A 214,715-nucleotide genomic window follows, 5' to 3' on the forward strand; every position below is an offset into this window, starting at 1 on the left:
AATAGACGATATTAAAAAGCTAATCGGTTCATAAACGATTTCTATAGAAAATTATCCATATATGGTTGGCACTTTTGCAAAAAAAATAATTTTTAGAATTATTTAAGTGTATTCAATGTTTTAAAGACGAAACTATTTGCACAAAGAATGTAAGACTTTTGTCGTGGTTCCACATACACATATATACATGCCTACAATTTTCAAAATTTTTGCTTCAACTTGCCAGTTTATATCACTATTTTTTAAACACAGTCACGTCTTTTAAATTTAATAGCTTCTCTTTATTTTTCTTGGTTATATTTCAACAGCAGAACTTTGCTTTTACTTCTCTTCGCTTTTCAATATCTTTTTGGAGCAAACACAAGCATACATAAGTATACATAAATATATCGTTAATAATTAATAGAAGTTGTCGCCCGGTCTTCTCCATTCACTTTTGATGTCTTTCTTAAGAAGTGAAATATTTTTGGAGTATAGAATGTAGGCGCGTTTTGTGGCAGCCACAGGAACTGCGCTGTCATTATCGCTGCCATTAACGACAGGCTTCTTCATGTTATCACTTTTGAGTGGGCAGTGCAGTTGGGAGCTCGTACTTCAGCAAATGTTGCATCCCAGCAAGGAAGGAAGCCGCAGACGGTTGACGAAAGGAATGAAAGAGAGCCGTGATTAAGATTGTTGATAACAGCGCGCCAATATCGCTCCGCAACTATTCTTGTTGCACTTCACGTGTACGCCAAAACTGTGTGGCTTCTGCTTCGCGTGGCACCGCTTGGTCCATTGACGTCTGATTTCCCCGGCTCCGCCCAGGCAAGTGCACATTCCATTTCAGCGCCGTAAGAAATTGCTAAGTACAAAGAAAGGCAATTGTAAGCACTTATTTATGAGCACTTATGTTTCGATGCAAGTTCTCTTTATTTTGCAATTCTTCGTTGCGATCAGCAGCTGCACTGTCACTATGCAGCATCTCCCTGTTGTCTCTGCTTATGCCACAATTCGCTGTATTTTCGCTCGCCAATGAACCGCGCTTTCGTGGCGAATGTTGTTTATGTGTGACGTTAACTTTGGACACACTTGTCACGGCTTACCGTACACCATAACTGGGCCATTATAGCCACACTTGATTGCCTTGTTGCCAGCACTGTTATTGTTGTTGTTGTTGTTGTTTATAATAGACGGCATGGCAGCCATGGTGGATCGTTAGTTATTTTCAGCGTTTGTCATCGCCACCGCTGCACAGGCCCCTGGACTATTTTCAACTTAATAACTTTCGCCGTACACCCTTCGCCGCCACCGCAGGGTGTGGTATCTTACAGTTTTAAGCAACTTCATTGGTTGTAGGCTGCCTTGTTGGTATGGGATATGAAAATAACTTTACGAGCTGACCAAGTTCTTTAACGGCTCAATCCACTTAGCGCCCAAAGAGACCTATAAGGCAGGTGCAAGGTGAGAAGCGCAATAGGGAGAGGCAGTGGCTTTAAGTACTGTAACATTTGTTCTACACGCTTGTTCTTGACGTGCAATGGAATTCGTTGGCTGTGTCTGTGTGTGTGGGATAAAAACTCCAATGACACTTCTGACTACGAGTTTACATTGGTTCAGAAAAAAATTGCTGTAATGACGGATTATAAATATTTGACGACATTTTGAAAGTTTTATTGCCAATCAACACGGTATCTTGCAGCATATTGATTGTAGCGGTTAGAGCGGCGCTATTCAGGATCTGGGTTTGGTTCCAGCCTTAGACTATTCTCATAAGACGGTTTCAGGTAAAACTCCTTAAAAGAGTGTCTCGCACAGAATGTCTTCTGAACCAAATTGCGTATTGTTTGATGTGGTACTCGAAAGGTTTAAAACAAAAGCTTACAAGTTTCTATTTAAATGTCCTCCATGACTTTTTTGCACACGCGAATTCGATGAACCCAATTTTTGGGTACTTTTTCTACAACAGCAAGTCGCTGGTCATAAGAAAGTTCAGTATTGATTTATAAAGCTTGTAGAGAGTCTGATTTATTGCTAAAGACTAATGACTTCGACTAACCCCACAAGAAATAGTCGAATGGTGTTAAATCACAACTGCTTGGAGGTCATTCAATGTAACAAATTCTTGAAATAATCGAATCTCCAAACTTTTCCCGCAATAACCCGGTTTTTGCACGTGCTGTGTGGCACGTAGCCTTCCCTTGTTGGAACCAGATGTTGCCAAGATCAATTTCTTGCAAATGTGGCCATAAAAATTTGGTTATCAAGGATCTATGCCGTCCTTCGTTGACAGCAAAAGTGTCACCAGCTTCAATTAGATAGAAGAACAAGCCGATGATTCCACCAGACAAAAACCCTCACAAAACTGTCCATTTAGGTGTGTGTAATGGCTGCTAATTAATAATTTGTGGAATTTTATCGCAGCAGAATCGACAGTTTTGTTTATATACCAGACCATTCAGCTGAAAGTAGCGTCATCGAAAGAGATGATTTTCTTAAAAAAATCGGTTTCGCTTTCAAGTTTTTCCCAGGCAAAATCAGCAACTTCACGACGTCTACGGTGGTTCAATGGCTTCAGTTCTGGTATGAGAACAAGTCTATGCGAACGCAAGCCCAAATCGTTTTTCGAAATCCGCCAGGTTGTGGTTTGAAACAGACCTAACATAACAGACGTTCGTGAGAACGTCTTGCAAACGACAAATTGCGGTCTTCAGCAACACTTGCCTGAACGGAATCACGTCATCCCTATTAAAAAACCCGATATAAATCTAAAGATGATTGCTTCGGTATATTTTTGAAGGGTTGCCAGCTTGTTTGAAATTTTCAAATGTAAATATTATGTTAACTAGACAAATTAATGAATTGTTTTGCAGATTCGTGAAAGCTTTAATTTCAAATATTTCTTAAAGAGTTGCCACCTATTTGGGATTTTCAAATGTAAATATTATTCATATTATCCAATAAATGTAAATGAACTCTATTGAAGATACTAGAAATCCTGCAGTTTAAAATATTTTTGAAAGGGGTTGCCACCTGTTTAAAGTTTTCAAATGTAAAAATTGTACTATGTAAATATTATGAAATGTATTGAAGATTCTAGAAAGAATACAGTTTAAAATTCTTCCGCAAGGGGTTGCCACCTGTTTGAAGATTTCAAGTGTAAAAACTTCATTATCCAAAAAGGCTGAACGAACTGTATTGAACAGTAAAGAAAACTTGCAGTTTAAAATATTTATGAAAATGTTGCCATCTGTTTAACAATAGAAAAAAATAATTGCGTTTCATGTTTGCATGATAAATTATTTTGAACTTCATTATTCAAGCCTAATACATATTAATATTACATTTCGCTCGCAAAATGCGGCTTCTGCATAAACCCATAATCAGTCAAGCCATATGCGCCATTAGTTGCTGCAAATGAAGGGTAATAAAGTCGGCAAAGTGATATCCGATGTCATGTGAATGATCGGTGTCAAGCACACAGGAATGTAATGCATAGGTTGCAAAATGATAAGTGCATGCGTGCGGCAACAATAACAACAGCAATAATAGCAAGCAACGTCAAGTCTGCCAAGGTCCGCTTAGCTCACAAGTGGCAGGCTCACCGCGCAGTGGCTAAAGCAGCGCCAGCTTCTATACTCACGGGCTTCAATGTAAATATGTGTATAGGTGCGTCAGCTAATAAAGACAGCCGGTGTTTGCATGCATTGTGCTGCGGGCGCTGGCAATGACAGAGTAAACAAAACGTTGTCGCACCATGACGAAGGCAAACAATAACTAATTTCCAATTGGATTCAGGGCAAACAGATGGTAACTGCTGTACAGGCAAACACACAGACCTGCATTCAGGCACAGAGGAGGTGCACGCGGCAGGTTTAGCAGCCTGGTAGGCAGGCAATTCGCAGAATTAGACTTTATGCATACACGCATGCGCCAAAAGGGTTCCGGTAACATATGCTCTTCATTGTATACAACTTTTCTAAAACCTTAAATTTTTTTAGTAATTACATATGTACGTCGAACGTTTATGCGGCATTTGTTTGAAGGCGCTGGCACCTTTATGCTGCAAGTATAAGGAGTAGCTTACACTATGTCAAATTTAATGACAGTCGTAGCCGAAATAATGAAACTGGTTGTTATTTAATTGCTTTTTTTATTAATTTATAAAATCAAATTAGAACAATCATTAAAATGAAACGATAGATCGGAAGTACACAAAATTCCTATTGGCACTCGATGGAGAAGAAACTGTAGGAACATGTTCGGTATCTAACTGGTTACTGTTTGGTGCCGGCGTATGTTCGCTGAATGGGGCTGACAGATTGAGAAAATTGCAGGAAATGTAAAAAAAAGGGCACCAGAGAAACAATGGAGCATATCTTGTGAACTTGTCCCGTATTGTAAATACTACTGAAACCCAGTATGATACACCGGAGGAGGTATGGATAGTGCGGCCGCAAACTCTGTTAAAATTCGCGTCCAGCTCAGGCATCCTAACGACCAAGGAACAGAACTCCATCTGGTATAGCAAAGAAGCAAACCTAGTCTATGCGTGGCTCATTGGCCTAACAGGTTAACCTAACCTAACCTTTAAAAAAACGAATGTGCTTGTGAGATGGAATTCCTTAAGAAGGATTGCCAAGATTATGTCCAAGAGCTCCGAATGAGCAGAAGCTTGCTTTTTAATCACACGATCCCGAAAGAACTGAAGAGCATACTGACATCAAAAGCGTGGGGCAACGAAAATACATGCATAAAGTTCAAAGAAGTGGACATATACCACTCAAATCTGAAACAATTTTTATACATCTGCCCAACCTTATCTAAAACTCGTCTTAGATAAGTAGCATCGTAGGTCATGGGACTAAATGAAGTGCTCAAATTAGATAACAAGTCCTGACGTCCTATATGGCAAATACGAGAGCTCAAATTGAGGTCAGCATCCATCTGAAAATACCAGTGAATTCATGCTATAAAACAGTGTGGTGTCAAATCAGTCAGTGGAGTATACCGAGAAGTACACACCTATTATTAATGGACTAGTAACAAATAAGGACCATACTAGTGCATTTCCGTTGAGCCTGATGTGATACCGTAACTGCAAGCTATCCGCTTTCCATCCTTTCGCGATCCATATACCAAACAAATTTCCGCCGAACTCATTAAAATAACATTCGGGAAAAGGCCACCAAAGCCCAGAGGCATGACAATGTACCATTTTGCCTCCAAAGTCATAAGTTATATGATGTCTGTGTGTGTGTGTTATAGTTAGTTGTTGTATCTCCAACGAACTGAAAGTAGTTGCGTTGCAATTTAGTGCAATCCACGCACATAACCTCAAATTAGTTCAACCGATTAAGTGCCGCCGCGTTATGGCAAATGCAAATGGAATTAAATCATTTACAAATATTTGCTACACATACACACACAGGTAGGTGCATAAACTGCCTTGCGTCGAGTGTCGTGGTTTCGCAATAACTCTAATATGTTGCACGAACTTCAAACGAAGTAGCTATTGATCCGCCGGCCTCATGCGCGTGTGCATGAATTTAATGAACTCACGTTAGATGTACTTATAGAGTATGCATTATGAATTTATGAAGTACTTAGGTGTGCAATTTAGGCGAAATCGTTGAATTGGATGAAAGGTATATATATGACAGTTCCCAATTTTTGAGTGGCTCCTATTCCTAGAATTCTGCGAGATCTTGATATCTAGTCGGAAAGTATCTTGTTATCACGCTACATTACCGGATCAATGACTGCTTGCTTATCTAAAGGAGGAGTTCTTGAAATCAGCTTTCAATAATTGTCTAATCATTTGAACCTTAGGGTTTTAAACTGCCGGCATTACCTTTAGGTTGTTATTATTGTTATTGTTGTTATATCGGTCATCTAGGCCCCGTTAGGATGGAAATAATTCACATAAATGGTCACCGAGGTCATCCAACGTCAAATATGTAGAGTTAGTTGGGCCTTTTTATCCTTAGGTCCTGGTACTAGTTTAAGGTTGTAATTATATGTTTTGACCTTTTGTATAGCTTTTTAAGAATTTGTTAGAATGCCGGAAGTGACGTTTTTCTGAACGAGAGGAGGAAACCAACTTTGTTGAACTCCAGAATAGGAAGTTTAGAGAGACTTAAGGCCGTTTTCTCAAGGTCTGATTAGTAACTGAAAGAATGTTTTGGTTAAGATAAATAGAAATTAACTGACATATGGTTTCAAGACAGTAAGAAAACTGCACTTAAATAGTTCCAGATGGCTCACCACCAATATGAACTTTACTTCTATATACGAGTACGTTTTCTTTCATCCGAGGCTGTTTTCTTCTTTTCTTTGGGGATGGGGAGTTCTTTACTCGGTGGGTCCCAAACAAAGCGCACAGCCTTAGGAAGAGGATGTATCGTCTTCTCACTTTAGCTCGCTTTCAAACGGATGTTTTTTGGTTACCCAGAGGATACTTGGTCTAAGACCGGAAACCGCTACTTTAGCCATATTAGCTATATGTAAAAGAATCGTTTCGAGCCACTTCTAAGTGAATGACGCTCAGGGAACTTTCCTTACTAGCGTGAACTTTTATATATGGCTCTATCCTCCCACTAATATCAACACATTACGTAAATATTCGCTTAAAGTGAGTATAGCCTTTCCTTCCTACTCGAGCTGTATTAAGAGGAGAACGTTTAGACAATACACAATAACGCCAAATTAATATAAGAAATTATGGATACTAAAACCTAACACATAAAGTTTCGATCACCATAAGCATTGAAACACCATCAGCGAACCATAAAGTCAACAATCCATAGAGGTATAATATACATCTCATTCATATACAAGTACATTTAACTAATCCGATTCTAACAAATGTGTGGCGCAAAGCAAAGTCATAAATATCAAATGAAGTATGAGAGAACTTTGCCAAAGCAGAAACTAACTAGGTAATTTGTGCGACATACTGGCAGTAAACACAAGTATTTTAGTGTCGTCCCCTCTGCAGCCAAGAATTATGAGTTTCCGAAAGCATGAGAAAAACGCCAACCGGAACTTTTAAGTTAGGCTCAACTAAATTTATCGCTGGCACAAAATTTACCGTGCTTGCGGAATACGAGCACAAGCCTTCGGAGCAGCTGACAAGCAGGGGCGTCAGCCGGCAGAGGCTACGGCTACGGCTACTTACCCGTACAATAAGAAATAATTTTACAGCTCTGGCAACCATAAAAACAATAAAATATTTAACTCATTTTAATGCGCTGCCTGGGCGCAAGAACACGCGCCGCAGGAGCAAACACGAAGCTCGTGGATACACAGTTATGTTAGCGGCGCAGAAAATCGGCGGAAGTCGCAAGGATGCGCGCACAGGATGTACGAAAAGTTGGAGCGGCAGGGGAGCGGTGGTTGTGCCGGAGCGCGAGGCCGGTGCTGAGCGAGCAGGGAAGTGATGAAGTGCGACGAATGGTGTGAGTACCTTGTCGATTGGGTTGAAGGTCAGCATTGGCTGCTCGCGAGCTGCCCGGATTATAATTATTTTGTTGCGTATATATGTATACATGTGTGCGTGTGTGTTTGGGTGTGTCCACAATCGGCTTGCTGTTGCTGCGTTCGAATGAGCTGTTTACTGCTCCTTCCAGCTTATGCGCCGCCATTATAACATTGTTTTCATTGATGTTACCACTGTTTTTGTTGTTGCTGTTGTGTTTGTTGTGGCTGTTGCCGATATTGTGTACCCAGCGTTGCATCATTAAGCCAAAAATTACACCGAGGATTATGATGGTGAAAATGCGCGTAAAAAAGGATAACATTTTCAGCTTTGCATCCGTTCGCTTGTGTTGTATGATCTCTGTGCGCCAACGTAAAAACAAACAAACAAACGAATGAACGAGCGTTTGGAGCGTCCTCCAGCATCCTCCTGTGCATGTGTTTGTGCGCAGCGCCGAGCTGTGTTTATTTTAGCTTAAGAGAACATAAATAATTACCGAAAAGGTTTAGCAGCATGCTTCGACAACCGGCGACGGCATCGCGTGTACGAGTCTAATACCGCGTTGGGGCGGTGGTTGTGGGGTGTCGGGGCGTCGTGATGCAGCATGGCGACGCTGCGCTCTTTTTCGCGCCTGCCCTTTGGCTCGGTGTCTCATTTCAGTTTCCTGTCAACGGTGCCTCATTATTTTTGGGTAGTTAAAATTTTTGTGTTGCCACTGCCGTTATTGCCTCGTCTCGTATTTACTGTTATTTTTAACTTGTTTTTGGGTTTTTTTTGGCGCTTGCTTGATCTCGTTTATTTTAGCGCCCATTAAGTCGCTCATTTTTGTGACTTTTATTGCATTCGCTGCCCTAATTATGCCCAAAGAAAGTCAGCCACGCTAATTGCGGCCTTTTAATGGCGCTTTGAAAGCATTCTATTACAATGTGAGATAATGCGATGTGTCTTTATTAATTTACTAATCTATGGTGCATTTTGCAGAGCAGTTTGTTATCGATATTGTTGTATGATGTTGCGTTACATAATTATTTTCATTTGCGCCTTATAATTATAATTTCCATAAACTTTGGTGTTGTTGTGTTTTAGAGAATTTCGATAAATTTGTTGCCAATAAATTTTCAATTTAAATAAATTTGCGGCTTGACAAACTTTCAGCTACGTGGGCAATAATGAAATTAGAATATAATGTTGAAAATAGAGTTGCCACTCATCAAAATTTCAAGGTGTAAATTTTCAAAATTTTATGCGAAATGTGGAAAAACTTAAAATAATATTTATGATCCCATCATGCTTTATTTTTTTGTCAATTTCAATTTTGATAGCGTTTTATCGTGTACTTTGAGGCCTTTATATGGTCAAAACATAATTTGCTTATCTGATTACCTCAGATTTTTTTTTATGAAAGTTTTGAAGGCTTTCTCCATGTTTGTCGTAAACTTCGGAATCTTAAACATGAATTTCTTAAAGACCAATGTTCAAAAATGGCTAATGGAACGAGAACCGGAATCTAAAGGTCGGAGCTGGTTCTTAGGCGATCCACAGTACTGCAGTATCTTCCAGGCGAAAGTATTTGCGGTCAGAAAAGCTGAGATAGTTCAAGCGGCTAGCAATGCAGGAAACAACATTAAGAATAATAATAGATACGAAGATAATCAAACAGCGATTAGGGCAATAATCTCAGATCGCATTACGTCAGAGAATATACTTAGAAACAGGGAGGCAGTAGCTACATATACTGATGAGTAGATGCATATACTGGATCCTTTTCAACCATAAAGGAATTCCGAGAACCGAAAGCCTAATGTGATTGCCAAAAGTGTTATCTGACTGGTTATCGAATGAGTACAAAAAATAAGGATGTCACTCAAAACGCTATACAATAAATATTCTGAAAGGGCCCAGATCAGGGTGAAATGGAATGCCTTAAGGATATGCAGAATCGCCAAGATAATGTACAAGAGTCTCGAAGGAAACATGCATTATTTTTACTCACATAGTCTCGAAAAGACTGCAGGTCGGTTGTTGGCGTCTTGACAGATCACATGCGAGCCGGATGGCTGAGAAGTAGGTATGAGAGAGACGCTGCAAAATCTCTGTGGAAGATTATATGGAACTCCTCTGGAATATCTAAAAGTTAGGGAGTTCAAAGCGCTAGACAAAGTATTTAAACTTGATATCAAGTCACTTTGAAAGTTCGCAGATGACCATCTTAACCTAACTTAACCAAATTTTCTGTAAGTTACGCGCGATAAGCAGTTTTAAATTTTAAATAAACAAAAAAAAAGAGGGCGATTAAAGACTGAAGCCTTTCATTCACACCTCAAAAAGATTGAACGCAGATATTATAGAGTTAAGTGTAAGCTTTGCTTTTAATCAAATTCTACTCGTATTGCTGGTTAAAGGTAGTTATGTAATTTACCAAAAACTTTAACCAAACATGAAAAGGTTATATTGAGCTATATGTTACGTGAAGGTCCTCTTCTATCCCGCTATGTTTCTAGATTTCATGTATTTGTAGATTGAATACGATGATTTGAATTTATTGTAACTATTTGCCATTTATCGCTTAATTAGCAGCTTGCGGCATAAAGCTTGTGCTAAATTTTAATAGCTTCATTTTGTCTTCTTATTTATGTTGCGCATTTTTAACGCATTGTCTTGATTGCAAGGTTAATTTTATACTTGCCATAAAAGTGCAATATTTTGGAGATATAAAAAAAAATAATTCGTGAAAATTTACGTTAACTCATAAGAATGATAATTTCTATATAGTTTGCTCACAATTTGCAAAACTCTTATCGACTGCTAAAATAAAACTCAATTGACTTATAACTTTGTTCCAGCCGAGGCAAACTTCATTTAAAGTTTTGGAAATGAGCTGGGATATATAAGTGTATAATAATCCAGGCATTCGCATACAACTTGAGTCCGTTTATACACAGGAATATACTCTGTCACGAAGTTTGTAACATCAAGAAGGAAGGGTCGGAGCCTTGAAAGTATGTATGTATATAAACGATAAACGATCGGCATGAAAAGGTGACTCGGTTTAGGCATGTTCGTCTGTCCGAAAGTATATAAGCGAACTAGTCCCTCAGTTTTCGAGATATCGACCTCCTTTTCTCACTAAGGTGCTGGTAATTTATCGGAACCGCCCATATCTGACCTCTATAGGATAAAGCTGCGATACAAACTAAATGAACGGAATCAAGTCCTCATATGAAATACTTCTGTATTTGACAAGGTATATTCGAGAAATTTGTTTTCGCGACTATATGCTAAAATATTGTTCAGAATAGACCACAACAAATATCTTTATATACTCTTTTAGACTATAAAAAATGCATTTATGAAGGGTATTATAGCACGTCAATTGAAAAGTTTCCGGCCTACCATAGTAAAACTCAATTTTTTTTTTGGCAAAATTAATTTTTTTATTCAATATAGTTTCCTTCAAGGGTGATACAATGATTACAGCGACCCACCAACTTTTCGATACCATTTTGGTAGTACGATTTGTCCTTAACTTCAAAATATACATCAGTTTCGGTGAACACCTCTTCAGTCGACCAAAATTTCTTTTCAGGGAGCATTCTTTTGACATCCAAGAACAGTACATGATCGCTGGGTTTAGGATCTGGAGAGTAAAGTGGATGTGAAAGCGATTCAAAGCATGGAATTCAAGGTTTTTTGCCATCGGTTTCACAGACTTGTGACACATGGCATTGTGTTGGTAAAACACCACTTTCTTCTTCTTCAAATGCGTTCGTTTTTCGTCCTTTAATCGGTCCAATAACGCTATAATAGTCGCTGTTGATGATTCTTCTTTTTTCAAGATAGTCAAAAAAAAATAATTCCATGCGTATCCCAAAATGCTGACGGTATAAACCTGTCAGCCAACTGTTGCGGTTGCCAGCTAGCTCAGAAAACTTCACTTTACGGTTATCCAAAATTATTTTATGGACTGTTCGACTGCGCTCACTATCTCCATCGCTCGTTTCACCAGATCTAAACTTAGCATACGAGTACCAATCCCTGATGACTGATTTTCCTAGGATAGTGTTTGGAAACTTGTGATCAAGCCAAGTTTTTGCTTCAACTGTATTTTTTCTCTTCAAAAAGCAAAAGTTTTATCAACACGCGAAATTCCTTTTCATCCATTTTTTCCTTAATAACAAAAGTTGCTTCATTCAAATGATATGCTATGTAAATCACAAGCTAATTGTTCGAAACCTGTCAAATTAATACACGCGACTTTTCAAGGTTAGGGCTAACTAAAACACTTATGGATATAATTACAGCAGTGCCATCAATGTGGGCGTGGACCTTTCAATTTACATGTTAGCTTCGGTGATGTCCACACTTATGTATGTATGTATATTTTGCGAAAAATTTGTAGGCACTTGCCGCTAGTGTAAGTAATAAAATTTCCGAAAAACACATTAAATCAAAGCACATACTTATATGAGTATCACTGTTTCTCTTAAATCGCACGATTTCGTAGGAAAGCGCGAGCATAACTTAATCGTGTTGTTGCAGCGCTTGTACCCGCATGAACGCTAATAAATACGCACACACATACACACGCCCGCATAAATAGCCGCTTTAATGTTAATTCCACAAAGCAGAGCATGTAAACAGAATCGAGTACACACAAGTATTTGCTTAAGTGCGCGCACACTTGTTCGCTTCTCAGCGCCTGCGAGCATTTTTATGTGTGTTCTCCGGCAATGGCATGTGAAAACTATAACACCCAATCGCTCGAACACTTCTACGCGTGACGCGTACAGCGGGCCAGCTGCCCGACTATCCGATCACCAGGCAGCGCCACTTCAAATGCCACATAAATTTATGTTGCTTTGTGTTTGTGTGCGTGTGTGCGCTATAGGCAGGGGGTGGAACATATTGTTGCTTGTTGTCTTTATGGTGTTTGCTGCTATCAGTGTGTCATTAAATTTTGTTGTCATTTTCATTTAAGTGAACATCAAAATAGCAACAGTGTCCAATAATGCGCCGAGGAGTATGAGAGAAGCAATCAAATGTCGAGATATATGTAAGTATGCACATACATACATCTATACATTCAAGCCCGTATGTTGTGTGTGTGTGTTTGTGCCGGAAAGGCATAACTGAACTTTAGAAATTCCCACAAAAATCACAGTTACAGCATTACAATAAGCGGAGAGTTCTCTTTTAATTATCGACACTGCTGATGCTTCATTTAGCAGAGCGCTGCTAATTAAATAGTCTCATGCGCGTATCCACTACGCGTTCTGCTTTCCCATAGTGCATAAGCATGCACTTACATTGTTGCATTTTGGATATACAGCGCAGATAAGCAGCTTAGTTTCGCTTTACTGTTCGAAATATTTATTCTCCAATTGACATGGCAAGCTGGTGATTGCTTATTGACCCAAGAATTGCTCAATTGTTTGCAGTGATTCTTACAATCTCTGTTTCATTTTTACATTGCAGACGGAAAATGCTATATAAACCAGTTTAATATGCGTATCTAAGAAATATTTGTATTTTCTTGCTGAGTAAATCTTAGTGCTAGTTTAAAGATTTCAGAGAATCATTCTTTAAGTTTAGCTCTCGTCAAGAGAAAACGGCCCAAATGTAATCACTCCTTCGAAATTCCTTACAATCGGTTAAATTTTTTTTCAGTTATAAAAATCATTACATATATTTATATGCTGTCCAGACGTTGAGGAAAATAATTTCTTAATTTTGAATTCAATTTATCCGTAAAAATGACACCTACTACAGTTAATATTTCATAATCTGCGGAAATTCGAAAGTCTAAGCTTTGTGCAAAATAAAATCTTAGCATAATGAGCTGGATTATCAACATAAGGTTTATCATGACGTCACAAAAAGAAGAGATGTTTGAAAGTAATTCCACTATGAATTTTGTAGTCCCGGATATCTGCACCTATTTCAAATCACATATTGGTTGTCTTAAAAACTAAATTTACTCTAATTAAACCTTATGTTATACATACTTTACAACAAATACACACACTATTTTGCTTCAAATTTCGATTGTCATAGATAATTATCTAAGGTATGGCCACTTTAAGTGGAAATATTGCTCAGATTGAAACACTGCAGCACTAGAAATATCTTTTTATACCCTTTTAGACCATAAAAATTGCACTTGCTATAGCGACCATCCAAATCTTCGATACCATTTTTGTAATAAGATTTGTCTTACGGTTCAATATAGACCTCAGTTGCGGCGTTCACCTCTTTATTTGACGAAAATTTCTCTGCAGGGTGCATTATTTTGAGAACGTCAGTGCCTATGGATCAGATCTTGGGAATATGTTGGATGCAGAAGCATTTCGAAACAGATTTCATGGAATTTTTGCATCGTTTTCACTGACTTGTCACGGTGCATTGCCTTGTGGAAACAGCACTTTCTTTTTCTTCAAATGCGACCACTAATGTATACACTATTTGGTAACAGATTTCGATTGCATATTCTTTCCCATTTCTATCTAAATTATTGGCGAAAATTTTCTTTCCAACATTCTTCCCTTTCCTTAAAGTTGATTTCTACTTTCTCAATAATTTTAGATTAGAGATTTTTTTAGAATAAATCAAGCCTTAAATGGGAATGGTGTGTACCTGCTAAGAAATATTTGGCAAATGCAGTAGAAGAAGCTGTTTCAAGAAGCAACAATCAAAGCTGTCTAACAAAAAAAATATAGTATTCGAGAATCAGATGAGATATCAATGAAAAGTTTGAGCTTCCAAGTTAATAACTTCAAAAACGCGGATTTTGAACATCCAAATAATGGCATTAAAGTAATAAGTAATATAACGCGTTTTGTCAACCAGAAAATCTAAAGAAAAAAACCGCTTTATCAAAGCTGCAGATAATGACCTAGGGTCACATTGACTTCGAAATCATATATTTTCATAATTATTATTATTTTTTGTTTACATACCTAAGACTTTACAGAGCCTGTTTTAAGCGGTGAGAAATTGCGTGGGGTGCAACGTGAACAAATTTCGTTGACAGTCAACTATTCATCCAATATTAAATGTATGCTGGTTTTACTAATGTTTAGATCTCAACCTCACGATAGGAAATATCTGGAAATATCAGTTTGTGCACAGCACCAATAGTTTCCGGAACAACAACTGATTTTGGACGACCTTTCCGAGATTCTTCGAAGAGAGATATACGACCTCAATCGAATTCGTCATACCATGATAAACATTGGTCTTTGATGAAGCATCATCGCCAAAATGTTAATTAGGTTCATCAGTGCACTGTTGCTGACTTAATCCGCGGCGGAATTTTAAAAAAATAACAGCGCTGAAAAACTCACGATTTAATTCCATTTTTGACCAAGATGAGTATTTCAAGTTACTGCAAGCAACACAACTAGTGTTGGTATATCAAAACGTTCTGAGTACTTATAACATCAAAATATCAAACTTTACGATAAAGTTATGAATTTCAGATTGCAACATTACGACTTCAGAAACCCGAAATATAAAATGCAACCTACTGATTGTATGCCTGTGAACCATCATGCCAGCATTTTTCGCTTCAACAATACACATCCACCTCAGCAATCGCTGACATAATTGTCGGGGCAGGACGATGCTTTCAAATATTGCCACATCTATTTCGTTTGATTCAAAGAACTTAATATTGTTGTTAATAATACCTTTGGCGCACACACACTACCGTCGAAATTTATTTTAAAATTAATTTAGCGCCGAAAACTGTGGGGTTTTCAAAACATTACATTATTATACTCACCCAACCGCTGGTAAATACGTGTCTATGCGCTTAAGCCATGATCCGCTTACTATGTAGTCCCAATAGCTGCCTGAATTATTACAGTTTGTTGTTTAATAAGCGATTTTCACTGCTGACCGTTGCCCGGGTATTAGTGCCACCTACACACGTAATGGAGCTCGGTTAACACAAGCCATGTGAGAGTTGCAACACACAATCGCATGCACAACACGCCCACACGAGTTTGGATAACCTCCATCCGACACACACGCACACACGTACACAGCGCTATTATGTCTATAAAGTACACGTATTTGTGCTGTTAACATCCATGTATGTATGTATGGGTGTACATAGATGAAAGCCTCCATGCGGGCTTCGAGCGCACAGAGCCTAATAGCAGAGACCTGCGCGCTTGCGGCTTCGCAGCAACTTCCAGCCAAACTAAGTGCGTTAGTCAGACAGTCACTTAGCCGGTAAGTGAAGAGGAGTCAGCGAAGTGCCCAGGCGGGGGCAGTAGCAGGGCGTAGATGCGTGTGCATGTGCAAAACTAAAATTAGATATACTAATGAAGGAGAAAATTTTTCGCACACGCTCACAGGGCGGCGCGCAGCAGCCGACATACAAATACGAGCTGTGGCAAATGGAGCGGGAATAGCTGCTGCGCCGCTGGGAGGAGGTGTCGTAAATCTTAATTTATTTTTTGCTTATCAGCCAGAGATCTGAAGTCAGCGCAACGCAGGCAAGCGGCAGACACACTTTCAGCTTGTAGGTGTGCGCTTGTATGTGTGGCGCGCGTTTACACCACCGCCTTGTGGATATACCTCAGTGGCGCTGGTGATACTGCTGGCAACTCTCAGGTGTCAACGCGCACACATACAAATTAGTGAAACTCATTTAGTGGCGCGTTGACAACAACACGTGTTTTAAATACCTACACATTTATATTTATTAGCGCGCGCGCTACCTGCGCAGCGTGCGGCAACGAGCTGTCAAGAAACTCCAACAACTGCAAAGTGGCAACATTCAGCGCTCAAATGGCAGCACAAGCGCTTCTAACTGGCTGCTGCTCCCCTGCAGCGCGGCGCCTACAAATAGGCGACGCCTATTGAAAGCGCGCCAACAACAACAATACCGCATGTACCGTTATGCAGAATTAATTCACGCGCTTCGCTGCTGTGGATGGCAATGTGCCGGCGCCGACTTACCACTTACATCCCCACCGGCAAGCGCACACATACCTATGTAAATATAATATGTAATTGCGCTTACATTTGTGCGCGCGTGTTGTGCAACATTGTGGAACTATTTAACGCCATGCTTGGCAAACGTGTGAAGCGTATAATTATAATGCTCGTACATCATTATTGCATCAACACGCTCTAATCCTTGTACATTAACTCATTACAAAGATGTGACAAGCGCGCATACAACCAAAAGCAACAACAACTACAACCACAAAGTACGCAAGTAAAAGTGGCAGCAACAATAATGCTTGCCAGCGACGCGAATGCGACTGTAGCTACCGTTGCGCCAGACCTCCTATACGCCGATAAAGTGACTAAAGCCTGCATATATGCTAGTAGATATAAATAAATATATTATATATATAAGGCACATTAATTAGTGCTCATATATCGCAAATAAGTATGCGCAACCCGCACGCTTGCAACTCTTCGAAGCTGTAATTGCACAACAGCGATTATAAATATAGCGAGTGTATTTCTAGCGCGGCTGTGAGCACTTCACATTTTGATGGAATACAAGAGAGGGAGTACTAATCGCTTTTGCCTTTGCGGATGCCACAGACTCTACTAATATATATTTTTAATGATATTTTTTCCCTGCCCAAGGCTAATGCACATTTGATTAGGACGGGATTCTGGATACTGCGATTTCTTAAGGACCAAACCAGACTCAATCAAAGCAGAGAAAAATATGTTCTAAAAAACGCCACTTTAGGCATGTGTTCGAATAGAGTATGGCTAGTATTTCAAATGTCCGTAATTTGCTATAACTATGAAATAGAGTCTCCATCCATCGAAAAATGTAAAGCTAAGAAAATTATAAAAAAAAAACTACGGATCAAACAAAAAAAGTTGTCGGAAGTAATCGGAAAAAGCCTACTTCTTCTTTCCTGCCGTAGACATCGCTTACGCAATTATAGCCGAGTTAACAACAACGCGCCAGCCGTTTCTTCATTTCGCTACGTGGCACCAATTGGATATTCCAAGCGAAGCCAGGTCCTTCTCCACCTGGTCCTTCCAACGGAGTCGAATTTTTCCTCTTCTTCTGCTTCCCCCGGCTGGTATTGCGTGGAATACTCGTACTTTCAGAGCTGCAGTGTTTTCGTCCATTCTGACGGCATGATCTAGCCAGCGTAGCCGCTATCTTTTAATTCGCTGAACTATGTCTATGTCGTCATATATCTCATACAGCTCATAGTTCCATCGAATGCGATATTTGCCGTGACCAACACGCAAAGGACCATAAATCTTTCACAGAACCTTTGTGTCGAAAACTCGTAACGTCGACTCATCAGTTGTTGTCATTGTCCAAGCCTCTGCAGCATATAGCAGGACGGGAATAATGAGAAAAAGCATTATATTGTATGACAACGGGGTCTAAAAATTTTTCAACTCCTGAGCGATATTCCGATTTTAATACTTTTCGGAAAGTATTCTCTCTGAAATAGAAAAAATAGATGCATCCAATACTGGAACGCAAAAAAATATAGATATCTGAAAAAAGATATGTAACTCAAGTAAAAGCCTCCGAGTCATATTTATCCATACTATGGATATACGATTAGGATAGGGTTTTAGGCCTTGCGAATACTTGTATAATTCATAGTTTTTCGTTACGCTTACCGTACTTTGCGTCCAGGCACAAAACGAAGCCCGTTGGTGGAACAAAGAGCTCGGATCTAGTAGAGTACGGGAAACTAGTAACTAAGCCAAACTAACAGAAATCGAGGACTGTTGAAATGAGTGTAAAGATCTCCTAAAGAACTACAAAAAATTAGGTGTGAAGGTCAAACGACAATCCAGGAAGAACTTTTGTGACAGCTTGAAAAGACCTACGAGGTGGCGAGGCTTAGGAGACTATTATCTTAATGCCATGCCTTATTAAGAAAGGTTAGGCTAGTTTTCATAACGAAAGCAGGAAGAAACAAACCAACCTAATCGAAGGAGTTTAGGTCTATAAGTTTAATTTGCTTCCTGCTGAAAACCTTAGAGAAAAACTTGGAGATGATGCAAAGATTTAATATTTTCTAGAAAGTGCAACACGCATACACAAAATGCAGATCAGTAGACTAAATTACATATACTTGTATTTAATATCGAAAGTGATCTTTAATTTAAGAAACAGACTCTTAAAGTGTTTCTGGATATTTCTTGACCAATTGTTGATTGCAATCAACAACGATTGTACAGAATATATTCTGAATAATATCGAACCAATGGGTCACATATACCGACTACTATGTAGTCAATTGGCTAGTCATACAACAAGGGATCAGAAGCCTCTTGATCTCTAAAAGGTCAGCAATATAATTGGACGACGTTAGAATGGCAAAGAAAGTCTTTAAAAGTACTTCGCAGGGTAGAGAGCTATCTCCGCTCTTACGGACATTAGTGGTGAATGAAGTATTAAGAAACTTAGACAAGAAAGCCTAAAGATGCACTCGCACTGCGTATGCAGACACATTGCCTTCCTAATGACGAGAAGATGACTAAACATCATCAGCAGTATTATGCCAACATAGTCAAGAATTGGATCTGCTTGAGCTCACAAGAGAAGACAAAAACCCTCTATAGAGGCCCCTTAGTTAAATGGAGCACAACTCTATATCAACAACTGCGCCAAACATCAATGGATAGTCTTGGACAGCAAACTGTTGTGGATATACAATGTGGAAGATAGGATGAGTGCATGCAGACAAATACTCGGTACAACCTGGATACTTTCTCTCTCTCTCTTGCACCAGTGTTACAAAGATGGTGTAAGACCAATTTTCCTCTATGTTACTGTGGAGCAGTATTATGGCAGGTGTTCTGTAATCTACCTACCAGAAGCCGATGGAAAGGATTCAGAGATTCGCTGCACTGTGGATATCTGAGAACTACTCCAACGGCGGTTCTTGAGCTAATGTTAAACCTGTCACCTATAGATATCTCCGCTGAAAACTGTCCGGCAGAATCGGTGGGTCGACTACTTCATGGAAAATGTTGCTTAGAAACTATGCTACGAAACTGCTATGTATTTTGCCAAGTTTCGCTTCGCATTTTTTCTTGCGTGTGCAGTAAATCCTAAAAATTCTACGAATTTAAAGTAATATTTATTACATTTAATTCGACAACCCCTTTAATGGTCTTGAATAAGCGTGAGCGCTACATGAGTCGACTTACATAATTGCGACATCGATTGCCGCACTTGTTTATTTTTATATTCTGCATGCACTCGCAATTCCCCCTCACAGCTACGGAATATTAAATTACTATTTGCACAAACCCCTGTCTTTGTATTCGGTGACTGGTCAATTATTTTACACACACACACACCACGTCCCTTTGTCGCTAAATACGAGACTCGGCTGTATGTATGCTTGTGTTCGCGTGTGTGTGTGCGGGCGGTGCGCTGTTTTGCAATATCGAATGCCTTTGTTTACTGCTCATAAGCTAATGTTTTTCTACCCTTACACTTAATTGTGCTTTGGTAGAATATTTTTCGCTGCAAACGAACCCGCTTTGAATTTTTAATGAGCGTTAAATTGCAAACTGAAACAATGGCAACAAAGGTGGACTCTTCGTTCAGTTGACAGGCGACCCCGCAGCACCAGTCGTTGCAGCTATTTTCGTTAAGTAGAGCAGGCAGGAGTTGGAACGCGAGAGAAGCGCTTCATTGTTTAAGAGAGTTGCTTGCCTGTACAGGCAGTTAACTGGTCTACAGAGAGCATATGCTCAGCGCGAGCATCCTGCAGTCATCCTGTGTGGCACGTACGACTTCAGCTGTTGTAATGTGCGAGAATTTTCGCAGTTCCTTTTCGAAACTGCTATTGCGCAGTCGTTGTGCAGCAGGAGGCAACGAGCGCTCGTGCACACGAGTAGCGCCCTTTGCAGATATTCGCACTCGCCTTTGGAAACTGTTCGCGATTTTTTGTTGCGCTCAGCAAAGGCACCTTCCAGCTGTGCAAAGCGTGACGAGCGCTGGAATTTTCTACCTGTTCATAAATTTTAATGGCTTTGCAGCGCGCCCTGAGAACTCCGCGCTCACACCCGATATTGCTGTTGTCATCGACGTGAGCGCGGCAAGGCTGGTGCTCGGTTGTAAATACTCAATAGTCGTAAACTCATTGCACAAGTTGTTGATCAAAGCGGATTCTTAATTGCCAACTAATTGAATGTTTGAGTTCTTACTTAATGCCGCTTAATTAGTGACTATCCGCCAAGATGCGCGCGCTCACATGGAGCTTAGGGAAACTGCATGCAGGCCAAGTGTCACGGCGACGTTACGGACCCTTCTGTGCATCATGGGAATTTAATGATGCAGCGTTAATGGCCTGTCTACCTGGCCACATCACACACGACTTACAGCGCGTTGCACCGCATACGCATTCGCATTCGCCGATGCAGGCGAACAACAACAACAACAGCAGCAAAAACTAGGCGTACACGTGAGATTTACTTGCTTACGTGAGTCTCTTATTCGCCCAAGTCGTTTTTGTGTGTCTAGCGTGTACGGTTCAAAGCCGCTCGCCGCATTGCCGTGGGAAATGTAGCAACGGCGCTGCGCATGCGCAGTCGCATTTGTCTGTGCGCAGCAAAAAATATCAATTCTCAGGTTTTGCCTACACGTTCTTTATGCCACCCATTGATGAGCTAAGCGGGCAGGCACAAAAAATATTCTCGAATGAAAAAAATATTCTTGTAGTTGTGGGCATTGTGTGCACTTTCCCTTGTGGCATTTACCTGTGATTGATAAAAAATTAATTTCGCTCGCACTCAGGATGCGCACACGCAGTATTTCCTTGTGGCAACAAATCGATTTGTCTGCAATTATTATTAATCGTTTGTTACGCAACCAGCAACAGGAAGAGCGAGCAAAGGAAATTGTAACAAAGAGCAGCAGGAAATAGAAATGAAAGAATCACCGCCAGATAATGACACGGGTCCCATACGGAGACTGTGCGGGTAGGCGGGATTTGAAAATGAAAAAAGACCTAGTTTAACTGCGATGTGTAAAAAAAATTCTGTAATCTGTTCTAATACATGTTTTGTGTGTTTCCAAGAATTAACAGCGGTTTATGTCTTTCGAAAATGTCTTCTTGGAAAACCGGTTCGGCACTTTAATCTGCTTGGGAGCGTCGAAAAGTAAAAGCAATTAGGCATGAAAAATATTAGGAAAGTGTATCAACAGCTGAAAGTCAATTAAGAATGCTCGTTGTTGATGCGCTTTGCGGAGTGATACTCATTTTTATCAGCTGCAGTTTAATGTTTTTGGGTTTGGGCTCGGCCTGAAGAATAAAGGTATTCATATAATGAAATTAGGTTCCTGCATTTGCTATTTTCTCACGGAATTTACATTAGGAGCCTAAAGCTATGGAGAAAGTTCGGGTGTAATAGTCGGACTGTTTGATTCCATGCGAAGTTATCGAAGAGACCACTTTCAATCATGTCATCGCTCTGACTTCTATTCGGTTACTGTAGTTGTTGTTGGAGTATTAAACGTCACGAGCGCGAACGACTGTTTATGAAGCCACAAAAAAGACTATATTTCGGATTTCGGAAAGAGGTAAAACTTTCTAATTCCTAAAAACGATGGAAGCTTCTTGGAGATCTTTGACATTTTTCGGTCTGCCATGACATCAATAAAGTGCATCAATATTTCAATACCAGCAAATGGGTTTGGAACCAGCGATCTTTTGTGATGACGTTTTTGTGTGAACTGAAAGAAAACATTCTCTGACTATGATGGACAGTATTACTTCGAGCTGCAGATAGTCCCCAACCGAAAAGCCGGTATTTATCTTGTGCCCCTTCGGAAAACCTCTGCACTAGGCATAATAATTCCCTGCTGCATAACTCTTCTTCTTCTTTATTGGCGTACCCACCGCTTACGGGATTATAGCCGAGTTTACAACAGCAAGGTCCCGAACCCATGGCTCAACCCAGGGGATGGATTTCTCGACTTCTAAATCTAGCTCGGCGTCAAATGGATAGTTTTTGGCTACCCAGAGGATACTTGGATTAAGATTGGAAGTCCTGAGATGAGCTCTTTGAGCCATACGTAAAAAAATATCGCTCATAGAACCTTCCTCACTTGCGAGAACTTCCACACTTGATTCCATACTCCATCCATCCTATACCTTAGCACATACGAGTATACCTTGCCTTACTTCTTCTTTTTTTTTGACACCGGTGAGAGACAGCTTTGAATTTTCAAGAACTATTACCAGTCGAGCAGTGACACACTTCAAATAAGAAAGCATATATTTATGGTGCAAAATCATAAACAATCTATTGGGAACACCAAAAGAGAAAGCTTGACAAACCACATCGAGAGTCCGCAGGTTGAATCGAGCATATTTCAATGTCCAATAAGCACACTTGGCTTTGGATTTGTAGTCCAGTGTACTTTGGTATTGATAACTAAATATCAAACAGTAGAGCGGTGCGTTTTGAAGTTGGACCTAGCCTTCAAACGTACAAGTGTTTAAAATTTACAGTTGCCGGATAATTGTTATATGAGATAAATTGCGGATACTCATATTTTGGAAAATAAACTAGATTTGCTGAGCACAAAACAGGAATATTGCTCAGAAAACCCAGGAAAATATAGGAAAAAATAACCCTCACTATAGGAGAGGGTGCGATTAGTTCTTAGTCACAGTTGAAGTATTGTATTTAGGCGTAATAATGGACTTCAAACTGAAATTCAAGGAGCACTTGGCATACACATCAAATATAAGATATAAGTTTTACAATTCGTTATCAAGAATAATGTCAAATAGAGGCTCAGTACGCTCCAGTCGTTGACTTCTAATCGCAAAGCGATGAGCTCACTTATACTATATGCTGCTCCAGTATGGATACAGGCACTAGACATAAAAACGTATGCCAGACCAATAAATGTGGTTCATAGACTCATAGTAATAAGAGTAACAAGTGCTTTCCAAACTACTTGTATATTCACAAAAGCAGCTGAAGTTCCAGCTAGTATGCCGCACATAGAAGTCCAGGGAGATGAATTGACTTATTGAATATATGAGCTGTCAGCACCAATTACGGAAGTCAAAAAAAGAGAAGAGAGAAAGAAGAGCATGTCATATAATTGACAGCAGCGGTTACAAACCCCAACCAAAGAACGGTGAACCCACAGACTTATAACTGACAACTAGATAACATGGGAACCTGACCAATTGACCCAAATATTAAGCCGGCATGGGTGCTTCAGAGGCTACCTATACAAATTCGAAAATGACGTGAGTCCGTATTGTTCGATGTGTAAGGACACGTGGACTGTTTTTCCATTGTCCTTGGTTTCTAAAGTTAGAAACAGATTTCCACTCATAAATATATGTGCTCGTTTATATAAGAGAACAAAATCCAAATCATCAATCAAGGTGCTCTTTGTTAATTAATTTGAACATTTAAATCAGCAAGTCAACAATAAATTCGATAATCAGGCATAATTCATTTATTAGTGCGGATGCTATATTTATTTAAATTATTGTCGACAGCACAACAACAACAAAAAACAAATGCAACAAAGTGCAGTGAATTTTAAACAACTTTTTATTTATTAACACTTTATTCAATTTATCGCATCAACGCGCCGACGGGGCTCAAATGTGTGTAAACTGCGGAAAACCGCCGTCACAACAACAGCAAGGGAAGCAACAACAAACGCGAAAAATACACACACACACATACATATATACTCGGAGGCAAGGCAAAACGATTATAAACCTTTGAGCTGTCAAAAGAGTTTAAAAACATCATTTTTCATGTAATTAATTACAACTACAAATTACCATAGCAGCGGAAAAAGGTGAGCCACCGAAAGTTGAAGCGCGCTGCGCTGCTGTTGTTGATGTTGCTGATGTTTGAGTTGAGGCTTCAATCGCAATTGAGGCGATGCGCTGCTGATGTTGATGCATCGAGACAACTATGCGTGCCGTTGGTGTTGTTGTTGTTGTAGTTTGTGTTGTCGGCAATAAAGCATATTATGAGCTTTTTTCCGATTATAATGCACAAATGTCAAAATATTTACATACACCTGTACGTGCGCGCGTGTGTGTATGTGAGCCGCTGAGCAGCAGCAAAAAGTCGCTCACAACAAATCACAATAAAAATGAAGAAAAATGATGCACAAATGAGAATTGTAAAAATGCAGTTAGCACACACTTACGATTTTCCACAACAGCGAGCACACAGCGCCATAGCTGCTTTATGTGTATATGTATGCATGTATGTGTGAGCTTACCACATAGAACAATAAAAAATGCATTTTTCAATTTGGCGCTGAGAACTGGACACTGCAGCAATGCATTTACTTCTATATGTATGAGCTTATGTACTCTTGTAACTGCTTTCCGATACCTTTGCAGCTATATACATACATACATACATCCATACATACGTTTGACACATAAAAGCAAGCTCAGACAGAACAAGTTCAGCGCTCAGCATAAAACTTCGTTGCTTGCTACCAAAAACCAAAAAACTACAGCAAACCAACAACAAACACGCCATAAGAATGAAGCTGAAGTCGAAGCATAAATGCCAAGCGTAAGCGCCAAACTATTGAGAAGCCGCAGCAACAACAAAAACTGGTTTCATGAACAGCATTACAGCAACAACAACAACGAAGAAAATATATGTCGAACTTGTGTTTGATGGCGAAGTTTAGGGCCAACTTTAAAGTACATAATAGGTTTCACACGCATACACACACACACACCTGCACACTGCCATGCACAAGCACGCCACATAAGATGAATGGAGAGCAAAAGAACCTGCAGAAGTGGCTCGAAAGCGAAATACCAACAAAAAGCAGGAAGTCATGTGGCGCGCTGAAGACAAGCACTTCAGCGGCTTGCAGAACCACTGAAAAGACAACAGCAACAACTACAATAACCGCACGAAGTATCAGCTGAAGCCCATGCAGCGGAAGAAGACGCTTAAGCAGTAAGGCCAGCACATAAGAAGGGCTTCAGCAGATCAGATCGATAACATAGCTTAATAAATGTAAATATATGGAGATATGTACGTTATATAAATAAAAAGTTTAAATATATATTGTATATGTATGTATATACTGGTATATACTTATGTATGTATACATAACCGTTTTTCGAAAGCAAAAACGCATAAAATTTGCAAAATCTCATCGGTTCTTTATTTGAAACGTTAGATTGGTTCATGACATTTACTTTTTGAAGATAATTTCATTTAAATGTTGACCGCGGCTGCGTCTTAGGTGGTCCATTCGGAAAGTCCAATTTTGGGCAACTTTTTCGAGCATTTCGGCCGGAATAGCCCGAATTTCTTCGGAAATGTTGTCTTCCAAAGCTGGAATAGTTGCTGGCTTATTTCTGTAGACTTTAGACTTGACGTAGCCCCACAAAAAATAGTCTAAAGGCGTTAAATCGCATGATCTTGGTGGCCAACTTACGGGTCCATTTCTTGAGATGAATTGTTGTCCGAAGTTTTCCCTCAAAATGGCCATAGAATCGCGAGCTGTGTGGCATGTAGCGCCATCTTGTTGAAACCACATGTCAACCAAGTTCAGTTCTTCCATTTTTGGCAACAAAAAGTTTGTTAGCATCGAACGATAGCGATCGCCATTCACCGTAACGTTGCGTCCAACAGCATCTTTGAAAAAATACGGTCCAATGATTGCACCAGCGTACAAACCACACCAAACAGTGCATTTTTCGGGATGCATGGGCAGTTCTTGAACGGCTTCTGGTTGCTCTTCACCCCAAATGCGGCAATTTTGCTTATTTACGTAGCCATTCAACCAGAAATGAGCCTCATCGCTGAACAAAATTTGTCGATAAAAAAGCGGATTTTCACATTTCGAACCGAACACTGATTTTGGTAATAAAATTCAATGATTTGCAAGCGTTGCTCGTTAGTAAGTCTATTCATGATGAAATAAAAGATTACACTGAGATAATACACCTGTTTACCAGAGTTAGTAGAAGGAACATCTGTTCGGCAGCAACCATTTCTGGTTCAGATGATTTTACTACTGAGTTAACCATGCTCAGTCAAATAAAAATCTTGATCTGTTCCAATTACTTAGACACAACTGTCGTGGGAACGGTTCAGGAATACCAATCTGGTTTAAGACGTAGATATTAGAGCTGAACCGCGACCAATGGAGGAAAAGTACTTGCTTTCATTTTTCAAAAGGCGGTACTACCTAGATATACTTCTTGCAATTAACTACTATTTCGACTCCCTCCACCAGTAGAGGTCTTTATTTTTTTGATCCTACAACTTCAAGCTGACACTGTATGATTTATCGTCAACATGAAGAGTCAACACCCATTCAGATGTTATACAAGTTGACACAATCTCAAAATTCTAACACATCACTGAGCTCTCTTGTGTAAATGCGTATACCCAAAGTCTCAAATATATTCCAAATAATCGTTCCTTCGACTTCACCAAAAGAATTTTAAAGAAAAAGCTTTCGTCATCCTTTGAGAGTTTACAAAGCTTGGTTAGGTTAAGCGATCAGCAATAAAAGGGATCTCATTTGGACAGCTTAGAACGTTGGTGCTTTGTGGTACCAAAAAAAATTTTATATACTAGATCATAAGACCCTTTTACAGATCAACAAAGCAGTTCAGTAAATCTCGTACATTTTACTCGAGGAGAAAAGAACCTCGAAGTCGAATAAGAACAGGTCGTTGACTAGCGTCTGTTAAGCGCATCGAGGTCCATTGCTCCAGTACTAGAATGCAAGATGCCAAAGGAGATCCAACTCGATCCCATTCCGACTTGAGCGGAGCAAGGGTGTCTTCTCTGGTTAGTTTATCGGCTTTGCAGTTATTTGCGTTTCCGCTGTGATTCGTCGCCCAAACGAACATGAAGATGAAGTAGCTTGTTGTTATTCTATACTTCATACCAGTACGCCACCTTGCTAACAGAGACTTCTGCTGAAGAAAAACTACAGTGGTCTAGTAGCCTAAAGCTATATTTTACGGGAGCTCCTTACAGAAAACTATCACTCTAACTTTTCCTCCTAGCTTCGACCCATCCGAGGATGGATCATAGCGCCTCTTCTCCAGCGACTTCTCCTTATCCACATCTTCCTCGTTGGTTTTCTGGAACGTAATCGAAGGAGGATAAAATTTCGGCGTGTCCTTGTTAGGACTCCTTAATTCCCAGCTGCACTGATCCTTAGAGCACACTTCGCAGGAATACACTTCCGGGCAATGTTCACAGCTGCTATACCGAAAATGCCATTACATGCTATTGTTGGTGTGGTCCGTAATGCAACCAGTTTGCCGATGAGAGCAGCTATTTGGATACTTTGAAGCTTTTTAGCAAATGTAGCCTTTTTGAGCGCCCTCCACCAGCTTAGTATACCGTAGAACAGGACCCGTAGAACGGTTTTGTGAGAGTGCCACCTTTATCACATAAATCCTTTAGAGCAACATAAGGCAACCGATACCTCTCCTCAAAAAACTTCTATCAAGGATGAGTCCTAGGTCTTTCACCTAATAGTCAGGGTTGAGGACTTAGAACTCCAAAGGAGGAGAGAGGCATGGTTGGGAGAGATGATAAAGTAAGTTAAATGAAATCTTTTTGAGATAGTCCAGCGCCTTTCAAAATGATTTTTTTTTAGTCCGAAGCCCCGATTTCGTATTCTGATGCTTATTAAGAAGCACGAACCACTTTATAGAAACTGAAATTCCACACAAGCTTCTACAAATTTCTCACCGTGTACACACTTTAAACAAGGTATTTGTGCAACTATGCGCGTGGTGGCCAGTTATGCTTGTTGTGCTATGTGCGAGTATTTATAAGCAAAACAGGCACCAACGGTCGATTCAATTGTTGAAAGGGTTCAGGCCGGTTTCGAGAAGTAGAGGTGCTTCAAAACCAAAACATCAAACAAACGCTCTTGCCACACAAACAATAACAGGTTAAATAGCGCGCGTTAGACAGCGAAGGATGCACTGATAATGAGAGAGAGAAAGAGAGAGAGAGAGAAAAACATAAGAAGCAGTTGCACCTGAGCCGCACAAACAGTCCAACTGTGGCATTATTGAAAGCAAACAAGATAACGATGTTGTCCTCTGCTGCTGGCCATTAACAGAGGCAGAGGATGAAGATCCGTAGCGGTGCGCATGCGCAGCAGCCACTGGCGCAATGCGAAGAATTCTCAACGTAACCAGTAAACGAAGTGATGTTGTTTGGAGAGCGCGCCGTTTTCCAGCCATGCAAATGCTAAAAGCGACGTCGCTCAGCCGCGCGCTCAGCGAACTTGTTTGGACCAGAAATTTTCAATATTCTCAACACTACTTATTACATGATGCTGTCGCGCTGCTGGTGTGCTCTGAGCAGCGGCGCTTATGCGCAGTTGCTGTTGCTGCCACAACGCTGGCTCTCACCTACGCTCTGCCGCCTGACTGCAAGTGCGCTGCTGAGCAACCGAGCAGGCTGCACACGAGTCGGCTGGCCGCTGCTTGGCTGTGTGCTCGTTTGTGTCTCGCTTAGCTTTCGACTTTCCAGCGCTGGTTGCTGTGCGAATGCCTGACGCTCCGCAATTTAGTACTCAGTTGTTGTGCCCGTCAAGCGAACGTGTTCGGTTAATCAAAGCGTGTGCGCTACACTGTAATAGATACACAGGCCGTCGGAAAATTCTATGTTTGCCACAGTCAGCTACACCACCACCACCACCACTACTACTACTAGCATCACAGCTATTCACCAACAGCGCCACAACCACTAAAATCATTAACCCGATATATGCGCGTGTATGTATATGTGTGTGCGTGTGCGCGCAAGTGTATGTGTGTGTAAGTGTTTTCAGTAAAAGCAATTTGAAGTGAAGTCGCCAACTTTAAGGCAGCAAATGTGCTAGAATCGCTCGATGAAGTGGTGAAAATCTTCAAAAACAAGTTCGAATAGACGTGAGTTTCGCGTGTGAAAGGTGAAGGTAATGAAATAAATAAGTAGAAGCAATTAAAAATGTCAACAATCGGAACTAACGCCGTGACTTGTGTACTCGGCGGCGCTTAAGGGTGGGAAAATGTTGTGTATCGCTGGAGCGTGAAAAAGTTTCCGACACGAAAAAGCCACATAAATCATTATCGGGCGTCTACTGCAGTTAAAAATGTTGTAATCCTTGATGTTTCTGTAGCAGGCACTTTGAGGCGCCTCGGCGCTGCCGTGCTTTAATTATGCACATGTGCCGCCTTAATATTTTACACTAAAAATGCATACATTTTTGCGCGTGTATGTGTGCGCTTGTGTGTGGCTGCTAAGTTATTGGAAAAACAGCAACAACGCGCGCACACAAACGGCAATAAGCGGGGGAAAATCGGCGAAGAAAAATTCTACACAGCGAAGTCTGCAAATACCTTTGGCACGCAATAGCGCTCACCGCACAGCGCGCAGCGTCGCGACTCCGGTTTTGCACGCCAAGTCAGCGGGAGAGGAGTTGGCGCGCTACACCAAGTGAGCGAAAACAAAAAACACACACTAACAATATGTAAAGAAAAAAGCAACAACAACCAACTGAAACTGGCGAAAAACTGCAAACTGCCACAACGCGCCTTCTATAGCGCGATATGTATGCAGCTAGTTAGGTAGACTATACACATATACATATGTATAAGTATGTATGTATATATTCGCCAATATTTATGTCTGTAAGGCGCAACGCTGACCACACCCGCGCGCGTGCACAGGTTTGAAAATTTCGGAAAATTTTCCAGTTTGGCAGGCGCTTTTGGCGAGCTGGCAGCAGGCAGCAGGCGGGCAGCCGTCAATTGCTGCCGCTGGAAAATGCAAAGGCAGCCAGGAATGCCAACAAGAACAAGCAGTAGCAGTAACAGCGCCAAAAGCAGCAGCAGCAGTTTGTGGCTGCAGAGTGCAAAAGCATATTACAGGCTTTGACCAAGGAAACATGTTGAGTTGGTTTGCTTAACTTGAGCAGTTGAAACAACAGAGCATCCCACAGCTTGTCAGCGTTTGGTTGTGTGTGTGCTTGCCAGTGTATTATGTGTATTTGGTAACGCAAGCCTACAATCACACACAACTTTTCCTTTGCACATGTACTTCGTATCCGCATGTAAGAGCCACTTTAAGTGTCAACTTGCACGAACGCGCGTCCTGTGCGCCCTGCCGACCGTCAACTCCACCACACAGCCATCAGCAATGAGCAGTGCCCGTGCTGAAGCTCCCCCGCCTGCCATTCGCATCATCGATTTGCAGCGGCGCGTTCTGCGGCAACTCTGCACTCAGCTGGGTGTTGTTTCTGTGCAGAATCTGTAAACAAAACCCGAAATATACACACATGTGCGCGTACGAGCAACTTTGACAGCTCTTTCGCAAAACTCAGTTGCTCCACATGCCATCGACAGCTTTGATAACTCACGTCTTTTACAGGCTTTTCCGTGTTCGCTCACTGCTCACCTGCTCTCTCCTGTGTAGTGGCACTCACTCACTTTGCTGATAGCGCCCACTTTTTTCGTTGTCTCCAAATTTTCATTGACGGTTATCCTTAAACGAGTCCACTCTTTTTTCTACTGGGCACCACAGTTACCTTTGTCCGAACATCATCAGCTGTTGCCGAACACTAAAAATGAGTTCCATGAAACACTAATATTTTAGTCAACCAATTTCTCCGTTTAACCCGTTTTAAACCCGATATATATTCGCCTTATTTATTTTTTTGGCTTAATTGGTATTTTTTGAAACAAGCTTTGAGGTTATTTTCTTAAAGAATGGTTCCATTACTTGGCTGCATTAAAACTTCGAAAAGGTTCGACAATATGACGATCTCTTTAGCAGTTTGAAATCTTAGTGTTCTAGAGAAAAACTTTTCATCAGCAAGGTCTACAAATTTAAGAGGAATAATTAGACTAATTGGACCCTGATATTTAAACTTATTCAGGCTCGAATTTGAGGATGTTTTGGGATTAGAAAACACGAACAAGAAATAAAGGAGTCGAACCAAAGCAAAATTATAAAAAAAGAGGAGGCGTATAAGCAGGTTAGGTAGGTTTTCATGCTAAGATATGAAATGTAGGACATCTGTTGACAAAATACGAAAAGACTTCTTCGACTACCCAATACATCAGTTATCCGCAAGAGAGTGCGTGAATGAACCCCTTTTCCTGAAAGAACTATACGCTAAGCAAATATTTCTGCTTAAATACAAATGATTGGTCTGAAATAAATAGACGTTGTACATTTGTATAGACACTCTAGCTCCGGGAAACTTAGAAAACTCGCTGAAACTGCTGAAAACTCAATCAAAATCAAAATCCCGAAGAGCACAATGAAAACGAAATGCAAACGTCGTTCGTTTTTGGATCTTATTAGACATCTGCAAAGCTTCCAATAGTTAAACGTCACTGAAAGAGCTGCCGAAATGTCGCTCCGCCAACTGACGTTTACTGCCACTACGCTCCCGTTATTTTGAGCACATTCGGAGCACTATCCTGCCGTGGCGCCCGCCTGTGCCACGAAGAAATTTTGTGGATTGTGACCAAACGCGCTGGAGCACACAAAACAGACGGAGACGAACACAGACGCCGCCAACAGAGACATCAGAGTAGGACAGACACGGGCGCGCGCGCTTCAAATAAACTAAATAATTGAACAGGAGTATTATAAATTCTAAAATAATTTGAAAAATGTGAAACGAATGCGCTGGGGAAATAAAGTGTGAAATAAATACGTTTGAGCAGTGAGTTTACGCGTTTGTTGTTGTTATTAGTTTGTGACATCACAACTGAGATCCACCGATAAAGTCGCAGTGAATATTAATCAATTTAAATCTGTTCTGTTTTTTGTGTGTGTGTTTTTTTTTCAAAACTAGTCCTTGCTGTACTGGAATTGCGCTCAAGCACGTGTGTAGTGTGTTGTGACCTAATCTGATGGCGAAACAAAGTGCAAAAGTGCTCACCGCCGAAGAACAGCGGGGTCGCCAAGCGCTTGCTGCCAGACTAGTTGGCTGTGTTGAAGTGTTGAAAATGAAAATGTAAAATTAAAAACAGTTAGACAAGGAGGCGACAGCCGCAATGCTAACAGTTCAACAGTCACATGTGACATTGCCGTCGAGTGAGTGAGTCACGTGCCAAATTGTGTGTTCGGTACCGAAAATTGCGAGAATTGTTAATAAAATGCCAAAAGGGCGTGGATGAGAGGTCAACTCTGTGTGCAAACAAAGATATAATGAAAACATGAAAAGCGGAATTTAATGTGAAAACAAATGTGAAGATGAAATTTGCTGAAAATAGTTGTGTGTGTTGAGTTGTGCTAAGAAGTGTAGCAAAGATTTGCGCCTCAAAAGTGGAAAAGAAAGTTTTTGAAAATTTTTAAAAATTTGCTGAACGTGATTATTTGTCTTTGCTGAACCATTGTTGCACAACTGCCAAGAATATACTGCCTTTTTCAATTTAACTGGCATTTAATGTTCAATTAAAATATTACAACTGCTGATATGCTTTTGTGCGCAGAAATTCCTTTTTCAAGTGAGCGCTGAATAGTAGAGTTATTTTTTGAAATAAAATTGGAAAGCCGCTTAACGTGACACTAATCCCTTTGCTGTGAAAAACGCGGCGCTCACCGAAAACAACGAAAAAAAAAAAATACAAAGCAATTTGCCAAAAAAATTTTGAACGTAGAAAGTTGAAATGAAAAGGGAGTTATTATTACAGAAACACACAAAAGCTTATTGAACAAAAGAAAGAATTCTGAAATTACGGAAAGTAAAAGCTTTTGGACAGCTTTGTGTGTTTAGAATGTGTGAAATAGTTGATTTTATTTAGAAAAAAATGTTGAAAAAAAATTCAAAGAAAACTTTTAAAAAAATTTTGAAAAAAATTCAAAAAAAAAAATTGAAAATAATATATTACCTAGTCTTCCAAAAAATGTATTTTCCTGTTTTTTGTCAAAGGTTAACTAAAATTTTTAAAATATTTTTCAAAAGAAAATTATGTTTTCTAAGGCACTTTTGTTTTCAAGGTTTGGTTTTGACTCCATTTGGGTCAGTTTTCATTATATTTGAAATAACTTCTTGGAAACTTGAAACAGAAAATAAAAATTCATCGCTTAAAAAAAGCTAACACTTGAAACCCAAACCTCATAAAGATACGTATAATATAATAAAATTGTTAAATACCACCAAAATTGTCAAGACCACCAAAACTTAGCATAACCTTTCGAGGCGTCAATCCTAGATTTGCGACCATTCGATGACCTTCATCACGTTTGGACCATGATCTTTTTCGCACATTATTGTTATATTTGATCCATTTTTCGTCTCCTGTTACCATTCGCTTCAAAAATGGTTCGGTTTCATTTCGTTTCAGCAAAGAATCGCAGATGTTAATTTGGTCCATTAAATTTTTCACAGCCAATTCAAGTGGCTTCTTTTTGTAGCCAGCCTTTTTAAATGGTTCAGAACCATTTGATGAGGATGTTAAGCTTCTCAGCGATGTCATGGCTGCTTATGTGACAGTTCTGCTTAATCTTTTCCATAATTTCATCGACCTTTTCAACTATGGGTCGAGCATCTTTCACATCGAAATTTCCTGAACGGAACGAAATATTTTTACAAAATACACCAGCGACAAGCAATATATTTCATATTTTATTTAGTTTGCTTATTTGTTAATAGATTAACAGACGAACTAATTGCCAAGCACGTGGCAAGGGAATTCTTGGATCATATTTTGTGCTCACATAAAAGCAACTAAAGGGTTGTGAAGAAATAAGGGAAGGAATAAGGAACTCCAGATTTAGTTTTGAGGTTAAAAAGGAAGGAATTTTCAAAAAGACAATTCGAAAGTCTTCAAAGAGTGCAATGAGTAACAAAGACGATCGGTCTATTTAGAGCTCCTATTTTATTATTGGCGTTGAGTACCTGAGTTCCTTCGGTAAAAATTTGTATTAGTTGAGCGTTCATTTGACGCTCATTTGAAATACGAAATAAGTCGCTTGTCATTAAAGCTCTGAAAACATGCAAAAATACTAATTAATTTTATGTTAGTGTTAATGATAAAAATATTTATTAAATTTATGATGCGTACTATATACTTATGTATATCCCTATGAAAATTGAATGCATTTTCAATATTTTCAATCGCGATACACAACAATATTTTAGGACAAAAATTTGCAGACTTCGCATCTCAATAATAAGCACGAATGTGGTTTAGTGCTTAAGTGAATTTGTGTTTTCTTAACAATTTTTATATTACTATACATTTTAGCTAAAAATTTTCAATTAACACAAAAACAATACAGGGTGTAAGTGCGCGCTGAAGCATACAAAAGCGTAACAACTCAGAACAGCAACGAAAAACAGCTTATAAGTGAATTGTGAACGCGAAAAGCATCAAATAAAACCAAATCAAAAATTCACAGAGAAATCATTTATAATAATAAAAATCAGCAGGCTGCGTTGCCTGTCAACGCGCCCACGTAAACAGTGCTTAACAACAACCCCAAAACCCGAGCAGCGGCTGGGGAGCGCCAGGTATTAAGGGATTATCCGCCAAACGTGTAATTCATACTTTAATGCAGTGAAAAGTTAAAAAAAAGAAAATACAATAAACACAACCACACGCCCCACAGTCAGCGTCGAAGTGTGCAAGAAAAGCGAGCGCGAACGGAAACTGGAGTTGTGAAAGTATCAATTTCAGACGCCTCTTTTTGAAAGCAACAAAAAGTCAATAAGTGTATACAAATATATTTGTGAAAATATTCGAAATTTATTTTGCATTCGCTGCGGCAACCATATCACTGCTTTTTCCCTCAGCTTCGTCACACAGTAACACCGTCATTCATTGGTTCGTCAAGTTGGATAATGAATGCGCAAAAAAGGTGAGTTCACAGTAAAGCTTCATGTTGTATTTTTTTTATTAATTTATTGATTTATAAGAAGGTATAAGATGAATTCTGAAACTAATTTTGCACAGTTTTTTAAGATTCCTTACCTGAAAATCTGATTTGGACCAAATTATGTGAGTTTTTTGCAATAAAAAAGTTGAGTAGGGTTTCCAAAATAGAAGCTTAGGTTTTTAGGTTAAGTTAAGATATCGATCTTAAGAGGAAACTCACATGGACAGCTTAGAACACCGGTCCGTTGTGGTACATAGAAAAATTTCTATATATACGCAGGAACATAAAGCACTTACAGATCTACTCAGTTCACAAATTTTGTTGAGACGCCTAATGTCAGTTTCGGGAATGTCCTCTGGTTAGCGGAAGGTAAGATTACTTACCAAGATAGAAACAGAATCAGCCTATATGCGTGTCACTTTGAGCTGCTAATATATTTTTGTACTCCCAAATCTCTGAAATTACACACAAAGAGCGAGGAATAAATCGATTGAGGTTAGAAATAGAGCTGCGCTGAAGAAACATTGGGTCTACGCGAGTGAGTCCTATAAAGAGTGTTTAGATACGTTTGTTTATCATGATTTTATCAATATTGATCCAAAAGAAGGCTAAACAACCTCAAAATATGACACTGTTGCCTCTTTTCAGAACAGTCTGCATCAAAGTATATCAAAAAAGCTTATCACAACACTATTCTTTGAAAGACTATAAAAAAGCAAAGCTTTAATGAAAAAATAAGATTCTGCATACATAAGTACATAACATTATCTGTGAACTGTCTCGAACTTCTTCTAAAAAGCAATTACAAGTTAATTATGAACCCTCCGCCTGACCAAACACAGCCTCTCTAAGGCCCTTAAGCAGAAACAAAGGCATAAGAAAACTCAACAAAGTACTAATTTCAACTACAAGACACAATCATTCATTCACTCATTCATTCATTCATTTGTTTTAATAATGGCCCTAAGTGTAGTACATAAGTACGTATGTACATATAAATATGTGTGTGTGCGTGTGTCTTTTATGCCAAAACAATGTGCGAACAGACCAAGCAAATGCAGAGCACAACAACTTTTATAGTTTGCAATTGCTTTGAGAAAATTGTGTGTTTGCTGAAGATTAACGGCACCACAAAAGCAACAACAATGCACGACAAGTCAGTACGAAAAGCCGAAGCCCACAAAAACACGCCAAAACAAATGACAATAACTACTTAAAAATCCATAAATCTTCAGCAAATTTATATGTACAAATATATAACAAATGTATATATAACAAATGTATATATATATATAAATACAAGTGTGTTTGTGTCAGTAATCCTTTTACGAAATCTATAGCAAATGAAACTAAAACTAAAATCCGCAAAACGCTATCATTTATCATTATTAACAATTTCGTCGGTTGTTGAGAGCATGAACTTGCGATTGTGTGTTACTAAATATTTCTCTGTATGTACATATGTACATATATATAAGATGCTATTATTTTACTTTTATTGCAACAAACTCGTAATCAAGTTTCAAATAAGTCTTAGGAAAGTATGTGCTCGTTAATATAAATCTGTCGTAAGCTGGCTGCTGGGAGGCTTAGGAATTTCGAAGATCTAAGAAAAGTGGTCAGAAATTTTCCAAACAAAACAAAGCTAAAGCAGATTTGGTAAAAGGATTAAGAAATTAATTTAAGTCGTTACATTTTTGCTATCTCGTGCTTGAATCAAAAAATAAACTTAGCAATTCTAAGCTTTTCATTAGGGACTCTTGTATCGATATTTTGAAATTATTGCTTTTGAGAATTTACATTTTTTTATTATATTGGTGAGTCAAATAATTTATTCATGTAGCTTTGCAATCCAACTCAGCCTTTATATTAAAAGCAGAATCACGCTTGCCAATAGGGGCTCCTCTGGACTGAGTAGGCAATTGAAAAGTAAATGAAATGCGTCCTCGACGAACAAAGACAAAACTCTACAAGTCCGTCATCATTCCTGTCCTGCTATATGTTACGGAGGCATGGATAACGACATTTTCTAGTGAGTCGGCCTTAAGATTGAGATCGAGAGAAATGTTTTGTTGAAAATTTACGGTTCTTTGCGCTTTGGTAATGGCGAGTACCGCAGTCGTTGGAACTATGAGCTGTACGAGATATACGGCGACATCGACATATTCCAGCGAATCAAGAGACAGCGACTGCGCTGGCTAGGTCATGTTGTCCGCATGGAAGAGAACACTTAAGCTTTAAAGGTTTCCGACCCAGTAAAGGGAGCAGACCACCAGTCTGTTGGAAAGATCCAGAGGAGAAAGACGTGGATGTACTTGGTATCTCGAATTGTTATTAACTCGGCTATAACCGCATAGGAAGAAGAACTATTTAATCTTTTTAAGTGCTTGTCATAGCGATAGAATTTAGAACAAGCTAAGATATTGTTCTCCGCATGCAAATTTTGAGGAATGTTAAGACCCAAACTAAAAGCTATTTTGTACCGAAGCTTTTAACTTCTTCTTATAATTTTTCTGTTAAAAGGGCCTAAGCGCGTCGTCTATCAATTCGAAATATAAATTAGACCAAATGTTTCCAGAAGTATATATATTCTTCAATCTCTCCTAGAACTTTTTGTTGCTTATTGCTAATCAAAGTTCTGTTAAGAAATGTAGAGTTAATATTTATTGTCAAAATCGAACTGTGCTCCCAAATAGTGTTTCTTCATGAACACGAAAATTGTATTCAGCGTCTATGTTGGTTCCAGCATAGGCGAATATGTCTATGACCTTGATTTTTTGTCCTCTGACATGGAATTAGAGCCTTTACGCCTCAATTTAGTGGAAGCTAAAGTTCATTTCTGCACTTAAATTCGTAACCAAGACACCTCAAATACCCCACAGACCTCCTAGCACGGCAGTCGTTAATGTTTTCTTCAGATCTGTTAAGTGGTATTATGAACACTTGTGAAACCGCCAAATGCTGTCTCAATCTTTTGCTACTTGTTCATAGACACCAACAGATAAACATAAGTGTTGAAAACCTCTACAAGTATGATCAACTTTACATAAGAAAAAAACTTTCGTCCAAGTTTTACTCGACCGAACTTATTTATACAATTGTTTTTACCACATTCTCTCTTTGCTGCAACGAATTGGGCGATTGTGGACTCACCATTTATTTATAAGTACGCAAAATTCCAACAACTTACATAAGTATGGCTATGCGTAAAGCACTAGATCCGCTTATTTTTAGAAATGCTTGCATAAAAACTCCACATACACACATACATTTGCGCATTTCAGTATGTAAAAAGTGTTTCTTGTTTGTTTTTTGGGACGTCACCTCCCCGCAAACGATTTTCACACCACATTTCGTCCGCTTTAAGTTTCCAAACGAAAGTTGGTTGGCTGTAGTTTTCAACAATTATGTCATTACCCTGTGGTTTCTAGCTTTGTTTTGGCTTTTCTCGAATATTTCGTAATTCGTTTTTCATAAACTTTTTCTCTGCACTCAATGTTGCATATACACACACATATGCACAAAGCGGTCAGTGGCGGCGAGTGGCCATAATTTTATGTGTTTTGCAATTGCTACAACTGTTGTTGCCTGAGATTGCAAATTTTTGTTGTTACGATATGAGATTTTCGTGCGAGTTTGAATGTAAATTTATGAAATTGAACTTTTATATTTTTGTTGCTGCAATTCGTTTGAGGTTGCTACACATTTTCTTCAAATTGCTTGCCGAAAACAAGAGCTAATTGGCCGACAGTGGTTGAGGCTGGCTAGAAACAATGTCAAATTGGTCATTATTAGTCAAAAGTTTTGATAAAAGGTTGAAAATATTTATATTTTGTGCAAAGAGTTCTTTTTGTGTAATAAAATATATTCAATATTAAATTCTCTACTTGAAGTTTGTTGAAAACGAGTTTGTGGATTTTGAAAATAGATTTACTTTAATAAAGGGACAAAAATTGCACTTCTAAATGAAGTGAAGCCGAAACGTTAGGTAATATTTTGACTGTGTTTTGGAGAGAAAAGGCGCTGTAATTCATAGGAAATTATTATATCATTTTATGCAAATAGTTTATAAATTTTCACTTGTTTACGGGATCAAGGTTTATATGCTACATATATATATACCTCGACTTCAATCTATGTTGGAAATGAGTTATCTATAGTTGAAGTTTAGCAATTCACTCTCATAAGCAGAAAGCTAACCAGTTTTCTACCAGCTTAGAATAAACGGGATAAGTATAGAGCATTATTTATCAAAATGACTAGAAAGAGGTTAAAAATCGACAAAAAAGGTCTTACTGTACCCATATCAATTTTTAAGCTTACTTAAGAAGTGATATCTTTTAAAATTATCTGTCAATTTTTAGAAAAATTACTTAATAGAAATATCAAATTTTTAAGATATTATACCAACGCTGATGGGAGTCAGATTTTATGGCCTGATAAATACATAAGTCATTAAATATTATCTATTTAGAATCATGACAGCTTCACTCATCGGTGCATAATCCCGAATTTTATATTTATTAATGTGATATGTCGACATTTTTCAGAGGAAATCGATTTTTTACAGCATAATGTGTATTTTTTAAATATTTTTCTTTAGAACAGAGTCGAATGGAGTCCTTGATCATGTAAATAAGGGTTCTCTTAGATAAATTTTACCATATCCTTTAATAGTGGGCGATCCCGGCAAGTAATTTTAAAATTCTGAACGCATTCACTGTACAAAAAGATGCTTGATGATTAAAACATTTTTTTAGCAAGTTCTTCTCATACGAAAACGAAAAGTATAATCCAACATCGCTTACGGCTCTTCTGGGCTCTTCTTCTTCTTTATTGGCGGAGACACCGCTTACGAGGTTAAAGCCGAGTCTATAACAGCACGCCAGAGCTCTTCAGTTTGACATAAATACTAGTAGTCAAAGTTTTATTCAACATTGTAGTTCTTAACGATTCTCTTAACAGATTTTAAGTATATTTATATAAGATAACTTAAGCACTCGGTGTTCAAAAGAACAAAGGATATTCAAATAAACTTAATGGTTGATCTTTATCAGTTCGCTATTCGTTATGTTTAGATCCTTCTCACTTGCTAAAAGTCAAATTTATTTATGTACACATGAAAGCAACTTAAAATTAAAGTTAAGAGTTGAAATCAGTAGCTTACATCACATACATGTTTGTTACCAGTACATCCTAAATATTACACGAAAGTTTTCTAACGACCCGACAGTTTTTGTTCTATATGTGGAAAAATAAGTTTTAAATCTCAGCGTCGCAATTTCACGTCGTTAATTGAACAGAGCTATTTAGACTGTTCGGATTTTCATGTTAGGAAACACTACAAATACTGGATTCCACATAAATGTTTTCTAGCGTTTTTGAAACTGCTTTAAAGTTGGACCAAGCAAGCAGCCAGACATATGCTATTTGCTATACCAATGATTTAGAGGGAACCAAAGGTTCATATATGTGATTGTTATTTTTATTTGACTCAAACAAAATGTATTGCTGCCAAGTACAAACACACTTTTTTTAAGATAAAAATTTTAGGTTGATAAAAACCTTTTGGGGTACCTCTTACTCTCTACAACTGCTTTCATACGTTTTGGCCTGGATTCAACCGATTACTTTGTGTGCCTAGCAGTAATTATATGCTATTCTGCCATCAAGGTCTTTTTCATGCGGCCTTTATTTGGAAACTCGTATTTTTGAATCTCTTGTTCGAAAGGTCTCAACATAGTGTCGAATTGCCTATGTCAGTTGGCTGAGCTAGAGATATCTGAAACAGAAATCCCCCAAACTCAACGAGACAAATATTAAAGATATGTAGGCTCAAATATAAGACAATTGATAAAGGTTAAAGGCTTTGAAGAAAAACTGATGATATGGAAAAGTCGTCTAGAAATGTTTTGTGACTGTTTCCCAATAGATTTTTGGAAATCATAATCGAAAATTACAAAGACATACAAGATGAACATACATATAATGTCACATGAAGTTTTGGTGTGAAAAATGGCCTTAAAAATGCAAATGCTGCACTCTCATCAGGTTTTCTTTCATGCAAATGTCGATACTGTGAGTGACGAATATGGCGAGAGGTTTCATCAGAACATTTCCTCCTTAATGGAGAAGCGCTATCAAGTGAAATAAAGCGCAGTAATGCTAGCATACTATTTTTGGATACTTAAAAATATTCATGAAAATCATAAGTATTATTACCATATTAGATAGATAGAAAATAATTGAGGTTTTGAGCTGCGACCTATGGTCTACTGTGCCCTCTCTTTTACATCACAAACATGAATGTATTTTTCTATTCCAAAACAAATGTTTGCAAATAAACCATTTTTTTATTTTAAATTTTTAAAAATATAATCTGAGTAGATCATAAATCAGTTTTTACCAGATTCATCTGAAGCAACAACTGATTTGAACAAGCAATGTTGTGTACGAATATACTTATTTCTTATAAATATGTTTCCCTTTTTCACAAAAACATTTTCTTGACATAAGCCAAGTCTTTAATGAGCTTGTTAAATACATATGTACATATATATATGTTTAAATTAATTATATGTACATACATACCTACATATTTAGTTGTGTAGCAATGCAAGGTCAAGTGGCATTTGAAAAATAACTTTTTTTGTAAGCTGTAAACCTGCTAAGGTTGACAAGACACCACTAAAGTCATTTGCGTATTACAACGCAGGCTCAAACACATACACAGCCACATATGCATACATACAGCCAAATGTAAATTTGTAAATACTTTGGAAATCCATATTTATGTATCAAGTTTCGACTTTATTGAATGTCAATTTGACATCCGTTCAATTTTTGTTGCGCAGCTCGCACATATGTACTTATTCTGCATGTATTTATTAAGCAACGCTTGTGTGTGTGCGTCGGTGAGGAAACACTCGCGCGAGGAGAGTTGTGCAACGCAGTTATCTGCTGACAGGCGGCTGTCAGTTTAAAGTCAATTCAATGTGAATCGATTCACATGCGTTTGTTTACATATTTTGGAAAAATAACAACAACAACAACAAACGCGCATAAACCAAAGTGGGCACTTCCACAAACACAAACACCCGTACAACGTCCGAGATAAGCAAAACAAAGCCAAACAACAACAAACGGCATGGGATCAGTAAGAAATCAAAATATCAGCAAGCGGCGAGCGTGTGTGCGTTTGTGTGGCGGGCAGTGCCCACTTAATGCTATATTGTGTTTTCTTCTGACTTTGCTGTTTACAAAGACAATAGCCACTTCGGCGGCAGCGACGGCGCGGCGCGTTGAGCTGAGCGGAGGCAGGTAACGAGCTCAAATCTCGATTGCCGTGCAGCTGCAGCGGGTGCGTGAACGCGCAAATATTTATGTTGATAGCTGCTTTGTTTTTGTTTCTTTTATTATTTTTTTTTTTTTTGTTGCTGTAGACATTTGAAAGACGCTGGCAGCGTGGCGCATTGGCTGCGCTCGCTTATTTATTTATTTTATTTCACTTTTTTGTTTTTATTTTTTTCATTTTTGTTTTTGTTGTGCGTCGCTTGTGTTCTTTGCGTGTTTGTTGTTGTTGGCCGCGTCTGATCTCGTTTGCGCTGGAAATGCGTAGTGCCAACGCACACGGAGTGGAGGTCAGTCGGATAGCGGCTCGTTTGTATGTTTAAGCTGGCTTTCATATACATATGTACATACTTGAATACATACCTCTACATATACATATGTACATATATGCTAACATTCTTACAGACATACATATGTACGCACTTATTTAAGTGCGTGCTATTTGTGGATGAGACGCGCTTATGGTGTAATGACACTGAGATTTGTTGGCGAGCTGCGTGTGAGAGAATGCCTCTACTGTCTTTCGAATATTAGTAAATTGACATTGTATGTATGTATGTATACGATTTTGTGTGAAGGCAACAATTTGCAAAAATATAGTTTTTCAGCTGCAAAAAGTGTAATGACAGACATACATATGTACATATGTTTCTACGTATATATTATTATAAAATTTGAAAAAAATTAGTAAAATTTAATTAGCAATGCGAAAAGACTTTTTAGACTACCTAAAATACATATGTATGTATATCTGAGAGTTTATCTCATGCTAAAAATTTGTGTGTTATTGTCTAACTACGATGTCTCAAGAGCGATTGTACGCAATTTTAACAACTACAAATCTCTTATGCAATATAACAATTATTTACAAAAAAAAGACACACAAAAATTTTATAAAATATTGGGTAGTCAAAAAAGTCTTTTCGTATTTCTAATCAAATTTTAATTAATTTTTTATATTTATAATAATAAATAAATAAACAAATACATATGTATCATTTTGGTCTACCACTTTTTGAAAAATACGAAAATATTTTTTCGACCAGCCAATATTACTCTCATAAGCATATTCTAGTTATGGATTATGGTCAGTACGTGGGCTGAATCAAGTAGAATACCACTAATCTGCCTTTACTGTTGCTATTTTCTTAATTTTTCTCTGAAAAAACATTAAATTATATATTTTTTATTTTTTGTTTTATTTTTATTGAATAAAATTATGTTTGTAACAACGCTGAGCGCTGGCCAAGTACTGGAATTTTGCTAACAGAGAGCATAAAACGCGTTTGTGTGCGTTTGAGTGGCACAAGAGCGCGCCGTGGTGAATTCTACTTCAAGTAGCATACAAATCGTGGTGAATATGTTGACGCGCCAAGATTGCGCTCAGCTTCCAGCGCGATCGCAAGCGGCGATTTGGCAGCAGCCAACTAACGCTGATTAGACTGCCTTAAACGCACAACAACATGCATTTTATACCAACAAAGTTCATAACTGCTTTAGTAGCATGCATTTCACCTGCACGCTTTTTGTTTTCTAGCTCAAAAAAGCAACAACAGCAACAATTTCCAAACGCTTCATTGTGATGCTGTGTACTAAAAACCTGATTTGAGCAGTGAACGTGATTTGTTGTACGTTTTCGGTTTGATTAGCACTTTCCAGCGGTTATAAGAGTGGCAAGAGGTGAGTGAGGCAACTAGGCAAAATACTCAAAGCATTACAAAAACAAAAATAAACAGCAACAACAACATTAAAAACAAGTAATAGCAAAATCAGTATAAATTCCTGTTGATTAGAGCTGCAGTATTTTGGTTGCAACTGGTTTGGGTTTCGCGTTTTGTTTTGTTGTTGAACAACAACTTGTTGTGACGTCAGCAGAAATGCAACACGATCGATAGTAAAACTAAGAAAATTCAATTAAATTGAAAGCTAGGCGCTGCAATTTGCATCAAAAAGCTAACGTTGGTGGTGTGACGATGAAGTGTAGCTTCAAAACATGAGAAAAACAACAACAAAGTATAAATATTGGCATGCCATCAAGTAAGTAGAAATTTTCGCTCCTTTATGCGTCCTTAGAATACTTCCACTAGCAGGTGTACACACACACTCATAAAAATTTATATAAGTAAATGTATGTGTATCACAGGTTTGCTGGGTTATGTAAAAAAATCTAACAGCTGCTCACATGCGATTAAATTCACACACACATCGTTGCACTTTCATACACAGCGCACACAAACACACTCAAAAACATTGGTGCATCGGTGCATATTGCTCATTGGCTTGTGTGTGTGTAGTGGTGTGGATTTTATGTTCTGGCGCTGCAGTTGCGGCACCCGAATTGACCTAGAAACGTGATTTATTTTATTTTTACCTGCCCATTAATGCTGCTCTGCTCATTTATTACTCTGCCCTCGTGTATGTGTGTGCGTATCTGTGTCACTTGCAGTATCGCGCGCTCCACATCTCACACTCTCGTGTGTGTGTTTTCTAAGTATTTTCCATTTTCATTGCTTTTATTGTGGCAATAAATTTGATCCCTTCGCAATCGATATGCGCTACCGTGTTTTATACCATATATAGAGGTATGTGTGTGTGCGTACGTGTGCGCCGCTGCAAACTGCAATCGCAAGCACCTACTTATTTTTCATTCGCTAAAGTATCATAAAAGTAATTTTTATTATTGCTGCGTTGCATTTATTGCTTTCCTTGCTTATGCTATTCACTTCCCACTTTTTTTCTGCGCTTTATTATCCTTGTAACAGTTGAAAGTGGCGCCATATTCTGCGCTTATGTACTTTTTATTATGGGTCATTTAATTGAAAAAGTATATACATATATATATTGAAATAAAGTATAGGAAATGCAGGCCCTTAACAATACTATGTTGCTTCTAAGTACTCTAGTTAACACAATCGACAGTCAAATCAACCACAGTATTAGAAAAGCACAAATCGGGAGACCTTGAGCACCTGTTTCAGTGGAGATTACAATCTACTTAGCAAGGACACACACCAATTTTGATTTTATGAACAGATCACTACAACTGGCTTAATGAAAACTATTAGCGTTTTATAAACCATCTGTAGGTGGTTTCGGGATTAGAAAGCAAAATATATATTTCCCATTAAGATACTCTTTTGACTACGTTTGAACCAATCCTTGTTGAACTTTTGCCACTCTGGTTGAGCTATCTCCAAAACATGCATTCTGAAGGAAACACCCGCCTCTTCAGGTGCCCAAAAACGTTGAATTTTTGGTTTATTTTTTCCATAGGGAAACAAGTGGAGTCATTCAATGCCAAGTCAGTACTTTAGGGTATATTACTCAAGAATTTGGGTGCTCAAAAATGCAGTTGCTTTCTGTCGATGTGTGTTCATATTTGAGCTAGCATTGTTGTGGTGAAGAGTGATTCGTCTTTGGCGGTTCGTTTTTCTGATTTCTTGAAAGACAATTGGCAAACAATTGTTTGTGTACCACTCTGAATATACTGTGTTATGTTCTCCTGTTGGTATGGTTGTTCAATGCTGGTCCCAATAATGTCTACAGTTGTCTCAATTTCACAGTAGGTCACATGACGATTCGGCGGCTTCATCTTGCGCAAGCATCAATGGTTTACGAAACAACAAAGGATTTTGGACGAACTTCACGAGATTCGTTTTGTAGCGACCTACGACTTCGGATTGTGGCATTGAGCATTTATGTACTACATATAAACGGTCTCTGGAGTATCTTTCTGAATGCTACAACCTTCGTGGCAAAGTTATTGTACACTGAGTTATACTATCAAGGCATAAAAATCGAGAAAGGTAATGAAAGCTTCGAGTATTGCAGAAGGTTTTTATTCATTACGACTGATCCAGATTTGGTAAAATTTTTTATTAATATTATTAATTTTTGAAATTACAACTAAGTTGAAATTGTTAAGTTAACCAAGCAGTAGCTCAATATCGTCCAAACTTTATAGTTTTTAATAATTTTCAACCAAAAGCTGTCGTGACTTTCATTGAAGAAAAAAGCTTGCAAAAAGTTACTGATACATGACTCACATGAAGAATGCTATAGATTATAGTCACCTACCATAAAACATGTTGTGATTCTTACTTTTCGTTGACAAAAATTCTATATAATGGAAAAGTTTAAGCTTTCACTCAGATAAAAGAAAAAGTTTAATGAATGTTTTTCTTGATTTCAAAAATAATTTTCTGTAAACAAGAAGAAAAGGAAATTGTTCTATAAACACATAAATTCCAAGAAAGCGCAACACATACACATAGGCACACAAACAATTCAATTCAGGACGATTTTCCGACAGCAGCGCCGAGCGCCGTCTGAGGCTAATTAAATTTGCGCCATGAGAACTAATGCAGAGAAACTTTAAAGTTGTGCCGCCAACAGTTATTTGCATTTCAGCAAAGCGGGGTTGAACAGTAAACAAAATGGACATGTTACGAGGACTGTGGCAGGCGCGGGGGTGCTGAGAATGAAAAACGCACACACACAGGCGTTTGACTGCAATGGCGTTGCAAATTGGCGGCGCTGCCACACCCACTACTTTACCTAGATTTTTCATGCACTTATGCGTGCATTCGCCTTTATAGTTGGTAGTTTTGTGTTGTTGTTGTTTTACTACGGCAGTGTAGTTGGAAATATATATAGACATATTGAAGCAGTGCAAGCGTTGCAGCGAACTGTTGCAAATTGCAGCTGTTTATAACGCACCAATACACTCATATACATACATATACTATATATATACATTATGACAAGGCTTTAAAAATGTTTGCACGCAAAGTTTTCGCGAGAATTCAGTTGGCGAATTGCAGCGGCGCATTTCCAGCACTTTTACATACTTTCATTATCTTTGCCTATTAACTTTTGCCAGTCATGCGTGCGTGTGTGTGTGTGTGTGTGTAGTATTTATTTCATTTAATATTTTTTGCTGCCCCGTGCCTTGACATGCCAGCAGCCAGCAGCCACGGCGTCGACGACTATTTCCACCGCTGGCCGCTGTCTTCCAGCAACAACACGAACTTTTCATTAAAAATTTTCATTTAATTTTTTCGCTGCGCGTTTACTTTTTACTTTTGCGCGGCTCCTTAGTTTTAACTACTTTTCATATCGCGTTTTACGACAACGTCGATGTGGTGCGAGCACAACAACAACAGCGCGCAACTGCAGCAAAGTGCAGGAAGACAGCAAGCGAAGAGTGCAACAAATAGAAGCCTAGGCAAAGGGGCAAGTTGAAAGCAGTGTTGCGCGTTGGGTTGCAAGTGTAGATGCCAAGTGACTGCGGGTGCAGGGGGGCGCCCACAACTAAATGCAAATACGTTAAATTAAAATGTAACAAAAGTTGCAGCACTCGGCAAAGTTAAGGTTGCAAAATGCCTAAACTTTTTGCTGCGAAAGGAAAAGTGGCAAGTGCGGCAGCAGCGGCAGTTGCAAAGTGTACAGTAGCCGGCGGCAGGCTTATCAGCCCGTATATAGCGGAGAACTGCGTTGGAAAAGGCACAAATTGTAATAGCTTTGCTGAGTTCTCTGCATTATGCGCCCTGCAGTAGGCTACAAAAACTGAAGCATAAACTTTAATATTAAAACAAACACTCATACACACTTGCAACAAGAACTGCATATATGTATGCTTTGCGTACGCAGACACTGCCACTGGTAGGAAATATGCTGGTTCTAGTTGAGCTCAACCCACATAAGCGCCGACAAAAGATACACAAGCAGCGGACAATTGCAGCTGCCAAGCGCAGAGTTGGAAATTGCAGCAAAGCGAGTGCAGCAATGTGTTAAGCGCCAGTAAAGCACAGCGCAGAGTTCAAAATATATGACTTGTCAGTTGAAAGAGACTAAGCTGAGTTGCTTGCATGCATTTGCGCACAAAGGAACACAAGTGCATTACCGTTACTTGGACAGTAACTGTTTCAACATGATGTTTGCTGAGGCGTAAGCATGTAATTATAATTTTTAAAGCTGAAAATTGAGGAAAAATAGTAAAAGTTTTAACATCAATGAAGGGTGCTGTACAAACTGTCCAAGCTCGAATAAAAAAAGTGCCTGTAATGTTTTAGAAAAATATTTTAAACCAAAATTTCATTTAATGTTTTAGTTGAGCTTCAAATGAGACAAACTATACCAATTATTGGTAGAAAAAAGATAAGAGTATAAAAATTCAGGATAGATTTTAAAAATTGTTGCCTACAAATAGGCGCAATGTTAGAAAAACGTGATGCAGAGCAAATAAACGAGCCCAATAAAGTAGTCGCTAATACAATAAGCCTTTAAAATCAAGTTTTGCATATACTTTCATAAAAATGAAGTTCACAGTTGCCAACATTTCACTAGATAAATGTCGGCAAATTTAATTCTTACGTTAATTTGGGACACCCTGTCTGGGAATTTAATCTTGCTTTATTTTTGGAACACTTTTACACAAAAATTTGTAGAAAAAAGGTAAGAGTATGACAACTTAGGAAAATTATCAAAAATTGTTGCCTACAATTAGGCGCAATGATGGAATAAAGTGTTGTAGAGTAAAAAACGACCAAAATGAAGTAGTTCACATATTAGACCATTTAAAATCAAGTTTCGCATATATTGGCATAAATATATGCAGAAAAATATATTTTACTAAATATTCTGTACCCTCAGAAATTATGAAACACATTTGGGAGAAAAAAACACCGGATTTGATGCCTACAATCTATTTTTAAAGCAATCACAAACGCATGAGCATTTCAATAATCGCTGCAGACAAATTATCAAATTTGAACCCGAAAATTGCTGGCAAAAACCCAAGCATTTAGCGAACGGTAAACTTTTAAATGTACCCTTCAACAGTTACCCGAGCTGTCAGCTGCATGAAAATAGTTTGTGAAATAACAACAACAATTAGAAAGGGTGCAGAAACTGAAATATTTTGTTGAAATAGACAAACCAGGGTAAAAATATATATACAAATACATGTGTGTAAGTAAGAGAGTATGCATGTATGTGTACATAAGCAAGAATATTGGGTGAGCGCAAGAAAAATCAATAATTTATAGGCCAACAAGAAGTTGCTTTCGTGTCGTCTAACAAATAACAAGCAGCATGTCATTCTTCATGTATTTGCCACAAAAAAATGTATGTATGTGTGTGTTGTTTTAATGAAATTGTATGTGTGTTGTTTTAATAAAACTGTATGTGTGTTGGTAAGTGCTTTATTGTGGCAACTGCCACGGCCAGGCGCCTTGTGCTACTAAAGCCACAAATAGCTCAACAGTCCTCCGCAGCACTAACACACCCTCAGCACCACTCACATGTACATACACCAACGCATACACACACATTAAAGCAAAACAAATAGAAGTACACTCGCTGGGATATTGTAATCTATTTACGTGCGCTGCTTTCTTTGTGAACTCCACGCGCTACTCCCACGCTCCACACGCCACACGCCACACTCCAAGCTCGGTGTTCGGTCTTCGGTTACATGCTGGCCTTGTGGCATGTGGCATGCAAACAAGGTTGCCATGACAAACGGCCCTGGTGTAGCCGCACAAACACACACACACAATACACACGTAGCCTAGCGGCGGTAGGCTCAGCGCGCCGCAGCGTGTTTGGTTTACTTAGTTTGGTCTTCTTGCCTGTATAGGTTTCTTGCCACCATTATAAGTGTATATGTGTGTTTGGTACAACTTGCTTCAATGGCCAATATTTCTCACTCCAAGCCAGCAGCACCGCGTTCGCTTTTGATTTTCAGACAATAAATAGAAATACTAAACTGCTCAAAAATGTCTTGGGTTATTTTTATAATACTATATCATAGCAGGCTTTTAGGCGTAGATGCCATGCTTACTGCTTCGCCATTTCGGCACACTTTATCGTGTTAGACAAAATGTATGTACATTTTTCCGCTCTTGGCTAAATGCCAGCGGATGTATGTTAGTTTGTCCCAAAAGATATTTTGTCGGCTTAGTTTTGCGGTCACAAGTTTCTTTTTGAATGCGGGCCTAAAAGTATACTTTGTGATTTGCGAGGGCGAAAAAAATGTGAAGAATTGAATTATACTGTTAGCTAATTTTACTTAATTTCTGCGAAAGTAGAGGAATTTAAAAGGATATTTAAAAGAAAAACAGGCAAACTGGAAACTGAGACTCAAAATATTTATTTTTAACTCGAAAGCAGCAAAAATAGCATGAAAAATAAATTTTGTTAAAATTCATAAGTTAATCAAGGCAAGTTAAAGTGTATTTTAATAAAAGCTAAGATTTTCAAAAAATAAATAAATGTGACTACCAAGCTTCTTTGATATGAAATCATCGTTCCCCAAACTGTTATCACTCTTTAATGCGTCTTTAAACAATAAAAAACACGTAAACAACTTTAAATGGCAAAAATATACAAATGAAGAAAACAAACTTAAAGAAAAAAAACAACAGCTCTACATTAATGAGCGTTGGCAATTGGATAGCTCTTGAAACTTTCCGGTCCACTTCGCAGTGTTCTTTTCAAGCCTACAACACTTAGCCAGTATCCCACTCTCCGCTCTGAACCTGAAAGCGGGTCAGCCAAGGGCTTCAATCTTATAAGAAAATTAAGAAAAAATGGCGAAAAAGTGGAAAACCAAAGGCGCATAATAAAGCAGCGCCTAGGCAGCGCGACCGACAAATGACAAATCCTCTTCAAGTAAGCAAAACTTTTCTCATTAAAAGAAAATCAAACGGAAGTAACTGCGAAGGCAGAAAAAAGCGAACTAAAAGTGAAAACGTAAAATCGAAAAAGTGCCAGCAACTTGTATTTGCTTAAATGCGCCTCATTTACAAAAACGGATGTCAGTTAGCATTAGCTATTGATGGCAGAAAATTACGCTAAAGCATGTTAGCGCTAGCTGAAAGAAAAAGGAAAAAAAAAAACAAAAAAAGTATAGCTGAAAACAGTCTAAAAAATCGAAGAAAGCATGCCATAAGTGGGAGCACAGGTTGCAGTGGAAAATTATTTAAAAAAATAAAATTTGAAAAAATATAAAAAAAATTTCAAATTTTAAAGAAAAGTTGAAAAATATTTCAAAAAAACATCAAAAATTTCAAAATTTAATAAAAAAAAATTAAAAAATTTAAATTAATTTTTTTTTTAATATTTTTCAAAAGCTCTAGTTAAAAAAAAATTAAAAAAAAAATCAAAATTTTCAAAATTTTGAAAAATATTAAAAAAAAATTTTGAAAAATTTGTTTTGTTTTCAAATTTTGAAAAATATTTAAAAAAGTTCTGAAATTTTTGATTTTTTTTAAATTTTTTTTTTTTTAATTATAGCTTTATAACAATTCATTTGTGTTAAGGTAGGTGGGATGAGTTGTGGTTATCCACTTGCAGTCCTTGCTTTGCACTCAAAATGGTTAGAGTTTCTCAATAGTCCACCAATGAGTGACAGTCTATCCATCAAGAAACAAAATGCTGGAATAATTTGTCTCGAAATCGTACTTAATTCAAAGTTAATTAATTGATTATAAATGTGAGAGGACACAAAAAATTTTATAAAAATATTTTTTTTTACATTTTTGTCATATTTCTCATACTTTCATACAATCCAGCATACTCCTCTCCTACTACTCGTTTTAGTAACAAGCCAAGTGCGCTCAAAACTTAATAAAAAAGTGCACAAGCATGCGTCCTTGAGCTGTCTAGGCAAACGTTTTGCCATTTTTTATGTTTTCGATTTTTTATAAGCTCATTTCGCAACTTCAAATTTTCGGCAGTCAAAGTAAGTGTGTGCGTGTGTGGTGCGCCATTCGCGTTTATATCCTTTTTTGAGTGCTCTTTATGGCTATTGTTTGGCAAATTACAATTTATGACTTTATATCAGCAGCCTTCAATTTCCACTTTTATGATTATTTATGCCCTTTTTCTGGCTTTTGATAGTCGCTATCCATTATTTTGTTTGCTGAAGTGGTGATGTCTGCCACTTTTGTCTGCCTTGCCGTGCCATTTATGTGATGCAGCATTTATTCAGCAGCATTTATTCCTATTAATTCATTATTTATGTTTTGCGATTACATTTTTGATAACTTTATTTATGTTGCCAAAAGTGAATGCTTTTTTAAGGTTATGTGTAACTCAGCAAAATATTTTGAGGCAACTTTTGTGGCTTTGAAATTTGAGTGTGTGCAAAAATGGTTTTTCATAACATACATAATATAGATAATATATATACAAAATAATTTATAAAAGGTGCAATTTAAGAGCAGAAGCAAAAAATTGGAAAAGCCCTTGAGTTTTGCTTAAAAAACGGCAAAAAAGCATTTTTGAATTATTTTTTCTACATATTTCATAAAATATGAAAAAAGCCAAAGCACATAGAAAACAGTGCTTCCACTTATTCTTTAATTTGAACACATATCCATTTAAGACCATCTTCAGTATTCATAGGCATCTTTTCTTTCGATTTGTGGCATGGTTAAGGAGCGCTATTTGTAGTTGAATTCAGTCCTTTGTTGATAATCACACTTTAGCCTGTTCTTTGAGACAAATACCTGCTAATGGCAAAATATAAAAACATCTTGGACATTTACATTTGAATTAAAATTTTGAAAACACTCGACTTTCTTCTCCTTATACCTCAAAATTCTAGTACCTTCCCCACAACTTCAACACATAATCTTCATTCGAGTACCAGAGACCACACTTTGAGGTGAACGCCACCAATTTCTTGCATCTAACTTTCAATTTTGAAATGTCTCAAAGCGTCTTTAAATTTTCCAAGTTTACTTCTTAAAGCATTTACCCACTGCTGGCGATACTATATGCAGCTTAGTCCAGTTGCCCCACCGCAAGTCAACCTTTTTGCCAAAGCATACATGTGGGCGCTCTCACGCAACTCCTCTGAGCTACAGTCGGATGTTGGAATGTCATTAATTATATGACTTAAACCCGGCATCAACCGCAACCGCAGACGAAGACGCAAAGGTCTCGCAATACAGGTCGCACGAATACAAACGAAGCTGCTTAGCCGCCAGCATCCAGCACAATGCGGTTGCACCAGCAAACAAAGTGAGGGCCGATTGAATAAATTGGAAGGCTGTGTTTCAACTTACTTAGGTGAATGTATTGTATGCTTTGTTGCTGTGACGTTTGAGGATTTTCTAGTCTTGATTGTCGGTGTTCTGTGTTTGGTCGGGTATGTACTTGCGCTTTTCTAAGCTTGTGGTTCATTTTAGTGGGTGACCTCGTTTGGATCTCATTTTTTGGATATACGAATACACGAAATCCATCCAGTTTTATGCAAAAAACCGACTGATTTGGAAAAATTTTCATCAATTTCCTACTCTTTTGTATAATTTGCGTCTTAATCTACTATAGCACACTTTCCAAAGTACTCATTTATAGGCGCATACAGTTATATGAATTCACTTTAATGCAATAATGTGCGCCTACCATTATTTAATGTGTTGCTCATTACGTAATATATGTGCATGAATATCAGACGATGCTTGCGCTATTAAAAGTGACACTATATACAAGCAGCTAACAACTTAACAACCCATTACCAGTCTCATTCGTTGCATGCAACAGCACTTAGGCGGTGTGAAATGTGTGCACGTGTGTGTGTAGACAACGCTACGATAATTTTCATTTCCACACAGAAACTAATACCTGCCTGCTGTGATTGTTGCCTTTCATGGGCCACTGTTATGGTATATATGTATAAGTGTGTGTGTGCATAATTGTCCCATGCATTATTCATGTGCTTTGCTTGATGATTGTGGTGCCGGCTGGTGCATAGTTTCACTTATAAGATAACATCTACTCTGCGTCCATACAACTATCTCTTCAACAGTCGCCTTTTCTAATCTCGGCTTGCATGACAGTTTTTCTGTTACATAATTTATTCCGTTTAACACTTTCATGTCAAGGGTTCAATTCTGCTTGTTATTTATTTAATTAAATATTCTTTTCTTCTGGCTTGGAGAAAGCAAATTTTAAGCGCTGGTAATAAAGTGGAGTTAAGTGTGTGTTGGAAGGCGGACTTTGGACGAAAGTAAGGGTTATACATAAACACATTACATAATCGAAAAACATTGAAGATGGTTAATAAATGTCTAGCGATAGTGTTTCTAATAAAATGAAAGACCTCCCACTGCTTTCACTCATTTATCGAGTGTTTAGGCAAAGCTATATGAAAATTATAACACAAAAAAGTATAATACACACTAAGAACTTTAGCTGGACGTTAACGACCTTTATGCTCCTTTGCTTTTGGTCCAAGTTTGCAACCCTCTGTTGCCTGATAAATACTAATATTTTATATTAATTCTTCAATAAAATTAGGAAAACCCAAACAGCTAGCATATTTTCCTTTTCAAAGTGTTTTATTCGGAATTGAAAATCCATACTGAGACAGATTGAGACAGTCAGGCATTTATTATCATTTTTGGAAAATAATGTTGTTGTTGTAGGGCCAATTAAGTGGATTTACCGGTCTTTGGCCGGATTAAAATCTGTGGTCCGTTCCGGTTACGTAGACCCGACTGCCGTGGAAACGGCTTAGAAAATAATTGACCTCAGCGCCACCTATCGAATTTTGTAATATTTTTTTATACGAATTTTCCGCACGGCAAAAATTTTTTGATGAGCATTTTTTAATATAAATTTGAATTTTTCTATGGGTTGTTAGATTAAGACGTCGATCCTAAGAGGCATCTCACTTTGACTGTTAAGAACGTCGGCCTGTTGTGGTACCTAAAAATACAATAGACTGGATCGTGAGACTCCTACAGACTGACAAAGCGATTTGATGGGTTGAAATCTGCTGAGAATGGTAAAGTCAGTTTCGGTTATATTTTCTGGTCGCCGAATATAAGACCACTCAGTTTTGTAAAAGCTGGCCCTTGGAGGAGAGCGTGTGTGAATGTTCCAATTTTACTGTCTCTATACAACTTTGACAACTAGCATTCAATAAGATTTTTTAGCCTTACCGCATGAATGCCTATTGGAAAAGTGGTAAGAGTTCCTACGATTATGGAAGATGAACAGAGCAAGTAGTTCAGTTGATGTCTTGCATTTTACTTTAGGGCAGAGAGATCTCACCGGAGCTTTTAGCAGGCGCTAGTCGACGTTCACACCAGGTTCATTTATACAGTGATAGAACGTAAGAGGCTAAAGGAGATCCAACAAGGTTCTATTCTGATATGGGCTGGACAATGGGGACCAGAAACTCCAACGAGTCTGATGAGCAATTAGCTTGACGCTGTTTCAAATGAGGTCAGACACTCCTGACTAGCTTTGAGCGCTGAGCTTGTATTGACGCACTGCCGTCAGAGTGGATGCTCACAACTCCCTAAATATGCTGATATTCGTAGCAGTACTTCCACCGCCACTTTTATAGAAGAGAGATACCACTTACGCAGTTCATAATTTTGCTGCATATGTTTGAGTAATTGGAAGACAAAAGTGTAAATTTATGTTTTCTATACCAAGATGATGGATTACCAAAATTCAATTTACTTATACGCCACTTTAACCACCGCACAGCTGTATAGACTGTTTCATATGTAAGTAATGTTAAGCGATTATCCTGTCAGCCCTCCCACTTGCCGCCGCCGTGCTTTTATGCACAGCCTTCAGCATAATTACAACCAAAATTTTAAGAGTGTCGAATTTACTTTGATTGCATTCTAAATTTACGAAATTTTCCCCGGAACCGAGCAGCGTAAAAGTTAATATGACTAGACGGGTGGGCGCGTTATATAACACAAGCGAGCTGAAGCATATATGCGGAGCTTTTAACACGCGCTTTATGCTTGTGTTTATTTAATATGCTTGCACGCGGAATTCAGCCTTTGAAAATTTTTGTGTGTCGCCAATAATGTGAGGGTGAAATTAAATTACGCAACTGTGTGGCAGCAGAAACGCACAACGAAGCGTTTGGAGAGCTCACAGTACAGTGTGTAATAAAAAAGTGGGACTGCCCGGAAAAAGCTAACTTTGGAAGCGCGTAGACTCAGAGTTGTATTTCTCTGTTTTGTATTATTTATCTATATTTTCGTAGCCAACTGAATAATTAAGAAAGTAGTATAAGCTCTAAAGGTTTTTTCTAAATGCTGATTAGTACACATCAGCATAACGCTCAACTATTCAGCGAAAACTAATAATCAAATTTTTCAGGGTTTGGTATAGTCGAAGACATGAAAAAATAACTATATTAAATCGCCTTTTTTAGTAAATAATTTTTTTTTTTACATAAAAGTAAAAATTAAGCATCACGAAATAAGGTAACCTATAAAGTAACTGATTCACTTCGCAGATTTAAGGGATTACGTGGGTTTTGTGATTTCAAATAAATTTTATGTTTTTTATTTATACTATTATTTTTATATACCTAGAATATTTTCCCAAAGCTTCAAGACAATAGCAATAAAATTGTAGAACCTTTAAGAGAACGAACCATCAGGCTGGACCGGTCGGCTATTCCAAACTTTTCTCGGAACATCACTTTTTAAGAAAATGGTCACGATTTTTCAGAAACTAGTGAATCGATCTTATTGACATTTTTCGCTGTTCTTTTAATCTGATGACCTTATGAATAATCTAATGATCTTATGATTAATCGACACATTTTTTCAAGGCAATTTGTGCTAAAAATTAGACGTTTGTATTCTCCTAAAATCAATCAAATCAAAACAAATTAGTTTTATTAGAAGATAATCTACTGCCTCATCAAAATTTTCAGGAAAAAAAACAAAGAGACTTTCAATTCGCCAGTAGCTTCTTTCAATATTTTCTCAGAAGAACAAAGAACCTTTCAAACAAGTTAGCGATTATCAAAAAGATACATGTAGCGTTGCCAACTTTTGTTCACCAAAAGTAGACAAAATTTAGCAGCAACAAAAACAGACCAACCAACACACACTGTAGCTAAGCACAGCAGCGAAATAAGATAATGGCGACACATCAGACTCGTTACAGTAGAGAAAATTACGAAATTAAATTAAAAATGTTGTGTTTACTTTTCTGGGTACCACGCCCACGACGTCCGACGCCGCTCACCCACGCTTGAAATGGTAACTGAACAGAGTCTGTTGAATGGGAAGCGGCAGAAGCACAAAAGAAAGCGCCAAAGCAAAAATGCGGAGGCAATATTTAACCGGCGCTGCGTTTGGAATGAAGACAAATACCAATGCTGGCAATTAGAAGAGCGGCAACATTAAAGGAAACTCTACGCAACGCACAGGCGGTGAGCGGGCGAGAAGACGGAGGAGTACCGATTTATGCGGCAGCAGTTAGGCGCAATGTGGGCGCACGCACACACAAAACCAGCAGGACTTGAGAGTGTGTGTGAGGCTGTGGCAGCAGCATAATGCGACTCTGTGGAGCAGCAAATGAACGGCAGGCAAGCAAGCGATGCGTAGGCTGCTGCCGCATTGCGTTCACCGTTGCCAGCGCTTCGTCGAGTTAATTGCCAAAATGTGGCGAACAGTTTATGTTTAATTGAAAAATCAAAGCCTGCGCCATTTCAAATGCTTATTCTGTAATTTAATGTTTGTCAAAATGGAATTCCGTGTGGAGCAATAGAATACGGTAGTTGTCGAAATTCATTGCATATTTCAAGGCGTGGTGACTTTGGGGACTAGTAGCATAATTTCAGGCGCGCTCGCATTAAGAAAGCGCTCAACCGAATGAAATCGTGAGCTAATGTTGTTGCTGTTATTTACTGTTAGATATTTAAGCTTGGAAAACTTTCAATTTCCGTTAGATAAAGCCCTTTAAAGGAAACAATTTGACTTGCATAAAATTATGTTTTAGTTATCTGTATTTATTTTTTATTATGAGCAACAACATTTCGTTGTATAAATTATCAGTTGCTCTTTCTTTTCTCGCCGTTTTCCAATATTTTTAGTGAAGTTTCGACTAGGCAGCGCAGTGCGCTTATGCCGCAGGCGTTTTGATACGGTTGCTTTTACAAAATATTCTGCTTGCTTCATTTGCACTTGCACATGTGTGTGGGAGGAAATTTTAGACAGAATTTTTTTTGGTTTCAGTTTTTTTATTGAGTTCTGTGTAGTACACAAGCAGCAGCACAAAGCGCCGCCTATGCGCCTTCGTTTATGCGACATATATGTGCCTAAAAGCCTATATGTACTCGCATATATACATACACGTATATATAGCACAAACATTATAGAAATGTACATAATTTTCTTGGAAACTCTATGTACACACGTTGGTGTATAGATACACATGTTGCCACTTGCGCGTTGCCTTGCCTCTGTGAAACCAATTTCTGCTTAACAGGATATTATCAAACTTTTCTGCTTTGTTTTGTTTTTCTTTTTAAAAATTCGGTAACTTTCCACACTTTTTGTTTGATTTTCTCAAGAAAATAATTTTTATTTCATATTATTTATTTTTTGTGTATTCTTTCTGCTTCGTCTAAGATATAATGTATTTAATTTTCTGATATATATAAGTTGCTTACTTTTTTGAAGTCTTCTCTCTGTATATATAAGCACTTCGCATTCACAGAACAGTTTACTTCCTCTTTCCAATGAGACTTGGCTGAATTATTCGAAGGGAATATAAAGCATTTTTGCTGCTTTGTTAAGAGAGAGACTTCCTCTATACTTTGAGAGATGAGTACATATAATTCTAAGTATTTTTATGAAACCATACAACTCCTCCAAGAATTTTTAATTAAGTAGACATCTATCAGTTAGATTTCCATTTGCTATCAACCTCAATAACTCAAGGGCCTCACGCTATACGCCCACAAGTGTGAATTGACCCCGTAATTGATACCACATGAAAGACCATTGAAGGTCAAATAGATTTTTCTAAATTTTATATTTAGTCATCAGAGAAAACGTTCGTACAATTATATACTACTATCAGCAAAAAATAGTATGATTTTGTTCATAATTTTAAATGCCTTAATTATTACATTATTTCAGTAGTAAGTAAGCGCATCTTTCGGAAGTGAAAACGGTGCCCAGTTTCTTGACTTGAGAGAAAAGGGAAGTGATTTTTATACAATTTTGTTAAGGAAGAAAGTCAAATGAAAATATACTTTTATCAATCTAAGAGACGTACGACTTTTTCGCTTTACTGCCTTATCTTACTAAGAAAGTCAATCTATTAAATGAATTACTTTTGTTGTTTTAAAGTAATCATGCAGTATTCAGAGGTAACGACCCAACCATGAAATGTTGCTTTAAGCCTAGTATTGTTTATCTTGGTTGAAGGTAGCGAATGTTAGTTCTGCACGATTGAAATCTTATTTTATAAAATTTTCAGAGAATGGTCCTTGGAAAAGACTCATAATATGAGGTAAGGTATGTTCAAAAAATATCAAGTATTGTAAATTTAAATTATTCGCGGGGTTGGAGAATGCAATTATCAAATTATTTTTTTAATCATCGTAAAAAATCGTGTCATACGTGTTTGTCTGCGATAGACTCCTAAACTGCAGAACCGATTTTAGTTTAGTCTAGCATACTGTGTCCAGTTCGAACTTACTTAGAAGATAGGATAGCAAAAACAATTCATAAATAAAAAATACACTGAAATCTTTACTAAATGAACGCTTTATTAAGCGGGCATCTTCATTAGCCATGCACATTGGCCGGTCCCAAAATATGTTGATGATGATGTAAGAACAATTTGTTAAGCAGACAACTCTATTAACTAGACAGAAAGGCTAGTAACTAGACATTTAGAAAGCAGTCCTAAATTCGTTATTTTTTTTAAATTAAACCTCAAGTACAATCTCTTGGATTCTTATACCGACAAAAACGTCGCTAAAATTGAAAGTATTTTTACAAACTTGGTAATTTTTTGTTGTTAAACGACCTGAGGTTCCTTATTCGTGAAATCTTGGCCACAAAAAATACAGTAAAAATATATAGCCGTCATATTCCCCAGACTTGGCTCCATGGGCCTTTTTCCTATTTTCAAAAAAAAAAAACGGAGAACCTTAAAGAGCCGGCGTGTTACAAATGAGCACAATTGAGCTTGAGAAATGTTTTGACGATTAGAAGGAGCACTGGACTTCATAAAATCTAGTGGAAACTATTTTTAAGGCAAAACCATTAAAAAAAAAGAAAACGAAAAAATTCATAATTTTTCGAATGTACCTCTTATACTACACAACCAATCTATCTATCTATAAAACAAATTTTCCATCTATGTATTTTTTCTTTGGAATATATTTCCCTAATAAGAGGAATAGTTCCTTTATACTCGTATTTATTTCTAATAATAAAACTTCCCTACAATTAATGCGTGTTTCTTTATTCAATAAAGGTTGCCTTAGCAACGAAAGCAAATCGACATACATAGATAAAAACTACATGAAAGCACCTTCAAAAACATTTTTTCTTTATACAAGTATCCAGCTAGCTGTCGTCCTTTGAACTAACTTCCGCTAAAACCCCAACCCCAACCAAACCAGTTGCATTTTCCCCACAACACGCACATTTGCCATCACGACCACCCCACTATCGATCCAAAACAGAAAAAAAAAAAACAAAATAAGAAAAAGAAAACGAAAAAAAGCAAAAAACAAAAACAAAAATAAAAAATAAAAAAAAGTAAGAAAAAGGAAAAAATATATAAGAACAAAAGCAGGGGCGGGAGACAAGCCCACTTGAAACACCTTAAAGCGCCAGCATTGCGTGCGAGCGCCAGTGAAAATGTCATTTCATTGCTACAATTTACCCACCTGATAATCTAGATTAGTACCACTCTACATAAGCTTTGAGCGCCGTATTTTCATGGAATTCCTTTCTATCGTTTCGTGTCGTGTCTTTTTTTTGTATTTATTTTTTGTGCTGTTCTGTTTCGAATGTCATGCAATTAATTTAATGACAGAGTTGGAGTGAGTTGGGGCGCAGGGCGAAATGTTTTATGAAGCATTAAAGCAAAAGAGTTACAATTAACGGCGAAACGCAAAGCGTTTAAACATTGTTGTCGCAGCTATTTCGGCTTTTGTCGAATTTCAGTTGGGCGAACTAAATGAATTTTTTATTAGCCGAGTTTGGGGGAACACACAAAGCCAATTAAAGTTTAATTTATTGTGGAAAAATGAGGACGATAGCGAAAATTGACTTCCAAGTGTAGGCTAAATTGGGAAGTGCTTTGGGGGGAAGGGGGTTTAGACGTGCTTTGTAGCATATTCAATTATGGTATGGCGATTTGATAAGTTTAAGCGTGTAATAATGACAATGCTAATAGCAGTTCACTTGTTTTCTTTATGTTTATTCTAATGAATCATATCTCAAGTTGCTCAGTTGCTCAGGAATAAATAAAATCAATGTAGTGAATTTATTTTGGAGAGAATATATCAGAAATATGTTAATATTGGAATTCTTAACAAGATTTGTTTGGAATGAAAATTTAACTAAAACTTTTCGTAAATATTTAAGTTAAACATAGATATTCCATTAGCTCAGGCTATACGTGCCGACTGTCATGCCATATATAGACCTACTGGTCCTTTGCAATGCTAGATGGTGGTTCAATTTAGTTCGACGGGAGGTCCGAAGTAAAATATTCCATTAAAAATCAAATTATTGTAGTACAGTCAGCTCTTTTACGAATAGATACAATTTTCTGTAGCTGTTCTGATAACATATTATACACATTTTTAGCATACATTTAGGCTGATAACACATTATACAGCATTTTTTTTAAATTTTGTTATGCACATTTGCATACATATTTTACAGTTATTTTGTACACATAAATTCAACTTTGCTGCGCTATAAAGAAAGCACATAAATTATATAAAGAATTCACAACTGCCAACGAAATATTAAAGCATATTTTGATTTAGTGCTTATGGCTCCAATAAATTAGTTGCGATTATGCTACTGTCAAAACTGTTTTTTATGAAGCCTTGCTTATTTTTATTGCATATTGAAAGAGTGGAATGGAATACTGATAACATAACGCTGAGAGCTTTCATTTTGTGTGCGTGCCTTCGTGCTTACTGCGGCGCTTAAAGCTTTTACTGCTATAAACAAGTATGCTGAGCATAATTTCAGCGTGAATAGTGAATATTGAAGACTTATTACAATAAGTTGAAATTTTTATTAGAAATACGAAAAGACTTATTCGACTAACCAATATTAATGTTTTCTTTTTTAATATTATTCAGCTACAACCGCTTTATAATAAATAGAAATCCATTTGAAGTTCAATTATGTTTAGCGGTTTGAGAAAAATGGCTCAACTAAAACCATTAAGTTTTCGTAAACACAATAAAGCGCTCGACTGTTTGTTTACTTCGTCTCAAAAGCGCAATAATTTTGAAAAACAAAGCGCTTGCTCTTCGGCAGCTCAAATATTTATGTGCGAGCGTTACGGATATGCCAATAAAACTGCCAACTGTGACACGCCCCCCCATATATGAGGTGCTCTCTGCAGACTTGTAGCGGCTCCAGGCGCAAATAGTGCACACCTTCAATATCCTCCAGCCACTTTCATGGCTTCTCGCGCATACTTGTTTATTTCTTTTAATGCTTTGCTGTTATAGTTTTGCTATTATTTTTCCGTACATTTCGCTTACGGCGCTATTATTTTCGGCATTTTATCGCTAGCGAACGTAGTCTGCTTGTGTTTACTGTTATTTTGGTTGCGACCGCTTGCAGTGCGCTGGGGAAAAGTTATTATTCAAGTTTGTTTGCAGACTTTTAGGCGTCATACGTGCTGCTCACAAATACAAGCGCTATATAAACACACTCACACATATATATTATGTACCAATGGCGCATACACGCGCACTTGTACGTAATGCAATAAGTTTGTGTTGGAACTGGGTTGCGCATTTTATCTCCGTACACACACACAGGCACACGCGCGCTTAAGTGGAAATTATGTAGGAATTATAAAACTTTACTGTCGCTACTTGTGTGCGTGTATGTGTGAGCCTGCATCTTTCGCTTGCGCAGCTGCAATGCTCATATAATTCTTACAAAACTCGCATAAAGTTTCGAAGTGGATAAAATATCGCCGATTTCTGCTTTAGCAAATGGTCGAAGGAAGTTTTTGGTTACATGAAGTCAAAATATTAGTTTTACATACAACTTTCTTGTTTGTAGCAGATATTTGTTATTACAATGGCAACTATAAAGAATTTAATATATTTTTGATTTGTCTTTTACTACAAAAGAAGGGCTTAAAAGTCCGAAAGAAGAAGTTCAGCGGTTGAAAATAATTTTCCATAATTTTTTCGTAAACTTTCTGCACGTAAAAATTCAAAAATTTATTATTAACACTCCTAATACTCAAAAATACCCTTAAAGTAGTGTTATATATTACGAAAGAAACGTTTTGCTTAGTATTTTCCACTCGGCTTTAACATTCGTCGCTGCCGCCGAACAATGGCAAATTAATGTTAATGATTTTAAGTGCAAAATGCTGGCAGCCCATAGAGACGAGTGTAGAGACAACAGTGTATTCTTTTGTTAATTCGCTTTATGCTTCAAATTTCCTGTTGTTCTTTCCATTCTAACTGTTCTATTCAGTGTAATGTGGCGTCATTGTTCGCTGCATTGTTTGCGCGCCTAAAAGCCCGCAACGCCGCAGCACGCATCACTGCCGCCTGCATACTCAGATAACTAGCAAACACACACACACATATAGCTAGCAACAAACACACATACATGTGTGTGAATGCGCACATGCAAATTTGACCAATACACTCACATACACGAGGGCCTGCGCGCCCACACGCTGCTCCAAAGTGGCATCATCCTGTGCTTTTGTTGCAAGTCGTGTCTTCTTCGTTTTTAGCAGCTTTTACGGCTGCGGGTGCATGTGCCTTGTTTGCCTATGTTGCTGCGCATATTTACTATCATTAACACAGTTTTTTTTGTTGTTACTTTGCACTTGCTTTTGTTAAATTTATGTTCATATAAGTTAGTCTACACAGCAGATTTGCATTGTGCGCCATTGTCTTCCACTTTTTTCCCTTTTTTATATTTTTTAGTGTTTTTGTAAAGTGTGTCATTCGGCTGCTATTGTCTGCTCAAGCGTCGCGTGCAAGGACAATAATTAATAGAGTGTGCGTTGGCAATTATTTGTAGTTGCTCTTGGGCTCGGATATGCACGCGCGTAGCTTTGTTGCAGTCTCTAATACGAGTATGTTTGGTTAATGCGATCATTATCTAAGTAACTTAAGTTTCAGTTATATAACGGGTGATTTTTTTGAGGTTAGGATTTTCTTGAATTAGTATTTGACAGATCACGTGGGATTTTAGACATGGTGTCAAAGAGAAAGATGCTCAGTATGCTTTGACATTTCATCATGAATAGACTTACTAACGAGCAACGCTTGCAAATCATTGAATTTTATTACCAAAATCAGTGTTCGGTTCGAAATGTGTTTTATCGACCTCATTTCTGGTTGAATGGCTACGTAAATAAGCAAAATTGCCGCATTTGGGGTGAAGAGCAACCAGAAGCCGTTCAAGAAGATGGCGCTACATGCCACACAGCTCGCGATTCTATGGCCATTTTGAGGGAAAACTTCGGACAACAATTCATCTCAAGAAATGGACCCGTAAGTTGGCCACCAAGATCATGCGATTTAACGCCTTTAGACTATTTTTTGTGGGGCTACGTCAAGTCTAAAGTCTACAGAAATAAGCCAGCAACTATTCCAGCTTTGGAAGACAACATTTCCGAAGAAATTCGGGCTATTCCGGCCGAAATGCTCGAAAAAGTTGCCCAAAATTGGACTTTCCGAATGGACCACCTAAGACGCAGCCGCGGTCAACATTTAAATGAAATTATCTTCAAAAAGTAAATGTCATGAACCAACCTAACGTTTCAAATAAAGAACCGATGAGATTTTGCAAATTTTATGCGTTTTTTTTTTTAAAAAAGTTATCAAGCTCTTAAAAAATCACCCTTTATTATATGCATATGCGCTTCATATTTTGAGGTTATGAGTGTTAGTAGAAGGAGTGTGACTTAGCTAACTTGCTCAGCGCAATATGCGTGGTTCTTCGCTTGTTTTCATGTTTATTTCAAAGCCGTACTGCTAGTTAAAGAAGTTCTATGCCTCCGATAGATGGCGCCAAAGTAGGAATTGTGCCTGAAAATCGTATTTATGGTATGATTTAGCACTTATTCAAGGTGTAAGTGAGTAATATAGCGCTAAGTAGCCCCTGAATGTATTTATTTCTTAAACTAATACCTAAGTCCTTTAAAATTTTTTAAAATTATAATTTATAAGTTCAGCTTTAAATAAAATTCCTAAATTTTTTTATAAATCGTGACTTTTTTCCACTTTGTTTTAGCTCTCTGAGCTTGTAAGTTAAAATTTTCTGTTTGCTCCGAAAAGTAGGCAACTTTTTTCAAATCTTCAAATCAAAGTAATATATTTACAAATCTTGACTTTTTTCGACTTTGTTTCGGCTCTCTGAGATTGTAGATAATATTTTTCTGTCTACTCCGAAAAGTAGGCATTTTTTTAAACTTTAAATCACAATAAGTTTTAAACAAAATATCTATCGCTAATATCTATTGTAGAGTTTCTAGTACATTTTGAAAAGAGACTCATCTAGATAAGTTTTTACTGCCTTAAGCGTCCCTTTCAAGCTCGTGTTTAAAAAAAATGTGAAATATGATATATGTATGTATATATGCAAACTCATTTAGAGGAGTAGCAAACCGTCAGTAAGGTAACCAATTTTCTTATGTCCTGAACAGAAAAACGTCGTAGGTCATATAAAATATATATACTTGTAGATATATAAATAGTCAGCATCGATAGCTGAGTCGATTCAGATCGGTGTGTCTGCCTGTATGTATAAACAAGAAATAGTCGCTCAGTTTCTTAAATATCGATCTGAAATTTTGCACACGTCACTTTCTCATGAATAAGTTACTTATTTTTCGGAATTGGTGACATCGGTTCACTTTAGCATATAGCTGTCATACAAACTGAACTATCGGAATCAAGTGTTTATATGGCAAGCTCTTTCATTTGACGAGATATCTTCAAGAAATTTGGTATACGTTTATCCTGAAGCAAAGGTGCCATCTTCGAAGAAATGGTTCAGATCGGGTAACTATAACATATAGCTGCCACATAAACCGACCGGTCAAAAGCAATCCTTTGTATAGAAAACTTTTGTATTTGGGAAGATATCATCACAAAATTTAGCACAGTTTATCTTCCAAGAAAACGCTATAATCACTGATTTCTTTTTTTGAAATCGGGCTACTATAGCATATAGCTGTCATACAAAACGAACAATATAGATCAAGTTCTTGGATGGCAAACTTTTTTATTAGACAAGATATGTTCACGAAATTTAACTTGGAGTTTACTCAGAGATAACGGTACAATTTCCAAGAAATTGTTCAGATCGGCAGACTATAGCATATAGCTGTCATACAAACTGACTGAGTACACATTTATTATTCAAGTTGTTGAGATTTATAAATTTTAGCAGAGATTAAAAACTCATTTTAGTAGAAAAATAGTTAGTGCATAGCCTCAACTATATATTTACGTATATAGTATGTAAACAAACACAAATACAAATTGAGAAACGCAAAATCAAGTTAATAATATCAAAGTAGAAAAATTCAACTAACACACACTATAAAAATTAAAAATGTTGAGCACTTAAAATTTGAATATATGCAAATGTGTGTAGATACATATATATATTATTTATGTATATGCAATGTATAAAATATTTTGCACGCAAGTGTCATTTCGTGAATTTGCATAAAATGTGCAAAAATCTAGATTATTCAAAGCATTACATTGGCTCTAATCAACTATGCAGAACGCCAACAACAACAACTCGGAAAACAGCCACTGCGCGCTCTGCATGTCGACATGAAAATGTGCGTGTGTGAGTGCACTCAATAAAAATGCAAAATTTGCCAAGCAATCAAAGTGAAAAACCATAAACTAAACTGGCCGGCTGGAGCAGCGCCGAACAACTACTCGTCTATGTATGTGTGAGTGTGTGTGCGTGTCGATGGAAGTCCGGCAACAATGTTGTTTTCGAGTTTTACACCAAATGTTGTCTGGTTACAAAATTAAAATTCCTGTGTGTTCGCTTGTATGCATTTCCGAAGCGCACCTGCGTGTATAAGTATGTGTGTGACGAGGTATATTTGTATAAGTATTTCTACACATTCGTGCAGTCCTTTACGGTGGGAGGCGGTTTAGAAGGATTTCGTTGAATATCGTTGCAGGAGGCATTTGTAGCATAAATGTCAGCCGCAGACCCCTCACTGTCAATCCAACCGAACTGCAGTCACAAACACACGCACACATACACACACATACAGCAACATATTATAATCACATGTTGCCATGATGTTGGCATAGCCCTTGGTCAATTTCTTGCATTCATCAGCACTCAAAAACCAAAAAAAAAAAATCAAAAAAAGGAACGAAAAATTGATGAAAATGCAACCACGGCGCTCCCATTGACAGCAACAGTGGCCGTTGGGCGCACCGTTACTTTGCCGAGCTGTGCGTAAAGGTGTGCATGTAAGCGAATAAATTTCATGAAGTATGCACTTTGTTGTAGTTGCAGTTGTTGCTGTTGCCACTGCTGGAGGTTTTTGCATGCTGATGTGATTTCGGTGAGTCGCACACACAATGGTGCTCCCGTGTGTGTGTGTGTGTGTGTTGGTGCACTTTTGTCTGCAATCAGCGTAGCCACACAATTTCGGCAAGTCGGAATGCCCTCAACGTTGTTGCAACAGCAGCAGCAAACGCACTCACCTAAAAGTGCACAAACATGTCTGAACATGCACTAAATAAATGCCTATGTATGTGTGTGAGTGTGTATGTTGAATTCGAACTATCAACAGCATGCACATTTGTCAGCTGAGCCAACTTTTTCGTGCACTCTATAGCCATCACTTCCCACGCCATTACACCCGCAATAACCTTCTCTCCTGCACTCCATTAACTGATGCCCGTTTTAAGAGCGTAGCACTATGTTGAATTCGGCTTCCATCAGGATATCCCGTACAAAGCGACTTACAAATGAAATCATACAACAATTGAGGAAAAAGGAAATTCGATTTTAACGGTATTGTCATTCGCAATGATATAAAGCGTACAGCTACGAGCTGGATATCCAGCATACAAATATAAAACTCTCCACAAATGTGTGTGTGTGTGTGTGTGCAGCTTACATCGGTCAACGGCTGACCAGTTTGTTGCTGGGTCGTTGGCAGCATTAATGAATTGCCAGTGAATTTTAGCCAAAATCATTGCATCCCTGCTAGTCGGTTGATCGAACGATTGCAATGATTGGTTGCGGTTCGTTGTAATTGCCAGTTGCCATAGAGATTTTGTGTACCTCTTCGTTATTTGCATTTTTATAATCAATTGATGCAATGTAAACCAAATTCAGCATGTTTTCGAGGCATTGCATCAGTGACGTTGACCCGCAGAACTTTAGATTTATTAATCAGTAGAAAATCAGGGATTGATTTGACTAGGCTTTTGCAACGTTATTAGTACTCAACTAAATATTTTTATTTTTTTTCGACGATTTTGAATAAATGTGGCAAATGAAATATGGTTACCGAAATCAAGGCAGTGTTGAAATGATTCTACCTTATTTTCTTCTAAAGAGCTAAAGCAGCTGGAATCCAAATCGGACAGCATCCAGCAAGAACTCTTACAGACATTGAAATGTGGACCTTATTGAGAGCGAAAAGTTCCCTGGACCATATGCGATTTACCTTGGGCCAGAGGGACCTCACGACTGCACAGCAACTGGTAGTCAACCAGCTCTTGGTGATTTGGTTTGAACCCCAACAGTCTAATAGTAAGCCATAGGAAGTTAAAAAGCTGCAACCCGTTTCTATTCCGCTTTTATTGAGATGGAGCCTGTCCTAGCGAGCTCATCGGCTTTACAGTTTCCTGCAATACCGCTATGGTCAGGTTCTTTACTGAGAGCGAAGAGTTCCCGCCAGCGCTTGCTGATTTGGTCTAAGGCCCAGTAGTTTGGTAGTGAGCCACAGGAAGCCAAAGGAGCTCCCGTTTCTATTCCGCTGTAATTGAGACTGAAGTGACTGTCCTATCAAGTTCATCAGCCTTATATTTTCTTACAATACGGCGGTGTGTTTATGTATCCAAACCAGTCTAGTCATGAAATAATTGGATGCTAGAAAAGGAATCTAGACATCCATTTACTAGTACTAGTAGTCAGCGAACCCAAGACGAATATCGCTGCTCTACTAACGGAGGGGATTGTCACCATTCTGAAAGAAGTGACGCTCTGAAGCAGTGAATCTATTGCTATCTTTATAACTTCACCCTCCGCTTAGAAGATGCCGGCAGTGGTCAGGAATACGAAAACTTTAGCTGATGGAAATTTCTGGCAGTGTACTCTTCCACCAATCAGAAAAAGATTATGCTAAAACCAAAATATTTTGCATAAAGAATAAGCAAGCCGGGAATCATACGTATTTGGGACAGCACAAAAAGTGAGTGGAAACAAAAAAAGTGGGGTATAAGCCCAGGATCAAATAATTCTTCCTTATTATAACCTGTAATCTACCTTTTTAGTATTTAATTCAAAAAGCTTCTTGTTAAAAAAGCTCTGAACTGATGTTTTGTACCGCCGAAAAACGCAATTATGAAGAACATTTTTAGTATCAAAATTATAAGGAATTCCGAAGTATTTTCTAACATCTTTATTTTCAAGTAATTCAAAAAGGTCCGTCACAGGAAAATTCATTTCTCTGGTCGCTTGGGAGCTAAAAGATTTTCTTTAGCATTTTGGTGCTTAAAATTGCGTATATTTCCTAAGGGACCCTAGCACATCAAAAACATGTGGGGTTGAAAAAACAATCAAAATTTTTTATTCGAATTCCAGATTTTGTAAAATCTCCGAAAACAATGTCGCAGTCCTAAATTGATTAGCTCTCCAAAGAGGACCCAAAAATGAAAATCCGTCGTAATCGAAAAAGGCGTTTAGTTTGTGTATAATTTTCAACCAATCAAGAATTTACATACCTAAGTCTTTGGAACATTTACATTACATTGCACAAAAACAAAATTACCAACAACTTAAACTAAGTTTTTCGGCTTCAGTTGCAGCGCATAAACTCTGCATTAGACGAGGTTATAAATATATAGACACATGGGCTCAGTAGCACAACAAAAAGGGCGCCAACACGCTGTGACAAGAAATCTTTTGCACCTATTTGTGTAAGCGTATTGGAGCGTGCGCAGGTATTGCTTGCCTACATTTAGGCGTTGACAATGGCAAACTTCGGCGCAGCGCAGAGAACGGATGTGTTTGCCATTGTGCTGTAGTGTGAAAATGCAAAACTTTTTATCGGCGTGCGCAATCTCAAAGAAGGTGTCGATGTGTAGTTAAAGACAGCAGGATTCTACTCGTGTGTGTGTGTGTGGGAATTAATCTGCTAATTTTACAACGTGTAATACGGCAAGTAAGACAAAGAAAACACAACCCTATACAAATACGCGTCGAACGCTTGTTATTGGCATAAAAGTTGGGAATTTGAGAAATTGTATGCGCGCTTGAGCTGCTTGACATTAATAGCGAGGGTGTTTATTTTATGTTTGCTATGATTTGACTTAGTGGGAAATTTCACTTTGTTTTCGTGTGGAGACGGAGACGACAGTGTAACTTGGCTTGTAAATTAAGAGGTTTCTGGTGTAATTGCTTACATTTGTTGAGCTCCACCAAGCTGAGACCTTGATCTTTTTAACACATTATTGTCGTATTTGAACTATTTTTCGTTTCCTGTTACTATTCGCTTCAGAAATGCATTGATTTCATATCGATTCAGCAAATAATCGCAGACGTTAATTTGGTCTATTAAATTTTTCCCAAACATCGAGCTTAATTTTTGTAGCCAGCCTTTTTTTAAATGGTTCAAAACCATTTAATGATGGATGTAAAATTCCTTAGCGATGTCATTGCTGCTTATGCCACGGTCCTGGTCAATCTTTTCTATAATTCCATGGAATTTTTCAACGAAATGTCGACCAGAGCGAGGTTCATCTGTCACAACGTAATTTCCAGAACGGAAGCGAGCGAACCTTTTTTTTTACTAAGAACCGTTAAAACTGATGCGTTTCCTGTATTTCTGCAGTTGTCAGTATGTCAAATTTAATGACAATTGTAGACAAACCATTGAAAGTGATTATTCTCACAATTTTATAATAAACTGTGACAAGAATCAGTACAAATAAGTAACTTAAAGCAAAAAGTAAATTCCATTTTGAAAAAACGGTCACTAAAATTCAAATTGATAGTTGATCGTTATTTATGTCATATTTCTCTTTGAAGAAGAGAGAAAAGTCGATGTCTTGTACAATTTTCAATTCTATAAAATCGAGTTTGGCAATGTTGTTATATTCTACGAGCTCCATTTAAGAAACATTCTCGGTAATTTGCATATGATTGCCTGTATAGCTTCTTGCGTAAATTGACAGGGAGTCTGAAACAACAGAACTCCTGCTAATTGACTGCACAGCAGGCCGTCGGATCCATGTTTCCAAATAAGTATCAATATCAATATGCTGGACCTAGGTGAGCCCTTGTGATCTAGGAGAGGGCACGGTAGACCTAAGGTCGCGGTGCATACCTCGTTTATTAATCAATCTATCACAAACATACGTTCTGACTACAGCGCCATCTAACGAACATATTAATATTTGATGCCATGTCATTTATATGAGGTCCAAATAGTTATTTACCAAATCCGAAAAGACGAGGATAGTTTATTTTTTAAAACAAGAAAATCAGAGTAGAATGAAACCCATCGGAAACAAAAACAAAATGACAAGCACTCAGGAAAAACTAATTTGTGGCGTTCTGAAGTTGAAAAAATGAAGGGAAAGGGCTTGGTTAAATTTTTAAGGGTTAAAAGGTTTCACCTCGATTTCCGACAAAACCACGGGACCTATAGAAAAAAGTAGTATGGCATTGTTGCAAGTGGTGAAACAATCTATAACATTAGTTTATACAATTTCCTCAAATAACCTACAAATTTATGTACAAAATTCAAACAACCTAGTTTTTATGTTTTTTTTTCATTTTATAAAACTTTTTTCACACGAAAGTAGGAGTGAACCTACCTTCTTATGTCACGAACATTTAATAAAAAATATATTTTATTTGAAAAGCAGTGTGTTCGTGACATAAGAAGGTAAGTTGTATGAATTTATTTCTTTTTTCATCATTTTTATTATGGTTATTGATTAGTCTAAAAGGCAAATCTGTTTCCCAAAGTATTTCAATACTAACCGGCTATCGGATAGTTGTTGGCTTTGCATAGTTAATACTAAGTAAGCCGCCAGACACACCATAAAGACCTGCATTTTTCATAAGACCTACACGTTTCGTTGATTTACCTGTTGGAAAGCAACCAGGGTTCTTCAGTGCACCCTGTGCCTTTAGGTTTCCCAGAAATTCTTAGACGAAAATTAAATAAAGCAATCAACTGACTTTAAAATAAATATGAAAATTATCTATATTTCCTCAGCTACTCCGAGCATCAAATAATATAAACTGAAATAAACCTCAAATCCAGCATAAATTATATATTTCTCGTTTTACTTTCTTTACTTAGTTTTCGCACGAAAGTGTTGTTATATTTCACAGTTGTTTAAACATTGGCAAATACATCAGATGATTGCTATACAAATATATGCATTTATTTACTGATTGGCGAGGTAATCAAAGCACACACGCACGCACAGGCAAATAGTATATGCCAAGTTTAATTCATTCCCCTATTCACTTCAGCTATTTGCACACAAATCCAAATCTATTTTCCAGCTATCAGTGCGTTATTGCATTTTCGCATAAACATTGTATTTGCATTTGGAATTATGTCATGTTAACGAGAAAACAAACACAAAATTGCAATTTTAAATTTCCCAATAGGCGGTACGAAGGCCGAGAGGCCGACTGAATTTTTTCATTTCAAATGCAACGGGCATGTCGGTGAGTGTGTGGGTATGTGAGAGTGTGTGGGTGTGGTTGTGTGTGTGTTTGGCAAAGCTGTGAGTTAACCGCAAATTCAATTTTCTTGTCCAACTCAGATATCTGATCGACAACGAAATATACTTTGAGGAGCGAAGGAGGCAGAGAAGCATGTGTGTGGTCTCACATGCATACACACACACATATAACATATGAATGTCTATGACAAGCAGAGCAATTTGTGCTTCTGGCACATCATCCAATGACATGCGGCAGACAGAGATTGATGCATTGAAGGCAATTTAACAGTAATTTTTAGTTGGGCTGAAAAAAGAAAATATTTTTGAAGAAAGAGTCTGTAAATCATTTAACAAATCAGATATATGGTAAAAGCCCCTCCAAATAGACTTTCCTTGAGTCAACACAATTCTAAATTTTCACTGCTTTTGCTCGGAAATCACCGTTAAACCCTTCATATTAACAAAAATATAAATTTTTGTGACTTTTTTTTATTATAACATAACCTCAACATTTACCTTTTTTCAATTGCAGATGACGCCGCTGCAATGAGGACGATCCGTTAGCGGCATTGACTATGGGACCAGAGGCATGGGCGTGTGTGCGGACCCTGGGTCTTACCGGTGGTGTCAGGCATTAAGCCGGTCGCGATCATCGTTCGCCACAAACAACAACAACAACTACTACAAAAACAACAATAACGATTGTTACACAACAACAACAACAACAACAGAAAATTCAAATAATATCAACCAGCAGGCGATTTCACAGCAAGCTGTAACAACAAAAACAACAACCATTTCGAAATCACTTGCAAACCGCAAATCAACGAAAATCCCAACAATTGATGAAAATTCGAAAATCAACCAAAGCAGCAGAGAGCCAGCGCACAACAAGTGGGCGAGCAGCAACAACAGCAATAAGTACAGCAACAGCATAAACCGCTGGCAGCAAACTCATCAGTTTATTATATTGCTGCTGGTTTTGCTGTTGCAAACCACACATGCAAACATACCAGGTGAGTGCAAGGCGACAGTCAAATATTTTTTTGAAAAAAAATAGTAAAAATTTTCAGAATTCGGTTGGGTAATATAGAAAGTAAGGTTAGAATGTTCTGAAATTTTTTTTCGTTTTTTTCAATTTTTTTTTATCAACATTAAAAACAAAATATTTTGAAATTTTTATTAAAATATTTTTTATTAGTTTTTGTAACTAATTTTGTCTTTCCACCAAATCAATATATATTAGAGGCTTGTCTGGAGCTTCTCGCCATCCGACAGCCTTTTGCAAGAACTTTGAACACGCTGACTCATACAACATCTCTTAGCGCTTCAGCGTTGTTTTTGTGCTTTCAATACGAAAATTCTGTAATTTACTTGACCACAACACAATCCGCAGGCCGCCGGCTACTAGATACCGTTAACAAATGTAAAAGCGCAACTCAAGCCTTACTGCGGCCCCCCTTGCTATCAAAAGCTTGTCCGGTTGACAATCGAAATGGAGATTTAAAACAAAAAAAAATGAAAACAGCAAAAAACGCAAAACAAAAGCTGCGAATGAGCCAAACCGACAAAAAATGTAGCCACACACACACAGACACAAGCAGCGCGGCGGCTGTGCCATGGCCAGGCAGGTGGATTGCGGCAGCTGAATTTTAATTGAATTCCATGCAATGCTGTGTCAGCAGCGCAGAAAAAAGCGAAAGACAAACAACAGGATATTGCATTTGCGCGGCGCTGGCGCTGTTTATTGTTGTTGTGATGGCAGACCCTTCTACGCGGAAGTTTATGCAAGCAAATGTGCTGCAGTGTGTGTGTGGGTTGATTGTTTATTCGCTTGGTGATTGAATGCTCTCTTGCCGGACGTGTCAAGTGAATATGCCGCGTCCATAAAATGAACACCGAGGTATGGCTTCCGATTTACAAGAGCAGCCACACTACGGCGTTGCTCTTATTCGTCCATGCTGCCAATGATATTGAATACAAGTGTACACTTTTTCAGAAGTAAGGGCGGTAACTTTTCCTCCACTTCATTTCTACAGCGGAGTTATTCAATGAAATTGATATAAAAGCGGTAAATGAATGGAGTTAAATATATGTATATATTACGTCTCCAATATTTGCTCCGAGCTTTTTCTGGACTTTGAAGTGTATTTTTAATGCATATACTTAGCCTTTTGTGTTGTTCAGCTGGGTGAAAAATCATCAACAGTCGGTGCATCGACGACCAAGGCACTGGAAAGCACTAACCAAAGGTTGATCAGAATTATCATTTAGTATTTTGGTCTCAGCGACACCATTTTATAAGGGATTTTAAGTAAGGTTTTGAAGTTTTCTCAATTAACATAGAGAAAACTGCCGAATTACTGTCAAAAATTCTAGAAATAGTTTCTTAAGGGCTAAAGTCAAAAATAGGTGATGTCAATAAGTCACTCTAATATCCTAACTTGACACTCCCTGCCATCTTTTTATGCATTTATATAAAGGCAAGTGTGCCCTGCAATGCTCGTATCGCTGATGAACTTAAGGTAATCATCACATTCTTGTTGAAATTATTACTAAAAATTAAAAAGTAAGAAAAAAATCGAAACGACAACAAAAAGCACTTAAAATCGTTTACTTTATTGATATTGAATTAAAAAAAAATAATAATTTAAATTAATTGGAAGATACAAATTAAATAAAATTCTTTGAAATCGGATGGGGCACCCTGTGTTTAATAGCCAAAATCAATCAATTATCCAAGTTACAATATTATTCCAAGTTATAGCCATACATAAAATCTTCATTAGGGTAGGTCAAAAAAGACAGTAAAACAATAAATTTCCTACAAGACTATGAGACTATGGAAGGTCCGGGAATATACTGCCCAGCGTTAGGTATAAGACAACATTTTAAATTGCCGGATTACTGCAGTATATATCAAGCTGAGGTCTTTGCTTTTGTGAAAGCTGGCCTCTAATGCACCTGCAGGCAATTCCAGAGTCAACATCTACGTAGACAGCCCAGCAGCAATCAACTCCGTAACTTCGTATCGCATATCATCCATAAGTGTCTTGGAAAGCAGTGTATCAGTGGAAAGTGTTGCCAGAAGTAAGCAGTTTAACTTCTATTGCGTGCCAGGCCACAAAGGCTAATACGAGGGCAATGAAATAGTGGACGAGCCTGCAAAAAATGGTGTAAGGCTAACATTCGAAAACGTGATCAACATTGGGGAATCCTTGCCTTGTCTATACGAAGATCTCAACCGTGTCTAGTAATCAAGTTTCTGAGAACAAAAGCGAAAAAAAAATTATTTTTTTTTACACACCCTAATACACATGTTATTTGTATGTACATATTTTCGCAGTAAAAAATGTTTATTACTCAAGCAAAGAGAAGGCATTAATATTAATACACAATATTGAAAAAAATATGGAGGACGTTTTATAAAGAATTTCAAAAATGTGCCATTTCTTTGAAGCCAAAGTTGGCGTCTCCACTCAAAGTCAAACACGCGCAAGCAAAACGAAAAAATGGCGAACACGCGTCGAATAAAAGCGCTTTAGAACTAACGGTATGAGATCAATGGCTCGTCATAAATCAAAATAATGTCCTTTGAAAAGTAAAAGCGCAAGCGGGAAGCAAGGAAATTGAAGGCTGAAGGGAAGCCAAATCAAGAAAAAAAAAACAACAAACGAATAAACAACAAAAGAAAAAGAAACGAATAAACAAAAAAAAAAAACAAAAAAAATGTACACGAAACTAAAAGCAAATAAGCGCCACGAGTGCGCAGCAAACAAACAAAGAACGACGCTGAAAGAGAAATGAATAGCGAACACGACATAGGCGGTCAACGATATATGCCCGCAATCAGCCGATGACGGGCAACCGCCGAGCAACGCATTTACCGAACTCGCACTCCACTCGCCCTGCAACCGCTATGCAAACACTTTACTTAGCGTTGACGTTAACAAAGTTAAGGCGATAGCGGTGCATGTGTTGTTGTGGCCACTGACGACACGAAGGAGGCGCAAAGATAACGCGCGCGCACACAAGTATCGATGCTAAGAAGTGATGCGTAAAGCATCGGCGAGGGCGCGAATGGAAGAGGAAATGCCGCAACACAAACACATATACATGTATGTATATTTGCGAGCGCTTGTCGGCAGCCGCCGTTGCTGCGAGTGGGTGAGTGGCATCGTTATGTCGTTGTTGCCGCTGCTGCTTGTCCTTATGTTAATAATGTCATTGATAACATTAAGGCTAACGATGTCAATCAGTAAATTGGCCGTGCCACCAATACACCGTTATTGTAGCAGGAATAAACAAAATTAACAAACGGCACTGCAACGAGGAATGGAAATATTTTTGCAGAAAATTTTAAAGCACACGAAGTTCGAATTCTCTAGTGCTATAAATCACATTGTGTCATATCATATATATCATATTTGTTTATTTATTTATTAGTATAAATTTAAAAAAACAAGTTGAAGTTTGATAAGAAATACGAAAAGACTTTTTCGACTACCCAATATAAGCCCTTCCCTGTATTTATATGAATATGTGTATAAGCGACTTATGTGTGAGTGAATATGTGTATGTATATTTGCATATATACGTTTGTATTAATATACACTACAAATCCAATAAAGCGCAGTTAATAAAAATAATGCTTCCAGCAATGTATGAAATATTAATCTCGCTATTTGCGCTCGCCTATGCAAAAGCATGAGAATTTTTGTTCACCAAAAAACAAAGGGCGGTCCGAATAACCAATAAGTTCTTTTGGCTTGTTCTTTGAACTGTTCTTCCACTCTTTGTCTTCATTGAACACGTCACTCACACTAGACAAGCGCTGATTGAACTTTTGCAAATAAATATATACGCATTTATCACTCTCGCGTTGCTGACAAATACCGTTATTTGGCGTCGACTGCCATGTCAAGCATTGATCAATGTCCGGTGATAAGCTCCCAAGCATATTTTCCGTATTCGGAGCTTTTTCTGCCGCCGCCCTTGTGAAATAAATCAACTGCCATTAGCGGAGTCGTAAATTCTACCCAACAAAGGAAATGTTTAAGTGTAGGTTATTAGTTAAAAAGTGGTTGTTGCAACAACTACACACGCACTCAAAGTGGCTTATGTAATGTTTCGGGTAATTTTATGATTTTTGAAAAATTCTTTAAATATGAAAATTTTGTGAAACTGATTGCATCACGTTTTAGTGATAAAATATGTATGAACTTTCGATGGTGCCACGCCCCTTAGTTTGGTAATTGTGTTGAAATCATTCTTCATTTTGTTAATGTATTGATTAAAGGATTCCGCTGCGCCATCTGTGATCACTTTGTTAGTTTTTCAGCATATTGAAGCGCAGTGAGCTTTTTGTTTCATCATAAAGTTGAGCTTTGAGCTTTCAATATTTTTGCTAACTTTCTTAATTGGAATATTTCGATAAAGAAATTCAGGTTTTCAAAGCTCAGAAAACTCGAATTTTTATGAACAGAAAAGATGAGAGCTTTTTCTATATCGTCCAGTAGGAGGTGATGATACTTATCATGTACTTCATCAAGGCTTTTGCTGTCTTCGCATGCCTTAATACTATTTTTATGGTATAAAACAATCGTTGATCTTGTTTAAAGTCATCCAAGGCTTAAACAACTTTTTATTATGCCATCATACAAATTCCTGAAACTCTTCTCTCCTCAGAGTGTCATTAAAACTGTAATTATCCATTATAACAGCTGAAGTAAAATTAAAAAAATGTTTCAAGAATAACAGAAAATATTTACTCTTCATCAAAGTTACTTTTAGTAGCACCGCAGATATTTGCTAAGCTAACTTGGCTGAAAAGAAAAATTTCAATGATAATTTAAAGATTATCTAGACATATTTTCTTAGCAGAGACAAAAACCCGACAATAATTAATTTATCAAAAACAATATCCTGAACAATAAGGACCAAAACAGAGTAAATTTTGAACCAAATTCGCCGTCTCGTTAAATATCACTTTAACTGGATTGCAACTATTCCAAACTACCCTTCATTTGCATACCGCTTAATTATGTTGGACGAGAAAGTTGATTTGTTGTTAAACTAGCAAAAAGCGCAGATGTTGCCAGCCTGTTGACATTATAAAATTTACATAAATTCTTTTCAACTGCTGCGGCAATCATGGCAAAAACAACAACACTAATAGACAACACGAGGTGTCGCCGACAGTTTAGCTTTTAATGGGTGGCAGCACACGCGTTTACGTAGCAGAAAAATGTCCCATGTTAGACCCGCCTCTTAATCATGTTACCACGCTAGATAATTAAAAGTTGCCGATGGCACACGGGTTGACTTTTTTTGTGGTCAAAATCGTGGCGGACTTTACCTGGTAGCTTTTAATAGCTTAATTAGTTGTTGGTTAAGCTTTTTTACAGACAAATGCGTTGCGGATAAAAAAATTTTAGGCTCCGCTTTGTATGGAAGTCTGAGCCACAATAAATGTACCCAAATTAAGCTCTGATAGCAATTTTCTGTTAATTTTTGCTTTTTTTATGATCCAAAAAGTATACTAAACATTTGATTTGCCTACAATTAGGCGCTTTGCAAATTTTAATAAAAGCTTTAGTGATTACACACGCCCTATAAATATATGGTTTAACCATTGTTCGAAAATATAATGGTTGAAAGCTTTTTGAAATTTTTCAAATGCGGCTTTCATCCTCTACTCTTCTGTTATTGGACCTTGAACAGGGTATCTGAGGTTTTTAACACTCAGGAGGAAACTTCGGAGACTCTATTAATTATATTATTATATTAATGGTCAGCCTGACAAAGTGAGTTGATTTAGCCATGACCGTCTGCCTATCCGTCCGCGCTGTACACGCGAACTAGTCCTTCAATTTTTGTGATATCGATCTGGGATTTTGCACATGTTCTTTCTATCCAAGAAGCAGTTCACTTGTCGGAACCGCTGAAATCGGACCACTAGATCATTTAGCTATCATACAAGCAGAACGGTTGGAACCAATTGCCTGCATGGAGAACCTTCTCATTTGGCCTATTACGGGCAACAAGGCAATCTCCAAAGAATTTTTTTAGATCGGATCAAACAAACTGATCGATGGAAATCAAGTTTTAACTAAATCTGTCGTATTTGTGAAGGGTTTTAAAGCTTCGGCGGGCCAAAGTTAAGATTTTTTTCAAGCTATTTGTTCCATCCTAAAGTTTGTGAACCTTAACAAGGATCATCTGCTATCTGTACAAAGCACGCCTTTCTTCCTGCTAAATGTCGAAATGACAATACTTAGCCGAATAAAATCCGTGTCAATTCCGATATCGTAGAGCCGACAGTCGTAGAATTACATGTCTTTCTCCTCCTCCTAAGAGTTTTACCGAGCTTCTGATCTGAATACTGATGTATCTTTAAATCTTAAAGCGCCTAGTTAAAAGTTTTTCATGCCTCAAACTTACGCAGTATTGCCGTGGCCTAACACTCACAACCACCATTAAAGAAAGCTGAGCATACTAACATATATTTCCAAAGAAGCTCAAATAGCTTTAATTTTATGAAATTTCGCCCTAAATTTACCTTATTACGTAAGCTAATTTTATATTAGCAAAGTTTTTATAAACTTTTGCATTTATTTTCTGATTTCGCATAAAGCGCAGGAGGAAAACTTTGTTTACGCGCCGCCTTTGAATGCGCATTTACCGACACCTTTCTTCGGCAAAAATTTTCATAATCCCTTTCTCATAACTTTTCCTTCGTAAGCCTTTGGCGCGGTGCTTGTTTTCTTGCGCCGCGCAAAGCCTTCGCACCACCCGCCGCTGCCACGGCGTTCATGATGTAAAACAACAACACGGGTATTCGCATTTATTTGTCGTGGTCTGTTTCGTTCGTGCTGTTCGCTTAATTTTGGAACGCGCTCGTTTAAGTCGAAAAGTTTTGCTAACGCGCCATAATTTAATTACAAACAATTGGCAAGGAAAACGATGGCAACCAACTATTTATGTACAGCCAAGCAATGGCGAAAAGAACAAGCAAACAAGCAGCCATGCCGCAGCCAATAACAAATGCTCATAAATTAGGCGACGCAAAAAGGTGTTTGAGTGTATGGCTTGCGGCGAAAGTGTGCGAAGGTGCTGCGCTGCCGGTGTGGTGGGGGTGTCTCTGCAATTCTTTAGTTTCGGTTTTGAGCAGTTGGCAGTGAAATGTCAAAAGGGGCATGTGACCGGAAATTAAGGCCATTCATTTCGCTTTTTAAACTTCACACCGAACTGAGCCTGCGAAATGCGACTGAACGCCTCAACGCGCCCCGAAACTGCGACATATCGAAATATAAACTTTTAGCGAAACAAGCATGCCACATGCCACGCCGAATGTGCTCGTATTTCATTTCGTTTGGCTATGCGAACAAAATTGGCTGCGAAAATAGCGGCGCGTTAGCGTAATTGCATTTGCTAAATATGCCGCGCACGCGTTCGACAACAACACAACAACAAGGCCAACGAGCAGTCAATTCAAACAAAATGTTAACTCAATAAATGACAGCTTCCCCCCACCCCCAGCCTCTAGTATATCGTTGGTTTCGCGCCCTCTGACCGGCATAAAGTTTACACAAAATATTTCCACTCGCCGCCGCCGCTGTCGCCCCGAATTGGCACGGCCAGTGTTGTTGGCCACAGCTGTCGCAAGATAATGTAATATTCTTGTAAATTTTGCCAAATTTATTTTCGTTCGACCATTTCGTGGCACATGAAATTGACAAATGTCGCTAATGAAAACTTTTGATGAAATGTTTGTAAATTTCCCAGCCAGTCGAAATTACATGAGTTATTGTGTTTGTTCGTATGTATGTAGGCTGCCATTACATGGGCCCTCATTTGGCTCGCGTTCACCCCAAATAGTACACAATACTTAATTAACTGTAATTTGTTGTGAAAATGGATTTATTTGCTGCAATGTTATTTGCTTTTGTATGCGTTCGAACAGCATCGCTTAGGGGAAGCATACTTTTGGGAGCGCATAAATTGAATTTTAGAAATGGAAAATTGAGAGATATATTATATGTTGTAGTATTTTAATGAATATTTTTCGTACAAGTACTTACTTAATATGACACAGTGTATAATTTTCATCAATCGTTCTGTCTGGGAAAAGTTTAGTGAAGATCCTAACTTAACAAACATCTAAGTTTTTGTCATGCTTTCTATGGTTTGACAGCCTAGATCCGATATTATAGTGGTATCGGAGAAATAATACACACTCTGATTGCTTAATATCCTAGTTCTTGAGCAATATTAGATCTAAGTAAGTATTTCGGATTGCTCACGGCTGTGAAGGTTCATTCATTCGTTTAAGAGTAGACTTTTAAACACACGTACACAGAAGGCAGTTTCAGACTAAATGACTACAATTAAGTTTTTCGAAAATTTGAAGAGGGAATTCGGCGAAATGCAAAGCATGCGATACCCCAACCTTTGAGAAATAGGACAGCTGGGGTGGAAAGGAATCCCATTTTATACCAAATTGACTGAGTTGCTGGATGATGTTGAAATTGGTTACCATCCGCGAGCACAATGAGCCTAATAATAGTTGAAGTGAGGCCGCCTACGGTCCAGCGCTCATGCGCCTCCCTTTTTAAACAACCAGTTGAAATATATCCATAGGTTGTCTTAGTAAAAATTGTCCATTAGTTGATTTGGTTGCAGAAAAATTCAAAATTGATAAAAAAAAAACTCGCATTTCAAAAGCAGCAGCTTCCAATTTGAGAAATATTTTCAAACTTTATATTGTTTGACGGGGGTCACACTAGCAACATTCTGCGTTTTTAGGTTATAATAATAGTTTTCATCACTGTTAAATATCATTATGTAAGCAGTGCCATATGAACCTTGTATATTTCTATGTTTACGCTATATAATGCACAAATATTTAAGTTTAAATGGGTTTATTTGCAATTAATTTGCAGGAGTTGTGCAATTTTAATTCGAGTGAATACGGCTTTTATGCACACAACTGGTTAATGTGAGCCTACAAACCTACATCTAAAATAAACAGAACTGCATTTAAGCGCTTGCAAGTATTTAAATAAATGCTAACAATGCCAACAATAAATAAATGTGACTCACATGTCATTAAATCGGAAATGCATTCAGCCAAAAAAGCATTTAAAGAGCAGACGTCAGCAGGTTAACCACAGCAAGCACTGACTGTTGATACCGGTAGTGGAACTAGTCATGAAAAATCAATTAGAAAGGAGGCATCAGAACTAGAATAAAATAAGGATATTTGTGGTCTAAAATAATAAAATTGTATTTATCAATTGAATGTAGTAACTTTTGCTGCAAACTAGTTTTTGCGTCCTCTATTTCGAACTAGAAGCAGTCCACTATACTTCCGTCACAAATCTGACAGCTGACTTTTCTTAAGCGTACCACAAGTATAAACACTATCCACTTTACCGAAGAGCGAACTAGTTCCATAGCGAACTTATACTAGTTATCATCTTATTCAGCACCAGCTAATTTGACTGCAGGGTTGTAATGCAATTACCTAGCTATAAGTAGGCCAACACTCGCTGGCTTGCTGGCATGTCATTAAAATTAAGTAGAAAATGTATCTTTTTGGCTGATGAAAGGGTAAATGTCAGCATATTCAAATTGTATTTAAATATAAACTGACACATTTTCAAAAACGAGTATATATGCCATTGCACAAAACCGAAACTGCAGCGTGTGTGCTTTCGAATATTTAACGAACAACTGCAACGAAATGCCACTGCAGGCGAATAAGCGACAATTTAGTGAAAAATTTAATATTCATACTCAGTGCAATAAATACATATGACCCAAATTGTTATAGATAAAAGTAGTAAAAGTCAATATATGGGGAATATGATGAATATATGGCAAGCTTAATTGTCCTGCAAACTGTGAGTTTTAAATTCGCTCAAATGCCTTAGTGAAAGTGGACAATATCATGTCCTACGAAAGAAATTCATTTTCAGTATAACTTCTAATATATTAACTTCAAGCATTCTTTAGTCTAGCTTTCTCTCCAGCTTTCACTCGAACTGCTAATTGTGAGCTTTTTATTTAAATCTGTTTGGCAAGCTTTTAGAATATCATTATTTTACAGAATTGTTTTGAATTTTGAAAATTTGTTACCAGAGCTTTCATTGAGCTTCCACTAATGACATTTTCAATTAAATCTTTTTACCGAGCTTTTAAAATATCAGCTTCTTTAGAGAAATATTTTAACCAGAGCTGTGTTTTTTACGAAATTGTATTAAAATTTTAAAAATCTTTTACCAGAGCTTTTACTAAACTTCCACTCATGAGATTCTCAAGTAAATCTATGTGCTGAGCTTTTAAAATATCAACTTTCTTAGAGAAATATTTTAACAAAGCTTCGGGTTTTTTACGAAATTATTTTGAAGTTAAAAACTCTTTTACTCCAGCTTCCACTGAGCTTTAACTCATGAGATTTTCAAGTAAATCTATGAGCCGAGCTTTTAAAATATCAACTTTCTTAGAGAAATATTTTAACCCGAGCTGTGTTTTTTTACTAGAGCTTTTACTAAGCTTTCACTCATGAAATTTACACTTAAATCTTTTTGCAGAGCTTTTAAAATATCAGCTTTCTTAGAGAAATATTTTAACTAAAGTTTAGATTTTTTTAATAGAGCTTTCACAGAGCTTTCACTAATGAGATTTTGTATTAACACTTTTTTTTATATAAACTTTCTTCGTAGAAACACTTTAACTAAAGTTTCGTATTTTCTAGCAGAGCTGTTTTTAAATTTAAATGCCACGTAAAAAGTAAATAAGCTTTCTTTCTTTTGTATTTCTGCCTCTTGTACTACTTTCCTTTGTTTCAGTGTCTCTCTCTTCCCAACAAAATCTCTGTTATTTTCCATTCACTCAACTATCTACGGCTTATCTGCTAAATCAAAGGAAGTAAACGTGGCCATTTGTGTTCTTGTATTCTTTGTTTTCTCTTTTCCATCTGTCAAGAATTGGGTTATCACGTTTCAGTGAGCTTTTCACTGCATCAATTGCTCATCGAAGCTTTTCTCTCGAAATGGGTTTATAGCGCATTACACAGTGCCACTTGTATATTTCGGTTTTTAGCCGCAAGCGACCACTTCAAAACAACCACTCCATAATTTATCATCCTCCACTCTACCCACTTTCTACTTGCTTAAGCATTTACGGTACAACTACAAGCCTATTTGCTCTTGTTTCTCTACCTTTTTCGTTTACAACTTGCCGTCCTTATTAGCCCCAGCCCCAGCCATTGTTGCCACTTAGAATGTTGCTGTGAGTTGAAAGCAAAGGCCGCAAATTTTTAATGGCAAAATTGGTTGTTAAAGGAGAGCTTTCTAAATGCATACTTATTGAATTTGGAAACACGATTTTTAACCTATGCGCATACGGTTAGTGCCTAAGCGAGGTAAGTTGTATTGAAAAGTGGGCCACACCAAGTCCTTCAAGTTGCAGGCAACCATACTGTTGTATCCGTTCCACACGCTTTCAGCTAAGTAATCGGTTGCTATTGATTTACTGGAAATTGCTTTCAAAATTAACAAGCAAATAGCTGTCAATCAGTGTTGTAAACACTAACTGACTACTTTTCTATCAGCGGCGTATACGTAAGTATATGTTTAAGCACCTGTCAATCTTCGATTTATAAATAAAGGAAGGTCCTTATTTTCCAAGTGGCGCAGAAAACTACTCCGGAAAGCTGTAGTTAGCAACTAGAGTTAGAAAATCGAATTATAAAGTTTATTAATTCTTAAACGAATTCCAATTGAGTTGTTGTCCACACTGTAAGTTACGCTGGTTGTTGTCTAGGTTGTAAATATGGTTGTGTGCATTGATAAATTTCTAATAAAAATAATTATTTATAATGGAATCTTCAGCTATGAACATCTTAAAGCATTATTGCCTACGACTCTAAAGCTAAAGTAGTTCATGGCTTTTGAGAATTAGTAATAGACTGGGTTTATTTCTTGCAACTTCTAAGCGAACGAATTGTTGGTAGTACTTGGCTTGCTCTGCATCTCAATATCAGTTCTAAGCCGCACAGTTTTCTACACTGCAGGGGGGAGGGCTTTCATTGCAATCGCAAATACCATCAAAGCTTTCACCCTACAAAAGTAAAGCGCAGGACGTAGAAAAGAGCGTCAGTTACGATAGTCTTTAAAATGTCAATCATTGGAATTGCATTGCTTGAGCTTTTGTTTGTATAATCAAGAACAAGAAGTACTGACTGACGTTGGTATTAAGTAAAATTGCAGCGAACAGATGAACATATATTGCACTTAACGAAGTTGCCGATATAAAACCGTTTGGAATTCGTTAAAATGGCTATCGATAAATAATGCATGGCTGTGGGAACTACCAGACAGACATTTTTCGGTAAGAACTTAACCAGAGCGTCGCTAATACCACATTCAGAGAGTGGCTACAAAGTATTGTTGACATACCGACCAGCTCGCCAAGTTTCAGAGCTGTAATATTATTTATTTATTTTTTTTTTTTTAAATGGAAACATCAAACTAAACAATAATTTGCAAGCCTAAAAGTATGCTTTTATTGGCATTCAGTTTTGCCTTTGAATAAAATATTCTAGGGCGCTTTGAAGCAGCCAAAAGGCATCATCACTTCATTGATAGTATTTTTTCTACTCGTCTGCTGCTACACAACAGAACTATTTAGAAATCGATAAACAGTTACTGCTCATACTCGCACAAAAAGTGTTTATAAGCGTTTGAATTGTCCATTAGCTTGAATGTTCACTTAATTGCCACACATACATGCATAAAAGCCGCTAAAGGCTAGCAGCAAATAACAGCCAACACTTTGTCAATATTTGAAGTAATAAAAATTTATTTGTATATTATGGCGCAAAGAGAATTTCATGAGAGTAAAAATTGATGTTTTTCATAGCTCAGCACTGAAAAAATTATAAGAAAAAAATTAAAAAAAGAAAAAAAATGAAAAATTTTGCAAATGAACAGAGGCTAACTATACTATAGCACATAGTGATGTAATCTCGTATTCACTTTGCCGGCACTTCATGTAATTGAAGCAATGTGGCTACACTTTTCCTAACGGCCACTCGCTGCTCCAGCTATCCTGTGGAGTGACTGATAAACACTAATGAAATAAAAGTGTCAATGCGCACGAATGGAGCCACCATCGAGCGAACTAACAAATGGACGACTCAACGAGCATTGCATGATGCGCGAAAATTGTGCCAATACACTTAACCAACTCCAACACAATGGCCATTGACATGCTGGCACAACAACCGAACATGTAAGACTCAAGAGCAATAAACTGCAAATCGAAAGCCCGTTGCAAGGAAATGAAATAGCAAACGAATGTCTATGTGGGGTGAGGTGGGGAGCGCGAGTGTGTGTATTGACACGAGTGTACAATAAAAACGAATGTTCGGGCTTGTGTGTGCACGTATGTAGGGCGCCGTTGGATCAGGCTTATAAGCATGTCGATACAATTATGTATCGATATTGCTTGGGGAACCTTGTAGGATTCCATGGAATTGGTTGTGGAAGGGATGTGAAAGTGAGAATATGAAATATGGTTGTGTTAAGCAGAATTTATAATTCTCGGTGCGGTAATAAGATATGAGGTCGCCTGTTGTTGTTGTGTATGTGCTTAATACCAATGCTTGCAATTTTTAATGAGTGACAGTGAGTACTAGACATACTGATTACACTAGACACAATAATTGAGGTTAAGCAGAGAAAAAGTTGCAAGAGAGGTTTAGGAAGAAAATATTAAAGTAGTGACAGTTAAAGGAGGAAGTAAAATATAATTTATTTTTCAAAAACTTTGTCATCCCCCTCAAATTAATCACCTTTGTCCACAATACACTTGTGCCCACGTTTTTTTATTTTTCAGTCATCACAATAGTTGTTGAAGTCGTTTTCCGGAAGAGCCTTCAATACGCATATCGATTCATGTTTAATGTCTTCAATTGACTCAAAACAGTGTCCCCGGAGCGACCAAAAGTCACACGGTGCGATATTGCTGGAAAATTGGCAACAGTGTATTGTCGTGGTGCAAATACGAAGAGCTGTTGGCTCATAATTCCGGCATCTTTTAACGAATAACATCGTCCAAACGACGAATAACACTCAAATACTATCCCTTGTTGACAGTTTGGCTGGTCGGAAGGAGTTCGGAGTATACGACAACTCGATTATCTAAGAAAACTGTCAACATAGCTTTGCATTTTGACCTGCTTTGACGTGTTTCTTCGGTTCAGCTCACCTTTGCCACCATATTCGGTCGACTGATCGCCTGTTTCAGCATAAATCCAAGACTCAGTAGTGATAATACAAGTATATCGACTCAGTTCGACATGCTGCCCATTTAATCGATTTTTTCTTCTGGGTGTAATTTATAAACCATCTGGCGAACTAAATATACTATGTTTAGGGTATACAAAGAAATTGAATTCCATGTCAATAGCGAAAAAGTCTGGCTTTTAGCGTATAAAAAAGTGAATATGTTTAATGTTCTTAACCCGAGCGACATGTGACAGAATTTACTAATTTCTCCAAATCAGAGGGTTTTTATTATTTCTTGTTCTATTTTTATTTACTTGCAATTTGTCAAATATTAATTCAAAATTATCATTTAAACCTTAGAAAATTTCCTAAGAATTTTCACACACTTATAATATATGTTTCTAATATTAAACAGATGCCCTTTAGACGAACAAACCTACACTCAGCACCGCCTTGCATGCCGCAGAACTCTCGCGAACTGTGTTCTTTGCTCTTTTCCCCCAAATGTATGTAACCTAAGCGCCACTTGGTTCCTGCGACCTGCAAAGCCGCACAAGTGTCAATAGCATGTCGCATTGCATTAGCTTCCGACGACAGAACAGTCTCACACACACACACACACACAGACACTGACAAGTGGAGTGTTTGCATGTGCAGCAACGTAAAATATCGCATTGCATTGAAGTGGATCGAAATGACATCAAATCGCAAAGCAACGGCGGCGACAATGTCAGCGTTGACAACAACAATGACATAACATCAATGACAACGACCAAAGGCTGCACTGACAGCGCCAACGGTCACACCACAAACACACACACACACTGCATTCGAGGAAGTCAATCGTCATTTCCCAGCGCTGGGATGTCATATTTTAGTATGCGGCTTGTGTTGGTTGTGGGATTGTAATAACAATGGCAGGATCTTAGCTCGTTTCGCCGAGCGATTGACATTCGAGCAGCGAAGTGCATACTTTAATTCCAGTTACTGCTCTGGCCAACTACAGCGCAAGCACGTATGCATGTGTGTATGTATGTGTGTGAGTGTCTTGTCGTTCTGTGCGCGCACTTCGGACATGCCACCTGCACTTGAGCGAGCAGCGGAGTGCCACCATCCAATCAACGCCAGCGACGACATTGTCAACGACGTCGTGAATGTCGATATTGAAGTCGTTGCTGTTGTCGTTCGTTGTCGTCGTCAGCGTCATCGTTGAACACTTGATACTTCCGCACGGAAGTGCTGCACGTCTTCCCCGTGCTCTCGAGCTCTCGAGCTTATGAGTGTAGTTGTGTTCTTCATTTCAATTCTCCCTCTTGTGCTTAGATTGTTGTGTTTATGAATTCCTTTTTCTATGTCATGGCGCACACACACTCTTGTACGACGCCTGCAACTCATTCGACTCATGGCACTCACGTAGATTTATATTTTTATTTTCGCCCTTCACACTTTTCATTATTTGTTTGGTATTCTTGGCTTGTTTTGCTCCAGTCTTTGCCCTCTCTATTCCTTGCAGTGCCAGAATGACTCTTCACTTGGTGTTAATGATTGCTTTGGATGTCCACCGGAATGGCAATTCGGATCGTTATGCTTGCTTAACATGCACTCCACTTCATGCTGTAATGATTAAGCATTCGCTGTAATTCTCAAATGGTTCAAGCACACGAGTTCATATATGTGTCCGGTACAATATCACTGTTCCAGAGTAAAATGTTTTCTTTTAAAGTGAAACTTTTTTTCTGGAGACCCAAAATATATTTTTAGATTTCTTCCAGAATTTTATATTGTGTTTAGTCCATCTTGCCATAAAAAAGAGTATAACTTTTGAGAACGAGTTATATTGGTGAGGTTTACCGGCTCTATCAATGTTTCTTGGCTGAAAAAGATAACTCCGGAGACCGAAAGGTGCTGGAAAATACTTTTGTATCTAACTTTAACGATATTTTGCCGAATACGAATATCTGGTAGCAGCTGACGTTGGATTTTGACGACTTCGAGATGTAGTATGGCGAGCTCCAAAAAAGCATTGACTTGTATCCTTACTTCGATAATAACCAAGACTATTTTTTGAAACCAAGCCATAAAATTAGCTGGCTCTACTTCGCACAGTATTGCTTTGACAAGCAATGCCTTACATAAAATCCCTTCTCACTTAAATATAAACTTTAATATTGCTATAATATATGGTAACCCCAGTATGCGTTACTGCTACAATTTCACTTTATCATATTTCTTTAACACAACTGACCACAACAGAAGTCAAATAATAACTTAAGCTTCTATTATACACAAAATTTTATTTTCTATTTTGCTGTCACTTATGTCTATTGCTAGTCTGTCAGTCCGTTTTGCCACAACACAGGCCTTTGATAACCACCATGTTTTTGTTATGCTCGCTGATACGCCTTGGCTTCACACCCTTTCCACAGTTTTCATTAGTCGCTAGGTGCTCGGTTTTTGTCCGCAGGCTTTTCGGTGCGCATTCAGTTGCTCAATCAAAATTTCCACCAACACTTCCTCTCCCCCAAATGTTAGTAGCTGCGTTAGACAAGCTTTCACTCGCTGCCCGATGCGTGGGTATGTGTTCTTTTGGCCTGCGGGAAATTTAAATATCATGCTGATTTTGGCATTTTACTATGAAAATGATTCATGAATAATATTTTGCGCTATAAAACTGTCAGCTTTTCCATAGTGCAGTTCAATTTTATTGTAGTATTTTGGAATTTAACAGTTCCTTTTTATTAGACCACAAAGCTTAGCCAGCATGTTTGTGATAAGTTGTGAGCAAAAAATGCTTGAATGGTTCGAAGATTGTATGGCTGGCAAAAGCATTAATACATGAGAGTATGTGTAATGAAATTGAAAAGCAAAATTTGTGTGAATGATATTTCAAAAAGGGCTACCAAATGCTTGATTTTGCGTAATCAAACACTGACGCATCGCAGACGTTGATTGAGGACCGCAAATAACCACAAAGTCTTTGTGATAACATTTTGATATGTCAAAAGGTGGCAAACGGCTGGAAGAGGTCAACAAGCTCTTTAAATGCTTACAGCATGCAAATGCCAGTTTTTTGAGCTTGAAACGCAGCTATACAGAATTAGAAGGGTGAATCTAATTCTTACATATACATATATGAAATCGCTTAAGAAGAAATACTCCTTTCTTTTACGTCAATTCGAAACACCAAGAAAGGCTTCTCCTTGATCCTCTCTATCCCTCAGTTTTTACTTGGTCTTTGTCCTCTCCTCACGACTCCGTGTGCTACCATACTGCTGCTTGTATAATTTTAGCTCTGTATACTCTCCGAAAATTTTCTAATATGTGTAGAGTTGAGATTTAATCTGAGCTAACTAAGCTAGACGAAGAGCTAAGCTGGATCTATGTGGTCATAAAGCTTGCTCGGTCTTCAACTCAATCCATGTCGTATTCATGTTGGAACGCACATGTGAGGCTTTTAAGCTGAACTTTTGTTTATCGAGAAAGAATTGTACGGACCGTGATGTTTCAATTTGGTGACCTGATACAAATATATTTCTATTTGGAAACAGGGGCAATTTCATAACGTCACCTAAAATAATAACGTAACATCATTTTCCATAAGTTTGCATGCGCAGAAAAAAATATAATGAAACCACTCATATTGAAACAAAATTTGAGTTTTGGTTATGAAATGGTTATTTACTGGTTATATGATGGTTATATATTGGTTACCTATTGGTTACGTATTGGTTATCTATTGGTTATTTCTAACAGCGGAAGCTGAAAATTTTACGCTACATCAATGTAATATGATGTTGTGATTCGCAAGCAGTAAAAAACTCAATTTTTTTGATGATACGTTGTTTTGCATATTAGGAGACGATAAGTAGACAATACAATTTTTTTCAAGTTCAACGAATTTTCTTCAGTCTTAAAGTCGGACAATTGGCTCTCACCGCTTGAAATAACGGTTCGAAATGAGATAAGAATTTTATGGAAGATTTGTTGTTCATAAAGTTACAAAGTTCTAAGCGATATCGATACTTTTTTAAACCCTACGATCCGTTCAATATAATTGTAACCAAACGACCATCAATCACCAAATTCTCATATGAATATTTTTCCTCTTTCCTTTACAGAAGATGCAGTACACATTACAGCGATACTCGGCGAAGGTGTCATCTTCAATTGTCACGTCGAATTTCCCAATGATCATCCGGTGCCGTATGTCCTACAGTGGGACAAGAAGGTGAGCGAAACGGTACGATATCACAAAAAATATTTCTTCTCTAAACTCTCTTTATTAAAGCGTCCAAAACGTTTTGTTTGTTTACTTTTTTCGATACAAAACCAAAACAACAACGTTTAACAAACATTTTTTGAATGAAAAAAATAACATTTTTACAAAAAAAAATATATAAACGAAACACTGAGCGTTAAGTAAAATCAAACAAGCACACGTTCATACCAACAAGATACAAAGTAACGACAAACTAGCAGACACAGCGTGTAAAAGACATAAGTAACTACTTGAAAATAAAAAATATTAGCAAAAACAAAAAACAAAAACAAAGAAGAACGTACAAACAATTTACTTACAAAAGAGAAGAAGAAGAGCAAGTCAAAAGGGGCGTGTTGAGCAAAAATCAGAAGAAAATTCAAAAAATAGAAAAAAGTGCTGCTGTGTGTGTGTGTTTGAAGGCGGTATAGTTGTTGTGTGCCGCTATGCCTATATTTTGCGTATATTTCTATGCACTAATATGCAGAGTGCGCGCCGCTGTAATGCCGCCTTCACACACACACACAGAAACAGCAGAAAAAGCGAAATTTTGCTCATTAGCTCCGCTCAACTGTGAGTATTTAGTATTGGCCATGAACGTAAGCGTTTCCATTGCGTGCAACAACAACAGTAACATTTAACATATAGCATATATGAGTAAAATAAACAACTGTAAACTGTAAAGTAATGATTTTGTCTATTATTTCAACATAATTACATAAGAATCTCAAATTTCGCCACGTTCAATGATTTTAGTTGAAATGTGTTTTTGTTTTGCTGGAATTTGCATTTTCATATATTCGGTGTTAAAAGTTTGTGGAGAAATTTTTCAAAATGTTGCATACGAAATTATTGGCTGCCTTAGTTTGAAGTGTAAATTTGTATGTTTAAATGGAATTATTTTGATTAGTGCTGTTTATTTGAGAGCGAAATGCATTTCTTAATTTGTTATGGAAAATTGTGAAACCAAAATTTATTTCCATTATGCGCTTTTTAAACCCTTTTGTTTATATATAACTATATATACATACATACATTTTATACCAGCCTTAATATAAATAAATGCGTTTCTTTCAATACTGGCCCAGGCTAGAATGCAAACTTTATGCATTAGCATATTTGAGCTTCGTTTTAATGCTTTTAGCTCTCGTAATTACCAACACACATACATATATACTTATACAAACAAATGAAAACAGAGCAAACTAACATGCCGTTATGCAACCAAATATGCAAAATGAGTTGAAGAGACTTAAAAATATTTTAGTTTATGAGAAAATCGTTAAATTAATGAATTTTTTGCCAAAAAAAATTTAAAAAATAGAAATAATAAAAAAAAATCTTATATTGAAAAGTAATTTAAAAAATATTACTTTTCGTAATAAAAAACATGGAAAAAACTTAATTTTTTTAATTAGAATTAGTCAAAAATTATTTTTGTCGAAAACGTTTCTAATAAAAAGCATATGAAAAATAAATTTTTCACAAAAAAAAATTGAAAAATTTTAAATTTTTTGTTAAAAATATAAGAAAAACTTCTAAAAAAAAGTAATTAAAAAATAATTTTTTCGTAATAAAAATACATGGAAAAAACTTAAATTTTTTTAAATAAATTTTTAGCATAAAAAAAACAAGTATGGAAAATATTTGATTTTTTTCTACTAAAATATATTTTTTTGTATTAAAAAGCAATGGAAAAAAATGGAAATTTTTTATCGGAAATGATAAGAATGAAAAGTTATTAACAAAATTTTTTTTGGCTTAAAAAAAGTTGAAAAGTATCAAAATTTTTATTAAAATTATTGAAAAAATATTTTTCGGAAATATCTTCCAATTTCTTTTCTTTGTAATAATTCAACGAAAAACTATGTTTTGCAAGAAAAAATTTTAGTTTTGTTTATTAAAAAATCAAAAAAAAGAAAATGGAAAAAATTAAATTTTTTCAAAAAAAATTTTGGAAAATTTTATTATTGCGAAGATAACTAATGAAGAGTACTTGAAAAATAAATTTTTCGAACAAAAAAAGTAAGAAAAAAATTTTGATTTTTTTTAATATTAAAACATATTTTTTGGAAAATGCGGAAAAAGCCTCTAATAAAAACTAATTAAAAAATTTTTGGAAAAAATTCAAGTTTAATATCGGACATGTCTAGGAATGAAAAATTATTAAAAAATTAATTTTTTGCAAAAAAATATCGAAAAAACTTAAATTTTTCATTAAAATTATTAAAAAAATATTTTTTGGAAATATATTCTAATGACCAAAAATTTAATAAATACGTATTTTTCGGAAGAAAAAATATTGAAAAAAATAATAAATTTTCACAAGAAAAAATATTGAAAAAATTTCGAAATTAAAGTTTTCACTAGAAAAAATATAAAAAACATGTGAAATTTAATATTAAATCATTTTTGCGGAAATTTCTTGTAACGAAAAGTAATGGAAAAAGTATATTTTTAGCAATGAAAAAATACAAACAACAAATGAAAAAAATATTTTCGCTCTTATAACTTCTTACAAACAGCTTCAACTCATTTTAGCTTAAACAATTAACCTGCATACATACTTACGAATATATGCTCCAAACAACACACGAACTCAATACAATAAGCGCTTTTTCAAGTAACTATATTTGCGTTGTACTTTATACTGCTAAAACACACCGTTAAAACTATAAAACAAAACAAATTGAACGAATCAAATACAAAATTTTCAAATTTCAAAACGATTTTTAAAAATTCAAAAACGTCGGAAACAAAAATTTTGCGTATTTATAACAAAATTTTTAATTGAAAATGAAATCGTTTATTCGCTGAAGAGAATCTTATGAAAATTTCAAATAAGAGAGAGAGAGAGTCAGAGAAGAAAACACCCCGCATCCAGCACCACTTCAACCAAGCGCCCACGTCACTGCAATTGCCAACAGTTCACTAGCAATTCACCTAGCAATCCATCAAGCAGTTCACCAACCAATTTGCAAACGCTTCCATGCCATACTAACAAAATTCACCAAAAACACCGCTCTACCATCCCTTCTACCATCCACTAGCTTTCGATTTTCCTGCGCGCAACTTTCACACACACGAAAAATAGAAAAAATACCACACGCTCACCAAGTTGCGTGCAAACGTTGCAACTTGCCACTATTCCAACAACTGAAAACTAGGTTTTCAAGCGAAAATTTTCAAATACAAAAAATAATTACTAACAATTGCAGCTCACTAAGTACGAGTATTACTTGCAAGTTTGCCATGCCATTCACTAGCAATTAGTAAAAGAAATACTAGAATGCAACATCTTGCTGCTTTTTCTGACCACACGAGTATAGACTTGAAAATTAGTAATTAAATTGCAAAGTACTTCACCGCCTTTGCTACAAAGTAACTTTCTAGTTATTGCGCTTAAAGAGGCTCTCATGAATGCCAAGCGCACTTGTGTGGCAGAAATATATACTCACGAAAACCACAAGTGCGCATTGCAGCTCTCATTTCGAAACCCTTCAATACATTTCAAAATATATTTCAGTTATATGCAAAATGCACTCTACTCTTCCAATGCACTCGCCACAACTCACAGCCTGCCTTACTGCTCCCTCACCTCACCTTAGACTCGCTCACCTTAGAACCAAACAAACGTCTAGTCTCCCTCACTCACCTGTTCAAGAAACCGTAGAAGTCTCGAAGTTCGAATTTCAATTAACTTAATTGCACAGTTAAAAAAATATATGCGAATTCGAGTGAAATACTCGAACGAAATATTACACACATGAATTTACTGTTACTTTTCACATTTATTTTTTAATTGCTCCATGTTGCATGTCTCTTATTTCTTAGTTGTACGTATACTACTTAGCTTGTAGAGTGGTTTCATGCATGTTAGTATAAGTTTTTGTTGTTGTAATTTAAATCTATTTATGTAGAGTGTTAGAGTTGCGAAAATGGCATTTAAAGAAATTAAGTAAAATTTGAAGGATTTTAGTGAATTTTTGGAATCAGTAGGTTATTTGAAAGTGTTTAAAAGGTATTTTCCTACGCAATACTCTTATTGGAGAAAAACTAAAAAAAGAAATTCTATACAGACTTAACCTCAAAATTGCTTTTAAAATAGCAAAGCTGTAAAGTGAAGACATGTACTTGACATATTTGCTTTTTATTCGTGAAAAGATTATCGAGAATAGATAAACCTCCAAATTGTCTAGATCTTCTATATCCGTTGAGTTACACATCTGAATCGACTCCTCAAATCCTCATGTTTTTAAAACTGATAAAGGATATACCTTAAATCTGAAGGAAAACGATTTCACTATTAATCATGATAGTAGCACCAGAATAGCCTTAAGATGGGTCAATCACTTTATTGAGGCCAAAGTTTAGACACCGAAATTAATATTGGAGAGAATTCTCGCTTTTGGCAAAACTTGTAATGGACAGATAATTGACCCTGTAATCGAATATAATATACTATAAAACTTTCAAAAATTTCAACTAAATTGAACAAAATTATAAATTTTCTCCACCAAAGTGCCACTGTATAGCGTTCGGAAGTGTGTCGTTTTGCGCACATATAGTTCGTAGCTGCTTCGGCAACAATTCGTTAAACTAGTATGGCCGAAAAAAATCTCGTTTTATTGGAAGCTCTTATTTTGAGAACAACGGATTATGGCAGAGTTCACAGTTGGAATCTTGGCATTTAATAACAATTTGATCCAAACTGGAAGCAATAGACCTCTTTTATTTTGAAAGCCTTTAAGGAATATCCTCGAGTTGCCTGATATGTAAGTAGCCATTGACAGAGAGAGAAAGAGAAAGAGAGAAAAAGAGAGAGAGAGCTCCAGTTCAGCTGCAGAACATTCTCAATAAACAAAAAATCGATTTTTATGCAAAATTCATAAATCATTACGATATTAATCCGCTAAAATTACATTCAAATCCCATAAAGTTTTCCACTTGCTCGAATTTGTAGGTTAATTAGATTTTGAAATTCAAACAGCATATAAAAAAGCAGTAGAAAAACCCTTAATGCGTTCAATAAACTACCAAAAAAGCAGAAATATAATAATAAAATATTTATCACAAATAAATAAAACATTAATCCTGCGAGGCAATAAATTTTTCGCCAAAGCAATTACAATAAATTGCACAAAGACATAAATAAATAACATAAAAAAGGGCTTAAATGTGCTTAAAAGCAAATGCCACATGCTGACCAATTTATATTGAAAAACTGCGTACGCGTCAAACGCAAATAACACCGAAAAACCGCAGCAACATAATGCCGATGTTTCGTTAATATAAAAATTACCAAATTGCCGAGGAAAAACGCTTGCCACACGCTGGGCATTAAAGCGAGCAGATTGCAACAGAATAAACAAAATTAAAACGCCAAATCAAAAATGCGGCGGCGGTAAATATGCATGAGCCGCGCTAATTATGCCAATTATGACAGATTTCAACTGGGTTAATGCGCATGATTGGTCCAAAACATTATAATTCAGAGCTCTAAATGCGTGTATTTAAAAGATGAAGCTTTAAATTGAGTTTATGGTTTAAAATTAGTGAGTTTTGGAGCAATGTGGATGGATTGGTTATTAGTTAACCGAAAACAAAATGTGAAATTAATTTTCTGTATACAAAATGATGCGTTGGGCACCGCAGGAGCGAGATGGAACCGAAAGCTTTGAACAAATTATAAAAATATTTTTTTGGATCACTTGAAATGTAGTACAAGTCGAGGCTCTTCACTCCACTGTGTTATATAAGACTTGTTGCTCACCCCAAAATCCCCAAAAGGGTTAAAGCGAACTTCAAGCGACTGAAAAATATTTCGAAAATTGCAGAGAATTTGTGACGATAATTTACCCAGAGGTTGCTATTGCTTCCAAGATGATACTGTGTTTAGAAAAAAATATTAATAATGGTCAAAACTGCGATCGACGTCAAGTTAGGATATGAGGTAGTACCGGAATTAACTGAAAGGTGTCTTCAAGATTAATACAAAAAAAGTTTTCGGGAAGAAATATAAAAATTTCTACTTGCCTTCCAGGAGAAATGTTAACTTTATCTTCAAAAAATGTCACATAAACCAAACATGGCTTCATATTCGCTGGCAGCCAGCCAGAACCTATGAAAGCAATGATATTTTCTGAATAGCTCTCCGTACTCACAAGCACATATAACAATAGCGCTGCCTTACGCTCGTGTATAAACAGCCGAACCGCAAAATCGCATTTATAGCGCAAAAAACTATTTAAATTATCGTAATCGCTTGGACAGCAGCTATGGCAAGCATAATAATCATGGCGCTTGCAAGTTTTACACATGTTATCTCTACTTCACACAACCCCAAACACACAGACACACACGCACACTGGCGGTGAGAAAAATAATATTGCGAATGTAAGCGCATAAAAAGCCGAAAATACCACAGACCGCACGCCGTGCAGTGTTTGAGAGCAAGCAGGCGAGCAAAAGTTATGCGACCAGCGCCACAATAAACGGTCAGAGCGAGCCAAACACAGCACGTATACGACATGGTGCACCGCGGCGTGCGCGCCACACCATGCAATTGACACAGTTGCTGGCCAGCGCATGTGAGCGCAATTATTTGACCAAAATTAAAGGCTTTAAGCGGACTTATCCTTGTAGTTATTTATGGTGAGTAACGGCGACAATGAGCGCTCTCTGCTGCCACAATAGTTCCCACTTCCACCCGGAATGCTACGCTTAAAGCAAAATGTATGAAATACTGATAACAGTTGCGTCAAAGCGAAAATTAAATTCTAAACAAGGAAGAAATAGAAACGTAAGCAGGTTCAACTCTCCCAAAATTTCTAAAGTAAACTGCTGCACTGTCAAACTGCCAGTCGCTTGCGCCATCACACACCTCACCTCACCTACTTAAGTTGATTGTCAAAATTATTCACAAGCATGCAATCAGTTTTAATCTGGCAGCAAGTTACCGCTAGCCACATATGACACGTGAAAGTATACAGAAGCAGACAGAACGTAATAAACGCAAAATATGCTGGAGTTACTTTGACGCTACTTTGCGTTTGCTGCAGGTCGTTCTCTCGCTCTCTGTCTGCATGTGTCTCGCTACTTTCTGACACATTTATCAGCGCCAAAGTTTGGCCGTCACTGCTGTCAAGCTAATGTACAAATTAAGTGTCAAGAATGAGCAAAAAATCGTCGCTTGCCAGCAGTCAGCGTGGGTGTCGGGCAAAGTGGAGGTAAAGTGGAGGTGTGCGCGCAAGAGAACTCGAAGTTTTAAGTAGCAGCTTAAACGAAAATTTTAATGGGATTGCATGAAAGCGCTTAAGTAACTTCGGTCTGTGGAAAAAAAGTAATTTTCAAATTAAATTAAACTTATAAATATGCTACAAAAACAATGTCGAGAGGCATAAGAATGAGTATAGAAAAGTTTTAGTTAATAGAAAAGGCAGCTTTAGCTTTCAGTCACATATACTAAGATGTTTCCAGCATAGCCGCAAATACAACTAAAACGAACGTGCTTTAAAGGTATTAATATAGAATTGACTAATTAACTTTTTGTGTGAGATCACAAATTGACTACCCGCTTACCGCCTTGTCTCTTTGAGAGTTTCGTTTAAGATCTAAGTTTGGATTTTCGTTGTCGTTTGAACGTCATCGTAAAATGTATACTAATTGATTGTGATAGAATTTTTTTATTCAAAATGTGATTTCTAAGTCAAAATAAAAGTGCAAATAAGTCCGACAGCAATGCTTTAGTGCACAGAAATAAAGAAAATAGATGGGTTGATCGTTAAGGTTATCTTATGAAATAACTTCTCTAAGCCAATCTAACAAACAGTCAGTGATTAAAATGTTGAAAAAGAAACTGTAAAACAATATTGAGATTACAGCTAGTACTAGCTGCATAACTTCTACTCCAACAGGAGTAAAAATTCTGAGGGAACGCTTAGCTAGCACCAGAAATCAGCATGGATGTTATATACCAAGTTTTGGCCTCTCTATATAAAAGGAGTGAAGGAATGACCAAATGAAAAACTACATAAGTTCACTTCGTGTTTCTGGTGGACGCTGACTTCTGAAACAAACATCTGATTGTCGCATTATAGCAAACGCTGTCAAATTAAAGGTACAGACACAAGGAAGATTATGCAACGATCAGACAAATATTTGAAGAAGGGAACCTCTTAAGAAATTTTTAATACTTTTTAAAGTTGGACGGTGACTTATACTAAGGTCTCACCGATAAGTTTATGAAAGGCAATTTGTACTTCAATAGTATTAAAGGAAGTAATATTCTCATTTAGATAATTATTAAAACAATATCTTCTGTTTCGAAATTTATTTGCGTAAGCATATGTTGGAGATTTTCTGACAGGTATTATGTGTATAAGGGGCATACCTAGTGTGAAAGCCTAAAAACCCTTGATTTTTGAAAATTAAAACAGGAACTTCTCTCTCAATTGCTTCGAAATTTCCAGGTAATATTTTAAATATTATATATTCCAAGAATACACAGGGACATTTTCGAAAAAAAAAAATATTTTTGAGTTATACAATATCCCTGACGGCCTCCACTGCTGCAAGATTCCTTTCATCTCTTTGGATGAAGCTTAAAAATAAGCAATTCTCGTTCAACTAGAAGATATTTTCCATAAAATGACTTCCTACAAAAAGAATAAAAAATTGACAAAAAGCGATTTTTGAAAAAAAGTTGAATTTTACTCCAAATTTTGGTCGTTTTGGGCCTGTCAAAGTTCGAATTTGGATCATATCAAAAAACCGATTCAGTCACTGTAAAATAATATATCTTTATGTATAAAAATTACGTATCACTATGTTTGTCCGCGATTGGCTCCTAAACTACTGAACCGATTTTAGTAAAATTTAGCACACTGTGTTCAGTTCGAACCAACTTAGGAGATAGAATAGTACAGGGTAGGCCATTTAAAGTTGACCCATTTGTTTCTAAAAAAAAAGAACAAAAGAAAACAATGTTTTTTGTTCATTTCAAAAATAATTTATTTTGGTCCAAGGGGATTTGTTTCAGCTAATATTTAAAAATTAGATCGCGTAAATGGGCACCTTTAGCTTTGACAGCTAAATGCACTCTTTTTTCGACATTTTCCATGACTTTGGCCAATGTTTCGGATGATATGGCGGCTGTTTCACGTCGAATGTTGGCTTTCAGTTGAGCTAAGGTCTTTGGCTTATTAGCGTATACCTTGGATTTCAAATAACCCCACAAATAAAAGTCTGGTGGCGTCAAATCTGGTGATCTCGGTGGCCAGTCAACATCAACATTTTTCGATATCAATCGCCCGGGGAAAAATGGTCGCAATAAATTGATTGTTGGTCGAGCTGTATGGCATGTAGCCCCGTCCTGTTGAAACCAGAAGTTATCCATGTCATTTTCGCGAATAATGGGTATCACAAAATCCGTTATCATGGCTCGATAACGCTCACCATTGACCTCACCTCACCTCTCCTCAATACTGGCTCGTACAGCTTCGATATTTTCATCAGAACGTCTTGTGCGTTGTCTGGATGCATGACTGGCATTACTGAGATTACCGGTGTTCACAAATTTTGCGTATAAAGACTTAATTGTGTTCTTAACTGGAGCACTTTTCACTTTATTTTTTTTTTGCGAAACGCACGTTGAGTTAACACAATTGAAAAGTTATTTTGAATATAAAGCTGAACAATTTCAGCGCGTTCTTTTGGAGTGTACTGTTCCATGGTATAAATTGTCTTCGAATGACGCTTCTAACGCGGTATGACATTAGCCGATTTGTCAGCGCTGTTAAAAGTTACAGCGTTGCCAGATGGGTCAACTTTAAATGGCCTACCCTGTAGAACTGACTGTAAATCAAAAACTATTTGGAATATCGATTGGATACTTTAAAACTATCGAAATATGAAATATTAATTTTTCCCAAATTTCCATGTAAGTGCATCCAAAAGTTCCACAAAATTTCAACAAATACATAAATTGCTTTTTAAAGTGATTGTAGCTGTGATTTTACCACTTGACGCAAGCAGACATTGCCATGCTTGTTGTCAAAAAACTTAGAGCTTTTTTGATGGCTTAATCGAATTAATAAACAATATGAGTGACCACACGTTGGTCAACTTGATGGAAGGCGCCGCCACAAAAGCGAAGAAAAACTATTTATTTTTATTAAAATATGTGAGTGCGCGAAGCAAGGCCATGAATCATGCCAGACACACATTTACTTTTGTATTGGGAGTGTAATGAGTGACCATTTTGGCATTTGTGACAAATTAATATGTATGCGTGCGTTCCGTTGAGCGCTTGCACTGCATGCTTAAACATCACACATTAGCGCATATTTAAACGCACGCACACAAATACATGAAAACACGATTCAATGTATGCGTTTATATGGCGATGCATTTTTGTGTGTACTCAATCGAGTTTATTGCGACTTTTCAGGCAATTATTGCAGTTTTATCATTAAATTTTATGTGCGCATGCATAAGTTAGCATACAGAAATATACAAATATGCATGTGCACACATACAAATAAGCGCGTGTGTGTGAAAAGCGTTCAGAAAAACAAAATCTGCGGTGAATTATAATTTTTGGTGCGCAATGTATTGGCTGCAGCATTATGGCGTGCATAGTTAATAATTTGCATGCTCTGGCGCCTCCAAGTAGGCAACAAAAACCTTGCATAAACTTGCGCTTGCACGAAATAAATGTTATTTATTGTATGTGCCTGCTAAAGCAAATTAAAAATGTAGCAAAAATAATGGAATTTTTAATTTAATTTTTTTTTTTGATTTTTTGTTGGTATGTGGCAAGATACCTGGACTATGAGTGGATTTTGTGCGCATATTTTTGCATTACTTAAATACGCAACTACTTATGTGGTTTGCATGCCTATATTTGTACAGAAATAATAATAATATTGCAAGAATTTATTTTACAAAATTTTTTTTAACTGAAGTTAGTTTTTTCCAATCGAATTGTGCTTGAATACTTTCATTTTCAAATATTTATGGATTTATAGATTTATCAATGTGCACTAAACTTTTAGCAATAACTTTACATACATACATAGTCCTATATTTATATTTTATATATAGTATACTTATACTACTATTAACAGCTATCACTTAAGCAAGAATTACCTCTTTGCGCCAGTATCATGCAACAAACTCGCTTGTAGCTCACTATTTAGCTAATGAAACATATGTACATACTTACTATGTATCTACTTTTGTTCGTAAATATTGATTTTATGTCAACTCTTTGGTTTCGTAATTTCGTAATTGTTTGACATCGACATACTTCAATTGCCATTATTTTATCATTTCTTACATGTCTATGCACACATAAACACTACAAGTCGTACTAATTTCATCCAAACTATTTCACATTTCTCTTTCTTCAAATGGAACTTTCCTACAAATACTAATTTTTGTGTTTCAAAACCAAAAACCAAAAAAACGAAAATCGCAAAAAAATCATACGCTGCCGCCAGCAGGGTTCCGATTTGCCCATCTATATATGGTATGAAAGCTATCCGGAGCACATCGAAGAGGGCTACAAGGGCCGTGTGTCACGCGTCTCACAGGACTCACCGTTCGGTTCGGCCTCACTCAATTTGACCAACATCAAGGAATCGGATCAAGGCTGGTATGAGTGTAAAGTGGTATTTTTAAATCGTGATCCCAAGCAGCATAAGAACGGTACATGGTTCCATTTAGACGTACATGCACCGCCACGTTTTAGTGTTACACCAGAGGATATTATATATGTTAATTTAGGTGAGTACGAAAACATATTCTAAAGTCACTAAAGAGTATTTCAGAAACTAAAAAGCTTTATAATGTAAAGTCTTTTTATTAGACAGTATACATAAGCAACCAGATTAAACCCAATAATTGGATTTTCCTATACAAATTATTTCGCGTGAATATACTTATATACGATGAAAATAATCTGACGAAGTTCCGTTTTATGTGAAAGCTCGTTAAAAGGCTTTGAAAAGGATATCTGATACAATGGACATAGCGTAAAAAAATACTTTTTCCATGTGAATCTCATAAAGTGGTGTATACATATAGTTGGAAACATTGTCACATACAAAGAAAAGAACCAAAACGAGTACTTTGAAGCATGAAAGCTCAAGAAAAGCTCTATTTAGCAGAAAACACAATGAGACAGTGAAAATAATTTGGCAGAAGTCGTTTTTTGTATAAAAGCTTTTTAAGGTCGAAAGTTTTCAAAAGGTAATTTTTCGCGTTTTCTGTGAAAGCTCGTTAAAATCATAAAAAATGATATCCGATGCATCGGACATAACGTAATAATCGCTCGTTTTCCGGGTGAATCTCATAATATTGTGTATTTAGTTAGAAATATGATAAGGTATAAAAAAAATGCCTAAAACTAATTTTTTGAAACGTCAAAGCTCAAGAAAAGTTCTATTTAGACAGAAAAGACAACGAACCAATGCAAACAATTTGACAAACGTCCTTTTTTGTATGAGAGCTTTTCAAAACAGACCGTATATTAATTTTCGGGTGAAAGCTCGCTAGAATTTCTTGTTTATCCTAAAATGATGTATTAAGTTGGAAATATTATCAGATACAAACACCAAAAGAAAGTTTAAAGAATGCTTTGAAATGAGAAAGCTCATCAAATGCCCTATTTGAACAGAAAATGCAACAAAGCTTTGAAAATAATTTGGCGAAATTACTTTTTTATATGAAAGTTTTTTAAAAACCAACGTAGATTACTTTTCGCGTGAAAGCTCGCAAGAATCTCTTAGTTTTTTTTGAGCTTCCGATGTAACTGATATAAAAAGAGAACTTTGCGACGTGAAAGCTCAAGAAAAGCTCCACTTAAATAGAAAATACACCGAAGTTTTATTTTCATAAAAAAAGGAAAAAGTACCTTTTTGTATGAAAGCTTTTTAAAAACCCACGTAGATTACTTTTCGCGCGAAAGCTTGCAAGAATCTTTAGATTTTTTGAACTTCTGTTATTGTGGTGTATTGAGCTGGAAATATTATCATATACAAAGAGAAGAAGCTAAAAAGAGTACGTTGAAATCTGAAAGCTCTTGAAAGCCCCAATTAGCTTAGAAAATGAACTGAAAAAGTTCTTTTTCTATGAAAACTTTTGAAAAGCTGACATACAACATTTTTTGCATGTAAGCTCATAAAAAGCTTTACTTTTTTAACTTATGTTTATGTATGAAAGCTTTTGAGAAGGTTTAGCTGCTGGATATTCAATATAACATATATGATCGTACAAGTTCAAAGGATAGAGCGAAGATGTATTGGGTACATAGAAATCCAGCAAGAAATATAGGAAAATGTTGTTTTTGAAAAATTTATTTTTTTTTGTTTTTTTTTTTTTTGGAGCATGAATGATAACTCTCTTTGGCATATTCATACTACCGTTCAAAAGCATTCAAACCAACTTATTTTTCTTTCATCTTAGCGCTCTATGAGCTCATTTTCAATATTGCTTATTTACCGTCAGGATCAATCTAAAATACGTATTTAAAGGCCACCTTTATTACACCAACAAAAAAACCAAAATAAAGTAAAACAATCTCCTCGAACGAATGCATGCCACGCAACGGTATTCGCAATAAATACGATTCTTCGAAATTCCAATGTAAAGAAATGCCAGAGAGCTTTCTTGTTTGATTTATTTGCGGCGCAAAACAACTTGGCTTACCTGTTTGCCAGCAAATATTGCGCACAAAGTATAATCATAAATATTTTGCCAATGCAATTCTCCAAACGCTGTGATAGTTCCGACTACAGCAAATAAATTTCCCAGCAAAAACCAACACACACACAAAAGTGCATAAAAATCGAAAAGGATGAAGCGTATAGCAAAGTAGTTGCGGCAGCTTCCACAGAACCCGTTAGGATTTATACCTTTCGATTTGTCATTGTCAGCTGCGAGGCTGTTGGGACCACAAACACACAAAGAGCTAAGCCATAGCCATAGCCATGCAGCGAATCAAAGCAAAAATAATGCAAAAGGAAAACATGATGTTAAAGCACCTTCCAAGCGAAAGAATAGAAACGCAAACAAATTGCGGCTATAATCTTCACATGTGTACCCAAGAGCTTATAATGGTGTCACGTGTATGTATGTGTGTGTGTTTATGCGTAGGTGTGCGCAATTTGCATACATCAACTTCATATGCAGTGAGCTGCTGTTCGGCGCCCATAAATATGCTTCAAAACTACAAAATCACAATCTACTACTTGTGGGTGTGCGCATATGTATGTGTGTGTGTGTGTGATACCTTCTTTCGCCTGCAGAAACGTTACTTTCACCTTTTTTTTGCTTGCAAAAAAGTTCCAGACATTTGCCACTTTGACATCACACATTTTACTTAAAAGTAGCATACATTCGGGCGCGCACTTACCTGCCACTCACCTTCGATAGTATCTGAGCACCCGAATTCATCACGCTGACAGCTTTTCGTTTCGCACCCGCCCGCAATGCGTCTCTAACCGTTGCGGGTATTGAGATTTTTTCGACAAATTTGCCCATTCACCGCACCCACGCGCGCATAAGCCCGACTTTCGAGCCATTGCAGCTGCCGGTGGCGGTGTGTGCGCGCCAATTCATTTAGTTAGCGTGTGTGCGCCGAAATGTATGCTGTCATAAATGGCAAATTGCATGCCGGTCTGTTTGCGAAACCCACAAATTTGTCACTTTCAGTGAGTTTATCCTTCTTGTTGATGTGTTCAACACTCACACTCGGCTAAGTCTGCGAAAGTATTTGAGTGCCTAACCCAACTTTTTATTTTCCAGCAAGTAGACAGGTAAAAAATAGAGGATTTTGTGTAGCTGGTAGTTATTTAAAGATTTAATATTAAGATCAGACAGTATCAGCTGAGCGTGTTCCGCAAAGAATGCATGTAGAAAAACTTGGAAGTAATGGAGTGTAAGTGAAGTCCTTGAAAATTATCTGTGAGTATCCTTCGGGAAAGTGGCATATATTCTCAAGATTACTCCAAACTTAACAACCAATTACTTATCATTTAGTATGTCTCTCTTTCAGCAATTCTATAAAGATCTACTTGACATTTGACATTTTTAAAGCATACTTCTAGGCGCTCATTCAAATAGTAAAATTAAAAAGTTACAAATTACCAATTTTCAATAAATTTTATACTTTTCGCCACGAACACTATGATCTCTTTCGTTCTATTCTACTCTCCGTGATATTCTTCGTATAACCAACACCTCAACTACAGTATCCATGCGTAATCCCTTCCACAGGTGCTATGAATAATTGCCAACATTTGTCTCTATAGCGTCGCGATTGCAAAAACCACTCAGAGAGCTAGTGTACCGTTAGCATCGATTTAAATTCTGTTCCAAATTCCATTATTTACGCTTTCGCCACAAACCCTGCGCTGCGCTCCGCCAAAATGCATATTGACTGTAATTCTCATGCTTTGGCCGCTTACCGACCGCCTCTTTGTGATCAAACGCGCAACTCTCTATGTGTATGTGCTGAGAACTCCGCGATGCGTGATTTAGCGCGCAATTTGTCACCTTTAAAGTTTGACTGAGCACTGCGTAGAGGGTATATTTTATGCGTTGGGCAAGATAAAAACACAAAGTTGGAGTCCAACAGCATCTTCTAACCATTATTTGTAATCTCTGACTAAAAATTCAGCTCCACATTCACATAATTGTATAAGGCAGCTCACACATCCACTCGTCGCCCTCAGCGCATGCTTTGACATGAAATATTTCCCGACAAATAGCTGAAAGCGAAGTAGTTGCTTTTCCACTTTAATGTTGTCTAATTAAACTTGAAAAGGAGCCAAGTTAGCCAAAGTTAATATGCGGTTGACTTGTGACTGAGTTGCCATCTGTTTCGCCGTCAACTGTTGCTGCGGCGCTGCTGTCTTAATAGACAGCTATGAAGACGTGTTTAATTTGTGCCCGGGTAGTCAGCTGGACAGACGAAATGCAGTGCTCAGGCGAGTCTGCAGCTGGTAAATGGCAATTAGTAGTGGCAAAATGGTTGCTGTCAGCTTCGCAAATGTTTATATACCGCTGCTTTTGGCATGGCGAGCAGGGCGGAAGCGAATGTTGAAATATATAGGAGTATATATATATGAACATATTTCATTTCGAGTTGAATAACTTGCTTTAAAAACGAAAAGTGTGATTAACTCCGACTGAATTTCAGCAAAATATCGTATGTATGATGTGCTTGAATACTATTAGCATGGCTCCAAGAACCAATGAGTCCAAAAGATTCATTCATTTCCGTGACTTAACTAGTACCCAAGCTTCTTTATAAACATGGAAATACTTGATTACAAAGCCCGGATTTCGTGTGATCTCGTTGAACGCTGAACTGGCGTCGGAGGATTTTTTGTCTGAGAGAAAAATCACAAATGATCTAGTGAGCTTTGTTAACTCAGCAACATTTTCTTTTCCTTAACAGTAACCAAAGTTCTTCTCGGATACTAGTTGCCAAAGTTGAAGAAAAAAAATGTGATGGAATCAGGCCAATATTTTCTTCTCAACTGCCCAGATTTTGTTAAACTTATATTGAGACAAATAGCTATCTTAGCAACCTTGCTACAATTCAAATCAAGATTTATGTGGGTTTGGCAAGGTCGCTGGAGAAAAAACCCAGTGAACTTTTTCATTGATAGGTCGAAGCTCAAGGAAACATTGGAGACGGAATCTGCTGTCGGAAACTCTTTTTCTTAACACTGTGTGTGTGTCTTTCAAGCAGCAGTGGCAGCCATCGAGGTAGCAACCGATGTACTTCTGGTTTATTTTAGAGAGGTATGCATACACTCCGGTAGCAGGGCTGCAATATAGGGGTTAAACTCGCTAGCAGTGAGCCCAAAGCTAGTCAAGCATGACCTCACTATCAGCAGCATCAAGCTACTTCCATATTTAACTTGTCACAGTGCCTGGTCAGAGCATATTCATCGGAAATCTGTAAAGCTGATGAGCTCGCTAAAAATAACACCCTAACCCACAACACATAAGGATGGGAACGAGCAGGTGTTCCCCTGTCTTTGTCTGAAAGGGACGCAGGATCTATTTGACTCTTCCGAACTCGGTAAGCCTTGGTTAGCAATCAGCAAATGAAGTGTTGCGGAACCCTTCTGGCCCAGAGTGAAACATAAAAGGTCTATAGAACTGGTATTATTTAGCAAGGCTCACATCATCGAAATGATAAACGTCCTAACTGGACTGTTCGCACCTATACGATGAAGCCAACGATTTGGGAAGACGAAAAATCAAAAATGCAATGAGAAAGATGAGATGGATACGTATTGATACTTTCTCCTCTGTCCACCTTTCGCCAAGCTAAGGTTGAAGCCTCTTGGTTGCCATACCTTTTACAAGCCCGGAATGGATAATAGCTGCCTACATAAATTTTTAGTAGGTGTTTTGTCGAGATGCGACGGTGTCTTTTTGATCCATGCTTAGAAGTTCTGGGCATCATATGTCTACGACAAGCATCTCTAGCTGCCCAAATGGGATTATTGTTGAACTCTCCAGTAATTAGCCTATTTCACCTAAGCTTACCTAATCTAAGACCTAATATAAACAATCTTCGAGCAAAAAGTTTAAACTTAATCGAAATATAGGTTATGTTGCTCTTTTAATTTGAAGAAGCGCATCTAAAATGAGAACTCCGCATATCTTGGGACCTAATACCGAGATGTTTTTTAAAGAAATGCAAATAATTTTCTATTTAAATCTATCTCCCACATTTAGCTTAAAGTTACCGTTATTGCCGCAAATACAGGGGGAACTTTGTTAATTAAAAAGTAATTAAAATGCGTTGGTTAGACAAACAAAAGCCATGTGGCGGTGGAGAAGAGCCAATTGAAGTTTGCTGGCTACAACAAAAACCAACTTAAAGCTTAGACAAATAGAAACAACAACAACCACCACAATAACCATGCAACTGCGGCACGACGCAAGCGAACAATGGCAAGAAACAAAGGACAACAACTGAAGGCAATTGAAACCAATTGTAGCCATTTGTGTTAATTGCGGCTGGTGTAGTAAGCATAAACAACAACAACAACAATATTAAAAATAAGAAGGTATATGTTCAGCGTGAATAAAGGAGTCAAAAAAGGAATGAAGGGATGAATGGACGACTCTATGGGAGAGGAAATGAATGCCTTAACGCAAGAGCGCACATTGAAGATGCGCTTTCAAGAGCACACATTCTTTACAGGGTGCACACGAAATTCAGGAACGTGGGGAGTAGTCGAAAGAAGAAATTATAAAAATTATGCGAGAAAAAAGTGTGAACGGAAGCCAGCAAAAATTAGATGAACATGTAGCCGTTGAAAAATATAGAGAAAACACTTGTGTTTAAAGAAAGACCAGCAACAAATCAGCAGGAACTCGCGCTGCAAACAAAGGCGCTGCCAGCTCACGTTGCGTTGCCTGCGCACCACAGACACACTGCGAATGCCAGAGCGAACAAAGCAAGCGGCTCATTTACGGCAGCCAACAGCAGCGTGCCGTTCCACGACCTGGCAGTTCCACTTCTAGACAATGGCGCAACATCGTTGGCATGCTCTGGTCGACTTGTTCTAGTATATGTTTTTATTGTATTGTTTTATTCCGCCATTTTTAACTGTTGATCCTATTTGAGCGCACATTTTACTTTGCCAACTCCTGCAGGATGAAGTGGATAAAGATAAAAAAATAACGCTTAACATAAAAGACAAGCCAACCGGCAGTTTTCATGGCAAATTATCTGCACAGAACAGAGCGCCTTGCTAGCGACAAACGCAGAGGCGAACTGAAAGTGGAGTTAGAAGCGCGTTGAAGGCGTGAGGACGGGCGAGCGCTGATGATAAGCCGGAAGGAAAGTTTGCTGCTGTGCGCGTACAACAAATCAAACAAGCGACAAAGGCACGCACACGCACACAAACACACACAAACCGCCCTGAACCTTCCCGTATACCGGCGCAGAATGACAGTTAGACACGCTGCGCGTACATGCCGAAGACAATGAGCAGAGCGCGCTCACAGAGAAAAAAATTAAAATGATAGAAACTGAAAACTAAAAGTAGCTGCTGCTATCTAGTGCCAGAATCAGCCAGCGCTGTCCGCATTGTGACAGCTTATCGCTAACTTGACTGGCAAGCAACGCCTGCCCGCACCACAAGCTTTCATGCAGTTTTGACAGCTCACTGCGTGTGCGCGTGTGTGTGTGTGTGATGCCACGCATTGTTTCTCATATTCTTTAAGTATTTTTACTGCTTACTACTCAGAGGTGTTCACTTTATTATGTTATATAAATTACGGTACTTTTCAATTGCATCAAATTTGAATGTTAATCTACTTTTTCTCTTTCTTTCATTCTTTGTCTCTTCCACGCGAAAAACAGGCGACTCAATTATTCTAAATTGTCAAGCGGATGGCACCCCAACACCAGAGATCTTATGGTACAAAGATGCTAATCCCGTTGATCCCTCGTCTACTGTTGGCATCTTTAATGATGGCACCGAGTTACGGATCTCCACCATCCGACACGAGGACATCGGAGAGTACACTTGCATTGCACGCAATGGTGAGGGACAAGTCTCCCATACGGCCCGTGTTATAATAGCGGGCGGCGCTGTAATCATGGTAAAACATAAATTATTTTCGAACCACCAAAACCCCTCTCAGAAATATCAAATCCTCCACAAAATGTAATAAAATCGATGCCCACTTTGGATTGTAAATTAACGAAGAAGAAAAGTTTGTAAAATCGAAACAAACAACATAATTGATTTGGTGAAGAGAAATTGTTGTAAAGTAAAATTTTTAGACGCGATAGCTCTAGCTGATTGACAGTTTTAACGAAAGTGATGTAGTTTTTCTTCTTTTGAAGTAAAGAAGTATGAGTTTATTTATATTAAAGTCAGTTTGTGTTACTTTTGGAGTTTAGTGCGTTCAGTACAGCTTAAAAGCTTTAAAGGTTTGTTTAAAAGTTTAAGCAGGCCTCAGATCGCTTACATATAGGCAAAAGGCTAAGATATCAACACTAAATTTCGAAAGCTCACTAAATGCTCAAAGCTCTCTTCAAAGCTCACTCAGTTTAAAAGTTAAAGCAGGCTTTAAATCGCTTACATATAAGCAAAGGGCTAAAATTATAACACTTAGTTTTGAAAGCTCACTAAAAGCTTAAAGCTCACTCAGTTTAAATGTCAAATAATACTTGAAAGTTTATATCTTACATCATTCGAAAGTCTAAAATTGCACCACTAAGTTTTGAAAACTCACTCAAAGCTCAAAGCTCTCTTCAAAGCTCACTAGGTTTAAGTGCCAAATAATACTTGAAAGTATATATCTTCCATGATTCAATAGCGATTTCAGCTGATCATATTTTGCGCTCCTCATTTTGGCTTAACAGTAACTACTCCGAGCGAAATATACCACCAAGGAAGAGATATTCTACAAATTTAAATGTAAAGCTTGTCGACAGATGTCGCTGAACCAAGTTTACTTAGTGAAAGAAGCAGTTTCTTATTTTTAACTTTTCTGCAGACTAATTTATAATCGTATTATTAATGAGCTCAGTGTTAGGAATTTTTAATAAATTTTACTTAGAATTTTTCATTTTGAGATTTATCTACCCAAAATTAGCAAAATACAGCCTCTAACTTCATAGTAGCAAAATGCCCGTAAACTAGTGTTATTGGCCAAAATTTTGATTGAAAATAATGTAGGATTTTTTGAGTAACAAGAAACAAATTTTAAAATTTTCACTTACTGCGAAAATTGTCAATCAGCTAGCAACTTTTTTTGAGTTTTTGCAAACTAATTGGAGTGTTCAAAATAACGAAATTTCTTTGCGAATGACTTCAGTTTCAATAGCGTTCCATATCCATATGTTTAAGTGTTGTCGCCCCCTATTTATAAACAAACAGAAAGAATTATTCAAAAAATTGTGAAAAATTTAAACATTTATTTAACGATTTATCATAATCATCATAACTAAACTCATAATTATTTTTAGCATATATGCATGGAAAATCATAGAAATAGTTAGATTTATCGTAACTGGACATAAAAACATATTCTTATAAAGTTTTAGTCGCTCTAAGTGGCTTAAAGCTAATATTAAATGCTGTTTGGTTGCGTGTAAAATTTAATTTTAAAACGGTTCAAGCGAATTTAAGCACAGAAAGAGCTTAAACCGCATATGCTGCATACTTTCAGGCGCATAGTTGATAAATTTCAATTTGTTAGCCAAAACTTAATATGCTTAGAAAATTATTTTCCACACTTACACTAATATTTTTTTATTTTGTTGAACTTTATTAAATTTGTGTGACGATATATTTTGTAGTTATTAAACAAAACTGCCTCATTCTGTTGAAGAAACCGGGCAAAACGTCTAAAATCTCATGCCGAAATTAATTACAGGCAAATTAATTATTTTGCTTGAGGTAATCTGCCTACCACTATTTTAGATAGCGGCATGTGCAGGTGGTGGTAAACAGCTACAGAACTATATTGACGTGACATGTGTAGCAAAAAGCAACCCTGCGCTGATTTAAGCCCATTTAAATGAGTTACAGTGCAATTAACTTAAATTACACTATAAATTATAGCTATTTGCTCAAATTTAAGATACAGCAATTTGCTCATATACTACATTTTTTATTAGATTATTTTGAAAACGTCGAGGTGGTTAGCAGAACTGCCATATATGCAAAATATTTTCATAGAAAATAAAGAAACAATTTTTAAAAATAGTTAAGGCAATTGAATTCAAGCGGAAAATGCAAAATTTAAACATTTTTAGTAAGGCTATAAAAAATTTATTATTAATCAAAAGACAAAAAAAAAATTTTAAGTGAAATTTTTTAGTAGTTTTTTTTTAATTGTGCTTACCATTTTCCATATCGTCACCTAAAATGCAATATAACGTAACCTCACTTTTCATAGGTTTAAAGAGAAGGGCAAACGATATAATAGAAACCAGTCTTTTTGAAACAAAATTTGAGTTTTGGTTATAAAGTGGTTATATATTGGTTATAAAAAGGTTATATATTGGTTACATATTCGTTATATATTGGTTATATATAGGTTATTTATTGGTTATACATGACATCAACAGCTGGAAATTTAATTATATTTATATGTAATGTGATGTATTGAGTCGTAAGCATTAAAAATCTCAATTTCGGTTTTTTGATGATACGTTGTTTTATATTTTAGGTAACGTCTATGTCTTATTTTTCATAAATTCAAACTTAACTCGCCAAATATATTTTTTTCATTTTAAACTCATCTTAAGTAAATATTTTCTTAAGAAAAAATTTCATAATTTCTTTCAAAAAATTCTTCAAGCAAGTTTATCTTCGAGCAATTTATGTAGTAAGCGGCAGTCAATTGATCATACTCGAGAAAAGTAGGCCAACTACAACAGCATTCCCGCAAGTGTACATAAGCTCTAAGACACAAAATAACAGTTACAAAATGCTAGCATATAACTTTAATCGCATATCCGCATTTATCTACGTAAGGCGAGCTTATGCTGAGCTCAAACTTAATGCCAGCAACATGAAAAGTTCCATTGAAACTAAGGCACCAACAACACAAGACATCACGATGCCATGAAATTATTTATAAACAAAGCCAACAATAAAATCTACACACACTGCAGATACAACAACAGTTATTATTTATAAACTAAATACAGCCATTATGCAGTATGCATAAGTGTAACATGTGTGTGGTCGTAGAACTTTGGCAGCGCCTGAAACTGTGCTAAACTGCACATCATTAGACAGCAACACACACACGCACACGCACACACAGCTGTTTGTGCGCTGGTGTGTTGCAAACGATATTATAAAACACAATTATATTACGAAAACCGCTCAATAACTGTCAGCCTGCGACACGCACACACACACTGGCAGTTGTGGGAGTTTATGTGACAGCTTGAATAGCTTAGGGAATGTTCTTGGAAGAAGAAAATCTTAATTCAACATGACAACACTAATGCGCTACTACAATTTAATAGTTAAAAGACGCCGCACACACACATGCACACACTCGCAGGCAAGCAAACTCTGTGCTCTTCTTTGGTTGGTTGGTGCGCCATGGCGTATGAGTAACAACAATGTACTGGCACAGGCACTGCTTACTTATACGGACTTGTACGCGCTTTGCTGATCCTACACAGATGTTGTCATTAGACGCCGTTATGCGCTTTTGTCTTCATTTGTTTTCGCTTGCCACTAAACTACTGTATTCAGCATTCATGTCAGCTGAAATTGATGGGCGTTTGTGCGTATGTGTCGCCGCCTGCAACAGCAGTCACTAAGTGCCGCACTTTAATAGTGCTGCCTTAAACCTTATTTATGGCGCACTCACTTAAATGCCTTTCATGCTTTTCAATGAGAAAATTAAACAGTCTAAGCTACTTTTACTCACTAACACTAGTTTGACGCTTGTAGTCTCATTATAGCGCTTTGAAACCTTAAGCCTGCAGTTGTACGGTTGCAGGGGCTGTAGATAATTAAAGGGAAATGGGATGAGTAATCGGAGAATTTTTTTGTTTCGAAATATCTCTGTTACATAATTTAATGGTTTTAACTTTTATGATTCTAGAGGGGCACCCACGATAGTAACTATCAAAGCTTCGACTTTTTTTACTAAAACCCACAGAGAATTGGAGCAGTTGCAGAAGCTTCAAATATTGTTTGTAGCTTTCTAAACAGTTCAAGCTTTCTTCTTCGCATTGCCAATGATCTCAGTGGTACTTTCTTCTGAAAATCATATCTATACCGAATGAAGTCAACGCTAAAAACTAAATTAAGCTGAATTCAATCGTGTAAATCCATTTTCTACACGCTTGTAGGCCTCAGCTTATTTGCTAGAATATATAAAAAGGCACAAGAATTGGTCACAGACCTCGTTATAGCAACAGACATGCCATTGGCAATACTACAAGCGTAACTCAAAAACTTTTCCATACAAAAGCTTGCAAGTTGTTATGCTTATAAAGAGCATGGGTAGTTATGGCGCCGTCATTGGTTACTAGTGCGACCGCTACACAGATTTTTGCGTGCCACGAAAATATTCACTTGAGGCGCCTTAACCCTCTACTGCACACTATAATATATTTGGTGTTATTGCTTAGTTATGTCTTCCTAATGAAAAGGCTTAGGAACTTCTTCTTCTTCTTTACTGGCGTAGACACCGCTTACGGCTTAGGAACTACCTTTTTGAATTGCCAGAAGGCTTGACGCGGAATTACGAAAAGTAAAACAGTGTTCTTGAATCTTGTCTTTCGAGTATAACCTCACATTTACAGGTTTCAACAATATGCTCAGTGACCGAATTCAAAAAGAGAAAAAAATATTCTGAAATGTCAGCTGCTCGGGCAAGAAAAGTATTCTCTACTTTGTCGAGCACTAATTCGAAGTTTTTGGTATCCAAATTGCCGCTTTTCAAACCACTTTTGATCGACCAACGACATGATTTTCCATTCATGTTTGTTAGTATACCATATACGAGTATAGGGTAGGGTATAGTAGGTCATAAGCTCCTTACAAATCTACATAGTGCTTTGAGCCCAACCCATATTTGTTGAGACGGCTAATGTGAGTTTCGACTATGTCTGCTGGCTCGGCGAAGACAATAAGCTATTTCATCTTCAGTCTTGCAAAGGCTAGAAAATGGAGGAGAAAATGCGTGGATTTTTTCCTTAGAACTTTGATAACTTGTCTTTTGGAAAATGTTTTGTATGAACCCCTACAGCCCCTTGTAGTAAATATAGCAATAGGAAAATTAAGCGAAAATTAAACTTTTTTCTCTCTTTCCCCTTTTTATAAATTTCATAGGGTTAAAGGCCTGCAAGTTCGAAAAAGTTGTATTTGGTGTCAGCAAAATAGGCAAGAGCCAAAACTTAGTAAAGTGACGTGCTTATAAACATGAGTTTTACAAGTCAACATTTGCATTTATGTGCACATTAATACATATGTATATAGTTGTTATGTACATGCAAGGGCTGGGGGAGGTACTTACAAAAACACGCAATTATTTAAGGGCTTTCACACATACAAAGAAAAACAGCTACACACCAATACACGAAAAAATAAAAACAAAAACACGAATTAGTTGCTACACTCGTGTGTAAAACACTTTATTGCATGCATGTATGTATTAGTGTTTGTGGGCTCAGCAAAAGTTTCATAAAGTGGCTTAAAGAGCGACCCAGTCGCGAACTTCAATTTCATGCATATAACTGTAAATATGTAGATATATACATACATACATTTATATATGAACATACGTATATAAAAGAACACACAATCTAATAGCACGCACACAAATACATAGAAGAGAATGCCACGGGCCTCGGGCGTTGAGCAGGCCAAGGCTAACAACTTAAATGCTCACACCACAAAGTTTCACGCGAAACGGCAAATGTTGTTTCCCGTTAGCCGTGCTCACAACCTCATGTGTGTATAATTTGTATATTTTTGTTGGCATGTATTGCTGTATACACACACACACACACACACGCACATGCAGGCGCATAAATATATGTGCTTGGGCAAACGAACATTGAAACAAAATAATTTAAGCTCAAAGTGTGCGTCTGAGCGGTTGTTAAATGAAATTTGATGGCCCAACAGCACTTTTGCGCACGCACACGCACACACACACAAAGCCATTGGCACACACATGCATATACGAATATGGGTCCATAGGCATAAGCGATAGTGTATGTGCAAGCAGATGTTTCGGCAAATACATTTTCAAAAATTTAATTTTCGCGTACATGTGCGCAGGGGCATGCAACAAAATGGCGTACGGCACTGGCGCTGGCAACTACACGCTGCTCTCTCAAGGGTTGTACCCGCAAAATGGAAAACATTTCTTTTTAATTTGTACGCTGTACATATGTATATGTGAATGCATATACATGTGTTTCGGTGTCTGGGTCCGCGTAACGCTTTTAAATTCAGCAGCATTATAACGGTCACGGGGCTCGTTTGGGAGAATTTAAAATATGGAAATTAAAATTTTATTCCAAGAACTTTTCGTAACTATGCTGCTTCGAACATCGAACATTGAGCATTGCGTAGATATTGGAGTTTTGATTTGAGGTTAGATTGAGGGATTTACTATTTATGGTTTTTATTTTACATTGATTTTGAAATTTAAAGGAATAATTTTAAAAAATTATCAAGTTTGGATGAATTTATGCATTCTAATACAAGTCTTGCTTTGGTTTTTTTTAAATTACCAACTATTTTTTGTACTTTATTAAGAGCCCAGCAACAAAAAAGCACCAATATTTAATAAATTAAAATGTTATTTTTAAATATTTTGATACTAAATAATAATTTTTTTAACAAAAGTAATCTTTTTTTTAATTGTTCTTTTCATTTAAGATTTTTTTTTAATTTTTTTCAAAAAATATTTTCAAAACTTTGTGTTCTGGATTTTATTCCAAATATTTTTTTTAACGCGACATTAATTTTCCTTTAAAAAATATTTTAAATCAAAATTTCGAAAAACAAAAAAATAATATATTATAAGTCGATATTATTAATTTACGAAGAGAACATTAATATGAAAAAACGATATTAAAATTTTAAAACTTTATTTTTTTTTTGTATTTCATTCGAAATAATTTTTTAATGCAAATTTAATTTTCCTTTAAATAAATATTAAAATTTCGAAAAACAAAAATGGTATATAGGGTGAAATTCAAAATTTTAAATTTACGAAGAGGACAATAATATGAAAAAACGATATTAAAATTTGTAACATTTAAAAAATTTTTAAAAATACAGTATTCAAAAACTATTTTTTTATTTACCTTTTTTTTATATTTTCGAAAACATTTTTAATGCTTAATTTTTTTTATTTCATTCGAAACGATTTTCAATGCAATTTTTATTTTTCTTTCCTTTAGAATGCACCAAGCATCATAAAGTTTTTTAATAAATTTAAATTTATTAGATTTTTTAAATTTTTTTTCGTTGAAATATTTTTTAAATTGTTTTTCGAATACAGTTTTAATATTTTTTCTTTTTTTTTGATTGGAAGCAAATTCTTAATGTCGTTCCTTTAAAAAATGTCAAAATTTCGAAAAACAAAAAATAACGATGAAGTTCGTTAATCCATGTTTTTAATTTACGAAGTGTGGTGCAAATATTTAAAAATTTATATTTTAATATTTTTTAAAAATTTTATTTTAATATTTTTTAAAATTTATATTTTAATATTTTTTAAATATTTTACATTTCAAAAACATTTTTTTTTAATTAAATTTTTTTTTTATTTTCTCGAAAGCTTTTTAGTGTCTATTTTTTACGATTTTTTAATATACTTTTTTCTTTTCATTTAAAAAACGCCAAACATCATCAAACAATTTCCTTAAAAACACCAAAATATTGTCAAGACCACAAAAACAAAAAAAAATATATCTTAAAATTATATTTTTACATTTTTTAAATATTTTACATTTATAAAATATATAATTTTTAATTTAATTTTTTTTAATTTTCGATATTTTTTTTAATTTTTTTCGAAATTAGTTTTTAATAATAATTTTAATTTTTCTTTCGTTAAAAACCGTCAAACATCAATTTTTTTTTAAAAACACCAAAATTTTTAAAATTAGAAGTAAAGACCTAGTTCGATATCAAATCGGTGGCTGAAGCATAATAACACCCAAATCTCGGAATTGTTCTTTAAATGAGAGTTACGAATATTTCACAGAAGTTTGAATGAGGAAAGTCTTCATCATCCAACTATCTTGGCTTTGTAAATCGAGTGTCGAAAATAATATGAATCTATTTAAAAAAACAATAGCTAATATAAAAGTGTTTGAATATTCATCATATACTCCGAGCATAGAGCTAAGTTACACCGAAAATATAAAAGTTCCCTTTCAAAAGCAAAATACTCAAAACTTTTTTCGGAAATAAATATATCTTGAGCTCCTGAAAATATTCGTGTTTTCAAACTAAAACTCCAGATCTCATCTTTGCCTCTGTTAACCATCAAGGACGTGCATATCTAAGTTGTCATTGCATGCCAAATCAGCATTACTTCAATACTACTCATGAATATTGGCATTTACTACAAAAATTAGAAAAAAATAACAAAAATACTCTCACGCTTTCTGTCTGTTTATGCTGAGTCTGCTCAAAACTACATAGGTCTCTGTTCACTTTCTAAGCTCTTACACCTTTCTTTAACTCAATTCCTGAAAACAAATTTCTTTGTATTTAAATATTGTAATGATTACCAACACAAATTACCTAACTGTCCAACGAACCAAACCATCAATCAACTTAATTACGAACAAAACCGCTCGACCTCGTGCACCTACTCTCCCAACCAACAACAATATTCACATCACAACAACAATAACAACAATTTCTTAATGCCTTAAACTGGTACAAAACTTTCCCAACCGCCAAACCCCACACACCGACGACCGAATGGCAATCGAATGGACGTTTTTTGTGCCACACACGCATCGGATATGTGTGTGTGTGCAATGCGATGCGCGCAGCAGCCGGCAGCTGGTGGGAAGGGGAAAGTAGGCAAAGCGGGTCCAAAAAAGGTCGCCAAAACCGGCAAATACACTAAGCTCGGTATTGCAGTAAGTGCCCAACAGCAAAAACCACTTTTATCTCTATGTTTTGCTATAACGTTGCACATGCAACATTAGCGTTTTTTGTATGTGTTTGCGCTGCGTTGAGCAATAGTTTTTGAATTTTGTCATTTCGTCAATTTATTGTCAATTTTTATAGCGACAACTCATTGAAAAACGTACGCTTTTTCACGCCAAATCGCCAAACACTCACCTGGCCATGCACACGAAATTGAAAAAGACATATTGCCACCTTGCCACATTGCCACATAATCAAACAAAGTCGCATAAAAACTTTCATTATTGGATTTAAATTTTGAAATGAATTTTGCTAAAAGTTATTAAGCATATCATGCATTCAGATTTATTGTGCTGCTGCCAAGCTCAGGTATTTGCCACAAATATTCATTGTAAAAAATAAAAAAATAAAAATCCACATTTCGAACAGCGACCAGAATACACAATGCATTTTCGCAGTCACATCAAATGCCATTTAATATTTATATACAACTATATGAGTGTGTATATGTATGTATGTATGTATGCACATATATAAAAAAAAAACAGTTAATATAAAGAGCAGCGAGAAATGCATAAAAAGCAGCACACGCTCAACATAATTGTCATTTGCGCCACAGTCACCGCCACCCTCGCCAACTCGCCACCTCGCCGATGCCACCAACGCCGCCGCCGCTGCCACATTCATCGCCATCAGCAATATATTTATGTGTGTGTATGTATTCATTGCCATTCAAGCATTTTGTTGTTGCTATTGCACGCAGCAAACAATGCGCGGCCATAAATTGCCATATTCGAACGTTGTGTGTGCCTGTCTTCGGGCGCAAACGGACGTAAGGACAAACACACACTCTCACTTACACTTTCGCTAAGGCTCGTAAAGATGTGCACAAGCACCCATACAGTCGCCCGCTTATTGGCAACAATATAGTTTTTGTGTGTGTGAGCGTGTGTGTGACATCTTTCCCGCCGCTACGCCATTCATTCCAGTTAAGCGCTTGCCATGCTGCCGTTATTCTTATATATGAATCATTGCTGAATATCCTGGCATTTCAGTTTACCATAACATCCGACTACAATGACATTTGGAGAATGCAGTTATTTTTGCTTTTGCTATGAATATTTAAATCCTTTGTTAACTTACTTTTATTAACATTTTAAATGTGCAGAGCACAGTGCGACAATGCTGTTTTATGATAGGCTGCTGGAGGCAAGAAATATTGGAGGCATATTTTTTGAACCAGTACTGTATCTAGACTTCTGTTATGAGAGTTTTGGTGGTAATGAGCAATAGATTTGTTCAAAATTGCTTTTAATTAATTTATTCGAATTTAATTGATTTTGATTTATTTTATTTGGTTTTTTTTTTTAATTTTTGAATAATAAAAAAATTAGATATATTTTTTTTAATTTAACTAATTAACTAAAACTTAATTAATTTAATTGAATTTAAAAATTTTTTAATTAATTCATTTAAAAAAATTTTAATTTTAAAAAAATTTAATTAATTAAATAAAATTAATTTTAAAAAAATTTAATTAATTAAATAAAATTAATTAAAAATTTGTTTTTTTTTTTAATTTAAAATTTAAAATAATTAAAATTAAAAAATTTTTAATTGAATAAAGAATTAATTTTTTACAATTAATTAAATTAAAATTAATTACCTATAATTTAATTTTTTTTTTTAATTTTATAATATAATTTTTTGCCTTAACTTAATTTGTTTACAATTTTTGAATTTTACTTGCCACTTTGAGGAAAAAACTTTGCCGCACTGTGAGGTTGCCTATCCAATTTAGTTTTGCACGTTTTCTTAAAACCTCTTGCTTTTATATGTTGTAGAGTATAATATTTTTAACTATATCTCAATAAATATTTATATATATGCATATACACATTGTGACAAAATTACACCCGAAAATAGTAACTAAATTCCTCTGGTAAATAATATTTCAAAAAAATTTATTTTGTTAAATTGGTACGACTGTCCTTAATTTTGATTCACTATTATCAAAAACACAAGCCGATTGGTACAAAGCCCTCAAAGACGATCGAGAGATCGTTGAAGACATGTTTCGTTCTGGACGACCTTCGTCCTCTCTAACTGATGAAAATATCAAAATATTTAAAAAGTGTATGTGTGGTGCCTAAAAATCGTTAGGCAAGTGTTAAAAAGATAAATTTTTTCAAAAATAGTACGTCAAACAGGTCTTTTGGACATACTTGAACGTGCGAATTCCAACCCATATTCATGGAGAGCATTATAACTGCAAAAAAACATGACAAGAAGTCAGCAGCTATTAGAATTGAACTACTTTCTAATCGATCGAAGATATAAAACAAAATAGTGTTCGAGGACTAGGAAGGTCGTTGGCATAAATGTATTACATATGGTGGGGACTACTTTGAAGGCGACAAAGTAAATATTTTGCTTTTTATTTAAAATTTTCGAGTACTTTTTTGTCACAAAGTATACAAAAACCTAAAAAATATATTCTTATAAGATAAGAGCATTCAAAGATCATAAATATAGCTGTCTTCAATTTGCCACGGCGCCACGTAGCGAAAAGAAGAAACGACTGGCGCGCGGTTGTTAACTCGGCTATAATCGCGTAAGCGGTGTCTACGCCAATTAAGAAGAAGAAGATAAAGAGTTACATAGTTTAGAGGCAGGAATTTAGAATGTTTTTGGCAATTGATAAAACAAGCATTTGATATTTTAATTATCCATTTTTTTATAGTTATTTTTTTTCATTTACATTAAAAAACCTCCTTGTTGTATGTGTCTTTGAAGTAGGGGTGACAAAACACCTTGTCCTCGTCGCCATAATTTCATCGAAAAAGTATTTTAATGTGTTTAAAGTTTCAGTTCCGGCCGAACCAGTAGGGATTACGGATCGGCAAGATACTACGTATATCTCCAAAATTAGTTTGTACTTTACAAGATTCTCTTGTAAGCATATTTTCGAAGAGTTAAACTTAAAAATTTTAAAACAAAAATCGATTTTGTTTCTAGACAAGAATACCCTTAAAGAGTGCTGCATCGAACGAACCGCTCTCATTATCAAAAAAAAAAAATAAATAAAACCGGCGCCCTAGCAATTTTTGATTCGCTATGTCTTTCAGCGAATAGAACAAGCAAGTGGTATAATAGCTTTTACTGGCATACAATCATAATTGCTTTCTTTACTATTTCCAAGTTCGTATTCCACATATCTCAATAATTGTATTGCTTTAGTTCGATAGCTTTATTCTAGCACTGGCTGAAATCAGCGACGAGTTCATGCCATCACTTTGCCACCTATTCTATTATTATACCAATATTCAACTGGTCTAAATAGCCATCACATTTTAAAACATCTACTTGTAATACGTTTACGGGTTTCCAACTAATTCACGGGTTTCATACTATTTTTATTTTATATTGTCATTTCTTTGAATCTTCAGCTATATGTTAATTAAAGCTGATTCAGTCCAAGAGTTTCACTTCGCTTTTAGTCACCAATAAACCTATGTTTCTTGTGTCTAAAACTGTTAGAATATTTTGATCGAAATTTAATTAAAGTTGTCTTCGATTCGCCATTTCTCTGGTCGCTTCTGCTCTCTTGTTAGAAAAATTACAAAAATGTCAAAGCAACAACTAACCTAACGAGTTGAAAATCGGGCAAGAGAGCATGCAGATACCTCGTTAAAGCGGTATAGAGACTAAAGTCCGTGCTGCCAAGTTTTATTTTGAATATTTTAGATCAGTTTTACTATTGTGAATTGTTCAAATGCTAAATGAAAATACAAAATTCTATTTTCTTCTAGTATTTTAAGAACTTAAGGTTTAAAATTAATTATAATAATTTATAGAAAACAGTAGTAAAGAATTGCAGAAAAATTTCTTACACATAAAAAAATAATTTCCCCACAAGAAAGGATCATAACACTATAGCTCATGCGTCAGTAAACAGTTTAATGCAGGATTGCACCACATATGGTGCCTGTTCGTTTGAGCATTTAGTACACTGTAGTTTGCTCGATTCGTTGGAGGGTAACTTTCGGCGAATGGAAGGCAATTTGTTTGATTCGTTGGAGAGTAATGTTTGAGGGGTGGAAAATAGCTTATATGTAATAATAGAGTAATAAGGAGTTATTTACTAAAAAGGAGTTTGACACAGTTTAATCTTAGTTAGCGGGGTTTAAAAAACGCTGATTGATCACCTTCATATTAATTTTAATTTTTTAGCGCTACTTTTGACAGCAACTCCTAACCTTAATACCAAATATCTTAACTTAAATTATTGCCTTAATTAATAAATTTAATGTAATTGTTAACTTTTTCTCATTACCCTAAGACTAAGTGTTCGAAATTAATAGCTTTTAAATGTTTGCATAACTTTTTACTACAACAAAATCTGTCAAAGAATGACACTAACGCAATTTGCATATTTTTTACTTTTTCTCTTCCCCTCTTCACACTTGCAATGCATACTTTTTTGCCACGCACAGGTGCCGCCCACTAATCAGACCAAACTCGAGGGCGAAAAGGTGATATTCTCGTGCGAAGCGAAAGCAATGCCCGGCAATGTTACCGTTAGATGGTTTCGCGAAGGCTCTCCCGTGCGGGAGGTGGCCTCACTGGAGACACGCGTTACAATACGTAAAGATGGTTCCCTTATCATAAATCCCGTTAGCGCTGACGATTCTGGTACTTACTTGTGTGAGGTGACGAATGGCATTGGAGATCCGCAAAGTGCTTCGGCTTATTTAAATGTAGAATGTAAGTACAGACAAAAAGAATTAACGAAAATAAATATACATATATTCTCTGTCACTGCTGATAAGTAATTGTATTTAAACGAGGAAATTAACTAATAACAAATGAGTAACTAAAACTCAGCAAAGATTTCGGGATATTTGTTTGTCTTCGACTTCGGTGCATTCTTTCTATCTTCGGGGTATTTGTCGAAATTGGACAGGTCTTCCATGTTTGAGATCACCGGCACATAAGGTGGTTGTATTTGTTGGTTCAGTAGTCCATACCAATCGACGCCCTTGAACCAGTCGTGATTTTTAATGTCCTTGTGCGCGTTCGTTAAGCAGCCGAGCCTAATGTTAGCTTAGATGATTTTTCGCAAATTACATAATACACACAATCACACTCACCGCTTCGAGGGATCGACCACTAGCAGTTTTGAAATTAGGTCCTTTAACATGGGCGGAAAGGAAGCTGGTATCTTGTAGGCGCCGTCGCAAATTTTGCCATACATCATCATCACATCCCTATTGTACTCGGAGAAGGGTGAATTACCGGCCACAAACTCATAAACCAGCACGCCAAACGCCCACCAGTCGACGCTGGTGGAGTAGGGTTTGGACTTAATCAACTCGGGCGCCAGATACTCGGGCGTACCGCACAATGTCAGAGTGCGGGTCTCAACGCGCTAGAAGTATAAAGCAAGCGAGGTTTGTACTTCAGGTTCAAGGTGTGTAGTGTCCATTTGAGTACCTTTGCAAAGCCAAAATCCGTTATCTTCAGATAACCCTTTCTATCGATTAATATATTTTCTGGCTTCAAATCGCGATACAGTAATTGCAAGTTATGCAGATACTCCAAACCAAGAAATATTTGTGCGGCATAGAAACGCGCCTGCTTCTCCGAAAACTTGCGCACTCTGGCAGAAAAAAGATTGAGAGGAATGAAGAGCACAATTCCTTTGTACCTACTTGCGATGATAGGTGAAGAGCTCGCCGCCGTTTATGAAGGGCAAGCCGAAGATCAAGTGATCAAAGTCTTTGCGGCAAAAGTCCATCATCACCACATAGGGGAAGTCTATGCTGAGCAGCACGCGCTTCTCATTGAATATATGCGGCACTTGCTTCGTCTTCACGATCATCTCCTTCAACACCAACTTCGCGGCATAGTAATTGCCCGTCGACTTTTCGCGCACCAGTTTCTATCGAAGCAAACAGCAAACTTAAATAATTTGTATTAACGAAAAATAAGCGACGTTCGTTTCGAACACACCACTCGGCCGAAGGAGCCGGCACCGATTGTGGCCAGCTCGTCGAAACCTTGCAGACCTGTGTCGGGCGATGGCGTCATTTTGTCCCACTTCTTGAGGAAACTGTCCCTGAACACAACCAGCACCATGTCGTAGTCGACCTTGCCACTGAACCTGGTGTTGATGGCTGCAGTTTATAGATTTATGTCCGACAAAAATTATTTTGGAACTGGTTGTTATTGTGGAAATGTTGAGACGCTTACGTTTGTTGGCTTTCTCCACAGCGATTATCTTCATTTCACTTTCCGCTGCTTGTCCCACGTTAGAAGGCACCAGCTCCATTTGATGTGCCATGTTTTGAAGACTGCTACTAGTCACTCCTAAGAACCAACGAACTCAAAAGTTTAAGAGCTTAATTTTTGAAGAATTTGTAAATATTTTCCAATAAAAATGCCTGCAGACACAGAAACTCTGAAAGCAAGACTGAAAAGTCAAACTGAGAAAAGAAGTCAGTCAGTTTTCAATAAATCTAAAAAAATTTAAAGAAAAGTGTTGTGAAATTGGAAAAGCAAGAGTTTCGAAAACGGAAAACATTAGAAAAAGTTTTGCCAAGATATAATGTTCGAATTTTATGTTCTATATTATACAGACATAACCTCAAAATTTACGAAATGATATCGAATACCGAAATATGCTTCCGAATACAACAGTGTTCGAAACCTTGAGGTTATAAAAAATTCAAGAAATTTTAACGAAACAAAGAACTACTCAATTTTAATCCAAACAGACCTTTAGAAATGTATGTATAAGTAAGTCCACTACCTTAGCTCACTTTCGTTTTGTTCGCTTACAGATCCTGCCAAAGTGACCTTCACACCCACTGTACAGTATCTACCCTTCCGTTTGGCCGGCGTCGTACAGTGCTACATCAAATCGAATCCGACACTACAGTATGTCACTTGGACCAAAGATAAACGCCTACTCGAACCGTATCAAATGAAGGATATCGTCGTCATGGCCAACGGTTCATTGCTCTTCACGCGCGTCAATGAGGATCATCAAGGTCGCTACACCTGTACACCATATAATGCACAAGGCACACAGGGCTCATCCGGCCCCATGGAGGTGCTCGTACGCAAACCGCCCACATTCACCGTCGAACCGGAGTCGCTGTATCAGCGCAAAGTGGGCGACAGCGTCGAAATGCATTGCGACGCCATCGAAGCGGAGGGCACACAGCGACCTACTATCAAATGGCAACGACAGGATGGCGGCGATTTGAGCGAAACACAGCGCACCCGTGTCAAAGTGTCCGGTGGCAACATAACCATCGAGAATTTACGCGGCGAAGACTTCGGCTACTATCAGTGTGTCGTCTCGAATGAGGTGGCCACACTAATGTCGGTGACGCAGCTGGTCATTGAGGGCACACAGCCGCACGCACCGTACAATATCACCGGCAAAGCGACCGAGTCATCCATTACGCTGCAATGGATGCCCGGCTATAGCGGCGGTTCCGAATACAAGCAGGACTATACGATTTGGTATCGCGAAGCGGGCGCCGCCGATTGGCAAACCATTTCGGTCACGCCATCCGGCAGTACACAGGTCACCATCAACGGCCTGGCTTCGGGCACCACGTATGAGTTTCAGGTGGTCGGACGCAATGTGCTCGGCGATGGACTGATGAGCAAGGTGATGACGGTGCGCACACTGGGTGAGTTAAAGTTTGAAAATGTTTACCTATGGCTTCTATTAAGACCTTGTTGCACATACTCTATGCAAGTGCGGCAAATGCGGTGCGGCGAGGTAGGTAAGTGAGTGTCACAAGCAAAATTAGTTCAGAGCAACGAGTCTGTTGCTAGTAAAATTTGTAACAAGCTTACCGCCCACGCCGCGCCAACGCCAACTTTGCGCCACTAACTACGATCTCTTATATTAAATTAAACCCATACTCTTGCATTTCTCTCTTTTTCTCTCTTTTCTACAACAACATTTGTGTACAATATGTATGAATTTATTTACGCAACACTCATAACTCTGCCATCATCTATCGTCTTTAACTAAAAAAAAAATAAAAAAATAAAACAAAAACAAAAAAATCAAAATACGAATTATTTCGAATCGCTAAACATTCACAACTACAACAAATCAAATAAAACCAATATGGACATTTGAATTTCATTGAAAAATTGCAAATTCAAATGCCTTTAGAAGACGCACCGGCAGCGCCACGTAATGTCAAGGCTGCAACACAACCGCCAGATCATATTTTCCAACTAATGCCAGACGAAGCTGGTAAGCGAACACACCTTCTCCTCCACCCCTAAAGGAACAAAAACCATAGAAAACTTAGCAAAAACTAAAGCGACCACTTTGGTCAATGCAAATCGTTCGAAGTGCTCGAGAACGTGCTTGACTTCGATGCATTGCCCAATAGCGGTACTTATGTTGCTTTTGTTTTGTTAGTACTTAATTTTGTAGGATTTGAAGCTCTTCGCCTTTTATAGAAAGCATCTTTGAAAACTGTTTTCGAAACTTATATAAGTATATGAAAAACCTCCGATCAAGGAAGGCTTATTTTTAGTTTTCTTCGAAGGAATCTTGTCCCGATAGTGTGCTTCAGTTGCTTCTTTTTTGTTGCTTTAATTTTTCATGTATGAACGGGTTAGTGAAATAATAGTTTTTAGCAAATTTTGTTGTAAATATATGTATATATCGACATTTAATATGCAAAACTACGTAACTTCACTTGTCATTAGTTTACAGGCGAAAGAAAAACGTTTTAAAAAAAACCTCATATTGGAACAGAATTTGAGTGTTGGTTATAAAATAGTTATATATTGGTGATCATGCACTCATATTAAAACAAAATTTGAGTTATAAAATGGTTATATATTGATTATTGTATCTAACAACGACTTTCGTTTTTTTTTGATGATACGTTGTTTTGCATTTTAGGGGACGATTTGTACATATTATTGGCGTTGTGAGCAAAGAAACAGAAACAGAAACAGAATTACTTTTGAAATTTTTTTAATTTTTGGGCTAACTATTTTTTCGAAATTTTATATTTCGAACACCGATACAAAAAATGTGGCATATCTTAGGGTAAAATTGGTAGTTACCCCATGACCACGGAACTAATTAAAAACTTAATAATTTTTTCGTGGGTTTTGAATGAGTATGCCTAATTTTCTCGAATAACTCAAAGCTCAAACTCCGTTATAAAAATCTAATCACGTAACACTGTAGAAGTTTTAGGTGCACTAAGTTCACTTCTCCTTACACTCAGAAGGCATTGAGAGTATTGCGCTCCCAATTATCGAATTATCGGGCTTTGATACTCTTTCAAGTTGCTTTATTCCAAAAATCCTTTAGATTATGAAGTTCAAATACGTTATTGTAGCCAAGTTAGGTTAATAGGAGGGATCTCACTTAGCGCAGCTTAGAACGCGGGTTCGTTGTACTATATGTTTGGGGTCAAAAACTTAAATAATTTTTATTTTTTAACTTTTATGGACCAAGCATGCATTCTTCAATGAGGCTTCACTGAAAATACTTTGGTGCATTTTTTTTTATCACAAGGCCCTTTCTATATCGAAAAACAATCCTTCATCCAAGTCCTCAAGAATGATATCTTAAAGACCCCTGAAAAATTCCATGGAAATCGGTTAAGTAGTTCTTGAGAAATCTTGCCAACCGACTGCAAAAACTCAGCTTCGAGAAAAACGCGTTTAAAGATGGCGTCCCTAGCCTGGCCAGCCTCGAAAGCACAAGTTCTCCAGGCTCTATCTCCGAAACTATTACTCGGATCAACTTGGAAATGTGGGGCAATATTGTAGAGGTTTCATAGACTATAGAAAAAAAATAATTCTTTGAAATCCGTAACCCCATGTAACCTCTTAATATTGGATCAATGCACAGAAATTTCAAAATATTCCGAAGAAATTTTGTCAATTTCGTTTTTGAAAATTTGTTTACGAATGCGGATACCATAAAGTTCAGTTTCCAGCCTGTTTCCTGCCGTCTCAGGGGTAGTTACGCCTGGAATTTTCAAAATTTCAACAAGTTTCCGACATTTGCAGCAAAGTCTCCCGGTTGAAGGCACAATTTTAGTGCCAATTCGAAAACTTCTTAAGTTTTCTTAAAAAAAAAGTATGAGTTACTTCACACGAATGACCCCGAAGAACAAATGAGTCTGTTTAGTGTTTGCTTGTTATACGACTTTTTTATTTTTTTTATTTTTTTTAATTTTCTATTTTTTTTTTAATTTATATTTTTTTTTATTTCAATTTTTATTTTTATTTTTTTTGAAATTTGTTTACAATTCCCGTTACTGCAATATTTTTGCACGCACACAATTTCTTTGCTCGTACTTTTTCACCTTAAAATACTTGGAATGTGTCCCTGCCTCCACTGTTCTGTCCACTTCCACAATTACGCTCAGACCAACTGACTGACTAACGGTACTGTACTCACTGTAATGCGTGTTGAAAACTGTTGAAAAACAAAATTTTGCTAACTAAGGTTTTAGAAAGTAAGAAAACTAGAATATAAAAAATGAAAACAAAAAAACAAAAACAAATACTAATTCGTATGTATTTCGTTTTATATATGTTGTTGTGTAATGCAACCCTGGATTTCGTGTTCCTCTGGCGCTGTTAGTTTTACCTCCCCCCGTATATTGTTTTCAGTTAAAAGCATCAATTATTTCAATTTTCGTTTACTCGTTTGCTCGCTTACGCCAAAGCGCTTTATCGCCCATTAGATATTTTGTGTTGCGCCGCTTTTTGCATTCGCCATGTGATTTCATTAAGACATTTTATGCTTTGCACCAAAATCGTTGCACACGCACATCAGCACACACTCATACACACACTCATACACACACGCATACAGACATACAGCTATTTCGCATAGTCGCGTTCACGGTCATAAGCACCAAATGCAGCAACAAAAACAACAAGAGAAATGAGTGCATTTAGTGTAAATGAATAAATCCATGCGGAGACACACATATACATACATATTAATTCACACATACATACATATATGCATTTAAAAATGCGTTAAATTGTTGAAAAAACACTGAAAGTACCAAAACTCGCGAGAATTACCAAGTCTTCAAGCGCGTTTCATATATATAGTACATATATTTATGTGACTATGTACATATGTGTGTGTGAGCACTTACACTTATATGTATGTGTGTGTATCTGTATGCAAATCTACTGTTAGGCAGTTTAATTGTGGACATGCTGCTGGCTGGGCCAGTAAAAATCCCAACAAAATGAGAAGTCAGCACAATAACGGAGCTGAAGGTAAAGCGGCTTACAAGCGAGAGAGAAAAAAGCAAAACGCTTAAGATCCCTGGCACGCCTACAAACGCTCGCCGCCTCACACGCGGTTTAGTGCCAGCGAACATCCGTTAAAACGCCATACTTGTTTATAGTTACACACACACGTCAATAGATGTACATGTGTACATGTGTACCGTTATATAAGCTGTATTTTTGTACGCTGAAACACTTGGCAAAGCCTCGGTGCGAGTAAACGACGATGCTATGCGTGTTTGTTTGTGTGTGTGTGTGTGAGTGCACTTGTGTAAATGACGCAAATATGTGTCAAGGCTGGCAAACTCGCACACGGCCGTTCGTGACTGGCAATGCAACAACAATAAAAACCATCGAAACAATAACAAAACATTAGTTAAGAAAATAACAACAACATGCGCTTAGCGCTAAGCTGTCGGACCAGTCAGCCCTATAAATATATAATAATTGCAGCGCATGCAGCTTGTCGGTAAAAAAATCGTAAAAAATAACAATAACAACTCTAAACAACATACGATACAGCTATTTTTCGAACAAGAATATTTTAGTTAGCGTGCGATATTTTAAAAATTTCAAAGATTTGTAGTTGTGCAATGTATGACAGTCGCAAAAACTTAAAGCAAAGTAACGGTAAACCGAAGAAGGCCATAATGAACCACGGATTGCTTTACAAAGCATCATTTGAAATCTCTGAAAAGTATAAACTCAAGATGAAAATATAATAGAGGCTTCAAAAACATTAGGCACCCGTGTAAATTTCAAAAACTTTTTCACCGATCTAATTAAGATTAAAGATTAATCCTTGAAAATATCGATAAGTATAAATCTCATGATATAGAAAAAATTCTATGTGTGGCATACCCGAGATTCTTCAAAATGCTGAACAAGCTTGGTTCCAGCAGAGAACATACAACCAGTCGTTATATGTTTTCCGCTTCCAGTCAATTGCACATGGAAAATACTATTTTAAACTGAAGTAACTTTTATGAAAAAGTTTACTGCTTGATGTTCCTGTGAGTACAGATCTCAAATAAGCATATAAACAAAAAAAACCTCATCTCTGAAACCAAAATGTTGCCAGTGATGACGAAGAAGCACATTCACCTCAAGCGACTTAACTCGGCAGTTGACCGGATGAAACGTAATATTTGGAATAGAAAAAAAAAATTAATATTTTCCAGCAGCTGATGCGAGCCCTATTCATTTCTATACTTTCCTAAGATTGTTAAAACTGATATACCAAAGGATATACTAAAAATAGCTCAGGCTAACTTGATAAAGGAAATGCTGAATGTCCTCTAGGAGATTCACTTCCTCACGCTGATACACATCTAGTTACCATATTTAGACGTTTGATGCCTGTTATTAAGATGCCAATGTGCGACAAGATAAATTACAATAATTAGCGTCATCCAGGTCACCCTGTTTAGGTGTTACTAGTCGCTACAGGGTGACACGTAAAGCTTCAAAGTAGTTTTTGGACGATTGTCATGCCTCTAGTGGTGCTAGGCGGATGATTGATCATGCAATGAAAGCCCTGAGTGCCCTCTATAATATACAATTTTCTTCTAGCGTACATATTCTGTCCGCTAGATGGCGCAGAAGGGTAAAAAAATATAGCAAATTAACCCGTCTGCTTACAAAATGACTAACAAGCCCCTAGTAGTGGTAGACGAGTGGTTTATGATGATAATGGAAGTTCGCAATGTACTCACTTTGCAAAGTGCTTCACGGTATAGATCTATAGGCCTTTCGTATAAACAATGAATACATAATAAAAGAAACAGCTTTTGGAATAGAACAAAAAATATTTTTACATTACTGCGGGTCGATATAAAGGGTTCAAAAAAAAAATCGCGTATGTGGGATCATTCAGAACAACTTTGCGCAAGAGACTATGGGTCGAATGAATTTAAATATATAGGTGCAATTTGATATTACATTGATCATTTGTCGGAAACGGACAACTATATCACAAATCTCTCATACTACCGATTATTTAGAACTCGCTTGCGCCTTAAAAAACGTTGGCTCATAAACGGTTTTAGACCCATAGTCTTTTAGTCAAATTTGGTCAGAACTATCCGCAGAACATTCGCTGCATATGCAAATTTATAGGAAAAATCGACCCACTCTAATATTCATATATTGCTTTATTAGTCTTTTGTAAGGGTATTCAATGTAAAATCGAGTCTGTAGTCATTTCATATCACTTAATTGGTATTTATGACCCCACACCCAACAATAGAGCCCAAGGCTAGTCGTCCAAATGAATTTTTGCGCAAATGAGCCAAGTTTCCTTTGAGAGATAACAATTAAAATGCTTTAAAAATAAAGAAAATAAGCCGTTGTAAACGTTGTGAGTGTGTGCTTTTATTGACGCAACAATAACGGTATATAGTTGTGCCTCGCACTTAGTGCGAAACAAAGCTTAAATTGCTATTTTCTTTAGCGCAGTTTCCGCTCACACAATGGAACAGGCCAATCCATATTTAAAGCAAAAAGCGAGAATTTAACCCATTCGCGGCGAATATTATGCAAAACGCTGCATTATTGCGCATGTTTCGCTCTTAAATGCACTTAAATTGCATGCGGCCACAACACACAACTGATGAAGGGCACACGCACACATATGCGCAGGCCTGTTTATACAAGTATATGTACTTATGTCGCAAGGCAGTGTGGCAAGGACACTCGCTTTAATGCGAGACTCAAACAGGCGCGCCACGGAGCGTTGCATACGTGTGCTTGCGCTGGTCTGTATTTGTTGCCTGTGTATGTGTGCCTGGGTGCGTGTGTTTGCGTCCGATTCGTGTCAGGTTGACCGCGTTGGCAGTTTTTTCATTTTGTTGCTGTGTTGTTGCCACATATGCGACCATGAATGTATGTGCCGTGCACCGAACGCATTGAATTTCGCTGAATGCAGTTAATTATCGTACGAACGCACACATATGCACAACTATAAATATATATTTGCGTCTCCATACAAGCAAAGGTGTCATTAATATAAAGTGCGCACGTATATGAAGGGCAATCAAGCCGAAAAGTGGCACATGCGAAAAGCAATAATACGAAAGAAATGCTGTAAAAGTATGCTGTCGCTATTTAAAGTATATTTCTGCTTATAAAAGTGGCGCAGGAGGTTCGAACACTGTTGCTTTAACTTTTTCTAATTTTCATTTCGCTCTATTTCGCACTTTTTTCACCTAACGGCATCACTAACTGTAGCGTAACTGACAATTTTAACTCGCACACTTTCACAAACTTGCATATTTCACAGTTATATTATGTAATATAATCATATTTTAGTTCCACACACATACACCTTTCATTTTTCCACAATTCATTTTCATTGCGTTGCGCTTTTGTTTTTCATTTTCCATTTGTTGTTTATTTTTTCCGTTTCATTGCAGACCTTTTAGCGTATTTTGACATTTATTTTCATACCGATTCGAATGGTTCGATTGTTTATTCACCGCCAAAATTAAAATTGAAAGGTATTTACACGATTTTCTTATGCTTTTACTTACATACATACATACATACATACATAAGCTGCCTACATATACATACATAAGTGCTTACATACATATAACACACTTATAGAATTGAATAATAGCATCCACACTGTTAAGTATAACACATAGTTAAGCTAATTAATGTGAATATATGAGTTTTATACCACATGATGTTAGACGAGCGGCAAACATGCATTGTTGAATTTTTCAAAAAAGGTGGCAACATTTATAAAATATTATTACGACAGAAATATTTTCAAATTCTGTATTTTATTAAACCGTTTGTCCGTTTCAATAAAATTAAAAAAAAAATTAAAATTATATGGCAACTCTGTTCAAATTTTGTTTCAAATTTTGTTTCAAATTTAAGCCTTCCACAACCTCTTTGGCCTTTTTATATTTCATTTGTTTTTTTTTTTAATTTGCAAAAAGTTGGCAACTCTCCCAAGCAAAAATTTCGCCTTAATTATTTTCGGTTTGATGCCTATTTGTAAAACTGCAACTGCATTTTGTAACTTCAGAGCAGTCTCAATCAACGTCTTTTCTCAGTTTAGTTTAAGAATAAAGAGAGTGGCAACTTGTCACAAAACACTTCCCATAAAAAATTTTCAAGTGCAGCCATAATTTTAATTCCCTCCAGAACCTTTTTCTTTTGACACATTTACCTGAGTACTTCGGTCGTATGAACAAATTTATTGCATTCAAATATTTAAACACATGGCAACCCTATTAAAAAATGTTTAGCTATAAAATTGCTAACAGCTTTTTAATTAAATATCTAAATCGCGTGTTTTTTGTTAATAGCAATTTAGTTAAACTTAAAAATTACAAGCATGTGGCAACCCTGTCACTTTTTAACCTCAAATAATATAGTCCTACAAAAACGGTTGTGCTCTATCGCCTAAAGTAAGACTAAATAAATTGTATTTCAAAACTTTACATATAATCCTCAAGGATCGGTGTTCTATATACTCATATTTCAGTTAAAATACCGTAAAGTTTAAACAAAGAATGAAGCTTTAGCAGCAAGGCGATTCCAAAAGAGTACCACAATTACTCTGGCAATCTCATAAAAACTATATAAAAAATTGCTATAAAAATTTCTTTTCTCAACTCACGTTTCCTTCAATATTTTCCATAAAAATCGTAAACAAACTGACTCGCCCTGCAGCCGCATTAAACTCTCCGACAGCTTATTAAAAGTGTTTAATGCAAATTCTAGCTGCATATCGTGCAAATACATACATATGTGAAAGCAGCATGAAATACGCGACCGTAACACGTCAGCTCTAATTTATGCCAACGACGTTGCGCAAAAAGTAACTCATACGCCCTGCGGCACGGTGCGACCTACAAACATTTGGCGATAAACTTGTGCGCCTATGCATATGCTACTGGTCGGCTGGCTTGCCTACAAATGTGCATATGCTTGCATGCTTATCATAAATTTATGTCCAAGGCGAAGTCACACACACACACACTCACTCACTCACCTTCATGCCTAACCGCTTGAGCACCGGTAGCTGCAAGCCAGCAGGCTGTATACCTGTATGAAAGGTCACAGCGACTTGGTTTTTTTGGCTGCAGTAGTGCCGTTAACTCGTTAGCTAGCAGCACCACCCGTGCAACAGGTGCTTAAGGGCTGAGGAGAGTGAAGCGCGCTTGGCTTCGCGCTGCCTTCGCCACTGCAACAAGCAATTAAGCTTCAATTTCCGCTGCTCGCCGCCGCTTGGCAAGCGCGCTGCCTTTAAGAAAGCGCAAACACACAGAAAACTTGAGAAAATTATAAATATGAACGCCAACAACAGCAGCAACAATAATGGCGCAAAGTAAATGTGACAGCAAACAAAGCGAGCGACTCGTGTTTATGTCCTGTCGTGACGCGCTGCGCTGGCATTCTAAATTGCAGAAGGCGCTAAAGCAAGGGTGCGAACGGTGCGCTGCAGTAAACGCAGAAATTTATGAGTGCAGTTGTGTGCGTGTGTGTGTGTGCGCTTGTTTCGAATGGTTAAGCATCATTACCCCTGTGCCGCCTATGCCGCGCGCTTCAACAACAATGTCACAAACGTGTTAACTTTTTTGTTTGCTTTTTGTCTTTTGTTATTTTTACTAGTCTTCGTGCTTTCTTCTGACCCTTTTATGGGCTTTTGCGCTTTCCACTGCAGCCATAAATAACATTTTCGGTTTTGTGACATTTCCGCCAAACTTGTGTCCTTCTGCGCATTGCACATTTACCCGTGTGTAGTTTTTGTTTTTGTTGTCCCTTTATTACTGCTGTTGTTTGCTGTCCGCTTGCTTACTTTGTTGTCCCAACAATTGCTGTTTACATTTGTATGCAGCGTGTTTACACTCGTCTTAGCAGCCGGTGAATTTCAGCTGTGTATATTACGGGAGACCTGAGCGCGTTTGTGGAATTGTGGGGGTGAAGGCGAGTTAATGCGCAATAAAAACGATATTTTGGCAGCTAAAATTCGTTAACACTTTATTTTGGACATGTTTATATCTGAAAACTCGAAGTGCTCGAAATCGACCAAGGAAAGCGCTGAAATTTCCGGTACTTTAATATGCTTCCTTTGCTGGCATCATTAACGTTTGTTGTTTGCGACGGCGATAGGGCGAGGCAAACATGGCTTCTTCATTTTAAAATTTTTTTAGTGAAATGATCCAAAATATCTAAAAATACATATCAACGACCAATGAAAGAAAAAATTCTGCTGTAACTAAATATTAAATACAGTGAAATCTCTAATAAGCGGACACTTGGAACATTTTTGTCCGCCTAATAGAGTTGCTTAATAGACTGTTCTTAATAAACTTAAAAAGTCTTGGACCAGCCAATATCACGGTTAATTGAGATGTCTGTTTAATGGAGCCTTCACTGTATATCCGTAGAAACCGAAAGAATCTACGAATTTGTGTGGTTTAACGGAGAGCATAGACCAGTTTTCGCCACTATTGTTCTCCGTTCTCAATTCCGAATGCATCATTTAGCAGTTTCTCACTGAAAATTATGAAGATACCTCAAATAGTGATCAAAATTTATGATTCTAAAGTAAGCGGAAGGCCAGAGAATTACAAATTCGTCATGTGGTGATGAGAGAGAGGATTTGGAGTGATTTAAATCACAATAAGAAAGCGTTTGCCGCGTCTCGGGAGTACGATTTCTTCTCCATTTTATTTCTATTTGCCAATCCAAACAACTACAACTATAGCTTGACAAAGAAACAAAGCAAAATATGTTAAGACATAAATTCAGGGCTTTCCTGAACCTAGTACTTTCATTCTCCTTTACCTAAATCTCAAGAGTGTCGAAATATAATACTCAGCAGAACAGAGAATTAGATGCAGATTTGAAAATCCGACACTTAACTCATTCCTGACTTAGCAGCTTGTGCTCATGCATATCCAACTAAGAAAGGAAGTCTACTTCAATGCAAACACCACTCCTTAAAGCATGATAAACACTCAAACCTCAAAGCACCACAACTTGGCTGGCTTGACCTCCATGGCAAGGCTATTTATCTGCGTAACTTCCACTTACCACACACATGTGCTTGAGGGGCTACGGAATTTACAAGTCTCAAACATATAATTGCAAAAGTTTTTAATTTCGTTTTTAATTTTGTTTTTGTTTAAACTTACTTTAGTAGTTTGCCGTTCTCTTTGCGTGCACTCGTGTTTACAAAGAGAGTGCTGATGAAGCTTTCTCTGCTTATGAATTAGTGCTTATTATTATGGCTAATAAATGCTAACCGCAACATGCGTGTATGTGTGTGCGTATGAACACTCATGTGAAACTAAGGACTTTTGTTTGCCGACGCACCTGAATTACCAAGTTTTTATTATAATTTTGCGTTTTTTTCTACACTTCTGAAGCACTGAAAGAGCTGATGTGAGTGATGTTATGTGAGCGCACAAGCCGCAATCAAAGCGTTTTGAAATAAAAATCAAATCAAATTTCAAATGCAGAGTCATAAAAGCTCAGCAAAGTTTCGAGTTGAAGCAAAGAAGGTTCTCGTTGATTCGCATATACAAAACCTTTTTTTTGTTGCTGCTTTTCACACAAGTGCCTTGCTATATGTGTGCATGTGTGAACAGATTGCCATCAAATTTTTAATTAGGTTAATTAAGGTGCTCAACAAAAGCATGTTAAAGGGCTTATCTTAACATAAACATTTTTAAACTTTACATATGCGAAAAGTTTTGTTGATAAATGCTGAACTATTGAAGCTTACATAGCATGGGTGAGTGGAAGTTTATACATACATGTTTGAGCGCTTCTGCTGAATTTATCATAATCATTTAAATTCGCCAGATTTTAAAAGTGTATGAAGCTGGTTAGAAAAACTGTAAGTGGGTCAAAAGCTCAAGTTCTGAATTTTTGGTTTTATTCTTCAAAAAATGAGCTTAAAGTGCTTTCGCTTAAGCTTCATGAAAAGGAAAGTGAACCGGTTTTTTCTCTTGTAGCTAACATCTTTGACTTAATTTTCTGAATTTATTTAAATTTTTTATTTTATTTTTTAATTTTTTTTTAATTTTTTTAAAAAGCTTTGTTTAAATTTAGACCAGGCTAGTTATATTTTTGAAAATAAAACAAGCTTAGTAGGAGCAATGTCACCAGAAATGAAAAATAAAATGACAAACATTAAAGAAAAGCATTTTACAGGCGATCTAGGGTCGGGTAAAGAAGGGTAGGGCTTACCTAAATTTTTAAGGTTTAAAAACAGTTTATTTCCATGTCCGCCAAAACTACGACTGCTATGTAAAAACGTAATATGGCAGTGTTGCAGATAATGAAACAATTTATAACTTTTGTTTACACACTTTTTTCAAATAACCTCAAATATTATGTAGAAATTCCAGTAACCAATATATGGGTTATTATTTTTATTTTGAACAAAAAAAAATCGTAAACATTTTTTCTTTCACAAATTTTGGTGGACACTTACATTTGTCTTACCAAAATATTCTGTATTTTTTGCCCAATTTTTGTTTCAATATTTTTTGTTTTTTTTTATATTGATTTACTATCGAAAAAATCATTAATTTTCAATCCACAAATCGCACGTCAAAATTTCAGATTTTTTTTTAATGTAATTGGGCTTTATGATTGCTAAAATCTCTTCGTTCTGATAGTATTAAAAATATTAAGGACAGTGAAATATTAGCTTTTTAATCCAGGTGATCAACAGTTAAACCAACGAAGAGCTTCAAAATAAGTGTAGAAAATAATTTTAATTCCCGATTTTAATTATTGAAAATATTATTTAAATCTATGTATAAATAAAAAATATTCTCCCTTTATCCATATTTTTACATAATGACAACATATATCTTCTCTTTCATATAAATGTGTAGTTTTACTATAAATTGCATTATACCTTAATATATTATTGAGGAAAACGTCGGTGAAAGTAGTTTTGTTAAAATGTTTCAAGAAAAAAGAAAAAGCAATTTAAACACGCCAAGTTTTGAGTAAATTATTTCAAAACCTATTGTTATTGTTTCAAGAGTCGGATCAAAAAGTAAGCTTTCCTGCAATGGCGAGTTTCTTTCCTTGAAAATGTTTAACAAAACTCTTTTGTGGCTTTTCTCGCAATATTTTTGTTTGTTTTGTTAAAAAATAGAGATTTTGTCTTTAAATTTTTTTTTCCTACAAAAAACTAATTTTTTTAACTCGTTAAATAAAGAAATTAAGATTTTTACGTCAATTTTTTTCTACAAAAAAATTAATATTTTTTCACGTGTAATTTTTTTATTTTGGTAAAAAATAGACATTTTTACTTCCGACTTTTTTTGCTACAAAACTACTAAAAAAATTTTTTGTACAAAAAATTTAATAAGTTGAAATGAACACTTAACTATGAATTCCAACTATTAAACGTTTTTTTCTACAAAAATAATACAATTCTTGTATTTTTGTAAAAAAAAAACATTTATTAAATTTAAATAAATATTTAATTATGGATTCTAACCATTCAAATTTTTTTTTTGTAACAAAAATTGTAATTTTTTTGCTCAAAAATTCTAATAAATTTAAATAAATATTTAATTATGAATTCTTACTGTTTTTATAGAGTTATTTTTAAATTACCATAACCTTTTATTATACCCAAGAATTAAAAAAATAACAATAACATACTTCTCTCTTCTTTTTTTGAATATAATGCATGCACACATATATATTTACTACAGCGTTACCATCTTAATAACATAAATTTCACTTTGCCTCTTCAATATTTCCCGCATACAGGTCCCAAACCCGGTCCGCCACGCAATCTAACCGTCACAGAGGTCTCCAATGGTTTTCTGATCTCATGGCAGGCGCCACTGGAACGCGCGCACATCGTCAAATTCTACACGATCAAGTATCGCACCGATGCCCAGTGGAAGACGCTGAATCGCGGCCAAATACGGCCCGAGGAGACGCAGTATTTAGTTAAGAATTTAGTCGGCGGTCGTACGTATTATTTTCGCGTCTTAGCTAATTCGGAAAAATCCTACGAGTCCAGCGATGAAGTGAAATTTCCGGTGCCGGCACGTGTCAAGCATAAAGCAATAACAGCCGGTGTCGTTGGGGGCATCCTGTTTTTTATTGTTGCGATCATTTTATCGGTTTGTGCCGTAAAAATTTGCAATAAACGTAAACGACGAAAACAGGAAAAAGGTAAAAAACTGCAACTACCAGTGAAGCAAGTGTAAAGCGAATGCACAAACGTTCAAGAAAAAAAATTAAAATTAACACGAAATGGTTTTTGATGATGACCAGCAATACGGAACGCACGAGCGCCAACGCGCCCACGTTTTGCGCTGTCTGTTGTGCCAGTTGCGCGCAGCATGTGGGCAAAATGGCGGCCGGTAGCTGACAGCCGCGCCAAGCACGGCAGCGGCGACGACAACCCCGCGCGCTCTTGGCGTTGTTGGCGCGGATTCTGTCAGCGCTGCAGCAGCCATGCGACCCATAAAACGCTGCGCTCCACTGTGCCACCGGGTGCGCTGCGTTCCTGTGCTGGTCTCAGCTCAGCGAGTATTTTATAACGCTAAATAAATGAATATATATATATATATATTTTAAAATAGATATATATACGTAAATGTTTTTTGTGAGATTCAATTAAAATTTTTATTGCGTATTAATTTCCAAGAGGGCCTTCCACATTAATGTATGAAATTAACTTTTTGCGTAAATTTGCCAATTAATATTTCCACTTTATCGCTTAATTAAATTTTAAAGCTAATTTTTATGATTTTGATAAAAGAAAAAATAACAAAAACAACAAGAAAAAAAAAACACAATTTATAACCCCTTAAAATGTAGCGCTTTATAAGAGTAATACTTTCTTATATGTATTTTTGAATATGTAGTTTTCGTTTTGTAAAGTACTGGAAATAAATTTAACCTCACTTTTTGTGTTCCAATAGTTTGACGTTGGCAAAAACGCCATGCGTTACATAATACTAACAGTTCATGCAGGAATTACCGCTGATTAGTTAATTAAAATTGCGTGCAACCAGAAATGATACGTGACTGATTTCGACTTTTGCTTAATTAAAAACACAGTTATATATATATATCGATGAAAATTTTTGTCTTTTTTGAAGCATTAATTGGCTTAAACAACAAGTAAATATACTCGAACTAATAATTAATGAGTACAAAATTTGATTATTTTCGATTTTTACTAACCAATATCATTTTGTACGCCATTTTGTTTTTGTTGTTAATATTATTCTGTATAATTATTATTTTTTATTGCTTTAAACACATAATCCAACAGCTTGTATTTGAATTAGCATAATTTTAACAGTTTAATTTATTATACCTTTAATTGATCTTATTAAATTTCAATGATGTTTTTTATTTAGAAGTTATTTGATTAGTTAAATTTATTCATTTATTTTAAGTAGAGTATGCAACCCTGTAGCAATTAATCTCACTGCAGTCAAAGTAACTAGTTACAAACCAACTTACAACTATTAGCTACCATAACTAGTCAGTCAACTGTTAGCTTTTCATGTAAGTAACTGGTAGTTTAACGTATAATTGTCAAATTTCGAGGAAAAACAAACCAGTTTGTAACTAGTTCGCAACAGATGTACAACTATTTGAGTTAGGATAGGTTATACCAGCTGATTTTCAGACCATACATTGGCCTCGAGTTCATTTCTAATGCCAGATGGCTTTTTATAATTAATACAAGCTGAAGTGTATTGGAGTGCAGAACGTCAATGCATTTTTCCAAGTTTAGTAGAGACTTGATATTTAATTCAGATACTTCATCCAGGTCCTTGAAATGTGGAACTCCCATATATCGAAGCTGTGTTCTAGATATGTCATCGGCTCACATTTGTCCCTTCAACGGTCCCTTGAACTGTGAAACTTCCAGATATCGAAGTTGTGTTCTAGATATATCATCGTTAATAATGCCCTTACGGCTCGCATGTGATGTCAATAAGTTGTGACCTGTGACTATACCAACCAGCACCCCGCAGCCTTTTCGAACTTTGGTATATTCTTTCGGCTTCCTTACACCTGATTTTCTTGATCCTGTAAGCCTCAAAGGCATTGCATCTCGGCTTGATTCACGTGTCAACCCTTTCGGCAGTTCCACTGTAAACTGTTTTTAGAAACAGACGGACTCATGACACTTTTGGCAATCTTATCAGCTACCACCTGGAATAAAATATATATCCAGCCTGCTTCCGGCAGCCAATAAATCTACTGCTCCCCTGCTTTTAAGGAATAAATTCCGGCACCCACTTCACCAACCGGTTTTAATGCGTCGTACATAAGTTCAAAGCTGCTCCACCACCCTACTTCACCATCTTTAATAAGACTTCAAACCTTTTCTCTCGTGATGCAAAGGGCAGCGAACCGCTTTATTCGCTTTACCTATTTCCTGTATGACATTTTACTGGCAGCTAGCTTGACTATTACTGCGTAACACCAATGCATAAGGTCTGATCTTAGGCGCCATTTTGACCTTGACATCTTCTTCCAAGTCAATTTGCAGTCCAAAATTACTTCCAGGTACTCAGTATGACCCTTAGCAGTTAACTCATCCCCTTTGATCCTCGGGTGTTGTCAAGACGCGATTTTGTACATATTTTTAAGGAGTAATATATCCGTCTAATTGGCACTTATAACCTAGATATTGCCCATTGGTGTAGGAATTCAGAGCGCCATTCATCATGGTGTCTGCATAGGCTATCATTTTAGGTACTCTTCCTTAAAATTCCATGAAGCTCTTTTGCTACAAGTGAGAGGCGTCAGTACACCCCCAGGGGAGTTCCTGCTCGCGCACTGTTTGAGTCAATTTACATCTTGGGACAAAATTTTAATTTGGGTTATCTTCAAGTGATCCCCTGGGAAAAGTTTTGTGATTTAACGAAACTGTGCTCTTCTGAACTTACGTTTTATAAAAAGACTGCTACTTTCCTAACTAGCTCGTTTTTAGTCAAGTAAGAAACCGTACACGGACTAGATATGTAACTCCGGATTGACTCATACAGAGCCCTGTCCTACAGACACAATAGTCGCCGATGAAAAAAGGTTCCTTAATTGGGTTAGACGTCCAAATGAAACAGACCTCATCCCACCAGACACAAATAGTGCTAAATTTCGCAGAATACACATCTCTTAATTACTCAAAAGCTTACGCCCGGCAACCAAGTCCATAACTAAATTCAGTTCTGGGCCAATTATCACGTACAAAGCAGCCATGTATTTTTAAATATTCCAAATAATATTAATCCACAATAAAATAGGAAATTATTTCACTCCACATTATTTGATATCCGCATTTCGCTTTAGAACTGTCAGTTACAATTGCCTTCATTCGAAGTTCACATTTAAATTGCAACGAAACGTAATTCCGAAAAAAAGCGAAAATAAAAATTATAACGGTAATAATAAAGGAGTCGAGCACAAAATGAGCGCTTTCAATGCAAAATCAAATGCAATCAGCAATGAAATACGTGATTCCGCCGTTTTGCTATTGAATTAAATTTTATTCGACAGCTGAACGCAAACCGCAGCGGAGTTGTCACCGCCACTCAATCGCGCGCCACACAACAACAAAATCAACAATGCGCGCGCTTATTTCGTTATTTTTTGTGGCCAACAAACCGCCAAACAATTTAAATGCGCGAGTTCAAAATATGCGACCGCACTGTCCTCACTGGAATTTCACAGTTCGCGTCTAAGCGTTCTCACTTTGGCCGTTTTGCTATAATTGAAATCAGCACGCTTCAGCCGAGAGCCATGCATATAATGCACTCTTTTATGCGGATTAAATGTGGTTTAAAAATGCATTTCGCATTTAACGGTATTTTGGTCTTTAATGACTAAATGATTGTGAAAATGTAGTGACTATTCAATGAGTTAGAGATATTGACACGATATGGCAACATTGATGGTGGTGTGGTTAAACTACCTAGTCAAGACACATACCGATTTTTGGTAAAGAATTAAGTGTAATTCTGTGTTTTATAGATGCTTATGATATATAGAAGATTGCTTAGAATTTTTTACGTGTGCTCTCTCTCCAATCTCATTCCCCTTTTTTTGGTTCAGACATATGATTTCAGTGAGAAATGCTAATTTATATTTACTCATAGTGGTGATTTCATGGAAGAACAGAACCACCAGATTCTATGCTATATAAGGCCATTGCGGTGGTATGGTATTATTCGAAAATGTACCGTCAAAAGACCTGCTTGCTCTGGACTACGGGTGGAATGAAAACTACGTCAGCTAAGAATATGGAGCTTATCCTTGACATCTGACCAATGTATACTATATGTTAAACAAGTGTAGTATAAGACAATGCTTATGGCCATCCGGCTCATGATTTTAGTCTAGTGGAGTCAGACAAGAGTGTTATCATACTCGACCTTGTTAATAGACTATGGCTACATGGTCAGTGCGACGGAGAATGAGAGATCCTTGAGGAAGTAAACACAACGTTTTTATTTCCCAATAGAGAAGAATGTACCAATAGTTCGTTAATCTACAGTTCCAACCAAGCCAAGCGGCAATTAAAGTTAGGAAAGTAAGCAATAACTAACCTCTCAGTAGCTAACTCGGTTAAAATCATCTGGCTAACCGGTCATATAGAAATAGAAGATAATGAAAAGACCAACGAGCTGGCTCGCTTGGGCAGCAGGAGACACAACTTCCTGCGTTGACCCATGTCATTCACCTCATTCAATTGTTGATTGAAGCAATGGAGCCTAGAGAACACCTCAGGTCTTGGAGCATAAGAAACACAGAATGTACCACTAAGTCACTTAAGGGTAGTGTTGGTCGTGAAGTATATTTCTATGTAACATTGAACAAAAATAGGAAAAGTTGAGTTGGCGGAAAGCAGCCTGCAGGCGAATAAGATGGAACATATACCACGACTCTCAATGCTCCAAAGTAAAAGACATTGGGCAGCTAGGGAAAAAAAATTAGTTCTTTTTTTAAAATCCACTGAGTTGCTGGATGGGCTTATTGCGGCTGCCAGCGATCTGGAGCTCACCCGCTTCCCTTTTTAACCCACCAACCAACCAAAGGCCATGTTTTTTAATAGATGACCTATATTTATTAATTTTCGGAAGAAAAACTCTCTTTTCTTTCTAAGTGCTATCTTTCTCATCGAACTCCGCAGCTTTCCCATACTTAAGCTATGTTTTTGGTTCTCAAATGCTACTTCGACATGTTGTGCGTCCTCCTCGGGCTGACTTTGATACCTCTATGCTCTCTCTACTATATACAGAAGTAGATCGCGATTTAAGTATATCGGACTTAACACGGCGATGCACAGCGCTTCGTCGATATGTTTTTCTTTCGTTGATATTCTGATATTTCACTTTTTTCGAATATCGATATAGACAGTTATAATACTGTTGACTGTTTTAGATTACTGATTGAGACAATATAGCCATCTTAATGAGATTTGATGAAATATTAAACTCAGTTTTGTAGATTTTTATATCTCTTTTGTATTTTCACTTGCTTTTGTTTGGTATTCTGTTAAATTTTTTTATATGTTTTTTTATGGTTATGTTACCTTTGCTTTTTTTTGTTTCAAATTATACGAAAAACTACTAAAAACATACAATTACAATAACACAAAACAAGTAGCGTGTAAATACTTTGCAATACATACATGTTAATATGTAAGTACTATAGATGAATTAAAGAAATCGCTCGCGTACTTAAAACCAAAGTCAAGACTCAAACACAGAAAGCATGGCTTGGCGGCCAGAGTAAACTCAAAATACTCTTTTTTTGGCAGGCTTTATTACCTGATTAAAAAAAAAACGAAATGTATAAAACATTGAATGAAATGTTGAAGAAATCACCTTTACCCGAATTATTGAGGCGTGTTCTTAGTTTCCTCGTCGTTGTTTCTGCCCAGAACTAAGTTCATTGCCGGTAAAGGTGCCTGAGCGAAATGGGCAGACGTTTTTTGTAAACAATTCACGCACAAAGGTGGTAAAATCAAGGCCCAAACGACATCTGATAGAAATGATCGCGTCGTACAATAAATTCAAAACTCAACTAAAATATTTGCATGCAATTTCCAACTCACTTGAGTCACACAAATTAAATGTTTTTTATCATTCAATATTGCTGCAATTTGCTCGAAACGAACCAAACAGTTTTGCAATTTTGAAATATTCAGCACATTTCGATAAACTTTACATACACTTCGGACAACAGGCGCTCATGCAGCACATGAGGCCTTGGTTCTCGCCTTTGCCCGCAATGTCTAATGTGAACGTAATTAATTTTTGGAGAGCCTCCGAGGAGTATGTAATTTAAGATCTGAAATTGCCGAATTCTGTTTGGCAACCTAAAACCTTTCAAATACTATAAAATTCAAAGAGAGCGAACGCGCTAAAGAAAAGAGACGATCAGTATCGATAGGAGAATTGCGCAATGCGAGACTGCTAGGTGTGTGAGCAGGCTGCTTGTAAGGTCAGTTTTTGATACAACACGTTCAACCACATGAGTGGCCACCGAGCACATTCGGGCAAGCAAAATCACCACAAAACAGAAAAGAAAGAAAGAAAATGAAAACACAAAAAGCCAAAGCTGGATTTTACAACAAACAAACAAACAGAATATCAAGCTAAGTACAAGTGTTCTGTGAATGGGGTAAGTCTTAACATTTAGTTGAATTTCGTGTGTCAATGTGTGCTGCTTGTTTAAGTCTTTTCCCTTCAAATCGCCAGAGACGCAAAGCGCGCACGCGCGTCACTTTTATATGACTTACACATATTTTTCATAAAAATAAATTTCTTCCACAAACTATTTTGCAGCAAAAGAAAAAAGCAAATGGTGATGAAATAACGGTCACGACTCGCCGCACAGCGCCTTGAATTGGAAAAGCGTTGAAAAATTGCGAACCAAAAAATTGCAAAAAAAAAGAAAGAATCACCGATTTCTTTTGACTTAGTTTAGAAGAGCACAATCATCATAGCACTCTTACATTAAACTTGCGCCATTTTTACAAACTCACACACACACACACTCACACATACTCGTATATATGCGTTTGTCATAGCTCATGCATCACATACTAGTACATTGAAGATTACACACACGTACAAATGCCGTAAATTGTCATGATTTCTATTGCATTTTACTTTCCTTTACTTCTACTTTGAAATGATTGCTTTACGAATTTCCTTTCATCAGATTTAGATTTCTGTGTTTATTTCCTTCAAATAGACGCGCACTCGACTGAAAGCTCTGTAACTAAAAATGCCTTTTATAATTTTAAATTCTACTTAAAATGCTCACGAAGCTTTAAAGCTGCTATATTTTGCACAATACCAGCATAATTTATATATATAAGCTGTAAACAGCTGTGGACCTTTGTAATTCCAAAAGCTTAAAAATAAATTTCGAAAATCAACACCAAAATTCTAATATATCAGCTTTTCAAAAAGCTCTAAAACTTGAAAAAAGCTTTCCTAATTTGTAAAATAATAAACCGTAAACAGCAGTATATATTATGGTAAAGACGATAAAGCGCGTCTTTAAAATTTTACTTTACAAAAAGCTTTTTAAAAGCTTTTCTAACCGGTGGAGATTTCAGCACAAACCAAATTATTTGTGATTAGAAAGAATTATTGTGCACTTTTCATAAATAAATTTCAAAAATTGCCAAAAAATTGTAAGGAAGTAGCTTTCCAAAAGCTTGAAAAGCTTTCCTAAATTGTTAAGGCTTCTGTAAATACGATTTTTTTTGTGATTTGCAAGAACTAATGCTCCTCTTCACATAAATAATTTCAAAAAAGCTGCATATGAAATTAGCTTCCTAAAAAGTTTCAAAAAAGCTTTCCTCGTCTGTTGATGTTTCAGTACAAACAAATGCTCTCTACGTATAAATAAAATTCAGAAAATGATAAAAAATTTATATCAAATGAGCTTTCAAAAAAGCTTTAACAAAACTTTCCTCATCTGTTGAAGTTTCAACACAAACTGACGGGCTCTACATATAAATATATTACAAAGAATGCATTTCAGCATATAAATTTATATAATCAAAAATAAAAAAAAGCTTCCGTCTGAAATCCATTTCAAAATTTATAACATTCCATAATTTAGCTGCTCGTCGCTGGGCTAAAAACCATATATTTATATATAATATGCATATGACTGCCAAAAAAATAATATCATATAGAACCTAAAGCTTCAGCTCTTACCAAAGCTTTCCTTATTATGAGAGCTTTCGATCACAGGCAGCTGTAATTGCTTTCTAACTCAAGCTTCCAGTAAAAACCTCTCCTGCACATAATTCATTTTCAAAATGCCAGCAAAATATAAGCGCAAGCTTTAAAGCTTTAGCAAGAAGCCAACATTTATCAAATCGTTTTCTAACATCAAAAACCGTTTCACCACTTTTTTTTAATCACCTTGTACAAACCGATCCTAAGTTGAAATAAATCCATTATTAGTGTCTCCATATATGTATACCACACTTGCATACCTATGTATAACTAATCAATTCTTATGTATGTATGTATATGTGTATTTTTCTCTTGCTGTCGTCTTTTTCGGTGTTCAATGTGCGTGCTTGCGTGCGTGTGTGTGCATTTCATGTGCGTTGTACTCCCCCCATAGTGATGATTAGTGACACGCCCAAGAGTGTGCCTAACAAGTGTTTAAAATAGAGTGTAAAAATTTAAGCTTTTGAAAAGCTTTTATCTGAAAATGACAATTTAGGGGAGCCTTAAGGCAAGCTTTCAACAAAAAATTAAAGTTTAGTGAAAGTTTGATGAAAGCTGTAGTAAAAAAGTGACAGTTTGATGAAAGCTTTGGTTATCAAAATGAAAGCTTAATGAAAGTTTTGGCATAAAAGTGAAAACTTGATGAAAGCTTTGGTAAAAAAGTGAAAGCTTGATGAAAGCTTTAGTATAAAAGTGAAAGCTTGATGAAAGCTCCTTATCTATATAGCTGTATATTAGCCAAAATAGCATAATTTTAAAGTTTTTGAATAGTATGCGCAATTGTAAAGTGTAAACTCCCACACAAAATTAGTTTGTACGCTAAAGAATTGGCACGTCCCAACATAATAGGTTGAAATAAGATATGACAAAATAAATTAGTTATACATTAGTTGATACGTATAAAGAACGCTTCACATCTAACTGCTTATAAATCTATATTTCATTTAGAACGAGTATATATGTACACATATTCATATTCATTTACTGCATATGATATATTTCTCTTTTGGTGTCTGTTATTTACTTACTTTCGTTAACCCATTATTATACGATAAATTTATGTTATGATTTTGTGCTCATAATTATTATTTTCGCCTCATTAAAATCACATTTTGAATGTGAAATAAGAATCAATACATATATTATATAAGTATACATACAATACTAATGCTAATGTCTTTCGCATACGAATTATTTATCAAAAGGCGTAAAATTCTGGTTCTACATTGGCTTAAAATCGTTATTCGTGGTGGAGAGTGTAACTCATATGTCTTATGCATAATGCGCTAATTACTCATTTAACACCTTAGAAGCTTCGGCATAACACATTCTATACATATATGTACATATGTATGTAATTGCATTTGTATGTATGTCTGTATATGTGTATGTAGTTGTATGTGGATTATTTAAGCAAACTAAGGAGCGGTCAATACTCCACCAAAATTAATTGTAGAAATCATTCGTTTGCAGAGTTCAATATGGTAGCTTGCCGGATAACGGATGCCCGTAATATAGCGGCGAATAATCATCATTTGCAACATCATCAGCAGCAGCAGCAACAACAGCAACAGCACACGCAATTGCATCAACAACACCAACACCACCAACTACAACACAATTTGCACAGCCGCAGTACGGGCTCGCTTTCCGCTGGTCAAGTGCCTTTAAAAAAGTAAGTAGCCCCGAGAGGGGATAGCTGGTTGACGGGTATGGGGGATGTGAAGACAAAATACACTCAAACATTATAATTTGAAAACAGATACATATATTACAAGTAATTAAAAGGGGCTCAGTGGAAAGCATTCGTCCATATCAGGGTATATTGAATTAAGTGTGTCACGATATTTGTCACAACAATCTTCGAAAAAAGTTTGCAATTTTCGAAAAAATTTTCAATCACCGAAAAAAGTTTGCAATTTTCGATAAAGTTATTCAGGTCAGACAACTATAGCATATTGCTGTCATACAAATAGAATGTTTGGAGCCAAGTTCTTGGGAAAAATTACGAAATCTTCGAACAAAATTTTCAATCTTCGAAAAAATTGTTTGATCTTCGAAAAACTTTTTCAGATCAGATAACCATAGCCATACAATTTTAACGTTTCGAGTCAAGTTTTTCGAAAAAATTTTCCAATCTTCGAAAAATTTTCAATCTTCGAAAAAATTGTTCAGATCAGATAACTATAGCATAAAGTTATCATACAAATTTAACGTTTCGAGTCAATTTTTTCGAAAAAGATGTGCGATCTTCGAAAAAAATTGTTCATATCATATAACTATAGCACAAAGCTGTCATAAAAATTTAACGTTCTGAGTCAAGTTCTTCGAAAAAATTGTGCAATCTTCGAAAAATTGTTGCAATCTTCAAAAAATCACTTCAGATAACTATACCATAAAGCTGTCATACAAATCGAACGCTTGGAGTCAAGTTCTTGTATGGAATCTTTTGTGTTTAAAGAAAGGTATTATAGCCGAAAAATAATGAAATCTTTTGAAACGTCTTTCCACTGAGTCCTTTGTCTTCAAAAAACATGCTCATCACATAACGCAACAACGCTTCTCTCACATATCAATCACATCACATACACATCTACATATATCGTTTAAAACCGAATTCTTTTAATAAATACAAAACTTTAATACCACCAAAGACAGCAAAACAAATCTGTGTTATATAAGAAAAAATCTCTCAGTTAATAAAATTAATGTTTTTCTCTTTCTTCATAAAAACCAAATGCCTATGTAAAACATCGTTCATGCAAAAATCACGCAAAAAATATATCACTTCATAATAACTTCCAACACAATTGAAAACCACCATCGGCAATTCGTTTACTCGCGTGAAAAAAATTTTAAACAAAAAGCAACACTGAGCATTTTCGTGATTATGAAACCGTTTTTATAGTTCCAGGTCCATCATGCCATAGTCAAAATCGTAAGAGAATTTATGCATTTTAAATAAACTTAAATATTCACTAGCAAATTTAATTGTTTATTAGAAGTTTTTGTTTAAAGAAATGTCTGTTTTGTTGAGTTTTTTTTTTATGTAACGGAAAACACTTTATTTCGAACTGCATAGCATTGGCTTAAAACGTTCATTATTGTATTTTAATTTAAATTTTTTTTTGGTTCCAAAATTCAATACATTTATGCTCCTTATGAGCCTGAACCCTACACGTATATTGTCTTTTAGAAAATTTGATTAAACGTCCAATAATTTTTTTTTTTTTTTGTAAAAAAGTTTTGTAGTTTTAGGAATTGGTACATATTTTGACGAATATGACTTACGCGACTTGTTCGAAGACCACTTTTTATCCAGCATACTTTGTTTTTGAAGTTTAAAACTTTGTAGTGTTAGATTTTTGAACAGATTTTGCGGTCTTTTTATCCAGCTTTTCCCAGAATAGTGACCTAACCTTGCCTTAATCCATATGAAGTTAGGTTATCACTGGCTTTGTATACTGACTAAGGCCTAGTCAAAAGATATCCACTACTTTTCGAGATTGGTATATATACATTCATAGTCTGTCTTCGTCTGATCCCGTGAACTCGACAAATCGGTTTCTTAATATGATTCACGCACCGCAGGTTCTATCTAACAAGATAACGATAAATGCCAAGCACATGACTCCCTCTGAAGAAACTATATAGCGTAATGGGATGTGTGGGAAGTGGCACCGTCTTATTGAAACCAAATGTGGCAGAGATCACGAGCTTCTGTCTTTTCATGACAAAATGTCAAACATAATGAACAAAAATAACATGACGACTAGACACGACTCACGCTAGAGCTGTCAAAAAAAGTTATTAAGGAAAGCACCTCTGTTTGGATCATCTTTTAAACTGCAAAACTTCAGAAAAAACAGCTTCTTTCAAACCCTTTTTTGTAGTTCTTTTATATTATTTTCTTTAAAAGTACTTCGAAGAACATTAGCTGATTAGACATCCCACTTTCCGTTGTCATTTTTAGTGCGAGCTCTCACAGCTGTTTTTCGTTTTATCCAAAACCTATTTGTTGTGTGTTTTCTAGTTAAATTTGTCGATTGAGAATTTCCGTAGTTCTGAAAATGCGTATTAGTTTTTCATAGCTGAACATGTTGGTTGCGTGTCTGACATTTTTTTCAATTTCCTTCATTCTAGTTTTCCCATTTGTAGTAAATAACGGTAATTAGTTCATCATTTTGTTTTTTCATAACCAGTATTTAATTACGTTTCACTCATTATGACCTTTCATAAAGTTCATAATTATTTTGATTACAACAACATACAAGCGTTCTAACATACCAATGTAAATATCTGTTGTCTTTTTTATGTAATTCGAATGCAATAATTTCTGGATTTTGAAGACCACAAGGTTTGCATTTACTGATTATGTATATCCATACCATAAAAAATATGTAAATATGCGTAAAATCCATTTTGAACTCGAGAAAAATGCGTGTTTTAATCGAACAAAGTCGGCGCATTTTTCGAAGTTCAAAACTTTTAAGCATGTTCACCATTTTGCACTAGCTTCTTTATTTGAGTTTGGCTCGTAGATGGTAATTTTTTTTCTTTTTGTTGTAGACGCTTTCTCTTAAAACGATCCACATTAATTTATGCACTTTCTACGCTTTTCCCCGCACAGATTTAAACAAGCCCGAATATCAAGTCTAACCACGATACTAATTGCTATACTGCACTGGATTTGGCCGCCGGACCGCTGCACCAACTGCCACTCCATTTACAGTTCACCGCATGCCGAGGAGGAGGGCGCACGCGATCGCCACTCTGTTAGTCAAATTCAACGGTCTGTCGACGGACGGTTCGTAATCTCGGTTGCTAAGGCCGGCAGCAATGGCAAACTCAATGCGCTCACAAGTGGTGCGGACATGGAGGGCGTCGATGAGGTGGATACCGGCACCATACGGCGCAATAGTCACGCTTCGCAAAAATCTTCCAGTGACGATGGCGGGTTTTTGTCGCGCCGCAACTTTATTACGGCGCGTGCCTCTTGGCGTCGTCCTTTGGTGGCCTCACCTTCGCAACTGAGCTTACAGTCAGCCGTCGGTTCGGCGCGTGGTTTCCTGCAGGGACTCGGTGGACTGCTGCGTGTTGGTAGCAATGCTGCAGTTGGTGGCAGCAGTAGTGGGCTCGCGGGCATTTCGGCAGGTGTTGCAGCGGCTGGTGTCGGTGAGGATGTGGCTGGCAATGCCGGCGCGCGTTATCAAAACATCTATCGCGGACAGTATGGGCAAAATATCTACCGCAATTTGCAGCTGGCGCAACCAGCACAGCCCACCAGTCGTCCGCTGCATATAAACACCCTAAGTAGCGGTTCATATCTTGGCGGTCATCAGTACCACCAGCAACATATGCATAGCCTTCACTTAACACCCAACTTATACACACCGTCGCGCATATCACGCATCTTCTCCAGCTCACCAGCCAGCACGCCGAATGACACCCTAGGCAGCGGTACACATCAGCATATTAGCGGTCTTGGTGGCACTAGTGTTGGCGGTGGTGGCGGCTTACTCACCTCGCCATGGTCGCTGACGACACCTGGTAGCGGACATCTGCATCCGCATTTCAGCGATTTGAGCAGCGTGTATCCCAGTTCGGCTGAGCGTTCATTGCCGACGCCATCAGCGACTAGTGGCAATCTCAGCCGTTATCGCTATTATGCGCACGAGCTGCCATCGCTGCGCACCATACAAGAGGAGACGCGACGCTACAACCAACAGCAACAAGAGGAGAAACAACAGCAGCAGCTGCAAACATCGGATGGCTTCGTACCACTGCAAATACCATCGCCACCCTCATGGCGGAATTACTATCACTCGCAGCTACCATACAACAGTTACCGGCCGCGTACGCGCTGGTATCCACGGCACTACGCACGTCTCTTTGGACGCACGCAATCGGAGCTGATGTCGCCATTGCCGCATCTGAATCTCACGCTACGTTCTGCGCCCGTAGGTGCTATGGGCTTGGAAGCTTCGCCGGAGTCGCGCTCCAGTTCGAGTGGATTCGGCTCGAAGAACAACTCTAATCACCCACAAGGATCTCATCACTCGGGCAGCACGAGTGAATGGCGATTACTGCCGCCCTATCGACCACCGCCACCCCCGCCAGCCAATAACAGCGCTTACTTTGGCATCACAGCGCTGTCTGCACAACAGCAGGCACAAGCACAAGCGCCAGCAAGCCATCATCATCAGCAACTGCACCACCCGCCCTTATTCGCTACCAACTCACTGCCCTACTATGCGTCCTACAGCGGCACAACTGGTAGCGGTATGCATCAGCAACAGCGGCAACAACATCGACCGACAACGCCACCCTACACCATGGAACACTGGCTGGGTATGATCTCAGACCTCGATGCGGCCACGGATAATGTCAACCTACCAAAGTCGGTAGATGTCGGCAGCGTCGATGGACACTACGAATTCGACCCGGCCACCCCAACACCCAGCGCTTCCACACCCACCGGCGGCCTGCTACGCGAGGATCTCAATTTGCACGTGGACACCACCGGCCACCACACGCTTGGTCCGCTCAGCAGTGGCAGCCTTTACCACAACGGTGTTGGCGCGGCCACGCTCACTTCAGGTGCCGCCACATACGCCGGTCCAATGCGTAAGACACGCTTCTCACGCTACGACAATGTGGAAGCGCGCTTGCAGGCAATGCGTGCCGAGTTCTACGAGTACCGCAAGCGACAAGCGATGCAGCAGGCGGGCGTGGCTGAACTGGAGAGTGTCTGCTGAGTTGAATCATCGAAAATTGTGAGCGTATGTGTGTTAGTATTGTAAGTAGCGCGTGTCTAGTTAGCGATAAGTAGGGTTAGACTAAGTCGTCTAAAGTATAAAATCAAATGTAACTCATTTCCAGCCGAATGGAATGCAAACGAATGTTTTAGTGCTGCCCAACAAAAGTTATCACAAAATTTAAGGAATTTTTAGCAACCGTGGATTAAAACCTGTGCTGTACTTAGTGACAGGTCATAATTAGAGATTTCATATTCTTAGTTATTTAGCAATAAATACACTACTGATGTCTGTTAAGAATACTCCGGATGCTGTTTTTCAAAATGTAACGGTTTTTAGTGGCAGTGCGCTTTTCAAAATATACATTTACTCGTTTACAGCGACATTTATATGGAGAGAGAAAGCTCAAGTCGTCGCATAAAATGTGTAGAGCGCGGAAAACTTTAGATGCAGCTTTTTGAGAAGAGAAGCTCTGTTTCAAGCTTTAATAAAGCTCATTTTCTACTAAGTATTTTACAAAAATGACTTGAGCGTGCTTTAAAAGCTCTTTTGAAAACGATCTCAGACGCGTTTTGAGCTTTCTTGAAGTTTCTGAATATATGTTATATGAAATGCTTTCATCACATTCTGTTTTCTCTCTCTTCTCGCGGCCTCTAAAACCGTTATACGAAAAGCTTTCATCCCATTCTCTTTTTTCTCTCTCTTTGCCATCAAATAAACTTGAAAATTTCCCGTACATTGCGCACTAATCAAGTACTTGGAGTACAGTTGTCGGTAATTAGTTAAGCGCAAGCAAAGATTACATTGAAACGACGAAACACAAGTAACATTAACGGCAGTTTTATGCTAAACTAAGCAAAGGATCCATGTAAATATTAAACAATAAGTCTTATTTGTAGCAAAGTGAAAAACAAAAAAACAAAAACATAAAACATTAAGGTGAACACGTATTGTAATGGTGAGAAACTGAGTATCCAAAAATATAGCAATTGTAAAGATATATTACAGCAGTAATTAATTACTACATTTAATTACATTTAAATCAATTAAAAACGACACTTTAAGTACGTTAACTTAAGCAGAACATTACTAACTTTAATAAAGCGTAAAAATGAAAAATATAAATAAATAAAAAACATAGTTATTATTAGCAAATGTATTTAAAATAATAATGATTACCCAAAATCAGTTAAGAACTTGTTAAAAAACTAAAAATAATTTAACCTGTTTAACTGAAGGAGAAATAGTAATCCAAACGAAGTGAAAGTAATGGAAGCGAGTAATCGTTTAGTAATGCAGCCATTGAAGCGCGAGCACGCGAGCAACGGAGCAAACACAAAAGTAAAGTAGAGCAGTAACAACAAAAAACAACAACAAATACTTAAACAATTTAAGTGAGTTTCCCCGTACTAACAAACAATGAAAGAACCTTACTAATTTGAAAAGAAAAAAAAAATAAAAATAAAAACCCAAAAAGCTAAACTTAAGTAGTTCAATATGTATTGAGGAAATTATGAAATAAACTAACGCGAAGTAATGCAAAAACACAAACAAAATGTAAACTAACAAAAACAAAAAAAAATTAAAATTAAAAATAACAAAACACTTGAAGACGAAAGTAAAATACATTTATTATGACTAGTTACTATATAAAAATTCAACTGAAATATAAATAATAAAAAAACAACAAAAACAAAAACAAGCTAAGCGACTTAAACGTGCGTACATATACATATAAATAAATATATATATTTAAATATATATATATATAATTAATTTTTTTTGTAGGTGCACATTACAAATTACTGAGCAAAACAAAAAAAGTGAGCAAATTAAAATTAAAAATAATGAAAAAAATTATTGAAGCAGTATAATGGTAATTAAAATGAATAATTGAATGAAAACGCAGAATTTCTCATTGATTTATTATGTAAAAAGTAGCATGACGACACGACGACGACAGACAAAAGCAAGCAACCAAATTAAATAATGATAATAGCGGTTAGTAGGCAATTAAGGCAAACACAATACTTTACAGTAAACTTGAAAGAATAAGCATTAAAAACGTAATTAAAATTGACAACGCGAACTTTCTGCACTGCACTTTTTGCGTGCAGCAGCGAGGAGAGCGGAAACACTGCTTACGACTTCTTCTTTCTAGGGTACGCTGTGTTGAATTTGCATGAAAGTCAAAAAAGTTAAAAAATTAAAAAAAAAAACTTACAACAAACATATAACATTTTCAAAGCGCCATAATTTCCATTTTATGAAATTATTTTGAAAATTATACAATTTCTATGACGTTTCACACGTTTTGTAAAATTCCACTTCAAAACTTTAACTAAAATATTTTTCAATTTTTTTTTTAATTATTTTTTTTTATATTCTAAATTTTTTTATAATTTTTTTTTTCAATATTTTTAAGTTTATTAATTTTTTTTTAGCTCTACACGTATATAATTCTATTTTAAAACTCCAATTCAAATGTTTTAAAAGATTTTGTTTAAAAAAAGTGTCTTCTTCAGTTTTATATATTTTTTAATTTTTTAGTGCTACACATACTTATTTTTACTTAAAAACTATGATTAAAATGATTTTACAAATTTTTTAAATTAAAAAAATTATTTTTATAATAACATTTTAATATTTTTACACATCTTTTATATAAAAAAATTAATTTCTTCCAGATTTTTTTGTAATTTTTTGCTATACATACCTAATTTTACCTTAAAATTCCGATTTAAATACTTTCAAATTTTAATTTTTTATAATTTTTTTCTAATTTTTTTATTATTTTTTTTTTTTTAATTTATACGTACGTCTATAATGCTGTTTTGACACTCCAATTTAAAGATTTTGACATATTTTTAAATGTACTTTTTTATTTTTATATTTTTTTTTAATTCTAACCATGTATAATTTTACTTTAAAAATCAATCTAAAATTTTTTAATTTCTTTTTGATACTTATTTTATTTTTTTCCATATTTTAATAATTTTCAAGTTTTCTTCCTTCAAACCAAACATGACTCTACTTTAAAACTTCTTTCTAAATATATTTCCAATAAAAAAAATAAATAAAATGTTTTCCAATATTTTTTGAAATTAATTAAAATTTGTTTTTATTTTTTCTCATCATTTTTAATACTTAAAGATTTTTTTTAATTGTACACATACATAATTCCACTTTAATATTATTATTTTTTAATTTTTTTTTTGAATTTTTTGAATTTTTTTTTATTAGTTTTTATTTTTGATTTTTTTTGTTTCTTTGTTCACCTAAAGACCAAAGCAAAACGCGTAAAATGTTTAACTAAAATTATGTAAGCAGCATATGCATGTAAAGTAAGCAACAAACAAACAAATTTGAACGGAAAGGTTTGACACAACTCGACGCCAATACACTGCCACAGCGAAGCGGGGGGAGTCACCGACCAACCGACCGACAGGCGCTGCGTGCCGCGTAGCAAGCGCCGAAGCGTTACACGCACGTGTACAGTTGCGTGTGAGCATGTGTGCTGCGGACACGCCGCTGTGTGTGTGTATGTATTCGCAACGCTCCCATTGCATAAGTGTGCGTTCACGCCGCGCCGTACGCTACTCACGCACGCCGCCTCTGTATGTATTGTACTAAGTATGTAGTAGTTAATAATAAGAGGGAAGTTGATAAGCGAGATTTTGTGTAAAAATGTTAACAATGAGTATAATGATAATTGAAATTGACATACACATATATATTATATATATAACTGCGGTGACAAATGCACGCAGCTGGAAAAATGCATACAGACACTCCATGTATTTTTGATTTTGTTAACTTTTTATTATTTCTACATTCACAATTTGCGAAAATATTTCAAAGCAAAATCATGTAATCTGCTAACATAAGTCTGTTAAATGTGCAAGGCAGGTTCTGTTATCGCGCTTGGAAACAGCTGCGAGCGGACAAACGCTCGGTGGGATTTTAATTCAGCTTTCTGCATGCGAACCTTACGTGTTGAAGAGAGATATGTGCTAGTTTATGCTTTTCGCTCTAATATTTAGTGTTTATATTTCGAGCTTAATAGTTCTCTTCGAAAAATTTGTCTCCTAAAAATGCTCTCACAATTCGTAATGCTGCAACATCATATGAAAATCAAGTAGTAAAGATGCATAAGTTCATGTCAAAGTGCCACAAGAGCGTCTCGACCAATTTTTATGATCTCCTTAATATGGAAACGTACGCCGAGTCAGCTGGTCCCGCAGCCACGACATTGTATATTTGGTATCTAGACCACCTCTAGGTTGAGTTGAGTGTAAGTTATAGGCTCCCAAGCCTAACAACAGCATTTAAAGCAGCTGTGAGCACTAACAAAACGTTCTATTACCCAAAAAATTGTATAACGAGACCTATAATATAGCTAGGATAGAATCATAGCCCTTCTATGCTGTTTCCAAGCCAAGCCACAGGAACAAAAAGTAACAATTAGGTAACGATCTCAAACAGCGTAATTTTCCAGCACAGTATAATTTCCAACGAGCAGTTTTGAAACTCCACCAAATTGCAGAAAATTTAAAAAAATATATTTTATTTTTATTTTCTCTTTTTCCTATGCGCGTACGTAGTTTCTGAGCCCACAGCAGTAGAATTATAGTGAATTTTAAGCGCCTGCCTTAGATTTTCTTCGAGTTTGTAAGCAACCACTCGGGCATAAAATCTAAAACACGCGCTTAGTTCTACCGGAGAGGAGTAAATATTATTTTTTATATATATTTGTATATAGATTTTTCGTTTAATACGTGAAGCGCTTGTTATGTTTGCTATGGTGAGAAATACAACGCATTTAGCACAAATCACCGAATTTGAATTATGTTTAAATTTTTGAGATTTTTTTCACCAGCTCGATATTTCAGCGCCACCTCTGCACCACTGGCGTTTTCAAGTAAAAAATATACGAAAAAATTCAAACTGAGCGCCCTAAAGAACGGCTGACACAGCAGACAAAACGCGTTTATGGCAAATTTCAGTGGTGGCGAATTAGAAAAGCGAAAACACACACACAGTCTTAAGTGAAATCAATTATATTGTAAACGCAGCTGAAACGCCATTACAACAACAACTCAAAATAATATAAAAAATAAATAAAAACATAGCAAACATTGTAAACAAAGGAAGTTAAAGTTAAAACTCGTATAAGCATTTGAAAAATCGTCACTCCAAAACTAAGAACAGCAACTGAATTCATTAGAAAACTGAAGAGAGTTGGCGAATCGAGGCGCGCCAACTGAGCGGCGTTGAGCGTAAGCTTGCGCTGCAAAAGCAGAGAATTGAATGTGAATCGAACAATTATAGTAACGATCGAATTGTTATTGTAATCTTGTCTAATTTCCAAAATTAGTATATAAATATAAGCTAGTATTAATATTACAAACTCATAGAAACTAAAATAAATAAATAAATATAAATTAAAAAATAAAAAAAATAAAAGCAAACATGATTTCATAGATGGAAGTGAGATTATGCAGTGAAATGAAAAAGGAATTAATAAAAAATAAATATAAACAAGTTACATACTCATTTAAGACAGAGAAGACTTGACGGAAAGCCGTTCAAGCGCAGGCACAACCGTATTATGTATATGTAAAGGCACAACTGAAACAACGCAGAGAACATTGGGCTAAGTGACAAGCTTACAGGCCGAGAAAATTGAGCTGGAAAGCATTACAAGGCGATCACTCTCATTGCAAAGCCCACAAAATGCTGGAAAGCTCGAAAACGCTTCAAAAGCTCACAAAGCTGAAAAGCTCTAAAGCGCCTCAAAAGCTCTTCAAAAGCACACAGAATGCTAAAAAACTCGAAATCGCCTCAAAAGCTCTTTAAAAGCTAACAAAATGGTGAAAAGCTCGAAAGTGCTTCAAAAGCTTCTAAAGAGCCCACAAAATGCCGAAAAGCTCCAAAGCACTTCAAAAACTCTTCAAAAGCGCTGATCGGCTCAAGTATCACATGTTGCAGCGAAAGCTAAGTGAGCACTAACAGCTGTTCCGCTTTTGCTCTCTCGCTCTCAAGCGCGTTTTTTACGCGATCTGCACTCGGTGTGTTCTCTTACATACATATGTACAACTACGAAAGTTTCATTTCCGTTTTACAGTTTTTCATCAATTTCATTAAATCGTTTCCGCTTGAAAACCAGTACTCAGTACTTTGAACTCTCATACATTAAGGTTTCACTCTTTCGCTCTTTGAAGATTTCATTTTCATTACGCTTTCTCTCCCCTTTACACTCACTCCACTATCGCCTCAACACATCGCATTAAGCATAAGAAAGAAACTTGCAATGAAGCATACGAAATTCTAAATGAATAAAATTTATTAAAAAAATTGGTAAAAATTAAACTACTTAAGCACACATACACACACAGAGTAATAATGTTGGTTACCACATAATTTTATTAAACAAAGGTAAACAAACACACTCACACAGATATGTAACTGTGTGTCAAGCAACAAAATGTTAATTAAATTCGTTCGAAATAATAACAAAATATGAAAATGGTGAGAAATAATTAATTCGTGTTTTTATATAAATCACACACATACACACGTAAGCGTAGTAAAACACAAGTTTATAATTTCCAAATAATTTTAATATTTTTCCAATTAAGTTAACGGCATTAATTTCATTTTTATTTTAATTTTTTTATTGCAATTTTTTATTGTTTTCTTCTAGTACAAATAGTGATCTAGATATTTTAGTACCGTGCTAGCAACAGCCGTTAAGTAAACCACAGTAAAAATAAAAATAAAAAATATTGCGTTAAACATAAAAACAAAAATCACAGCTGATAAAAGCCGTAAACAAAGCAAAAACAAAAACAAAATATTTCAAAAAAAAAAAAATCCAAAAAACCAAACACAACAACAAAACCAATTAAGCTGTCGAGCAAACACTTGCATAAATAGTTAAAAACGTAACGGGATATTATAATAACTTGTAAACGAACATTCACACTTAAACGTAATGTAAGCTCTAAGTGGAGATAACTAAACTTAAGTATGAATTGTGAATGCATTAGCGTTAGCGTTGGTAGCAGCTGCCAGAGCAGTGGCCACCTTAGGAAACCTTCAATTTCCTGTTTCTCCTGCTTTCGGGTCATTATTTGTAAATTATTTTTTACTGCAAATATTCTTAATTATTATGTAACGGCATTATGTTTTAACAACTAACTACGAATTAACATTAAACACTAAAATGAAATTAGTTAAATATTATGCATTAATGAGATTATTAAGTTGATTGAAAAATAAGATGAGCAAAATGAAATTTTTAAACGAATAAAATTACAAACAGTGAAAAGCATACAAAAAATCATAAAAATCAATGCAAAAAAATTACACAAAAACCGTTTTTGCTTTCATTTCAATAGGAATATGTATGGTGCTAAAAATCTAATACAAACAATTAAATACAAACGCTACTTGAGGACAGCGAAAAATCTGCGCTCCCACCAGAGTTGATGGGGTGAACTATAACTACCTCAGAGATCGACAATCATCCGTACTGTTTGTAGGTAAAGACACTAAATTGGGTAAAATTAAACGGTAGGTTCCGCAGGTTGGTGACCTTTCCCCGTTGTTATTTAACTTCTACATCTCGAAACTCCTTCAACCACCAGAGGGAATTTCTATCACATCGTACGCTAATGATTGCAAGATAATGACGTCCGGCAATGGATTTGAGGGCATGTGCTCCGGTTCCCACAATAGACGGGTCTACGTAACCAGAACGGATCCGGACTTTATGGGGTCACGGACTGTCAACTTGCGGAATTCGCCGCTACAACAACAACAACATGGAATCTGCTGAAAAGTAAACGGCTATCTCACCGAGAAAGGTCCTCCTTGAACGGAACCTAACACTATCCCCCACTAAATCCCCAACGACCATATTCACAAACTGGACGAAGGAGTACAGACTTGACCTTAATATTGCAGTCGATGGCATTCAAATTCCGACTATTAAAATAAACCTAAGATTTTAGGTGTGACACACGACAGCCTGAGCTCCTTCACTCCTCACACGACCGCGATTACTGCCAAAGTACAGAGCCGCAACAAAATCGTCAAGTCTCTAGCCGACAGCACGTGGTGAAAAGACAAAGAAACGTTGTTGGCAACATACAATTCAATCGATCGGCCGGTTCTTAATTACGCCGGACTAATATGGCCGACCAGGTGTAGTGAAACGCAGAGGAGGAAGCTTCAGTCATGTTAGAACACTGTACTCCAGACTATATGGGGATGCCTCTGGAACATCCGCAAAGTAAGGCCCGTATGCCCCCAGTTAAGTAGCATAACGAACTGCTCTCCGATTAGTTTCTACTGGGATGTTTTCGTAGAAATCATCCCTGCAATCACCTGAACCGGAACCGGAACCACCACCTAGGAGCATCAAAACGTCCTTCCGACCGAATCAACTACGCCGACCAGACTTCGGACGTAATTATGTAACTTTAAACATGCGCTGACCGTAATTAAGAGTGTAAACACCTTCACGGACCCCGACATTCAAATATATGTCCAGCATGCAACTAGTCCCAGCATAACACTAACCACCTCTTTGCATACCCAGCTAACCTCACAAATCTGACACTCCTATCCCTATGGTCTGTCCCCGTCGAAACAGCACGATTTCTAAGGCTATCGTTGGATAACCCCGATGACAACAGCGAACTAGGTTCAATGTTTAGCTCTTCTCTCTCTCTTCTCTTTAGTTGGTTCGGATAACTTAGAATGTTACCATGGAATAGCTATTATGTTTGGTGTACAAATAAGGATAATTGGCAGTGGAGGACAAAATACGTTGGTTGTCTTTTATATTTCGGAATTAGGCGATGCTGGTGTTACAATATGGCAATTCACAACTTAATCGTAAAGCTTGATATCTTTGATTTTAAACATACTCAGAACATTTTGACATACGAGCGCAATCAGTGTTGTTTACAGAAACTTAAAATATTCACCTCAGCCAAAAAATTAAATTAAATTTTCGCGTGATTATTTTTTACAACTTTCAACGTGGATTAACTCAACCAGCTTTTTGTTTGCGATACGCAAAGTTCGTCAGGCGATTCGACCTTTGAATAAAATTGTGTCTCCAATAAAATAACGGTTATGCAATTGTTTAAAATTTTGTTTTTGATGTTTGCTTGGAGTCCACTCTATAAAGAACATAAGTATTTGAGTTGCAAAAAACACTCACCAAACGTCGTAAAATTATAGAAAGCTTATTTCAAGCAAGTTGCCCATACTCTGTTAACAACAATAACCTCAAACAAGTTGAAGAAACAGCAAAGTATCACAGAATCTCAACAGCTTGTGGATAAACTCAACACTCAGTTAATGTTTTGGTTATGAATCGAAAAAACCAAAATTCGCTGAAGACACGGATAGCCATTCCAGCTGCAGCTTATATCAAGTAGGTATATGGAAAATTGGATTAAGCGTTAGCTAGCTCCATTGGTCTAATATATGTACATAATATCTTGTATTTAATATCTTTAATGCGATGAAATAGATAATAGTCTAGTTGCCATAATAATCTCCAATCCATCCCCCAAAGAAAACACACTTTATTGAACAATTGACTCCCGCTTACAGCATTTAACAAGCAATTACTTGAGGGAATTGCTTTTCAATATCGATTTTGTTAATTAATGTAAGCACTTAAAGGGTAACGCGTATCTACAGTCCAGTGGAAAAATATATATTTCTTATACCAGCCGGATTGAAAACAAAAAAGAAATTAATAGTGATCTTTTTTGACATTTGGAAAAAGATATTTTTGTGGTAAGTTTCCGGGTCCTTTTTTAGATTATTTTTAAATCTTTTGGATCATAAAATGTTTAAATTTCATGTGAGGTTTAAAAACTTACAATTTTACTAATTTATTAAAAAATATTTGCACTTCACTGTAACTCCTAAAATGTAAAAAGTAACAGAATATTTTAGAACAGCGCATACAGTTACAATTTAAACGTCGAACGTCAAAGTTGTTAATCGTGTTCGTGAAAATGCGAAGTGTCAATCGCGTAGGCCATGAAAGTTGCGTTAAAAGCGATAAAACACGAAAACCTGCAAAGAACTCCATACTCCTCTACTTGAAGTGCCATTTGTTATTACTGAAATATTTGGGTCTATTGCCGTTCTATACCACGCTTAGCGCCTATGAGATTGGCATGCCCACGCAACGTTCGTTATATATAAACAGAGCCATACTTTTGGCTAAATTTGCGCTGAACATTTCACACATCAATGCCGTTCTGTCACCCATAATACTGCAGCTACTCTTTACCAGAAGCAAAACGGACGGCATTACCAACTTGTTGGACGTGGTCTTTTGTATGCTAAGTGATATCACAATAACGTGGACCTGTGCCCGTAGTACCACGGAAATCCTGCTGATAATCAATAGCTTCTTGAGAGTGGATAAGCTACTCAAACAGCACCCAGACTCGCCGGCTGAACGAAGCTGTACCACCAATCATTTCAATAGATATTTATTTTTGGTATTCGGTTATATTTCTCTCGTCATGATTGCATACGTCAAACACACTTTGGACTATTTCTCGATATACTTTTGCGCCTATATAACCTTCTACCAGCTGGAGAACGCGATCTCGTGCGGCTTTGTTGTATTCATTTCGGCGCTGCTGCATCTGCTCACGGAGCGCTTTCAGTACGTAAATCAGCTGATAGAGCAATACACTAGCAAAAATTTAGTACAGAAACGGTATCCATACACGAGCACGGTGTCGATTTTGAGCTTCAACAGAAATACGAACATGCACGACGATGCCATTATGAGAATGTTTGCGGAGAATTCAGCTACGATTTATAGTTTGCACATTGATTTGCTGGATATTTACAAAATGATCAATAAATTTGCCGGTTTAGGTCTCTTGATGTTTTTACTGTACGCCTGCTATGGCTTATTGTCCTGCGCCTACGGCTGCTACGTGTGCGAATGGCAAAGAAGCGACGATTTGTATTATGGCATCTGGACATTCTCTTGGATACCTCTCTATGCGGGCATTATAATACTCTTGGCAACTAACTGCGCGAAGGCTACAAATCAGGTTAGTAGTGGTTGGAAATCTAGTAAAGTACACTTAGAATCTAAGTCATCTCCGTAAAAAGCATTTAGAGCTTTACTTAAGGCGTTTTCATTGCACAATTGTCTACTATGACGACTCTCTATTCGGTTTTCCTGGTAGTTAGGCATTCGGCCTTTATACAGCTTAATAGAATGGTAGCTAAATAAACCGCTGAAACCCACAATGCTTGAAAAATCTGGCATGGAGCTGTAGTGTGAGAAATATTTTGAAAAGTTCTAGCTAGCGGTTGATTCAATGGTGAGACGACTAATGAGGAGATTGATGACAACCTTCATCCAAGATGGATAATACAGCGACGGGCTAATTATTGTCGCCACATGGGACCACTCCCGGACTATCTCAAGAAGGGCTGGAGTGCTCAGCTAAGCACTTTACAAATACATAAGCTCTATGTAATGTATTCATTCGACGCAGTACCCGCCGTGGAAAGCAGTGGACGAGAAAGACCTCCACTTCGTTGCAAAGACTGGATGGAGAAGGACCTGGCTACACTTGGAAATGTTATCAAAATCAACTTAGCACGTGTGTTCACCAATGCATGAATCAAATAAAAGAAGTAATTCATTTATTGTCGCGGTAGATATTCCTGGTGTTCACTCGTCCATACCTAATCGGGTTTTATGATCGCTGAGCTCAATTAAATTTATAATCAGTCATAAAGAAAGTTTAAGTTAGTGCGTGGGTGAAGCGAGATTGCCACCTAGCGATAAGTAATTACGAAAGCCCCACACAGTTGAAATTGGTCTGTTCCTTGAGTAGGTTGTGCATTGTAGCAGTATAGATGCGAGATACCAGCCGAGCGACCACAATAAATAACGCTGGAGCCGAAGATGTGCCGAACGACCGTCACCACATACTCCTGTTTCTTAGGTGGCCCTTATTACTGCTGCAACTCGTTGGTATATCACCATTATACACTATAAAGGGCCAATACGAGATCGGTTTGCCGAAACGACGTGCCATATTCATTACCCGGGCCGTGCTTTTAACAAAAGTCTTCTTGAATATTGTGCATATCTTATATTTGTTGTCGCCCACAATGCTAGAAATGCTCTTTCTAAAAAGCAATACGGATGGCATGACGAATGTGCTGGACATCGCTCTATGTATACTCAGTGATTCTATTATAACGTGGAGCTGTGTCGCTAATACGAATAAAATTATCAACATCCTCAACGGCTACCTGAAGGTGGACAAAGTGCTGAAACAATTTCCCGATCCGCTGACGGAGAAGCCTTTCGCAACGAATCAATTTAATCGGTACTTGATATGGATGCTTGGTTTTTACTGCATTGCAATCTTCGCGTACGCCAAACAAACCGTGTATAAGTTGTCAGTTTACTTCTTTGTGCATGTACTCATCTATATGCTGCAAAATGCCTCCTCAATCATCTTTGTTGTTTTCATTTCGGCGTTGTTGTATCTTCTGGCGGAGCGCCTTCGATTCGTTAACATGTTGATACCTCAATATAATCGTCGCGGTGTGTCGAACCGGGTTCTGAGTAGAAATGTGTTCAATCAAAATGAAGAGAATTTGAGACGATTTGCTGAGAACTCGACTTTGATCTATAGTTTGCACTTAGATTTGCTCAACCTTTACAAGATGATGAATGAGTACGCCGGTTTGGGGTTGCTGGCGTTCGTACTGTACGCCTGCTGCGGTTTGCTCGCTTGCATTTACGACGTGGCCCTCAACATTCACATTTTCACTGACAATTTGTATTACTCGTTGTGGATTATGTTGTGGCTACCTTATTTCCTAGGTGGATTGGTATTGCTAGCAACGAACTGCGCTCAGGCTACGAGAGAGGTCAGTAGTATCCGCTCGAGTGTCCGTGAGTCCGTGTCCCTAAACGTTTTCTTGATATCCTCCCAGTTAATATTTATACGTTTATAGTTTACTTATGTGGTTTAAACCTTTTCCGTTTCATTGCAGGCAAATAACACGTCGCAAATACTTGCGAGAGTCTACGGAAAGGGCAAAGAATATCAAAATATTGTAAGTGTGACTTCATTGTAAACTATCAGCTACTCATTGGCATTTATTTTATTGGCACAGATTGACAAGTTTCTTACGAAGAGCATTAGACAGGATGTGCACTTCACCGCCTACGGCTTTTTCGTTATCGACAATACAACACTGTTCAAGGTAATGTCAAAGGATTTGTTGATTTTTTGAAAATTTTGCTAAGCAAACGCATTCCTAGATTTCATCAGCTCTGGTTACTTATCTGGTGATACTAATACAGTTCAAACAGTTGGAAAAATCAAAGGATTGAGGAACTGGTTTCATAAAATATTGCTTATAATTTATGATTTCTTAACAATGAATAAGAAATAAAGTTAAATCATTACTAAGAAAGCTTAATATAATACAGATCAATTGAAAAGTCCACGGCTTGATATATAGATGGCACTATTTGAATTATATCCATATCATTTTAAGTTAGCTTTAACCTTCAGAAGATGCGATAGCTGTCGGATCATTTTCAGTGAAACAATTTATTTTGAAAAAAAAATGGATAAAAAAATATTTCGATTGAAATGAGCACCGAAAATGGAGGCTCAAAAGAGGTTATTATCGAAGAAACCATAAAAAAACCACAAAATACTTTTGGATGACGAATATTTGTATATAAGAAAACTCTGTGCAAAGTGGATACCACGCCAGCTCACTTTTGACCCAAAAAACGACGAGTAATTGATTCCAAGCTGTGTTTGGAGATGTTCAAACATAACAAACCCGAGTTTTAGCGTCGAAATGGAAGTAACATGCCTCCATCATTTCACTCCGAAGTCCAATCGACATTAACCTGAATGAACTGACACGGTGAACCCACTCCAAAGCTTGGGAAACCTCAACACTCGTCTGGCGAGGTTATGACATGTTTTTTTAGCATCAAAAGCCGGAGTGCCCAACTTTTAGCCGCTTAACCTAACCTACTCCCATCTCATGTCTATCCCACTGGTCCACTGGACTAAGTATTACTTCATGGGAGTATGGCATCTGTATTTTGGTATGGGCATAGAATAATTTTTACCTTGAAAAAGAAAGGATCATTAAAAGCGGCTATTACATAACGTTATTGAACCGGAATTGCCGACAAGGGATCGCACTGTTTCACTCAAATTTCGACTTAGAATCGCTTCCAGATCCACCGTATTCTCCAGTTCTGGCCTCCAGTGACTATTTCCTGTTCTCAAATCTCAAAGGAATGCTTGCTGGGAGGAAACTCTCGTCCAATAAGGAGGTGTTCGCCGAAGCTGAGGCCTATTTGGAAGGAAAGGACAGGTCGTACTATAAAAAGATATCGAAAAGTTGGAGGGTCGCTATAATCAGTGAACTAATGATACCAGTAACTTCTCACAAAAATTCAATTAACTAATGCTTGCAAGTAACCTGAACTCGCACTTTGAGTGCTAATTGCCTACATTACAGAGCAGTCAAATAATATTAAGCCTAAAGTGTCGATGAAAATGCCATCATCAAATGGATTATCAATATCAAATGCTAAACGCGCATATGGCAGTTAGTGTCTAGAATTGTCGTTCTTGTTTGACTATTATTGAACATCTCTTTAACGTCAGCACAACGAAGCTTCCGGTGGTGAGTGTTTAAAGAAAATGAAAATCATAAAGGATATGAAATACGTAAACTTCGCTGGTCAAGTTTTCGGTCTTGTGCCATTCTACGAAGTCAAACGCGGCGAGCTGAGAATAAGCCTTCGTGGTCACTACTTCACGTACTTCATCAATATACTGTTATTTATGATATCGCTGGCCGTCAGCTGGGTTGTGCTTAACAGCGATAGTGGCTTTTCGGTATTTCGCAATTTGGAGGGCTCCGATCAAACCACCGAGGCGCTATTTTGCCTTATAAGCTGCAACATCATTATCTTCGTTTCGTCGACGAACAGTCGACGCTATTGTGGCATCTTGCAGGAAATCGGTAAGATGGACGCATTTCTGGTGGCTAAGGGCTTCACAGCAGCATACACGTGTTATTTGCTAACGTGTTTTCTGATCATCACCGCAGCGGGTTTGCTGTACACCGCCTATTATTACATGGACATGCTGAGCGATCATTTTCATTACCATCAAGCCATTTTGCTCGGAATTTACAGCCTGCAGTTGCTGATATCGAATTTGTACGCGATTTGCTTACGCGTTTTGCTCGGCAATATAAGCAAACGTATCGACTTCGTGAATGGTCAGTTGGAAATAAGTACGAAAAGTGATCTGGCTGTGGAAAGCAATTGGCGACAGATGAGCTATCACATTGAGATGCTCTGCAAGTACCGTTACGTTACAGATAAGATCAACAAGAGCGGCGGCATAGCAATGCTTTCTTACATGAGTGTCGCGTTCTACATCTTGACCAAACAATCCTACATGGCTTTTATGACCGTAGTGCAACCCATGGGCTTTGAGAAGAGGTATGACATTTTGGGTTTATCTGTAGCCTGGATTTTTGCTGAATTTGTAACGATTGCGGTGATTTGTAGTGCCTGTGATGGCGTGGCTTCCGAGGTGAGTGTGTGTTTAGAATCACTTTTTGTGTAAAACATGAAATGTCGAAAAAGATATCTCCGCCTGTCTGTAAGATCACAAGCTATTCTTAAATTTTCATGGATATGAATTTGAAATTTGCACACTGGCATGACCATAATAAGCTTTAGAAGACAATTCCAGATCCACTTCTAAAATACATCCCAGCTTTTGCTGTTTCTCTTCTAGACTTTGAAGTCAAGTTTTTCCTTCCATTACAATTACCCCGCTTAGTAATTATTTGTAAAAGCAAATGGGTCCGGTAATGAACGAGGGCAAGACGAAATATCTTGTTTCATCAAACAAACAGTCGTCACACTCGGGACTTGGCTCTCACGTCACTGTTAACAGTCATAACTTCAAAGTCGTAGATTATTATTTTGTTTATCTAGGAACCAGTATTAACACCAACAATAATGTCAGTCTCGAATTCTAACGCAGAATAACTCTTGCCAACAGGTGCTACCTCGGACTAAGTAGATAATTGAGAAGTAAAATCCTCTCCCGACGAACAAAGACCAAATTCTATAAGTTACTCATTATTCCCGTCCTGCTATATGGTGCAGAGGCATGGACGATGACATCCACGGATGAGCCGACGTTTCGAGTTTTCAAGAGAAAGTTTCTGCGGCAGATTTATGGTCCTTTACGCATTGGCCACGACGAATACCACATCAGATGGAACGAAGAGTTGTATGAGATATACGATGATATTGACATTGTTTAGCGAATTAAAAGACAGCGGCTACGCTGGCTAGGTCATGTCGTCCGAATCGATGAAAACGCTCCAGCTCTGAAAGTATTCGGCGCTGTACTCGCCGGGAGAAGCAGAGGAAGAGGAAAGCTTCCACTCCGTTGGAAAGATCAGGTGGAGAAGGACTTGGCTCCAAGTTTTCAGTATTCTCATTATCTTTTCAAAGTTCATATAATGTTTCGTGCAGAGATCGGTCACAATCGGTTTCAGTGACTCAACCGACCCTTTCCCGACTGTTTATCACTTCTTTATCTACTAAAAAATTGGAGACTTTTCCAGTTAACGCTTGAACTACCATTTTCAGTCAGCATAAGACACTTCACAGCGCAGTTGGTCGATGAAAAATATTACGTTTCTGAAATTGAATCGCATACATGCTTTCCAATTGTCGAGTCTTGGACTCAATAATTCCTATGTGAGTGTGAAAGTATTGCTGTAGCCTTCCGCCATAAATTTAGTTACATATTTAATGTCGTTCAATTAGTGCAGACAGTCTTATCAATTTTTAAGATTTTTCGCCAATAAAGTTATCTCTGCAATTAATTGCAAAATCAATTAGCTTCGCTTATTAATAACCTCCATGCGGGCAAACCAATCGAGCAATTAATGCAATAGTAGTACGGCTGTAGTCTTTACACTTCACTCGCGCGACCAGCATACCGCTTCTACAAAAATGTGGACTAAACGACGCGTCTCCTCCTACAAAAGTATGAGTAACATAAAAATTCGTAAAGCGCCAGAACCCAGCCCGTCCTCATTCCTTGCGTGTATCAAGTGGAATGTGTTGATATTGAAGTTAGTTGGTCTGGTGCCATTCTATACATCGCCGAACCCTGATGTGATCGCCGCACCCAAAGGGCTACCAATACACATCACTCGAGCCATCTTTTGCGCTAGGACCGCCATGCACCTGCTGCATGTCTACGCCTTGTCGTCGCCCTTCATTATGCAAAAACTTTTTCTGCGAAGCAAAACGGACGGCATTGCGAACACACTTAGCGTCTGCTTCTGCATCTTCGGCGATGTTGTCATTAGCTGGTCGTGCGCTCGCAACGGCACCAAAATAATCGCGATAATTAACGGATTTTTGAAAATCGATCGACGTATGAGACAATTGGCACCGCCGCCAGCACAGCGCCAAAAAATTAGAAATGCGTTCAATATGTGTTTGTTGTTGCTATTTGGCTATCTCTGCGCAATAACAATACCGGTGGTGAAATGTTTCTACGGCACTCTGCCCGCCCACTTATTTCTGGGTATTTCATTCTACCAGGTGGAGAATGTTACCTCGTGTGTGTTTGTTCTATTCATTGCGTCGCTGCTGCATCAACTCACCTTGCGCATACAACAAACCAACAAGTTGATAGCTCAATACGGTGCGGAGGAGGCAGCAGCGTCGGCACACGATGTGCAGAGTTTCGCACGAAATTCCACGACATTTTACAGTTTACATAACGAGTTGTTGGACTTGCTGCAAATGATCAACAAATTCGCCGGTCTGGGTCTGGTCGCATTCCTTCTCTATGCCTGCGCGGGTCTGCTGACCTTCACTTATGCCTGCACTTTGTATGATTTGCGCAATGGCGATGACTGGTTCAATATAATGTGGAACTTATCCTGGATACTGAACTTCGCGACCGTTTTGATATTGCTGGCGTTCCGCTGTGATTGTGTCACCAAAGAGGTTGAAAACAGACAATGAATTCTTAAATATAATCATTATTTATTTATAGTACACAATAGACCTAAGGTCGCGGTGCATTCCTCTTTTTAATAATCAATAGCACACTTAGTTAAGATTTTTAAAAATTATGGAAAAACTTTTAGAAATCAATTTCCTTTCCAGGCTAATAACACAGGGCAGATACTTGCGCGCGTCTACGCCAAGGGCAAGGACTACCAAGATATCGTAAGTGCCTCATTTGCTTAGGCAACAGCTATACAGTGGTTTTGCTTGAACAAATATAATTTACTTTTAGGTGGATAAGTTTCTGTCGAAGAGCATTAAGCAGGAAGTGCAGTTCACCGCTTATGGCTTTTTCTCTATTGACAATACAACACTATTCAAGGTACCGTTATTTTTCATAACATATTTTTGTAATTCAACGTTTGTACTTAAAAAATATTTTAGATCTTCTCCGCAGTCACCACTTACCTGGTTATATTGATTCAATTCAAGCAGTTGGAAGACTCAAAGGCCGAGGAGTAGAAATTTCCACTGAAAAAAAAAAATAAAAAAAAATTAAATTTTCTATGAAATTATTATTATTAAGTTGAGTAAGCTTCATTGGAGACATTCATTCACAAAAAACAAAAACGAAAAATTGTTATAAAGCGAGCTAGTAATTTACCTTTAAAGCGGCGGCACTAGTTCTCGATTAATTTCAGATAGTTTTACCTCTCACTCCAAAGCTCTGGAACACATCTATTTCCTCACTATTTTTTTATTCAGAAAATATGTAAAATTAAAAAATGTCTTTCTTACTTAGACACAATACAGAGTAAAACCAAAGTATAATATCAAATAACTATATAACTTTACAAAAATACAAATCACAAATTTTGTCCAACTTAGTGAACACCGAATTTGGAATTAAATTATACTATAAGTTTCCTCCTTACTACTCAAATGAGCTATAAAACACCCTTAACCTGCACGTAGGGTGAACCAAAAGCTGTTCGAAACAGCACTCTGGATCGCAAGCGCTTTCTTTGGCGCCAGTCGATAGTACTTATAGTATAGGACTCGCTGATGCCCTTGTGACCTTAGCAGACTATAAAGCATATATATGATTTTCTGGAATTGGAAAACGACATCTTTTTTTTTCAAAATGGATATTCCTGAATTGTAATTCATTTGCTTGGTTATGTATAGTATTGTAGGGTATATAGTATTTCTAAGTACATACATATACGCCTTAGTTTGCGATTGTCAATTATACTGATTGTTTCAGATAGATATCTGAAAGCTAAGTGGTATTGCGTTGATCATACATATGAACATGTATGGTTGTTATTAAATAAATGTAAATGAAGTGATGAGTGGTGTTTAGTAAGGCATGTATATATTTTATTTTATAGTCTCGCAACATGTCGCAGCAAAGAATACAATAGTTTTATTCACCTAACGGTTATTTCTATCATCTACAACTAATCGAGTTAGACAAAGGATTATGTACACCGGGTATTTTCAATAGAGACGCTACAAAAGCAGACCGATAGGGACAGTAAACGACGCCATATTTTTTCCGCTTTTTTGACATTTCTCTGCAGTAATGTTTGCTATTTCATAGTAAAAAAATATATAATTCAACAATGAGACGAAACTATCAAAATCTACTACCGAAATTCTGAGTCAGTGGCCTCGACTTTAAGAGCGTTTAGTCCAACTTATGGTCGTCATAATCGTCCTGTCAGATCAACAGTTGAGCGTTTAGTGGAAAATTTTCAATCCACAGGCACAGCACAAAATGTTTCCATGGCAGTGAGACAAAAAAGTGCCCGTGGGTCAAAAATATAGCTGCCACTCACGCATCAATTGAGGAAGACCCAAATCAGCCTCTTACATGTCGTTTTCAAGTTTCGCGAGAAAATTACGGTTTGGTGCGGTTTATGGGCAGGCAGCGTCATTGGGCCGTACTTCTTCCGTGATGACCAAGACCGGACACGTTACTGTGAACGGGCATCGCTACCACACACTGATAACCGAATATTTTTTCCACAAATTGGATGATATGGGCTTGAACAATATGTGGTTCCAAAAAGGACGGCGCCACAAGCCTTACAGCGAAAGTCACAATCGAAATGACCCAGTCAATTGGCGGCCTCGATAGTGCGCTTTGACTCCGTTAGTCTATTTCTTATTGAACTACGCTAAGTCTTTGGTCTAAGCCAACAAGCTAGTGACGAATAATTAACTTCAACCGAATATCGAACGTGAAGTTGTAGCAGTATAGGCCGATTTATGCTTATAAGCCGTCGTAAATGATCAGGATGACGAGACAATTTGAATTGCGAACTACTGGCTGTTTGTTCCCCTGATCGTAAGTAAAAATTATTATTATCTTCGTGAAACTTGCTGGATAACTAACGGGATAAATGTGCCACAAGCATTAAATTTCACAAACAAGGTGATATGAAAGGGCTTTATAAGGTATAAAAAATGGATAATAAGCGTGGCACCGCCCACTTTTAAGTAGATTACTATCTCAGGAATTACTTGAACGATTTCGAATTTTGTGTGAGGTTAAAATAATACCTATTATGCATACACTGCGAAAATTGGCGAAATCCGATGAGAACCATGTCTACCTTCTGAATTAAAAATTTGTAAATTTCTTTTGGTGATTTTTCACCGAAGACATCGGTCAATCTATGTGGTTTGGTATTGAAATTCAGGGTGAATATCTTGCTTATAGCATCCTTGCAAGTTACGAAAATACAAAATGTTCGGATATACACGAACATAGCTCTTCCTTACTTGTCGATTATAGCATTTTTTATAATTTTGAGGTCATAAATTATGAAATAATTACGAATATCTACAAAATAAAATCAGCAATCGTAAATTTCAAAGTACCTATAAACAGAGTGACAGAGTGTATTCTCAATCTGATTAAACTTAACAATCGTGATATCTTTTCTGATACCTCAAACACTAAAATTGACAATAAAATGAATGCAAAAATTCTTAGGACCGTACAATGTTTCAACATTTACATATGTGCTGGAGTTATTTTCTAAAGCAGATTTCTACTACAATATCAAATATATAATCGTTGCACACATCAAACTCTGGACAATAACTATTATTACTGTAACCCCTTCGCCAAAAGCACGTCTAAATATATATTGATATGTAGCCTCGACCATACAGGGTGCGCCTACTTTTGTATTTGAATATAACTGTGGCATTTGCCAAACGATTGAATTGAGTTAGGATTATATGGAAACCTTAAAGTAAGCCTTAAATCACTTTCCATTGAATCAACGCGCCGAAATGGTAACCCTTACATCGGTTATTTGAAAGGAGTCAATAAATAAAAGTTAAAGATCTTTTCATTATCTACAATATTTCCATATAAATTTTTTCTATAGAACTCGTATGTTTGCCGGAAATAAACTGTTTTAAGGCCTGGCCACACCTTCCCTTCCTTATACCGTCCACAGATCGCAAGTAAATTATTTCTTTAATATTTGTTATTTTTTGTTTCTTTTCCAATGAGTTTTAATGTACTACATATGAATTACTCTCTTCCTCCTCAAAGGCTTCTACACTAGTCTAATAAATTCCAAAACGTTTCAAATATCAAAAAGCGATGGTTTATTTCAATATTTATATATGTTTATACATCAACAAGAAATATAATGCACCCTGTATAATTTTTATTTACCTACCAATCACCACTCATCATCAGATCCAGCAGGTTCAACAACAGTGCAGCACTCAATTCAATACATTAGTATGCCTGAATGGCAGGCCTGCTACCAGCACACAATATCAATGTTATTGACCACGTCAAATATTAGTTACTAATCACTAATGCATAGCAATTCATTTGGAAATGTAATTCTAATATATACATATATGTATGCTTAACGCTTCTCTAATTATAATTACATACATACATATATGTAGGGAAAATGACAGTGCAAAGACCTCCTTACTGGCAGCAGGCACATGAAATCAAACAAAAGTTGCTCTACCGTGTCCCGATGCAGTCGAAATGTCAGCGGCAGCAATAAGAATGAGCGTCTTGCAAACACGCCAACCACAACAGAAACGCGCCACAGCATACACGCTCGTTAAGGACATGAAATGGATATTATTGGTGCTAAACGTTTTGGCTGTAGTGCCGATCTTCCAGGTTGTACATGCGTACAAGATTGCATTGCCGAAAAAGCACAGCTTCGCGTCACTTTACCCGACGCTCCTGCGTCTTTTCTGCTTCATTGGCGCATTGATGTACTTCTACATGGTCTTCTCGCCCTTCGCCAAAATCAGCATTTTCATCTACAGTGAATTGGATAATGCGACAATAGCGCTGGAACTGCTGCTCGGCCCACTGAGCGGCGTCATTATTTTGTGGAAGAGCGAGCGAAAGTCAAAGAATTTCATCACAATCATCAACCTGCTGCTCGGCGTGGACAAAGAGCTGCAACGGCATTCACACGCGCCGCGAGCTTTGGAAAATAAATGCGCGCATTTGGAGCGCTACATGTGGATGCCGCTGGTCCATGTCGTAGCGGTATGTATCCTGCAATGGCTGCATGTGCGCAAATGTACGTCGTACCTCTACTGTCTGAGCATGTACTTCTTCTACATGCTACTACACGCCATTATTATCAGTTATGTGGTATGGGTGGCAACTTTGTTGCATTTGTTGGCGGTGCGCTTTCGGTACCTGAACGAATTCATCCAAATATATACGACGCGGCAGGGCGCGCGCCTAAATGCGGTTAACATGAGATCGACGGCGTCGGAGACCTTCACAGCCGATATGCTACTCTTCTATCGCGAACATAATAATTTGCTGACGATTCACAGAAAGCTCAACGATTTCGTGCACATCACGCTGCTGGTCTTCATAGCCTACTTCTCCTACACCAGCGCGTTGTCGATGTATCAAGTCTACCTGACTCTGACGAAATTGGATGTCAATAATATCAGAGGAATACTTTGGTGTCTCATCTATCTTTGTGTATATGTGCCCATCGTCGCATTGCTGATGCGTCACAGTGACGTGGCAACGAAGGAGGTAATGGAGTAAACTTTATTAAATCGCTGAATTCGTTTTTAAGTACTTAAGTTTCTAGGCAAACGCAATGTCGCACGCAGTGGCGCGCATCTACGGCAGAGACAAAGCGCAACAGCATCTGGTAGAATATTCTCAGTTTATATTACTGAATCAAATTACATATTTTTTTTTCATTTCGCTGCAGATCGATAAATTTCTTACTTTCAGCGTTAAACAGGATGCTGAATTCACTGCCTTTGGTTTCTTTCCAATCAACATGCCAACGCTTTTCAACGTAAGTCTGTATATACCGCTTTGGTTTCGATTATTTGAGTAATCGTGTTCGCTTTCAGATAAGCTCAGCCATAATTGCTTATGTGGTTATTCTAATACAGTTCAAACAGTTGGAGGAAACGAGAGCTGGCGCCTCAGCATAACTAATTTATAATAAAGTTTTTTAATTCGTGAAATACGAGTAAAAGCAATCTAAGTTCCGATGGAACTGCACAATAATTTCCCTGTAAATTTTCAGAATACAATTTATGTGAAATTGATTTATTTAAATTGAAATATATTGAGATGTCTGGAAGCATTTATTGTACAAGCCATATGCTCTGAAATTACAACTTCTCACAAGAACAATTTATAGACTGCTCTTTTTGTAATTTTATCCACTAACAATAAACTGAGGCTATTTCAAGCTACAACAATGATTTCAGATTGTTAGATCGAAGACCAATAAGGCATATAACGGTGCAATTGAAAAGTCTTCGGCCTACCATAGTAAAATTCGACATAGTTCCTTTAAGTGTGGTACACTGATTATAGCGAGCCTTTAACTTTTCGATACCATTCTGGTGGTATGATATGTCCTTTGCTTCAAAATATGCCTCAGTTTCAGCAATCACCTCTCCATTCGATGAAAATTTCTTCCCAGCGAGAATTTTTTGACATCCGAGAAATAATAACCGGCGGCTAGATCTGAAGAATACAGTGGCTGCGAAAGCGATATATAGATTTTTCATCCATTACATGCTTTCCACCACCTTGTGACACGGTATATTGTCATGCTGAAACAGCACCCTCTTTTTCTGCAAATCCGACCATTTTTCTGTGATTTCGTCATTCACATGGTCTTATATCACTATGTATTAGTCACTGTTGATGGTCCTTCCTTTTTCAAGCATAAACTTGCCAGTCGACTGTTGCTAATTTCCACGCTTTAGAATAGGTTCATGGTTTCGTGTCAGTCTGTTCAGTTTACTGTCGATTGGACTTCGATGAACATCTTCAAACACTGCTTCGAATCATTATACTCGTATACATTCTTGAAGCCAACTTTACTCCATTAAGGGAGTTTTGCGTTGACCGAAAAAAATGGTAATGGTCCAATGGTGCAAGGTCAGGGCTATATGGTGGATGCATCAAAACTTCCCAGCCAAGCTCTCCCAGTTTTTGCTGAGTCACCAAAGTTGTGTGTGGTCAAGCGTTGTCCTGATGGAAGACGAAACCCTTTCTGTTGATTAGTTTTCGTTGATTGCTTGCTTCAATCTCATCAGTTGTTGACAGTAAAATGTAAAATCAATCGTTCGACCAAGCTGGATCAGCTCATAGTGGATTATGACTTTCCAATCCCACCAAACACTCAACATAACCTTTCGAGGCGTCAATCTTGGCTTTGCGATCATTTGTTGAGTTTCACCACGCTTGGACCATGATCTTTTTTGCACATTATTGTCGTATTTGATCCACTTTTCGTTCACTGGTACCATTCGCTTCAGAAATGGTTCGATTTCATTTCGTTTCAGCAAAGAATTGCAGATGTTAATTCGGTCCATTAAATTTTTCGCAGACAATTTATGTGATTCCCAAAATGGTTCAAAACCATTTGATAAAGAATGTTAAGTTCCTTAGCGATGTGGTGGCTGCTTATGTGACGGTTCTGATCAATCTTTTACATAATTTCATCGACTTTTTCAATAATAGGTCGACCGGAGCGAGGTACGTCTTTCGGATCGAAATTTTCAGAACACACACAAAAAACTTCCAGTTAGAAAATCTATAAGTTACGGAAGGAAATTTGTATGAAATGTGACTTTCATTGGCAGTTCAAGAGTTCGTGATATGAAGAACTCCAAGTAGTAAAAGTTCGCGTTATGGAAGTTCCACTGTATTTGTACATAAATACTAAAATATCAATTATTTTTATTTTTTTGCCTGAGCGTAAGAAAGCAATTGGATAAATGGCACCTTTTGTTCTTACATTTCTTGTTGTTAAATATACTTTTAGGCGTGCACGCACTATCGTAGTGTTAATCTCTTTGTGTGACGTTTATATCAATATCTTCAAATAAATAGTTTCGAAAAATTTATGCTTTCAATTATTTATTTACTATTTATAGCTCGTATATCTAAATAAAAAAGGCTCCCTGGAATGCAAGAAAAATTATTGGAGCAATTAGTATTTAGTCGCTACAGAACAAGCACAACCTCAAATTACTTCGGTTCAACCTCAAAGTGTGGTTAACAGCACATCGATTATGGCCCGTACCGGAGGAATAAGACAACAGCCAAATATAAGCAGCGGGACGCAACGCCGATATCCACAGCAAGGGCTCACCACAGCCTACAGCACATTTGCGGAGATCAAGTGGATTGTGTACACACTGACCGCCATCGGTCTGTTGCCATTTTACAACATAGACAACGATTATGAAATCGGTCCCATACGTCGCAAGCGTCTCATCACCACCCTCTACACGAGCGGCTTGCGTGCATTGTGCATCCTGCTGCCCATCGCTAGTACGTACCTGATATTTTCACCCATCGGCGGATCCAATTTCCAAATTTTCGGCAGTGTGGACAGTGTGAATGTCTCTTTGCACGTATTCCTAACAATTTTCTGCTTCCTCACCATCACGTGGGGTTGCGCGTGGAAATCGCACGACTTTCAGCAGATTGTCAACAAGTTACTGCTAATCGATCAGCAACTGCAAGCCCACACAAGTCTCGTGTCACCTATACATAACGATTGCGCCTTTTATAGACGCTATTTGGTGCAACTGTGCATCTTGATAATGCTGCCATTTCAGATTATCTTATTCAGTAAAAATATGTCCACATCGGGTCTTTTTTCGCTTTCGTTCTATGTGATAGAGAACAACATCAGTGATTTATTTGTAATTTTCATAGCGCTTCTTTGCCATCTACTGGCAATGCGGTTTCGGTATCTCAACGCCTACGCAAAGTCCTTCGCAAACGAAGGGAAGCAGCAACAACGGTGTTGTAGCAGGCCTTTAAATCCATCAATTTTCTATGTGATTCTTCCGGAAGAGCGGCATTATTCAGCACCAGCAGAAAATCGCTTTATCAACGCCAGTTCCTTTATATATCGCATGCACTACGATCTGCTCAGAATCTACAAACTGCTTAACGACTATGTTGGCCCTGCTCTGTTGATGTACTTCGTACATATATTCTATGTGGTATCGGTGGTTATATATTTTATGGCTAAAAGAAAGAGCGTTGACAGGTTCATTTTGTGGCACACTGGCTCACTGTATTTGCACATTAGCATCATAGCGCTAATCTCACGCTGCTGTAGCACGCTGACTAAGGAAGTAAGTTATGTTCGAAAATAATTTTTCGTTTGTGAGTCAAGAGAGAAAATATTGGTTTTATACACAATTTTCAGGCGCATCAAATGTCGGCAATCATTTCCAGTATTTATGGACGTAATGAAAAGTGCCGGAAAATTGTAAGTATTGAATTTTTTTTGGCCTTATTTATTTTTTTTATATTTTTTTGTATTGTTAATTTTTATGTTAATATTTTTTTTTTACTTTTATTTGTCTATTTTTATTTTATTTTTTTTATTTTTTATTAATTTATTTTTTTTTATAGTTTATTTGAGTTTATTTATTTTTTCTTATTACAAGTATGTAGTTTTTTAATTAATTATTTTTTCTATTGGACTTTATTTAATTTTTTTTTTTAAGTTTTTGTTATTGTTTTTGTATTATTTTATTTTATTTCATGTTTTATAATTTTTTTTATTTTTTATTTTTTTTTATATAATTTTTTTTGTTTTTGTTTTTTTTTCTTTGTTTTATTTAATTTTTTATTTTTTTTATTTATTTTTATTTATTATTTAATTTTATTTAGTTTTTTAACATTGTTATAATTTTTTTGGATTATTTTTTATTATTATTATTTAATTTATTTATTTTTATTTTATTATTTATATTATTTTATTTCATTTTCTTTTATTTTTTATTTTTTTTAATTATTTTTTAATTGTTTATTTTGTTTTTTTTATTTTATATTATTAAATAATTATTTTTTTTTTTTGGACTTTATTTAATTTTATGTACTTTTTTTACTACTAATTTTTTCCGTTTTCTTTTATTAATTTTACAGTTTATTTTGTCTTATTTTTTAATTTTATGTTGCTTTATTTTCTTTTATTTTATTTTTTGTCTAATTTAATTACAGTATAATTTTTATTATTTTGTTATTTTGTTTATTTGTCATTTTATTTACTTTTTAATTTCTTTCAGTTCAATTTTATGAATTTTTAATATTTATTTTTAATTAATTATATTTTTATATTTTTCAAAATTAAATTTTTTTTATCTTTTTTTTAATATTATTTTATTTAATTTTTTATTTTATTGTATTTTTTATGTTTTATTTTAGTCTCTTTCACAATACTTTACCACTGATAAACTCACTTTTACAGACGGACAAGTTTTTAACTACAAATCTTAAGTTGGATATACAATTTACCGCCTGCAAACTCTTTACAATTGACAACTCTACACTTTTTAAGGTGAGATCAGTTATTTCAGAATACAAAATATAGATTTTTTCTCTTTCCTCAATAGTTGTCTTGCTCAGTTGTAACATATCTTGCTATTTTGAGACAGTTCAAGCATTTGGAAAACAAGTCGCGATCATAAACCAATATTGATGACAAATATGCGTTACAGCTCGGTTTTCAAATCCAATAGAATGTAATCAGTTTGTGAATTGTAAAAAAAAAAGAAACTCCTCTCAATAAATATCGTATATGTTATTCAAAATACCGCCGAAAATTGTTTTCTATTTTCCCAACCTTCAGCCATTTAATCGAGACTGTGGCTATCCTTAACAAACCACAAAGATATTGGAACTTTATATTTTATCTTCAAGGCCTGAGCAGGAATAGTTGCCACATCTCTTATTATCTTAGACTTTAATGTTAATTTTTTCCGAAATTATCTATGAAAAGTTCTACACTTCTTCCTAATTATCTCACGTCGTTTACCTGATAATCTGTATTTATATTTTTTAAACAGTTTATTGCAATCCGCTTAAGCTGAAATTTGGAAGTCATTTCGCCACTGACCTCATCGATAAGCAATGATCTTCGTCTTATCGCTCGGTAAGCATGGAAAAATTAAAATATTGCCATCAAAAATCAGTAAAATATAAATCTTTTGTTCACAATTAATAATACAGTCATTTATATTCTGCTCAGATGAGACAATAACGATTTATTTGTTGTAAATATTGCATTTAATTAAGGAACTGTCTTGTTATAAGCGCTTAAGGCAAGCAAATTGACAACGCCCGCGCCGTGAAATATTCTCATGTAATATACATATGTGTAGTACTCGTATGTACTTGCTTACAGGCAAGTAAATTTGTATGTTGTTGACCAAGGCATCATGTAAAGCCATATGTAATATGCGCATAATATTCACCACTACTTGGTTTTCTTGAGTATCTAAATTTAGCACTTGAGAATGCCAGTGAAGCAGATATTATTATGCTTCCCTGCAGGAAATCGCTCATTACCACCCAAGATGAACCTATTTCGTCTCTGAAGTTTTCTTTTTTAACACAAACGCAAGATTACTCTTAAGATCATTAGCACTTAAGAAGGTTGTAAACATGCAGAGAACATCGAGAGCATTCAACAGGCGATGCTCCTCAGCATGTATGGTGCCCTAAGGTTCACTCCAATCATGACACTTAATGCCATCTTGCACTTAGTGCAATTACACATCGTCGGAAGGTCTATGGCAGCGAAAGTTGCTATCAGACTCAGAGAATCTGGGTTCTTAAAAGAACAAGTATCTGAAAAATCGGATATCCGCACGCACTTTGACTTCATACCGGATCACTTGAGTTATTGCGTCGCCAAACCGAACTTTGGCGGCTCCTTCTTTACGCATATACCGACAAGAAAGGAGGTAGGAAGAAGCCATTGGAGGAGAGGGGTGGAGAGATTCTCTACGAATGTGTCAAAGCTTTCAGGGAAAAGTTGGTGGAGGGGTTTACTGTCAAGAGCTCTCTATCAACTCCAGCTTCAGACTTCCTTACTATTGTAACGTCTTCCAAGGCTAAGTTGCAGCCATCAATGTAGCAGTAGTTCTGCTGCTGCGTAGTGGAGCCTCCTTCAGTAAAATAAGCATCCATTCAGATAACAGAGCGACGACTAGTCATGAACTCATTAACAGTGCGTTCAGGGTTAGTCGAAGGGTGCTTAACCTCGCTATCAATAGCATCGATTGTCTTTGTGATAAGACTGGTATGCCAGGCCATAGCGGAATCACTATTGCAAAAAACCGCTGTCTGTAGAATGGAAGCAGGTCGGCGCTCCCACATCTTCTTTGTTCTACTACTAGATAGCTGGGCTTCATGGAAGCTTTGCCCAAGATCAATCGCAATAAATCTAGCTTTCGTCATTTTCCGTTAAATTTTTCCTACAGGGCACCCTTATAAGCACAGTGGTTAGACAATTTTCCTTAATTAAATTATGGCAGTCACGGCGAACTCAATTATAATTAAACCATAATTTTCACTGTCTTAATGTTTCTATTGCTTTTGCACTCACTTGATGACAAGCATTCATTTATAAATTTATGATTATAGTGGAATACATAAGAGGCGCATTCCTTCCTATTTGGGATTTATGTGAGAATATGCAGCAATGGAATGCCTGACATTTTGTATCACAACTTTATCAGTTTGAAGAATAAACGTCACTTGTATTATTGAGACTATTAGTATCTCTCTCTCTCACTTTTAGTAGCTCAGTGAGAAACTGCAAAATTTATGCAGAGAATTCAAGCACACAACTGTGAAACGAAAAGCCGTAGTGTGATAAAAATTAAACGATTTCGGAAAATATGAAACGAAAAATATTGAGAATTTTTTAGAACTAAAATTTTCTTCGAAATAAGATTTTAAAACACTATATACTATATATAATTTTTCAAGTTATCATCTATGTCAAATCCATCAGATTCTACCCATAAAAGAATCGTGTGCTTTGGTATTGAGTATAGCAGTTTCCGCTCTGTGAGCTTTATCACGAGTTGTTACAAGAAAACTTCTGAAACAAAGCTTTTGCGCGGTTCACTTGATCACTTTTCAAGTGCGTTCTAAGGAGGTTAAGTGTTAACGTTGTTGTCTTCCAATTCGCACCAAGCACTGCTCTAATTCTCTTGAAATTAATTGCCATGGACGTGCTTAAGCAGCAAATTGTGCGTGACCTTATGCCATCAATTAATAATTTCGAATCGTTGATGGTGCTGACACAGCACTAACGCCTTTAAAAAGTGCCGCCACTGATTAAGGTCAGTCCCTTTGCGCGCTCTTCCAACCACAGCTAAAATATGTCGTTGAATTCCCACACCCTCACGGCTCTCGCTCTCTGGCAATCACTTGAACGCTCTCGCTGCTGAACGCCAACGCAAAGCTCATCAGTGCTAGGCAGACAGCGAAATGCGCATCACAACACTGCGTTGCGTCGATCTTCATTATGATGTTTGCAAATGATTCCGCGGTAGACAGATGTATACTAAATGTCTGTACTAACTACGAAGCTTCCGCTTAGCTCAGCACAGTACAGCTTAGTATATGGATCGTCGCTAGTAGCGCGCACGATCAGTCGCAGTTCTCCGATCAACGCAAGCACTTCGCATATAACGGTAACTCGCTTAGTATCTAACGGTCATATAGAAAAAAAAGAAATAAAATCCTGCATTTTTTAGGTTGGTGTTCACATGTCTATGCATTTAATGCGACAAGTGCACTCGAGTGTTTGTTTGTGGCAAGTAGTGCGCGGATGATCCGCGACGTCACATGTGAAACGTCTGAGATGGCGCTGACTGCGACGTAAATCACGAAAAATCGCGACTAATTTAAACTCAATTGACCCGTTTTATGAATTTAACGCGCCTATCTCGGGCTCGCCGAGTGTTCGTGTGATTCGTGTGTGTTCGCAAATTTTTTACTTGCGTGTCGGATATAAATTCGTTATTGAAATAAAATAACGACAAACATACAGTTTGTGAAAAAATTTTTACAAATTAAATGAAAAAAATTTTAGAATTAAGGGAAAATCAAATATGCAGTTTTTATAAAATATCGCTGGCATCCATGGCAATGCAAACAGAATTTTAATAAAGGCGCAGATATATTTAGCGTGGAAATGCGCTTGTTTGTTTCAAGAAAAAATTAGATTTGCAATGATACCTCGCAGTTACATATTAAAATTATTTTTATTTAATAATTGCAATTTTTTTTAATTATTTCAATACGCAACTCTTTTTTGTATGTGTGCAATTATGTGACAGAACTGTTATTTGTTTAATATAACTGAAAAACATATGCATCGCACTGCAAATAAATGAAATTAATCGTGTTTTAAGCCACTGGACACAATATGCAGCACCACGCACGGATTAAAAAACGCACTAATTTTATTAAAAATAAAATAATAATTTTTTTTAATTTTTTGTATTTTTTTTAAATTCTAATATATTTTTTTTTTACATTTGGCAACTCTTAATATTTGTGATGAGATAATAACGGCTTTTTCTTACCAGTTTTGAGTTGAAACGGTTGTTTTTAGCTAGGCTTATAGTATATCTTTCTGAAGCCCAGTTTATCGGATTTATTTATATGTATAGCTCCGGTTACACTTACTTGTTGCCTAACGACAAAAATATAAGCGTCTTTAGTCAATAACTTTCACTCCTTACACGATATATGGCTCCCAATTTTCCCGTTTAACTTTTGCTACCAGTATGAAGTAAAAGTAAATCGACTTAGTATTACTGAGTTTAAGTCTCACCCTCAGTATACTTTCGTCAATTTTGAAATAATATTACTGCCGCACTTTATTTTTCTTCTCAAAAATAACATTTTTTTCGGTAGAAGCTCTTCCAGCTAAACGTCAGAGGTGTGTGTCTTAGCTTAGCGTAGAACTTTACCTAACAAAGCGAAATGTAGAAAGCGTAGTCGAAAAAGTCTTTTCGTATTTTCAATGATTCTTTCGCTTCCGTTCTGGAAATTGCACCTCGCTCTGGTCGACCTAACGTTGAATTATGAAAAATTTTGACCAGGACCGTCACATAAGCAGCCATGACATCGCTAAGGAACTTAACATTCATCATCAATTTAAAAAAGGCTGGCTACAAAAAAAAGTACGATGTTTGGATGCCACATGAATTGTCTGTTAAAAATTTAATGGGCCGAATTAAGATATGCGATTCTTTGCTGAAGCGAAATAAAATCGAACCATTTCTGAAGCGAATGGTAAGAGAAGACGAGAAATGGATCAAATACGACAACCATATGTGAAAAAGATCATGGTCCAAGTGTGGTGAAGCTTTAAAAATGCTCGCAAAGCCAGGATTGACGCCTCGAAAGGTTACACTTAGTGTTTAACAGAATTCGAAAGGAATCATTCACTATGAGCTGCTCTAGCCTGGTCGAACGATTGATTTTACACTTTACTGTCAACCACTGATGAGATTGAACCAAGCATTCGAAAAAAACGGCAAGAACTGATCAACAGAAAGAGCTGCGTCTTCCATCAGGACAACACCAGACCAAACACATCTTTGATGACTCGTCAAAAACTGAGAGAGGTTGGCTGGGAGTTTTTGAAGCATCCATCAAATAGCCCTGACCTTGCACCATCAGACCCATTTGTTTCGGTCAATGCAGAACTCCCTTAATGGAGCTGAAAAATGGCAAAAAGTGGTCGACCAAAATGATACCTATTTAGTTCATTATAAATAAAAAAAAAAAAAGTTGAAGTTTGATTAGAAATACAAAAAGATCTTTTCAACTGCCCAACATTTTCTTTAGAAAATCATCTGTCGACTAGGCAAAGGTGTGTGTCTTAGCTTAGCATAGAATCTTACCAATGAAATGAACTATTTTGGAGCGACTACTTAATCAAAATAGTTACAAAAATTAAAAAGAAATATATATACAACATTACACTGCCGACAAAAAAAAGTATTTTCATTAGTTCTACATGCTAGTTCAGGCCTGCCTGTATACTATAGTTTACAGTATAATTGCTTCTTTTCCCGTGATTTCAAGGTTAATATTATTTTTTATACAAAATTCCAACCTAATTTATCAACAATTAACGTGCCCATATATTAAACAATTAGTATAATGTGTGCTTATTTTGAAGCGGGGGCTTGGAAGCAACAACAAAATATCTGATTTAAGCACTGAGGCTTGAAAACAACACTAAACAAATCTCATAAAAGTCAGTTTTTGCAGAGGAAATATTTCTGATTTAATTTCTACTAACAAAATAACAACAAAAACATAAACGAAGCACAAGAAAGTTTCCAAAAAATGTGAAAAGTGTAAGAAAGATACTGCAAAGCGCTGCCAAATGCTCATTTAATTAAAGAGTGCACATAAAAAAGACGCCTAAAGAGACACTAAAGACAATATTCACATACCTTAATAAGAATACAAGTGATAAAAGAAACAAAAAACGCAAAGTAAATAATTCAATAAGAAGATATAAATAAGGCGAGCAATCCGTGCTATTAGCTGGACCTGCCGTCTCTGCGCCACTGCCATTGCCGTCGGCCGCGCCGCCCAGCGCGTCATCTATATGAAGGAGAAAAGGCAAAGCTGAGTGAAATGACAAACCGCAAAAAAGACATGACGAACAAGCATTCGACAATAGAAACAATAGCAACAACCAGAGGCACAATGTCAACGGCTTCGTCCGCAAGTGAAACAGACGCTACAATAATGAACAGTTGCTTATGCAATAACAATAGCGTTGATGCCACGTCAAGGCAGCAAAGCAATAACAACAAGCAAAACGACACAAATGGAACGTGTAATAACAACAAACCGGCGAGAGCGCCGCTTTGCCGCCCCGCCGTGGCTGCGCTCGCAGTGGCGCTGCTCTGCTTGATTAACATATCCTGTGCGTCGTGCGCGCGCGATCATCTGCACAAGCAGACACATCTGGAGGCGAAGGTTGGCTCGCATGTGGTATTCAATTGCCCCATTAACTTTCCGTACGACGTGCCCATCGAGTACGTGGTCATCTGGAGCAAAGAGGTAAGCAGATACAACAAAAACGAGCAGATTAATTAAAACTGTGTTTTTGTTTTGTAGAGCAGACTTTTAGTAACTAATATTACGGTAGATCATGTGCGAGTGTAATTATAATGAGAATTATATATAAAATGTCTGAATCAAATTTAGGTTTCGATAGAACGAACCACAAATAATTATTCTCTCATCAAAATTTTTATCTAAAAACGTTTTTATGTTTTATTTTGAAGAAAGATAAAAAATTGAAAGCTGGAAGTAATGATTTTGGCGTACCAAGATTTTTCAATTGGAGACTCCAAGTGTAACCAGACCCTTCTACACCTGGTCTTTCCAATGGAGTGGAGATTTTTCTCTTCCGTTATTGGTGTTAATACTGGTTCCAAGATAGATGAAATTATCTACAGCTTCGAAGATATTTCGTCTTACCCTCGTTCACAACCAAAGCCATCCGCTTCTCTTCCTTATCTAGTCTGTAGTAAGCAGGACTAACGGCGTGGATGCTGAGGCCAATGATATCAATATCATCGGCTTACGCCAGCATTTGTACATTCTTATAGCAGATTAGCTGCTCGATTAAGCTCTGCAGCTCGAATTTATTTCCTCCACGAATAGATTGAAGAAGTTACATGAAAGGAAGTCGCCTTGTCTGAAACCGAACGGCTCGGAGGGGTTCTCCCTTATCCTGACGGAGCTTTTGGTATTACTCAACGTCAGTTTACACAGCCGTATTAGTTTTGAGGGGATACCAAATTCAGACAACGTGGCATAAAGGAGGCTACTTTTCGTGCTGTCAAAGGCAGCTTTGAAATTGATGAAGAGGTGATGTGACTCTGTCCTCTTTTCACGGGTCTTTTCCAAGATTTGACGCAAGGTGAATATCTGGTCAGTTGTTGACTTTCCAGGCTTAAAGCCACACTGATAAGGTCCAATAAGTATGTTGACGGTGGGCTTTAATCTTTCACACAATACGCTGGACAGAACCTTATATGCGATATAGAAGAGGCTTATCCCACCAAGCGGAGATCCCAGCAATTAAATTAAGACTTCGTTTTCTGACAAGGGTTGTGCTCAGAACAAAGAATATATTTGTAACATACACGTAGTCAAGCAGCTTTGAGTCTCTTAGGGTTTCCTTGCCATGACCTCTTGATCTATCGTCCTATTTCACAGAAAATCTGCAATGGGTTCCAGGAGTTATAGTGTTATTACTGGCAACTGTTCATCTGGAACAAGCTAGAAAAGGCACTATCAATCAATTAGACTTTGTAAAGAGAAAATGTATATGCCCCTGGCTATTTAAAGATATTTAATCGAAAAAAATATTAGAAATCCAGACGAGTCTCGGTGGTGTGAATCCCTAATTTGCTCAACAAGCAGGCAAACCTGGCATGAATGGAATGTGGATCGCGCATGCCGACTATTAAAATTTAAAAGGAATGACATAAGAATGAGTTAGAAGAAGAGTATAAATATCTAGGATTAACATTTTATAGGAAGAGAATCGCAACAATAGTTCGAGGGCTTCTTGACTCTCTGAATAGAGCCTGTAGAGGAAATACGAAACTGTATTGAAAAAGCAGAAAATATGATGCAAGTACTCAAGCAATAATCGACTTTGCGGTAACGACATTGAATTCAAATATTAATTTGTTTAAGCTGAACTCATCTCAAAACGCCAAACACTAAAATCTCTAATCGAAAAGCAAGCATGCAGAGTAATTTAATTGATGAGCAGAAACTTAATTGATACGCTAACGGTGTGGCAATCCACTAAACTAACATGCAAATTTCATAAATTTATTTATAGAGTGTGTTTGGCGGTGTGTTATATAAGCATGCAGGCACATGCAAATATTTGTGCGGCTTTCTATTTTTGCAATTGATATGCTATACATTTGTTCAACTAACTATTTACTTACACATAAAGTAAGGCATACACATATGTATGTATATGTCTGTCCGTATAGACAGTTCTTATAGCGCATATATTAGAGTCATTTATGTTGAACTGTGTGGCATCAATCATTCTTTGCTTCGGTGTGACAATTTAATTAAAATCTGACATATTGATAATGCAATACGCCATTTTACAGTTATAACGCCAATCAACGAGTGCCGTGAGTGTTGATTGAACACCTACATACATTACTACGATGGCATTTATGGGCGTGGGAAAGTCCAATACAGCCGCTACAAGGGTTAAAAGCCAAATATGTATGTGCAGCTTGCACAGTTACTCAACAAACAGCTGCTCGGCTATTTATAATTACGATTATTGATGATTATTGACAATATAATTACTTGCAATTTTGTAATTTGTAGCACTTCGGAGCTGCATGTATTTCGACTAAAGCGTTGGTTTATAGATCAATCATTGCTTCATTGGTTCTAAGTAGATTTTATATAAACAAAAATATTTGCGTAATTATTTCATGAGTCATGTGACTGGTTATTCGGTATACATTTTTGGTTATGCTGCTGGCTGTTAGATGTTACTCATACGCCATGTATATACTCGTATTATATGCACACGTAGCATACCGGACTGGTACAAATAATAAAAAAGAAGAAAAAACGTTAACTTCGATTATGTTTTTTTTTCGATTATTCAAGCTGCGCTGACAAACGAGCTGTTATTAAACAATCCAGGTTTCCCACCATCATTCGGATGACGGCTGGTGCCGGTCACTTTCAGAACATCCAAACATTTGGTTTGATATTGCCAGCGTATTAAATTTGTTGCTAAACCGACTTCAACACTTTCTCCTTTATTTTTAAAAGCTGAAAAAACCAATAACATTTCGCAACGCAAATCGCTTTTTATTGATTTAAATATTTAGCGGAATTCAGATTAAAATACTTTCGCTGCCATTATTTACGCATTAATATTGAGGAATAATTTAGTTTTCATTATATTAATTTTTTGGGAGCCAATATAATACATCTACATATATCTTCAACCAACGAACTGTCCTGTCCAATAAAATAGAAATGAATAAAGAAGAGCGTTTGGCAATTGTTGCTGAATTCATTCCAATTAGTGGATTAAATTAAACAAAAAATCATTAAATTTGCGGCAGCTGCATGACAGCAACGGAAAAAGCGAACGCTATATTAAGTGGCACACACACACACATACACATCAAACGTGCGCACGAACCTTAACTACGAACACAAGTGCAAAAACAGTGAAAAGCATTGCCACACACCCACGCGGCCACGTTACGGCACATACGTATGCATTTACGTGCAGCTTGTGCCTGCGAGCACAAAAGTAAAAGCAATTCGAGTGCTCCACATTTCACAAAGTGTCGATATTCGCACGTCGGTTCATTGATTCCGCTGCCAATTGACGATTAATTTTTTCCACTGCCCTTGCCCCACTCACGCGCCGCCCACACTATATACATGTTTTTATAGCTCACACTTTTTCCACGATTTCATCCATGTGTGTGTGGGTGTGTTGTTGGCAATGTACGCACAATGCAGTTGCTCGCGCTTTAATCCGCTGAGGCTGGTCGCGCGTCAGTGGAAGTAACTGTCAGCAGCGGCGGTGGCCGTGCGGCATGCGGCGTTCGGCTGTTGATTTGTCGGTTCGATGCGAGATGACATCATGACCCATATTGACCGAAACGCCGCACAAAAAGTGAACTGCCGCCAGTTACTGGCTAATAAACGCTGTCTAAATGCTCGCCGGCCTGGGCGTGTTGTGATTAACGCTAGTCAGCGCAAAATATAGCAAGCCGAAAAGGGAAAGCAGTTTACTAAAGAGTTCGCTTTAAATGAAAAGCGAGTTTAAAGCGGAAATTGGTGGCTCGAAAGTGACGCAATTTGCTGGGAGTGAGGCAATCATACGGGGTTTCATATAAGTCGAGAATATTACTTGCAATTATTTAAATGAGTGATACGGACATGTTTTCCTTGGAGAGGGTAGAAAAGGACATCAAAAGGACGGTCAACGTGAGTCATGTCACGTTGTCATGCTATTTTTGTTAAGAATTGGTTATTATTTTATCATAGAGAGACTTACGCCCGAACACAAGAAGTGTGTTTCGCGCGCTAGGCTCAACTTATGGTAATCAATAAAATCATCACACTGAGCGTACTATTCGCAACAGCATCACTCACCTTGAGACCCCGCATTCATACATGGCTGACCACATCCAGTGCAGAAAATATAGCAGCCGTAGCAGAGAGTGTACACGAAGACCGTGGAGAGTCAACTCGAAGTGAGGTATGGCCGTTTTCGAGCTAAATTTTGTTCGACTTTGAGGTCCATTTCTGGCTCAATGGGTTTGTAGTCAAACAATATTGCCGAATTTGGGACAAAGAGCAGTCTTATGAGATTGAAGAGCTGGCTTTTCATCCAGAAGAAGCAACGGTTTGGTGTGGTTTGTAGGCCGTTGCAATCATCGGTCAATTTTTCTTAAAAAATAATGACATGACAATCGACAATTTTATGCCTGGAATTGAAGCTTGTGGTCTCGGCGACATTTTGTTTCAATAAGATCAAAAGAACACTTCGGTAAATAGATAAGTAAACGTTTTGGGTCTGTCGAATCGGCACCAAAATCGTGTGATATTTCACCGTTACAATTCTTCCTGTAGGAATATGTAAATTCTGAAGTCTATGGGGACAATCCTCTTCGATTCAAGCCTTGGAGCAAAACATCACGCCTGTCATTCGCCAGTGACCAGTGAAAATGCTCAAAGGTGTCATTGAAAATTGGAATCAAGTGATGAAGCATCTGAGACGTAACCGCGGCCAACATTTGAAAGAGATAAACTTCAAAAAATAAATGCCAATGTAAGTTCTTCCAATTGATGATACAAATTCCCCCATTAAATTTGAAATTTCTGTGTTTTGTCTTTAAAAAACTTGTCTTGATTGATTTGGTGTCAAAGAAGTCGAAATCGTCATAAACTAGAAATATTAACTTGAACAAGTGAAACACTCCAGATTGCACCATAATGGCAACCCTTCGCTTAACCCTTAAAACTCAAAAAACTGTCTGTCGAGACTCTCACAAGAAATTTATAGCATATACTGGGGACTAACAGACCCCAAAGCTAGACGTAGCGTTAACAAAAGTATTTGTTGTTATATTTCTAACTGCAATCTGCCGCTGCCTACAAACCGCAGGCACGCTGACGGGCTGACATTGCCACTGATACGATTTACGATCGGCAATCAAACCGCATTTCATGCTCATCTCATCAGCTCCATCCATCAATACTTGCCAGCACGTACCAAGTATTGTAAAACACACACAAACACACGCTCGCTTAGAGGTAAATGCTAATTATTTTAAGATAAAAATAAATGGATTGCTTTGCAGTTTTTTCATAAATAAACTATTATCTCGTTTTTTATCACTTCAGTGTAGCAATACTAAACAGCTACCGTATTTATGTGCATATGTGTATGTGTGTGTGTGTAAGTGGCTGTTGAAACGCTTTTAGTAGTTCTTGCTGTTATTGTTGTGCTGCTGGTTGGCTCTGTGTCAGTCATTTAATCGTCTAAACATCTGTCACTTGTGAAAAACTATGTACATGTGTATGTGTGTGTGTGTGTTTAGGTATGCATTACACAAATACAACAACTCATTCACAGTTGTCAGAATTTGATACGCCATTTGTTGGCAGCTAATTTCTTGAAATTGCTAATTTTTATTTACACATTTATTGGCATAAATTAATGGCAATCATTACATGCCGCTGCTGATGACGTGATCCATCAGCTAACCGTAATGCAAAGCGTTTGTGTGTACTTGCATACAAATGTATATGTTGTTATACGCATTTGTTAGCAATTTTATTGCTCGCTATTTGCATACTAATCATTTTCGACTTAATGCCTTTTTAATGCAAAGCGATTCGGTTATTGATACGCGGAACATATTTTCTCAGAATAATCTTGCATTGTAAGGTAAACAATTACATATTAGTAATGTAATGTACTACAACAAAACTGTTTAAAATGCAAATAAAGTAGCGCTGATGCGCAGAAAATGCTTCTTTCCGGGACTACGTGCTACAGATTCTTTATTCTTATCACTTCCAATAAATAAAATATTGTATAATCTGGGCTTATCAGAGAAAAGGTAGGGCGCTGTAAAATTCTTAGAGAATTCTCGCAGAATAATTAATAATAAATAAAGATTAAAAATAGCAAACATTTTACTGTCATTTTATGTTAACTATGAAGGCCAAAGTAAAAACAATATATGAACAAGAAAACCGGTTCACAATTTCTTCCAGATTTCTTACAAAAACTTGATTTTGATCAGTCAGTTTGTATGGCAGCTATATGCTGTAATGATCCGATCTAAAGAATTTTTTCGGAGATGATACCGTTCTTTTGGACATTAAACCCATGCCGAATTTAGTGAAGATATCTTGTGCAATAAAAAAGTTTTCCATACAAAGACTGGAGATTCATCGTTCAGTTTATATGACAGCTATATGCTAATGTGGTGCGATCTTAACGATTCCTTCAAAGTTTATACTGTAGCCTTTAAAAATAATCTCTACCAAATTTCGTAAAGGTGTCTCTTCAAATAAAAAAGTTTCGCATACAAGGACTTGATTCCGGTCATTTAGTTTATACGACTATGACAACTATGTGCTATAGTGTTCCAATCTGAACAATTTTTTCGGAAATTGTAGCAATTATTTGAAAAATTAGTCACGCCAAATTTCGCTAAGATACTTCGTCAAATAATATCTGTTCTGATTAAGTACACCAGTGGGCAAAAAAAAGTAAGACTTTTTAATTTAAATTTCACTAAATTTTTTCGAAAAACAGCGTTGCGATGATATTTGTGAAACAAGGCTTTCTGACCAGCATGTCATTAAACGTATTACTACAGCGATGAATCTTTGATCTAAGCTTAGAACACGGAAACAGACGACCAATCGGCCGAATATCGTGACAAAGGAGAGCAGAAGCCGAAAGAAGCACTTAAAAGCAGGTCAAAAGTCAAGGTTATGTTGGCAGTTTTGTTCGATTATTGAGGTGTGAGGTACTCTGCATTTCTTCCAATCGGCCAAACTGTCATCAAGGAACTCTATTCGAGTGTTATGCGTCGCTATTCGTAAAAAGAAGCCGGACTTATGGCCCGAAAACTTTTGGTTCTTACTTCACAATAATGCACCGTCGCACACTGTATTGATTCTTCGTGAGTTTTTTGTCAAATTTTCAACCATTATCTTGTCACAACCACCGTATCTGCCTGCTTTAGCTCCTTATGGCTATTCAGCAAACTCAAACGACCGCTCCTGACAAACTCTTTTGAGTCAATTGAGGACATTAAACGAGAATCTCTGGAGAGAATTCTGGAAGAAACGTTGGCCCAAGTGTATTTGGACCAAGGAGGATTACTTTGAGATATACAACATATATTTTCAAGAATAAATTAAGAATTTTAATTTAAAGTCTTACTACTTTTTGCCCATAACGTATGCATACGCATTCATACATATATAAGATTCAAATTACATAATGGAAGCAGACAGTATATATTTTATTGAATAATAAATACAATTGTATTAAATAATGAGCACAAAAGCGAATTAAAAGTGCTTATCTGCTTTGCCATGTGACAATGCCTGTCAATTTTAATATCGAAAATTAATTAAGTTGTCCTTAAAAGTGCCGGAGTATGTCACACACGCGGCAACAGGCATGCGAAACCACAAACAATTTCACACACGAAATTAATACGGTAAATGGAATAAAAAATATGCAAATTATATGCGGAACTTTGACAAGTGAGGCAGAAGAGGACGAGCAGGATACGAGTATATATGACATTTAACAAAAGGATGCTTTTTTCAGAGTAGAGGCGATAGTAGAGCGATAACTATCAAACCGACTGTCGGAGGGAACACATGTGTTTGAGACTTACTCAGTGCATATTGGCAAATTATCAGGCAAAGAAATTTTAAAAATCTCTAAAAACTTCCATTACCGAAAATTCGATCCAAATATCCCTCTCCCAACACGTATATTGGGTAGTCGAAAAAGGCTTTTCGTACTTTGTCAATAGATGTCATTGCAGTCGTATATTTCCAGTGCTACCAATCACATGCATATAGAAAAGGTGAAACAAAAAAATACGAAAAGACTTTTTCGACTACCCAATATTTGCGAGTACATATACATAACTAATCACTGCTTTATGCTCATAATTATCTCGTTTGTGTTTATGCAAAACCGCATGCAATTTTCTAATTTTAGTTGGCGTACAGCATTTTTGTTGTTTTATTTTTTGTTGGCTTTTAATATTCGCATATATTTGCAGGAGCTTTTGTGGCTATTAGCCATTTCACGGTCAAATTAAGCGCTTATGTGAGTGTGTGTGCGTGTGAACGCAGCCTTATTCGCACATGTGTGTGTGCTTATGCAGGCGATAGGCACTTCTAAGGTCAATTTGATCGCTTTTGCGTTATCAACTAATTCAATTCTTCTGCTCATGCACAGATTATGCGAGTGCATAGCGATCTACCGTATGTAAATCTGTGGCGAACTTTGGGTGCACACGAAAATTACCGGATAAATCAAGTTATGATTCTAATTTGTTTGATTATGTTGATAAATGTGTTCTTTATTGCAATGCGAGCATAGAAACACTTACCATTTGCGCACAGTTGGGTGCCGATGGTCTTATAAAGTGCTTTGAAGCATTTGGGGAAAGACTGGGCCGAAAGTAAGCAAAAGGTAACTAGTTGAAAAGTTGATGCAAAATGAAAGCGGAAGTTTAAGAAATGTTATTTTGTTATTAAAAACAATATTATTTAAAAAGTTATACAAAAAATTAACACTGAAAAGTTGACCGATATATCACAAGTTTGCTTATACCGATTATACCACAAATATTCCAAGAGTCATAATAATACAGAAAAAGAGTTCCTATCACATTTAAGGACGGGTGACTTGTAGAATTCTTCTTTGTTTGTCGAGAGAGGACTTTACTTCCCAATTCCCTACTCAGTCCGAAGTAGCAACTGTTGGCAAGAGTTATTCTGCCTTGGATCTCAAGGCTGACGTTGTTATTGGTGTTACTGCTGGTTCCAAGATAGACGAAGTTGTCTAAGACTTCGAAATTATGACTGTCAACAGTGACGTGGCAGCCAAGTAACGAGTGCGGCGATTGTTTTTTTTTTCGACAGAAGATATTTCGTCTTGCCTTTGCTCACTACCAGACCAATTTTCTTCGCTTATATTACTTTCTTGTAGTTTTAGTTGCTTCTAGTTCTTTTTATGTTGCTTTTTGAATTTAATATAAGTAAATGTGTACTTCTTTCTAGCTGCTGGTTTTTCGGCTGGGTTGCAACGGCAATTATTTACTCGTGCAATTTGTTTATTGTCTTTGTTTTTACGAAAAAGCGCAACTAAGTCAATTGAATTCGAGCAATAAACAAATTTATATGAAATTTGAAAGTGTCCGGATTTGGTGAATCAAATCTTGAATTCATTGTATTCTCTTTTCTCAGAAATTGGTGCTGCTTCCTAAAGAAAATGGCAGCAGACGTTCCAAGAAGGCTACAAAAAACGAAATCTTCAAACAATCCAAAAAATGATTCTGGTAAAATATAAATAGAAACCAATATAACAGACTATCTAAAGAAATCAGAGAAACTCGATGAGCCTACCATTCTTGGAAATGTTGTTTTTTATACCCAAATCAGTGTGACGATCTCAATCGATTTATCCTTGTCCGTTTTTATATACGGGAAGTTACCATTTAGTTTTTGAGATATCGATCTGAAATTTTTTGCATGCCCTTATCTCATCAATAGGCTGATCATTTGTCGGAACGACCGATATTGGACCACTATAACATATAGCTGCCATACAAACTGAACGATCGGTAACAAATCTTTGTATGGGACTCTTGTTTATTTGTTAAGGTATCTTCACCAAATTTTGCACATTCCAAGGCAGTGCTATAATCTTCGAACATATTGTTTAGATCGAACCACTATAGCACATAGCTGCCATATAAACTGACAAATGAAAATCTTGAAAAACATTTTTTGTACCCTTTTATGCAGTAAAAAATGCACCTGTTAAGGGTATTGTAACTTGTGTACAACCGCGTTAACGTTTTTTCTTATTTTTGTGAGAGCCGCGAGTTTCTACTAATAAAAAAAATGGAATTGAAAATTGGAGAGTGCTCAAAAATAATATCCCATTTTTTCAAAAAAAATTTACTTTCTATGAAACCATATACATTTTCAGCCATCCTGTGACTGATCTAAAGAAATTATTACGAATATTTCCATCTATCTATTGAACAATACTTGCGGAGTACCTCTAAAATTAGTAAGAAACGATTCCCAAAATTTCGACTGCCTTTGATAAGTATTAAAAATGTCCGTTCCGCGTCCTTGTTTCACTTCGAAACTCCCTAATTGCAAAAATCGCATGTTTAACTCAATTGTCTGCTCAAAATTTATTTATGGCCCGAAATGTGGCTTTCCAGCCACCAACAGTATGCCAATCTTTTGCTGGCAGTCAACATCAAGGCCGCGCTAATAACTGCTGATTCATCTTGTTTACTTTTTCATAACAAAAATAAATCCATTTTATGGTCTGTTGAGTTTTTCAACGCCTCGCCGCACAAGCGCTCAGCCAATACAGCTTCAGCTCCAGCCACATAATTGATACGCGTGCCAACGTTTTAATGCGCCGCTGCTGTTTTCGTGCCACCCAAAGTAACGCAGTGCTTGCATATTTTATAATTTACTCTGCTGACTTCACCACCTTACCGCATACTATACACGCGCACGCGAAACCCGAAATAAAATGCGTACGAATCGCCCTTTTGATTTGCACATTCCTCATTGATGGATCACTCGTGTGTGCTGCGAATGAAAGCATGGTGAGAAAAACCACACAAAGCCCAAAAAAATGCAAAAACTGCGCACCTCCGCTGTTACACTTGGCAACACAGCGGTCGCATTCAATGTCAGGCTAATATTTCCGCGCGGCCATCGATGGAGGCAGACACGCAGGCGAAGTCAAAGCGAACTCACCGACATACGGATGCACGCGTCAGCCTCTGTGTGTGTGAATTGTGTGCTTGTGCACTTCATTCATTGAATATTAGCACAGTAACAATAACAAGTCGATTTGCTTTGTTGCATACTGTTTGCTACTGCTTTGTTGGCACAATGCGTCAATGTTACTCATACGCCCCTGCCATTGCTGGGGCACTGCGGGCGGTCAATTGAATTAGTGAATAAGCAGGCAGAACAAACAAAGCAACTGACAGTTGGATAATGCACCAGTGGATGTGATGGCGGAAGCAAGTGTGTGTGTGTGTGTGGGTACAAACAGCATGGTGGAGGCCAACGAAATTTCCATAATGCCCAATCACTATGTGAAATAGACTCATGGCTTTGATACCGTTGCACACGGTGCTCATACGCACTGCGTTGACCACATGTATGTATATATATAGCAGTAATTAATTAGCAATGACACGTGCTGGTTTATGATTTTCTAGCGGAAACATAAATATTGCAGCTAGCACAGGCTCTTATATGCTTCCCTTCTCTCAGCAAAACCTCCTTTGTACTTCAAAAGCATGTCTCGATTACCATAAAAGTTAACTTTTCTTTGTAAACGGTACAGTAATTTTGGTTATGTGTGTAAAATGTCTAAAAAAAAATCATAGAAGAAGAAAGTATGCGCTAATTCGCTTCTTTTCGAGAATCAGTCGCCAAAGCTTTCACATTACATTCGTTTGGCTGCTATTTATCTACAGTGCAAAAGGGGTTGTCCGACCAAGTTTTTTGTGGAAACAAATTAGATAACGTGTTTGCTTGAAATTTTGTGTGTTTTAATTGAATCAGGGCAACGGAATCGTTAAAAATTTTTTAGAAATGTTTTGAAAAGTCTACTTAATCAAGGCATTCAGTCAGGGTCGTGTAATCATCGAAAACTTGCCTCGTGCGAGTGGCCACCTCTGTTAATGACAATAACATCCAATAAGTTAAAGAGACAGTTGGTGAAAATCATCGAGTTAGCATCAGAAAGATAGAATATATTGGATAGTCGAAGTCTTTTCGTATTTCTAATCAAACTTCAACACTTTTCTGGTTTCTCGGCAAAAAACTGCGACAAGTGATTTTCACAGGCTACTCTTGAAGCCAACTTAAATACATTAAGAGAGTTCTGCATTGACCGAAAAAAATGTTAGTTCGATGGTGCAAGGTCAGGGCTATGTGGTGGATGCATCAAAACTTTCCAGCCAAGCTCTCACAGTTTTTGCCGAGTCAGCAAAGATGCGTGTGGTCTATCGTTGTCCTGATGAAAGACGAAGCAACGAAGCCCTTCCTGTTGATCAGTTCTGGTAGTCTTTTTTCGATTGCTTGCTTCAATCTCATCAGTTCTTGACAATAACATGTGGAATCAATCGTTCGACCAGGCTAAGGCAGCTCATAGTGAATGATTCCTTTCCAATCACACCAAACACTCAACATAACTTTTCGAGAGGTCAGTCTTGGTTTTACGACCATTTTTTGAGCTTCACCATGCTTGGGCCATGATCTTTTTCGCACATTATTGTCGTATTTGATCCACTTTTCGTCTCCTGTTACCATTCGCTTCAGAAATGGTTCGATTTCATTTCGTTTCGAGAAAGAATCGCAGATCTTAATTTGGTCTATTAAATTTTTCAAAGACAACTCATGTGGGAACCAAATATCGAGCTTCGTTTTGTACCTAGCCTTTTTTGAATGGTTCAAAACCGCTTGATGATGAATGTTAAGTTCCTGAGCGATGTCATGACTGCTTATGTGACGGTCCAGGTCAATCTTTTCCATAATTTCAACGATTTTTTCAAGGATAGGTCGAACAGAGCGAGGTGCCTCTTTCACATCGAAATTTCCAGAATATAAGCGAGTGAACTATTGTTGTGTTATATGAACTCCGTAAACTTCGCGAATTTCATTGATGGCTTGCATGGCATTCTTCCTTGTTTTATCTCTTGGATCGACTGAAAACGAATTCCACGAAACGGCAATATAAATTTGGGGTACAAGAAAAAATCACATGGACCCAAGTCTGATGAATAAGATGGTTGATCGATGATATTCATTGCTTTTGGCTTTAAATTTGGTCACAATCGTCGCTCGATGCGATGATGCATCAGCTTTATCTGGACGAGTCGAGCAAGAACGAGTCTCATATCCAAAATATCCACCAAAATTATTCGAACGGACTCGCCAGAGTTGTCGAGATCTCCTTCCATTTCTCTAACACTTGCCATTTTCAAGTACCATAAGCTTGACTTTTTAAATATTTTCATCAGTTGAAGTGGTCGAAGGTCATCCAGAACGAGGCATGACTTCAACGATCTCCCGACTATGTTTGAAGACTTTTTACCACTCTTAGGCTTGTATTTTTGCATCACCGTAAGCCTTTTCCAACATTCGCACTACTGAGGTGTACCGACTTAAGCAGCTGCTGTAAACAAACTGGTTGAGAGATTTACTATGCGATCTGTAAGGACAGTCCTACCCACATAGCAAAATATATTATTTTGCAATATCATTTACCCATGGAGTTGTTGCTTATATAACGCTGTATCTGTATAACATATTGCAAGAACACAAGTTTTACAGCAAAATATACTTCCATCGAATATCTTACTAAATTTTTAAATTCCTTCTTTCCTTCCACTTCATTGCAGAGTAAGAAGATTTTCACTTGGTACGAGGGTGAGTCGAGCGCCAATGAGCTCTTTAATGGACGCTTAAATCTAGTCACCAATCATCCGGAATATGGCAAAGCATCTGTTAATCTCACCGCCATACGGGAGTCCGACCAGGGCTGGTATCACTGCCAAATCGTCTTCCCCAATCGCACGCCAAGTGTGCGCAACAACGGCACACTATTCCACCTAGCCGTGCAAGGTGAGTATTCGAGAAAGCAAAAACAACAAAATGCCAACAACAATATAAAGCAAACAGAAGTCGCAAAAGAAATCCAATCATGAAATACAAATAAAGTCAAATCACTAAAAATAAATAATGCTTTTGACGGAGTAAATGCAATGCGCTGAGGGTTGCAACTGCGGCGTTGACCACTGCAAGCGTGTATTAATAAAATTGCAACAAAGACAGACATTGCATTACTTCGTACATTACAAACTAAATCTTAAGCATATGGCAGCAGCAATTCACCTTTTGACCTTACAATCTTTTGCTTTCGCACACGAACAGGTGGTTCGCTGATAAAAATACCGCCAGTGAATCAAACGATTATGGAGGGTCAGACGGCATTCTTCCATTGTGTAATGAAATATCCCGATGCATCGACCATTGGCTGGTTCAAAGATGGCACGCCACTCGAGGATGTACAGGATCTAATACGACGCTGTCACACCGGACCCGATGGCAGTCTCAGCATCGATCCGACGATGATGAGCGATTTGGGCGAGTACGAGTGCCGTGTCAACAACACAGAGGGCGAATTTCAATTTGCCAAAGCATTCCTCAACATACAATGTGAGTATGCCATGTGATATGCGCAACCATGTGCCCGAGTTGTGGCATATAGCGAGGTATGTATGTATGTACATTAGACAGCTTCCATGTGCGCAGTGGAGGCCCAAGTGCACGCTCGCATAAAATGGCAGTGGACAAAAGCTTCAACTAAGTTGTTTGTGTCAGTCAGTCCACGGCTGAATTTTTGTGCATGTGTGTGGGGGGGTGTGTGTGTGGTGGCACTGTGTGTTGCACAGTTTGCACAGTCATTGTCATTGCTTACGTTGCATTGCTTTGCAGATAAGGCCAAAGTGATTTATGCACCGCCGGAGGTTTACCTGCCATTCGGACAGCCAGCGGTGCTCGATTGTCATTTTCGCGCCAATCCGCCATTGAAAAATCTGCGCTGGGAAAAGGATGGACTGCTCTTCGACTCGTACAACGTGCCGGTATGTAACTTTTGTACAAACATCAGAGAATATCGTATTTTTTACATTAAAACATATCTAACTTTGCATCCTCTTCAGCTACTCATTCAACACAAATTCCAAATTTTTTCGGGTTTATAAAATTTCATATTTCCAATTCATCAACAATATTATTAATATTTGTATTTTACTTTAATAATTATTATTATAATTGCATTTTGTTAAATTTTATTACATTACAACTTATATTTCTTTCTCTTCTCACACGCTTTCTGCAACCAAAACTTTGCAGGGCGTTTTCTACAAAAGCAACGGCAGTCTGTACTTCTCCAAAGTGGACGAGAGCACGGCGGGCAGTTATACGTGCACACCGTACAACGATCTGGGCACGGGCGGACCGTCGCCCATCATTAGTGTAATTGTGTTGCGACCGCCAATATTCACCATAACACCGAAACCGATTTACATACAGAAGTTGGGCGAAACGGCCGAATTGCCATGCGAAGCCATTGACCGAGACGGAAACAATCGGCCGACAATTGTCTGGAGCCGAGTAAGTACAGTCACAATTATGCGCAACTACGTGGGTGCGTATATTCGGCGTCGTCATTCGCATGCCAACCAGCTGCTGGCCAGTAATTGCACGAACTGCAACCGCAGTTCAAATTTCGCCTATTTGTATGAGTGTCCCTACAAATCCAGGTTGGACAAGGCAGCAGTTGTGCGTTGAAAACAAATTGGAAGTTGACTAAAGTGCGTAACGGTAGTGGTTAGCGGGCATAGTAGTTGCCACAATGTGGCACGCTTGTAAGAGCTCAATTTAGAAATGTAGTAAGTAGTTGGATGTAGGCCCGGAATGGCATTGGTTGATTGGCTGGTTAGAATTTGATGATCAGATGAATGTAAATCTACAGAGTAGTCTTGGGACAAAGTAGTTTTGAACGAAGTAGCGAAATAGCAAGCTAAGGCGCGAGAAATTTTTGTGGATGAAACTAGGAAGTGATAAACTTATTGTCTCAAAATATAGATAAATTATACAGAAATCTGCCATAAACGGATACTGGCGGAACCAGCTTTTCTGTCCGGTTAATAGAGATGTCCGTTTAATAGAGCTGTCCGCACAAAATATTATTCTTAATAAATTTTCAAAAAAAATTGGACTGGCCAATATACATTTTAATGGAGATGTCCGCTTAATAGAGCGTCCGTTTAAAGAGCTTTTACTGTATTATTGAAGGAGAGCCCGATAAAGCTCTATTTTAGGATAGTGAGACCTAAAAGTTTTACATTTTTTCGAAAAATAAACATATGTTTGATTAAAATTTATTCAAAAGCAAGCGTAGACTTAACCAAGAGAAACTTTCGTCCGATCTATTTAATCGAAATGGGTTCAATGTTGTATCTAAGCAAGGAGTGTAATCTCCGCAACATTTTGCTCTAAAAAATGTAGGAAAAGTTTAATACTGTAATAAGTACAATGCTCGATTCATAGGTTAACGGTTTTGATGAAAGCTTTACAGTTTTATGTTAAAATATACTAAAGCTCTTCCTTCAAATCACAAACAACAACAATTAAAGGCATTTTTTAAATTTGAAATATAAAATTAAGACAATTTTTGTCTTTTTCATATGTCTTTTTAAAAATCACGGCATTTCTTGAAGTACACTAAAGCTCAAAGTTCACAAAAAGCTTCAGAAAATTAGTGAAAGTATTTTCAACTGTAAGATATACCTACAAAAAATTATAGAAAAGAAAACTATAAAAGCATTTTTACAATTGTTGAAGTAAACTCATCATTAAACTAATTTTATTGCATACAAACACACAATTTCACTTAATTCGACTATTGTGAATATTTAAATGCCGCGCACGAGCGCCAAGCGCCGAGCTTTTCGTTGCCAATCACAGCTGGCGCCAAATTCATTACCTATTATAAGCCTATTTACGCGCCACAGACGTACACATTTCGGAGGCATTATTTGAAATATGTACCCCGCACCAAATACCGTTACACACCGCTTCAGCACGGTTGAAACTAGTTCGCGCGGCATTTTAATGCCCGCAAATGTTTTTATTGCATGAAAATCGTACCAATTCCACCAAATTTTTATATTTTTTTCTATTCCACACGCATCTCTCTCCGCACACACCACCTCCACCGCTACGCTTTGCAGAAAGATGGCAGTCAATTGCCCGACGAGCGTCACAGCGTCAACGCTGGCAATTTAATCATTTCGAATTTGGTCGAAACGGATCGCGGTATGTACGAGTGTTCGGCCACTAATGAAGCTGCGACCATAACTGCCGAAACGGAATTGATGATCGAGAATATTGCACCGCGACCGCCCTACAATTTGACGGCGAATAGCACGGAAACTACGATAACGGTACGCTGGCAACCAGGTGAGTTCAAGCGCTGGCTATAATGCGCCCGTTTTATCGCAGCCGCTAAGCTCCACTTCCACTGTGCCCAGTCAACTCTACACCTCGCTATTGTTGGTGCGCGCACTTTGTTGTGTTGGTCGGTTGAATGGGTTTGCAGTCATCGGCATGTTTCTGCTTGATTGACCAAAGTGAGCATTGTTGTTGAGGGCTTTGCTATTGTTGCAGGCTTTAGATTTTTGGCAAATTGTTTGTTTACTCATGTTGAGGTTTTGGAGGTTTAGTACGTTAATTTTGTATGCTTTTTTTAATATAATAGAAAACTTTTTATAGAAAAGTTGTAATATGACATTTAGACCGCCGCGACTGTACTTCGAAGCGTGGGCGCACCGAGCGGACTCGGTAGAGGGTGTTCCTAGCTAACGAATGAGCGGCTGTTTAGTTATCTCCGCGCACCTGGAGAGTGAGGACCAACATTTTCGGGCGACGTGTTTCTGTGAGATGTGCAAGACGAAAGGAGGGCCGGGAACAGGTCGCTGAGGAAGACCGGAAGAATGAGCAATTCCAAAGAGAAAACGATGCTCATTGTCTTTTTTGACATCAAAGGCATTGTCCACCATGAATTTGGTCTTCCTGGACAAAACGTCAACGCCAAGTGTTTGACGTGGAAGACCTCAAGTGACTCAAACGAAGGGTCAATCGGATCCGACAAGACATCGCAGCCGATTGGAAGTTGAACCATGACAACGCCCCGGCTCATACCAGCCTTCTTTTAAACAGCTACCTAACCAAGGCCGCCATCCCAATGCTTCCGCAGCCGCCCTACAACCCAGATGAGTCCTCCCTTTACTTCTTTTGTGTCCCCTTGCCTGAAAAGGCATATGAAAGGGGATCCAAACAGCATGCATTTCAGCTCTCAAGGCTATTCCAGAGATTGCCTTCCGTCACGCCTTCAATGGTTGAAAATCGCACTGCCAGCGTAGCATCAACGCAGAAGGACTCTATTTTGAAAGTTTTTAAAGAATTGTAACGATTGGTTCAATAAATTTCTTAAATCGACTCAGTCCTGTTACTCTCCGGACAAACCCTGTATACCTCATATGAGTATAAAAATGAAGGCTTATGCCAGTTTATTGAAATATTCATCTGGTTAGAGAGCAGATACTCTCAGACCTTCTAGAACACTCTCAACTCCAGGTCTTATAATGTCGGCAATTCGGCGTAATATTCTGAAAGATCGTGCATGCTATCCAGTCGAAAGTATCACGAAGTTTATTTATTCGAAACTCGATGTTTTCACATAAATTCTTCTACTATTCACCTTTCTACATCCCTCCAGTTGTCCGTCCATTTAACCAACACTAAATTAAACCGCTTTCTGCTTCCAATACACAGGCTACCTGCGTCCCAATCTGGAGTACACCGTGTGGTATCGCCTCACCGAATCACCAGAATGGCGCACCATGCGCATATTGCAGAAGAACATTATGGAGGCGACAATACAGAACTTGCAACCGGGACATGAATACGAGATCATGGTACTCAGTCAGGACAAATATGGCGACGGCATGTTCAGCAAAACGCTACGATTTTCAACGCAGCGTAAGTTTTGGAGCTCAATATAGAAAAAATATAATTTACACTTTTTTACACGACCCCCGTAGAATCGAGCACAGCAACGAACGAGGCCAACATGCTGCTGCAATCCAATCCGCTGGCGAGCAGCATTAGCGCACCCTATAACCTCACCGCCACGAACAACGTACAAGGTTGGTTGGTGCATTGGCAGGCGCCCAAACGCGGCGCCGAATCGGTACGCCTCTACACGGTGCGCTGGTGGAAGGAGCCCGAACATTTTCTCATCGGCACCATCGAAACCTTCGACAACTTCTATCAGCTGCGCCATCTCAAGGAGGACGCCGTCTTCCAGATACAGGTGATAGCCACATCCATCAACGGCGAGCAAGTGGCCAGCGAGGTGCTCACCATTGAGGTGCCGTCACACCGCAAGACTCGCGCCTTGCTCATCGGCAGCACAGTGGGCATTGCGTTCCTGCTGTGCGCCCTGGTCGCGTTTTTGTACGTGAAGCGCAGTTGCCTGCGACATTTGTTCGACAGCGGCGACAACGACGGCGATGCCAAGGACAGCGAAAAGATGAACAACACCTGAGTATATGAGATCAGCTGGCAGTTCCCTATGCAAGCGGTCGGCGAGAGCCGTTGAAGCGAGCGCGGTAGTTGTAGCAGCGATGACGAACGAGCCAAAGCCACAGCCATAGACACTTTCACCCTTCCATGAACCAAAACAACAAGCCATCAGGCGAGCAACAAGGCTTTATTTATTTTATTTTCTCTTTTAAATAATATCAAATCAACTAATTGTAATTAAAGGAAACCTTAAACCTTATAAAATGTAAAAATTATGTGAAATTATGAACTCGAATGTAAGACATTAACCCCCAAAAAAATTCAGCAATATTATATTCTAATTTCTAATGTAAATGTAAAACTAACTACGGTAAAAAAGTTAAAATAAATTATGGAATAAATAAAATGTTTGCTAAGTTTTCATAGGAAGTATGGGAATAAGTGCTTAGAGAAGTACTCAAGAAGTTAACTCTCAGAAAAAAAGCAAGAGCTGAAAGCAAACAGTATGCTTTGATACTTCCAACAACACTTAAGACCAAATTTAATAGTCAGAAAGTGTTTTTTAGAGCTTTAGCGGATCTATGAGTACCTAAACAAGATCGAATCTATGATATTTTTCTTCTCAGAGATCCAAACAGTCGTAATTATGTATATTAAGTAACTCTAGCCAATATTTTTAAGAGAAAAAAACAAGAAAAAACCTTAAGTAAGGTTACAACAAAGCTATAATAGCCTTAACAAATACAACAATATTCCGATCGTTCGTTTTGAAGGCAACTATATGTTATAGTGGACCGATATCAGCCAAAAATGAGCATCTTCTTGGAGAGCGAAGAACGTGTGCAAATTTTCAGATCAATATCTCAAACACTGACGGGTTCGGGATGAACGGAGAGACAGTCCGACATAGCAAAATTGATACAGCTTGTCAAGCCAAACATTTAGGTATATATGTATGTATATAGATATTTTGTAGGGTCTCAGACTCTTCTTTCTTTGTGACAAACTTCATATACGAGGCTGAGGAGATAAAAAAAGACCAACTGTTCTCCAAAAACAATCAAAGACTTCCTCGGCTGATGGTTAACTGACTACCCAACCAACTCTCTGATTTCGCTCAATAAAATTTGTGGCACATTATAAGAATTTCGACAACGGCTGTTTTCTGAATGCATGGTTAGCAGCCTTCTGTCACTTAGGTTCTGTTAAAAAAATGGTTCTTTACAGAAAGAAGGAGTCTTCGTTAATTGAACCAAAACTTAATTGACAGATGTCTGCTAACCCAACATTGAGAAAACGGCACTCAATAAAATTATTTAAATTACTCACAGCTAACAACTTTTATATTGCAGAGCTTTTCCTGCGTACTGTACCCAAGGAGCTCTGCTATGCTAAAAGCTTTCGCCAACAAAAGCTTTTAGGTTCGAGTATTGGCTAAAAGACAACAAAACTACCAAAGAGAAATGTTAGTAGCGGTAGATCGAAATATGAATTGCTTCACACATACGAGTACATACACACATAATAAACAACTAAATATAAAAATTATGTAAAAATATCGTATATCACCTATCAAACCACTGCATTTAATACAATGTATGCAAGCTTTTAAAGTTATAATTATAATTTGGTATTCCTCATTGAACTGAGTGCAACCTCAAAATAGTGAAATTGAACTTTGACGCCAATTTCAGCTTTTAGCCACACGTGCCATTGGTCGCCACCCACCGAGCTTACTCGGATGCCAAAAAAAGAAGCAGAGAACTCATGCAACCGGTACATTGCTCTAAGATTCATGTGAATGAACTCATCTGTGAATGAATTTAAGTTCTGATAATTGGCATATTGTTCCGAAATGTGGGCGTTGTTGCACTACAAATACGAAGTCTTTGTGCAAACTTGCACGTGCTGCATATATTAACGGTTATCATGTCAATAATACAGCACTGTGGGAACGGCAAGTGTGGCACACTAGTAACGCTGTGCGACCTTTGCCTGTGGGGGAATTTAATAGCAGTATAATAGTGAGACATGAAACAGATGATAAAGGCTTAAAGCCTCACATGGAACTGTGGCACGTAAAATGGAAAACTTTACAGAATTTAAGTTTTCACTCGATATTCCATGTTGAGTATTTAAGCAAGTTCTCAAGGCTGTAACTCCGAAACGATTACTCGGATCAACTTGAAAATTTAAGACAATATTGTAGAGGTGTTGAATATAATAAGACAAAAAAACGAAAATCGATTTTTTTAAATTTTCAATCCGACCTAAGAATACGTTCGAGAAAAATAAGTTCAATAGGTGGCGCTGCTTTCAAAAATGGCCACTAGAGTGCACTGAGGTATAAAAGCTATATTTATACATATTTTTCCAAGAAGTATGACGTTAGTAGATAATTAAGTCCAGAGGCATTTTTGAAGTGTCATAAAGAAAGCAATTGATCCAGCGTTGTATAGCAGATTCAACATCTGTTGTG

The 214,715-nt window shown here is 37.1% G+C and overlaps 6 protein-coding genes across 16 annotated transcripts; 5 read left to right on the forward strand and 1 right to left on the reverse strand.

Moving 5' to 3' along the window:
• The first annotated feature begins 29,008 nt into the window (after positions 1-29,008).
• Positions 29,009-159,982, forward strand: LOC105230762 (protein turtle). Of its 5 annotated transcripts, none has more exons than XM_029552251.2 (13): positions 29,009-29,408; positions 34,699-35,311; positions 74,176-74,659; positions 93,061-93,182; positions 104,708-104,990; positions 112,606-112,847; positions 126,361-126,631; positions 128,710-129,573; positions 130,071-130,154; positions 136,606-136,689; positions 142,964-143,377; positions 152,914-153,115; positions 156,071-158,198. In XM_029552251.2, exons 3-13 carry the CDS (start codon positions 74,233-74,235, stop codon positions 158,196-158,198), a joined length of 5,121 nt encoding a protein of 1,706 aa, XP_029408111.2. In that variant the 5' UTR covers positions 29,009-29,408; positions 34,699-35,311; positions 74,176-74,232. The 5 variants fall into 5 exon arrangements, with proteins under 5 accessions (XP_029408111.2, XP_029408109.2, XP_049302654.1 ...); XM_029552249.2 differs by lacking the exon at positions 136,606-136,689 and adding an exon at positions 121,765-121,854 and having other exon boundaries at positions 29,010-29,408; positions 156,071-159,982; XM_049446697.1 differs by lacking the exon at positions 136,606-136,689 and adding an exon at positions 121,768-121,854 and having other exon boundaries at positions 29,010-29,408; positions 156,071-159,982.
• Positions 126,639-128,696, reverse strand: LOC105230761 (cAMP-dependent protein kinase catalytic subunit 2). Its single transcript, XM_011211730.4, has 6 exons — positions 128,120-128,696; positions 127,880-128,043; positions 127,579-127,808; positions 127,361-127,526; positions 127,018-127,295; positions 126,639-126,960 (listed from the first exon to the last, which is right to left on the reverse strand). Exons 1-6 carry the CDS (start codon positions 128,208-128,210, stop codon positions 126,741-126,743), a joined length of 1,149 nt encoding a protein of 382 aa, XP_011210032.1. The 5' UTR covers positions 128,211-128,696; the 3' UTR covers positions 126,639-126,740.
• Positions 159,983-168,010: 8,028 nt separating the features above from the next.
• LOC115066475 (gustatory and pheromone receptor 32a-like) lies at positions 168,011-171,713 on the forward strand. 2 transcript variants are annotated; one of them, XM_029552227.2, is made up of 4 exons: positions 168,011-169,312; positions 171,288-171,350; positions 171,411-171,500; positions 171,559-171,713. In XM_029552227.2, the coding sequence occupies exons 1-4, from the start codon at positions 168,248-168,250 to the stop codon at positions 171,628-171,630; spliced, it is 1,290 nt and encodes a 429-aa protein (XP_029408087.2). In that variant the 5' UTR covers positions 168,011-168,247; the 3' UTR covers positions 171,631-171,713. The 2 variants fall into 2 exon arrangements, with proteins under 2 accessions (XP_029408087.2, XP_049302197.1); XM_049446240.1 differs by lacking the exon at positions 168,011-169,312 and adding an exon at positions 169,757-171,161.
• A 196-nt stretch (positions 171,714-171,909) lies between these two features.
• Positions 171,910-177,510, forward strand: LOC105230819 (gustatory receptor 68a). 2 transcript variants are annotated; one of them, XM_049447882.1, is made up of 4 exons: positions 171,910-173,881; positions 176,500-176,562; positions 176,633-176,722; positions 176,785-177,510. In XM_049447882.1, exons 1-4 carry the CDS (start codon positions 172,976-172,978, stop codon positions 176,860-176,862), a joined length of 1,137 nt encoding a protein of 378 aa, XP_049303839.1. In that variant the 5' UTR covers positions 171,910-172,975; the 3' UTR covers positions 176,863-177,510. The 2 variants fall into 2 exon arrangements, with proteins under 2 accessions (XP_049303839.1, XP_019847507.2); XM_019991948.2 differs by lacking the exon at positions 171,910-173,881 and adding an exon at positions 175,081-176,337.
• Positions 177,511-179,933: 2,423 nt separating this feature from the next.
• LOC105230818 (gustatory and pheromone receptor 32a-like) lies at positions 179,934-181,959 on the forward strand. Of its 2 annotated transcripts, XM_011211805.3 has the most exons (4): positions 179,934-181,411; positions 181,470-181,532; positions 181,596-181,685; positions 181,744-181,959. In XM_011211805.3, exons 1-4 carry the CDS (start codon positions 180,380-180,382, stop codon positions 181,825-181,827), a joined length of 1,269 nt encoding a protein of 422 aa, XP_011210107.3. In that variant the 5' UTR covers positions 179,934-180,379; the 3' UTR covers positions 181,828-181,959. The 2 variants fall into 2 exon arrangements, with proteins under 2 accessions (XP_011210107.3, XP_049305577.1); XM_049449620.1 differs by having other exon boundaries at positions 181,470-181,685.
• Positions 181,960-189,249: 7,290 nt separating this feature from the next.
• On the forward strand, positions 189,250-212,642 carry LOC105230760 (protein borderless). Of its 4 annotated transcripts, none has more exons than XM_049448056.1 (9): positions 189,250-189,372; positions 191,972-192,778; positions 206,482-206,704; positions 207,014-207,298; positions 207,578-207,726; positions 207,998-208,258; positions 209,881-210,109; positions 211,484-211,690; positions 211,753-212,642. In XM_049448056.1, the coding sequence occupies exons 2-9, from the start codon at positions 192,347-192,349 to the stop codon at positions 212,256-212,258; spliced, it is 2,292 nt and encodes a 763-aa protein (XP_049304013.1). In that variant the 5' UTR covers positions 189,250-189,372; positions 191,972-192,346; the 3' UTR covers positions 212,259-212,642. The 4 variants fall into 4 exon arrangements, with proteins under 4 accessions (XP_049304013.1, XP_049304004.1, XP_049304020.1 ...); XM_049448047.1 differs by having other exon boundaries at positions 189,288-189,435; XM_049448063.1 differs by having other exon boundaries at positions 189,316-189,435; positions 192,030-192,778.
• Positions 212,643-214,715: the final 2,073 nt, after the last annotated feature.

Source organism: Bactrocera dorsalis, chromosome 1, assembly GCF_023373825.1.
Source record: "Bactrocera dorsalis isolate Fly_Bdor chromosome 1, ASM2337382v1, whole genome shotgun sequence".
Taxonomy (NCBI): Eukaryota; Metazoa; Arthropoda; class Insecta; order Diptera; family Tephritidae; genus Bactrocera; species Bactrocera dorsalis.

Bases quoted from the DNA above. Each gene is read 5' to 3' on its own strand.
- LOC115066475 (XM_029552227.2), top strand. From the start codon at position 168,248: ATGCGAAGTGTCAATCGCGTAGGCCATGAAAGTTGCGTTAAAAGCGAT. The intron at 171,351-171,410 runs GTAAGTGTGACT...TTATTGGCACAG, and splicing joins GCAAAGAATATCAAAATATT to ATTGACAAGTTTCTTACGAA. The intron at 171,501-171,558 runs GTAATGTCAAAG...ACGCATTCCTAG, and splicing joins ACAATACAACACTGTTCAAG to ATTTCATCAGCTCTGGTTAC.
- LOC105230760 (XM_049448056.1), top strand. From the start codon at position 192,347: ATGACAAACCGCAAAAAAGACATGACGAACAAGCATTCGACAATAGAA. The intron at 206,705-207,013 runs GTGAGTATTCGA...GCACACGAACAG, and splicing joins ATTCCACCTAGCCGTGCAAG to GTGGTTCGCTGATAAAAATA. The intron at 207,727-207,997 runs GTATGTAACTTT...AAAACTTTGCAG, and splicing joins TCGACTCGTACAACGTGCCG to GGCGTTTTCTACAAAAGCAA.
- LOC105230762 (XM_029552249.2), top strand. From the start codon at position 74,233: ATGGGCGTGTGTGCGGACCCTGGGTCTTACCGGTGGTGTCAGGCATTA. The intron at 121,855-126,360 runs GTAAGTGCCCAA...TGCCACGCACAG, and splicing joins ACACTAAGCTCGGTATTGCA to GTGCCGCCCACTAATCAGAC. The intron at 143,378-152,913 runs GTAAAAAACTGC...ATTCGTTTGCAG, and splicing joins ACGACGAAAACAGGAAAAAG to AGTTCAATATGGTAGCTTGC.
- LOC105230818 (XM_049449620.1), top strand. From the start codon at position 180,380: ATGTCAGCGGCAGCAATAAGAATGAGCGTCTTGCAAACACGCCAACCA. The intron at 181,412-181,469 runs GTAATGGAGTAA...TTAAGTTTCTAG, and splicing joins GTGACGTGGCAACGAAGGAG to GCAAACGCAATGTCGCACGC. The intron at 181,686-181,743 runs GTAAGTCTGTAT...GTTCGCTTTCAG, and splicing joins ACATGCCAACGCTTTTCAAC to ATAAGCTCAGCCATAATTGC.
- LOC105230761 (XM_011211730.4), bottom strand. From the start codon at position 128,210: ATGGCACATCAAATGGAGCTGGTGCCTTCTAACGTGGGACAAGCAGCG. The intron at 127,809-127,879 runs GTGTGTTCGAAA...TTGCTTCGATAG, and splicing joins CCGGCTCCTTCGGCCGAGTG to AAACTGGTGCGCGAAAAGTC. The intron at 127,527-127,578 runs GTAGGTACAAAG...TTTTTCTGCCAG, and splicing joins CTCTTCACCTATCATCGCAA to AGTGCGCAAGTTTTCGGAGA.
- LOC105230819 (XM_019991948.2), top strand. From the start codon at position 175,327: ATGTGGACTAAACGACGCGTCTCCTCCTACAAAAGTATGAGTAACATA. The intron at 176,338-176,499 runs GTTGAAAACAGA...TTTCCTTTCCAG, and splicing joins GTGATTGTGTCACCAAAGAG to GCTAATAACACAGGGCAGAT. The intron at 176,723-176,784 runs GTACCGTTATTT...AAAATATTTTAG, and splicing joins ACAATACAACACTATTCAAG to ATCTTCTCCGCAGTCACCAC.